The 243,793-nt window shown below is 35.7% G+C and overlaps 2 protein-coding genes and 2 long non-coding RNA genes across 14 annotated transcripts; 2 read left to right on the top strand and 2 right to left on the bottom strand.

Moving 5' to 3' along the window:
* Positions 1–1,771: 1,771 nt before the first annotated feature.
* Positions 1,772–164,437, bottom strand: CCDC102B (coiled-coil domain containing 102B). 8 transcript variants are annotated; one of them, XM_072034802.1, is made up of 7 exons: positions 164,312–164,402; positions 164,004–164,034; positions 140,493–141,113; positions 139,148–139,365; positions 136,192–136,300; positions 113,700–113,909; positions 1,772–2,950 (listed from the first exon to the last, which is right to left on the bottom strand). In XM_072034802.1, exons 3-7 carry the CDS (start codon positions 141,096–141,098, stop codon positions 2,861–2,863), a joined length of 1,233 nt encoding a protein of 410 aa, XP_071890903.1. In that variant the 5' UTR covers positions 141,099–141,113; positions 164,004–164,034; positions 164,312–164,402; the 3' UTR covers positions 1,772–2,860. The 8 variants fall into 8 exon arrangements, with proteins under 8 accessions (XP_071890903.1, XP_071890904.1, XP_071890902.1 ...); XM_072034803.1 differs by having other exon boundaries at positions 164,305–164,375; XM_072034801.1 differs by lacking the exon at positions 164,004–164,034 and having other exon boundaries at positions 164,305–164,437.
* LOC140001892 (uncharacterized) lies at positions 126,606–126,978 on the top strand. The gene is made up of 2 exons (XR_011807604.1): positions 126,606–126,745; positions 126,830–126,978. It is a non-coding gene; the product is annotated as an uncharacterized lncRNA (long non-coding RNA).
* A 7,497-nt stretch (positions 164,438–171,934) lies between the features above and the next one.
* LOC113842824 (uncharacterized) lies at positions 171,935–176,764 on the bottom strand. Of its 2 annotated transcripts, XR_011807603.1 has the most exons (7): positions 175,658–176,764; positions 174,918–175,087; positions 173,659–173,934; positions 173,266–173,386; positions 172,914–173,010; positions 172,354–172,555; positions 171,935–172,270 (listed from the first exon to the last, which is right to left on the bottom strand). It is a non-coding gene; the product is annotated as an uncharacterized lncRNA (long non-coding RNA). The 2 variants fall into 2 exon arrangements; XR_005263641.2 differs by lacking the exons at positions 174,918–175,087; positions 175,658–176,764 and adding an exon at positions 174,385–174,873.
* A 22,300-nt stretch (positions 176,765–199,064) lies between these two features.
* TMX3 (thioredoxin related transmembrane protein 3) lies at positions 199,065–224,718 on the top strand. Of its 3 annotated transcripts, XM_027451915.3 has the most exons (16): positions 199,066–199,214; positions 199,367–199,427; positions 203,478–203,517; positions 205,215–205,338; positions 206,854–206,899; positions 208,803–208,883; positions 209,727–209,826; positions 210,062–210,139; positions 211,545–211,611; positions 213,822–213,920; positions 215,125–215,182; positions 216,042–216,095; positions 216,397–216,453; positions 219,195–219,324; positions 221,491–221,559; positions 222,606–224,718. In XM_027451915.3, the coding sequence occupies exons 1-16, from the start codon at positions 199,094–199,096 to the stop codon at positions 222,870–222,872; spliced, it is 1,452 nt and encodes a 483-aa protein (XP_027307716.2). In that variant the 5' UTR covers positions 199,066–199,093; the 3' UTR covers positions 222,873–224,718. The 3 variants fall into 3 exon arrangements, with proteins under 3 accessions (XP_071890901.1, XP_027307716.2, XP_027307717.2); XM_027451916.3 differs by lacking the exon at positions 203,478–203,517 and having other exon boundaries at positions 199,146–199,214; XM_072034800.1 differs by lacking the exons at positions 219,195–219,324; positions 221,491–221,559; positions 222,606–224,718 and adding an exon at positions 218,771–218,807 and having other exon boundaries at positions 199,065–199,214.
* Positions 224,719–243,793: the final 19,075 nt, after the last annotated feature.

The raw sequence follows: 243,793 nt of genomic DNA, 5'->3' as shown, positions 1-243,793 counted from the left end.
TAAATAGGTCTTATAAAAAGGATGGAAAGCAACTTTTTACTCACGTAAATGATAGGACAAACTGGAATGGTTTTAAACCAAAAGAGGGGAGATTGAGATTAGATATTAGGATGGAATTCTTTACTCGGAGTGTGGTGAAGCACTGGCACAGGTTGCCCAGAGAAGTTGTGGGTGCCCCGTTCCTGGATGTGCTCAAGGTCAGGCTGGATGGGGCTTTGAGCAACCTGGTCTAGTGGGAGGTGTCCCTGCCCATGGTAGGGGGATTGAAACTAGATGATCTGTGAAGTCCCTTCCAACTCAAGCCAACCTATGATTCTATGATTTGCTTAGGCTTTTTTCAGTATGAAGAAAAAAGACAAGCTATTCTAATCATAGAATCACAGAATCATTAAGGTTGGAAGAGACCTTCAAGGTCATCTGGTCCAACCATGACCCTACCACCAATGCCACCCACAAAACCATGTCCCTAAGCACCAGGTTCAACCTTTCCTTGAACACCCTCAGGAACTGTGACTCCACCACCTCTCTGGGTAACCCATTCCAATGCAGCATACTAGTATTTGTTGAACATATGAAGAACATCCCTTGAAATCAGTGAGAGAAAAGAGAAGAGAAGAGAAGAGAAGAGAAGAGAAGAGAAGAGAAGAGAAGAGAAGAGAAGAGAAGAGAAGAGAAGAGAAGAGAAGAGAAGAGAAGAGAAGAGAAGAGAAGAGAAGAGAAGAGAAGAGAAGAGAAGAGAAGAGAAGAGAAGAGAAGAGAAGAGAAGAGAAGAGAAGAGAAGAGAAGAGAAGAGAAGAGAAGAGAAGAGAAGAGAAGAGAAGAGAAGAGAAGAGAAGAGAAGAGAAGAGAAGAGAAGAGAAGAGAAGAGAAGAGAAGAGAAGAGAAGAGAAGAGAAGAGAAGAGAAGAGAAGAGAAGAGAAGAGAAGAGAAGAGAAGAGAAGAGAAGAGAAGAGAAGAGAAGAGAAGAGAAGAGAAGAGAAGAGAAGAGAAGAGAAGAGAAGAGAAGAGAAGAGAAGAGAAGAGAAGAGAAGAGAAGAGAGAAGAGAAGAGAAGAGAAGAGAAGAGAAGAGAAGAGAAGAGAAGAGAAGAGAAGAGAAGAGAAGAGAAGAGAAGAGAAGAGAAGAGAAGAGAAGAGAAGAGAAGAGAAGAGAAGAGAAGAGAAGAGAAGAGAAGAGAAGAGAAGAGAAGAGAAGAGAAGAGAAGAGAAGAGAAGAGAAGAGAAGAGAAAGAAAAGAAAAAAGAAAAGAAAAGAAAAGAAAAGAAAAGAAAAGAAAAGAAAAGAAAAGAAAAGAAAAGAAAAGAAAAGAAAAGAAAAAAGGAAAAAAAAGAAAGAAAAAAAAGAAAGAAAAAAAGAAGAAAGCTTGTGTGTCAGCTACCAGAGAGCAGAGAAATAGAGCATTTCTTCATCATGCACTCCTAGCATAACCTAAGAGACAACCACTGGTTTTAGGTCACCATTTGCAAACATGAAAGAAGATTAGGAACCTAAAGTGGGAGTCAAACCTTCTATTTTAACATCCTGTCTCCAGCAGTGGCCAAATGCAGGTGCTCAGGGAGGGCCTTAAGAACAGTTAAAGTCTGCTGGATGATCCCAGCCTCCAACTCCAGCAGCTCGGGTAATTCCTACTCAAAAAAAAAAAGGTGATTCTTATGTAATTAATAATATTTAGTATTTTCCATTCAAGAACATGACCAACCTCCACTTAAATCTAAGCAAATTTTAACTGTAGACTCACTGTCTTCAAATAGACTCTCATGACTTACTTACCAATTATAGAAATAAATGTTTATTTTTCTATGGTAGTATGTAAATTCCATGACAAACTAAGAGATTACAGTTGCTGAAGAAGGCTTAGAAGGAGTATTAGTGGGAGAAGAAATGCTGTTAGATTTAACTATAAAATAGAACTCTCAAAAATACAAGTTTTTCAATTATATGGATATAATGTATGAGAGAAACGTATTGCAGAGTAAATAGAGCAAGTTCACATTATCTCTGTGAAACAGAACCTGTATATACTCATGTGTCCGACTTGATGGCTGAACATTTCTGGTGCATAATATATTCATGCTATTTCCTATGTGACACTTGCAATTTTTACATGGACAATAAATTCAAACGTAAATAAAAATATGATATATACATTAAGATTAACTTGAGATGCATTATTTCTATGTATTCTTTTGTGAAACGCAAAGAAAACACAAAGAAACATAAAGAAAATGGATACATTTAAATGTAAATGTGTAAGTGATAATATTCAGATATTTAAAATAAAATAAATTTTCCTCTTTAAATATATTTATATATGTATATTTTAAATGAATGAAAGGTGTATTCTTCATGCCACCCTGATAGAATTAGGGAAACTGACTGAGAAACAGAGTTGTTTGCCTGCTGCTGTATAAAACAAACAAACAAACAACAGCAACCACAAGAGACAAGCAAGGAAAAAAGACATTGACTTCCATTTCAGACTCAGTCTTCACAGGACCAGATGTGAACCTCTTTCCTTAGCCATGTACATTCTAAATTACTTTTTCCCAAAGCTAAGCTATGGATCAGATTAATTCAAGTACACCTTTTGCTTTAGAAGGTAGCAATTTAGATAATGGGGAAGGAAGAATGAACTGCCAAAATTTCTGTGTTAGTATACACTGACACTTTTTCTTGGTCCTTAGTGGAAATATGAAATGCACAGAAATAATGCGTGTTGTTTCTATATATGTCTTGTATGTACTTCTTCAGCTTATTTATTTTAGTTTATTTATGTGTCTTTTTGAAGGCTTTAAGTCCTTTGTCCCTTTTCTTTAATGTTAGCCTTGCTGACAAAGGTCTGTTTGATAGTCTCTTGCATCTTCACTCACTGTCTTGGTGAAGTCTCCAACAACATACGAAGAACTTTGTTTGGTCCCAGATCTTAAGCTCATTTTCTTCTCTCTCTTTAACCTGAAATGAAATTGTTTAAAAAAAAATAATAAAATAAATTGTGACTAACTGGAAAAGCCAGTTTAAATTTAAAACAACTGCAGATCAAATTTCTTCTAAGAAAAAGTTTCAGTAGAAGACCGGTAGAATTTAGATGATACAGAATCTTTCTGTCTATTGTTAACTTTATACTATACACTGGGTACTTTTTCAACAGATTCTTTAATAAAGAAGAAAAAGCACAGGGTTTCAGAGAAATTACTTAGAATTGTCTTTCACTGTGAAGCAGGCTGCACTTGCTTGCTTTGCTTCTGATGACTAGGAGTCATTATTTATTGATTGACAGTTCTGAACTGCAGTGCCATTGTTACTAAAGATACGTTTAAAACAGTCACATCTAATTCTTGAGTCTTTTTTTTTTTCTTTTTATTGGAAGAATCAAACGTGCAGAACAGTGAAAAACACAAAGTCCATCATAAAAGCCTTCTATTAAACAAATAGCAGTAGGGAGAGATTATTTACAAAAATGTAATCATTATAAAGAATACTGTTAAAAGATAGCCGTGCTGAAATATATATTAGTTTTTGCAAATCTTGTTTTGATAAATCACATTCTCAATAACAATGTGCATCAGAACAGGAACATCCACTCAGGCTGTGCACCAGAAACAAGCTGCTATGCTTTTCAGCATTTAGAGCACAGTGAACCAATACTCAATAGCTGTGCATAGATTTATGAGCTTAGGCAGTGCACAAAGTAGATACACTACAAACTGATTCAAGATGACTACTTTAGAATAGGTAAATCCTAGCAGACCTAAACTGTTTATTACTTGTGTTTATTAATAGTTTTTATCTCGTCTATAATTAATTGAAAATTTCCTTTGTTTTAAACTTACAGGCATATACTTCAAATTCTGTCCATATGATGTCTGTAATTGCATTGAAATCCTATCACGAACTACAACGCAATTTCAATTTTTTTTTCTTATTTATGTAACTTTAACAGGTTTTCAGAAAGGGAAGTTGGCAAACCCAGGTGATTAGTTTTGAATCTGGGAACCTAAGAGTTTTGGGAACAATGACTAAATATGCCAAGGAACCTGGAAGTTTTCAGCAAACTGTAGAATACTGTGGATACCAATTACTTCTTTGTAGCTGTAGCCCAATTCCTGGCAGTGTGAATGGGTCAGTCATGCTACTGTGCATACATATTTAATATATGTACGTATATGTCTTTTGCTTAGAAAATAAGTTATCTCGTTATTTTCTTGGGGAAAAAAAAAAAAAAAGGAAAGGAAAGGAAAAAAAATATAATATCAAAATCACTCTGGGTTAAAAGAGTAAAAAAACCTTAAAGCCAGCATGGCAATGAGATTATTTACAACATCAAAGACCCCATGATGATCCTGTCTGCTGATGAACAGATCTTTCAACGTCCCTTCCAACCCCTTCAATTCTGTGATTCTGTGATTTCCACTAATCATACAGATACAGACAAGTTGCCAAGCCCTACATCAGTGAGAGTCAATAAACTGTCAAATTCTTCACCCCATTGGATACACAAGACTAGGCTGATCAGAAAATTAACTGTCATTGTTAAATTTCTCTCTCTCTTTTTTTTTTTTTAAGCAGTTTCCCTTCCAATTAGTGACTAAAATTAAAATTTAATAATTAAAATTTCATAATTTCCAAACATAATTTTGCCTTATTAAAAATTCTAGGTAACTCCTTTTTAGTAATCCTTGTTATTAAAAATACTTCCGTGACTATATTACTGAAATGTCATTTATTGTTCCATCCTTTTCTATTCATTTTTCTAATCTAAAAATATTAATATATGTTAAAATCCCTAAAAATAGCATCTGAAAGAGTTTTACATTCAATTTATGGAGAGTAAGAATATTTAAAATATATTAACCTTAGCTAATGGTTGTGGCTTAAATTGCATCTTGTTCCTCTAGGAATACACATAGTAAATAATCAAAAAAAAAAAAAAGTAATATTTATTTCTTACTTAAGTTAGAAATACTCAGTCTGGTGCTTCTAGATGTATTGTTAGTCTACTGTCTATAAAGCAGTAAGAGAGTTTCATTGTGACTTCTGTTTCCTAATAAAATTAATACAGTTACAGTAAAGAATGACAATGAACACATGAAATGGTATTTTTAAATGATTTGTACAAAAGAATGCATGCTTGCCAGAATTCACTAGCATATAGACTAGCATATCACTAAAATCTTTAAAAGACTAGTCAGAGTCTGTAGTGAAACACAATACTAAAGAGCATATATTGACAAGCTAATATACAAGAACAGCCTATCATTTCCATACCTGTTTGCAACAGTCCTCAAGCATTTCCTGCTAAGAACTTCTGACATCAATGCTCTGTATAAGGGAATTGTATACTGATGTATAAGCATCAGTATGAGTAAAAAGAGAAAGCCTATTATTATTATTATTATTATTAATTATAATAATAATTATTAATTATTATTATATTATTATTTTATGTAAATATTTTGAATCTTATCTCTTTTATCCCACTAAGCTGTTTTTAACAACTCTTTATGTTTAAACCGAGCAAGGGAATTGATCTTGCATGTGTTTTGCTACAGACCTGGATAAATCCAACTAACAAAACAACAACAAAACAAAAAAAAAAGCACAAACAAACAAACAAACAAATGAGAAGGCCACATTAAAAAATGGAATAAACATTTGATATAAAAAATTAAGGAAATCTTTCCTGGCATCCTGGAAGTGGTGGGACAAGAAGTTGTTCAGTTGTGTCCCTCAGCCACATGGTTGGTATAAAGGGCACTAGGGAACCAGGTGAAACAGGAAACAGGAAAAAAATCTGCTTCCACCTCCAGTGTTTTGGGGCTCCTTCGTGTATGCAAGGAAGCAGTCGACTGCACATATGCCCACCCTGTTTGTGCAAAGCACTGTCAGCTCTGCAGTTGCATTAGCAGTTTGTTAGGTCAGTGGAGAGAGAGACAAAAGCTATTTGTACAAGGAAGGACTACAAAACTCTGTTCCAGGTTATTGCCCAATAGGAATTATTGGGCAATGGCCTAATAATAAGAGAAATATGCAATTGCTCATGAGGGGAAGCCAAAATACAATAATTGTCTTTTGAGCTCCAATTAAGCAAAAGAAAAAGGACAGAAAAATATATATATCCTTTTCCTAGCAGAAGAAAAATATGAAGTGCTATCAAATCAGCTAACAAAATTATGGCATATAAACAGGCAGCATACCATATGTCCACCAATGTCTCGTACAACAGGAACATTAAGAAGGCCATTAAGATAGTGTCCCCATTGTGCTCAGGTACACAATAACATAAGGTACATTTGCTGCTTCACTGTGCATTTCCCTGCTTTTGCTGTTTAGCATCACTAATTTAGTGCCCAATTAATAGAGTTTATGTGTATATTTTTTCTGCAGAATATTTTAAAATTCTTCATTGCTGCTTAAAATTAAGTTTAATGCAACTGTATAATAAGTATTAATATAAGGAAGAATTTATTCCAAAACCTGATTAAATGAGGGATCTATATAAAATTATTTTAAGGTAGCTACACAATATACTAAAATTATTACTAATTAAGTGTTCACACAGTTTGCTGTAACAATGCCACAGTGAAGCACTATAAGGTTGTTGTCTGCTTTAATCAATGAACACTGTCCAAGGATAATGTGGATATATCTCAAGAGTGTGGACTAGAGGCATAATAGTAAGGAACTAATGTAGCAGTGATAAAGAAAATAAAACAAGAAACATAAACTGATAAATGTCCACATGTATGTGAAGTGAAAAGAGAAAAACCACGATGTCTGAAAGATCTCCTTCATGGATATTTATATTCAAAATTATGAATATGATTAAGGAATCTAAGAATTTTCATAAATAATATTTAAAGCATTTGAGATAAATTGTCTCTCTCTTTGGTATCTACAGATTTTGTATGCCTTGTAGAAGAACATTCCCACCCTATCTCAATCCTACCACATATCCTATGTGATTTCAGAAATCCTAAAACAAACAAACAAACAAATACATAAATAAAAAAAAAAATTCTCTTCCCAAAGGAATATTGTTAATTACCTTATCTGTTTGTCTTCCTGAAACATTCATATATTATTTCATGAGTTTGTTATAGAAAATGAAATTAAGGAGAAAATTAAAAAAAAAAAAAGTTGTCAAATGTTTGCATCAGAAATGTTTACATCAAAGAATGGATTAGATCAAACAACCAATAGACTAAATATTTAATTTTAAAAGATAAAGGGTGAAGGTTCACTTAGTAATTAATAAAACTTAGTATCCAGATACACTAGGTTCTGGCCTTTACTGTTTCACCTATGACAGTGGCATTGTTCAGTACTACAGAAAAAACATGCAGAGTTTATTTACAAGAGTGGATGGAAAAAGATGGGATCTGTGATATGAAAACAGATGAGAATGAAAGAAAATCATTACAAACTTTAGTATGTATCTTCATTTTCATATTCTAAGTGGAATTACAGATTCCTGCCCAAATTATAGTAACATTTCAATTTCTGATTTAATTAAAATGTATTTGTTATTTAGTTTAGTATTTGTTATTATGGGATTGTGGGGATGTTACAAATGATGAGTATAACATACGGATATTGAGTTAGGTTTCATAACTTTAACAAACAGAAATTGCTTAAACCTTGGGTAAACTCTTCTAATGTGCTGATCCAATCTCAAAAAAATACTACATGAGCATTCAAGCTACGATATTTTCTTCATATGTTTATCTTCCTCTGAGAGTCACAAAGCCCTAAATGACATACTTTTGTATTTTGCATTCAATTTTGTTTATTTATTTTTTCTTCCATGGAATGTACATAATGTACAAATTGGGATTTTTTTTTTTTTGCCATGTTTATTTTGCCGTATAAATAAATAAATAAATATCTCCTTTTAACTTTCAGAATTCTTTTGAGAATGAATTTCATTTCTATGTCTTGTGCATTACAATGGCTACTACAAAAACTTCCTAAACAATTACTTTTAATATTTTATCTATGGTGGAACATAAAAAAATGTATATTAAGTATTTCAAGTCATCCAGACAGCCCTTTTAGAAAGGCAGAGGATGCAGCATTATGCAGTGGACATATAACAGAGAAGGACTCCTTCAAACACTTATTCATAAATTCAGGTTTTGTTACCAATGAGGTTTTCCAAAAGAATCATTTAAAATTATAACAAAATAATTTTACTATCTTGGCACATAATAAGAATTAAGATGACCTTACAAAATATCTGGTTTTGCTTAAACTGTTTTTCCTTAATTCTCAGCTAATCTCATATTTCTGCTCAGTTGACTTTACATAATAGCTTCTTTCTCCAACTTTATATTTTAGTCTGATTATGCCAGGTTCTGACATGTCTGCAGAAAATAATTGACTTTCTGAAGAAAATGCTTCAACTATATAATAGAAGAAAAGATCTATCCAATCTCCACCTCAAAAAGAACACAGGAAATAATTTCAGTTTTTAGAGAAATGACAGTAATCTTTTGGCTTTTCTGACTTTGGTTTTTAGAATATTCTGAATCTACCTGAATGAACAAAACTGTACATATCGTCTGCTTTTACAGTAAAAGAATGTAGAAGTAAGAACATTTTTCATAACATTCTTTAAAATGATTTTTTTCCTATGTTTTTAATTATTTATGAAATATTTACTGAAATATTTATTGATAAAGAAAACAATCTAAAGCCTATCTGGGAAAAGCAGATGCTGTAAGTAGATATAAGATGTAAGACTAATTTGTGTAATGTGCTCTAATATTTTGTAATGAAATGGCTTCTTATTTCTGGTCACTGGAAGTTTCTTCTATGAAGTGTGATTCACATGAAAGTATTTTTTTTTCCTTAATAGCAGAAAAAAAGATAAGAAAGTACACTTGGTACAAGCTCTTTTCTTATTCCTCTTTTATACAGTAATTCACTTTCCCCAGTAGTAGTATTTTCACCTGCATAATTTTACAGCCAATAAAAACCATGATCATTTTCCTTCCCAGTAATTATATGCTTGCCAGCTTCAATTTATTTCCATTTACCCTTTCAAAATTCTTAACTTTTAACAGTTGTTCAACATGCATCTTCATTACTATGCTCTTACTTCTTCCAGGTATGAAAAGTAGTCAACTAAGTAGCAGATATTATTATTATTTTTTTTTCCCTTATCCATTTTCTATTCTCTGTCAAAATTAATCTCAAAATTTGTTTCTACTGTAGAGTATCTTAGGAATAATGTCAAGTGTTTTTTTATGTACTTTTGTTTTCTCATTGAAAACATTACACTACATTAATGTTTAAACAGAAAATGAAGTTCTCTTCAACATAGGGGAAAAGAAACTTACATTTATCAAATTACACTATTTAATTCCTGAGAAAACATGCTTACAATGCAATATCATTCAATATTATGCCTCCCATAGATGTTACTTTTTGAAATTGATTTCTATTCATTGAATGAAAATCATATGAGAGTTATGGGAAGCACTAGAGAGTTCTGCCATACAACATGTTCTGCCATGGACCATTGCCCAAAACAGACTGTTAATCTTTGACAGTATTAAAGTCTTATATCTCTTGAACCGGTCTCAGTATAAACAGACACTGTGCATCATTGCAGTACTGTGATTACAAGATTTGCAAGAGTGAAAGCATTTATTCTTAAACTTGCAAGGTTGGGAGATAAAATATGAACTTGCACATTACAATTACTTATTCTGCTTGCTTTCACTCCTCCGAGCTTCAAATCCTGGCATGATGGAAACTGCTATCTCACTGTTAAAGACTGCATGTAGCTAGAAAATTATCTACGGGGAAGTTTGAGCCTCAACTTTCAAATATCACAAAGCACAAATCTTTAGCTCCATGCTTTGTCAAATTTTGGCCACTGAAATCATGTGAGAACTGAAGTGAAAAGGAACAAATGTTGATGGTAATCTGTGATACTGAACATTTCATTATCTTAGGACCCACTATGTCAGATAAAATAGTACAAGTGCTTTCAGGACCAGTAAAATTGTCTTAAGCATGTGAACAGCAGGGAAAAGAAGTGAAAAAGTGAAAAGAAGTGGAAAAGTCCAGATGGGCCTTAAATATCTCCAGAGAAGGAGACTTCACAACTTCCCTGGACAGCCTGTTCCAGTACTCCATCACCCTCACCATGAAGAAGTTATTTCGCATGTTGGTGCAGAACTTCCTGTGCTCTATTTTGTGACCATTATTCCTTGTCCTGTCCCCACAAACCACTAAAAAGAGGTTGGCCAAATCCCTCTGTCTGCCACACCTCGGGTATTTATACACATTGATGAGATCCCTTCTCAGTCTTTTTTTCTCCAGGCTGAACAGACCCAGGTCTCTCAGCCTTTCCCCATAAGGAAGATGCTCCAGGCCCCCTATCATCTTTGTGGCTCTCCCTTCTAGGAGATCCATCGATGAAGATGTTGAACAAGACCGGACCCAGCACTGATCCCTGGGGAACACCACTAGTAACAGGTCTCCAGCCAGACTCTGCACTGCTGATCACCACCCTCTGAGGCAACAAGGTTGGTCGAGCACAACTTCCCCTTGGTGAATCCATGCTGACTACTCCTCATAACCTTCTTCTCTTCCAATTGCTTGGAGATAGCATCCAGAACAAGCTGTTCCAACACCTTTCCAGGGACAGAGGTGAGACTGACGGGCCTGTAGTTTCCCAGATCCTCCTTCCTGCCCTTCTTGAAGACCTGAGTGACGTTGGCTATCCTCCAATCTTCAAGCACCTCTCCTGTTCTCCAGGACCTTTCAGAGATGATAGAGAGTGGTTCGGCAATCACCTCTGCCAATTCCCTTGGCACTCGTGGATGCATCCCATCGGGACCCATGGATTTGTGTGTGTTGAGCCCACTCAGACGCTCCAAAACCACTCCCTTGTCAACAAGGGTGGAGATCTCCACTTCCCAGACTCTTTCTCCTCCCTCCAGGGTCGAGGAGTCCCAGGGGGGAGTCCCTGAAGCAAAGACTGAAGCAAAGAAAACATTTGGTATCTCTGCCTTCTCGGCATCTCCCGTTACCAGGACACCCCCCTTGTTCAGCAAGGGACCCACATTATCCCTAGTCTTCCTTTTACTGTTTACATACTTAAAAAAAAAATAAAATAATAAAACCTTATTATCTTTTATCTCTTTTGCAAGCCTCATCTCTAGGTGGGCTTTAGCCTTCCTTGTCACGTCCCTACAGGTCCTGACAACACTTCTATACTCCTCCCAAGAGCTTTTTTTTTTTTTTTTTACTTTTTCAGTAAGAAAAGATGCATGAAGTTTTCAACATCACAATTATATCCATAATGTATCTAATTCAAAATACAGTTTAGGATTAGTTAACATATTATTTGCAAAATCCTTTGAAAAGTCTAATTTTATTGTCTCTGATTGTGACAATGCCAGGACACAAGATGGTTGCATTTCTGCAGTCTGGTTTCTGTTATTCCTCCAGCATCCAGAACTGTTGTATCAAAAATGATTGAAAATATATCTTTGTACTTTTTAGGATTCTTGTTGATCTGTTGTCTAGCGTTTCAAACAATACCTTTGGAACCAGTTAATATGTTCTGCCTGACTAGTCTCTCAAGGCAGATTCACAGCAATGAAACCCTCAATCATTTTCATTGCCCTTCGATAGACTGTTTCCTGTATGTCCATGTCCTTCTTGTACTGGGGACCCAGAACTGAACCCAGCATTCCTGATGTGGTCTTTCTAGTGATGAGCAGAGACTCAGGATCACCTCCCTCAGCCTACTGGCAGTGCTCATCCTACTGCTGTGGACTCTCATTGCTGTAAGGATTCATTGATGACTCATGGTCAGCTTGTTGTCCACCATGACCTTCAGCTTCTTTCCAGTCAGTCAGCCCTAAGCGTAAGCCCTAAGCCCACATGTTACTGTTCCTTCCCAGTGCAGGACTTAGCATTTGCATTTGAAATTTATTAGGTTTCTATGTGCCATTTCTCCATCCTGTTTAGGTACCTCTGAATGGCAACACAACTACCTGGTCTGTTAGGACCTGTTCTTCCTTCTTTCATAGAATCACATAATGGTTGCAGTTAGAAGGCACTCAGTTGGATGTCTTTTCATCAACCCCCCTGCTCAAGCAGGGCCACCTGGAATCAGCTGGCCAGGACAGTGTCCAAACGGCTTTGGACACTCTCCAAGGAGGGAGACTCCACAATGTGTTCCAGTGCTTGGTTACACTCACAGTAAAGTGCTTCCTGATGTTTAGATGTAACTTCTTGTGTTTTAGTTTGAATCCATTTCTTCTTGCCCTGTCACTGGGCACTACACAAAAAAAAGCCTGTCTCCACCCTCTTTGTAACCACCACCCCCTTTCAGGTTTTCATATACATTGATAAGATCCCCACTGAGACTTCTCTTCTCCAAGTGAAACAGAACAAGTTATTTCAGTCTTTCCTTGTAAAATAAGTACTTTGTACATGTGAGGCTTGTTTCATTTGTCTGAAGGAGGCCTCATCTACTTCTTCCTGATCAGACAGTCACTAGCAGACACCCATCTCAGCGTCACCCATGTTGGTCTGCCTACTAACCTATTAACAAATAAGCTCTCAGATGGCTCATGATCTCTCCCTAGGCAGAGCTCCCCACACTCCTACTGTTTTCTCTCATACAGGACAACTCTTCCTCTGTCCTGTCCTGTCCTGTGCTTCCTAAAGAGATTGTACCAGACATTGCATTGTTTCAGTCATGTAAGCCATCCCACTGCATATCTGTGATCCCAGTAAGATCACAGCCCTGAGAGACTGCACACAGAGATCTAATTCTTTCTTTGTTCCCCATGTTGTGTGCACTCGTGCACAGACACTTCATATGGTTATCCAGTTGTGCCGATTTCCCCCACCCTCTGTAATGTTGTCGTCTCAGCTCTGTTTTATTTCACAGAATCACAAAATGGTTTTGGTTGGAAGGACTAGATAAGATTGCACCATTTCTGTTTACATGTTTCAGGTGGGTCCCCTTCTGCATTCTTTGTTGATTTCAGGGTCTTTGCTGTTCTTACCATCCTACAGTCTCTACTTGCCAACCCAATTAGGTGGAAAAAAAGCCACCTGGTGCCAGAAGTCACTGGCCTTCCTTTGTCACAATGGGAGGCTCCACTGAGCACAGATTATGCCTGCTCCTCTTTCAGTACAGTTGGAGATTTTGAAGCTACAGTCCTGGGAAGATCCAGTGAATTTCTTCATTTTTTCTGATCCTGAGCAGTCTAGTGACTGCCTCCCACAGCTCCTTTGCTGCTAGGTAATGCAGTTTCACCACCACCGTGTAAAGAGAGAAGGCTTACTAGGAGACATCTGCCCCTTCCTTAACTTCACTGAGAATCTCCATACATCTCTGAAGAGCTACAGCTCTCCTGGTGGTATCTTGGATGCTTCTGTAGTCAAGATAGTGATGAGTACTGGGGAGTGTGCCTTGTGGGGCTTCACCAGCACTGCTGAGCAAAGGGATGTTTTTTTCCAGTACAGCATCCATCCCTTTCTGTCCAAAAGACTACATAAACTGCTGCACTTATTTGCATCATGTGTTATTTGTACTCTCCTTCTGGTGCCACCTAATTCTCTTAATTGGTCAACAACAGTGTCATGCTCAGTTTATCCACTACCCTCATGAATATCACCCCTGTGAATACCATTTATAACCCTCTCAGCTCTCTTCCTATTGAGTAAGAGCCCAAGACATTTACTCTTTCCTTGAAAAGCTACTTCTTCATCAATTTGACCCATTCAGAAGCTGAAGCATATCCAACTGTGGTTTTATTGAGCTTTTATACTCAAATGTAAATATATATATATATATATATATATATATATATATATATATATAAAGATGGCATATTAATATGCAATTGAAGGTTGAAGGTTAATTTTACATTTTAATTTTACATCTGCAATTTCATTTTTAACTTACAGTGAAATAAAGGTCTTATATTTTGCAAATTCTTACTTTCAGAAACAACACAGAAATTTTCATATTTTTTTTCTGGTTTTATTCTGTGTAGATTAGTTTTATTACTGTTGAGATTCTCTTTCTGTCTACCACTTTACAATTCCTTAATATTCCTTATCTTTAAAACTTTCACTACTTCCAAATATCAAATATTTCAGATGTCTGAAAACCTATATTATTCAAAATATCATTGCAATTAGAAAAAAAAAGTTTATCTTTCTCTTTAAGGCATCAAAAATTAATAGAGTATTGGACTAACATAGTATGAAGCTCTTCTAGCTCTTCTCTGAACAGAAATAGAATCCTTTAGAATAGAATAGAATAGAATAGAATAGAATAGAATAGAATAGAATAGAATAGAATAGAATAGAATAGAATAGAATAGAATAGAATAGAAAGAATCATTCTTCTGGGATTAGAAATAAATGCAAGTTGAAAAATTGGTAGATGTTCTTTTTTAATCTTAACAGTCTTACACAAATCCACTTTTGTCCATCACCAGGAAGAGGATATCAGTTCAGATGGAACTTTAAATGTCGTGGAAGAACCATTTTTATGTTATATTCATAGATGCAGTAGGCATACAAAACAACATTTGATTTATATATATATATTATTTTTTATATATGCTGTTCTGCTAGGATTTGGAGTGCTTATTGCAACTTTTTTTTCTTCTCTCCTTTTTTTTTTTTTTTTTTTTTTTTCCTCTGCATGCATTTAAAACATAAAGCCTTACTGACTGTGAAGAAAATTCCAGACTTATAAACATGGGTTTCTACTTTACACAAAATTAGTAAAAATATCTCAAACTGCAGGAGGAAAGAATGCAGAGTTCAGTCTTTTTTATTTCACATTGTGATTTATCTCTTTCACAGTGGTATTGTGCATACATTATGACTTCACTGATGAAATTAAGATACAGTTACACCTTTGGAATACATGAGACTGTCTTCGCCATTGTATTTCACTGCAACATTAATTTTCTCAACATTAATTTGATGAATTTAAGTCATTCAGTCAATTAAGAGAAATTTTATTTTATGACGAAATCTGATTTACTAAAATGTTGAAATAACATCTTGATATTTCTTACTTAAGAATAAATACATTAAGATAGTACTGGACTCCAACAAAGCCTGTTAAGGTATATAAAACTGGATGCATGAAAACTCTTTTGCACCTTTGTTATACATGCTCTCTTTTCACACAACATAGCTCATTTGGCACCAGATTTGAAGTATTGCTTCTCTAGCTCTACATTTTCCCACCATCCCAACAGAATATAGCTCATTTTTTCATATCTTACAGAACCAGCTTTAGCTGTAAGCTTCCTTTTTAAAAGGGGCCATGACACTAGAATGTGAAAGTAGATCTCCTAGGAACTTATGAATATAATTAATCATTCAAATGACAGGTTTCCAGGACCTTCTACAAAGTGCATTATTGCTTATAAATCCCAGCAATTGGTCATACATCACTTTCTAATTACTGTACCTCTCATATTACTTGTTACGTTCTAACTTTTATATTGTGTTTGTTGTTGTTGTTGTTGTTGTTGGACCTGTACCAAATAATTTCTTAATTATTCTGAATTTGTGTACTTTGTGAAAAATAACCAGTTTTCTGGTAGTTTAATTCTGGATAGAAGTATAAATTTTCCCCCTAGCTCTCAACCGCAAAAAGTGTTTATACTTCTACATAATTCCAGTTTGCCTACTTTAAACTACAATGCAATGCAGAATGCACATCTAAAATTAAGAATTTAGGAAAAATGGGCAGAACAGTTTTTTGTTGTTGATAGTTTTTGTTTGTTTGTTTGTTTTTGTTTTGTTTTGTTTTGTTTTGCATATGACAGTAAGCTCAAATCATTTGAAAAAAGACTTTCAGGTAAGGACTTGATGGATAACAGACTACCATAAAAAAGTGCAGGGAATAATGTAATCAACGTTTTGGAAAGATTTTTAAAAGAAGCCATGTAAATGCTTCATTCCAAACCTTCTTAATTATTTCTAAACATATCTAAAACCTAGACGAAAGTCTTTCTTCTGGACTCGGGTATAAAATATAATTGAAATATTTTCTGAGAAGTGATAAGTACAGTACATCTAAAAGATTTAATTAAAGCTCTCAGGAATAAAGAAAAGAACGACTGACACAAAAACTGTCATGATAAATTATCTGTTGAGGAATCTTCAAGAAATGGAAAATACACTGCTGAGTACAGAAAATGTTTTAAAACACTTACTGGAGATAATTAGCTAAACTTGCTCTGATACATTTAGAAAAGTTGAAATTAGAAATTATTTGTAAAAAGACATGAATTTATTTTATAAACAACAATTAGTGTGTAACTTTAAAAAAATATTTGTAAAATTATGCTTTAAGATTATATTTGTTATTAGCATAAAAGCACCTGGCTGCTTAAGTAGCTAGCTAATAATTTTGTCTACAAATGGTATTTGTCTTTAGTGACAAAACAATTTCAGGAAAGATCAATGACTCATTTTAAGAACAATTATGATTACACCCTGCCTTTTTTTTAATCTTATGTTTAACAAAATCACACATTAGTTGAGGTTAGTTTTCAGAATAATGCTTTGGTTATCTATACTTTATATAATATACTATATTATATTACTATATAACTATAGTTATATACACTTTATATAATCATCAAGTGAATTCAAACCCATGGGGTAAAAATACTTGCTCCACTTGTGACCTAATCACTTCTAAATCATATAATCATAGAATCACAGAATGGCTTGTGTTGGAAGGGACCTCAAAGCTCCACCCACACTACCATAGGCAGGGACGCCACCATTAGGTTGCCCAAGGCCTCATCTAAGTAGTCTCGAACACCTCCAGGAATGGGGCGCCTTTCTGGGAAACATGTTCCAGTGCCTTACTACCCTCTGAGGGAAGAATTTCTTCCTTATAGCTAATCTAAACTCTTTTAGTTTAAAATCATTCCCCCTCATCCCATCATTATCTGATTGAGCAGATTTGGTCTCCATCTTTTTTTATAAGTCCCCTTTAAGTACTGAAAGGTTGCAAAGAGGTCACCCCAGAGCCTTCTCTTCTGTAGGCTGAACAATCCCAGCTATCTCAGCCTTTCTTCGTAGGAGAGGTGCTCCAGCCACTTGACCATCTTTGCAGTCTCCTCTGTACCCAATCTAACAGATCAATATCTTTAAATAATTAAGTAAAGTTGAAAGGATGCATTTTGTTCATGTAAACATTTTATTTTATTTTTATTTTGGATCACTTGTAGAATGAAACCTGTGGTGGCTGGGATGGATATTTACTCAACATACCAAATATGTCCAAAAGAAGATAATGTATGAAAGCATTGTTTGGAATTGCCAAAACATAAAAATATGCTCACACATTGAATTTATCAAAATGCATAAGAATCAAAGTGTAAACTGCACTTAGCTAATTTCATTACTAAAGCTTTCCTACTAAAACAGTAATTTATCTCTCTGCTGAAGTTAAACCACTAACACGAAGAGTTTATCAACTTTTGAAGTGTAAAGAAACCAATTAAAACTTCATATAAGAGCAGCTAAATGTAGAGAAGCAGGTTATAGTTTCAAACAGATCACTGATGGAAGACTTGTTTTGCTTTCCAATTTAATAGTGTGCACAAATATGATTATAGAGTGTTCTACATTTTGAAGAACATTGAAATTCTCTTTAATGTTCCTCTAAATGTTCAGAAGTAATCCACCTACCTTCTCTTATATTTTCTTCTGCAAAGTTATAATTAAACATCAGAAAACTAAAAATTAGTGGCAAGAAGATTTTTCAACACAGAATTTTCTGATGAAAAAAAAAAAAAAAAAACAGGCTACATTTTTAATTTGAGAAGAAATATCAAACTAAAATATTTTGTATGAGTGAAAATGATTTCTCATTTTCAAAGAGCTATATGTGAAAATATTCTAAAAGAATGGCAGTTTAATACAGATAGTTTCTAATTAAATCAAAATAATATTAAAAGAAGTAAATATATATTTTTTCTTTCCTTAGTTGATTTCTTTTTTTAAGTGATGATACCAATTTAGAAAACAGATTCAATGGGGAGCATCAAAAATAAGGAAAATATAATTTATGTATTTATGTAATTATGATTTTATTTTTTTTTTAAGACTGATTTTAAAGCTATGTAGAAACAGTATGCATAATTTTGTCTTATTTTTCAGAAGCTTATATAGCTGGGATACTGTGTGGGATGCCATGAATTCCTTTGCATAGAAAATTTTTGCTAGGAGAATGCAAGAACTTGTCTTTGCAAAGCTTTTATATAACTCCTAATGTTCTTTTCCTACATTCATTTTACATAACATAATATAATCACTCATGCTCATTGAAATAGTATCCATGTGATTCCTTGCTGCCAACTTGGTAGGTCAAAAATATGAATATTTTAATCTGTAGAATTGTAGAATAGAAGAGTTGCTATGGTGCTACAAGTTTAGAATTAATCACTTCCCATGATGTGAATTATTTCTCAAGATCTACTGATTCACATTTCTTTGATTTGTCACCTCCACTATGACAAATCCATAAAAATATCCAGTAAGAGATAAAATAAAATAAAATAAATTTAAATTAAATATCCTTTTAGGGTACTTAAGTTCCCTTCCGCAATGGCAGCAATTGCCAAATGCAATTCTTCACACTTTTGCTAAGGGGAAAGAATCCCTTTTTAGAGCCAACTTTATCACAAACTTTCAATTCTGAATTCAGTACAAGTATAAACATTAAGCAATTTTGCTAAAGTTCCAATTTATTATTTTTAAACCAAAATTTACTGCTCCAGCAGGAGATAATACTATGGAATGCACACCAATAAGATTTTTTCTGGGTTTTATCAGTTCCACATCTCAAGTATCGAGCTTTAAGATAATGAAACCTTCACTTTTTTGTTCATTCTTTGAATAGTAGAATCTGCATAAATACATGTTTATTTTTAGCAGAAATATTTATTTAAATAAATATTTCAAAATGTATCCTATATATTTATTGCTAAATGCTACTGGTAAACTAATCAATTACATAATTTTAATTAATATTATTTTTAATTTTCTTCTGTGCATATATGTCTAAAGAAATTTGAGCAAAACCTCACTGAAGTTTTTTATGTAGTAAACAAGAAAGCAAGGAAAAAAAAGAAAATTCAGAGTAATTAATACATAAATGTTGGCTGAACATCAGTGTTTGATGTTTATTAGGGAAGGCAAGGATTTACTATAAGGTTAAATAACATCGAGTAAGACCACTGCCTCCATAAACATTAAAACAAACAATTTTCATACAATCTGAAACCTGTAACTTTATTTACAGATGTCAAATTTAATTTCAAGAAATGTGTGTGTGTGTATTATTTCTTTTAAACCATTCTCCCATGGAGCTAATGATAAGTTCTATATAAGTTCATGTGACCACCTTGACATCATTATTGCTTCCAGGTTGTGGGAACCTTGCCAACAGGGTCTAATTTGTTATTAGTTTTCTTCCCATTCCTATTTGAAGCATTGGAAAACTGTTCACTTCTCCCTGTTCCTTCCTCATCTCAAATAGTCTCTCTTAATCACAGAATCACAGAATTTCTAGGTTGGAAGAGACCTCAAGATCATCGAGTCCAACCTCTAACCTAACACAAACAGTCCCCACTAAACCATATCCCTAAGCTCTACATCTAAACATCTTTTAAAGACTTCCAGGGATGGTGACTCCACCACTTCCCTGGGCAGCCTGTTCCAATGTCTAACAACCCTTTCAGTAAAGAAGTTCTTCCTAACATCTAACCTAAACCTCCCCTGGCGCAACTTTAGCCCATTCCCCCTCGTCCTGTCACCAGGCACGTGGGAGAACAGGCCAACCCCCACCTCGCTACAGCCTCCTTTAAGGTATCTGTAAAGAGCAATAAGGTCGCCCCTGAGCCTCCTTTTCTCCAGGCTGAACAAGCCCAGCTCCCTCAGCCGCTCCTCATAGGACTTGTTCTCCAGGCCCCTCACCAGCTTCGTCGCCCTTCTCTGGACCTGTTCAAGCACCTCGATGTCCTTCTTGTAGCGAGGGGCCCAAAACTGAACACAGTACTCGAGGTGCGGCCTCACCAGAGCCGAGTACAGGGAGACGATCACCTCCCTAGCCCTGCTGGTCACACTGTTTCTGATACAAGCCAGGATGCCGTTGGCCTTAACGTTTATTGAAGACAACTAAGTTAACTGATGTTCGCTTATGTTTAGTTAAATAACTTTCTGCTGTCCAGACTTTCTTCTTGCTTTGGGAATACATCTTTGACAGCATTCTGAGGGCCTCCTTGGTGTCCTCACTGTTTCAGAGATGCTTTGTCTGTTAATTTCCCTTTCTTCTTTGCTATCGTTTTCCCCAGAGTGACTGATGAAATCCCCCCTCAGCCTCCTCTTCTTCAGGCTGAACAGGCCCAGTGACCTCAGCTGCTCCTCATGCGTCTTCCCCTCTAGGCCTTTCACCATCTTCTTCGCTCTCCTCTGGATACTCTCCAACAGTTTCATGTCCTTTTTTTATTGTGGTGCCCAGAACTGCACACAGTACTTGAGGTGAGGCCACACCAGCTTAGAGTAGAGCGGGACAATCACCTCCCTCAACCGACTAGCAATGCCATGCTTGATGCACCCCAGGACATGGTTGGCCCTCCTGGCTGCCAGGGCACACTGCTGGCTCATATTCAACTTGCTGTCAACCACAACCCCCAGATCCCTCTCTGCAGGGCTGCTCTCCAGCGTCTCATTGCTCAGTCTGTACATAAAGCCAGGGTTGCCCCGTCCCAGGTGCAGGACCCGGCACTTGTTTTTGTTAAACTTCATGTGGCTGGTGATCACCCAGCTCTCCAATCCATCCAGGTCTCTCTGCAAGGCTTTTCCACCCTCATCCAAGTCTACAAGTCCTCCAAGTTTGGTGTCATCAGCAAATTGGTTCAGAACAACTTCTAGTCCTATATCCAAATAATTTATAAAAACATTGCTGAGGACTGGCCCTAAAATGAAGCCTTGAGGGACCCCACTAGTGACCATCTGCCAGCCAGATGTGGCCCCATTTACCACAACCCTTTGAGCCCTGCCCATCAGCCAATTGCTCACCCATCACATGATGTTTTTGTTAAGTTGTATGCTGGACATTTTGTCCAGTAGGATACTACGGGAAACCGTGTTAAAAGCCTTGCTAAGTCCAAAAAGATCATGTCAGCTGGTTTCCTTTGATTGACTAGACAGGTGATCTTATCATAAAAAGAAATCAAATTTGTTAGGCAGGACCTACCCCTCATGAACCCATGTTGGCTGGGACCAATGACCGCATTGTCCCCCAGCTGCGCTTCAAGCATCACCTCTCTTCAATTGCTGGGAATGCTTTGCCTAGTGGAGACAAAAATGCCAGTAGACTTAGCGTCAAGTGTCATGTTCAATGTGATGTTTGCCAGGACTCCTATGTTCTTTTCTGCAGAACTGCTTTCCATCTTGGTGGTCCTTAGCGTGTACTGGTGCCTGTGGTTGTTCCTCACCATGTGCAGGACTTTGCATTTCTCCTTCATGTCCCACTTGTTGTGCAGTAGCATGAAATCTTTATGTTTGTGAAACTAAATGGGTTCCCTTTGTTAGGACAAAAACAATTAAAAATAAACTTGTTACTACAGCTAGTATTCTAGACAAACTTTCTTAAACCTATTCCAATATTTTCCCTTCTGCAGTATGGTATTTTTCAGTCTTTTATTCAAGCTAGAGGGACTCTGCTATAACCAGTAGCAATTAAAGAATATCCACAACCTCTAGATTTAGCCTGAATACAAAATGAGAGAATCGTCATTTCTTCCTATCCCAAGCAAAGGAAAAGAAAGTATGTGAGGTAAACTGAGTGGAAAAGCCAAGCTTATCCCATTTCTGACATATTGTAACTTAGCACAGTAATACAGAATCACAGAATCACAGAACTATCTAGGTTGGAAGAGACCTCAAGATCATCGAGTCCAACCTCTGACCTAACACTAACAAGCACTGACTAACACTAACACTAAACCTATACTTATTGCTAAGTTCAACATCTAAAGGTCTTTTAAAGACTTCCATGGATGGTGACTCCACCAGTTCCCTGGACAGCCCATTCCAATGCCTCACAACCCTCTCAGTAAAGAAGTTCTTCCTAATATCCAACCTAAAACACCCCTGGCGCAACTTTAGCCCATTCCCCCTTGTCCTGTCACCAGGCACGTGGGAGAATAGACCAACCCCCACCTCTCTACAGCCTCCTTTAATGTATTTATAAAGAGCGTTATTGTCTGTATTGAATATAATCCCTCAAATTTCAAATTATTATTGTGATTATTCAAATTATCACAAATTTTGTCTATATTAATTAATATATACATATATATATATATTAACATTAGGGATGTTGTTCTCCCTGGTCAGTAATTGACGCCTAGCCTCAATGACCTATATAGTCAGTCATACCGAACATAAAAAGGGTTCTTTGTGCTGTCACTGCTTTTCTCACCGTCTTTGGAAATCCTCAGCTAGAACCTATAAACTGTACATACTTTTACAGAGCTCAGCACAGAAAAAACAAACAAACAAGTCGATGACAATTGTTAGTGTAAACACTAACTAATCATGTAGCAGATAGTAAGGGAAGCTGAAAAGTACATTTATTGGGGAATGTTAGGTTGTGCTTGTAGTGGGTTTACGTGGCAAGGTTTTGGTAGCAGGGAGCCATAGGGGTGGTTTCTGTGAGAAGGATCTAGAAGCTGCCCCATGTTTGGTAAGGGCCCCACTGCTGACCAGAGCCGAGCCAATAAGCGATGTTGTTTTGCGCCTCTGTGAGAGCATATTTAAGACAGGAAAAAAATGCTGCACCACACAGCAGCTGGGAGAGTGAAGGGAGTGAGAAACAGCCTTGCAGGTGCCAAGGTCAGTGTAGAAGGAAGGGGAGAGGTGCTCGAGGTGCCGGAGCAGAAGTCCCCTGCGGCCTGTGGTGAGGACCATGGTGAAGCAGGATGTCCCCCTGCAGCCCATGGAGTACCACGGTGGAGCAGGGTTCCACGCTGCAGCCCGTGGAGGAGACCACGGTGGAGCAGGTGGCCCTGCACCGATGGAGGCTGCCGCCTGTGGAAGACCCCTGCCGGAGCAGATTCCGGGCCGGACCTGTAGCCCGTGGAGAGGAGACCACGGAGGAGCAGGTGACCTGGCAGGAGCTGCTGCCCGTAGGGGAGCCAGGTTGGAACAGTTTTCTCCTGAGGGATGGACCCTGTGGTACGGACCCATATCTGGAGCAGTTCTGGAAGAGCTGCTGCCTGTGGGAAGCCCACGCTGGGTCAGTTCATCAAGGACTGTATCCCGTGGGTGGGACCCCACAGCACAGGGGACGAGAGTGACCGAGAAGGAGTGGCAGAGAAAAAGTGCTGTAGACTGACCATAACCCCCATTCCCCCGTTTCCCCTGCACCGCTCGGGGGGAGGAGGTGGAAGAGGGTGGATGGGGGGAAGGTGCTTTTGGTTTCTTTCCTTTGTTTCTCACTTCTCTAGCTTGTTAGTAATAAGCAATAAATCTTACTATCTTCTTATGCTGAGTCTGTTTTGCCCATTACAATAATTATTGTGTGATTTTCTTGTCCTTATCTCAACCCTTGAGCCCTTTTCATATATTTTCTCCCCATTCCTCTTTGAGGAGGGGGAGTGAGAGAGCAGCTGTGGTGGAGCTCGGCCGCCCACTCGAGCGGAACCACGACAGTGCTGTGGAAAGAAAAGGAGATTTGCTGAAAATGCCAGCTAAAAATTTCTAGGAATGCCCAGTAGAAGTTACAGAAGAGTGGCTGATGCTATGTATGATCAATTCTTTGCATTTTTTATTTTTATTTTTAATAAGGAAATAAAAAAATATTAGTTCGTTGTAGTGAGGTCATACAACCATCTTCTGAGATCTATAAAGTAATTTAAACCTGTATTCTCAGTTTAATGAACCTAGGAAACAGTTTGAGAAACAAACACATTTCTATCCAGTGATAAAACTCATAATATCTCTAAATTATTATTTTTTGTTACTTGGGATTTTGTGGGTTTACTTTGTTTTAACTGATGTAATTGCTGCTGTCATTTCTAACATAAAAACCATGAATAATAGAAGTCTAGAGTTGCTGAAATATCTGCATTGAAAAATAACAGCCAGAAGTAGCTGGAGAAATGTAATGGAATGGCATATATATTCCAATGTTAATGTGTGTTCAACAGAGGATAAAATGAATGAGAATCAAAATAATAATGTATCTAATAGTCTTCACTGTATATAATACTTGTGTATACTCAAACACATAATACTCTTTGTTGGGCTCCTAGCATCTTTATCGCAGATAATCTATGTTGTAAACAACAGATGCTGAGATTATAGTGTGCAGGCTCCCATCACCAGGAGGTATATTTCAAACGTGTGGCAATGTTGATGCTAAGGGTTACATTCTCAAATGCAGTAGGAATGCTTAAAAGAGATTGGATGTTTGCGTGGAAAACCAGACAGAGTCGCTATATTAAACAAAACATTTGGAAATGATGCCTAAAGCTCTTAAATCCAGGATTAAGTCAAATGCAAAACATGATCTGTTATGCAGATCTGTTATGCAGATATTTCCAACCAGCCTTCTGCACATATACACTTGTTAAATAGCTGATACTATCTGAGAGGTGGGGGGAATCTTCCCCCTAAAAACATACTGGCTTAATTAGTGTAGCCATCTTGCAAAACCATTGCAGTGCCTGAAGAAGGCTGTGGTGTCAAGCACAAAATCATTTTTAAAGGAAAATAGAGTGCCATTATTACAACTCCTTATTAGAGGTATTAATCCTACAACTTGTTTTGTTTATGTGATGTATTGAACTTTCTAAATATATAAACACTGCAATGTTGTAAAGCAGAACATTGTAATAGACTTTGTTTTCGTTTTGTGTGTGCATACATCTTGGAGAGCCATCAAGAAAATCCTGTCAAATTTAGAGGGCTAGAGCATCTTCCCTGTGAAGATAGGCTGAGAGAGCTGGGGTTGTTTAGCCTGGAGAAGATAAAGTTCTGAGGAGACCTGATAACAACCTCCCAGTACTTAAAGGAGGCCTACAGGAAAGATGGAGAGGGACTCTTTGTCAGGAGTGAGACAAGGGGTAATGATTTTAAACTAAAAGAGGAGAAATTTAGATTAGAGGTTAGGAGGAAATTCTTCACTCAGAGGGTGGTGAAGCGCTGGAACAGACTGCCCAGAGAAGCTATGGATGCCCCATGACTACAGGTATTCAAAGTTAAGTTGGATGAGGCTTTGAGAAACCTCGTATAGTGGAAGGTGTCTCTACCCATGCCAAGGGGGTTGGAACTAGGTGGTCTTTTAGGTCCCCTCTAATACAAACCATTCTATTATTTTATAATTCTATGACATTTTTCATGTTTGCTGACAAACATTTAGGAAAATATAACCTAGTTCTTAAGATTTGGGGATGGCTCTTTTGTGAACCAACTTTTTAACAGCTCTTGGTCTTACCAATTTTCAGGGGTTGTAAATGTGAATATATATACTTAACTCTTTTAAAAACAAATGTATAGATTCCAGACTACTAGAGTACTCAGTTCGTAAAATAAGATTGTTTAAGCTTTTATTAAAAATTATTAATGCAATTTTATTTAAATTGTTGATACTAACTGCAAAATAGACTAACTGAAGTATTTGAGAAATGTTTCATGAAATAAAATGGTTACAATATTCATATGCATAGTCTCTATTGAATATTACTGGCATTTAAGGTTGTAAAATTTAGACTTAAGATTTATATTTGACTATTTAAACTGTAGCTTTTAATCAGCATATTTACTTTTGGTTCATTTTTAACTTAGAGGTGTCTCCAATGCTTTTTAGCTGGTTAAGGTCCCATTTCCTGCTCTCACCTTGCCTACTCTGAGAGTCACAGTGCAGGCACAGTATCTTTCCAGTGCCAGTGTGCGCTTCCCCTGACAGTGTGCAATTGTGCTGTGCTTTGTACCAGTACCTGTGCATTCAGTCTAAGGAAATAAGTCTGAGAAAGTTCTAGAAGGTTATAGAGTTAATGGTGGGGGTGATCTCCAATGTCACTGGTAGTAAGAGCTTTCCTCTTTCAATTGAGATAAATTAAATTTCAGATAAACTAGTTGAAACTACAAAGTAGGCTTTAAAAAATATATTTTATAATAACATTTTACTTTATAATTACATGGACACTGCTGGAGTTAAATCTGAGAGATGGTATTCTAATATAGGGGCTAATATTTTTGTTTGTTTATGTATAAAACAAAGTAACAGCATATATATATGTGATTAATATACCTCATTATTATTAATATTAAAATTCTAAAATCAGTTTGATAAAGAGTTGTCATTCTGTGTATGCTCATTTTTATAAGTTGACTGAGTACTTACTATGTGCACCATGTACTACAGTCAACTATTTATAAAGATTTATATGCCCAATACTTCATCAGCAATGAGCTTAAGATGCCCAAATATTGTTAATTTTCTTAATTAAGTCTTTAATAATTAAATTTGTTTCTTAGACAATGCTATTATACTGAAGCCCATACATTTGCATCTTATTAATATATGAAAGTGAAAATAGAGCACATACAAGCAGTATGGAGAGCTGGTAATTCTTTCCTGCATAGTGCTATTGCTGTCCTGAGACCAGCATACTAGTGTCTTTCAAAATAAATAGATAGATAGATAGACAGACAGATAGATAGATAGATAGATAGACAGACAGACAGATAAATAACCTTAAAATAGTTGGGGAAAAATACAGTTAATTTTTCCAGGAAAAAAAAAAAAATCATGTCCATCCAGGTTTATGTTTTCCTCTAATAAGATAGCTATAGTTTGTTCTCTAGTTTAAGAAATGAAACTCATACCTACACAGTGATGTTTTTTTCATTTAAATTGCTACAATAGCAATATTGCTAACAGATAGAATTTAGGAAAAAGGAAAATGAAACAATTCTACACTTTTTCTCCTACACCATTTGCACTATCCAATACACTTCCTCAAATACATGTTGTCATTTTTAGTGGATGGGTAAAAGAGAAGAGTTCAAGAGCTAGATTGTAAGTCAATACTACAGAGCACTGTAGCACATTTTTCAGTCTCATCTGTTTTGGACTTTGAACGCTTGACTCTTGTTATCTTTGAAATTGCTTTGTCACAAGCTATTCATCTATTATACTTAAAGATATTAGGCAAGATTGAAAAGTTGGAAACCAAACTAAACTAAACCAAAAAATCCCTAAATGAATTGGAACAGTACCCAAATGCAAGTTATAAAACAATAAAAAATACAGATTTATTTATTTATTTATTTATTTATTTATGGAGATTGTATTTCAGAATATTTTTTTGCTTTTAGAACAGGTTGAACAAGAAAATGCTGGGTGTTCGCTTTCATCTCTTTTCATATCAATTCATCTCTTTTGAAATGCATAAATCATAGAATCATAAAATGGTTTGAGTTAGAAGGGACGTTAAAGATCACTAAATTCCAACCTCCCTGCCATGGGCAGCAACATCTCCCCCTAACCCAGGTTGCTCAAAGCCCCATCCAACCTGGCCTTGGGATGGGGCATTCACAACTTCTCTGGGCATCACCACTCTCTGAGTGAAGAATTTCTTCCTAATGTCTAATCTACATCTACTCTATTTTAGTTTAGAGCCATTACCCCTTGTGATGGGTAATGCTCATCTCACTACATTCCTGATAGAGTCCCTCCACTTCTCTCCTGTAGACCCTGTCTAGTACTGAAAGGACACTCCCCAGGTCTTCTCTAGGCTAAATAACTCCAACTTCCTTGGCTTGTCTTCACAGGAGAGGTGCTCTGGCCCTCTCATGATCTTCATGGCTCTCCTCTGCTGTATCTGCTGTATCAGGTTTATTACTTTCTTATGTTGGGTGCCCCAGAGCTGAACACAGTAACACAGTACTCCATGTGGGGGTCTCAGAAGAGTGGAGTGGAGGGGGAGAATCGCAGCCTAGGATACAGTTGGCAAAAATGCACTACTAGCTTATATACAGTTTCTCATCCACCAGTCATCTTTGTCATTGTCTCATTCTTTCCATTCTAATTTCATCAGTGACCATATAACTGTATGCTTTATTACACACTGCACAGGATGTCATAGTTTCATGTCTTTATCTTTTGCAGGTTATATGGGAAGGATGCCAAGATTTCATCTCCTTTAATCACTTTAGTCAGAAGAGGTCACAGGGGGTATTAAGAAAGCTGCAGTTTTCTAAAAATAATGAAAAATAAAGCTGTGCAATGAGTACAGTTTTGTTTCTGTGTTTAGTAGATTAGAAAATACTTTCCTGGCAACAAAAAGAATTGCACTACAACTCCTCTGTGGACATTATTAAAACTGTACCCATAAATGTTGCAAAGCTCTTCTCCAGTAGGGTAGCATGAATTTACAGTTGATATAAAACACGAGACACGACAAATCTCGATATTCAGAACATCAGATGGATCAGACTCTTTTAAGGTTTCCAGTATACATAAAAAGATTATTTTTATATTGGTTTGCTTAAAAAACAAAACAAAAACAAAAACGAACAAATAATCAACCAACCAAACAAAAAAACTATTATCCTTATAGCAGTTGTACCTGGAACTGATATTGATAGTATTAATTAAAACCCTTTTTCAGTCATCTGCTTATAATTTGGCAAACTTCTGTGGCAGAGCATTATGTTGTCCTGGATAGCCTGTAAGTTCATGTATTATGAACTTACAAGATACAGTCCTGTGGGAAGTCTTTTTTTGTTTGTTTATCTGTTTTTAAATTTGAAGAAGAGGAGCAGAAGAACATTAAATGCACATGTTGAAAAGCTAATAGGTATGGCATCCAAATGTATAGCAGACATTAAAGACATATAAGACAGGATTAGTTGAAGGACTTGTGATTTCAGGATACAGTACACCCAGTACAGATTCTGTGGAGAAGTAGACTTAGATATAATGTTAGGTAAAATAGCTTAGATATAATGCTAGGTAAAATAGCACAATCTAGAAGATAAAGAAAACAAGATTTGGTGTAAGTTTACAGGCTTCAACACATAATTCAAAAGACACAAAAGACATGGAACAAATCAGAATACAGGCATTGTGGCCACATTAATTTAGTAGAGAGAGGAACAAAGTAAACAGAAATATCAATGTTCAGCATATAGATCATTGTGGTGCACAGGGCAGATAACAGGAAGCCACTCACATCCCAGTAGAGGTTTTATTTCTTTCTGGAAGTTGTTGTCATAAAAATAGAAATACATGTAATGACTTTAAAATCAGATTAGTGAAATAATCTGCTGAAGCAAGTTGCTTACTATTTGTCTAACCGAAATTCAACACCACATCCTCTGCAACTCTACATTTGTATCTCTATACCAAATTTGTGTGTCTTTTCCAGATTATGTAGCATTTTTGTTCAGGTAGAGTGAACTACAACTTCCAAACAGAAAGCAGTTTAGATCAGTGCAACATTCAACCAGAGAAGTCTTTGAAATAAATAAATAAATAAATAAAAATACTTCTGGACACATGACAGAAAGAGATGCCTTCATATTGCTTTTGTTTCAGTTTCACTTAATTTCTTGACTAAGAGATAGCAACAGTCTAATTTTGTGGTTTGAACAGTGTATATATATTTATATATATATATATTATTTTTTTCCCTACCCACTTACAGAACTTTTTTCCCACCCACTTATAGAAGCTTATAGAACCTTGAGACAAACTGTATCAAAACAGAAGTTAAAAATCAGAATCTTGAATAAAGAAAACAGTAAGATTTGTGCTGGAACAGGTCAAGGGTCCTTCATTCTTTGTATGGCAGGAGGAGGGTGCATACAAAAAGGGAGTGGGAATGCAGAAAAAAAAAAATATTGGCTATGCTCTTTTGAATGGATTGTTTCATAAATTTGCCTTCAGCCAGACAGCAGATGTGCAGCCTGGGCAGAAGCTATTAGAATATATCATGAAGAAGGCACAAGAGAATGCAATGATTATCTTACTGCAGTGCCAGCTATTGAGATTCTAGTTCTGCAAGGTGAGAATATTGCATGTCCCAGGAAAAGCAGTACTGTTGCCAGATGTAGTAACCAACTTCAGAGTACCACACATGGCAATTTGGAACAGAAAAGACAGGCTTACATGCTGCCATACTTATGCTTCTGGGTCTGGGAGGCCTAACAACCTGAGGCAGAACTGAACAGGATGACAGCTCAGGAATTCATGCTCTTGAGTTTGTTTAAACCATAAGGAATCATTAATAAATTATCTGTTTAGGAGACACTATACTTTATATGATACTCAGAAAATGCCCAATTATGCTGCTTTCTGCCCTCCCAAGTGACTAAAAATGTATGGATCATAATAATAATGTAATAAAGTCAGAGAATGAGGTGAGAGTAAGGAAAACTAATGTACTAGTCACTTCTGCGCTTGTTTGCTCCTTTAACAATTACTATGTTCAATGAAATTTTGACCTAGTAAAAAGGTTCTACATAAAACACAAAGCTCATAAATCTTGTAATGAAAAGGATTGAACTTAAATATGCAAGAAAAGGATTGAACTTAAAGCTCTAACATGTTAATGGTGAGACAGTATGATCATGTCTGCTATAGAAAAAAACTAATAAATAATAACATCTATGCATGGGATAGTTTATTCTATATTATGCCCTGTTTCTAGTATTTTCATCATAGCAATCCAGGAACAAGCAATTTAAAATAAGACAATTTATTATTCTTAGAGAATATATGCCAGATTTCAGTTCACTAGAATTTCTCAACTTCCTGTGCTTTAGTTATACACAGACCTGTTATATACTTGTAGAAATAACTGAAATGAATTTTGTCTTATTAAGATTAATTAGGAGATGATTAATTAAAGAAAACCTTAATATGATCTCTTTTCAATAGGTTACCCACTTCATCTACAGCATTATAGATTTAGAATACAGATACTCACAGTTTTACCTTAGAAAACCTTGCCATAGAAGACTTGGAATAGTTCATGTAACTATTAGAGGAATACAAAAATGTTCTGATAATTTGAAGAGAAATATTGTTGGAAAACTACTGAAAGTTTGATGGCCAAGAATCATTAACAATCTGGTGCTTATTTTTGAACAGGTGTACAATTTAATTATCAAAGCCAATGGGCAATATTAATGCCAATTTCAAAGAAGCAAAAGACTGCTAGGGGTTCTGAGCCAATGAGTGAATAAATATCTCATTTCAGTTAGACAATCTAGGATAATGAGGAGTAGTCAATAGTGTTATACATAAAATACTGCAGGCAGGAAATAAAAATGGTGCGTTAATTCTCTACAGTAAAAATAAGCAGTACTTGTCATACTGACACATTCCTACCAGAATATTTTGCCCTTCATTAACCTCTTAGATATTTCCAGTTTCCATGCAGAATTATGAGGGGCAAGATCTAAACAGATAAGATACACATAACAACTAGGTATTATTCGGATTATTTTCCCTTTTTATTTAATTGTCTTAAGTGACAAGCTTCTAAAAGTTTTGACTTAGAATAATTTCTCCAAGAAATCAAATATATGAACCTAGAAAATGCTGTTTGCTTAGAACGAACCCTTCTTTTACATGCAGTATCTCTTACAAGTAAACCTAAAGAATTTTGTGAATGCTATTATATTTTACAGAAATATATATATATATATATATATATATATTAGTAGTATTAATACTTAAATTCCAGTAGAAATCAAATCAATATTCTTGGAAATAATTAATCCCACAAAGAGATATACCCTTTGTTAACATTAAGAAACAAACTAATAATAATAATAATAATATAATAAAACAATTGCCAGTTTAAATGTTTCCCTTCAAAACAGAAGATACTACTTTATGTTTGTATCTTTTTTTTTTTTTTTAATCTCTAAATTTATGATCTGATTCATAACATTAATTCCAAATCCTTTTCTACATTTCTAATAGGTAATTTAAAAACAACTCCTTCTCCCCACTCTGGTCTAATGTCCTAAATCAAAAACAAAACAAATAAACAAACAAAAAAAGCATTATTTGTCAAAGCTTTATTTTATTTTATGTATTTATTTATTTATTTATTTTTGCTTACCTAGCTTTCTTACGCATGTCCACAGAATCAAACTAAATCTTCATCTAACGGATTTGAAATCAAAAGTTTTCCTCAAACTTCTGTTGTTCAATTTTACAGTGATTTGTATTTGAAAGCCTTACTGGTGCTTTTGGGATTAAATAGCACAAAAATCATTGTAACTTGTCCCCATTTGCCAGACCATGGGATTTTTATCTACACATCAAAGTTAACAGAAAAATGAACTAAAATTAAAAGACATCTAATCTGAAATCTTTTCTTGAATATTTCTGTTCAACATAAAATAGAAACCCTACAGCATTTAATGAATGGGCAAGGTGTAATAAGTTTTAATAACCAATCATTCCAGATGATCTACATAAATCAATGATATGCATGAGCTTTAGATAAGCAGAGATATCAGATGAGTAAAATAATCTAAAATGTACAATCTGGATCTTCCGCTGCTTCCTTAATTGAAAAAAAGCAGCATTGAAGATTGTGATCTTAGGTATTAATAAATTAAAAAGTGAGAAGGGAAGTGGGAGTGGAGGAGGTAGAGAAAAAGAGAATGAATGAGGGAAAAAGTGATTGGAGGTAAGAGAGCGAGAAGGCAAGGAAGTGAGATGGAGGGAAGAGAGCAAATGAAGAGATGAAGAGAGAACACAAGCAGAGACAAGTCGGACAGACAGGAACAAGCTAGAGGTATTTCTCTCATTTTTGAGAGTACATTTTTGTACTGGCAGAATCTGTACTTTTGTACTTTCGAATCTGGCAGAACCGGGATCTATTAACTTTCATGGCTCACTGAAAATGCAATTTCTCACTAAATGTTTGGCTGAGGCACCTCTGTCACTCTGAATTTACACCACTAGTGTTAAATATACTGCATAATTACTATACAATATTTTTAAAAGGAAAAATATTTTGAAATGTATTTAAGTGGATGCTTGTTTTTACATGATTGCACACTGATCAATTAAAGAAATTATTTCTATGCACCATAATATCACCAAAATAGTCCTAGAAACTAATTAATAAAATGCACTAGCTTGGTCCTTAACTAAGGAATGGCTCTCTTTCAAATAACATGGAGAAGATACAAATTCTGACAACACTTTATTATTCTTTTTATATTAACAACAACAACAAAAATCAGACAAATACATAAATGCTAAAAAAAAAAAAAAAAAAAAAAAAAAAAAAAAAAAAAAAACAGAAACCCAAATAGAGTATTTTCTGGTACATTTTCTTTCCATGTAAAATTGAGGCCTAATAGAAGAGTACACTTTTATGCTGTCTGGGCAAGCCTGTTCAAAGAAAATCCCTTACCAGAAAACTGAGAGAAAAAATATTATAACAAAGTTAGATTCCTGCTCTAACCTGTCCACTTAGTTTACATCAAAGAAGGTTAAGGATGGTAGTGTTATTGACTAAAGTTTGTTTTGTGATTTTCTACACCCTATGGTCATAAATTTTATTGTCATAAGATCATCAATTCTTCATATGTTCAGCAGATATTTTATTTAACATTGAATGTTATTTATATAAGGAATATAAGGACACATGAGATATATTAGTTTTAGATAACACTTGGAGATTTTTTTTAAGGTTTCACAGAAAACATTTTGACTGCTATTTCACAACCTAACATGGGCAGCATAACCTACGTTTTTGTATCATTAAAAAATATCAACACCCTCTTTGCTCTCATATATCAGAAAATTGACTGTTCTCTTAAATCAGTTGTTGAGTCACTAAGAAATGCGCACTTCAAGCAACACTGTGATTGCCTAATGATCTTGACTGCCTAAAGAGAATGACTTTGTAATATTATTTTAAGCAAAATAATTTAATATGCTATTGTTTTGGCCCTAGTTGCTATTTATACATAGCTATGCTTTAAAAGAAAAACAGACAGTTTAGATAAACTAATCTGTTTTGAATATTGTTCATTTGTTGTTTATATGGAAAAAGACTTAGGGGCTGTAGTATTAAGTACTTAAGTATTACAATGATGTCTCCAAACAAAATTTGACCTATCAAAACAAACAAACAAAACATAAACAACCTTCTTTCTATTCCTTTCTTCCTCAACCATTTTGTATCTTCCAAAATGGCATATTAATGTTCCAGGAGACATAGCCAAGGTGTTATGGGAACCTTATATTTATTGACTATTATAGCCTCCATAAATACAGTTGGAAACTACTACATATACAAACGACACAGTAAAATCCAACCTAACCTCTTTAAATATCTTATTCTGTAACTAAGTTCATAAATTACTTAATATGTCTGTCTTTGATATAGTGGTTGCAATTATTTTTCAGCCTTTTTGGTGCCCCATATCATTTTTTCATGTGTTATAATGAGTTTCATTCAAAATATTTTTGAATGAATATGAAGAGCTTTTTCACAGATTTTTCTATTTCCACATAACCTCAAATAAAACCTGGCTTTTTTCAGTGTCTTTTTTTTTTTTTAAATAGTTTACCTTGGGATTTAATCGTATTGCCAAGAACCTATCGCTATTATCTCAAGTCACATTAGATTTAAAAATTGGAAATGCAATTAGAAACTTTTTTGGAAGCATAAGATGTCAACAGGGTAAGGCAATGGAGGAAAATTTGTCAAGCAGCCTGTAGTATATTGTTATGCTTTTAAAAATATAATAATACAACAAATCCAGAATTCCATTTCCATGATGTGAGGCAAGTGTATTTCAGCAACATCAGAAATGAAATGACTTAGGGTTTTGTTGTTGTTCTTGGTGCTAGAAAAAAACACTAACAATACTGACACAAAACAAAGCTAACACCCCAGCTATTACAAAAACATTTAACTCTGAAGAAGGCAATCTCAACAATAATAATTTAATCAGACTGCCTGGCAGTTTAATACATAAACACATCTATTATAGTAGAATAAAGAAGAAACAACAACCCAAAGCCCAGCCTTCTCACTCTGCACGCTGAGTGGTGTCACTCCTGACAGTAATTATATGCTGCTTTGCAACATGCAGCACATAATTTTATGTAGCTGATATTTGTAAATTACAAAAAATCCAACACAGCAACTATAGTCTTGAGACATTACTTCAAGCATTTTCAGCTGATAATAATTTTAAAGAAGTGCATGAGCACTACATTTCCATTCATTAAACTTAAAAAAAAAAAAAAAAAAAAAAAAAAAACAAGTAAAGTAACTTTATGTATGCATACATATATATATATATATATATATATACATATTTTGCAGTGCTTATTGTTTGACTGTGACCTCCAGTATTTGAAAGCATATCACACTATATATATATACACATATATATATATAGTTTATAACTATAGGTTATATAGTAGAAATTCATGAGGATTAGCATCAATGCTGACTGAAAACTCAAGAATAACTGATTTTTCAAGCCACACAAAACTACCTACTGCCCATTATATGAGAGTCTTTAGCAAGCCAACACAATATCCCAGTTCAAGAGAGCTAAAAATGTGACTTTTCACACCTGGAAATGGACCTTTTGGAAATATTCTCATGGATTTTCTCAATGTGTCCAAATCGGTGCCTACATATTACAAACGAGAATTTCTCAGTGTTACTAGAGAAATCCTTTATACTTTCTGATGAAAAATCCAGATATCTCTAGTGTGAAACAAAACTCACAAATAAACAAAATCCCTAAAACAGAGATGAAGATTATCTTTCCTGTTAATGCTGTGATTGTTTAAGAAAAATCTTACGTTTTGAAACAGAATGAAAAGTATGACAAGTTTAATATATGTTATACATAGTTCCTACTCAAAATACACTTTAATATCAAATCAAATCAAATTTCAGAATGTATGACTATTATTGCATAAAGATGTATTGAAGGATGTTATATATTATAACAAGGTCTGTCACTAAGTGTGAGGAATGTTTTAACAATTCCAATTCGTGTCCATAAATTCGTGTCCATAAAGAACAATTCTGTTTGAATCCTGTCTGCCTCTGGGCCCTGCACTGGCAGTTTAATTCTTGAACCACAGATGCAGTGTGTCCCAGTCTCCCCCTCATTCCAGTCAATTTATCAAGTCTTCAGAAAACACTCCTTAAATTTATGAACCTGTTTGCTTTTGTTATTCCTGACTTCTAGTTCTAACAGTTACAGTTTTTTTCTGTCTTCTTCGAGATTGATTTAACACTGCTATAGATGTTATATAAATGACTGTGAATAGCTGGGAAAGAATGTTTTAATTGCTCGTGAGTCGTCAAGCTGTTTGGGAGTTTCAGAACAACTGATAATAACTGGTGACTGCTGGTGACTGTTATGAGATACTATGTGGATCCTTGGTATCTGGCCGGGGGGGGCCAAGAGATTAAGAGGAAGGAAAAAGAAGCTGAAGGACGGTTGGGAGACAAGACCTGCGGAGAGTGTACAGAGAGTGTTCCATAAACTTGGAATAGTGCCGTGTGAGTACAAAGGGTGAGAGGAAGACTACGAGCCTTCAGCATGAAAGACCCCTAGAGACCCCCAGAGGAGACTGATGCGCATGCTCCAGTAGGAGGAACTGGACCCTGGAAGCTAATTATAATAATCTATTTTTTTAGAAGTAGTAATGAATATGTATTAGTCTAGGTGCATAAAAATCAGCTGCTTGATGTAACTGGTGTGCGTGCTGGTGGAGCGGAGACTCCCGGTGCACCCAGTGCTGTTTGCTTACCTCTATTCCTTTATATTCTTTTAATAAATCCTATTTTTTTATTTAATCCTAATTTGAATCCTGAGCCATTTATAACACTAAGGACCTCCAGTCTCTGTTCTGAGAACCCCGTTGGGCAGGAGTGTTGATTTGCTTGATGGTATGAAGGGTCTGCAGAGGGATCTAGACAAGCTAGATCGAAGTGCCATGTCCAGTTGTATGGCATTCAACAAGGCAAAATGCTGGGTGCTACATTTGAGTCATAACAAACCCATGCAACAAGGAATGGCTGGAAATTTGCCTTGCAGCAAAGGACCTGGTTCATAGCCATTTTAACATGAGCCATCAGGTGACACAACCATGTGATCAAGAAGGCCAATGCCATTGTGGTCTGCATCAGAAATAGTGTGGCCAGGACTAAGGAAATGGTTGTCTCTTGTTACTTGGTACTGGTAAGATTGCATTTTGAGTGCTGTCGTTAGTTTTGGGCCCCTCACTACAATAAAGACACTGAGTTGCTGGTACATGTTCAAAGAAGAACAATGAAGGTGGTGCAGGGAGTAGAAAAAAAGACATATGAGGAGTGGCTGAGGAAACTGAGATTGTTTAGTTTGGAAAAGAGGAAGCTGACTGGAGACCTCATAGCTCTCTATAACTAGGAAATGAGGTTGCAGAGAGAAGGGTATTGATCTCTTTTCTCAAGTGATAGTACACAAGTCAACAGCCTCATGTTGTGCCAGGAGAGGTTTAGATTAGATGTCAGGAAGAATTTCTTCACAAAAAAAGGGTGGTTAAGCTTTGGAAAAGGTTGCCCAGGGGAGTGCTGTAGAGCCCATACCTGAAGAGATGTGTGAATGTTGCACTTAACGGACATGGCTGAGTGGGGTACTTGGTAGTGAAGTATATGGCTGGATTTGATGATCTTAAGGGTACTATCAATGCAAATGATTCTATTATTCTATGAACTGCACATTTTAAAAATTAATGGCATTTGCAACATAGGTCAGACAGAATATTGAGGCCATTTTTATAGTAGTAATTATCAATGTCTTAAAAGTATCCAAGTATGCTTTCCTTCATCACCTAATTTTGTACTAATGACAAGACAGAAAACATTCGATTCATATGTCAAATCAGAAACTCTGAAACAAAAAACTCAGAAGATGAATTGGCTCTTACCTATAAAATAATCAAAAGAAAGAGAAGAAAAAATGGCGGACATGACTATTCAGATTACTTGAAACCACTTGGACTGTGTAGTTTCTGTTTATTTACATCTCAAATAAGTCTCTTCAGTTTCTCCAGCCATTTCTCAACGGCTAAAATAAAAGACTATTGAAGATTACTTGCTGTAAGAAGAGAGCAAATCTGAAAAGGATAACACAACTTAATTATTCACTGCATAAAGTTTAGAGGCTAACACAGTATGTATTTCCTGTTTGTTCTCGATCACCACATTCCTATATCTCTAAAAGCCATGTTGGAAATTGATAAACTACTTCTAATCTTGGATTACAGTTCAGTGGGAAAGTCAATTTCTTGCTTTTCTTGCACTTCTAAGCTTCATTTTTATACAAATTTTAATATGAACAATTTCTCAGCACTTTTAGGTATGAGATGTAATAAACTGAACCATTGTGAAGAAACTGGTTATTATAACTGCTATTACAAATTAAGATTGAAAGTCCCTTCCTCAGTCCTTGCTTTAATTCCTATAAAGAAACCATTTTTCACATTGGTGGCTATTATAATTGGAAAATAGTAAGAACGAGGGAAATAAAATAGGACAGAAAAGAAAAAGGTTTCCTTTCAACTAGAGAGATGGACAAACGTGAGAAATAAAGTGATTTCAGTACACTATTAGATAAAAAAATAAATTGGAACCTAATCATAATAGTTGTAACCTACAATTCCATCTGAAGAGATGTTTCCAGTATTTCTTTGTATTCTGCTTATCTTCCGATGCTAGTGCTTCCTTACTAGATTTCATCTTAGGAACTATTTGTTAGAAACAACTTGTGTACAGTGACACAACTAATGCTAGGGAATTAAATCTAGTATTGATATGCAATATAGCACTGAATCTGTTTAATATGTCCAGATGTCAGTTTGATATCTAGGTACTAGAAAAAGACTAGCATTTCCTGTCATAGTCTTTCAGGTTTCTCCACTTTGCAAGTGAAAACAATCAATCTGAATTATTTAGATTACTACCTATATTATAAATTAGAAATGTCAAAGGAAAGTATGGTTACTGAGCTATGAATATGATAGCAGTGTGAAATATCTAGCTGTATGTGAAAATTGGATATTAGTTCTTTCTCTACAGAAGATAAGGGCTGTTCTGAAGATCAATATTGCTTTCTGGAAACAATATACAGAACAGTTCCAATTTATTATTCACATATGACTCGATGCACCATCTAACTTTGACTTACCTTTTTGGTGTGAATACCCCTTTGACTACAAAAATCACACATACAGGTCTATACAGAAGCTGAACCAGTTCCTAAACTACCAAAAAAAAAAAAAAGACATGAAAATCCATATTTTACCTTTATTTTATCCCAGATTCTCTTTCTCGGCAAAAATTTCCATCAGCCCCAGTTTCATGCTGTTACTGCATATTCTATGTATAGGACCTTTGCATGATGTACATGCCATGCATGTTCATTGTACAGAAAGTTTTCCAAACCTTATGTCAAACAAATGCTATTTCAATGAGAGTTCTGTTCAATACTATATCCATGAACTACATTCCTAGAAAAAAAGGTTTGTGTTGCACAAAAATCTGTAATCTGTTTTGCTCCAAGAGGACAAGTGGATTTTGCAATAGTTGCAGAGCTGAAGACTAAGGAAATAATATATTTAGAAATTACTGCTTTTGAATTTTCACTTTAAGAAAGTTAACACTGTTTGAAATCTGCCACTACTGAACTCATTGTCTTCCAAAGAGCAGGATTTTAACCTCTATTTTAATAACCAATATTTCCACATTAGTTTGTCTCTTTTCTTAGCCTAGTTCCTAGATAAATAAATAAATAAATAAATAACATGTGCCTTTTCATAACATGTGCATACATTCCATAATGCATAATTCCTTCATTCCTACATTCTTTCCATGCATAGATAGAGGTTCCTTTTTGTACTGTACATTTGCATTTAAATTGCTGCTAAGGAATATGGGAAGTATATATTACTATTTAAATTTGTTCTCTTATTAAAAACTCATACTAATAATATTCAATTAGTGTATTTCCTTCACTATTAGCTTAGTAGTTCTGTGAGATAATTAGTCATTTTAATAAAATATGACTGTTCCTTAAAACATAATTCTTAAGTAGAAAATTGTCTTATCAGCAAAATGTTAGCTTTTCATCCTGAAAATAATTTTAAAATTGATTTGTCCTCATAAAAGATCATTAAATGCCTTTTATTTTCTCATATTTTTCCTTTATTTATGCTAAAAATGGACAACCATTATTTTTCCAATATACCCTTTGTAGTATATTTAGAATCCTTAACAGAAAGAACATTTTTACTCGTAAGTTAAGCATGCTCATTGAATGTTGATGTGAGCATGAACATTTTTAATTTTTCTAGTTTCCAGAAACAACACTAGATCAATCTTCAGCTACCCTGATGAAAATTGTCTAGTTAGGAAGGATCAGCACTTTAATAATGTAAATTTAAATTTTAATGATAATATTGCTGAGTGTTTTCATTTTCTATCACTTATGCTTACACAGTTCTTTATGCTTAAGGTCCTATTTTATGTTTTCAAAAAGTAAGACAGGCAAAAAAAGCCCTGCTACAATACATTAAGAATGAACAGAATGGACACTGGAGCCATATTCATTTGCTCATCTCGTTTTATCATTAACCTTGCAGTTAGATTAAGAACTGCATATTAAGTAGTAATAGTTATTATCTATATTATGCTTGTATGAAGCTAGAAAACATTACCAAATAATAAAATACACATTCTGTTGTACACAACACAACAACACACAACTCTTTCCTCTATTTCTTATATTCTGTTGTATTCAGAGTCCGGAGGAAGAAAAGGAATAAGCCAAAATACAAAACAGAGATAATAATTCTATCACATACCTGTTCTTGCCTTCTTTATTTTTAGGAAAGAAGTTTTAGAATTTTAATACCATCATTTTAATAATATTATTTTTTGCCTTTTCTGTTTATATTTTATTTTATTTTATTTTATTTTATTTTAATTTAATTTTATTTTATTTTATTATTTTTTTTTCTGTATTCTACATTTTCAGCAAGAAATTCTACATTTTCAACATCCATATCTGCTTGCTCGCAAACAAAAATGGTCCAAACAAGAAACAGGAACATTTTGCTATAAGCAAACTAAGATACAAAATGCAAGATGTTTCCTGTTTGTTTGGATATAGAAAGTGTTTATATTTACCAAACAGGTTTGCCTTAAAAATGTGTTTATAGAGTCTTCTACCCCTAAGTTAATTACTAAATAGTTAATAGTAATGGCAGAAAATTCAGACTGCAAAATACAGAACTTATACAATATTCTTCTACCTTACACATTTTGCAGTAATGGCAAGAGATACAAAAAAGATTCCAATATCATTAAAACAGATACAACCAAAGAATTTTAAATGGGTCATTCTTCTGTAATAGGCAAGTGTTAAAGCTGACTTTTGGTCATGTCCCAGAATTATTACACTGTAACCAGATTCTCTCAGCACATGTTGTTTTTTTTTTGTTGTTGTTGTTTTGTTATTATTACTATTATTACTATTACTATTATTATTATTATTATTATTATTATTGCTATTGTTACTGATAATATATTAATATTAATAGCATCATCTAATAATATAATAAATGAATAATAATGATAATATTAATGAAGCCTCACATATATTATTACTGCTACTACTACTACTGCTAATAATAATAATGAGTGAGATGTACATGTTAAACTGCCATTATCCATCATTTTACTTCTTTACTTTCTTGATAGAAAAAATGGACCTACTTAATGTATCAATAATTTAAATGTAATCTTGCATGCCTAGGCAACAGGTTGCACCCATACAACCTCTATTTCTAAATTTTACTGAGAGTAAAATAAATTCCAAGCTTACAGAATTTTCAGTTTATTGCCATTTAATTTCTGTATCACACATTTCTTATGGAAATTATTCTGAAAGGTTAAAGCATTACTTGAAAGCTAATCCTTGCTGATGTATAAAAATATTATTTTCAAAGGATATTAAGCTGTGTCTAAACACAAGGAAGTTGCTAATTTGCTTAGAGCCAATATTAAGAAATCTTAGGCACCATTCACAAAGTGAAAGGAAGAATTTTTAAAAATGATCCTTCATGACCATTTGGGAAGAACAGATGGTTAGGTGCATACAGATGCTGCTGAAGGCAGATGACTACTGCTCAGTTTCAGGTCTTGAAGTAAACAATAATCTCATTACTGGTAATGGATTGTCATTATAATGAGTGTAAACAGTAAAAGAAACCTGAAGCATCTTCATTTTCAGGAGCAGATGCATGTTCTAATCAAACTAAACAATACTAATTCTTATATGTAAATTTTTATAGCATCAAGATAATATGAAGTATAAACTGAATTGGTAGGATAGAAGCTACAAAAAAAATATTTTCTCCCCTTGATATGCAGATAGCCAAAGATGCCATATGGTATGAAAATCACATGACAATACATACCACAGAAAAGACCTACCTAATATATGATGATAATATAGTGATATCATCACAGAACAACAGAATCACAGAATGAATATTCTAACCATTATGACAAATGAAGGAAATGCAAAGTTTCCCTAAAGAGAAATGAGATATGAATACATGCCAAGAAAAAAAGAGTGGAAAATTAAATTAATAAAATTATGAATTAACATATCAGATCACGTTTTTTTGTGGTTCTGTTACTCAGAAAATAAACCAGAAAGGCAAGCAGATATTTTACACACAATATTTAGTTAAAATACATTTTTTTTTCCTCTCCATCTATTTTACCTTTCCTTTGTCAGCTAAAACTATAGATAAAATATTAGTTCAATAATATTATAGAAATTGTTTTCTAGCTCATTAACCTCATATAGGTTCAGTGCCTGTTGTTTCTCTTGGTGATTAATAGGGGAAGAAAATTTTACCATTTTATAATGAAGATTAATAAATTAAGGCCATTTAACCCATCAGTATAAGAAGTCTTTTTTCTCTCTCTTTTTTTTTTTTTTTTTTTCTAACTGAGTTTAAGTGGTAGGATCAGGATTTATGACATTTCTATCCATAGTAGGATTGAAAAAATCTGACTGACATAGCTGCACACATAACATACCAGTTAGGGAATGTAGATATTATACATATACAATATATATGTATATTTATATATATATATATATATGAATCAATAAAATTTATAATCAATAGATATGTCAGAAAAGGACATATTGACTTTTGTGCTTGTCTAATCTAGAAAGACTACTTAAAGGTTACAGTGAAATTTTTAATTTATTTACAGGAACATTTTTAATTAATTTATTTATTTATTTAAGGTAGCTTCCAACTTTTCTCTTCAGGATACATAACCCAAGATGTTAAGTGTTTACTTCTGTCCTTAATTTTGATGACCTGTAACTCTGTCATCATTCTTTTACTGTAATTTAACATACCTCTTAAAGGTATGATATTTCATGATGTTATACTCTTTAACAGGATTTATATAATTTATAGATCTGAATTTTTTTCTTACTGAAGTGCATAAAGTTCCTACTGAGATTTTAAATAAAAATATGTCCAAAATGGATGGATGGTGTTTTGAAAGTTATAAGTCTGCAAAATACTCAGAACATAACTGTGGGATGGTCATTTTACATGATGTCCAAATCTCTATGATGTCCAATATCCGAATATCCAAATGGATATTGTGAATTAAAGGTCTAATGCAATCATTTTATAAAATTAAAGTGAAATGAAAGAAATAGAATTTTAACTTTTGAATTCCTTTTTTAGGAAGCAATTCGTTTTTTTTTAGGAAGGAATTAGGAACAAAAATCTTTTCAGTTTATCAAATGAGACTGGTGCAGCCATAAACTATAAAAACCTATGTGTTAACAGTATGTGACTGTAGAATTAATTTAAGTGCAATAAGATACAATAGTGATTGAAAGCTAAAAGCTGACAAATAGATATATTTTTTTTCAAGTCAGTAAGGTAATTTATCTTTGGAATAATTTGAAATGTTTTTTGAAACTTCATCAGGTTTGGATTTATTTATTTTCAGTCAAGATTTTTTGTTTATAAAAGGCAAGTTACTTTAAAAAGCTGTATATCTGGTGTTCTGCATCTTCAAGGGGCCACTTCCAACTCTACAACCTAGTGAATAAGAATGTGAATCTCATCCTACTTATAAGTTCTTAAACCTAAATAGTCCATTACGTTTTCATTTTTATACAAGCTTGAGAACATGAGCCTTAATTGTTGTGCAATAAAAGGAAACTGCAAAAGTGGAAATATCTATTTTTTTTTATTACCTATAAATTTTTTATTCCTTTGAAATTTAAATGTTTAATGTATAAGGCTAGAATTGCTCCACATACTATTTCAGAACTCCATGTGAAAAATATATTTCCATATTTCAGAACATACATAAATGCCAAAACAAAGACAAGAGAAAAGGCTGGGAAGAAACAAATTTTTATTATCAGTGTACTAGATATAGGTTGAACCTATATCCTAAACAGACTTTCTGATTTGGTTCCAGGTTGCATGTCGTACCTAGGAGTGTTTTGGAATCAATTAATTGAATAAAAAAGACACTAGAATTTAGAAGTGATGAATTAGGGTCTTCAGAAAAAAAAAAAATAATAAGACTATTTTAGGTAACAATATAAAAATATAGAAGTTCTAACAAAGAGAAATGTATTAAAAAATTTTAGTTATATAACAGTGTATTGGAATAGGCAAGGCTCTCAAAGCACTTATAGATATTTATCTTCATAAAAGAGACACAGAGTAAAAATAATTTATCAGTGAACTACCAAAATGATGTATTTGAACAATTAAACTAAAATGCATTTCTTAGAAACACCGTTTCCTAGCAAAAACAAAAGCAGAAAACATGGATAATCAAGCTGCATTGTTCAGAACAAATATTGAACATCTTAAACACAGAAGTAGAAACAGTAGGAATTTGCAGCAGTTTAGATATATTATGTACAAATTGTCATGCCATAAAAGGCAAAGTAACATTGTCTCTATATGCAATGAGCAGATCTACATAAAACTAATGGTCTACAAAAACTGAGGTTTTTCAAGCTATGACAGCATGAACTACAGCTGAGTCTTGGCAATTAGGAGCATAGTATTTATTACCTTACAAGTGATTAAAAAAGAAAAAAAAAAAGAAAAAAAAGGCAATAAAAATGCATGTAATAATTCTAAAGCAAAAACAGCCATCAGAAAGCAGAAAGAAAACAAACAAAACAAACAAACAAACAAACTCACCACTACCAGCACCAAAAAAAAAAAAAAAATTAATGTTTTAAATTCAATAACATATTAAATGCACAATGCAAAGAAATAACAATATTTTCCAAGGCATAAACGATTTTTTTCATCCCAAGGACTTTAATTGGAGTGCAAAAGCATCCTAAAATATACTCAAAACACTATTATGACTTAATATAACCTTTTACATCAAATGGGTTATCACTATAAGAAACCACTAAGAATATCAAATGCCTACAAATTACTATTAATTAGGCAAGGCTAATAAACAAGGAATTGTGATAATCCATGAAGTCTTCAGAACAAATTAGAATAAATCCTTGCAAATGGAAATTTTAATTCTGAAGAATTCCATTATAAACAGGATTTTTCCTTGTCATTTATAGTTCACAAAAGCTGTTGTATAACAATGATGGTTCAGACCTCTTACTTTAAGATATGAATTCTTTCATGGCAATTCACTAGACTTAAGGGTTTAGAAAATATATGTTGCTTTTAGAGAGGCACATAAAATCTGCTGTTGCATACATCACATACAGAGGATTACTTTGGAAGTTAGAACTCAAGATGTAGAAGATCTAGATACAAGTCCCACTCTCTAAGTGGATTTGAAGTCATACGGAACTCTAAGCTGTGAATTAAAAGTCTAAGTAAAAGTAACACCAATAGATTTTATCAAAATAGTTTGATTCTTTAGGGCATAGATTAAAATCCAGGGCAAGAGTTAGCAGGAACTATACCTACACAGTCATATATATATGTCGTATAACACTGATATTAATATTTCAGCAATTACATGGGAAAAAATTGTGTACAGGTAGGCATGCATACATATATGCTTGACAGCATAGTCAGGTTATGCCTCTACATTTCTTTATTCTTTTTGGTAGATGGTTTGATGAAAACAGTCATTCAATGCAACATCACAAATGCCACTTTTGATCATCACTGAGATACTTAATAACTACTCTTAGTATTTATTGGTAAGATCCTTGAAGTTTGAGGCAGGTCATATCCAGATTGACATGCTTAGTAGCATGAGAGAGGACTCTTCACACCAGAAAAGAACAAAGCAAATGAAACAAAATCAAACTAATATCCACCCTCCCTCCCCATCCCTTCCCCCACTCCCCCCCCCCCAAAAAAAAAAAAGTGGGACAAAACAAAACAAAACAAAACAAAAAATTATAGCAGCTAGATTCAGCTCTGCTATCCTCCAAAAAATAAATACATCCAGGAAATACGTGTTTCCTGCAATTTACAGTCCTGCCCATAGGATTTGCAAAATACTGTCTCCTTGTGTATCATCAATTTGAAACCAAGGATTTCAAAAGCCTAAAATAAAATATGTAAAGATACAGAAGCAGCAATCTACTGAAAGATTAAGAGTATACCAAAGGCTAACAGTAAATTATCCTGAAGTTCAGAGTTATCTCCCAGATGAAGCAGCACTGATCACAGGTGCATTTCATGGTCTCTGACCCTGAGCTCAAGGAAGAAAAACATTTTAGAACACACTTAAAAACATATATATATGGCTGGCTATTAAAAATGGGCTTGGCAGAACAGTGCCCTAATGAGAAAATGGGAATAAAAGTGTTTCTGGATGATTTATAATCAGCATCCTTTCTAAAATGAGATAAAATGCCTGGAGGGATATACAGCCTATTCCTTGACCTTGCTGAGATGTGTCATATGAACAACAGGACCACAAAGCAGATTCTTGAAGGATACAAATAACATATTTATGATTTACTTGGCTTTACTTAATAGGAAAATTAAATAAATAAATAAATAAATAAATAAATGAATAAATAAATAAGATTACCTAGTGTTATTGTCCTTTCCTGTGAATAAAAGTACTTAGGAAAGTTAGTAAAACCATAACGCATTGTAAATTATTGATAACATGTAATCCATAGCTTCATTACTATTACATATATTAGCCATGTACCTTATGTATAAACCTTCAGGTTACTTTCCTTATTTTAATCACGTAAGCAGAGTTATAACAATGGAAAAACACAGAAGATTTATTCACAGAAACTGAACCCCTATTCAGAGAAACTGAACTCCTGTGTAATTCTGTGATATTTTTTAGTTCATCTCTTCTCCCTAGATGTATGGAAAATTTGGTAGCAGAATATAGGAATATTCTTGAATGTTGTTTTGCAAGTGTATTACTAATTTATCTATTTCAATTTACATTTTGGTGCAAGTGTGAAGTTCTTAGTTACAGCTAAATTATGACTAGAAACGCTGACAACTCAAACTGAAGTAAGTCAACAAAAATATTTTACTTTTTGTTCCAAATGCAGTTATATGATATCAAATATCAAGATGTTAAAACTAAAATATTAACATAAAATAAGCATAAGATTATTGCTAAAAGTAGCATCTCTGATTTCCCAGAAAACTGTATATATAAGTTTCTAATTATTACATTGTAATAATATGACCATCAAGGATTAGAAATATAGCAAGATTTGCAGAAAATCCTTTCAGAATCTCTTTTCATCCCCAAGGTATCAAAAAGAAATGAAGATTTAGAACAGCTACCAACAATAACATGTAAGAATGTCCTGAGAGAAAATTTGTGCTAAATATCTGAGAACTTATCAGGCTTTATTTTTTCAGCATTGACTCAGGAAATGTATTTAAATGCTTCATGTAACAGCAATTATAACAACCTCAGTGATTTTTAAGTCTTTCAGAAATATTTCTACCCTGAAGTGATAAAATCTGTTCAACTCCTAATTGGGTAAATTAATAAAGTATTTTGTTATGCATCTGTTATATCTGTTGAGCCTCTGCCTGCATTAATACTGGAAAGCTCTGTATAGTTTCGTTGTTCTTTGTTTGACAGGAAGATTTCTCCAATACAATACATTTTCATGATGTTTTTTCAATGTTTTTAATACTTAACATTATAGTTCTGAAGAAGAAGTAAAAAAATATTTCCAGCAAATTCCAGAGAATACATTTCTTTTATCCAAATTATTCCTAACATTCTTACAGAACTATTTAACTCTTCAATACCTCCAGTACCTGTTAACTAGCTTAGTAAATTGCTATATAAATTTAAAACAGAAAATTATATTAAAAATAACAACTACTGTTTTAGCATTGAGACGTTACTTTCTGAAGAGTCTGTTATAACTGCTATCACTATATAATTGTGGTGAAACTATTGCAAACATGTAATTTATTTTATCTTTGACCTCTCAAGAGATATCGGGATATTTGGTTATCAACAAAACAACACTGCTGCAATAAGCAGGAAGGAATAGGAGGGAGCTAGACTATCAACATAGTGCATTTTCATTTGTTTTGTTGGAAATTATTCGAACAGTGAACAAATTCACCATTTGTATAACATAATTCCACTGAAACAAACTAATTCATGCTTTTATCAAGTTCCATGTCTGTGAGAAGGAGAAGAAAGGACCCATGGGAATGGTGGTAAACTGAGGCAGGAGAAGTTTAGGCTGAACATCAGGAAGAGGTTCTTCACCGAGAGGGTGGTTGCACACTGGAACAGGCTCCCCAGTGAAGTAGTCACTGCACCGAGCCTGTCTGAATTTAAGAAGAGATTGGACTGTGCACTTAGTCACATGGTCTGAACTTTTGGGTAGACCTGTGCGGTGCCAGGAGTTGAACTTGATAATCCTTATGGGTCCCTTCCAACTCAGGATATTCTATGATTCTATGATTCTATGATGATATAGTATAATATAGTATTACACTAATTTATGAAAGATGCACACACAGAAAAATAAAATGCTTTTTTTATTTCCTGAATGTTCAGAAAACAAAAACTTCAGATTAAAATAAAATAAAATAAAATAAAATAAAATAAAATAAAATATCGGGCAATGAAAAATCTACTTTTTTTTTTTTTCAGTCATCTACTGATTTTCACTATAACCTTTTTTTTCCTCCTTCTTTGGCAAGTATCAAAGGAATATATACAGATGTACTCTGTATAAACCTTTGGGTTTACCTAGCTAACCAAAGTTTATCTTACACAGCTAATGCTAATTGAGCCCACCTGTACAGACTAAGGGTAGTTACTGAGGACAGAGAATGATGGTTGATAGACCCTAAGAAAGTAGAAGAGAATGTCACTCTCTCTTCTGTCTAATGATAAGTTAGATGGGATGCAAACATAAATACCTAATTCATTATATCCAATATAATAATTCTTGATATTCAGTACCTAATATATAGTTATAATAACATATAGAAGCTGGTTAGATACTTACACTGTTTGTTACTCAGGTATACAAATCAAAAAGAAAGACAAACATCAAAATATTTTATAATTTTGTTAAAGGTTTTCCTCTTTTTTGCCTGTTACCTCCAAATTGCTCACATACAACAATGGCATGAGATCTATCCCATACATATGAAATACTTTTATATACACCTTGAACAGAATCAAATGTTTATTTTTCATGATGGGAATTAGAGCTGAATTTAAACACCAGCTGTTCTAGATCTTACTGAGTGTCTAATGAGGAGTATTTAATAGTATAAAAAGACTAGAAACTAAAATAAAGACGAAAAGAGAAAGGGGTAGGGGCAGGGGGAGAGAGAATAGGTCCAGAGATGATCTGCTTGATCCAAGATCTACTGTGAGTCAATAGCAGAGAACAGAAATTCCCAAATACTAATCTAATCAGCAGAATGGTAATGTGGAGCAGTAGTATTCATATCTTCTAAGGTAATAGTGGTCTTTAAAATGGTGCTTTCAATAATGAATACATCTTATCCAGTAGAGATATATAATTATACATGAGAAACAGAAATAATATTATATTGAGTGAATTTGTATTCTGAGATCACACTGTTTTATATACAACCATTACATTATACAATAACAGATTTCTTTATGCTTATTAATCAGTTGAAGAAAAGAACCATAAATAAGTAATCTTTTTCATGTATATGTACCTAGGGTATTTCAAGTATGTGTATTTGCTTTGGTTACAATACTAATTTTTTACTATATTTGAACTATTGCACACTTTTGTTTAATATTTTTCCATAGTTACACACTGCACTGTGAAATAATATACAGTAATATATAAATAAAATGTTTGGAAAAGCATGTTTTTACAGTCAGGGTAACCATGGATACGGAAAACAGCTGGTCATTAAAAGCTCATGGAACCAAACCACTTCAGCAGCAGCCCAAATTTTTATTGCAACCCCTCATTCTCAAACACAATCCCATCTGTTGACATGGGTATAGAGGTCTCCTGTGTGTTTTGGAGCTTTTCTGATATTGCAGATTCTGGCAGATGTACACCCAGATCCCACAAAGACATCTACCTATTTTAGTATATGAATTAACACTTGATAGGTTTATTAAATCCATAATCATTCAACCATTCCAAAAACATTACACAACAAAAGCAACAAGAATACTGCATTTCAGGCTTACTTGTGTTTCCACTGCATGGCTGGCAAAATCGATATCAAAAAGCCTCACATAGCTAGCTGCCCCTCTGTTTGGTAAACTAGGGACAAAAAACTGAAATGATATTTATAAATGAAGTCCTTTTTTTGATTTAAAACATTACTAATTGTCTTAAGAACAAGGCAGCTGACCATCACATTGTATCCAACAGAATTAAATTGATTCAGAGTGCAATAACACAAACAACAACAAATTTGGGAGTAATTTGAAATGTTTATATAATGTTATTAGATGTAGCCAAACCATATTTATAAAATGAAAGTATGCTGGAGTATAAATTCAATAGAGTGACTAGGTGTGCTTCTGTGGCAAAGAAGGAGAGCCAACTCAATCCTAGGGTTAGCTATAACCTGTAGGAGAAATAGGTTTATATAGACCAATGCTTATTCTTGCATGAAGCTAAACTAAGTTTCCTGAAGTATTTATTTTTTTTAGTCTATTATATTCCTTCATCAGAATATTATTCCAGAATATTTTCATTCCAATTAACTTCTCAGAAAATCAGATATGCTCTTATACAGTACATACAGTAATTACATACAGTAATACATACTGTATTACATACAGTAATAGTTTTACTATTTATTTCAATTTATTTAAATTTCAAATTCATTTCAATTTATTTCTTTATTTTATTTTATTTTATTTTATTTTATTTTATTTTATTTTATTTTATTTTATTTTATTTTATTGAGCTCTGTAAGAATCATCACTCCTCATTCAGCCTAAGACTTTGAGGTTGTACTCTGGAATTGAACAGCAAACACATTATTAACTGGGTTATCACAACAGGATATGTTTTCAAAGATCAGACTTTTCTGCTATTATTTTCCATGTCAACTTCCTTTTGGGCAGTCTTTTTATTGTCATAAGCTTTATTTTTTATGCCAGTTATGTATCATCTGTGTCAAATATCTTTTATTTTCACCAAGAACAATCAGGCACAGCATCTACATGCACAACATGCATATGCACAGCTCAATTACTTGTCTCTCATGAAATTCCTGCTCCGTGAGCTTTTTTTTTTCCTTTCAGTGACACCATGTTTGTCTGTACTTTGTCTTAAAATTGCCACATCTAACCCTAAAAACAGTATTTAAGATTAGAAACGTGTGAAAAATAGCAAAATAAAAGTAATAATGATAATAATAATAATTAATTCTAAGTATTATTATAAAGTTAATCAATGCATAGTGAATCTTCACTTAATCTACATAAACCCAGCTGTTAGTGTAATTTATACACGTTTTAAATTGGATTAGATTTTGTTTTGCTTCTGTCTGCTTATCCAGGTACTGCTGTAATTTTTGAATCTAATGCAGCAAACCATCAAGCTGAAAGCAAATAGACTGATTTTCAAATAATCCAAGAACATTTCTACATTAATGTTAGTTATAATGCAATAAATTCAAAGTAAACTAGTAATATTTGAATCTGTTCTTTATGCATGTACATGTGTTTCACTTTTTAAAAAGATGAACTTCAAATAATAGCATTCTGCTTTGCATGTCTTAAACTAAAGTTGTCAGATATTATTGCATTGTATTTGTTGTACTCTGTATTATAGGCTATACACAGAAGCCCCATTTTCTTAGCTACCTTGAAATTCTTCCATTAAAATGTTATGTGACAATTTATTGACAACAGGACATTACATACAACTTTCCTTCTAATCACAGACAAGGACATTTCTTTATCTTAATGTGTTTCTCCAGTTTGTGTGCCACTGCCATAAAATACATGTCACAAGACTGGAAAAGCAATATAATGCAGGGATGGTTTAAAAACAGGCTGCATATAACTTTCATTCCAAAACTGTAATTTGAACCCTATGAAACTTAAAAAACAAGCAAACAAACAAACAAACAAAAAAAAACTGTTATAACTGTTATGAAAACTGATAATAGATTAGTAGATGATTTTTTTCCTGTTTTTGATAAACTGATGCATGACCAGCATTTTTTGTAAAGGCATTCTCAAAAATGTTCTGTCTGAGCTTATTGAAGTGCCCTATGTCTTTGTGTACTTGTGGAAAAGAAAGTTGATGGATGGAGGCATGTACTCTTACTCTCAAGAAAACAAGCCAGTCTCAAATGGAAAAGTGAATGTAACTTGGCAATTAAGTTTCTAAAAGCCATAGACTGGGGGAAAGGGGTGCGGTGATGAAGAATCAAAAGCTTGCATTTATATTTCCCAAAATAATTGTGAGCATATTCCTGTGTATTCATGCCCATAATGGTAAGATTTGATAAGCTTAGTAGAAAAGCTTCTAATGAAACTGTTATGGCTCAGAAACAGATCTGACTCAGGAGCGTCTTTGCAATCAGGATCAAGCTACCTGTAAAACATTATTTTCCAAATAAATGTAGTAAAAGTATACAATGATTGGCATCCTGCATTATTTCATATTGGTTAACAATACGTTCAAGATAATTTAAAAGCATTTCCAAGGGATATCATTACAACCAGTATGACATGTCCATTTTCTGTAATACCTCATCTCAAATCTCAACACTGATTTGCTTACACATTGTTTATTTCTCCAGGTTCCATTTTAAAATTTAATTTTCAGTATGAAGAGTTGTATCAAAAATAGGATCTAATGTATCTTCAAGTTATAGTGGGATAACATCTTTTTGCCATTGTATTGGGTCTGTTTGAGCTGGAGTCACCTTTTCCCTGCAGCAGCCCACACAGTGCTGTGCTCTGCACTCGTAGCTGCAACAGCACTGATATCACTCAAATGTTGTGTCTATTGCTGCATAGTGCTGGCACAGCATCAGGACTCCTTCCAAGCCCCCAAGAGCCAGCAGGCTTGGAGTGGGCAAGTGATGGGAAGGGGACATTGCCAGGGCAGCTGACCTAAACCAACCAAAGGGATATTCCATAACACCTGATGTCACACTCAGCAATAAAAGGGGGGCTCTCGTGGGGGAGGGGGCTGTTCCTCCTGAACAACCACTACGCGTTTTGAGGCCCTGCTTCCCAGGATGTGGCCAAACATCGCTCGTTGATGGGAAGCAGAGAATAATTTTTTCTCCCTCTCTGTGCTTCCGTGCGGACTTACTGTTTCTTTTGTTTCTTTATCTCCCCATTCCCTTTCCCTTTAATATCCCCTTTCTCATCTCAAACCTCGAGTTCTCTGTGCTATATTTTCTCCCCCTTCCTCTTTGAGGAGAGGGGGAGTGAGAGAGCAGTTGTGGTGGAGCTCGGCTGCCCACCTGAGTAAAACCACCACAGCCATTAATCTGTACTTCTCAGAAAGTACAAAGTAGATTATCCATGTCTGGATTCAGTCCTGGTCTTAGTTCCAGTTTCTAAATTCCCTCATTGTCTTCTTTCTTTTGCTTAGGAATATTTAATGCTAGATTGCCTGAGAACAAGCAGCAAATGTCATCACATAGTTTGTTTTAAGTCATCTGGTTTTATATGGTGTTAGAAACTGATAAATATCACCCATTTAACTGTAAACCTCTAAAATGGAACTGAAATCAAGCCATTTTTTTTCCTGTGAAGCCCTTACATCAAATTATCACTTGCTAGAAGATAATCTATGCTCCCCTTTCATAAACCTTGCCTTCTTTTTAACTTGATCAAAATCATGAGCTCCAAACAAACCAAAACAATGTGCTCCAAAATAATACTGCCTCTATCCCCACAGTAAAAACAAACCCTTGGGTGAACATACAGACAAGCAGTTAGACAGTTGTGTTTATTGTGCAAAGTGTGAAAAAGCACCTTGAACTCAAGGCTGACCAGCCTCAAGAGAATTGAGCAAAGTCTTCTGCATACTCATATTAGTTTTAATTAGCTTCATATGAATTTTAAGCTAAAAATTAATGAAATATCACAAAAACTTCCCTAGATCTATTTAACTCATATTAATTGTTGTCACTTGCCATTAATACCATAGATTCTTTTCTTTTTAATATTTCCTATTTTCACATCTCTAAGAAATACAAAACTGGCACAGAAATTCCCAAGAATCCTTATTCCTGAGACCAAAATGGTGGCAAAATGTCCTGTTCAACTAAATATAAATGTGTTAAACTACCTTTCTAGGATTGTTCTACTTAAGTACTTTAAGAATATTAAGAATACTAAGAATATCAAGAATATATTAAGCTGAATATGAGCGAGCACTGTGCCCTGGCAGCCAAGAGGGCTAACTGTACCCTGGGGAGCATCAAGCACGGACGGCCTTGCTAGTCGGTTGAGGGAAGGGATTGCCCCAGTCTGTGCTGGTGTGGCCTCACCTTGAATATCGTGTGCAGTTCTGGGCACCACAGTACAAAAAGGACGTGGAATTGTTGCAGAATGTCTGGAGAAGGGCTACAAAGATGGTGAAGGGCCTAAAGGGGAAGATGTATGATGAGTAGCTGAGGTCAATTGGCCTGTTCAGCTTGTAAAAGAGAGGCTCCAAGGCCTTGGAAAAGGGGAGACCTTATCATGGCCTACAGACTCCTCACAAGGGGGAATGGAGGGGCAGGTGCTGATCTATTATCTTTAGTGACCAGTGATAGGACCTGAGCGAATGTTAAGCTGCAACAGGGGAGGTTGAGGCTAGACATAAGGAAGAGGTTCTTCACTGGGAGGGCTGTTGTGCACTGGAACAGGCTCCCCAGGGAAGTAGTCACTGGACTAAGCCTGTTGGAGTTTAAGAAGCATTTGGACTGTGCACTTAGTCACATGGTCTGAATTTTTGGGTAGACCTGTGTGGAGCCAGGAGTTGGACTTGATGATCCATATGGGTTCCTTCCAACTTGGGGTATTCTATGATTCTATGAATATATACTCATACTGCCACTAGTCAATTTAAGAAGAAAATGCTAGTAAATGTTTATGGCTATATATTCTATTGCACAAACAGTGATTCTGTTCATGCTAATGCAGTTGCATGCAGATAAAGAGTTTCAAAGAGATCACTTAAATCTGCAGTTAATGGAACATAAATCCTGTATTATTATAAAATTAAGAGAAAGGAAATCAAAAGTGGCTTTCTCCTGAAGATTTAACTTCAATGTCTTTAACAGTCTGAGACTCTCAACTGAGCTGGGGTAATCTGTGCATTTTCTTTTCTCATGAGCAATTTGAAGAAACGTGCCTTAACCTTCCTGATTCTCAGAGCTCAGATAAGCCAACGACTTTGAATTATCATTGGCTAAAATGTCAGAATATTTCAAGGGAAACATAACAAGCTGGCATTAATTGTACATGAGACTTTTTTTTTCCCCACCATCTAGAAATGCTTTTTCTATTTATTGTGCTATAGTTATTGCTATTAAGTGTTACTTAAAAAGGTTGCATCTGATTCTTAATGGATTAGTCTTACTTCCTTGAAACACAAAACACTAAATTGCCGATAATTTATGAACAAGTCTAAATTAGAAGTGTTTTTTTTTCTTTTATAAATGATGGTTTTGAACCATTGTACTTAATTTTGAAGTAATTGTTAAAAGCTAACACATCACAGCCTTATCCTATTATACAGAGTTTCTTCTGTTTCAAAAGTGTAACCAAGTAACTGACAGGCACTGTATAACATCTTGTATGTTACAGGTGAAATGTTATTTCTATCATTAATTTACATTTCAGTAAGTAAACATTTTTATTAATGTGCAGTGATTTTTTTTCCCATATTTTTGTAACAGAGTGTAAAGCTATTGAAAACCTGAATTAACTCAAGGAGCAATCAAGTGGTTTTATATATAAAATAAGTAATGCTATACTCAGGGTAGATATAATTCAGTCCTTCCAGTATGATCTTTCATACTTTGGGTAACCCTCTGAGTAGCACATGAGTAAGGACATGCTTACTCTTAGTCTGAAATGGAAGTTAAATCCAGTTTGGTTAAATTTACTTGTTTTAAGATTTCATGATATATGAAAATATATCATATGGAAATATGATTAGTTAGAATTAACTAACACAAGTCTTTAAAACAACCAGATGCATTTGTCAACATGACACTTAATAGTGACAAGTAGGATACTTGAATACGATGAAAGACACTTCAGTGGCAGACATTAGGCACGTTTGTATGTGAAGTGAGTCATAACTAACATTATTGGTTGAACAATATACATGTATTTAGAAAATAGCTTTTTTTTTTCTTTTTTTTCTTTTTTTTTTTCTGTGACTTTGCTATGTGCCTAACATGTCACAAACAGTTCTAAAATAACATCTTGATATTTCATTAGTTAGTTAGATGAAATGTCAAAATAAAATAGTTATAAATTGCAAGTTTTGAAAACTTGTCAAACTGAGAATGGAAACAAAAATGCTTGGCATGCATACAAATATTTTGTTTTAGTTTGTTAAGCTGACATGAAGTATATAGCAAATACATATATGTATAACAAATTGGTTTAAAATACTTATTTTCTGGAATGATACTCAATTATAGGTCTCATTAAGCAGAGTATATGTGTTACTCAGCACTACATGAGAAAAATTTGTATCAAAGGAAATATTACACTGCCATGAACTGTGTCACATATTGGAAAAGTGACATGGAATAGTTTTAACTGGAAATAAAACTTTTTTTTTCTTGTAGCTTTCATTACAATATTTTCCAAAGACAAATAATTTTTAGACCAAAAAAAAAAAGTTTAAAAGGAAGAACTTTAAAAAATAATAATAATTAAAAAATAAATTATCTGGTTTCCAGGACTTCCAGATCTTGTATTCTTAGAAAACCATAGAAAAATAGGACACTTTTACAGTTACTGTTTAGTAACTGAATTCAGTTTCAGTACTGTATTTCTGAATTTTATCAGTCGTGGTAGAAACTTCTGTTCTACAGATCTTGTTATTTGAGTACCTTTGAGAAAAAGAATAAAATATTATACCATTAGTTTTCAAGTCAATGCCATTGGCACAGTGGACAAGATTTCTTCCTTCCCGGTCACTCTCTGCCCCTGCTCCACATGGGGTCCCTCCCACAGGATGCTGTCCTTCCCAAACTGATCCTGCATGGACTTCCCACAGGTAGCAGCTCTTCAAGAACTGCTCCCACATGGCTCCATACAATGGGGTCCAGCTGTCAGAAGCAAACTGCTCCAGCATGGGTCCCCCATGGGCGGCAGCTCCCCCCAGGTCCCCTGCTCCTGCGTGGGCTCCTTTCCACGGGCTGCAGTCTCCTCCAGGCCACATCCACTTGCTCCACCGGGGGCTCCTCCATGGGCTGAAGCATGGAGATCTGCTCCACATAGGAGCCAGGGGGACAGCCTGCTCCACCAGGGGCTTCTGCACAGGCTGCAGAGGAACTGCTGCTGCATGCCTGGAGCACCTCCTGCCCTCCTTCTGCAGACTCCTTGCTCTCCCAGCTGCTGCTGCCCAGCAGTTTTTTTCCCCTTTGTTAAATTTGCCCATCCAGTATCACTTACAGGCTCATCTCTGGCCTGCAGCAGGTCCCTTTGGAGCTGACTGAAACTGTCCCTTTTCTAACACGGGGCAGCTGCCAGATTCTTCTCACAGAGGCCACTCCTGCAGACCAAAACCTTGCCACATAAACCCACTATATTCATACCGTCAGAATGAGATAAAACAGGCTTTTTGTCCACAATTTGTGAAAAAGGGAATGACACTGTCTAGTGGAGTCCTAGGGAATGCTATTGATGTTGTTTTTGAAGTTGCACTCAATTACAAAGAGGTGAGATGTAAATATACCAGAACTAAATTTAACAAATCACTTAAAAATTGATGGGAAATGAGGCTGGCTGTTCTGCTTCATTTAAGTATTATATTATATTATTATATATTATCTCTCTCTATATATATTAATATATAATATATTATTATTATATTACATTATTACATTTATATATAGTTATATATACTTAATATAAGTATTTCGATTTAAGGAATACTCTCTTTTGGGTCAGTCTGGAACACAGAGCAAACACCATGTTGTTGACCTTTTAAATTACTCTGCCTAGAAGGCATACAGAATTTATTGTTTTATCTGGCTTCATTTGCAAGTAAAGAGTAGTCTCATTTTTACATTTTGACCAAATCTGAATAGGTCCCTAGAAATCGTGTGTGTGTGTGTCTCTGCATGTGTAAGAAGTTCAGTATGCATTCATTTCTGTAAACAAGTATTATTAACTTTCACTTTTCATGTCATTTGTGTAGAACTAATCTATAGCTCATTGTTTTCATGTGGGAACTAAATCTTGATAATAAGGTTCATCATCAGTGCTTGGTAGAAATAAGAGTGATAGGTATTCTAGTAACAGTATGGAGAGAACAATTTTCTACAAAAGACTGACAAAAATAGATGATGTTCAGTGATAATACCAAAGAGAAAGTAATACTTGTTTACAAGAATCAAAATCAATGAACTGGAGGCTTTTGAACAGAAGAGAGAAAAGGAACTATTTTGCACTATTTTGTACTTTGCACTCAAAAAAGTGAAAATAATTGTTTTAAAAGAAAAAAAAAAAAAAACAAATACCATAAATATGGGCTACCTGGACTTTAAAACAAAGAAAAGTGTTTATTTGTAAGAACCAATCACAATAATGGTTAGGATATCAACATGGTATGGAATTTTTAAGACTCAGACTGAAGACATGCAAAACCAACTGAGTGTAATCACCTTGAAGCCCTCCCAATTCATGTCTAGATGTAATGGACAAGTCTTCATTTTAAAAAGTCATATGAACTTGTCTTAATTTCTGAAATTACTTCCAAAGCATTAGCAGGATGATTCATTTGCCTCAACAAGTCTGCATAAATGCTACTAACAATATTAGTGGCACTGGTGTCAGCGGGTAGCATGCTGATGGAGACAGAAGTTGATCATTCCCTTCTCTTTATGAGTTTTTAGTGTGCAAAGAGTCCATCCTACACATAATGCACATAGGGAGTGTCACTGTATGCAAAGTACACCAAGTACTTGTTTTATCCAAAGCATGTTTTATCCAAAGTGTTTTATCCAAAGCATGCCTCCATCATTTCCTGAAAGTATTCATACTGGAATAATGTCATCATCTTATCTGTGAGGATCTAACTAACATTACAAAAAATTTATTTTTGAGCAAAAGCCACAAAAGTGAGCCACTTTAGCATAGTCCCTAAGAAATTATTAAACATGTCCCAGCCAGATGGTTTAGTCACAGTAAAGGAGTCAAGAGAATAAAGCTCTTTAATTGTGAAGTAATTAAGATATGTATCTTTCCTAATCATGACCTCTGAAATCCCTAAAGTTATGTTGTGCATTTCTGAGCATTTTCAGATAAATGGGTTCAATGTGCATGCTGTATATAACTCAATTCCTTTCTACTCTTCAGCTGCAAGGAAAGGAATTTAGTCTCCCTCAATATTGCCATATGTATACACAGATTTATATTGATTACATCAATAAATATAAAAGTTAAGTTTTGGGACTTTTGGTGGGTGCACACCGTATGATTTATGATAAAGAATGATGTTAAGAGGGTAAGAATAATTTAAAAAATATAAATAGAAACTAAAAAAAAAACGGTAAGTAAACTAGTGTGATAAATTATAAATCACTTGGAATAACAATTGGAACTGTAAGCCTTCAGATAAAAAAAAAATCGGAGATCTTGTACATTCATGGAAACACATAAAAATACAGAAATCTTACCGTTGCTGAATTTTATTTAAAACTAAGTGGCTATTACAGTGATCATGCATTTGACATTACGTAAACAGAGGTTCCAAACAGATATTAATAAATGAGAAGTGTAACAAATTAATTAGACTTTAAGATTCTCAAGACCTGCCCTGCTTTGTTGTGTATAGACAGATTCTTAGCAAAATATGAATATGAGTATGCTGCATTGCTACAAATAAAAATACTGTTTTAATTAAAGAAAAATATTATCCACACATGCCATTTATACAACAGAATTACAGACTCCTAAAATAAAAAGGCTGCATAGAAAAGTTGGGAATAATGAATATTGAGCTGAATTGAAACTAGAGGAGAAATACAGTTATGCAGAATGCAATCACCCAATTTGGAATGAGGCCAGAGTAACACAAGGCAAATTCTGCTGTCTGTTCAAGTCGTATAATCTCTCTGCAATCAATGGGAAGAATTTGGTTCAGTACCTGCTAAAGCCTCTTTGTCATGGAACTTTGTCACTGCAAATAGTGACAGTGAAAAAAATCACCTTGGATTTGTGCCTCTTTTAAGAGATTCATGTGCTTTCACTATCAAACATTTAATACATCATCTTTAAAGAGCTGACTCTCATAGAAACTCTGCTAATCTTCTGTACAGTAAGAAACTCCTATTACTCCCACACAAATGGCTTAGAACGTGACTTGCCAGGTTGGGGGTGTATGGGAGGAGAACAGTGTAGCCCACCTGAAATGTGTTACACTTTAAACTGGTAATGCTTCTTAAGGAGAATTACAATTCTTAAGTCATCTTTTATTTCTGACTTGGTTTTGTCCTGTAGATTGCCAATTCAAACACTCATCATAGCATTGTCATCATAGCACATCATGAGAGATCGGACAAAAGAGACACACACACCTCTGCTTAAGGGATATACATTCAAAGCACAGAGAATTGACTTGCCTGACATCATAACTCCATAGTGGAAAAAGCTAGAATGGGAATTCAAGGTTTCTGAGCCTTAATTCAATGCTCTGTCATCCGTTGCATACCAGTTTCATCTATGATCTGAAATGTCTCTTAGAAATGTTGATGACATTTATTTTAAACACCACTAAATTAAAGTTTTCTTAAGTTTCTGAGACTTCTTGTCTTTAACTTTGTTCAGAAAATTCAGGGGAAGGGAGTGGAGGGGGGAGAAGGGGAGGGGAGGAGGAAAATGTATTCCTTTTGTAGACTTTCCTACCAAAAATGTGTAAGTGCCAGAATTTGGTCCTGGTGATTTTACAGATAGATTAGTGACACAGATTTACTCAAAGACAAAAATTTCATTACAGCAAGTCTAATCTAGGCTACTTCAGATGCTATCCATATACTTCTTCTAAAAATGTTTGCCATATGCTAAGGCAAGGTCGTTTCTAAAAAGTTAAAAAAATAAGTATGAAGAATTTTTAGCTCTACACTTCTAATTGCTCTTTATGGCAAGTTCAGCAGACCAGAAAGTAAATGATAATCCTTCCTTTACTTCTACATTTTTTTTCTTCCACAGTACTGTGTTTTTGTTTTTTGTTTGTTTGTTTTTTCTCCTTTTTTTTTTTTTTTTTTTTTTTTTTTTCCCTGTTTAATGTTAGCAAGATCAACAGCCAAGGTACTTCCTGTAGTCTTCCCGTTAGAAGAAGAGTATTTTCACTCTAGACAGTACAAAGAATTCTTGCCCCAACTTTTCTAAACCTAGAAAAGCGTACTAATGAGAATGGTCATATTACACATTTCATAATTCTAAGTTACATAGTTTAACATGCCCATAAGATACGAAAGCAGATTTTTATAGGTCAGGCAAATGATTACGGATACTTTCATTTATTGCCAGTAAAAATATTTTCATATCAGTTAATTTTTAGATCTCTTCTTCCACTTGTACTTGATTTTGATAATAAGTAAAGTGTTGTGGTTTAACCCAGCTGGCAGCTAAACACCACACACCCTCCCTCTCTGGGATGGGGGAGAAAAATGGGAAAGTGAGGCCTGTGAGTTGAGATAAAGACAGTTTAATAAGACAGGAAAATAATAACAACAATAATAATAATAACAATAATGATGATAATAGTACTACTACTAATAATGTGTACAAAACAAGTGAAGCACAATGCAATTGCTCACCACCCACTGACTGATGCCCAGCCTAACCCCGAGCAGTCTGGCCCCCTCCCCCGGCTAGCCACCCCTATATATTGTTTAGCATGACGTCAGATGGTATGGAATACCCCTTTGGCTAGTTTGGGTCACCTGTCCTGGGTCTGTCCCCTCCCAGCTCTTGCTGCACCCCCAGCCTGCCCGTTGGCAGGACAGAGTGAGAAGCTGAAACATCCTTGGCTTGGTGGAAGCACTGCTCTGAAACAATTAAAACATCAGCATGTTATCAGCACTCTTCTCTACCAGCTACTAGGAAGAAAATTAACTCTCTCCTAACTGAAACCAGGACCGTAAAGATATTCAAAGAGAAATGCAGCAAGCACTTCAGCCTCCTTCACATTTTCTGTCACTAGCTTGCCTTCCTCCAGAAATGGACTGAGGTTTTCTTTGAATGGGAGTTGCTACAATCCCTTCCTGATATCCTTTGTATTCACTTCAAGTTTGAGATCCTGCTGGGCTTTTGCTTTCCTGATTTTAAGTGTCTGAGTTTTATGACTGCTCATTTGTAGACTTGGTTAATTTGCACATCATGAATAATTTTGGTTTCAGTATTATTAAGAAGGCTATATGATGTTCCACCAAATTTACAAGCTTTCCTGCACAATGGGTTGATTTTTTTTCAGAGCACTGTTTCTGAGCGCTCAGTAAGTTTTCTCTAGAACTTGAGCAATTTTCCTGGGCATTCTTCCCTTTGTGATAGCTTACCAGATAATTTTGCCTTTTAATTCTCCAAACAAGCTGGAATCCAATTTTCTAACTGATTGCTTCTGCTCACCTTCCAGGAATTCCTGCAAACCCTGAATTCAGTCAGATCATGGCTGCCACAGCGCAAGTTGCCCACACTTGACAGGAATTCTTCTCTTCTTGGAAGCAGCAGATGAAGTAGAACATTGCTTTTGTTTGGCCCTGAGCCAGTTAGGGGAACAGTTCTAGATGGAGATGGTGAGCCTTCCTTCTACTGACGGAAGTAACAAGCTTCTACCATTTGAAAACATGTCATTTTCCTGCTCTTGCATTACCTCATTGAATGTTTTTTATTTTTTTCTCTCCTGAGGTTTAGGATCTAGCCTCTCCTGGATCCTTCAAAGATTCTGTCAATCTTTTTTTTTTTTTTTTTATAATCCCTGAGACAGTGGGAAAAGGATCACCTCATGGGGCTGCCTCACCTGGTGCTACAGTGAGTATACCTCCCATAGATGAATCTGCCAGCACCTCTAGTTGTGATCCTTGTCTCATGGTAGAGCAACAGCCACTGTCTGAAGCCTAAATTTTATTTATTTAAAATTTTATTTATTTAAAGTTTTATTTATTTAAAGTTTTATATATTTAAAGTTTTATTTATTTATCATGAATTCACTCTCTGGCAGTTGTTTCTGTGTTGCTGCATGCCCTACTGTTCTAAAACAACTAACTAATTGTTGATATCACTTGCAGTTCAACTACATCCCTTCCCTTCCCTTCCCTTCCCTTCCCTTCCCTTCCCTTCCCTTCCCTTCCCTTCCCTGGTCAAACATCAAAACATAATTGTTTCATTGATTTAGCCTTCATCCAGGCTAGCATGATTGAAACAAACAATTTCTATAAGCTTCTAATCTACGATGAGTGTTTAAACACTACAATTATCACAACGTGTTATTTTAGCTATATGTTAAATTCTGACTCTAGCCTGCCATTCTGTCATTTTAAAATATCTCTTGATTTGTTGATGTCTGCTCCATCAAAAGGAGGAGCTACATTTACCTAATTATATTTATCAACTGTTTCATTGCATTGAAGATAGAACAAGGAAATGAGTAAGAGATCCTGAAAAGGAACTGACTGAAGCACTGCTTGTATTTCTACTTACATTACATTCATATCCTCTTCTATTACAGATTTCTTTTCCCAGAAAATAAACAAAAACTTTTTTTTTTCCCCACTTGATTGGCATTAACAGGAATAGTTAAAATAGTTATGAGTATTGTCTGCTATTTGACAGGAGATAATACCAACATTGCTTAAAGCAATATTCTAGAGTACATAGAGCAGAGCTTTCTGGTGTTTGTGGAAAAAAATGCATATGTATGACCTGGTTCTGGTAGTTCTTCAAGGTAGCAGTCTTTCTAACGACCTTTAAAGAGTCTACATTTAATTGAATGAATAAAATCAGTGTTGCTTGTTCCTGAAAACTACCATTTAAGGGAAATTAAAATGAATAGACGATTTTAAGGAAAAATTGCAAAGGCATCAATAAAGAGTCAGATAAAGTGTGTAGGACAGAAAAAAAATAGGTTCTTTATCAGTGAGGTGCAGAACTGAGATCAAAAGCACTAAAATACAGCTAGGAAAGGAAACAGTCATGGAGTTCTCTCTGCTTTTCAGTGAAAGGTTACAGGCTTTTTTTCTTGAAATGTTTCAAGTAATCATCAAATTGAAAAGAAACAAACAAACCAAAAAAAAAAAAAAAAGACAAACTGCTAATCCACAAAATGAAAATACACAAAACAGTTTAATGATTACAGCTTGTGTAAGTACAGGAGCCATGAGAAGCATTTGAAAATAAATAGTTGTATATGATTGCTTCCCACCTTCCTTTTGGACTGCCAATTGGATAAAACTGCTCTTTTCCTCTTTCTGTTTTGCCCTTCTGAGGACATTTAGCTGAGAAGCTAATTTAAGAAATGCATTATATCCACAAAATTAAACTTCACAATTGTGACTTCTTTGTAGTGCATCTCTTCATTCTTCCCAGCTGATCCTCTCCAGATGAGTCCTTGTGAAGTACTCAAGGACTCTGTAAAAAAGAATAATGATAATAAAATAGTAATACTAACAACTGTTCTGGCCCTGGTTCTAGTTGACTTAGAGTTTGCCTTCACAGAATCACAGAATGGCTGAGGTTTTGAGACTTCTGGAGGTCATTTTGTCCAAGCACCCTGCAGAAGCAGGTGTAGTTACAGCCAGCTACCCAGTACTATGTCCAGATGGCTTTTGAGTATCTCCAAGGAAGGAGACTCCACAACCTTTCTGGACAACCTGTGCCAGTGCTCCATCACCAAGTAAAATCGCCCTAATGCTCTGCCTTCTCCATGTCCTGCATCACCAGGTCCTCCACCCCATTCAGAAGCAGGCCCATGTTCTCCCTAGTTTTCCTTTTGTTACTTACATATTTAGAGAAGCCCTGCTTGTTGCTTTTGATATCCCTTGCAAGATTCAATTTTGTTTGCACTTTTGCTTTCCTAACCTCATCTTTTCATGGTCAGGCAATGTCACTATATTCCTCCCAAGTTACTTGCCCCTTCTTCCACCTTCTATATATTTCCTTCTTGTGTTTGAATTCAGTTAGAAGCACTTTGTTCTATGCTGTGCTCCTGGCATTTTTGCCTGACTTCGTCTTTGTTTGAATATACCCCTCTTGAGTTTGAAAAAGATGATGAGTATGAAATAGCTTTCTTGGCCCCCTATTGCCTCCAGTGCCTTATCCCATGGGACTCTTCCAAATGGATCTTTGAAGAAGCCAAAGTCTGCTGTCCTGCAATCCAGTTTTTGGATCTTGGTTTTTGTCTTCCCTCTTCTTTGGATACTGGACTCTGCCATCTCTGGGTCACTGCAGTCAAGGTAACATTTGACATTATATCCACAATAAGCCCTTCCTTGTTGATGAGTATGAAGTTCAGCAGAGGTCCACCTCTCCTCATTGGCTCCTCTATTCTGGGTTGGGAATTTGTCACTGATACTCCCCAGGAACATCATGGATTGCTGTACCATCACTCCAACTGATGTCAGGGTGGCTCAAGTCCCTTTTGAGAATTGGGTCCTGTGAATCCGAGGCTGCTCCTAACTGTCCATAGAAGACCACATCAATTTGTTCATCTAAGATCGCTAAAGCAAGATCTTAGAGGATCTCATTTTTCAACCATAGCTTTATTGCTCTTGTCCTGATGCTTCTTAGTTCATAAATCCTACACTAACTCTGATACTTTTATCTTCTTTTTTCCCAACCATTCTATCTGCCAGTTTTCAAATTAAGCATCAAGAGTGCCATTCTTCAGTGAGATTAAACTCTGTAAAGATGATGCTTAGGTATATTTAAATCTTTGAAAGACTTAAATCAGTTCAGTGATGTCTGTAAAGCACAAATCTCACTGCATCCTTAACTGCATATTACTGTCAGGAAATATAACACGCCGTACATGTTTCTCTTGATATTTTCATTCCTTTTTTGTTTGTTTGTTTGTTTTGTTACTGAAAACACAAAATAGTTAACATATTTAACATATTTAACATTGTTCCTGTTGGAACAATGTAAATACATTTTTAAATGACTACATGAATAAAATGCCCCAATTATATATGTATCAAGAAAACAGACTACAATGCATTATGGGGCACCAAATGAGAACAAAAGGCAAGAGAAGAAAGTAAGAAAATGAAACAGTACCCTGCAACACTAAAGAACTGTTATAAAATAGATTTTTTTTTCCAATTTTGTTTATTGACAGAAAAGTGTCCCTCAACAAAATTATCTTTATTTCTAACCATTTCCACAAAATGTGCTTTTGGGAATAAAATTTCTGTTTAGAAATAACTGGTATTTCTTACTCCTTGTTCAGCATGCACAGATTAGTTGTATAAATGTGTACAGGTCTTTAAAGGAGTATCTTTTTCTCACCTCTCACAAAGAAAATAAAATAGTTTTCCTAACTCATAAAGAAGTTAATGTAAAACTTTAATTTATAACCATAGGGGGAAAAAAAAAAAAAAAAAAGATATACCATTATACAGGAAGATACTATCAGGAAGATATTATAATCATGAGTTTTGATAATTGATATTTTATTGGAAACAAGGTAATATTACTACGTCAACCAACATCTACAGCTGCATATACATATAATTGTACATATAAAAATTAGGCGCTACATATTCTTATGACAAATTGTAAAAATTATTTCACTTAAGAAAGAACAATAAATCAAAAGACAAAATGAACCCCAAATGCAGTGACCATGCCCTGGCTGAGTTTGTGATCTTGAGGAATATGGAACATCAAGGCACAAGACAAAAAGATGATTTGAGACAGCCAGCATGGCTTCACCAAGGGTAAAAATCATGCCTAACCAATCCGGTGGCCTTCTATGACAATGACAGAGTGACTGCATCAGTCGACAAGGGAAGAATGACCAATGTCATCTACCTGGATTTCTGCAAGGCCTTTGACATGGTACCACATGACATCCTGATCTCCAAATTGGAGAGAGATGGATTTGACGGCTGGACCATTCAGTGGATGAGGAATTGACCTGAAGGCCACACCCAGAGAATGGTGGTCAATGGCTCCATGTCCAAGTGGAGTCTGGTGACAGGTTCCCATGATGTTCCCAAGATGTCCCTCAGGGGTCCATCTTGGGACCAGAACTATTTAATATCTTTATCAGTGACATAGACAGTGGGATCAAGTGCATCCTCAGCAAGTTTGAAGATGACACTAAGCTGAGTGGTGCAGTTGATACAACAGAAGGAAGGGATGTCATCCAAAGGGACCTGGACAGGCTTGAGAAGTTGGCCCATGTGAACCTAATGAAGTTCAACAAGTCCAAGTGCAAGGTGCTGCACTGGGGTCAGGGAAATCCTGGATATGAGTACATACTGGGAGAAGAACTCATTGAGAACAGCCCTGCAGAGAAGACCTTGAGAGTTCTGGCAGATGAAAAGCTTGACATGAGCTAGCAGTATGTACCTACAGTCCAGAAGGTCAACTGTTTCCTGGGCTGCATCAGCATAAACTTGGCCAGCAGGTCAAGGAAGGTGATTGTCTCCCTCTGCTCTGCCCTTGCGAGACCCCACTTGGAGTCCTGCATCCAGGTCCAGGGCCTACAGCAGAAGGCAGATGTGGAACTGTTAGGGCAGTTCCAGAGGATAGTCACAAAGATGATCAGAGGGCTGGAGCACCTATCCTATGAAGAAAGACTGAGAGAGCTAGGCTTGTTCAGACCAAAGAAGAGAAAGCTCTGTGGTGACCTCACTGCAGATTTTCAGTACTTAAAGAGAGCTTCAGTAAAGATGGAGAGCAACTTTTTGCTTTGACAGGACAAGGGGGAATGGTTTTAAACTAAAAGATGGGAGATTTTTATTAGATGTTAGGAGGAAATTCTTCACTCAGACAGTGGCGAGGCACTGGAACAGGTTGCCCAGAGAAGCTGTGGATGCCCCATGCTAGGAGGTGTTCAAAGTCAGGTTAGATGAGGCGCTGGGCAACCTGATCCAGTGGGAGGTGTTCCAACCTCCATGGCAGGGGGTTGGAACCAGATGGTCTTTAAAGTCCCTTCCAACCCAAACCATTCTATGATTTTATTACCCTTGAAATTGGAGAGTTTACTACCAACTCAGTCAGGACAGTATTCGGGATCATCCTTACCCCTGAAGAGCCTTGATATTCCAACGACTCATATACTGAATAGCACATAAAATAATGAGAAAATCTGACAGCACCTCAGATTGCTGCATTAATCTGTATAAATCACATTGAGTATTAACTTCATGTCAAATATAATTTTGAAACCTGCTAGGCTAGACTACAGCTGTATAACAGCTAAGAGATCCAGTGGAAAAGAATATGGATCATATAACAACATAAAAAATAGAAGAGTCAGAAGACAGGAATTTCCATTTTCCTATGAGTCTGAGAGTACAAGTAATCAGATTGTACTTTTCACCCAAGTACACAGGACAATTTCCTGGCAATGGAACAGAGAAAACAACAAACAGCTTTTGTGGTACATTAAAGACACATTGCCTGCAGTACAGGTTTGTGCAGTGAACATACCATAGTTAAGTGCTATCTGAAGAAAACTGTTTTAGCATTTAGTCTTCTTTTATTCCCACTGCCCAATTTTAAACTGAATAGAGGATCTTCATGCTTTTGCTAAATCACTGTTAAACTGCTGCATTAGGGAAAAGAATATAAGTATTAACATGTTAACTTCTCCAAAAATACAAGGAACCTCTCTCTCCTTTCAAATAAGAAGTGTTTAAAGGAAAGATATTACTCCATTACTGCAGAATTTATTTATTTATTTATTTTACTTATTATAGTGCATGCACCCCACTTTGAAGAAAACTAGTCTAGATCAACCCACCTGCTCAGAACAGGGTCACAGCAGATGGCTCAATTTCTTGTCCAGTTAGGTTTTAAATTTCTCAGAGGATGGAGACTCCACATTGTGTCTGGGCAACCTGTGCCAATGTTTGACCATCCTCATGGAGAAAAAAATAAACATAAAAAAATAAAAAAGTGTTTTCTCATTTTTAAATGGGATTGTCTGCATTTCATTTTGTGCACACTTCCTCTTGTCCTTTTAATCAGGACATTTAATTAGAACTGTTAGGATGCTGTGCCTATATTGAGATGTTACACAGATTTTCAAATACGTTGGAGTCTGTGGTAGGTAAAGTTTTGAGCAGTTCTATGTATGCAGCCAACCTACAAGCAAGCCCATGTTCCTCTGTTAAAGCAGAAGTAGAGTTCAGATTAAGACTAAGGAAGATGATGACTGTGCATGCTATGATAAAAAATTCAGTTCTTCCAGTTAAAGAGGGGAAACTAAAGCTTTCAAACAGGCAAGAGTTTGAATTTAGAACAAAACAAAGCATACAACCAAAAACCAACCAACCAACCAGCCAAACAAAAAAACAACTAGAACTACCATCCCATATTCTCCTACTAACACAACTATTGCTATCTTTTCTTTAAGATCTGTTTGCTTGGTTCTGGTCTTTGGGTGTAATTGACCTTCAGAAAGCCAACCACAAGAAATACAAGCTTTCTAGCAAAAGCTAGAAAGGAAAAAAACATTTATTCCTCAGCACAAGGGAAGTACTTGTTTAGTCCATCTTCGCTTGAATTTTCATAAATTATCTTACTAGGGTCATATTGGTTGGTAAGAAAATGTTTATTCTTACAAATTTATTTGTTATACAAATTTTATTTCTTATACAAAAGAAACATTAAAAGGTGAACAGTAGGAAGAGCTCTTCTTGCCACTGTATCACCAGATCATATGACCATGATTGCAGAGAGAATTTTAATAGGTTTAAAACATAGCTAGTAATTTACCTCTTTCTGCTCCTTCGCATGAATTCAGAAGAGGAAGAATATACAACTTCCATGCACTTCTACAGGGAAGGTGATCCTCACAATGAAGTGTGATAAAAAGCAAGTCCAACCACTTTTCAGTGATTCTGCAGGACAGCTGTTTTCATAAACTAAGAATATTTTACTCAGGGAAAAAAAAATCTTTAAACAGAGATTGGTGGGCGACTTTTGAAGTCAGAATATTTTCAGTAAAAGAAGACAAACAGAACAGAAGGAAGAATGGGCACATTTGTGCATACAGTTTTAAAGGCAAAGATGAATCTCTCCTTCTCATAATGTCTCTTTTGAGCAAAGTATAAATTTAAATATTCATGAGGATCTTAAATCTGTATTTAGAGAGATTGTTAATTATATTTAATTAACAAAGGTGTATCACTTCTACCCAATACTGTTTTCTATATACCAAACTTTAATTTAATTCACTTCCCATTAAAAATTTAAATTCATAACTCCTTCTGTCCCCTTCAAATGAAATCATTCTGCGACATGAACATGAATCAACTTCTTTTAATTATACTAAGAGGACTGTTGAAACTTAGCTAATTACATTTAAAAACATGTATTAACATTTTACCATCACACTATTTTATGAAAGTTGAAAAGAAATTGGAAGTATATACATAGACAGACAAACAGGAAAGCACATATGTTTCTATGTAGAAGACAGAAAATTCTTGTGGAAGAATACTATAAGCAATGGATTAGTCTGATCCTTGTCTAGATCTAGAGTATAAGTCTTGATTCATTTCCAACAAATATAACATTTTGCAAAATTAACAATATTACTTTTTCATATGCTAGTATGACAATACTGTACTGACAAAATACTGTACTAGTAGTCACCTCTACTTTGACCTACCTGAACTTGTCATGTTTATCTCCCTAAGTCATCCACATGAATTCTCAGTATTTTAACTCCAGTTTCATGCTATTTTACTTCTTTTTTTTGCCCATTAGTTCTGCTGCTTTTTCTTGATTCTCTCTTGTTATTCCTTTTTCAGTTTGCTGTAAGTATGCTGCAGATTTTGGAGTACCCATTAAATAAGAACAGAGGAAAAAAAAAAAAAAAAACAGCAACAAAAACAAAAAACACAACTAACACCTCAAGGACTTTTTCAGAGTTATGACGAGAAATCTGACTACTGCTGGGGAAAAAAAAATAAAAAAATGCATTAATAGATTTCCCAGTACATAGGCATTCCTAGTACATAGGCATAAACGCACTGTATAATGGCTGATCCATACTTGAAGATTACTTGAAAGAGAACTGGATTTAAGATAGATAGATAGATAACAACTGTGAAATATTTACAGAAAGTGTAAATTTTTGAAGGTCACAAAGTGGTGATTCTCTTGTTTCAGACATTGACTAAGAAAGAATAGTCCTTTCAGCAGAAAGATTACCAAACTATCTAGCTATCGCTGCTATCTCATGCTTTTCCACCAATCCTGTGCATGGTTTGTTGTGTCCCTAGGGGGGAGTGTTGCATATGTATGATGAGGAAATAGGTTATCTCTCTTATGGTAAAATTAGCATTTAGATAGAAATGATAAAATCAGGGTAGGTAGGAAAATGACAACAGGGCTTATTTTATATCTTTGGTATGTAAAGTTAGGGCATGAAACCAACTTTTAAAAGAGGGAAAAGACTTAGGAACAAAAGCTAATGTAACGTGTCAAATTGGTGCTTGGTAACATTAGAATACAGTGCACTCATTACACTCTAGTAAGAGAAAAGAGCAAAAAATCATTTTCCTGAACAACTTAGAACATAAATAAAATTAAACTTGACTGAAATGTGAAGACATTTGGCTATCAGCTGCAAAGAAAAATTATTATTTACTGCTGTACTATATTTTCTTAGTATTGAAAATCCAACACACATCAGTAATTAGATAAAATAAGTGCTTCATAATTCCTATCTCAATCATTTATTACTGTGATTTTCAGTTTGTTTAGTTTCCAAATGGTCAACAGTACATCAGAATGACATTTTTAATGAGTGAACTGAATGAAATTTTTTGAGCCTCTAATTTGAGTTAACAAGTCATTTCTAGACTTTGCACACTCATAGGTTATCCGATATGTTTATGTTGCATGCATGTCTTCTTGGAAAACAAATTTTCAGAGACACATCTACTTTTGGATGAAATGAACTGCATCCTAAAATAGCCCATTCTGCAAAATTAAGTGAAATGAGTTTCATTATTTGTATCCGAAGTTACATTTGAAGCCTAAGCTTCAGTCATGCAGGCAGAGAATTTGCAGGCAGGCAGAAGGAGAAAATGACTATTTCTGTTCAGTTACAAGTAACTGAGAAATACTGTTATTATGGTGTAACATCGTAAATGGCTTTACCAAATACTCTTTTCAGCTAACTGCTCCATTACTGGCCTATATTCAGAAGACCAAGGCAGTACAACCCCGTGTGTTTTCTTAACTAAGGTATAAAACCATTGTCTCCATCAGAGAGTAAACCCTTATAATTAATTTTTAGTTACTTCTATAAACCAGAATTATATGGCTATTTCATATTACCTGTGCTTAATTCTTCTCCCCCCCTCCCCCCTTTTTTACTGTCAATTTTTTTTTATTTACTTTTTTTTACTGTCAAAATTCTTCTTGGATTTAGGAGGACTTCACCTTAATCATCTAAATTCTAAACTGTTCTCTAATTATTGTTATTATTTTCTCTGAACAGTCAATTCAAAATTTACCAGTCCAGTATACCTTCAGTATAAGGAAAACAATGCCAATTAGATGGAACTAAGTTGTTCTAAGCCATTTATTAAATGACAATTTTCTTAGTGACAACTAACTGTAACTCTAATTCCTTTTTTTTTTTTTTTTTTTTTTTTTTTAATGTAGTCCATAGCTCTTTGAAGACCCCAAGAAATCAGGTAGGAGAAATTCTAAATCAATCTATTTCTTGAAATGGTTCTGCTGATGCATTTTTACACCACAGCACGCTGGTGTAATCTCCCACATTTCCCTCAGGATCCCTGTGCATGTTACCACAACTGCTATGGCCTGACACTGCTCTCAGTAAGACTTCAGCCACAAACAGTATGGTCAGTAGAAGTGAAATATCTTGTTTGTGATCCTCCTGAGAGCTGTGCAGTCTGTCTTGACTTTATTTCTGGAATTGATCTGCTAGACCTGTTCAAATAGTATCAGAGTGGTTAATTGTGGCTTCAGTACTACCAAACAGTAATACCTCCCTGCCTTCAAGCATGCCACCAGGGTGATTTTAATTTAAAGACCTGCTATTAAATATTTTGTGTATACAGACAATAGTATCAGTCTTCATGAGAATATCCGCTTGACTCCATGATATATCAGCCCTAGAATTCACACTCTATCTGCTAAGACTAGGAGCCCACACCTAAAATGCATTATTTTATAAGCTATTGGTCACGTCTGGTCACATTACATTAGAAGAAAACATTTTTTAGCATCTCTGATACTTCTATCTATAGGTGAAAATGCAATGGATATCTTCTCCATCAAATTTACTCTCCCTGAATTACAATGCTGCCAGACTTTGATGCAGAGAGAAAGGGAGTGGGGGGTGGGGGGAAGACCTTAAAGAAACAGAATAAAGTCCCCAAACCTTCACTACACTCCAGCTTCTTGTGAGTTCATAAATCTTTACTTTTTCCTGATGGTCTCTATTATTTGTCACTTTCTGGGATGTTTTCCACAAGACATCATTTACTTTACACCAACTGACAACAGATGTATTATCTCAAAGAGTTGACAAAATTGCTCTAAAGTTAATTGTCTACTTCACAGAAGAACATACACTACTGAATCATTAAAGTAGACTCTTCAGAGCAAAAATCTGCAGTAGTGACTACTTAAGCTTTCACTGTTCTTTGGTTGATTCCTACATGTTGTGTGTTCTTTCCTCACAAACCAAGAGAAATAAGGGCATTTAAAGGGCTTGTATGCTACAGTAAATAACTGTCTGTTCAGTGAGGTGTGCAACTGCTTTATGCAAGTAATTACAAATGGTCAGAAGCTGGAGTGTGTGTAGCATGCTATGGTGGTTTTACCCTGCTGGGCAACAAAACTCCACCATAGCCACTCTCTCAATCCCACTCATAAAAGGAAGAGCAGGAGAAAATGTGATTGAAAGGGCTCGAAGGCTGAAATAAAGACAGGGAGATCTCTCAATTACCATTATGGTCTAAACAGATTCAGCATAGGGAGATTTATATAATTTATTGCCTATCACTAGCAGACTAGAACAGTGAGTAACTAGAAATAAACTAAACCCAACTTTCATGTCCATATACCCTCTTCTACATCATCCCCCCAAGCAGTGCAGGGGAACAGGGAACGGAGGCTGCGGTCAGTCCCTAACACTTCATCTCTGCCTTTCCTTCTTGGTCACTCTCTGCCCCTGCTCCACATGGGGTTACTCCCATGGGATGCTGCCCTTCCCAAGCTGATCCTACATGAACTTTCCACAGACTGCTCCTCTGTGGGATGCATGGGCTGCAGGGGGACAGCCTGCTCCACCAGGGGCCTCTCCACAGGCTGCAGGGGAACTTCTGCTCTGTGCCTGGAGCACCTCCTGCCCTCCTTCTGCACTGACCTTGGGGTCTGCAGGGCTGTCTCTCCCAGCTGCTGTTGTGCAGCAGTGTTTTTTTTTGTTGTTGTTGTTTTCCCTCTTTCTTAAATCTGCTCTTCCAGAGGCCCAACTGGCATCACTCACTGGCTCAGCTCTGACCAGCGATGGGTCCCTTTGGAGCCAGCTCTGATCTGCCACAGGGTATCTGCTGGGCTCTACTCACAGGGGCCACCCCTGCAGCCTCCCCAGTACCAAATCCTTGCCAATCCTTAAACCCAATGCACCCCTCACCTCTGTGAAATGTTTATTAAGAATTATCATTAAAATATACTCTTACATCAGTATCATCACAATCTTCACAAAAGTAACTTATGTTAAAAAAAAAAAACAACCCTATACCAAAGCAAATATCATCACAACACTGATAAAGCGGACAACTGAGACACATTCTATCCCTCATCCCTTCACCACATTACTACAACACATGTTCTTCACAATCATTATTTCATTGTACATTTTTCACAACTATTATATTCTTACAAAATGTCCAGTCCATATTTTGTCCATTAGTTCTCTCAGTTACCATCCTTATCTGAAATTCCTTGTGCCCTACATTGGTTGTCAAAAAGGACTGTGGTAGTTTTACCTTGCTGGGCAGCTGAATTCCACCACAGTCACTCTCTTAGTCCCCCTCCTCAGAGAAAAAGGGGGAGAAAATATGAAGGGCTGAACAGTTGAGATAAGGACAGGGAGATCACTCACTTTTCTTTTTTACTGGTTGTTGCAACAACTAATTAGATATGTAGAATTTAGTTATAACAGTTTTCCATTATCCTCCCCCCCTTATATATAATATATATATATATATATATATATATATATATTATTTTTTGGGGGGGGGTATATATGTATATATTTTTTTTTCTTTTGGGGGGGGGGAGTGGGGAGTGGTGGAGTGTTGTTACAAATTCAGAATATACAGGAATCTGAATAAAGCAACCCAATTCAAGTTTACTTTATTTCATTAGCTTCTCTAATGCTTTATAACTTACATAAATAGGGATCTGATTTTCAGGATATTTCCTACTTCATTGAACACTAATATTTTAAGACCAGGGTTTTTATTACTTTATTTCCATAAATGACTGCCTAATACCCAAAGAGGCCATAGAAAAAGTATGCAAGCTAATACAGATAGTGGCAGTCTACAGGCACTTCTCTTTTATTGCCTTAAAACACATATTAAATGGATTGTCCTATACTAATATTCTGAGACCACCCTCTGTGGACAAAATTAACTGTGCATCCCTTGAATACTGTTTCACCTACTTGCTTTTGTACTTTTAAAATACTTTTTTTCAAAACCCATTTTTAGTTAAATAAATGGTCAATCTATCTAGTTAATCTCAAACACATTCATTTGGTCTGTTTTGATCTCTATGATACATCATTGTTTATCGATGGAATACATATGTATACTCTAGCAAACAGTAAACTTAATTTTGCTGTCCAAAACTAACGGAGAGCAAAATTAACTATTTTTCTGCTAATATGAATATGTAGCCCCCACATTGACTTTATACACACTGGAGTAATCAGTAACAAATTCTTATAATAATAATAAAGATTAATCAAAACTGCTATTCTTCTACTTAGACTGTAAACTTCCTGATTGCAGATGGCTAAGGAGAGCTGTGGAAAATTAAAACACACAGTCTCTAAAGACCAGAGGTGAGAGAGGGGAACTTAAATATCCAAGCAACTTGTTGGAGGTAAAGTGAGAGAGAGAAGTAATATAACAATAGTGACTGTAGCTTTAATTATCAGATGTCAAGGACATTTGAAAGCGGAGAGGGGAAAAAAAAAAAGAAAAAAAAAAGTAGAGAATGAAATTGTATTTCAAAGTCCTGTGTATATCCAGATAACAAGCAATAAAACAGTCTCATGGGATAGGAAATGTTGCCTGAAGAATCACAGATATTTTGTGGAAGACAGAAGAGGAAGGAGATTGTCACAAAATCAGGGCAACAAGGATGACTACATCATAAGGTTCTGCTTTTGTTAAGGGACAATAAGGTCTGCAGCTATTACATCTTCTTTTATCACACTAAGAAAAGCTTGAACAGACATCCTCTCTCTCATTATTTGTAAGGTGGGAGGGATAACAAATGAATAGGCAGTAACACCTCATCCTCAATCCTTGAATCTTTTGATACCAACTTCTCTCAAACTGATATAATCCACAAGACACCATGGTAAGAATTCATCTTTTCAGATAAACTAAAGTAGCTATTGGCCACATAAGTTCTCATAACCATTTTCTCTCCTTCCAGTTGGCTACTTAGTGTACATAAACTCACCAAATTGCACAAAATCATTTTGCTTTAATTTTCTAAGGTACCACTTAAAATATTTCATAGTACATTAGAAAACTTAAACATAATGTACATGGAAGGTCAAATCATACAGAAATTACTAGCTATCAAATTAGTTAATACAGTAGATATTTTTAGGATTGCGGTGAAGAAAGCACAGAAATATTTGAATTCCTGCTATAAATTTTCATCAGTTTATGAAATCTTTTAGTGCATCTAGAGATTCCCCAGCAGTCTCAAATTATATGGCCTACCTCTGAGGTGCTATTAGGATTAGAAAAACTTACTGAATAAGCTTTGCAAGACATGTAGAATCAATCATTTTTACTATTATAACCAAGACAAATTCCCATTAGAAACTATACTACACTTACAAGCATCTATTTTAAATTTTTATATACTTGGTGTGCACAATATAGCAGTACTATGTCTCAAATTACTTTTGTAAATCTAATTGATTTAATAAATTCACACTTAAATTGCTATTCAATTACTTACTCTTCTCTTCAGCAATTTTACAATCTTGAGCATATAGCAGAACAAGAATATAATTAAAGAGCTTATTCATTAAAGAAACATTTCTCTGCTGGTAGGTCACCTGTTTTTTTCCTCACTATATTAAAGTTTTACCACTTTTCTGTAAAAATATTATGGAAAACTGGAAAATGATAAGTATCTGGTAATACACAGAAGGGAACTTGTTTTATACATATTTTCCAAGCTCTTCTTTTTCTTTTTCTTTTTTTTCATAATTTCAAAGGTTGAAACATTTAATTTGGAAAAGAACTCCAAGAGCATCTAGTTTAATCCTTAACCTAGCACTGCCAAATCCACCATTAACATGTCACTAAGCTCTACATCTACTTTTTTTATTTTTTAAGACCTCCAGGGATGGTGATTCAACTATGTCCCTGGGAAGGCTGCTCCAATATTTCACAACCCTTTGAGTGAAGAAGTTTATTCTAATATCCAACATAAACCTCCCCTGGAACAACTTAAGGCTGTTTCCTCTTGTCTTATCACTTGTTGCTTGGGAAGAGAGACCAACCCCCACCTTGCTATAGCCTCCTTTAAGGTAATTGTAGAGATCTCCTGTCTTCAAGGTAATTGTAATAAGATCTCCTCTGAGCCTCCTTTTCTCCAGGCTAAACAATACCAGCTCTCCTCATAAGACTTGTTTTCTAGACCTTTCACTGGCATCACTGCTTTTCTTTGGACACAATCCAAACTTAGGAAGCACCTTGATATCCTTCTTGTAGTGAGAAGCCTACTCAAAAAATGCAGTTTTAAAAGGGCATCATCTTTCATATAATTACTTATATAAATGAAATATAACTAAAATCCAGCCGCGAAGTTCATCTATATTTAGAGCTACTCACAGATACTGACATGACACTTGTATGTGTCATACAAGTGAAATATCTTGAAGACCAAAGAAAACCATGGACCAACCACACAGCAGTGATTGGAACACAGTGAAGAATATTAATATTTTAAGTGTGTGTAGATACTGGATATTACTATTTTAAATTTCTCTCAGGTACTATGGACCCATATTCTTCAAAGGCCCTATAAGCAATATTTTTTCCTCATAATAAAGAAATGAAGTAGGAAAATATCATCCATTTTGATTGATGAGAAATCTGAAGCAGGGAACTACTACCTGCCTTCCTCAAGCCTGCACAAAACTGAATGTAAAACACAGAACTATTAATCACAAGGACAGTGCTTTGATCGTGACCACCACATCTTTTTTTTTTTTTTTTCAAGAAACTTTTTCAGCTTAAAGGTGCCATAAATCTTGTGATAAAGTAAGATAAAGTGAGATGTTACTCTTCCAAGCAGAGCCAGACTGTAGTTCCCTGCAAGCAAATTAATCCACAGTTTACTAGCTCTGCAATTCCAACTTCCTTTTTAGCACTGCTTAGAGTTTTTGTGAATAATCTCTTCTACCTAAAGTAAATGCAGAGAGGGAAATACTGACACTGCTTCTGCCTACAAACTAAGCAAACTGTTCCAAAGAATGGCTTGGCCGTGTTAGTAGGTGGTGCAATAAGTAATTCAGCTTTCCTTCCACATTGCACTTTTCAATAAAAGTTTTGTATTATGTGTTCTGCTTATAGAAATGTTCATACACAGATAAGGACTTGATATTGTTTTCTGCATGTGTCATATTTTAATTTTTATGGTGCTAAATGGAATTTTTATGGTGCTAAAAAAAATAAATTACTTAGATCTAGGAGAACAAAACAAAACAGAACAGAAGCAAAACAAATCTAGTAAACAAAAACAAATACAGATGAATACAGAGAAGATGACTTTCTCTCTTAATACATGAAAGTAACACATTTATTGATTTCAATATAACCTGAACTGGAGCATTCACTCTTTTAAGTACTCCAAAAGAAAATAAACTCTGAAATAAGAGTTCTAAAAATTAACTAGAACTGTATTCCCTACTATTTTACTATTGAGCATGGTCAACTAAACAAAATATCAAAATGCTTTCTTATAACTCTCTGAAGAGATTTTAATTCTCTGAGTTATCTTAATTTGCATGCATCATAATTTGTTTAAGCTAGCATTCCCTCCTAATATAAAACTATAAAGCAAATTTAACTGTTGGCTAAATAAACCTGCTTAGAATTATTAAGAAATTTTTCAGTTTTGAATCACTTCACAAACAGTACAGGTACTTATAAGAAGTCAGTATTTTAGACCACTAACAGAATTAACGCTACAGTTTTTAAAAAAGGATTTTCACAAAAATTAGTGTTTGAATCATACCTGACTTCTGCCCAAAGCTTTTATACAATAAATCTACTTTGGAAAGTGAAGGGTTTTCAGTTTTCATATGTTACTATGAGGGAAAGCTTTACTATCTTCAATGTTATCGGTTACCCTGACATTTTGATGTACCAGCATTTTTTTTCCTCAGACCAAAGTTAAATTTTTGTATAATCTTATCTGACTGTTAGATAAATCTTACAAAAGGATTACTGAGGCAATGAGGGATGATACTTCTGCTCTACAGAATTTGAATTGGATTATACACATGCATCACCTCTATGCTGCATGGAAATCTGGAGTATAGATTTTAATTGGATACCACTGCATTATCTGCAGGTGGCATACCGCTATTGGTAGGTGGTGCTTTTTTTTTCTCCCAGAAGTCACTCTACTTGATTAGCATTATATTATTCCCTATGAACTCATATATTCATAATTTTCTAAACAAAACAGATATAAACAGAGAAATATGCTGGCTCTTCTCTATCTAGTCTTTCATATAGAAAATTCCAAAAGCTTTTTTATTTGGTTTAGTTTTTATTTATTTAGTGGGTTCTGTCCTTGTTGACTGATCTAAGAAAGCTCATTCTATAAAGAAGAGAACGTGAGGTCACATACACGCACATATGTATTTTCCTGCACCCTACTCACCACAAAACCTTTGTCAAACAAAAAATAAGTAGGACTAATTGTTAAGGAGGAAGATGTTATAAAGATTTATAAAATATCAGTGTCATTTTCACCCCTAACATCCTTCACTCTCTCTCCTACCTTCATGAACAACAAAAAGATTATCTAAGTATTACAAATAAGACAAATTCCTGTTGTGAGTAAGGCAAAAATGGAGGGAATTATAAAACTGTAAAATACCAACTCATATTTTTTCTTCCTAAAACAAGGAACTGAGAGCTTTCATACAGAGGATTGTGGTTCCTTATCAGAGAGAGTCATTTAGCTAGGACTCAAACTGCTAAGTCATTTTAGGTCAAAGCAAAACGTTTTAATCATCACTCAACAAACTGATTAGCAGTCATCAGTGATTGAGAAACTCAGTGATCTTTTCGCCTGAAACACTATTTAGTAATTGCACTCCCTCTCATTTTACAAATCTCATCAATCATGAGAACCATGACAAAATTTCACTTTCATTTCTTCTCACATAAGAAGCATTACAGCGTTATATTCTGTTGAGTTTCTTCCAGATAACTCTTACCACATACAAACATATATGCACCAATAGAAAAAGTGGGCTATAAACATTAGCATTTCTCTAGCCAGAGCCTGAACACCCAATAATCCACACTTCAAGCATTTCTTTTTTAGCTCCTGTTTATCCTAATGAAGAATTGATAACCAAATCCAAGCAAAAATGCTCACTGTTACTCTTTAGACATGTCAAGCAGAAAACACAACCCTTCTGAAGTTAATGATTGCTGTTGAAGTTCCCAGTTGTGTCAGCAACATCTTGTACTTGATTGTTTCCATGGTAACCAACAAACTAAAGGAACTGCTGATATTCTGCTGCTATCTGTTGCCAACAGAACCTTAGTTCATTACATTTGTTTCATTTGTTTCTTTATTCTAGCCACATCTAAAACCTAATTGTCTGAGGTTAAAAAGAACTTTTGGCATTGCTAAGAGATGTTTTCTGCATCTGATTCTTCATATAATCTACATCCAAGAGTGGACAATAGAGAACAGAGCACTACCAAGTATTGTACTGGAATCAAACAACATTTTCTTCCTTCAAACATTAAGAGGTATTTGGATTGGAACAAGGGGTTCCTGCTCCCATACCCCCCCCCCCCCCCCCCCCAAGACTCTATATGTATAGCTAAATAAGTGCTATGGATATAATCCTCATATAATCCACTTACACAGAGCACCTTCAAATCCACATACCATCCATCACATATTCAAGGTCCAAAGTAATAGGTATAACAATTATCTTTTTTTTTTTTTTTTTACACAGCTATATTAGAGACCAAATGAGTTTCTATGAATAGTAGAATTAGTCCAGTATCTTATGAGCTAATTTATCTTTAACTTCTCTTATCTTCCACAAGGCACATACTGGATAACATACAGCACATACTCTGACTAATCAAGAATTTATGTGTTGTGCTGACTGGTCAGCTGCTACCACAGATAACACATACCAGTCAAATTTTGCCTTTTTCATTTAGCCACCCTTACTAAGGAACTGTAACCAAAAATAATTTGTGTCTTTTTCCTCTATCAAGCAAGACAATTTTCCCAAAGCCCATAGGAACTCAGTTATTGTGAAGCACTTATCACTTGATTTAATCATTTGACTGTTATTGATCAACAGGTTAAAAAGTTATTGAAAGGAATGTATAGATATGTTTAGCCTTATTGTCATTATTTGGCAAAACAAACTAGAGAGAAACAAAACACTATGGTGACAAATGAATGTGCAGTTACTAAATTACAGATCTCAGCAGAATGTTCAGATGATGCAAATGTACCAGGGCCTAGGGAGCAATTTGTACATCTAGGATAGACTGGGACAAATGGTGGAGGTGAAACTAGGTCAGCACAGAACCATTTATCTTCTTGAACGGGCCATGTTTGTTAATCAGCAATAGCTCTGCTGCTATTTAGTACTAACCAAAAAGGTTGTTGCTGACCAAACTGACTGAGCCACCTGTTAGCAGGGCAGTGTTTTTCAGGCTCTCACAACACTAGCAGCGTTATTTTTCACATTTCTAACCGTTTAACAGTTTGAATTGTTACATTCAAATAATAACACCTGAAAATAGAAGTCTCCGAATTTCTAGAGTTAAATCCCAAAATAGATGATGCCACTGTCTTCTCTGCTTTTCTTTTTATATTATTTACAGGTTAATATTATTACCCTGTTTTGTGATTTTAATGACTGTACTACTGAGCTGTAGAATATTTTTCAATACGAATATATCCTTGATGTTCACTGAACATTAAATTAATTTCCATCTTTCAGGTTTTACATTTTATATGAAACAAGAAAAGGATTAGAAAATGAATAAGTTTTAAGAGGTCATTTGTTGATATTAATCCAAAAGGTCACTTAATTTTTCAGTTTCGTTTCCTCCTCTTTAAAATGTAATCTCTGTCACTTTATCAAAAGTTTTGATATTCTCAGTTTTATCAATATACAGAATCCCACTGAATTCAGTATAGATCTTTTAAATTAAAACACAGTTTTGTAGCCTAATCATTTTGTAATCATTTGTAGCCTATACATTTATACTCACTGAGTATTTAAATTATTATTTTTTATTTTTTATTTTATTTTTTTTTAATCTAAGTTATGTAAAATAGGAAAATCAGTTAAGAATCCAAATTAGGGGAAAAAAAGTCTATTTAAGAGAACCCCTTTCATTGGAAGTATAGGAGAAATCAGTGGAAGCTAGCTAAATAAAGACATAGTAGAAAAACATAATAGAAAAACCTACTCTATTTAGTTAGAGAAGGACTCCTTGAAAAATCTCATTATGACGTTGTTACAAGGTTAAGCAAAAAAAAAAAAAAAATAATAATGATAATCATAACTTATGTGGAAACTCTCAAGCCAGGAGTCCTCTGTTGAAATAAACTACGCTGCAATACAACTAAATGTAAAAGTTCTGTGATGATAACCAAGTATGATTAAAGTTCTTAAAATGCAAATTATTATTTTCCTGATTTCTTCCTTACCTAAAAGAACATACAGATACAGATGGCAGTTACCCATAGCAAAATATCCTCTGATCTTTTACCCTATTTTTCACACCTTGGGAGAAAAACAAACAAACAAATCAACAAAAACACAGATCAAAAAATTTCCACATCATGAAAGGGAATATAGCAGTATCTGAAATTACACTATCAGAAGTTTAATACTTTAAAAATCACTACCTTATAGAGACCAGCTGAGTTTATTGAAGTTGCTTATTGTATAAAAGTAAAACATCAGTAAAGTAAGTCACAAATCTTTGTTGTTGTTGTTTGTTTGTTTCTTTCTTTCTTTTATTCCTGTTGCATTCATAGACATCTCTGATTTACAATTTCTTAACTTTGAATGATTTCTCAGCCTCAGTTGCCAGATATTGTAAATCAAAATTAGCTCCCCTTAAGCACAGAGGACTAAATATAATCTCAAAGATACTCTTTATCGGTGTGGATCTTGTTTTATGTTCTTATTCAGGTTTCATATAGATATAGGAAAATTTGTAATTATTTAACACTGATTATCTAATGGCTATTTTTACTGCTTAAGATCAATTTCTGAACATAAATTAAATATTTTATCTTCTGATAATATCCCTTAGGCCCTCTGCATTCATATACATATTTTGGAAAGAGTTCATTTAAGTTTGCAGTTGATTTTATGAGATAAATATATTCAACCACCAGAATTTGAGTCATAATGAAAGATGAAGTTGTGCTGAATGAATGATGTGCTTGAGATAGAGCAAACAGTGTCTGTTGATCCTTTAGGCCATTCATTAGCTTTACAGAAAGAAATGCAAGCAGAATTTAAATATTGTTAAATCTTAATCCGGCATTTCTTTTCTGAGTGATCACCTCATTAATGACTGCCAAGGAATGACATTCAACATGCATCACCTTTAAAGAGTAATTTCCTCCATAAAATCATTGTGCCTAGGAGATAGAGGACATGTACTATCACATAACTTGGAAAAGGGTTCTCCTCATACTTCACAGATCTGAACTCATGAGGCTCCAAGATTATGAAGTCAACATGACTTCATAATCTTTCATGAACAAAAGAAATAATCTCTTCTCTATTTTTCTTGGTTGACCTATGTTCTCTACTTCCATTTTAACATTTTTTGTGTGTTTTTCAAAGGAATTCTTAACATGCAAAGTATTTGCAACTACTTCAAAATATGGACAAAACATCAGAAACTGCATTTTTAAACAGTATGGGAAAGGACTACAGCACTTTATAGACCATTTACAGAGTATAAATTATCCACACTCTTTGTCACCCACTTGAAAATTTATGAACTTGTAAACAAGTCTATGAGAAGTTCTCATCAAACAAGCTATTGATTCTTATTGTTGAATGCAAATAGAATTCATTGGACATGTAATCAAATTCAACATAATGGCATTCTGACACTAAATGCAGAGAAAGTGTTTTCAAGTATTTGCAGCCTCAATAATTTTAATCAACTGGATAAACACACAGAAAAATAGGGTTTGCTGTATTGAATAAATAATAAATGAAACTTTGAGAATGAAAGTTTCCAAAGTATAAGACATACAATTACCTTATTAAACTTATTATATTTTATACCGAGTTTTAGTATTTTGTTTCATGAATATTCTGTGTACCCTTACCTGTGATGATGAGGTAATTCTGTAAAGCTGTATGAAGACAGTTGTAATGGCTTCCAAAGTCCACCTTTGTTTAGAGGATACAAGACCTCAGAATTCCAGAACTGTATTTAAACTCTTGTACCAAGATAAATGAAAAAGTCTTGGTACCTCTGAGAAACAATCCAGAAACCAAAGACCAGAAGATCCTTTTAAAACAGCTAACACAAAACACATAGGTAAGTCTCAGCCCTGTAAGCATGACTACTTCTACCCAAGAAAACTAATACACAGAAAGAAAAAAAACACTGTGCTCTTCTGTTTTTCAATGAGATGAAACTTTTTAAAACTAGCACCGATGGTGCTACGTTAACTTGACCTTTCAAAATGTAATTCTGCCGAAACTGTAAAACTGTACACCATTTGATGTGATTGCTATAGAGGGCATTACACTTCAAAAGTGCAATACTCTTCTTTTTGTTTCAGTTAAAATATTGTATATGCAGTAAAAAATAGTGCAGTTCTATTATGCAAAGTTGATGCCATGTAGATATTTACAGCAAATACTATTGTGACTTCCCACTTAATGACTCTTGTTGAGGATGATTGTTGCTTTCATACTTGCTCAGGAGAAAGGAAAAAGATGATAAATTTTAGAGTACTGTTAAAAAGGGGGGGGTGGGGGGGAACGACACAACACGGGACCGCAAGTAAATTTATTGATGTAATTTATGTGCATCAGTATACATCAAGATCTTATATACTTATCTATTGTCAATTTGGCTGACATTGTAAATAAGAACCTCATATTATCATACAGTTTACTGCTCTAAAGGCACTGAAACTTTTCTTCAAACTATAATTAATTACCTCCAGTAATGATTTCTTTCAACTCCCAGAGGCAGTTTCAACGTCAATAGCAGCTGTGTCAAAAAAAGACTAACAAAAGTGATTGTATATTGTTAAATTCTCTGCAGGAGGATCTGGATAGGCTGCACTGATGGGCTGAGGTCAACTGCATGAAGTTCAACAAGGCCAAGTGCCGAGTCCTGCACCTGGGGCGCAATAACCCCAAGCAGAGCTACAGGCTGGGAGATGAGTGGTTGGAGAGCTGCCAGGCAGAGAAGGACCTGGGAGTGATGGTGGACAGTCGGCTGAATATGAGTCAGCAGTGTGCTCAGGTGGCCAAGAAGGCCAACGGCATCCTGGCTTGTATCAGAAACAGTGTGACCAGCAGGGCTAGGGAGGTGATCGTCCCCCTGTACTTGGCTCTGGTGAGGCCGCACCTCGAGTACTGTGTTCAGTTTTGGGCCCCTCGCTACAAGAAGGACATCGAGGTGCTTGAGCAGGTCCAGAGAAGGGCGACAAAGCTGGTGAGGGGCCTGGAGAACAAGTCCTACGAGGAGCGGCTGAGGGAGCTGGGCTTGTTCAGCCTGGAGAAAAGGAGGCTCAGGGCGACCGTATCGCTCTCTACAGATACCTTAAAGGAGGCTGTAGCGAGGTGGGGGTTGGCCTGTTCTCCCATGTGCCTGGTGACAGGACGAGGGGGAATGGGCTAAAGTTGCACCAGGGGAGTTTTAGGTTGGATGTTAGGAAGAACTTCTTTACCAAAAGGGTTGTTAGACATTGGAACAGGCTGCCCAGGGAAGTGGTGGAGTCACCATCCCTGGAAGTCTTCAAAAGACGTTTAGATGTAGAGCTTAGGGATATGGTTTAGTGGGGACTGTTAGTGTTAGGTCAGAGGTTGGACTCGATGATCTTGAGGTCTCTTCCAACCTAGAAATTCTGTGATTCTGTGAAATTTGGAAAAAGGAAAATAAAATATTAATGCTACCAACTTTGACTAAAATGAACTCTCTGCTCAGAGACCTTATTCACATACATCTAAACATATTTAAACTCACATATGCCACAGAGAATTCTCAGATTAAAAGTGTATGGCTGGATCAAAAACACTTGCCTATATTAATTTTATTTTAGCAAATATGTTCTCAGGGGAACTGAATTCAAGTTTAAATCATCTGACTTTTGCTTAACAATGACAGAACTTCACAGACGTAAAATGAAAAATAAGAAATTCTGCTATCCAAGTACAAAGTATACTGTGACAACAGTACTACACTGCCATCAAGTTTACTCACGCAAGCATTGTAAAATTATGCGTCATTTTTCCTGTTAAAAATCACAGAACTAACCACTATGATTAGGTTAAGAAGTCTCCAGGTCTGTTGTCAGCAATTGTCGCAGAATTGTCACAGAACAGTGAGAAATAACAGAAATACATATGTAATCATACTCATGTGTACTTAAAAAGCAAATCTGAAGTACAGATGTTTATGGAAGTACAGTGATCCAGATCTGTAAATCTGAACAGGTAGAATTCATTTGATTGTTAATTCGAAGATGATGCATTGAAAACATTGACTAAGGTTTTCTACTGACAGGAGTTCAGTGGTGATAGTGGTGATGTCATCACATGTAATGATTTGCCATTACTAGTACCAGGCCACAGAAGTTTTATTAACTTGACAGTACAGTATCTCAGTTCTTGTTTTGAATAAAGCTTGATACAGTTTTGTTATATACTGATAGTCACTTGGTAGCAATCAACTGACTATTACCTATGAATACGCTTGTTGGTCTAACAAATCTACAAAGCTAAAGACTAAAAAATACTATCCCTTTAAGTGGATTTGGAGGCTGTCAGACTCTAACTTAAAAGCAAATGAGGGAAGGCAGAGACACCTTAACTAGCTACCAGTGATAAAAAAAAGCAAATAATATGATGATGTCTGAAAAATAAAAAGATAAACCCTCACTACCAATCATATACTCCTCCACGTAAAAAATTCAGTACATGCTCCCCCTTAAACCAACCCTCCACTACTACTAATCATATATAGGTACCAGAACCACAATGGAAAGATTAAAACAAACAAACAAACAAAAAACCAATAAACAAAACAAAAACGAACAAAAAAAACAAACAAACAAACAAACAAACAAAAAAAAACAGAAAAAGAGTTAAAATTTTTGGTACAAATTTATCTGTACTGCTGAAACTTTTCTTTATTTCCTAGATATTTTGGCCTGTAAATGTTAGTGTTTTAATTAAGCTATCAACATCACATTTGGATTAGAATGTTAAGAACTGACTTACACTAATGATAAATTCTTGGCTCTGTACATAAGGTGCATTCTCATTTGGCTCCTAAAATTTCAATCTTTAAGCGTTTTTTTTTTAGATTGCACGTAGTGTGGCGTATATAAACGGTTAAATGTAAACCAGAATTTTCAAGTAAATAAAGCCCTTCAGAAGTGAAATAACTCTGATCATCTCCCTGCACCCTATTCCTCCATCAGAGACAATTAGATTTATTCCTTCAAGATAAAACTGTCCTTTATGTTCTGTAATATACAGGAGATAGAAAGTATGATTTTAAAGAAGTGATTATTAATATTATATATATATATTATAAAGAAGTGATTACCTTTAAGAAAAAGGGAGTGAGATGCCTTTAAACTAACTTATGCTGTCATGAAATTCTTGCCTCCTGGGAATATCTAAATAAGGCCTGAAATTTCTGCAGTGAAGCTGAGAACATTATTTGTTTTAAAATGGTTTTTATATCATATTTTAAATGCAATGTTTAAAGTACAGTAAAGTTTATAAATACCATATATAAAAATATGCAAAGGGTTTCATGCTAAGATGCTCTTCTGGCTACAACTAAAATATCATCAGCAGTTTTGCATGCTAAACCTCTAGATGTGCAGCATCAACTAGAGGTATTACAACATAATTTGAAAGTGGATGAATTTTCTCAATTAGTGCCAGCAGCATATGAACCTCCTAAGTTCAAGATCTCCTTGTGAAATCCTCTATTGTCTCTTTTCTTTCTTTGTCTTGTTCTGATACAACTACCATACTGCAACATTCATCAATCAGAAAGAGAAATAAATTAGAGACATTCAAGGTGCTCAAAACCTGACCAATGATGAATAATTTGCTGATAGCAAAGTAGTGAAGTCCAAATCATGAAGAGAATGACCATTATTTTTCATGGAGGAATGTGATAAAAGAAAGTATTTAATTCATGATTTCATCTCTAATGTCTGTGGTACTATCACAGTAAAACAAACAAACGAGATCAATATTCTGGAGAGACTACTTATTTTTCTTCTTGGATTTCTTTTCCTCTAACAGGACAGGTATTCTTCAGAATAGAAGTGTATTAATGCTGTCTAGAAACATACTGCTTACTGACAGAATTAAAATAAATAAATAATTACTACTAATAATAAAGATAACCATCAGTAACACTATTTCCTCTGCTTCTCCTCTCTCTCTAAATAGAAGAAAAACAAACAAACAAACATAACAAAAACAGAGAAGATAGAAAAATGCCTACATGACATTTATTGCTCTGAATCAAGAAACAAATTAAGTTTGAAAATGAATGTCCTGATTAGTTTTAACAAGAAAGTCCATTTATGATGCACAAGAGGAAACAAAACATTTTTTTTTCTTCCTATGGGTGAATATTCTGTTTATTAAGCTAATAATTTGACAAACTGACAAACATGGTAGACCAGGTCAGATATTTTCTGCTTTACTGCTTTGTTTTTATTTTGAGATGTGAAGGAGAACTTTGCATAATCATAGAAAAAATGCATTGAATGACAACTGCATATCCCTCAAAGAATATAAAGAATTGGGATTTAAAATCTATCCACAGCTCAATTGTTAAGAAAAAAATTAAAAAACTTTGTATAGTCTGAATGTTGTCAGTACACAATCTGAAAATACACAATACACAGAGCTGTGCTCTAATTACTGGTATTTTATATATGTTTCTATTTATGGTACACAAGCAAAGACTGTAAAGAACAATCTAAAATACTGTAAGAGAACAGTAATTAGCTTTTTTGTTGTTGTTGTTGTTGTTGTTGTTACTCTTTAATCCTGTCAACAGAAGAAACTGTTTTAAGAAATAAGTTAAATGCTGACATAACAGAAAGTTCGAGCTATAGAAAACAATGAAGGAATTATCTTGAAAAAGTGAATCTTCAGGTATGCTCAAGTGACTACGTTCAAAGACAAATTTTACCCCAGGAGAATTACTATATAGGAAAAGAAGCCAAGTAAGAGCTAGGCAAGCAGCTCATTTTAACTTGTATTGCAAATTTCATCTTTACCACTCTAAAACTGATTTGTTAAACTTTCAAAATACCAAACTTAGCAATAAAAACAAACAAACAAACAAACAAAACATTTGTTTTTACTGATATTCAAGTGGAATCTAACTATGCTTCTCCCTTCACTGAAAAAAAGAAAAAAAAAAATCAACAACAACAAAACAACAGTCTTGAGGTCTACCAATATGAAGTATTTAGTACCTCCAACAAGTAGTATAACACCATAGTTTGGACCAATAAAATAGGCATTTTACCTCTGTAATATACTGCAGTGGAACAATAGAAACACACACGCTACTATTCAGCCATCCTTAAATCACACAGACACATGGTTCTGTGTGATGTAATCTGGAAGAATCTTTCATAGGTTACATAAACTACAATAGGATTACTGAGATAATTTTTAGGTTCTAACCATAGTATCAGGAAGCAAGACTTCACAGAACATGAAGGAATATAACAGTCAGAAACTCAATGTAGACCTGGGGGGGCGGGAGGGTGGGGAAGAGAGAGAGAAAAAAAAAAAAAAGATGCAAAAATGCTGTACCAAGCATCTATGCAAGCATCCATGCAGCACATCACTATAGTACTTCATGTGCATCTCATGAAATCAGCTATGCTTTGCTTGTTTCTGAGGCTCTGTTCCTTGAAGCATGACTTGGTGCCATTAACTAAGATCTGAACATATTTAAGATAACAGAATCATGCAGAGAAATAATTCAAATAATCTATTGCATCACACTCAGACCTTGAATATTTAGGAAAGCTACTCAAGAAACATTTTTGTCACTGTTTACCTTAGTTGTTGCTCTTGAGTAGTCATACTGCTCTAGTGTTCATCAACATGTTCACGTGTCCTATTTAGCACATGAGTACAGTGAGTCAATATTTCTAAGTCAGATCTATTGAGTATGAGGTACACAGATGGTATGAGCACATTCAGGAAAACCAACACATTTTGCTTGTGCCAAGTTTGCTGTGTGTGGTTAGACCATTGATGCATCTGCAGACCATCTGCAATGGAACATCTGCATTACCTGAAATCACAGCATCACTGGAGAGAACTTATTAAGCTGATTTACACAGTGCACAGTGGACATGCTGTGTAAGATTTCATCCCCAGATTTCAATTATGAAAGTTTGTAATCCATTCAAGGCTTGTACTTTGTACAAGACAATTCCCTAACATCTGTAAAAAAAAAAAAAAAAAAAAAAAAAAAACCTTTGAATTCCATTGAATAAAATTTCCAGTCAAGAGGGCAGAGATACATACAAAACTCCCTGAACTGATGAGCATCTAAGCCCAAAACAATGATAAGTTTTTTTGTTTGTTTCTTTAATACAACTCCCTGCAGCTGTACACCTACCTATACATCTTTAGGTGGATGTTATCATATTGGCAAAAACATTAGTTCTGCCACTGTAACTTACAATTATACAATTAAAATTATTCTATTAGTATAATCCTATTTTATATGTTAATCCTGTATATTTAACACATCCTAGTCCAATTTCTTTCAGAAATTTCACATAGCTGCTGCAAATAAAAAATGTGAAAGTTAAAAACAACCTATCTTACTAACTTGTCTAGAAAATATCATAGTTGCCTTAAAGACACAATAGCATGTTATAATAGCACAATGCATTACTTTATTCATACTTTCTAATTGATCTTTCCTGTCTTACTGATCCATAGTGGTATTTTACTATATTTGTAAATTGAAAGCTGCCCACCCCACAGCACTGTAATAACCTTGGCAGCATGGTTCCTTGTTTTTTGTTTGATTGTTTTGTTTTGTTTTGTTTTGGGGGACGGGGAAGCTGGGGGTTGGTTGGTTTGGTAATCTATCTATTTATTTTTGTGATCCCTGTGTAACCACATAGAGATTCTACTTTAGCTCAAAGGATCAAAAAATTGAATACTGCCTAATGTTGATATTTTCTTAAAAGCCATTTAGTTCATACACTGTGGTGGAAAGAATTCACAATAATCAATCTTCAGAGCACATGTAAAGCCCTCTTGCAGGGTAGTATACTACTATGCTATTTCAGAACTTGAAAAAGAACGTATGAAGTATTATTCTTCCTTCAGATCACCCTGGAAGGTAACTCTAATGTATGTGTTATGATACCAGCAAAGCACTTCTGTCAGCCCTCTGAAACAATTTGTCCAAAGACTATTCTAAAGTAGAATAATTTTCCTGCAAAATTTTCCTTATGTCATCAACAAAATTATGCCCATTTTGGCAGAAGGTTAGAGAAAAAAAATAGGAGGACACAATACACTGAAAAAAGTAAAAAAGTTTAAAGATGGAAGTCTTATAGCATTGTTCTCTGTTTCCGAAGACTACATATAGGAAGACAGCACCATTTCTTAAAGCTTCTGGTTAGTATGTATGCTTTTCTGCCCTTTCCCATGCATTTTTCTCACATCAAATATTCCTCTTCTCCCAGCCTAACAAAATCCATTTTTCCCCTCTTCAGTGGGAATTCTTTGATCAAACATTCTACCTCTACACAAACTTTTTCTACCACGCTATTGACACCAATCTCTTTTTGTTTGTTTGTTTCTTGTAATTATTGCTACATTTATATATATATATATATATTTATGAGTCTGTGGTTTACAGGATATGGGACAGATACGTATTAAGTGTCTGCCTAAAATTACAAATAATTATAATAAAAATAAACGATACATAAAAAATAAATAATACATGTATTATGATGATATATACATCAGAAGATGAACGTTATGTTTCTAAACATATAGTTAGGAAACTATTAATTTTCATGGAAAACAATTGAAAACAAGGCTCAGATATTTCCATGCTGGAGTCACACAAAAGAAAAAGGAATTAATATCTTGAATACTTATATTTAGTTGTATTTATTCTCTTCTGTTTTAACATTCTCACAATGAAATTAAAATTTAAAATTTTCTCTATGAGTTTCCTTCACATATGTAAATAGTGGAAATCAATGTTCTTGAGACGAAAAAGACTTAAATATGTTTAAACTTTGGATAAGTGACTGACACCAATGTTAGGGTAAGCACTGGTCCATAAGTATGTTACTAAGCTAATTCAATTAAGATCATAATAGATGTAAAAATGGAAACAAAAAATAACAAACAACCCTCAAAATATGAATAAATAATAAACCATGTATTTCATTTACGTAAAACAGATTTTCACAGTTATGTAGGACACTGGATAACGTTTGACCCTCAGCATCAACAATTTGTCTATTTTAGACCACGCAGGCTACTCTATATTCCTTCAAATGTATTGAGAAGGCACAGTGGCTGGATAAAAACTACATTCATAAAAATGGAGCTGTATTCTATAGTCTACCCCAAAACAAAAACACTAACAACAATTGTGCATTACCAAAGTCTCGCATAATACACGTGCTGAAAGATCACATGTATTTTAGAAAAAGAACATACATGTATACATTTTTTTATGTTACTTATGTTTTCAGTAGGGAACAATGTTATATTTGAAATGAAGGACAATCATAACACATACACCTGAACATAAACCACAGTGAAACTAATACTGATAAATCAGTTTTTCTTTCTCTGCAGACTGTTTACAGCATATTTATATTCAAATATTTCAAATTATGTGTTATTATCTAGCATAATGAGTAATAATTCACAGCATAAAAAAGCTTCTACAAAGGTAAATCTGCTTCCAAATACAGTGATTTATTTAACATAATAATAATTAAAAAAATAAAGCCTCCAAATAAGAAACAGGCTGTATGACCACATATTTTCTACAACAGAAATTCTGAGTAAAAGGTTATATTTACCTTGGGATACATAATAAAATGCCATCATGTCTTTGGTGACATTTCTAAATATCAATTTGGCTGATTTTATGAAACATAGCTCTTATTTCTCTAGGGCCAAACTGATCAAACACTAACTACTGCTGCAACAGAAATTTCTTAGTCCAATAGCACTGTTGATGAATAAGAAAAACACAGAGCCGTATCATTTTGTCCACAATTCACGGACAGATACGAAATACTCCAAACTCCATTCACACCCAGGTTAGACTTTATCTGCCTAGCTACACCAGTCTAAAACACGGGTTAGTGTTTTAGCCACAGAGGACTTTTTTTTTTTTTCTTCATAAACTAGCTATCACATTTTATAATAATTCTTCTGTTAAAAGAAACACACTCTGTACAAAATAACAAATTACAGAGTTACAAATTATTTAGATCTATTTACTTCAAAGTTCATAAACAAAACCTGCCAAAATAAGGATTTTTGATCAATGTTTCTACTATTATGCTGTTTAACTGCTCAGAGCTTTAAGAAAGTGAATTCACATCAATGTAACTGAGTTTTGGAACTTGCCGCAATCTGGGTGATTCACAATCTTCCTGTGTTTCCCAGTGCCTATGAAGCATGTTTTTTTCATATTAAGATATAAGGTTGTATGCTACTTATAAAGTATGTAAGAGGGCTATGATGTATAGCCCTCTGAGTATATAATGTATATTATGTATTCACATATATATAACGTATAGACCTCTAAACATGTTGTCTTTGTCATTCATATCAAATATTTGAGGTTAAACAAAATCTCATCATTCTGTACATCCCACGTTTAACCCTTGATCAGAAAAAGCTATTTATTTATCTTCTGTCTAGCAATAATCCTAACAGTAATGTAAAATAATAAATAAATAAATAAATAAATAAATAAAAGAGATATGATGTACACTTCCAACATACTAGCTAACAATTATTTCATTCTCTTAAAACAGCCCAGTTGTAGTTTAGAATATGTTTCCAAGCCAAGCAGGCATATAGATTATTATTTTATTATCATATATATATGTTACATATATTATATATTTTATATATAGGCATCTAATGATTTTAGAGCATAATTCCATTTTCCCATTCTTGGAGCAAAGCAGAGAGCCTAAAATAAGTCAAACTTGTTTTCTCTGTATAAATCCAGTATCAGTCCAGTATCCTTGTACTTTATATATATTCCCACAAAATAGAGACAAGAGTATATACACAAATCATTCTGTTTTATTAAAAACTTTTAAATTTCATTCATCTTGATGTTATTTTTCATGAGTGGGGATTAACATTTAATTTAGGTAAATTTTGTTCTCTATGGTACTTATGAATATACAAAAGAAGTGATTCCATAGACATATAGGACTACAGATATATTAACTAGGAAATAAGCAATGTGAAAACACATTTTTAGGACAAAGAAGCAGCCATGTGCAACCACAAACATAAATTAGAAAAAATGACAGCTGTATGAGCCTGTAATGCTGGTCTTTTCTCATAGATAAACATGGACAAATTGCTTTCTCCTCTGTCATAAGAGTTTCCACAACATTATGACAAATATTTTCACATCACATAGGTTTAATATGCTTCAATAAACTGCATTATAAAAAATCAGTTACCATCCATTATCTAGTAGGAACCAATAGCTGTATTATACGCAACTTTAAATGTCTACAGGAGAGTTACATTGTAGTAAATGTACATTAGCTCATCACTTTTTGTTGTATGGTTTTTATCTTTGATGCATCAAAATAACACACTTTATTTTTACTGAATAAAGCATGGATGAAGTAAAAAAGAATTCTTAATAATTACAGCTACTGCATTTGTCCAGACACACATGATATTTATAGCAAATTAGAACTCTTAAAATCTCTTCAGAGATTTTACACCTCAGAACAAAATAAAAAACACGTATTACCTAAATTAATCCCCGGTCATGAAAAAGAACATCAAGATGAATTAAGTTTAAAAGTTTAATGAAATGGAACTATTCAAACTGTAATCTCCTTTTTACTGATATGTTTAATTTGGAGGTAAATCCTTAATGAAGTGGCAAAAGTTGTGATAGTCAGCTTCATAGCTGAAATGAAGAAACTCTTTATTGTGACTTCTCTGTCCTTCTTCTCATTCCAGTCATGTCTGCATCATTCTCATATTTCACTTTTTATCTGAAACATTCACAAAATTACTAGGTAAAAAAAAAATATTTAGGTTAAAAGTAACGAGGTACTTTGAATATATCTATATAAATTTGTTATCTTAGGATGTTTGCACATTTCTGCAATACTCTTAGAAAAATTATTTTTTTTTTTAATTGACACTCTTGAAGGATACTCTGACAAAAGGCACCTGTAAATTACTAATATTAAAAAGTATTTAAATATATTCCATGACTATAGAGTAATGGAACATACTATAGAATTGTTTCTCAAATGATGCTGTCAACTAAGTGATGGCAGTGAGTTAAAACTTTTAAGTTGTATGCTCCACTATATTAAAGTTTTAAAATTAACAGCTGAAGAAGAAAATACTGTCCGCAAGCCAAGAGTAGATTATCATGTGTTATAACATTATAAAATTTTAAATATCTTTGTTTTTTTGTTTGTTTTGAGGTAATGAAAATGAGAGATTCTTCCTATAACAATGTGTAAAATGCTAAACTGTATTACCTCCCATCCTGTAAAAATAGAACTATTTTCGAATACAGCTTAAAGAAAAGTAGTATATGGCCCACAGTTCTATATAAGCATACGGATAGAAAGAAACACACAGAATAGAGAATTAGATATATCTACACTAATAAGAAAGAATTAAACTGAAAATGAGAAGTAGGGAAGCAAACCCAGTCAGGACTAAAAATCTAATACCAACAACAATTGAGCTGCGTGGCATAAAGAAAAAGCTATTGCTGCAAAGAGGATAAGCTAGAGAACTAATTTTCCCAAAACCAGTTAAATATGAAGCCTTCTACAGTGTAGGCAAAGGACTGTGCATGCTTTTTGACATCAAGACAAGTTGTAAGTTGAGTCACAACTCATTATTGATTATATGATCTTTGATTACTAGTGTTTTTTTATGTTTTTGTTTGTGGAGACTTTATTTTTTTATTATTTATTTTGTGGAAGGGAAGAAGCAAGAGGAGAGAAAGGAAGAGTTAAAGGTGTAGACTATGATATCGCAAAAGTAACCCTCTACTATGATATCATCGCAAAAGTAACCCTCTACTCAAGTTCTACTGGAGTGATTTTAAATGGACAAGTTTACTATGTTTCCTCTTGTCTTACAGTTCACATGAACAGGAGAGAATCAGCACATTCTTGGAGAATATTGAGAATCTCAGCAGAGCTTTAAAGTATTCAAATAACCAGTACCTTATTTCAAATAAATGACCTATTGGTGGATCTATTGATGGCGTCACCATCAACACTGAAGATTTTAGCTTGTTTTTACAATCTGTATAGTACTGAAGAATATGATTATTTGGATGTCCCTTGGTACAGAACCCATTGTGTGAGTTTTTTTCTTTCAACAACATACTATGCTTTTGAAATAAATCTGTATAGAATGAAATAAATCTGTATAGATAATCTAATAGTACTGACCGTAATAGCATTTTTATAGTTACTTGTATTTATATGAATCCATACCATTTTTTGAAATACAGAGCAATTCCAAACAAAAAGAGGGGGTACAGTGCCTATGATAAGAAGTTGGTTGTCTGAACCCACTTTGCAGTGATCCTATTTTCTTCACCTTGAATATGTTGATAGGATAGCAAAATAATTTATGGGTTTTGAGTGCATTCAGAGGCCATACCAAGAGATTCAGGTATGTGGATATGATACAAGTTTTGAAACCATTCAAGAGGAGATGTGAAAGTTGTGGTACCTTGTCAGTATTGCATACTGGAATAACTAGTAACTAGTAACTGTCCCCAACAGGAAAGTTATTCAAAATAAAGAATAATCCATTAACTAAATCTTGCTAGGACAAACAAATTTAGAGGTGTTCTACTGTTGTATTTGTATATACATTAATATCAAAATAGAACAGAAATAAAGAATTAAACTGTCTTCATGAAACATGAAATAACAAAAAAGCCTGGATGAGTGGGGCTCTAACACTGAGTTTATAGTCCAAAGTACTGTTGAAACAAAAACTCAATTGCCTCTATTCTACCTTGTGCACTTGTGACAGTCCAGCTATATCCTTAACAGGACAGCTTTTGGACTTAACAATCACTTTGTCTTTATTTGCCATAAATAAATGTGGAAGCCAAAAGTCCATCATCACTACTACAAAGTTACACCTCAACCCAGTTTTCACTCTTTACTGACAGAATTTAAAAATACATCTTTAAAGGCAACAAATGGATCTTCAAGTCATAACACAATGTCCATCAGAAATGTAAACCCTTATTTCCTGAAAAGTTCAGCATAGGTAGAAAGGGTACAGCTGAATGAAGTAATCACAGAAAATGGAAATCAAACTCATAACTCTAATTTCCAGACACTAACTGCTCCTTTTCACAAATTATCTATTACTTTTCAGGTTAATGTTGTTTTCAAATATGAAAAATTAAACTATTTCTCTGAGGAAGCTGGCAGTGTTGGAAGTAAGTCTCAACACCTTTCCTATCCATGAAACTGACAGACAAAAAAAATTGTTAGTTTATGTTAGAATAAAACCAAGGACTTGAGTGGGAGGTTGTTTGTATTTCTTTCTGTATGAAAAGATATATAACAAAAGATAAACAAAAATAAGATACACAGGGTCTTCATATCAGCTTGACTGTTAGATGATTCAGTCTGAATAGGAATTGAACACTTCAATGAACCCCACAGTGATTTATTAAATGTGGAAGAGCTTCAACTAAATAGTCTTAAGAGGATCTATCCCAGCCTAGATAATAGGCTTTTCCTTTTTTCTTTTTTTTTTTTTTTTTTTTTTTTACCCCCTAGAAAATGTTTTCCTAGATTTTCCATATTTCAGTTTAGTTTATTCTAGGACCTTATGTTCTCATTGTGTATTTTCATAAAAACTTTGGGCTTATGGAGTTGATGTTTTCCAGACTTCATTTTTTCAAAAAAAATATACCCCAACAACAAAACAGCATTATCACTTAAATATCCATCTACAGTTGTTTTTATGTGTGTGTGTATATATGTATATATATATATATATAAGTAATGTAATATATTATAATAATATGCCCATATTATATGGTTATATGGACAAGAAAGTAAAACAGTGCTTTCATATCTTAAGAAACTGTATGCTCCTTAAAAAGGCATTAAACAATGAGATGCATATCTGATCACCCCAAAATATCAATTCTGATCTAAATCATAAACATTATTCTTGGATCTGTCAATCAGAACTTCCATACTATAAACAGAAAAAATATCATACATAAAAATATTTTTACACTGACATACCAACTTTTTTAAGATGAAAAATATGAAAATATATTCACAAAGATAACCATACAACCCCAATCAGTACTTACATGTACAATCACAGAACTGAACTGAACTGTAGGGGGTTGCAAGGGACCTCAAAAGATCATCAGGTCCAACCCCCGTGCCAAAGCATGTTCCTCAGAGCAGGCTGCCCAGGTAGGCGTCCAGACGGGCCTTGAATATCTCCAGAAAAGGAGACTCCACAACCTCCCTAGGCAGCCTGTTCCAGTGCTCTGTCACCCTCACCTTGAAGAAGTTTTTTTGCATGTCAGTGTGGAACTTCCTGTGCTTTAACTTGTAGCCATTGCCCCTTGTCTTATCCCCACAAACCACTGAGAAGAGGTTGGCTGCATCCTTCTGTCCGCCACCCCTCAGATACTTATATACATTGAAGAGATCCCTTCTCAGTCTTCTGTTCTCCAGGCAGAACAGACCCAGGTCTCTCAGCCTTTCCTCATAAGGAAGATGCTCCAGGCCTCGTATCATCTTTGTGACCCTCTGCTGGACTCTTTCCAGGAGATCCCTGTCTTTCTTGTACCGGGGAGCCCAGAACTGGACACAGTACTCCAGGTAAGGCCTGACCAGGGCAGAGTAGAGGGGGAGGATCACCTCCCTTGATCTGCTGGCCGCACGCCAGGATCCCATTAGCCCTCTTGGCCACAAGGGCACAGTGCTGGCTCATGGTCAACCTGTCGTCCACCAGGACCCCCGGGTCCTTCTCCTCAGAGGTCCTCTCCAGCAGGTCATCCCCCAGCCTGTACTGATACTTCGGGTTGTTCCTTCCCAGGTGCAGGACTCTACACTTGCTCTTATTAAACCTCATTTGGTTTCTTCCTGCCCATCTCTCCAGCCAGTCCAGGTCTCGCTGAATGGCAGCACAGCCTTCTGCTGTGTCAGCCACTCCTCCCAGCTCTGTGTCGTTGGTGTACTTGCTAAGGGCAGACACTATTCTAACATCAAGGTTGTCAATGAAGATGTTGAACAAAACTGGACCCAGCACCGACCCCCGGGGAGCACCCCTGGTCACAGGCCTCCAGCCAGACTCTGCACCACTGATCACCACCCTCTGAGCTCAGCCAGTCAGCCAGTTCTCCACCCACCTTACTGTCCACTCCTCTATCCCACACTTTCTCAGCTTTGCTAGTAGGATGTCATGGGAGACGGTATCGAAAGCCTTGCTAAAGTCAAGGTAGATGACACCTACCGCTCTCCCCATCATCTTCCCAGCTGGTGATGCCATCATAGAAGGCAACGAGGTTGGTCGAGCACGACTTCCCCTTGATGAATCCATGCTGACTACTCCTCATAACCTTCTTCTCTTCCAATTGCTTGGAGATGGCATCCAGAACAAGCTGCTCCAATACCTTTCCAGGGACAGAGGTGAGACTGGCCTGTAGATTCCCAGATCCTCTTTCCTGCCCTTCTTGAAGGCCAGAGTGACATTGGATATCCTCCAGTCTTCAGGCACCTCACCCGTTCTCCGGGACCTTTCAAAGATGATAGAGAGCATTTCGGCAATCACATCTGCCAGCTCCCATGGATGCATCTTATTGGGACCCATGGATTTGTGTGCATTGAGCCCACTCAGATGCTCCCAAACCACTCCCACATCCACCAGTGGGGAGCCCTCCATTTCCCAGACCCTTTATCCTATTGCCAGGGGTGAGGAGTCCCAGGGGAGTGTCCTTGAAGCAAAGAAAACATTCAGTATCTCTGCCTTCTCTGCATCTCCCATGATCAGGACACCCCCCTCATTCAGCAAGGGACCTACATTGTCCCTAGTCTTCCTCTTGCTGTTTACATACTTGAAAAAACCCTTCTTATTATCCTTTATCTCTTTTGCAAGCCTCATCTCTAGGTGGGCTTTAGCCTTTCTCATCACGTCCCTGCAGGCCCTGACAACACATCTATACTCCTCCCAAGAGGACAGGCCCTTTTTCGACATTTCATAGACCATCCTCTTCCTTTTGATCTTACCGATGAGCTCCTTGCTCATCCACACAGGTTTCCAGCCCCCTTCCCCGATTTCCTATTCTTTGGGATGCACCGATCCTGAGCATGGAAGAAGTGCTGCTTAAATGTAGCCCAGCTCTCACATGCACCCTTGCCTTCTAGCAACCTATCCCATGAGATACTCCCAAGCAGGTCCAGGAAGAGGTTGAAGTTGGCTCTTCGAAAGTCCAGGGTAACATTCCCGCTTTTAGCCTTACTTCCTTTGCCTAGTCCATCTGGAACTCCACCATCTCATGGTTGCTGCATCCCAAGCTGTCCCCGACCTTCACAACCCTAACAAGGCCATCCCTGTTGGTAAGAATGAGGTCCAGGAGCACCCCTCGCCTCGTTGGCTTCTCCACCACCTGTGTCAGAAAATTGTCCTCAATGCATTGTAGGAACCGTTTGGACTGCTCGTGCCTGGCCGAGTTGCTTACCCAGCAGATGTCTGGGTAATTGAAGCCCCCCATAAGGACCAGCGCTTGTGATTGTGAGGCTACTAGCAGCTGCTCGTAGAAGGCCTCATCAACTTCCTCCTTTTTATCTGGAGACCTGTAGTAGACCACCACTGTGTCTCCCATACCAGCCCACCCCTTAAATCTTACCCACAAGCTCTCCACTTGTCATTCACCCTCCCCCAGCTGGAGCTGGGTATACTCTAATTGCTCCCTTACATAAAGGGCAACCCCATGCCCTCGCTTCCCCAGCCTGTCTTTCCTAAAAAGGATATAGCCCTCAATGACAGCATTCCAGTCATGAGATCTGTCCCACCACATCTCAGTGATCGCAACGAGATTGTGGCCCCGTGACCGAACGCAGATCTCGAGCTCATCCTGTTTATTTCCCATGCTCTGTGCATTGGTGTACAGGCACTTTAGGGAAGCAGCAGGTGCAGTTACCCCTGGGGGGATGCAAGAAGAAGATACTGGCCGGGGGATTGGGAACACTACCTTCTCAGACAATCCTATGGGAGAGCTCAGAAGTCTTTCCCTGTCTTCAACAGTGACAGTAGTGATGACTTCCCCCAGCCCTTCTCTGTCACCTTTAGCTCCCCTCCCTTCCCCCATCAAACCTAGTTTAAAGCCCTGGTAATCAGCCCAGAGAGCTTGCTCCCCAACAAACTCGCGCCCCACTTGCTCAGTTGGTGTCTGTCCATAGCCCACATACCCGGCCTCTCAAAGGACAGCCCAAGATCAAAATACCCAAATCCCTGGTCTAGACACCATCTCCTCAGCCAGTCATTTACCTGTCCTGTTCTGCTCCTTCTATCTGCATCCCAGTCACCCAGCGGGAGGACAGAGGAGAACACTACCTGCACCCCCGACCCCCTCAACAACCTCCCCGGGGAAGCAAAGTCCTTTTTAATAAGGACTTTCTTCATTTTTCTAATAGCAGCTTCCCAGGATCCAGCCTGAATGACTACGAGAGGATAGTAGTCCTCCGGTTTAATGAGCCGTGGCAGAGCCTTCCTAACATCTCTGACACGTGCCCCAGAAAGACAGCACACTTCTCTGGCTAGGTTATTTGGGTGACAGATAGGAGCCTCAGTGCCCCTCAGCAAGGAGTCCCCAATCACCAGGACTCTCTGCTCTTTTTTTTGTGGCACAGGTTACAATGCAGTGCTCCATCCAGCCCTGATCCTTATGTTTTGTACTTCACCCAATCTTGACTCTCTTCTTGGGGTTGCTTCCTGGGTTCGGACTACTGTCCAGAGCCTCAGACTCTTCTGCAACCTCCCTGAGAGCCTCAAATCTACTTCCCAGACATGTACTAATACAAAAAGTCACCACACATCTTTCCATACCACAGAAGAAACTACCATCTCTTAAATATTTTACATTTCTTGTAAAGCTCCAATCAGGCCAATGAAAGAAAAGTTTACCCTCAAACAACCATCAGTGTTTGAAACAAAGAGAAGCATCAATACGTTTCTTCACTTAATCCACTGCAGCCAGAAGACAGATTATGTAGATATGAATACCATGCTCTTCCAGATTTTATAAACAATATCCTTCATGTAAATTGATACTATTTTAGTCCACTGGAGCCAGCGATGAAGAACTGCCAAAAGCATTCACTTACACTTAGCTGAAATATAACTTCTTGTGAAAAAGCAGTTTCTTCAATCATGGTATATGGCTTCTGTATATATGATGAAACGTAAATGTCTGAGATAATTCAGAACTACAGACACCTTTACACCTAGTAATCGTAAAACCACAAGAGTGTGAATGTACCGTAACCAATTTCAACTTAATCAGTTCTAGGCCATTAGACTTGGCAAAAAGTATTTCCACTCAACTATATGAGAGTCTGCTACAGTCATTTCCCTTTGAAGGTCAGCAATTTGCACTGTTGACCTTCAGTAGGACATAAATGTTGGCAACCAATTAATTTATTATAATAACCAACTATCACAAAACAATACTATAAATAGATCATATTTAATCAATATAAAGACAAAAGTTTTTTTTGTTTTGTTTTTTACTTTTTTGTATTAGAACAGGCTGAACCTCTTGAACCTCTCTCTATTCTAAAATTGCTTTGCAGTCTTTTAGCCATGCTCTACTGCTGATACAATCATTTGATACTGAGTGAGGAATATCCCCTTCCTAACATTTGTCTGCGTGGGCTCAGGGCAGAGAGCATAGATGAGGGCCTGCTCCTCAATTGCTTGCAAAGGACCAGAAAAGTGTTTCCAGAACACCCTGCTGGAAACCCTAAGCAAAGACTTCTCTTCCTTCCATTGGGAGCTTTTACGCTGAGGCTCTCCCAAGGGACTTGCCTGGACTCTAGTCCCAGCTGCCATGTCATATTTACAGCCATGCCTGTGCTTGGCCAAATCAACCATTAATATTGTCTCAGACCTCACTGACTGGCTTCCTGGAGAATGAACTTGCCTAGTGATTTGGACTTTCAGCTGACCTGGTCTGTCACGACCCAATTTACTCTGCTTTCCTTCCTCAGGTGCTGAGGGATTGGTGAAAGGATGAAAGTCTCTGCCTCTTCCAATCTTGGTACTGTGCTCAGCTCCTGTCTCTCCTTTCCTTAGGAAACAGTTGGACCTCTGACATATTTGGGTAGAGGTCAACATACGTGCTTTGACACTGATACCAACATTGCAGTACTACAACATAAGAGAACTTGAAATTCCAAATTCTTATAGCTACAATATACGTACACGACATTGGCAAAAGAAGATAATAGTCTCCATGGGTTAATCACTTGGTAAATTTCAGACCTCTTGCAAACACTATGAGAGAAAACATAATAATATTTTCTAGAAAACTTTTGGAAAGATTTCTATGGCCTTGCTCAGACACAGTATATTCACAATAGTGTATTGAATACAATATGTTCTTCTGCACTAAAGACATGAAATCTTCCAGCATGGTTTCTGCTCATTTATACAACACATTTTGTAATATGATAATAAATGTCCTTGGTAATATGATGACACATATGGAATTAAACAATGTCATCTATCTGAAAAAAGCACACACACACAAAAAAAAGGAATTAATCAGTGAATGAGAGAATGTGTATAACACAATAGTCTTACAGGGATGAAGACTCAATGAACATAATAACCCAAGACAGCTATCTTAAAAATAATGAGGAAAGCATAGCACAGCAGGACAAAGCACAAGATACTTTAGATATCTAGTGCTGTCTGTTTCTGCATTATATTTGGAGAACAAGTCCTATGAGGAGCGGCTGAAGGAGCTGGGCTTGTTCAGCCTGGAGAAGAGGAGGCTCAGGGGCGACCTTATCGCTCTCTACAGATACCTTAAAGGAGGCTGTAGAGAGGTGGGGGTTGGCCTGTTCTCCCATGTGCCTGGTGACAGGACGAGGGGGAATGGGCTAAAGTTGCGCCAGGGGAGTTTTAGGTTGGATGTTAGGAAGAACTTCTTTACTGAAAGGGTTGTTAGGCACTGGAACGGACTGCCCAGGGAGGTGGTGGAGTCACCATCCCTGGAAGTCTTCAAAAGACGTTTAGATGTAGAGATTAGGGATATGGTTTAGTGGGGACTATTAGCGTTAGGTCAGAGGTTGGACTCGATGATCTTGAGGTCTCTTCCAACCTAGAAATTCTGTGATTCTGTGATATTTCTAGTAAAAAATTTCACAAATCACACCTTTTTCCAAGGAAGAAAAAATTTTTTTTTAAAAAAGAGCGCCAGGACTAAGTTAGACTGATTTCCATAATCAGCCCTTTCCTTTCCCCCCAGCCCCCTTTCAAAATGAATTAGTCAACAAGCAAATCTTTACATCTGCTGCTTCAAAGCAGCCACATTACACAAACTAGACGTTAAGCTGAGATTCCAAACATGGCTAAAGTTTCTACATAACTAAAGCTGTAACAGACAGATTTGATAGGCCGAATTTAGAATACTGAAAACTTGACTTGACCATCAACACAATTTGATATATACTTTCACCTTTACCAAGTTACAGCTTAATTATGTGTCAGAAAAAAAAAAAAAAAAATCCCAGACCTTCTAACACCACCAATAACATAAAGGACGTATTTCTGAAATAAATAAAATAGGAGTGTGTGTAAAAATAATAATAAAAAAAAAAAGAATTAAGGAAGAACTCAGAATTTTATTTTTATCACAGATGTTCAGGAATAGTCTGAAACCACATTCTAGTCCAAGAATAGGGGAGAAAAAAAAATAAAAATTAAGAGAAATATAGCATAGTTTTCTGACTCAGGAAAAAAAAGAAATCTTTTACATGCTGGAATACCTAGATATTGAATGAAGGAAAAAATAAGGAAGAAGTCACATAAAAAGAGAGATAAATGACAAATTTCCATGTCATCTTAGTAGACACTCAAAGGACTTGAGCCACAGGGGGAAAAAAAAAAAAAAAGTGAAATTATTTAGGAAGCTTGATAATAGTAACAAAAATACTAGGATATTTAAAGTAGTAAAGTGAAGTAGGGTCAACTGAAACGCACCCCAGAAAGGTCTACAATACTAAGTGATGAAACTTAACAGAGAAAACTATAAAGAAATATAAATTTAAACACAGTTCTGATTCTCCTGGTAGAGGTGTAGGTCCAGTTTGCTACTAGCATTCAAAATGAGATTGTACAATTATAAAAGTTACTTTAAAAATAAAAAGCTGATATTTTTGAAATAAAGTATAATGTGTAACATTATGTTACACATATGTAACAGAGGAAAAAAATAGTCTAAGATTTATTAGGAAAAGAATACTAAGCCTTACAGGAAATATAATTATTCAAACATTAATATCTTTATTAATGAATTTCTGTTTTCCATTCTGTCCATCTCTCCCCCCAGTTTCAATCTAAGAGATGGAAATGACCATTTCACCACAAATATGATTAGAAAGAAAAGTTGTATAAAGCAACTGTATCCCAAGTGGTAATTCTGACAAAACACATTGCTTTTGAAAAATCTGCTAAGGGCACAAATTGTGCAGCCACCAATGCTTAACCACCACAATAAGTAGTCCCACAGGTTTTTACTGAAACAAAGATAATTCTCCATTGGATGAACAGTGCTAACTGAAGTATCAAAGTGTTTAACAATAGTTAAACCATAATGTTCTCTTGAGTATTTTTTTCTGATGAAGAGTTAAAAATGTGTTAACAACTCAGTCAAAGAGATCTATGACACAAAGCCAGAAATAAAACACACAGCAATTATTACAAGCCTTTACTACTCATACTTCTAGGCAAATCATAAAATTCCATCTGCGTACTGCGGTGCCTCCTTGAAGCACCTCTGGCAGATCACATTCTGGGCTAGACAGATTCAGACCTCTGACCACCATTAAGGTAGCAATTTCCATTCCCTTTTGTATTTGTCTGTGTTCACACTATTAAGTTAGCACAGCAAAAGTTGGTAAGCAGACTGCAGCAGCAGGTGCTGAGGGCTGCACATGAAGGCTGCAGACCTTCTCAAAAACTGGCATTGGTCCAGCCCTGCCCACCCCCTTAGGGCTTGGAACAACTACAGTGAGTACCTGAAGCAAAACTTCCCACATAGTCTGCTACTGAAGAAATCAAGTAAAGCATGTACAAAAACACCCAACAATACACCAATACCAATTCAACAGGGGATACTAGGAGACCTGTCTTAAGGCCCCATTACTTCTTTGAACCAAAACGTTCGTGTATATCTATGCAGCTGCAACATGTGTCACCTTATCTCATTCCTTTTATGATTCTCAATCACTTGTTAAATTTTTATTTTACAATTGCAATTGTAAATACTTTTCTATAGTAAGTTTGTATGGAGCTTAGAGTAACAAGGCTGTATCTCGTTAGAAATATTCTACATTCAAGTAAACAGTGGGAACAAATAAAAATGAATAAACTTTTAAATGATCCAAATAAGACAATAGATGTAAACATTTTTTTCATTAATCATTGTATTTATCAAAGAGTTTATAAACATATTCATCAAACTGTTTATAAACAGCCTAAAAATAATTCCTTTGTGAACATCTCATTTTGTACTAGCTTTTCCATTTGGAACAGAGACACTGAAAAAAAAAGGGATTGGGGTTCAAACAACTCATTTTTTTCTCACAGGCTTTTCTCACAGTGTAAGAAAGCACTGGAGAGATGCTCCAAGCACTTGCAAGACAGAGAATGTTTTAATTCCGAAATATTAAAGCTAAGATTAATGATTAAATTGACCAGAGAAAAAGTCCACACCAGTGGACAGTCACAACTCCTTATGTGTTGCAAAATGTAGTACTGAAGGGTGTCTGGGACAAAATGTGGAAGAAAAAGCAAGAAATGAACAGGCAAAATTGATAAAGCCTGTTCAAAGATGTAATCACTGAGAAGCATAGCACAGGTATAAAACAAGGATTTAGGAAATGGAGAAAGTTCTAGTTGTAGCAGTAGACTTTTCCTCAGTCTATTTCCTGAGTTCTACTATTTATATATGTGTGTGTGTGTATAATAAATAAATTAAAAAACTTACAAAGAGCATTTCTTAATGCATTAAAATAGGATTAATAGCAATAACTAATCCAATATTAAATTGCAGTGATATATTTTTTCCCCGATACATAATAGAAGGATATTTATCAGGTCTTTCTGAGTTATTTTGGTGTACATTGTAAAATGTTACCTGTTTTTTTGATTTGTTTTGCTGTTTGTTTGTTTTCTTGTTCTGTTTTGCTTTAAAGGAAATTTAAAGCCCCTGCAGAAACAGGGCGTTTAGATTTTCTTCCAGTTGTGCTCTTTCCTTTTATTTTTGCTATACTGACTATTATCATATTATTTCTAATATGAAGCAGCTGCTCTATATTTGCACCAGTCACTTGTGAAACTCAACAAAATTTAGTAAAGATGGAAGGAGGTAATACCATAGTTAAACATATATTTTTTCCTCTAGCAGATACTGTGGTGGTTAAAATATAAATTACATAGTTTTATAAAATTGTTCATAATTTGAACTGTAATTTCCTAATGTTACTAAAAAATTATCTACTGAGGAGGAAATCTATTAAGAATTGGACAATAAGAAACACTTCTTTGACTTTTGCCAGTGGAGGGAAGGGGTGGGGAGAGGGCTGGGAGTAGCAGGGGAAAGGAAGGAAGAGTCATTTAGTTGGTTAGTTTTAGATGACAGATTTGAATTTAGGATTTCAGACACTTACTTTATGCCACAATATTTGATTAAAAGGAAAGAATGAGTGATCTGTTGCTTGTATACTCTTCAAGTATACAAATATGAAATACATGTCATTTTACATACTTCACGTGGATTACAGCATGTGATTAATTATTCTAATAATTCATAAATTTTAAAATAGGTTTCCACTAATATTTTGACAAAGATGTACAAAGTTTATCCAGTTTTTGAAAATGTTATTATTTTGATTTTCCAGATCTTAAAGAAGCAATGATTGAACTGTTGTTCCTTATTCAATCCTCATTTGAGTAAAAATAAACAAACAGATTTAGGAAGTGGCAATTTAGTCTCAGAACCGTTAGTGGTTTTTATGGTTAAATTTAGGAAGGATGTCATTCACATCATAGCCATTTCAAAACAAAAGTTCATATCTATAAGAATTAAATCTCATTCAAGACATTATCATAAAAATGAAATATTTCCCATGTAGGATAAACCCACAATATCATTCTGGTGGAAGGGCCAGGGTGGCCTGGCTGATATTCACTCATCTTGGCTTCTAGGCCCAGCCGTGCCCTGAGGTGGGGCCACTGGAGCCTATCTTTGCTTTTGAGAGGAGATCTGTAGCCCTTGTCCCTCTCCTGTTGTCACCACCTTGCCATATAAACTCAGCTTGTCTTAATTTTTCAAAGAATTTGAATAAAAAATGGAGTGCGTCCTACTTCTGAAAAATCAAACCTAAAATATTGATGTTGTTGATGATTAGCTTAACATTACTTAGCAATCTTGCTAAATAATGTAAAGCTAAAATGGTTTCATAAAAGTACGTTATATGTCATCACATCTTTAAGATATATGCATTTCTTCCTAATATTATAGCTTTATTGTATTAAAGTTGGAAACTAAAGTTAATAAAAAAAAATAGTCTATGAATCCCCAATCTTCACAGCTTTGCATTCTAGACTTAGATCATGTACTAGTCCCCTACAAAACATATTCAGTGAATCAACACATAATAAAGCAGATTTTTAGCATAACAATTAGAGAGAATGCAAAATAACACAATTATTATTTATCTAAATTAACATATAAATTTGCCTAAAAGTAATACAGCTGAGATAGAAAATTTCTCTCCATAAAAAGCATGTTTTGGGTATTGATCTATACCATCAACAATTTTTTTTCTTCATTTTATCCCTTCCTAGATGAACAAGTTAGATCCATTTAATATTTTTTGCCATTCTACACATCAAACGATTCAGCTATTAATTTAAAGGGCATTCTCTGTTCCATCAAGTACAACCAATAAAACAATGTAGTTATGATGTCTGATCTCAATTGTTTCATCAATTTTTCTCATCTTGTATGACAGGAGTTAACCTTTTAAAAACTGCACATGGAAACATTTTCAACCAACATACTGCCAGCTAAGAATAATATTAAGGCTTCATGTTTTGAGCAAAATATGATTCATATTAACTTTTCTACTCAGAATTTCAATTTGTATACATGGCAAGAGATTGCATGCATTCTATATAGTTTAGAGGTGTCCATATTAAAAAGCAAGACATCATCAACATGAAATTCTTTACACAAGGATATCCCTTTGTCTTTTGATACCTTGTCTAATATTCTGTTATATTCCATTTATAAACTGTTATAAAAGGAAAACAAATGTGGTCATTGGTTGTTTATAACATTTAAAAGAATGAATCAGACATACATCACTATATGCTGTTCTAAACAACTATAACAGATCTCCTTATTGCATATGCAGGTTTTGGAGAAGTAAGGGTATGAGGTAATTGTTTTGCTCTCAAGTTCATTCAACAACACATTACCTATATATTTTGTATGTACTTTATATGTAAATCTGTAATCATTCATATAAAAATTGATAAAAATCTCTACATAGCTGTGATTTAAATCTTGCATATGCTTCCTTTTGCTTACCTAAACACCTAACCATCACCCACGTCATACAGAAATCCTTATGCACTCTTCCAGTCCTCTGTACAGCATGTTATTTTAATTGACCACCATGCCATAAAAAGAAAAAAAAAGAAAACAAAAAAAAAGGCGGGGGGGGGGGGGGGGGGGGAGGGGGGAGGGGCTTCTGGATTACAATTCAAAGTTATTCTATGTTTTTTGATGATGTTCTCTGATTCCATGATTTGCAGGAGTTATTGTGAATCACAGAGAGAAACAGCTGCAAATAAATGTTTTCCCACCCCATTCTTTGGATGATAACTACTATCAAGCTACCAGATGATGGTTTACAGTTTCATCTGCTAATAAATTATCATTTTTAATTTTCTCATTGAAACCGATAGTTAATAGTTGTGAAGACAATCTTATCCTAAAATCACCAGCTATGAAAAAGCAAACGCTACAGGAACATTCACTTTTATAATAGGAAAAGAGAGATGCTTGAGCTTCATATCCACCTTTTGACTTTGATGAAAGGATGTAAAATATTCTCACAGCAATTATACTAACAGATAAACCTGATCACAGATGTCTAATATTCTATACAAGTAACATTAAAAAAAAATAATAAAATAATAAATCTAGATAACTAAAAGATATTTTAAATACAGTAAAATGTCAAAGCAGATATCCGTCTTTCTGGCCACATCTCTAACCTCACATTACTTGCATTACAAAGAAATCACGAAAATCCTCATATCACATAATATGATAAATACCAGTAATGGAAAATCAAAGACAGGTGTTCATTGTATAAGAAGATATTGTATAAAGGTAAACTATATGTGTGAAATACAATTTGCTGTTCCTGAGCCACCACAGAAATACAGGAAACTCATTACATTTATAAGCAGACCTCAGGTATAGAATAGTCTCTCTCCTAATCTTTCCCAAGAAAAATTACCTAGTGTAACAATACCTCAAATCTGCTCCTAGTTCCTCTGGTTGGTATTGTCATTTCATGTGCATTTAGTGTTGTAAATTAAACAATTTCTTATTTAAGCAAATAAAAATGCTTCTCATTGCCCAATTTGCAACATTAAGTATGTACATTTAATGTGTTTTTTGTTAGTTTATTGCTTTCTCTTATACAGCTTTCAGAGTCTCAATGAAAGTGGAAGTCTTCCAGATCACTACTTAATGTATTGGCATAGAAAAACATAAAATAGAAGAAATACACAGAGACAAGGGTCTCTGAATAATTTTTGCTCTGAATATTTTACGCTATTGCATAAATAGCTATACGATAATGTTTTAAAAGTGAACAGATTTTAGAAGAATAAAAAATAAGAAATATTGTTCTTCATTCAGTTTTCTCTTTTCTGAAGGGAGATTACATATTCAGAAAGACAGATAAATGATTTGTCTCACATTTTGTTTGCTTTAACCTTTATCAGTACTCTGTAGCTACCAAAGATTAATTAATCTCTTCAAATCCTCCTGGTCGTAACTTTTGCTCCATAGTCTTCTTTTCAGACTTACAGTTTCCCGTGGTTCTTTTTAAAAATGAAAAAATCTTTCAGTTTCTGTACCCTGCAGAAATTCAAAGTCACTGAGCACTAATTGTGCATATCTGATATGCACAAACACAGATCTTCTGTCTTTTACAGCTCTTGTTTTAGGGACATTTTTTTTTTATTATTATTATTATGAAATAGTAATTCTTCATGCTCCTCAAGTAATCAAACTAAGAAATGCACATACCTTATTTTTAACCAGCAGCTTGCTTTGTGTATTTTGATGATCACAGCTCAATTTAATCGGTGTTGCTTTATTTTTCATCTCCAGAAGTCTCTGAATTTCTTTCACCTGCAACTTCAATGTTCTGCTTTCTTCTTCCAAATTTTGCTTTTCTCCTTCAAGTCTCTCTCTCTTTCCCCATTCAGAGGTATTCTCAAGCTTCAACCTTTCTACCTGGGAAGAATTTATGGAGGGAGCAAGAGAACAAACAAAAAAGAAAAGGGAAGAAGAATAATACAATAAAATCTGTTTTTTATTATAAGAAGAAGCTAACAGCCTCACCTCAAGTAAGGTGGGCATCTTAAAAATCAGACCAAGATGTACTTTTCCATGGCATGTAAAATCAAGAACTTGAACAACAAGTTTTTCATAAATTGTATTTCCAGAAAAGTAAAGCATAAGATAGATAACATTTAAAAATGGTAACTAGCAACCAAAATCTTATTGCTTTCCATTATATTTATGGAACAACATTATTAAAAAAAAAAAATCTTTTAAATTACGCTGAGATTGATTTTGGTCTGACAGTGTCAAAGTTCACTTCCTATTTCCCTAAAGATGAAATATAATCACATTCTCATGTATTGTCTGTTTTTACTTTAGAATTACTACAAGGAATTTTCATTATACTGAAGTTATAAATTGTCTTCATCACTAGAGACTACTAATAACCAAAAGAAATATTTCACACTACTCTACTTCTTAACATCGCAATTAATAACCTTAACATAATTATCTTTTATAATCACTAGTGCTACCTTAATTTAGGATAAACAAGTTTTCTTAATTCATTAATCTAATCCACATACAGGAGGAATTAAAAGTAGCAACAAAAAGCCACATTACTAATCATAGGACGTAATTATCTCACAGCTGATTTTATTTACTCTTCAGAGACAAGGAGATAGTGCTTATGTCAAGAATGTAATAAATGCTTCTCAGGTTTAAAAATGAAAAACAAAGGTAAAACAAATTGATCTTTATAGCACAAAACTGGTACTAACATATTTATTGGAAGATTATGATTGCAAGCACTTACTACTAACAAGTTATTATCAACAGATACTTATCAAAAGATTAAAACAGATTAAAATAGATTAAAAATGTGAAATGTGCAAATGAAAGATTCTGGTTCTTTCAATGGACAAAACCAACCGACCAACCAACAAAAAAAAAAAAAAAAAAAAAAAAAGATTAAAACTGCTCATGTACAAAAGTAAAAAGATTAGGATCTTTACAATTTTTAGTTCCATGAAGGACAGAATCAACTATATGATGAAAGTATGGAGACTGACAACAGTGGAAGACACATTATTCTAAGCAAGGAAGGCTTTAGAAAGAAATAGAGAGGTGTTTTGTTTTGTTTTGTTTTGTTTTCAGATATTGCTTACTTTTATTCTAAAATAAATTTATGGCAGATAATGAAAAGCTGCTGAATGTAAAACAAAGAGAATGAGACATTACATCAGAGAAACCAAATTCAGACCCTGTTAATTTTAACAATGTGGTTATCTTGCTAAATCAATTAATAAACTTTTATCTTCCCACCTTATTTCTATAAGATTTTCAGTTCTTTAAGGCCCTAGTTCTTCACATGTCCCATGGACCAGAAGTGTTCTCAGTAATGAAACTGAGCAAAGTGTTTGTAATATCAAGGCATAATACATGTGTATATGTACATATATATACGTATGTATATATATATATTTGATCAGCTCCTCACAACTGAATTTAACTACTCTCAGAATTAGGCTTACCTGTTTTGACACAAAGCGTCACATCTTTTTACATTATTTAAAAGGGGTCTAGCCCTGCAACTAAACTCATAGGAAGAGTGGTGCTGTTGTATTAAAAGATCTTCAGATAACCACAAAAGCCAGCTCAAACTGTTTAAATGACAGGGTCATTTAAACCTTTGCTACCTTTGCTTCTTTCACAGAGAGTTCAACACACTGAGGCTGAGGAGCCTTTGTTCAAAAGAATGCTACGTGACACTATCAAGCCACATTGTTTGCACACTGAGAAGCCTGCTTTAGTCTTCCTGGTCTGACTATTTTATGTCATGGTCTTGACTGTAAATAAGTTGCACGTACAGTAATATATGTAGATAATAAAACATAATTTTTACATATATGTAAAGAGACATATATATGTATACACATAGATAGGCATATGCCTAAATGTTAGTGTCCTGTTCCAAGGACACTATAAAATGTAGTACTAGATTTTAACAGAACACCACAGATAGGGATTAGAAGTGGGTGTGGTTTTGTTTGTTTATTGTCGTTGTTGTTTGAGAACACATCAATTATGATGGAAAACAGTGAATGTAAAAGAAATGTAAAAATGGAAAAACTGAGAAAAGTCATTCAATTTTACATTTAAATATTTTTTTATCCCTTAACTTGGCCAGCTATAGTGAGTCAGCTGCTCCTATTTTCCTCAGTCAAAACCATATCTTCAAGCACAAATAGCTTATATATGTAGAAAAAAATCACAAAAGAAATTGAATTACATTTCCTCTCAAAAGTAAAATAGCTTTCTAACTGGGTCTGAACTGTAGCCAGATAAGAGTGAAAGGATAAGTATATTATAACCTGTTGTCTAGTAGAAGATAGATACATACTTGGTAAAGTTCTTTCTAAGTAAAATCAAATATTAACAATGAGTCACAAAAATTAATCCATTTTAAATCATTTCATTGTATTATTCATGCCATTTGAATTTTCTTAAATACTGAGAAAAGCCTCCAGGAAAGAAAATGTCAAGAAAAGATGAAACAATATGCATGAAAATATATATTCATTTAGAAGCATGGATCAAAATGAAAGTGAACAAACATGTCAATCATTCATGCAGTTTGCTAGGATTCTCAAGAAAATATTTAAATTATCAAAGGACAAATGATCCTTTAAAATATATGTATTGTATTAAATATATATATATATATATATATACATATAATCAAAGTACAAATAAATATTTTTTGTCAGTCTGGTAAAGACAAAAATCATATTCAATGGAAAATAGAAAGTATTAGTATTTACTAACAACAATCATATTCTTTTCCAAATATTTCTCTAGATAGTGTTTTAAATATAATAAACTAGATTTCCCCAGAGATTGAGCAAAGCAAGAAAAACAAAAAACCAAAGTGTTTTCTTCTCCACAAGCATCATTACTGATAACGAAGACCAGCAGTGCTGATGATTCAGAACATTTCCATGTAAACATCAGAACCCAGACATGATATTCTCAGTTTGAAAGTGAGATCAAATCTTTCTGTCATTTAGTTATGGACACTTTATTAGCAAAAGGAATAAATGGGAAAACAGAGACAAAAGAACTCAGAAATTGTAAGAATATACTCACTAGCAAATTCATTAGAGCCATATCCAAATTCTGAGCCCATTCACATAAATACAGAGACTAGGTATCAACTAAAAAAGTAACTTCTCAGAGGTAAAAATTGAATGGATTATGTTTAGAGTTATTTTATTCTGCCAACAAAAGTATTCTTCCTCAGCTGTTCCTTTTATAATGTATTACATGTTCCTCTTAAAAAAACAAAAAAAAAAAACAAAAAAACAAACAAAAAAAAAAAAAAAACATGTACCCACTGTCCCACTGTTAAAACTTTGGTAAGTATTAACACGTTGATATGCCATTGAAGGTACTGTTTGGAGACAGCTCAAAACAGTTCTTAAAATTGAAGTGGGCTTTTGATCTAAGATTATGTACAGTAGCAAGAAAGGAAGAAATATATTTCTTTTACTCTCTGCATCATATTGGCAGACTAACTGGGAACTAATTTTAATTTTTCAAACCATATACTACTATATAGTAATTATCTTTACATTATGGACTTCTCCATGTATAAAAATACTTTACACAGCTACTAAACTACTAACTTTGCTGTTGTAATTTTTCTTGTTTGTTTGTTTTTCCCATCTGGGTAGAGAATGATACAGAGTGAAAAGCTTACATATATTACATTTATGCTACCTCACAGTCTTCGAAATATAAAACTAAATCCTCTAGAATGTGGTAAGCATCTGTACTAATATTAAACATGGAATAGGGATTGACCTTTCCTCTTTTTTATTTTTATCTTTATTTTATTTTTATTTTTATTTTTTTCCCCTCATGGTCTTCCCACTAGTGACAGGAGTCTAAGATGTTAATTCCAATGCTCAGAACTGTGCTAGATTCTCATGATGTCTTTAAACTTTATTTAAAACACTGAATTTATGTACAGTAAGTAGAAAAAAAAGAATTACGTAGTTCTATTTACCAACAAATTATTTCTCCCTCAAATTGCTCAGATTTATAGTTATTCAAACACTGTTCAGTGATTCACAAAATCTGTATCTTTCTGAATAAATATACAATCATAATGTCTTACGAATATCCATGATAGATTTGGTACACCAGAACCCCATAAGTTTTTACAAAACATTTGCCAAAACACACAACTACAGTTTCTAAGCCTCAAAGTTCACCTTTTCACAGTGATGATGCTAATCAATAGCAATTCATTTTTGGCTGACTTCACGTAGAGTGAAATCACAAAGCTATCCAAGGTTGAATTTCAGTCAAGCAATTAAGCACAAGATGACTATCAAGCCAAGAGGTGATGTGAAAGATAAATTTACTTATCTGTGTCTGTAAAATTTAATTCAGTGCACCCAGGATGGCTACAAGCTCATGTCTACAACGATAATTTTTAATATTTATTATACCAGATACTCAAGGATCTCTAGAATATTCACAAAATGATTTTGCATATGTTAGTACATTTAATAGACAAGTTTGGTATCATTGATTTCAGTATAAATCACTGCTCAGCAGAGTACTAGAACTCGTATGTTCTGAGATACTGTATTGGCTAATTTTCAGAATGTTAATAGTTCTTACCGGTTTGTTGTTCATTAGAGTTCTTCCAAACAATATCTTATGCTTATTCAACATGACATTTTTCATATAATGTTCTCAAGGTGTTTGTTCTTCCATTCATCTTAAGTAAAGAAAGCAGGGGAGGGAGGTGGGTGAGGTGCCAGATTCCAACTTTCAGATAAAAAGATCAACTTCCTCTTGAGTGCCCAGTGCTCTGACAGGGTATGGGCTGCAGCGTGGAGATCTACTCCACCCATGGGCTGCAGGGGTCAGCCTGCTCCACCAGGGGCCACAGGGGAACTTCTACTGTGGGGCCTGGAGCACATCCTGTCCTCCTGCACTGACCATGGTGTCTACAGGGCTGGTTCTCTCCCATTTTCTCACTCCTCTCTCCCAGCTGGTGTTGTGCAGCAGTTTTTTTTCCCTGCCTTAAATTTGCTCTCCCAGAGGCTGAACTAGTGTTGCTCACTGTCTCAGAAGGCCACCATATTTGTGGAAGATTTGGGGAAGAGCATCTCTGGTCACAGGCTTGCCAAGCTGGTAAAGAAGGCTTTAAACTAGAGTTGCTGAGGGATGGGAACCTCCATCCTGGAGGAAAAGGGGCCTTTTTTTCCCTCAGTCTTCACTAACAAGAGAATATATGTACTTGATATATGTGGCTCTAGCCACAGGGGGAAAAAAAAAAAAAAAGAGTCAGGGAACTAAAGGCCAGTCAGTCTCACCTCTGTGCCTGGCAAGATCATGGAGCAGATCCTTCTGGAAACTATGCTAAGGCAAACAGAAAAAAAGGACAAATTAGTAACAGCCAACATGGCTTCACTAAGTGCAAATGATGCCTGACAAATATGGTGGCCTTCTGTGACAGGGTTACAGTACTGGTGGAGGGGGAAAAGCAGACATCATCTACCTGGATTTGTGCAAAGCATTTGACACTGTCCCATGTGATATCCTTGTCTCTAAATGACATGGATTTGACATATGGACACTTGGTGGGTGCAAAATTGGCTGGATGGTGTCACACAAAGAGTTGCGGTCAATGGCTCAATGTCCAAATGGAGATTAGTGACAAGTGGTGTTCCTCATGAGTTGGTATTGGGACCAGTAATGTTTAACATCTTTGTTGGTGACATGGATAGTGGGATTGGGTGCACCCTCAGAAAGTCTGTGGATGACACCAAGCCGTGTGGTGCAGTCAACATGCTAGAAGGAAGGGATGCAATCCCGAGGGAACTGGACAGGCTTGAGAGGTGGGTTCCTTCAAAGCCAAACCATTCTGTTAATCTATGATCCAGAGCTGAGCTCCAGCCCTGGTTCAGAATGGACTTGGCTTCCCACACCTTCCCCATCACTGTGGACTTGTCTAATAATCTGGACCTGAACCTGCTCTGCTGACCTGGCTTAAGTACTGTAGAACTGGGCCCCAGACAGCACTACCTCAGCCTACCAGCTCTCCTTCACTTGGAAAGCAGTCTGCCTGTCTGCTCCCTGACAACATCGCAAACATATGTGTCTCTCATAACAAAAGAGCAAAGGAACAGTGTATGTTGGAGTCAGCAAACACTAACCTCTGGTCTTTACTGACTTAAGAGAGAAAAATAGGAAAAAAAAAAAATGTATGAGTGAGTTTAGATTGGTCTTTGAGGTTTTGTTAAAAATGATTTTTTTTAAATATTCTGAAATAACCCTGAATACAATGTTCCCCAAAGTGCTGATTTTATAGAAGCAAAGGGCAGTGTGAAATCATTTACTCAAATTTGCTTTTTAAAAACTGTGTATTTATGTATTTGCATTTAAAACAAAGACAGGAGAGATTCACATAAATTTAATTTAGATTGTAGATTATTAAACTTGGGAAAAGATATGAAAGTGTTTCTAGAGACCTATGATTTCCAGCTTTCAACAGGACGATGTAATTTTGATTTTATCTTTTATAGACCAACAGTGTTATCAGAAACAGAATAATAATAATAATAATAATAATAATAATAATAATAATAATAATAAAACAGTTCAACCAGAAATTCTCTTTTTCACTTTTTAACAACAGTATTCTCTCTTGAATATTCTCCAAACATCTTAAAAACAAACAAACAAACAAAAAACAGTTGCACAGTTGCTCTAGAAGATAATTCACATTATATGCAAGGCCTTTTTCCCAACTGAATTGGCTAATAACAGAACATTTTTATTTATTTATAGTCTGAGCCTTGCTCAACAACACAGAAACATTAAATTCTAATACAATCTGCTTTCATACTAATAATTTATAAGTAAGACAAATAAGACTTATAAACTCATGACCCAAAGAATTCCCTTTTAATAAAAAGAAACCTCTGGCAACCTCAGTCAGATACCTGTAAACCACCTGTTTCAGCTTACACAGACCAGAAATGAACATTTAAAATCAATGTTTTTTGTGCTTTACACAAAAAGCCCTGTACAGGGCTTATTCAGGTTTTAATGTGAGAAGAATTAGTACACATTTTCAAGATTTTTGATTTCACCACTACTTTGTGCATGGAAGTCATTTCCAGTTACCTCCACCAAAAGTTATTCTGCAAACTTAAAGCAAAAGATTGAACTGAAAGCTGTGAGCCACAGATTGATTATGAATTAGAGATCACCTAAATTTTAGAGATCACCTGATTTATCTCCTAAATAAATAAAATAAAAATAAAAAACTATTGAAATAACAATAAAGTATACTGAACAAATTAGTGAATTTGTCTCTTACAGACATTTTCTTCAGAGATACTCAGTGTGTGATGTTTTTTTAATTGCAGTTTTTTAATGATTGTTTACAATATATGTGACTGTTTCTACAATCCCTTTTTTTTTTTTTGGATTAAAAAAGGAAACTAAAAAAAAAGCAATCAAATACTACTGGAATCCATAACACCCCTTTCACAGAAAATGGAAGACAAACGTTAGTTACATTTTTATTTGACAATTACCTCAATATTCAATATAGAAAAAAAAATAGTCTGCTTTATTTCTGATTGTGAGCAAGTCTTCCAAGAACACCATTTAGTCAGTCAGAAACTATACTGATAAATGATAAATGTTATTGTGTCTGACAATATTTTAAGACACCAAGACCTGCAACAAATTTAACTTTTTAATGAATGTTTATATTCATAACAACACATATATCTGAGCCCCAGCATGTTTAGTAATCAAATATTTCTTCCTTCTGGTGTTACTCAAATATTTAAGTCTGCTGCAAGGTGGTATCATTGTACTATGTTGACATTAGAGAAAAGTTGCTGATTTATTGGCCTTTTTTTTTTTCATTTTCTCCATCTGATCATAGAGAAAATGTTTTGTGTGTATGGCTAATTTACCAAAAGAGTAAATCATGGAAAAAAATAAACAGAGAGGTATGAATAAGTTCAAGAAAAGGAAAATACTTGGAGTGAGGTGAGGGAAATTACCCTTTACCTCACAGATCTTTCTTTCCATGTTGGTTCTGGCACTGTTTTTATTGGTTTATTTTAAGTACAAGTTGTTTTGGACTATGAATTATGTTAAAATAAATAAAAATGAATATCTTTATTGAAAAGACTAGGAACTGTGTCCGTTTTACATAATCCTTCATGCTGCTTTAGCAGTTTGCAGTAACATACATTAACATACAGAACATAAAATCCTGATTATTTAGATGCTGTTTACTGCATTAATCTCTCAAATATCATCTGAGTGGATCATAGCATACCTGATGGAGTCCCATTTAAAACAATAGATTCACATGAAGAATTGCATAAAACCATCCTGCTTAATTCAGGGGAATCTATTATGGACTCAAGGAAAAAAAATATATATATTTTTTTCTTTAATGAGTATTGCAGAGAATTATCTACAATGACTGCCAAAATTCTACTTCCAGAAATTACCTGAAAATAATGAAAAAACTTCAGAGTAACTACTTTTACCTCCCTAAAAGGTAATTAACTACTTTTACCTCCCTTACCTTGGGATTGGTACACCAACACCAATTGTGCACTCATTTTTACTGTAAAATTATGAAGTGCCTTTATGCTTATTTTAAACACAAGAGAAATATTTATTTTTTTTGGGGGTGGAAAAAAAAATAGGGAAGATGACCAGGTAAACACTGAGAGCTCCTTGCTGTATGATAGCATTCTTCACTGTAATCACAATTCATAAAAAGATTGAAACCAGTGAAATATACAAACTGTCATTGTCTAACAAGTTGTACAATACTGCAGCTACCAGTTTCACATTTTCATATACAAATAACAAGTTATTGAAAAAAAAATTCTAGGAAACCAGGAACTAGAAAGGACTCTTATATGACACATATGCAAACGTGATTTAAATATTTTCTAGTCATAAACTATAAGGACAATTCTGTCAAGTAGACATTCTTTTGGGCTTACAAAAAAAAAATAAACTTGAAAGTTTGGATGACTTTTTTCTGTGTGTGTACAAGATTTTTTTTTCTGATACATTTTGTGCTTTTTTAACTGTCTCTTCTCCCATAAAATGTCTATTTTCATATTTACACAATTATATGATTCCCACTCAGGCCCCTATTATCTCAAATTCCCTCTTGTTTTGTGTACCATTATGTAAATAATAAAAAATAATATTATGTAACCCCACTGGCCCACAAGATAGATTTTGGTTTTGACAGAGAAAAACAGTAAATATTCCTGGTAAACTATGACGTAGTTGATGATCAGGTTTAGAATTTAAAACTGAAGAGAAGTATCTGTGTTCCTTCTGAAGTCTATATCCATCAGATTAAATTTAAATTCAAAAATCTACCTAAAAGGCTTGCTACACATATATTTTATTTTGCATCTACATGCAATAAGCTCAGAAAAAAAGTCAACTACAAAACACCTACAATCTCTTTAAGAGACCCATGAAGGGGAAATGTTATGTCAGTGTGTAGGGCAGAAAGACCATTATAAGGTCTCTTCTCCAGGTTGAAAAACCCAAAATCTCTCAGACTGTCTTCATAGGACAGGTGCTCCAGACCTCCAATCATCTTTGTAGCATTCCTGTGGACTTGCACAGGAATATGTCTTGCACAGGTCTATGTCCTTACAATAGGGGTTCCAGAGCTAAACGCAGTACTCCAGGTGGAGTACAAGAGCAGAGTAAAGGGGAAGAATCACTTCCCTTGACTTTCTTTCCATAATTATTTCAGTATGGCGCAGAATGTGGTTGGCTTTCTGGGCTGCAAGCACACATTGCTGGCTCATGCTGTTTTTCATCCACCAGTACTCCCCAGCTAAGTTAATAGTGAATATGTGCTATCAGTCTGGGAGGAGAATATATTGAGAACAGCTCTGCAGAGAAGGACTGGGGAGTATCACTATCAGCTAAGTTAATAGTGAATATGTGAAATAAACCATGTACTTTATTCTGTTTTGTAAATGAACTTCTATACCCTCAGCAACCTGTTCAGGATGCAAATTTTGTATATACCCAGTCCACAAAAACACTTGTCATTTTTCCTATCAATAAGGTGTGTTTCAGCTGAGAGAAATTACAGAAAAAAAAATAAATAAATAAATTCCTAGACCATGTGTATATAAGAAAGTACACTTTATTATTATGAATATTAATGGCTTCTAAATGTAAATTTAATTAGCAAAAATAATAAAAATAAAAACTAAACATGACCATCTCCATACACCTTGCAGAATAAAACAGAATATCAGCCTCATCTCAGTGTTCACTGAGCTTTGTCTCATATTTGTTAACATAAATATTTCAATATTTAATCACCGTTCCTGGTTGGGGAGCTCTCAGATTACATACATATTTGCAGTCAAAAAGGGAGCAGGCCATATATTTGCATACATTAAAATAAAATATTTGAGTAAGAACCATTCCTGAATTTTGTCATCAATATTGATATTGGCTGAATTTTAAGTAGATTAGATGAAATAATCATAGTGAGTACATTTTCCAGGTTGAAGGTGAAAGTACTTTGTTTAGGCTCTTCTTGAGTTTCTTGGCACTTTGCCAGCGATCATGGAAACCCTCTGAGGAACTTGTGGATACCTGCTGTTGCCAGGTAAGGAGCCATCGGAGTAACTGTCCCTTTACTGTCATACTCTCAGACACAGAGCTCCAGAAGGAGGATGCAGTTCTGCAAGTCTCAGGCTGTAGAGAGTCCCTGGGGCTTCTCACTGGGGCATATGATATCATACACTGCAGGGAGTGTGCAGTTATTGAGAGGCTATGCTTCCATGGGAGTTGTGGGAAGAGGTTACCAGACTGCACAGCATCAGAGAGGATGAGAAAGAGATGAACCAGATCTTCTCTGAGACCCCGAAGTTTCAAGGACCCTAGCCTTCAACTGAGGTGGAGGGGCTGGAAGAATCTGTCCCTAAGAAGCTGGAAAGTGGAAACTCCCATGATGGTAAAGGCTGGAACCTAGTGACTTCTCGTACTAGAAGGCAGGCTTCTGCCCCATCTGATAACCAAAACAGGTCCACTGCCCTTGCAGTTGATTAGAAACTGGGAGTATTGTCAAATGGAATATCTTTCCTGTCTGAGCCTGAGTCTCTCATTATCCACAGAAGGGAGCTGTAATAGCAGTAGGAGACCCCCTACTGTCAGGGCTGGGGCACCCATTTGCTGAGCTGAAGTGTCAGAGGAAGGTTTGCAGCTTGCCTCAGGGATTTAGTGGAGATGCTGCCAATTCTCAACTGGCCCTCCAACTATTACACCCTGTTGCCCTTCCATGTACATACCAATGATTCTGACAAGGTCAATACGCATATAGTGTCAAGTGCAACTGCACAGCTCTCAGGGCGATGGCATGGTAGTAGTATCCTCGATCTTGAGAAGGAAGGCCTGAGGAGGACTGGATGGATCCTACATTTAAGTAATTGTGCAGTTGGTTTCAGCAGCAGGATTTTGGTTTCTATGACCACAAGTCCCTTTTTGAGGGTCAATAGATGCTTCAGAGAGACAAGGTTCACCTAACTAAGCAGGGCTGGCCAACATGATAAGGAGAGCTTTAAAGAGAGGAGGAGATTGAACAAAGAAGTGGTGAAATTCTGGGTGGAGCAAGGAAGCCAGGGGTCCAGGATAATAGGAACAGAGGGCACATAGCAATCAACGAAATAAGGTTGAATTAGAATCACTTCAACTGTAAGCATTTAAAGAAGGAATTGTCTGCAGAATAGCCTTATGAGGAAATTTATTGTACTGATTATAAGGAATCAGCACACTTGGATGAGTCTCTGACATGCTTCTGCACTAATACATGTAACATGGGGAAGAAACAGATGGAATTAGAAGTCTATGAACTCATAAGGGCTATGAACTCATTGGGACCAAAGAGGCACGGAAACATTTTAGGAAGACTCACATAACTGGAGTGCTGTGACTGATGCATACAGACTCTTTAGGAAGGACAGGCCAGGGTGTGCTGCCCTTTCCAGGAGAAAGCAACTGGAATACATGGAACTCTGTCTTGAGATGGGTCAGGAACCAACAGAGAGTTTATGCGTGAAGATTAACAGGCAGACCAATGCAGATGCTATTGTAACAGGGATCTGCTATAGACTTTTTGATCAGGATCAGAAAGTAGACGAGGTCTTCTTCAAACAGAAGGAAGAAGCACCACATTCACAGGCCCTGGTCTTCATAGTGAACTTGAATTACCTTAATAATCTGCAGCAGGGTACAAGCAGTCTAGGAGGTTTCTGGAATGTATTGGTGACAGCTTCCTGGCACAGGTTATCAAGAAGCCAAAAGGGAATGGTGTTCTGCTAGATCTCTAACTTACAAACAAGGAAGACCTGGTTATGCATATGAAATCTGAAGGCAGACATCACTGGTCTGATTATGAGATAGTGGAGTTCTGGATTGTGAGAAGGGGGAAGCAGGGCAAAAAGCAAGACCGCAACACTAGATCTCAGGAGAATATATTTTGGTCTGTTCAGGGATCTACTTGGAAGAATCCCATGGAGCCTAGGATCCAAGAGAAATGGTTGACATTCAATGATCCCCTTCTCCAAGGTCAAGAAAATGTCCATCCCAGGAAAAAGAAAAGCAAACAAAGGCAGCAGGAAGCCTGCAAGGTCTTTGAGGTTTTCCAGATTAACTATCTATGACAGTAGGTTAGAATCGTCTTTTTCCTGAACCTAGCTACTTTTAAAGATTTAAATTGTTCAAAAGTAAAACACTTTTTATTCCATCTTCAGCATGTATACAGATCTGAAGACACGAATTCTCAGAGTAATTCCTGACAGCAGAAGTCAAAGTTGAAGCCTTGGTTCCCATGGGAAGAAAAGAGTACATGTTCAAGACAACACTTACACAGCTGTATGAATACAAAACACTTCCAACACAATTCAGTTATTCTAATATTAGTCATTCTTTATGTATCCTTTGATACAAAGGTTATTTTTTGAATAATGTTACAAAAAAAAAAAATCAGATTCAAGTGCTTTCCATATTTAGAAACAGAGACTGAATATACATCCTTCTTTGGATGTATCTTTCTGTAACACCTTTTGTAATGCAACTTCGTCAAATATTTTTTTTTTACTTGTTTGTTCTGTTTAGCAAACTATCAGTGATTAGATAAGAACAATAAGCATGAACTCATGTAAAAATGTCATGCATAAAATTCTTATTTGCTATATTATTACATGCAATTGATATTTAAGATGGGGTTAATATGACTTAATTCTCAAACTACATTTCATTTGTGTTTAAAACAGAACATAATAATTATAGTTCCAACCAAGAATAATCTAAATGAACCAAGAATTAATCTAAATGAGAAATCTAAATGCAGCCATTTAGATGATTTTGAAATGTTCTCTAATCTCAATCAAGAGATTTACATTTCAGCTAATCCCTTGGAGAATATTGCTTGAAATTCATAAAGGATACATGTTAACTAAAATTTTCAACACTTGACAATCCATCAGTCATTTGGAGGATCAGAACTCTGATGTGCTAACATGCACATAGTTGCTTTTGCTACTATGCATAGAGAGGTGGAAGTTTTAATTCAGGGAATACACAAGTGAATATCCAATATTAGAAATCAAGTGATTTAGGAAAAGTATCTGAAAATGATTTCTTTTTAAAAAATAATCACATTTTGTTATGTTTCATTACTGAATGAGGGGAAACTGGAACTCTTGACCAAAAACACCAAAAGGTGTTTTTTTGTTTGCTTGCTTGCGTTAAAAACAGTAGCATAATTTTCTTGCAGGTGATTGGATTATGACAGAACAAAGGTTAAACAAATTAATAGATTAAAAAAAAAAAAACTGTTAAAAAAATAAGTAAATAGCAAGGATTGTTTTAGGTACAGGGATTATAACAATAATTTCTCCTAATTTAATTTTAAATGTCAAAGGGTAGCTGGTTTGGAGCATTCTTAAGCAAAAGATCTGAAGCAAAACATGAGCTTTGATCCTGATTTTGCCTCAGCTTTATGGGAAAAAAAAAATCAAAACATTTTTTCAATAATTCCCAAGTGTGTTTAAAGGTTCAATATTAGGCATTTTGGTTTACATTTCAAAAGAAGGTATAACAGAATGCTGAGAACATTTTTTAAAAGACTTTTGAAATCCAGTGCTTATTTTCCAATCACCCAGTTTAAGATTTTTTATGATCTGAGGTCGGTTTACTGTTACTATTTCTGAAAGGGGCTGTAGGGAAAGGGGGGCTTTTTTTTTTTTTTTTTCTCTTCTCCAAACATAATCTTATTCCCAAAGTAAGGATCATAGACTAATGACCCCCTTAGAGAGCTGAGACTAACTAATCCAAATCTTTCCAATCATCAAGATAAGAACAGATATGTCAGTTTATATGCCCATGAGTAGAAAGACATATACCTGCTGTATTGTATGCGTAAATAAGCTTCTATTCTCTGCAAAAAGGCTGAATGATTAAATCATTAATCATTTATCTTAACCCTCAGAACAATGTAAATTTACCTTTAATTTACCAGAGATAATTTAAAAATTTGGGATTTTTCCAGATAAACAGCATACAAGTTCAATTGTTGTCCAGACTATAATAGCCTACATCACTTTGCTTGTTGTTATCTATCACTGTGTATTCATTACCACTTGTTAATAAATTAATGGATTAGGATAAACCATGGTCCATTCTAATAAGCAAAGGAAGAAGAAAAACATTAATTAAAAATGCAGTGATTTGTCACAAGATGATGAATGTAAGCATGTAGAAAATCACGTGAAAAAAGTAAACAATGCAATGGGTAATCTCTCTCTTTCAAGTTTTATTTGCCATATAAAAGGTCACTGAAATAACACTTCTCTGTTTTCAACTGATTTCTTAGCTGACCTTCCATCCTGACTTTATACTGCTATATTAAGCCAAATTTATAGATGAATAAGGTATCACAAGGTAACAGTAAATCAACAGCGGTCAGTATGACTAAAAGCAATCAAAGCAAGTTCAAACTATAATCAGTTTCATGGATTTCCTAGACTGTACTAGTGCAATGTGTTGCAGATCAGAACACCGACTTAACATAAATTAGCCCTAAGTTAACAGATACCTAACATGAATGTTAACTGATAGGAAAAGAAAGTACTAAGTAAAATTATTTCCGTTTACAGTACATTTTTCAGTGTACCTGTTAACGAATCATACAAAGAATACATCAAAAATGACAGGAACAGTCAAAGCACTCTACAAAGTTATTTTAAGTCAGGAACTAAAGAAGATCATTTTTCTTACAGACAGTGAGGATTGTTGACTATTCAGATTAACTGTTAAGTGACGTTGAGGTGATCTAATTGTAGAACTCTAAAAATATGTATTAAATTATGAGAATACTAAATATTGTGAAACACTAGAAATTGTAGTCATTATTTTTCTGTAGGCAAAACAATCCACACCAACAACATATTTAATAAAAATGTCTGATTGAACATAACATTACATTTTCAGGAAAATGAAGATTGCATCAATGCTGCATGATGAATACTAGAGTATTATACTAACATTCCTTACAGTGCAGGTAATTTGCAGGTATTATACACCAGAATCCAAAAGTTGTCACATTTTGGTGTGGTGAGCTTTTTGTCCTTAAACAACAGCATATACTATAAAGGACAGATTAAAGCAGTTTAAAGTTTACTTTCTCTTTGGAACCAAAAGATTAAGAGGTTTCAAGGAGCGCTGTTTTTAAAACTTTGTTTTTAAGGAATTTTAAACTGTTGTGGTGTTTAGACTTAAGACTAATGTGGCATAGAATATTGCCTCCACATGGCTCTCCTTTCAGAGTATGAACCTAAAATGTCCAACTTTAGTCACTTGGATCTGTATAAGCAAGTACACGAAACAATTTCTATAGCTGGAAAGTGCCTGTAGAAACAGGTCTACTGTTTTCAATACAGTTTATACGACAGTTCCTTTCCATGTTATCTGTGTCATACCTACAATAATACATTATTTCAGAATTATGAAGGGTAAAATATGAAGGGAAATACCCTTCATCTAAGGGTATTTCATACTAATGTTCCAATAGGCTTTAGGTACCGATTAGTGTAATTTTTGTCTCATATCCCACAAACTGAACTATAAATTTCCCTCATTAATTACCAACACACTAGACAGTCTAGAGTAAGAGTATTTTATGTACATCAGCTAGAAGATAATGTTTTTAAACAACACAGAATTCACTGCCTATACAGGCATTTGTAAGTATACAGTGCACACCAGTGGAACATAGCAGTATATGCATGCTTTCCACTATTCACAGTATAATGCAAAATTGCTTTGTAAATATCCCATCTCATTTAACTTTTAAACCACCTGAAAAGGATGTTCTTCAGAAATGATAAAGGCAGCTATAAAATGCCAAGGAACACTAATAATGTGTGTACACAGAAATGTTTTATTGTTCATGTTATAAGATTAAATAAGAATTCTAAAAGCTAAAAGTTTAACAGTCTTGCAAACCATAATTCAGTGTTTACAAACATCTGGACAGCACACCAAGGATTTACACTGTTTTACAAGGAGCGCAAAGATCAAACTTAGTTACACTTTTTGTGTCTTTCAGATCGTAAGGTTAGCTAATTGACATATAAGCTAACTTGTATGTAACAGAACTGGACAGCCCATTTCCAGGGCTGACTATGGACATTCAGTTAGCAACATCATTGACGCAAAATTTGTATGTTGTCCAAAGAACTTAAAGATTCTTAAAGAATTAAAATAAATAAATAAATAAATAAATATTAATTTGAAAACAAATATATCTAAGGTCAATGGTTCCACAGACTTGATCTTTGCTTTTCTGAGGATTTTAATGCAAACAAAATAATGTATGTATAACGTTACACTGAGCAAATGCTTCCTTCTTTTAGGAAAAATAATTTTTTTTGCAGTTCTAAATATGTTAATTGCAACATACGTGAAAATTAAGGTAAATAAAATATTAAATTATTTACTATCCCATAAAGCTGTAAACTTTTCTAGAAGTAGAACTGAAGCCTCTTAACTAGACAGTACATAAAAACCATTTTCAGTAGCTAAGAAATATTAATACATAAATTTTAAAATATGATCACATGGGCTGTGTATATTTTAAAAAGCACATAAATGATTCTCTTCAAAAGCCCAAAATTTATCTAATCATCTCTGAGACTGACAGCATTGTTACGCCACAAGTTCACAATAATTTGCAAGATAGCCAGGTAGCTCAACACATTTTTCCTGCAATAAACAGAAATTGTAATGAAGAGGCACTCCACTCTTTTCTCTCCAAGAAAATATTTGGTGTACATAAATGTTAATTCATTAGTTCTCTAAAGAAAGCTGAGACAATTTTCTAAATGAAGAAACTGTGCTGCCAAATATCAACCAAGATTTGAATAAACTTCTCAGTGTAAATCTTAACTTCTTATTTTACTATTTAGTGGGAGAGTAAAATTTTTACAACAGAAAAAGAAACAAGCAATTTCAACACTAAATGCAATTTCATGTCAATCCATAAAAATTATCTAATTTATGAAGCCAATTAGCCCAAGTTCAATGCTACAATCACACATAAAGCTATAGATAATGCTTGTAGTTACTGTAAAAATAAATTGCCACTTTACTACCTTTCTTAGCGAACTCAAGAAATTGAGAACTGATTTACAGTTTCCGAGTGATGCAAAATTGATCTATTAAAAAAAAAAAAAGGCAAAAAAGAAGAAGAAGATGATGATTACCAAGATCATTGTGGTTTTCCATATTTAGTTTGTTTTGTTTTCAGATGAGTGGATACACATCTTTCAACAGAATATAATTAGTTATTTGGAGTACTAATATTCTTGGCAGCTATGAAGCTTATAACATTGCACTAAATCTCAGAGTTTTCCAAAAAGCTAGCAGAGTTATTGTTAAAAATGGTTTAATTTGCAGTGGCACTGACACTGAAAATCTAAACATTCTTTTCCACATTCCCAGTGGAGCTGTCAGGTGATCTACCAAAGGACATAACAGAGTAAGTTATTCATGACTCTGAGGCCAAAAACTCTTGGTTAAGGACATGAAAATAATCCCAAAGCAATGATTAATGTTATAAATTTATAAATTGATTTGTGATTTAATATTGCAAGTGTGTATATGAATCAGATTCCATGTTTATCTGCACTTTCCTTTATTTCCCTTCCAAATTACTCATTGTCAAGAACCTTGGATGGCTCTTCAATATCCATTTCTCATAAAAATATCAATTCACTTACAAATCTTGTTAGTTGGGGATGTGTATATTTCAAAAAAGGAAGAATTTTCACTTAAAATACAACAAGAACAAATATAATTTCATTGACATTTGTCACATTCATCCAGACCAATGCTCTCCTGAAATTTAAAAACACGTATGTCTTGTAAATCTCAGAAGACAAATAGAATGCTCAAAATAACACCTGTTTGCAATTAAAGCAAGTCAGCATGTTCCTCAGATAAAAAGCAGAAACATGCATGTATGTTTGTACATGCACATAAATAAAAACTGGAAGCTATCAATTTTCAAATTCTTCTCAGCAAGCTTTTACTCCTTGTTGTTCCATTCCTGCTGACAGTGCCATAAAACATGAAGACCACCATTCTTAAACAAGACTATTAATTAAATCTGGATTTACTTCTGTTGTGCAGAAGTATGACAAGCTAAAATCATACTTAATGAGCAAACAGAAAATAAAGAACTAAAATCTGATGGAACTCAAATATGACAGATGTTATTTTGTTGCTATGGATGCTTATCTATGAAAGAGCTTTCATTTACATGCACCACCTTGTAATTAGGACTTGGAATTTAATAAGCTGCTCGCGATCTTTCCCAGAATGTGAAAAGAAAGTTAACTAATTTGCCTAGATTATTCTAAATCTGATATGTTAAATTTATACGAAAATGTCAGTTCTATGCTGAAATTTGGTTATATAGATCTATATTTTGAGTTTTGTTGGATTTAAAAGGTCCTGTTTTTATGAAAGCTAAATACAGAATGATGCAACAAAAGTAATTGTTAGCCTTCTACTCATGAACTTATTTTGAAATGAACACTGCTTTCCTAACACCATCCTTATATACCCCGGCTACGTTCCTATATTTCTCCTTTGTAGCATGAATTCCTGTATAGTGCTTTCTGACATCAGAACTCCACTGTGAGTTCTCTGCTAAGCTAAGTCCTTTTCCTGACACATCTACTTCTCCTGAGTTCTCTAGAGTTATGTGGACAGCTCTTTCTTGCAGTTGGAAGATACTGGCCTTGAGGCCTGCTGGTTTTGATGAATTCCTTTGTTTATCAGTCAGAGCTACCTCCCATGAGATCCCACCCACCACTTCCCCGATTAAGACAACCCTCTTCTTTCTTTAAATTCAAGGTCTGTATGTTCTTACTACTTGTCTTTCTCACTCTCTTCAGGACCACAGGCCACAGATTTCAAAGTCATTATTGACAATGACATTACTTACCATCACATCTCCAATTACTTCCCTCTATATTAGTTAACAGCAGGTCCAGCTATACATTGTCACTCGTTGGTCCGTCTAATACCTACAGCAAGGAATTATTTCTGAAATCCTTCAGAATTTGATTGCATCACATCCAGCCATGATGCCCTTCTATCAGTTGTACTGTCAGCCCCCCATGAGAATCAGATTCTGCAATTCAGAGACTTAGGTTCTTTAAAGACTTACTCGTTTCCTCGTCAGGTGGTCTGTAACAAGCTCCCACCACAATCTCACCCTTACTGGTCTCTACTCTGATCTCAACCCACAAGTTCTTAGCTCAACTATCACCATCAAACAGAAGATCTTGAAAGATTTGAGCTGTTTATAGATCTGAGTGCAACTTCCAACCCTTCATGCCTCCCTTCCCTGTCTTACCTGAAAAGCTTACATCAGTCCTTCACAGCACTCCAGGTGTATGAACTTGGCAGAGTATCTTAATTGCTCCAACAATATTGTAGTTCTGTAATCATATACAGCTCTAACTGTTCCTGCTTGTTTCTGAGAATGTGTATTTCTATATCAATACTGGAAGGTATACCTTCACCTTGTTTTATTCCTGAAGCCTCTCTTGCTCTTATCAATCTGTACCCTGAGCTTCCCACCCTTGACCACCACTTGTTCACTTAACTACGGTTTGTGATCTCCTTCCCACACCATTCTTTGTTCAAAACTCTCCTCATCATGCTAACCAGCTTGTTGAATAAAGGAGACAATACCTTGGCCCCACAGATGTCAAGCCCGGAGACATATACTCATTCTCAATATAACATCCACGGTGCTGCTGGTGCCAATGTGGATGAGCAGCCAGGAGTACTAGTCTAAGAACTGGACAAGCCTTGGAAATCTCTCCACATGTCCTGGATCAAAGTCCACAGCAAGCAACATAAACCTCAAAATGTCAAGTGTTAGACACAGAGTTTCCACACAGAGTCTCCACAGGAGGGACTCTCCCACTACTGCCAATTGCTGTTTCCTCCTCATATTAATGCATAGTTCAGGTTAAAGTTGGCTCTGCACCTGGGAAGGGAGATTCTTTTGCAACAGAGACAGAGAATGGAAAGACTGGGGAGTAGCTTCTCTGGAAATGTCCTTGGGTGTCCTGGTGGGCAGCAAACTTGATGTAAGCTAGCCATGTTCCCTGACAGCAAAGATGGATAAAAGCACCTTACGTGGTATTAGTAATAATTGTACTGGGTCTGTCTGGGATGGAGCTAACTCTCTGCAGCAGACCATACAGAGCTGTGCTCTGCACTTGTAGCTAGAAGAGTATCATACCAGTGTTTTGTCTACTGCTAAGCAATACTGGCACCTTTTCAGGACTCCCTGTAACATCCCCAAAGCCAGCTGGCTCAGGGTGGGCAAGAGGTGAGAAAGGAACATCACCAGGGCAGCTGACCTAAACCAACCAAAGGGAAATTCCAAAAAATATGATGCCACATTCAGCAATAAAAGGTGGAAAAAGGAAGACAAGGGGAGGGGTGGGCTCTCATGAAAAAGTGTTTCCTCCCAAACAATGGCTACATGCATTGAGGCCCTACTTCAAGAACGTTGTCAAGCATCACTTGCTGGTGCAATTTCTTTCCTCTGCACTTCCACATGACCTTTGTTTTTTAGTTGTTGTTGTAGTTGTTTGTTTGTTTCCCCTTTTCCATTTTCCCTTTAGTTAAATTAATTAATAAATAATAATTTTCCCTTAATTATTTTGCATTTAATTAAATCATCTTTATTTCAACCCATGAGTTGTTTCTTTCCTTTTCTTCTTCCCCTCCTCTTCTGAGGAGGGTGAGTGAGAGAGTAGTTGTGGTGGAACTCAGCCACCTAGCAAGGTAAAATCACTACAGTAACACAGGCTAGCTGAGTGCTCTCAGCACTTGTTAGACCACATGCAGAATACCGCAACCACTTTGGGGTGCCTTGCACAGGAAAATGTGGATGAACTGAAGCATGCTCAGAAGACCACACAGACAGTTACATACTGGAGCACTTGCCCTGTGATGAGAGGCCAAGGAAGCACAGTTTGTTCAGCCTGGAGAAGAGAGGACTTCGGTGTGCCTCTCCTCTCTTTGATAATACCGTTACTTACAGAGGGATTATCAAAGACGTGAAGCCAGGTCAATTTGCACAGTGGTGCAAATTGGGAGAACACACAACAAGCATACATTTATATTGGAACATGAGATGTTCTGATGATTCCATCAGAAGCCAGAACCTTCTTCACCATAAGAAAAGTCTACCAGTGGGACAGGCTGCCCAGAAAGGCTGTGCAGCCTCCAGTCTTTGGAGACTTTCAAGACTTTACTGAACATAATCCCGAGCATAATCCCGAGATGCTCAGAGATGATCCAACTCTGGATCAGAGACCTCCGTAGGATCCTTCCAGCTTGAATTATTCTATGATCCTGTGGTGAATAGTTTTTTGTTGTTGTTGTTGTTTTTAAATAAATAAATAAATAGTTGTTTATCATTTTCGTAAACCCTAAAAATCATTTTATTCTTAGTTACACATGGAAAATCTGAAGTTTGTTTCTTATTCCACATTACAACAAAGTATTGCTAGCATACCTGGTTCAGACTTTCTAGCTTAGATTGTCTTAGTTCTTCATATTTCCGTTTCCAAAGAGATAATTCATTTGCTGTCCTTTCCACTTCTTTTTCCAGAAATACGTTCATTCTGAAAGTGATTTAAATATCAGTATTACATTTTTTGAAGACAACAAAAGACAAATTATATTTAATTTTCTTTACATAGGTTCAGCTCTATTTTGCTGCCTTTTCCAACTATATATTTGTGGGGTTTGTTTTCTGTTTGCTTATTTGTTTGTTTGTTTTTAATTACATGCCTGCCTACTATCACCATATAATTATTCTAAGAGATTTACCAAAAATAATAGCAGAGAAGAATAAAGAAATCCAGTCATATAAAATTCAAATTTTAAATTAAATGAAACTTTGGGCTCAACTGAAGAAAATTGGGAAATAGACTTCAAATAGTGATCTAGATTGCATAATATATGGTTAGATAGCAAAAATCCTCAGAGAAAAGACACTGTACCACTTTTTTTGGCTACAGGTAAAAGATTATTTTAAGTACGCACATATGTGGAAATATATACAGTATGTACAGAGTAATGAACAGAAATCCACAGGATCTACTTTAGATGTAAAAAGAAAAAGTAAAAAAAAAAAAAAGTTAAAATGTGTTACTTAGCTGTTTAAAAAATTTGGAAATTCAGATTGTTTAGCTCAGAGGGACTCATCCTCATTAAAGTGACAACTTTAAGGATTTGCCTTTGGAGTGTTATTTGAGCATGCTCATTCTTATATTCAGGAAAATATTTAAGATATGTAATTCACAAAGAATGAACGATGATGGTTCCTTGGAGAAAGGTATTGCAGTACTGAAACACTGAAGTTTGATTTTGATTTTTACCTGTCTTCAAAACACCTACATTATTTTCAACCATTCAGTAGATAATGTAAGAAATATGAAGCAGCATAAGCACTATAGGTGTTCTTGTCTTTGAGACCAGTTAAAAACTCATTTCTGTGTCCACAGTAAAGACTATTAGCCAAGTTCCAAAGATAAGAATGAACTTCTCATAATTTACACATTTTAAACCTATTTGTAATTTATATCTATTAATAATTTATGCTTTCATAATTTAATTTAATATTTGTGTAGCATGTGTACATCATTTTGCAATAGTCTAGCAAAATAGAATTTGGACCACAACTAAAAATGAAAGAAAAAATAATTCTTAATTGCAAATAAAATCTTTTAAATTATATTTCTAATAATTTTTAATGAAATACTGTCACAGTTTATAATCCCTGAATATTCAATTGGCTATAAACAGCAATGCAGGAATAAAATATGGAAGTCAGGACTCTGAAGAAATCTAAAATATGAAAAACAGTAAAGCCATAGAAGCACTATTAGGTTGGGAGATGAAAATTTTACATTATATACATAATACAAAACTAGAGGGATGCAGGGTGATGAGAAAAGAGAAAGATATTGAAATAGTGAAAAAAGAAAATTTGACTAGCAATAAAATAAATGTATGTCACAGGAATTCTTTACAGGAATTCTTTACAGGAATTAAACCATAGTATATTTGATGAGATATGTCTCTAGGGTATGTCTACGCAGCACACTGCAGGCCTGTGCAGAAGTATGAGAGTTACCGCTGAGTAATCTGGCTCAGGGCCTGGAAGCAATGTTAGCTATGCCAACGAAGCAATTCACTTGAATGAGCTATCTTCTTGCTGCCTCTGCAATTTCATATTCTTGAAGCAGAACCATCTAAATTGCTTATGGAGAGGTTAGTAAGGTAAGTAGAGGCATGTCCAAACAGTAGCTCTGCATGACTCCATGAGCTGGTTTGAGTTTGGAGAGAATGTAGCCGCAATTCTGGAGCACTGTGGGGAAAAAAAATTCTGAATGGTCCTGTGCAGAATGAGCAAGATCATACTGGCTGCCAAGATCACCTTTGGCCTAGTGGATTCAAGCTGTCTATAAACCAAGCTTGCTTTTGATGCAGCACAGCAGTGTCCTTGGCTTACTTTTATTGAGAAAACTGATAAATAGTGAGGAAGATGTGAGAAAATATTTAAGCTAGAGCTATGCAAGATAAATAAAAATGCAAAGAGGAGTAAGAACACTTAGACAGTGATTAGTAGCAGCTCCAGGATCCAGGAAGTATGAAAATGAAGTATAAATCTTAGAGAAAATCTGGGAATCTGAAGATGTCAACTCATCAAAATCATCCCATTCCCATGAGAAGTGGAGACTAATTCTTTGTGAGCTGGCAGATGATAGCTTGCCCAAAAAAGACTCATAGGGCGTCTCAGAGACTGGTGACTATGTTAATAATGTTCATAGTAACATTATTCTTAGGTACATATTGTGTGCATAGCCAAAAATAATTACTTCATACTTTCAAGTTGCATATATTCTGCTTACAGAACCTCTTTGTAAGCAGGAAAAGCTGCCCAAGGTGACCTAGGGAGGAAGTTGTTACACCGGTGTCCACTATTATGTAAAAATCACTGATATGTAAGCAGGTACTGACTGAGGTAGGTGGACTTTGAAATCAAAGTCTACGAAAATTTCCTCTTAAGCACAAGGCACCCCAATAACTGAGTACAACAAACATTAGATATTATTTCATTGGTACCACATTACTGGTAAGTATGATTTTGTGATTAACTGTATATTCTTAACACTTCTACATGGAGTGCGTCTTATGCAAATGACTAATAAGAAAAAGAAAACAAGAAACACATACATAGTACTGTGAAATGTTTTCAAAACAGGGAAATATAGATTTTCAAAACCACTAACTAATACTTTTTTTTTCTGAATTACTTAAGGCAATTAATAAAGCATAGAAATATCTAGGATAACATAATATGAGCTGCAAATGCAAAACATCACCATATCTACTTTAGAAAATGTCTTTAAAAACTTATTTTTAAATAAAGATTTCCCCAAGGAGAACCCCCAAGGACTTACTCTCTTTCCTTCTGTAAGATTTTCTGTAACTCAGCCAAATGCAAATGCAAGACAGAAACATGTATTAAACCATTCTCTGATGTCTGGGCTATATTGTCCAGACTTTTTGGTTCCTCCAAATAAATACTGGCAATTCCACAAGGAAAGGAATCAGAATGCTTTAGAGTTGTTTTTTTATTTTGATTGCTTCTTAAAGGGTCTTTGATTATCTCCACATCCTAAGAAAAGAGAAAAACATGACATTTCAGAAAAACATAAATGAGAAGTCTAAACATAACTTCTGCAAGGCCTACCAAGGCTCTTCCAAACACTTAAACCATGTAGGGGGGGAAAGGGAATAAGTAACATCTTGTTTACTTGCATAGGATACAATTAGAATATTCTCTAATGCAAAAAAGTCATTCTGGTTGGAGTAATCACTGTCGTAATCACTGTCGTTTCGTGACATTTCACACTCTGTGAATGTGCGAGATGTTCCGTATACAAGATATTTCTAATGTATCACTCCTAAACAAATAGGTTCCAGTTATCACTAGTTGGCTGTAACTATGGTGAAGACAGAAACCTATAACTATTAAAACCAGAAACAGAATTTGTACATACATATTGAGAAATTCCAGATAAGAACTCTTAGACTTCTAATAAAAATCATATTGAAGCAAGTGATGGACTTTAACAAGTTTTGTATAAGGAACAGTTACTTGCATAACATACCAATCTGTGTCCCATCCAGAAAGCAAAAGCACTATAATACCAGTTTTGAGGGTACATATTTTGCATGTAAACTGCAAGCAAAATTAAAAACAGGTAGAAAAATGACTAAAAAATAAAATACATTTGCATTAGGAAGACTGAACAGTTTTCTTCAGATATATGCTTAAATTTTATAACCTCTAACCAATTGTGCTTAAAAGCTAATCACATTTTAGCATGGTACCAACAGTACTGCTTCAAACCAGTCTGCTCTTTTGAGATTTTAATTGCTCTCCTTACCAAATAAAAATCTTGCTACCTTGAAGAGGAATTTGATTCACCTCTTCCCTCATTTCATAAATTCCAAGAAAGGAGAACTATTTTTTTTTTTTTTGGACATAACAGTACACAAAATGTGAAGAATTTAGAGGTAACCTGATACCTTATAACATGAAAGATAGAACAAGAGATTATTGGAGGCAACAGTTTGCCTCTTTTATGTTTAGCCACAGCTGAGGAGTATGAATAGTCTTCCATATTTCTCATGAACAAATCACATGGTATTTTGGTGAAAATCCTTGAAAAATTCAATTCCTACACGCATCCATAATTTCCTTCTTCTTAATGAGCTACAAAAATCCCCATTCTTTACCTTCTTTGCATCATCTGCCACAGGAATCGTGTTGGTTTTGCTCAGTTCTTTCACAGGTTCTTGTTCAGGAAATGTTAACTGGTTTAGGTCTTGTTTTATATGATATATTTCTGAGCAACTGCATTCGGTTTTCCAAGTAGTTACATTTTCTAAATTTTCCTTCTCACTTACTAAATCTTGATTTAACTTTTTAAGCATACTCATTTCTTTTACAACGTTGTCTAATTTTATTCTCAATTGCCTTGCTTCCTCTCGGGCTTTATTTCTTTCTGCCCTAACTTTGCTCCATTTCTCCCTCCAGTTAGCAGTACAATCTGACCACCAGCGCATGGTCTTCTCCATTTGTGCAGCTCTGGCTTTGACTTCTTCCAGTTCCCGAATTTTTACTGCTTCAAAAATTTCCAAATCGCTGCTGTAATTCATATGCATACATGTATAATTAGATGAATATGGATAGAAATGTTGAGATGGAAGATTTGAATTACACATATTGCCATCTGGTTGGCGAACTTCAGCTGATTTATAAGGCTGTCTTGGTTGGGTCCTAAAAACCTGCATCTCTTCCATTATTTTCTGAAAAGAGCCTATGTTCATGTTTTGATTCATAATATAATTTCACTCCTAAAAAAGACAAAGATAATATTTTAGCTTTGCTCAGTTAAATTATGTTTTATGAATAACCTCAAACAGTATTTTGTTTTACTGTTATACTGTTTACTGTATAATGATATAATCTTATTAATAATACTGTTAGGCATTTAGCAGTATATTTCATTAAGAAATAGCTATGAAAATATATTTTATGTAACATTTTTGAGTACAGCATAAATAGACATACTTATTACTTGTTAGGAATTCCTAGAAATAACTAGGAGTTGTTACCAAAGGAAATGTCATTTGATATGCTTTCAAAAATTTCTGAAACTAAAAAAAATTATGCAAATACCTTCTTCCTTCAAGATAAGATTAAATTGAATCAATATATGTTTTAAATGTCTAGTAAGATGAAAGGATTTAGCTACATCTACAGTCACAGATTCATTTGCCTTCTTTCTTAGACTATGGAACTTCATACTAAGCAAAACTTACCTAGTAATTTATCTACATAAGCAAAAAAAAAAAAAAAAAAAAAAACAATTCACATTTGGATACTCCTTGTTTCACAAGAAAAAGAAAATCAAGAATCTTTATGGTGTGCTTTATTTTGCTATCTACATTCCAGAAACTGTCCAGAAAGTGTATTCACTTATTATGCTTGAAAGAATATCAACATCCTATCAGTAAATCTTGCTGCTCTCTTTCATTATTTATCCACTATTACTCATTTGCCCAGAGGAAAATCAACACCTCAGAAATTGCTTTCCTATCCCATTGCTAAAACAATGATGATATGGAAAAGCTGTAGTCACTTTTTTTTTTTCCTCTCGGTTAAAATAAAACAAAACAAAACAACACAAAACAAAACATCTTGCTATACCAATAGAAGACTAAATTGTTTAAAGTAAAAAAAAAAATCTTATATTCCAACGTCCTTGTTTAATATAAATAATGTTTATATGCTACAGTGATTAGCATTAACACCTGTATTTGAAATGTAGAAAATAAATGCAGTAAACAAATCATTGAAGAGTGGATAGTTTTGACATTATGGTTCTTTCATGTTTCATTTCAGTTTCTGAATTTTCCGATTCCATTTTCTCAGCTGTTACCAACTTTTCAGTACTTTCCAGGACATTTACTTGCCACTCATAAGAAGGTTCTGGAGAATTGTGGTAGATGACTGGAGAAAAGGAAAAACGTGGACAAATAGACTCCAACTCCCTTTATTGTCACTCTCTGGTTAGCACCAGCAACCCACACAACAACACTACACAGCTGCATAACAGCCATTGCCAAAGCTTAATCAAGGTAGTCTTTTCCTTGTTTCCTGATCTCTTTCCAGAACTGTCATCTGAATAAACCCTACCCAAAACACAAAGATATCCCCACACATGATTTTGAAAGAGGCCCATTAGAGCCAAAATAATTAAATATTAAAATCTTACTGTAGTTTGTTACTTTAATTTTTGTTTTGTGGTAATGCATTTTTTTTCCTAAAGTGTTGGAAAAAAGGTAGGAAAAAAAGGTCGGAAGGAAGGGAGGGAGGGAGGAAAGGAGGAAAGAAGAACAAGAAAGAAAACAAGAAAGCAGGAAAGCAAGAAAGCAAGCAAGAAAGAAAGGAAGAAAGAGAGAGAGAAAGAGAGAAAATTTTATTTAAAATGAAAGTCATTTTTTATTTTTTAGTAGTGAAAAAACTCACATTTTTTGATTCTGTCCAAGAACAATAGTATTTGTGGAGACATTCACTACTATGTTGATAATCAGTATTTTTGTTTTGTTTTGTTTTGTTTTGTTTCTGTTTTAATGGATATTGCTAGTGGCTTTATATATTCACTGGAAGAAGGAACAACTTGAAAAGTGTACAGTTTACAAATATTTACGTATCTGAAAAGTTGGAGAATAAAAAAAAAAAAGAGAGAGAGAAGATGGAAATCATTTAAATCATTTGCTTTGGCTGAAACTTCAGAAGTCCTGAGAAGAGAACAAGACCTTTAAGAATCAGAACAGCCTGTTGCTGTGGTTTCATTATTGGTTTAAGGCAATGTAACTGCAAACTGCTGTCATACCATTGGCCTCATCCGCTGACCATGAATTCTTGGCCATCCTCCACTGTGTTGGCTGAAATTAGATCAGGTTCATCAGATCAGACTTACCAGTCCAAGTTGAAGCTGCTAATTTTTGAAGCTGACTTGTAGCTTAACTACCACAGCTGAGTAGCTCCAAGACTTCAAAGAGTTTTGTGAAACATCGAAATGTGCCAGCACATTTCATCCTGAATAACTGATCCTAACTTTGTACCTAAATGTCCAATAAATTAAGAGTCAAAAGAAATGACTCTTCCTTCAGAAAATACTAGTGGTGACTTAGTCTGAGATGGTAAGGAATACCAGATATTCATATTTGTCTTAACTTCCCTGTGTGTTTTTCAGAAAACCTAACCAAAACTGATTTTTAGAAATCCCCTGTAAGACTGTAGGAGGTAGAACAGTGTCTTAGCTTTTTATTTATTTATTTATCATTAAAAGAAACATTTGTCAACATAATTCATTTCAGTGGCTGGCTGATGTAAGGTAAAAACACAGATATTTTGAGTACTGTGTTCAGCTCTGGGGCCCACAGCACAAGAAGGACATAGACCTATTAGCATGAGTACAGAGGAGGGCCATAAGAACAATCAAAGGACTAGAACAACTCTCCTATAAAGACAGGCTGAGAAGGTTGAGATTGTTCAGCTTGGAGTAGAGAAGGCTACTGAGAGACATTATAGTGGCCTTCCACCTAAAGGGGGCCTACGGGAAAGCTCGGGAGGGACTGTGTCAGGTAGTGCAGTGGGTATACAAAGGTTAATGGCTTTAAACAAACAAAAAAATAGATTAGATATTAGGAAGAAATTCCTTACTGTGCAGGTGGGTGAGGCACTGAAACACGTTGCCCAGAGAAGCTCTGGATGACCCATCTTTGGAAGTGTTCATTGCCAGGTTGGATGGGGCTATGGGCAGCCTGGTCTAGAGCTACAGATTATACAGGTCTACAGATAATAATCTACAGATTATATAGGTCAATAGCACAAACAATACAAAAGATGAAATTAGAATCCACACTGAATACAGCTTTCAGCATGGCTAATTTCTAGGGGAGAAATAAATAAAAGACAAAAATATTTAGCCCTGTTACCCCATTATAAACAAGATAAATGTACATATATTGTTGACTTCATAAAGATGTTGTGCTTATACTGGTTAAAAACGACTGTTTAATTGGTATCTGACCATGCTATCTGACCAGCTCTGCTGCAGTAGACAGTAGATCAGTGATTAGGACAGAAAACCTTGACTTTGGTCTCCCTTTTGACAGAGGGAAGTCAGCAAATCATTAATACTTGCATATATTTTCCCATTTGTAAAATGAGGATAATTTACTGCTTGAAACAAACATTGAGAAGCTTTGCCCATTTTTACATTACATATTGTTATTGCTAGATGTCCATGTTTTTTCTTTTCAAGTAGGAATGACAGCACTGAAGGACCTACATTCTTGAACCTGCGGAAATATTCTAGTGGAAATATGACTGAAATATTTTGATGTTTCACTATATAGAAACATATAAAATTTCTTTGGTGAGATAGCCTGTTTTCACCCTCTTATATGTACTAAATAATAATAATAATAATAATAATAATAATAAATTAGTAGCTTTCATTGCTTGGTCAGATTGCCTTGTTCTGTCTCATTTGTACACAATACAGACAATAAATATTATCACTGAAGCACAGAGGAAGACGTAAAGCCAAATTCTCAAAAATAAAAGAACAAAAAGTAACTAGAGGCCATGATTCACTAAAGACTTTTCAGATTTCATTTCATCTATTTCTCTCATGTAATTTAACTTACAAGTTTTATCACTTAATAAAAACAAACAAATAAAAACAAAACAGGTGTACAGAAGTGCAACACTTATTTGAAGACTTTTAGATACATTTTTGGTTTAGATATATTTTTGGTTTACTGAGCAAGGTGCAGTGCCCTATAATTTAACACTACATTTAACAGAGTATTTAGAATGTGGGAAGGGCAGTTCATGACTCAGTGTAATTTTATTAATTGTAATCAGGAAAAATTAATCTCACTACCATATTTACTTTGTTAAATTTCCATTATATTTTATACTGAAGCATCCATAGGTCTTCTGGATGCAGGCCTGCTCTCAAAGTAAAAGGGTGTTTTTCCATTGACCTTAATGGAAGTAGGATTTTCTGCTTTGCATAATTGCTGTACTTCCATAACCAGTATTAGTCAGCTCCCGAAAAGTCATCCCCTCCATTCTCACACATTCTCAGTCTTACACTTTCTTTTGACTAGTTATTTTTTCCTGTTAATGAAGTAATCAGATCAAACAGATGCAACATTTCCATCTAGTAATTTGTCAGCTTTATCAGTGCCCTCACATATTTTCACAAGAGTCTGCATGAAACAGTGTTTCCACAAAACACATGGTAGAGGTGGAAGGAAAGTAGGACTGTCCCTTTTGACAGCATCATAGAATTGCATTCAATCTATATAGATCACAGAATTATAGAAGCAGTATCAATAAAAGATAAGCAAGAAATTGTTATGCAACTGACAAAAAAACAAAAACACTATATAAGCTATACCATATTACATTTAAAACTCAGTGCTTGGTTTTTATTTTGGAAAACAAAACAAAACAAAACAAAGAAGCAAACAAAAAAACATAAGCTAAAGTGAGCTTTTGGCTGTCAGCTTCCTTTTGTGGGAAACCACTAATGTGTATTGTGCAGATCCATTGAAGTAACTCTAACTAGGAACATCAGCCTCTAAGAACATGGGGGATGAAAGCAGATGAACTACCCCTTAAAATGCCATACCTCATTGTGATGGCATTTCCAAACTTTTTTTTTTTTTAATGTAATGTTTATTTTCTTCAGATATTTTTCAGAAACATTTTCATTTAATCTGAAGACTAATAGCTTTCTGTGAGTGTTGAAACAAAATATTAATAGTAGCAAGGATAGATATTCTTATGCAGCTAGTTTAATATCCATGCTTGACTGTTGTAAACCAACTCTGATAAAAATAGCAATGGGAATTCAATTTCAGCTATGAAAGCTAAGACTTGAGCTTGTATCTATTTTAACAGAAATAGACTGAATATGAATCCTGAAAGGAAGCAAAGGTTTAAAATTAAAATCTTCTGATTTTTAGCAGAGTGCCTGAAGCGATCAGGATCTCATGATTCCAGATGGATGATTAGGATGGACTTTTTTATGTCAATGGGATCTTTCATGTTACTAAACAAAACTGCACTGACGAAATAAAAAGCAAAATGTTTAATTTAAGACAGTCATAATCCCCTGGTTGACAATGAATACTTAGTCATCCTTTTAGCTATCATGATACTTTCAAAAAATTTCCCTTCTCTGGTATATGACTGCTTCATAGAAAAATAAGTCACAGTAAAACATTTCACATCTACGTTGAATTTTGGTTATATTTTATAGGTGACAGTTTTCAATCTGTTCCAGGGACAATCAAGAAAAATGTCTGAGGTGTATCTGAAAGATAATAAAGATAAGAAAGCATTCATTTTGTTACAGATGCAGACCTCTAAACATCAGAAATTTGCTGAGTCTGATAATGGAGAAGAAGAAAAAATGCTGTCTGCAGCTAGTTTGAAAGTTTCCAGCTTGAGTTTGCAGCAGTAGACAAGCTAGCTCAGCAGATGGAACTTGATGAGTGTAATTTACTTAATAAAAGATAATTAGATGGAAAGATAAGATGAAGTTAGGGAAGTAGATGAAAGTGGGGATTTTCTGTCCTGTGAAATCTTATGGTAGTTCCACCTGTTTAACAATTCAGGGATAAGAAGTAACACAGAGTCCCTTTTAGAGTAGTTTTCTTAACTAAATAATCTAATGTATGTAATATATAGGAATCAACATTCATGTTATCATGTGAGTGGGGTGAGGACAGCATAAGGGAGTTAGAGAAACAGATCTGATGGTTATAAGAGGAAAGAAGAAACATACAGATAATTGGCAAACAAAACAAGGAATCTATCTACACCATATTTCATTATATTACAACCTTTGCTTATTTATGATCATAAACAATTGTAACGAAAAAGAACAGCTCTAGATTTATTATCCCAGATTACTATTATGGGCAAAGAGAAATGTAATAAACCTGGTAATACAGTTGGCAAAATCACCAGAAGTGAAAAGAATTATTACACTTCCCTTGTTTTAATTCATGCTCATTGAAATCAGCTTTTCCAGTAAGTTCACTATCAGAGGATAGCATTTCAACATCCCTCTGCATCCCATACTGCATGACTTAACCTGTAGTTACATCTCTTATGCCTTCATAGGCTTCAGCCAAACTTCTTTTTAAAGGAATCCCATATCTTAACAGAAAGTGTCTAGTTCAGATGAAGCCAGTTAATCTTCTTTTGTCTAATCTACTAAAAATAATTAAATATATATATATATATATATATATATATATATATATAAAAGTCAAAACTACATGTGTTTTTTGAAAGTGCTACTGGAAAGTCAGAACTTCACATGATATTGCTACAGCTGTTTAAAAACAATAATAAGAAGAACAAAAGTAATTTTCATTTACTCCAGGTGCTGCAAAAGCGTGTGAACTTATGTCCATGGGGGGAAAAAATAAAGAAATAGATTTTTGTAAAAATCAGTTATAGCTTGGGAGTGTGATCATATTTGGGGCTTTTAGGTTGTTTGAGTTAGTTCTTTGGTTTAGCATGTTATTTCCCCTACAATGGAAAAAAGGCCTGGAGGAGGTGGGTGGGAAAAACAGGGAAGAACACTGACTGTCCTTCCCTGAAAACTTTGCTCTATATGCAGGGCTGCCAACAATGGAGACATTAATTCATAAAAGGGGAATGTACATCGCCAGGTAACAAGTGACAGGACAAACAGAGAGTGTAAAGTGAGTTGGGACACCCATCTGCCTACCTCTCTGCTGACAGCAGTGTGGATCACAGACAGGAGTGCACAGTGAGTGGGGAATTATAGAGAGAAAGCTGCAACTATATCAGTAAAGACTAGCACAATTTTACAGCAGAGATTGGTGGCTCAGAGCAAAACTGAGTTTAGAGATGTGGAAGTGGCTTTGAAGCATAGAGTCACTCATGCCTATGCAGATATTTATGCTGTGTGGGATTGTTCAACCCCATGGCTAGAGAGTAGGGTAAAAGGAGAGAGAGAGAAGTAAGTGTTAGGCATGTATGGGAAAGCAAACATACCAGAATTATTTACAGTATAGCTAAATCTAAGAATATGTGTCTACCCACAAAAAAGCCTGCAAATCTTGAGGCACACTGGAGTCAGGTGGCTCGTCGTTTGTCTCAAATAAATGTAGCACAAAATCCTTAGGGCAGAACAAGTAACTGGTTACAGGAATGACTAGGACACACTTGGTTTTACAATTTGCATTCTATTCACAGCTTCCAAATCTCTCTGTCTGTCAAAGTTTATCTCCATTTTACAATTGGCCCCAAATATCTGGACATACGTAACTGGTTGTGGTGGTTTTACCGTGCTGGGCAGCTAAACACCACAACCGCTCTCTCACTCCCCCTCCTTTAGATGAGGAGGGGGAGAAGTAAAGCAAAGAACAACTCACAAGTTGAGATAAGGATAATTTAATTAAAGGGAAATAATAATAACAATTAAATAAAGACTACCATGAACTAAACAATTTAACTAAGGGGAAATAAAAAGGGAAAGAGGAAAAGGGAGGGGAAAAGAAAAAATAAAAAGAAGGGAGGAAAACAAACAAACAAAATAAATGAAGGCTATATAGAAGTGCAGAGGAAAGAAATTACTCTCTACTTCCCACAAATGAGCGATGATTGACCACGTCCTTAAAGCAAGGCCTCAATGCACGCAGCCGGTGTTCGAGAGGAGGACCGACGTTTTCCCAACGAGAGCCCACCCCTCCCCTCTTCTTCCTGTTTCCACCTTTTATTGCTGAGTGTGCCATCACACGGTATGGAATATCGCTTTGATTGGTTTAGGTCAGCTGCCCTGGTGATGTTTCTCTCCTCACTTTTTGCCCACCCTCTAGGAGGGTTAGAGAAAGGCCCAATGCTGTGCCACTGCTGCTCAGCAGTAGACACAACACTGGTGTGATAACACTGCTGTTCCAGCTACAAGTACAGAGTACAGCACTGTATGGGCTGCTGCCGGGAAAGTTAACATTCCAGCCAGACCCAGTACACTGGTCACTCCTAAGATCCTGCTCAGGTTTTGGCTGAACACACAGCTCATGCTAGGGACTAGGAACCAGAAACATTAGCTCAAGAGCAAGAGCAACAAGTGCAGAGTACAAGAAGAAGTAACATCCATTCTGCAGCTGTTCTCACATGCAGTGAGCTGTTCCCTGAAGTCATCATTTCCTGGGGTCTTTGCAGATTTACTGCCTAGCAATTTCTTCAAAATCCACTAGCTTATGGAAACAGTATAGACCAAATTCCAATCTAAAAAGTATAAATATGTCAGCATGCCAAAAAGCTTTTGAACCAGATCCAGGAGCAACCAGACTGCTGAGGCTTTTTTGCTTCCTGGTGTATTACAGGGGACATCCAAATTGTGACAGAGGAGGAAGAATGTGCACTTGCACCATCGTCTTGGTAACTATTTTGCTCACAGGTGCACTAATAAGGAATTAGAACTTGTGGGTTACAGAGTTCATGAATTAATGAAGTATTGAATTAGTAAATTCTAAACTAGTCTATACAAAGAGAATTGAAGTCTTATTTTTATTTGTTGTTTTTGTATTGTTTTTTTTACTGATAATGAGCATAGAAGGTAAAGTTTAATATTTTACTACAGAGTACATTTGTCCTGTAAATTTGGGAGACCTAAATGGACAGTGCCAATGTAAGCACATTGTCATAGTTCCTCAACCTGGGTCTGATCATGATCTCTATTAGAAAGTTAAGAAAAGTGTTATTTTAGAAAATTAAAAGATGTCGATTCCAAGATTTTTGAGTGCACAGCCGAGGATCATTGTGCTTATTTTTTTCCAGAGCTATAAAAATTAAACCATTTTTAAGCAGTTGATGTTGGCTCCAAACACTATATTCTCTACATGTGTTGTAACTAAAAATCAGCCAAAAAAAATGTCCTGAAATAAAGATAAACGATGCAATACTTCCTGTCATAACTTATCTGCTGATCTTTTTTCCCGCTTACACTTCTCTAGCCACATTACTTTTATTATCAAACCTTTGATGCAAATCTTAAAAATCCTCTTATAACTACTTTACATGTCTGATAACTAAAAACAATTATGCTGCAAAAACCATAAAATATAAAGTTATGTTTCTAGCATCATTAAAAAGAACTGTTTTAATGGTTTTGATTTTTTTTGTTATTGTTGCTGTTATTTGTTTTGTGATTATAAAATCACAAGTAAGTGTATGAAAGAAAGAAGTTTTTCCACTATATCAGTTTGGAAAGTTTGGATTGTTCAGTATGTCTTTGGGATCAAATGAAATCACAGCCACAATTAATCAATGTCTTGACACACAAAATAAAGTTATGCAATCTCATCTTCCTTCTATCACCTACGCTCCACTTGAGCTTCTGAAATATAACTGATAATATAAGGCCAAAAACTTAATTCTAAAGTTCCTAAGAAAATAAAACAAAGCCAAAGTAATTAAACTGCCTTAGAGAGCAAGAGTAAACATAGAAATGCTAGAAGTTTTACACATATTGTACAGATCTGGTCAAATATAAAATAGTTTTAAAACTGTGTATCACTTTTTTGCTCATTATTTCCTTATGGTATAAACACCTTTGCCTTTAAATTTAGTTAATTAATTAATAATCCCACTAGAGGATTAATACATATATATATATATATAAAATACAGTAATAATAATAATACAGTAATACTAAAACGGAGTATGACCAAATGTAAGTAAGCACTTGTTAGTAGAATACAGAATCTGTGCAAAAAGAGTCAGATCCCAATTCTGTGTTGATCACCACCAGATGATGGGAGGGAACAATAAGGCAGAGAGAAGGTATATAAATGAGACCTAAGTTTCCATTTGGTGCACTATTGAAAAATATCAAAGTTTGTTAACTACCTAAGTAGCCAAAACATTTCAATACAAGAAAGTAACTTCAGGAACATTTCTGTAGAAAAAAAATGCATTTTTCTAGGGTATAAAATGCTGTGACAAAGTGAGCTATACTCTGACTGACAGTGTAATAGCACATTTTCTGTGGTTCTTCAGAAACACTTTGTCACAGCATTTTATATCCTATAAATCTTTATATTCCCAGGAGAAAAGGTAAAGGATGAGCATTAAAGATACTGACTAAAATGTAATAAGCCACAGAGGGATTAATAAGTGAAAAGAAATATTTTTTCATGCTGGAATTTAGTCTGGAATAGGTGATGGGTTTCTTTTTTATTCAGAAACTAAACAAGATTATTCAGAAACCAAAGGAAAATAAAGCAATCACCAGAATGCTGCAATAAGCATTTTACACTATAAAACAATATTAAGTATAATGCTACCTGATATTCCAGTCTTTATCATAAGAAACAAATAAACAAACAAACAAAAAAAAAAAAAACTATGACTCTGGAGGAATCCTTGTTAATAGTAGCTTACATCAGCTTTCTTCTGCTGAAGGTTTTCGCAATTCACACAAAGACATGTAGAGTAAATTGATATATATAGATATATAAACTGATTTAAACAGATTTATATATAATTTGTAACTTCACAAAGCGAAATGTGAAGAAGTCTTGTGTGGCCCTCAAGCTGGCCACACCATTCTCATTGACAGTTTATCCTCATCTCCTATCCTTCCCCATAAACTACTCCAACGTCTGAAATAAGATTTACAGTTCCAAGTGGAAGTGGTCCTGCCCCACTTTAAGGAAAATTAAGGGAAGCTTTTCAGGAAAGAGAAGAAAGAGGAGGGAAGGGAATTATTATTATTATTATTATTAATAATAATAATAATAATAATAATTTATCATTATTTATACTTATATACTTTATACTTATAATTATTATATTATAATAATTATAGGCCCTGTTTAGGTACTTGAAGACTGCTGTAAGGTCTTTATTATATTATTTAATATATAATTATATAATTTATTATTATATTATAATAATTATAATAATATATTATTAATTATTATTATTAATAACAACAACAACAACAACAGCTTTCGCTCTGACAGATAAAACAGAAATTTCTCTTGAAAGAAATGATGTGATGTATATAAACCCTGAGTAATCTGCACTATTTGACCTGCTTCAAGCAGGGGGCTTGGATTGGGTGAACTCTTGTCATCCCCTCTAACCTCATCATTCTCTGAGAAGTGCAATTTGTGAGGAGCTGTGCATGTCCACCTCTCCTAACAGCGCTGCTGTAACAGCCAAGGAACAAGAATGAATCAAGAGTTTTTAATCTTTTTGAATATATAACTTGCAGCTAAATGGCTTGAAAACCACTATATAAGGAGTAGAGGATCCTGTGAAAACACTAATCCTAGAAGCAGCATATCCCAATTGTTACCACAAATAGTATCTCCACATTTTTGATATCTACAACTCTTCCAGGTAATTTATTTTTAAAAAAGAAAGTTATTTTGTAATCTTAATGGAATAACTGTTAATGCAAATAAATAAATAAATAAAAATAATAATTAACATGTTTTTCATGTGGACATATATATGCTTTGGAACTTTGTTCTAACAAACTCAATTACTGAACTTTTAAAATCCAGCAGCAGATTATGCACAGAACACATTTGCTTTCAATATGGCAATTAACATTAATAAAAACATCATATTGTAAATAACAAATCATTCTTGTGATTAGCATCAGAATTCTCTCACACACAGAAAAAAATAATGTTATGTTTCTGTAAGAATTCAGTGACATATGGAAAAGATTTTCTCTGAACTATTTTCCTATTTAAACAATTTTCACTCTAGTGATTGAAAGAAAAACCCAGACTATCTGTTTCAAAAGGACTGTTAAATTATCTTTATTTGTTATTCAAGGGCAGTAATGTGTTTTCCTGCAGTTTTCTTGTTTCCATTTAAGATTAAAAACAAACAAACAAACAAACAAAAACACACTACAAAGCATGCAACAGATAACAGTGACATTTTTAAGACAGCTAGGCTCTACTCCCCCATATCTCTAATTTGCTAAAAGTTTGATATTTTTATTGGATTTATGAAACATATCAGGATCTATGCACTCATCCACGAAACAAATACATACATTTTAGAAAAAAATATAAAATATCTTGAGATATAAAGCGTAATTGTGTTTAGCAACTTACAGTTTTTTATCTTTCCCACATCTATTATTGCAAGTGTACAGGCTCCTTGTTTCCAAAAAACAAAGGAATAGAAATGCTGGCACACAAAGAAAAAAAAAAAGTTCTTAAAATAAGAGAGGCTCAAAGGAATATATGCTCCTCCCAAGCCAGATAAAACTTGAGTCTATAAACATAGACTAAGTACTTAAAATTTGTAATACTTTAATACTTGGATACCCTAGAGTCAAAGGGCAACCTGTAAAAAAAGACATTGGGCATATGCAAAACCAGAGACATTTAATCAGTTAAGTATGAGCAAAGATGAAGAAAAGTTGAATCCCCCCAAAATACTACTATAAAATAAAGAACTATTCTTTGTGACTAAGAACTGTTACATTGTATTTCACATAAATTAGATTTTCTTGAGGTAGAAGGGCAGCAGATTGTTCAAATCCAAATCCTTTTGAAAGATTAGTGTATTGTTTTGTTTTTCATCTTGACGTATTTCTCCTCCTTTCTGAGAAAAGATCCACAGATCATGACTAATTATTCTCGGGGATGGACTCCGATTCTTATATGAGGTAGAGGTCCAGGTGGAGACTGCAGCATTCCTAAGGGGTTGGTATTGGAAATAGTACTATTTAACATACTTGGCAGCATGGATAATGGGGCTGAGTGCACACTAACCTAGTGTCTCAACAATACTAAATTGAGTGGTGTGGTCAATGCAGTGGAAGGAAGTGTCCCCCATCCAGAGGGACCCTGACAAGTTCAAGACTTGTTATTTGCCCGTGCAAATAATATGCAGCTCAACAAGGCCCCTGCACCTTGGTTGGAGTAATTCCAAGCACAAATACAGGGTGGGTGGTGAGTGGATAGAGAGCAGCCCTGCAGAGAAGGACTTGGGGGTGCTGAAAAACTCATCATGAGCCACTAACATGTGCTTGCAGCTGTAAGGAATGTTCCAGCAATTCATGTCAATAGATGGTTTGAAGGGTAAACCTTGAGTCTCTGATATCTAGGGGGTTTCAGAATAACTGCTAACTATTGTGACTATTGCATGGGACGCTACATAAGTCTCTGATATCCAGCCAAGAAGGACAAAGGAGAAGTACAAGGAAAAAGCCTGGGAGGAAGACTACGAGCCTTCAGCACAAGGGACCCCCAGAGGGACTACTGGAGACATACGCATGCACCAGTGGGAGGGTTTGAATTCCGGGAACTAATTATAATAACCCTGCCTTTTCTAGAAGTAGTAATGAATATGCAGTAGTAATGAATATGCCTAGGAGCATAAAAACCAACTGCCTGATGTAACGTGTGTGTGTGTTGGTGGAGCCCAGACTCCCCACGCACCCAGTGCTGTTTACTTGCCTTTTATTGACCCCCCCAAAAAAATCTTATAAAGCTAAATTGACTCGGAATTCATAGCACAGCCCAGAAGCCAAACATATCATGGGGCTGCATGAAAAGAAGTGTACCTAGCAGATTAAGGGAGGTTATTCTCCCCCTGTACTCTGCTCTCATGAGACCCCACCTGGAGTGCTGTATTCAGCTCTGGGGCCTGCAGCAAAAGAAAGACCTGGTCCTGTTAAAGGAAGTTCAGAGGAAGGCCGTGGAGATGCTCAGAAGTCTGGAGCAGCTCTCCTATGAGGAGAGTTGGGTTTACTCAGCCTGGAGAAGAGAAGGCTCCTGTGAGACCTTACAGCAGTCTTCAAGTACCTAAACAGGGCCTACAAAACAGCTGTGGAGGAACACTTTGTCAAGGAGTATCGTGATAGGACAAGGAGTAATATCTTTAAGCCAAAAGAGGGTAGATTTAGATTAGATAGTAGGAAGAAATTCTTCAGGATAAGGGTAGTGAAACATTGGAAAAGACTGGGTGGAGCAGTTGTGGATCACAGTTGTGGAGCAGTTGTCCCATCACTGAAAGTGTTCAAGTAACCTGGTCTAATGGGAGGTATCCCTATCCAAGGAAGTTGAATAGTCCTTAATATCCCTTCCAGCCCAAACCATTCTGTGATGACAAAAAACTTTCTTCTGTTCCTTTTCGTCACTTCCTAAGCTAATTGCATTAGAAGCAAACTAATAGTTTTATTTCAGCTCTAGTGAGGGCCCTGATAGAGCACAGTTTTAAAGGATAACAAAAGAGAATAAAGAGGGATGTGTATAAACCCCAGCTTTTTCCAGGTAAACCTGTTCTGCCAACACAAACTGTGAACATGCAGAACTGTGTGTGAAAAAATGGAGTATAAGATAAACAGGTATTCCCAGATTTCAGACTAATGGTCAATTCTCCTAAACACAGGTGGAAACAATATAAAATAGATGTATCCGTTAGAGCAACAAATAGTGACTTAAAGGAAGCATTTAATTTTCCATAAAGTTCCACAAAACATTATATTTGGGCTGATTTTTGTGGTTTTTTTTTTGTTTGTTTGTTTGTTTTTGAAACTACTACGTCCACTGTGATTCCTGTAAAAGTTATGGGTTATATTATGTCTCTCAATGTGTGAATTGCTTCTGTAAAATATAGGTTTTATAGGCCAATAGGATAATTTGACCGTGGAAGTCTAAGTCTAAGTCTAAGGACCTTATTATTTTCTTCCAATATTAAATAAAAGAAATACATCTAGGTAAAGAAACTTTGCTCTTTGAAGTTATAGTAGGACACGAGGTGCCAATAGTTGGAAGCAGTAACAGAAAACAGAAGCACTTAATGTGATGTTCTTTTCGTAACTAAAAATTTGTCCTAAATTAGATGATACAACATCAATGCTCAATAACTTTCATAATACTTTGTAAGTAATTACTGTTATAGCAGGTTACTGTCATGGATACAGTTTATATTCCATTTTAGGGTAATATGATGCATTCAGTAGGTTGTTTTGGTTTCCCAATGTATGAGTACATTTATAACCCACGTAAATCTTTGTAAAGACTTTGTAAATTGGTTGAGGAAAGAGGCTAAAAATAAACCAAGTTACAAACAGCATGATTGCTTTTTATCTTTTATATCTTTTTTATCTTTTTATTTTTATTCTTCACACCTAGTTACCATTTTTGAATCTGTTGAAATTTTTCCAATAGCTTTGATGGATGGAGTACGTTTTCACCAATAATTTAACTCCTAAAACATTACTAAAACGAAGTGACTGGGTAGAAAGTCAAAGTTCAAAGAAAGAGTCAACATAAGCACTGAAATATTATTAGATATCAGAGAAATTCACACATCATTTTTCATAACGTCCAACAACAGTCCCAACTTGAACAGAAACCTCAACCCTCAAGAAAATTATTTTGGTAAGCTAATATCTCTTATGTCTTTGAAGTTGTGTTCAAGTCCTAAATACAGGCAACATAAATATTTGTGAATACAGATGTTGTCATTTACTACCCATAAGGCCAAAAGCAACTCTGAAATACTGCTTTAAATAATTTGCAGCAAGTTTTCCACACAGGAATATTTTGTTTGATTACAAACCTTCATAATATATCAACCTTAACTTCTATGCATTTGAGCCTGTAGTATCAATATTCACTTCTCAGCCACTACACTTGAAAAAGTTGTATAATTAGATCATTCTGGGAAAACAAAACAAACCAAACAAACAAAAAAACAGTTTCCTAGAACAGAAACAAGCATTAGAGATAAGCCATGTTGGAGGTCAGTCCATTTGGACTTGTATCTATTTCTCATTTAAAACTAATGTTGAGGGCTCCAGCTATGTAGGTTTCCATCCTACCTGACAGCTGACCTAGGGCTTCCCATTTTGCAAGCTTGACTGATAACATTAGGAGGCTTCTCCCTCTGCAACAGCTCATGATCAGTCTTCCTCAGGATGTAGAGTTCCTACTGGATAGTTAAACTTTCTTTGATTATTATAATCTTCAGGATGTTCTGATGAGTGACCTGAAAACCTGGGTTAACTCACGCAAAGGCTGGATTGGTGCAGATGATACTTAGTGCAGATATTTAGTGTATGCTCACTTTGAGCATATGAAAGAACATCTGGTATGAACAAAAACATTAACTTATCAGAGCTGTGTAGAGGTTTCTGATTTTTTTGGGGAGGAAGTTTTCTGGGGAGCCTGAGGTTTTCTTCTGGGAAGTGTTTATTTATTTATTTTACAATACTATTACTGATAATGATCTAACAATACTAATAACACAATCAGTTACCTTCTTTAAGTACAAAATACTTGATACAGAGTGGTTCCTAAGAATCTCACTTCTAGTTGAACTTTACAATTAGAAAAATCAAAATTAGAAAACATAAAGCACACCTGTGACTGCTACTCAAATTTCTAGATGATTTTCCCCTTTCCAATTCTCAATCTCTTTAATTCCTAGTTCAGAAATCCATCTGCTGCAGCACACTGATGGCTGCAGTGATAAGTCACATCTAAAATGGAATATAAACCTGAAATAAAAATATTTTCCTAATTAAAAAAAGGAGCAATAATATAACACACATTCACAAACAAAGACTGCTCTTATTTTGCAATAAATGCAATGAAGTTCCTGTTATCCCAGGATATCCCCTGTTATGCAATCATAATTTTAACATCTTTGTATGTAATAATTTAAAAGAAAATTATTCCTTACCATTTTTGATACTGTTATTGAAGAGAAAGTTGCTGTTGTTGAAGTCATGCTTTTCTTGCCTATTTTTGTTTGCTTATTTTTAAGAGGCTGAGGTTATGGGGGAGGAGAAGAGGAAAATAATTTCACAAACCACCAACACAAATTTACTTTGATAAACTTCCTTTGAAACCAAAAGGCCTACCACCAATGCTCTTCAGCAATTACTATTCAGACACAAGGAGATTCACTGTTATTCAAATTTAAAGTGTTTCTGATTATTTTTTTTCAACAGTTCCACAGAAGAGGCAAAGAACAACCCAGTGCGTAAGTCTTCCTCCTTTGTTTTCACAGAAAACTGAGTAAATTAGTTTAAACCCTCACTGAATGTGACACATATTTCTTAACCCACACTGAAATGAATAACAGTCATAGCCCATTTAGTTGAATGTGTAGGCTAAGCAGGTAGCTTCTACTGTTGTTCAGCTCAGTGGCAGCAGAGCCAGTTGTTGGTGGTCAGTGGCAAAGAATCTCAAAAGACTTCACACAGAGGCACGGTTGTCAGTGTGTTACCACACCACACACAGCTCAGCCAGTACATACATGTACTATCCTGCTTATACAGATGATGACCTATGCTGTGCCAGAAGGCTATCCTTTTGTGGATTTGTCCTGAACTTTTCAGAAAGAGGGAAGGCTCCAGAGATGTGTGGCAGTAATATCTAAGACATGCATTGATCCACAAGGCTAGATCTGCCTTTCGACATGACATTCATAACTGGTTTTAAACATATTTTTTAAAAAAATTTAAACTATTAAAGCCAGTATTAAGTGAAAATCAAAGTTAAAAATATTTAATTCATCTGTCCGTTTTCATCTAGGAAGGCTGTTAATTAATGTGATAACTAAAACAAATATATTCAAGTAAACTTTAAATAAGCTTAAGGTTAACTATTCAGACCAAAGATCATTGTGCCATGAGCATGTTGTCAGTGGTTGGTTGGTTTCCTTTCCCAGACATTACTAACATCAGCATTCTACTATGTAATGCATTACTTGTTTATTTAAAAATGTTAAATTAATCTCACTGATCTGAGAGCCCCTGTAGGTATAACCAAAATGGTCAGCTTTTCCCAAGCAGTACTGAGGACTTTGGAGAAGATCTGGTTTTGATTACATTTTTTCATATTGGTCTATAGATCAGGTCAGTGGGCTCCTTTCAGTTTCAAAAGGGAAGTTGAAACAGACCAATGAAGATTAGAGATTTTTCAGTCACCTTGCACAGTACTTTGCTGAACAAGAATCAGGTCAGAACAAACAATGACACCTGTTCAGCCATATACAATAAGCAATATCACTTAAATGTATGGAGAGGCTTTGTTATTTAAAAAAAAAAAAAAAAAAAAAAGCATCATAACTTTATTATCACATTGCCTTTTTTTTTTTTTTTATGCAACACTATTGCAAAGTAACTTTAGACTGGATAGATTCACTGTCATTTACAGGCATTTTTTCTTGCCTACTTACAAAATGACAGAGTGGGCATTTTTGTTTTAAATGTGAGGAAGTAGAGGCATATCCACTAAATGTCTTAACAAAAGTTAAGTTTTTAATTTTATTCATATTTTGATCAATTCTTGATTTTTTTTTTTATTCTTGACAGCATCTCAAAAGTATTTTCCTTCTGATATCAGAGATAAGAAGTAATTGCCTTATAATTGTAAATATTTATGATCTTTATCTACATAAACATGACCTACTTTCAAATGTAGTTTCATAATGTTGGCAGTAGGGAAAATTAATCACAGATACATGATGCATTGCTTCAGATAAAACATTCCAACACTTATTAAGACACAAAACAGCTTTTCTTCAAAATATGGCTCAGAGTCATTCTGGAAACTAATGGTTTTCCCACCCACATAAGCAGACAAGTAAGAATGTTCAAAAATGCTTTGTTTTCTCTGGGTCAGAGCACATCCTCTTGGCTTGTTCAACTACTCTGTTACAGTTTTATAAGAATTAACAAAATTCTGATGTGAATAGATCTACTCAGTTTTACCAGAATAGTTTTAGAAGCCATCCCTTCTGTAATTCTCTATAAATACTTTTATTTAAAAAGAGATTACTTCTTGTACATTTATATGTACTTATTCTCAATTGTTCTTTTCCACTGTAGTATTTTAACACCAATAATATTTTGTCTTTCAACAGTTCAAGGGTTGGTGGTATTTAAAACTGTAACATAGAACCTTGTGATGACTCCAACTTCACTAAGTCTTTTTTGACAGAAATGTACTTAAGAGAAAATTTATATTTTTGCAAAAGCCATCAGAGAATCATAGAATCATTAAGTTTGGAAAAGATCTCCAAGATCACATGGTCCAACATGTGATTGGACCATGGCTCTTTTACATGGTGGTAGAGGCTCCTCTACCACCAATACAACCCACTAAACCCATCATTCTACTGTTATTACAGTAATCCTCTTTTGTGGTAGGGTTCACTTAAATTCATTAAAAAAAAATATATATATATATATATATATATATTTCTTTATCTTCCCAGTGCCAATGGAATGTCTACGTGTAGTCACATCTAAAGAGGAAAAATTAATTGTATACATAATGGTTACTAAGGCTAGATCCTCCTGTCTACTTTCTTTTGAATATCGTGCTTCAGACAGAGGAGAGGGTAGCATCTTTTTGTCAAAAGATGATACCCTACAGAAGTTATGAAGAAACTTTCAAGTAAACTGAAAATACATTAAAAAAAAAAAATAAAGAAGAGCTTTCAGGGAGCTTCCTCCATGAAACTCATTTAATTTAACCTAATGTCAATCAGACCTAGAATACTCATAGCAGCATGAGCAGAGAGAATCAGGCTGTTCAAGAAAGATAATTTTCACAATAAGTCAGTCAATAATATATTACTAAAAGGACTAGTAAGGGAAAAGGAGTAAAAGTGTACTTTGCTCAGAGAACTGCTTTTCCAAATGAATGTGGAATATGGTTTCTATAAAGCTATAACAGGAAGTTAATTAGAAGATAAAATAGTTTCCATATATTGATATATCTTTTTGTCATGTCAGTTAAATAAAGAAGCATCTTACTTGTACAATTTTTATTAAAAAATAAATAAATAAGTAAAATGGTCTTTTAACAACTTGGAAAATAAAAGTCCAGTAAGGGTCTATACAACATAAATGGACTATTAATAACCATAAAAGTGTTGTTTATGAACTAATTTGGATTTTTTTTTTCTGATATAGAAGCTTACCAGATATAATTTTAGCCACGATAAAGACCTGTTTTGGGAATGCAGGAAAATCTTTTACATTAAAGCAGCCCTTGAAAATGCATGAGATTAATGTTCGGTTTTCAATTATGGTTATAACTCTTTAAGTTAGTAGAGCAAAAGATTCAAAGTTGAGAAAGAAAGCATGTAAGAAAGCGTGTAAGAAAGCGTGTAAGAAAAAGGAGTCTAGACAATCCTTGCAGAGATGGACTCAGAATTTATAGGCATAAGAGTTATGAATCAATCCATGCTAGGAAAACAAAGCACACAAACTGAAGTTGATCACTTCAATTTCAGAGTTATTCAAGAGTTTGTTGTTTACTTTCTTTTCTCTATTTTGCTACAATGTAATTTAACATAAATGCAAGTGCTTATCTCTGTTTTCCATAGGATTTCCTTTAAAACTGCTGTTTCCAAATGCAGTTTGCTTGGAACTCCATCATAGAAAGGAAATTGCTTTGCCACCTACTTAATGAGATGGATCACACTTTTGGAGTGCATAGTACTGTATAATCAGACTCCCAGTAATGATAATGACGTTAGTAACAGGAACCCTTATATAGGTGTCTATATTAACAGACACCTATATATAGGTGTCTATATAAACAATTTAGAGTCAGAAGGAACTGCTTCCTCCTCTGTAATCTCTAGGTATCCTCTAGGGAGCCAAATTTCATACTCTCTTAAGTATACTTCTATTGGACCACACAAACAGAACAGAACAAATCCTTGGAACAGAAAAGTTAATAAAAAGTGTCACACAAGTATAATTATTAATTATATATATATATATATATATATATAATTAATTAATCTGATTATTATATATATTATACATATTAAACTTGATGTCAGAGTGTTCAGGTGCTTGTTTGCAAGTGGATGAAATCAAACCCAACAATGACAAGATTTAGTTTTGTACACTTTAAAGCACACGATACATATGCTTGTTTAAATAAACAATTAATGTAGCCTGAAAGTTAGTTTGACTTGCTTTTTTTTTTCCCCCCTTGGAATGCTGACAATTCTTTATTCAATTGTACTGCTATGACAACTTCTTCATTTATCAGCAATTGACATATGTTTAAAAAATATATAAAAAAAAAAAAGTAGAAAGCAACATTTAAATTTAAAATAATATGTACCTCATTGTTACAATATTTACAGCTACAAAAATATAGCTAGTTGAATTAAAATTTGCTCTAGGAAAAAAATAGTTTTTTCCTGATAGAAAGTTGCCCTTACTCTCCATATGTACTTGCCTATTATATTTCAGAGGAAAAGCACCAACTAAAATTTGTGCAGTAAAAGTGGTAGGAGACAAGTTATTTTATTCTTACAAAAAGCAATGTGGAACATGAAAATTTGTGTTGATAAATTCTGCAGATATTAGTGGAATAATATCTGAATTCTATATCAGATATTATTCCACTAATATATATAGAATTATTATTATGGATAACAACTGCTAGTCTCTTCAACCCACAGATTAGCCAACCAGTAGAATAATAAATTTGTACGTTTTAAATGATTTCAAGATCCACCCCTCTTGGTGCTGAAGTCAACCACAATGATTTAAGTCTGCTTATTACCAGCTGCTTTAAATTATTAATTTTCTGATGAATTTATTTCTCAGTTTTACCTGAAGTAAATATCAATACTTTAGATTTAATTTAGAAATCTGGCCTTAATAAAAAGCAGGCTATGTGCACATACGTAAAAATGACAGACATGTTATTTCATTATTTTTTCCACTCAAAGGTTTTTGAGAATTCTCTGGAATGTTTTTTTTTTTTTTTGATGTAGGTATGACTAATTCCACTGATACCTAATATTTTATAGAAATACTTTTAATCTTCAGTATATTATACAAAAAAGTAAATTCAGAAAAAGATCCCCAAATGAAAGTTTTCTAACACACAGATGATCTAGAACAAGAGTTAGGCTTCTAGCAATGAGATTATGCATAGCAGAGTCTGCTTTACAAAATGGCTTTAAGAATCAGTGTGAAGTGAGAAAAATAAAATGCAGTTAACTGGACATTCAGTAGCCTGTTAGTTCTATCTGCTATATTAAACTGAACAGAATTACTTTTGAAATTTGGCCCTTTCTCATTGCTAATGGGTCATCCATATACTCTCACACCATCTGGTATATTAACCTTTCAAATAGTGACAAACTAAAATATTTGTCCCACATCAACAAGCCATAGTATTAATAAGCCATATTTCATTACATTATTATAATGTCATATAGCTAAGAACACCTCTCCCTACATATACTTTTTTCTTATCTTATCCTCAGATATTTTCTGAAGGAAATTAGGATTATTAGGATATTAATCTCATTAGATGAATTTATGAAAAGAGAAACACTGTGAAAACACTACTTCTAAGAACAAAATGCAATATGAACAGCTGCAAACTCAAACAGAATTATTATGGCACTTTAGGTTTATACCACCGGTAACAGTTGAAAATTACTAAAGTTTATCCTATTCCAGCATATCCTGTTAAAGATGTATTTCACACAGTGATTTAAAAAAGGATTTCAGCACTGAAACAATATAAGTCTTTAAGTCTCAGTATTTGTATTAACTTCTAAATCAAAAATAAGAAATAAACATTTAACCAAATACTGCTTTGAAAATTTAAAAAACTTACCTTGTTATTGTAAATAAGTACCCTTCTATATCTGAAAAACAACACTAACAACCTCTATGTTTTATGTTTTACACTATGTAATAGGGTGTTAGAATTAATATTACCCAGCAGTAGTAAAAGGAAAGGAGAGAAATATCTAGCTAAATCTAACTCAGCTACATACTTCAAATAACTGTTTCCTGATCTTCAGTACTTTGCTGGGTATTTCAGACCTTTTTTTTCCCTACTATCAGTATGAAAGTAACCCATACTCTGTAGCAAATGAGAAATATAAGAATAAGTAATAAGCCCCCAATCTTACCCCTTACCCTCTGGGTTTTCTGGGCTCCTCTTGCTTCTCAGTGTTACAGAGACGTGTAAACAACAGAATTTCCTGCATCCTTTTCTCATCTACACTGTACTGGGACTTGGCCAACAGGATTATTTACAACATTAGGGCCACTCCACAGTAACTTGAAAATGACTCCCCATTGGTCAGGTTTTATCAAAACTAAAACCACAACATTTTTCCTTTATGTGCAAGTCATTTATCCAAAATAAAACATTTTTCCATGTTGTTCTTCACTAAGTATTACTTTCTTATATTTATATTCCTCCTTACCTTTCTAAACTGAAGACCATGACCCCAGTCGCCTAAAGGTTATGTAAAAACCTAAATTAATTATTCTAAATGTAGTAATTAAGCACATGCACCCACACTGGGTGGATTCATATGTTACTTCTTGCTCTTATGCAGATTTCCTGGCCAACTATATGGCAGGTCCTTGAGGTATAAAGCTGATACAGTTTGTTGCAGTTAATATGATTTGCTATAGCTCTGAGCAGCTAAATATTTTCAATTATAAAAAACAAAACCTCATATACAAAATACTGACAATTCATATGTCATAATCTCAGACTGAGAAGCCAGGGCTCTTCTAAGTTTTAAGAGCATAACTCGATTTCCCTATTAACATTTCATTGCCTTTTCATCACTATAGAAGTCTTCATTGTGAGTAGTAGCTATGGCTACAAGACTTCATTTAACTAAGAGGATTCTCTGATGAATCTGATTCACAAAATCTACTGCACTGATTGGAGACAAAGGGCATACAGTTAAAAAAAAGGGGGGGGAGGGGAATTACATGAGGGACCTAGGCATTTCTATGTAAATAATAATAATAACAAAAATAAATAAATTTAGAAGCCTCTATCAAATTTGTGCGTCTATATATATACATATATAAACAATAAAATAAGGCAACAGCTACTTTATACATATTCCATGACTCCTTCAGCCACATATATCTCATCTCCCACTAGAATACTCTCTGGCTATATTCCATTATCCCTACTGTAGGAAATCAATTCACAATTTTTAAATCAAATTATGTACACATCATAACTTACATTGTACATTATTCATTTGTAACTAACCACATTTCAACCCATTCATAAGATGCAGACCTCACTTCCCACCATTCTACTCTTACTGCAATTTCTGCCTGCAACCAAGAAGTCTGTTCCATTGCCCTTACTCAGACGATTTTGCAATTTCTAAAGAAATTGATATGCAGTCATCAGGAAGTTAGAACACAGGAAGTTAAGTAACTTGCATCAGAACTGAAAATGCCTTCAGACGTGAAGCTTTCTAACAGAGGATTTATGCCTCTATTTCCCCCTCCCCCTTAAAATAAACAAATAAAATTAAAAAATAAAAATCAATATGACACTGTGAAGAGTACTACTGTTGGAAGTACCACTAACTGCTGCAAATATCTTTTTTTGGGGGGGGGGTTGGGTAGGGAGGAGCCTAGGGGGAAAAAAAAAAAGCACATGGTAGGCCAATAGTAAACCTAGAATGACAACTCAGGTTCTGTTCTGTTGCACCTGTCGTACTCACCAAGTCTTGGAGGAATCTTGATTTTATGCCATTGTTATAGGTATATTCAAATTTAATTTAAAAATACAGATTAAATTTGCGAAGTTACCATGTGAAATTGTACGGATCACATAGGTGGCACATTTTATAAACTTACAAGAAATAAATTGTAAATGCAATAATTCATTGACTTTGGAGAGAAAATCAAATTTACAAAGGCAAACAAAAACTTTTCATACTAAATAAGCTTGTGGATTGCAAACCTGCATGAAACTAGAAAACTACTAGGGAAAGATGGCAAGGAACTTAATATCATAGCTAGATTTGAAAAGCAATTGCAAATGTTTACTTCAAAAATGGAATACCCAGCTATTCTTAGTTGCAAATATAATCTCCGTTTGGTCTGATTTGGCCATTTAACCTGATTTTGGCTTGTAATTGTATTGTACAACAATTGTATTGTAATTTGTAATAAAAATTACAATTGTATTGTAATTGTTACAGAACAGGTGTTGCCAACATGCAAACTTGCTAACATGTGAACTTCCACAAATGAATTTTATTTTTATATTGGGTTTACAGGGCAAGGTTTTGGTAATAGGGGGCTGCTGGGGTGGCCTCTGTGAGCCCCATGTCAGATCAGAGCCAGCTCCAGCCAGCTACAAAGGGACTCACTGCTGGCCAGAGCTGAGCCAGAGTGATACTGGTTGGGCCTCTGGGAGAACAGATGGAAGAAAGGGAAAAAAAAAAAGCTGCATAACACCAGCTGGGAGAGAGGAGTGAGAACCAGTCCTGCAGATCCCAAGGTCAGTGCAGAAGAAGGGCAGGAGGTGCTCCAGGCACACAGCAGCAGTTCCCCTGCTGCCTGTGGAGAGGTCACTGATGAAGCAGGCTGTCCCCCTGCAGCCCGTAAGTCCCACATGGAGCAGATCTCCATGCTGTAGCCCATGGAGGAGCCTCCAGTGGAACAGGTGGATGTGGCCTGGAGGAGTCTGCGGCCCATGGAGAGCCCCTGCAGGAGCAGGCCCTGGGCTGCAGCCCATGGAGAGGAGCCCACACAGGAGCAGGGGATCTGGGGGGAGCTGCTGCCTGTGGGGGACCCGTGCTGGAGCAGTTTGCTCCTGGGGGATGGATGGACCCCATGGTACAGAGCCATGTGGGAGCAGTTCTTGAAGAACTGCCGTGGGCAGCCCACGCATGATCAGTTTGGGAAGGACAGCATCCCATGGGAGGGACCCTATGTAGAGCAGGGGCAGAGAGTGACCATGAAGGAGCGTCGGAGACGAAGTGTTAGGGACTGACCACAGCCCCCATAACCTGTTCCTCTGCACTGCTCGAGGGGTAGAGGTAGAAGAGGGTGGATGGAGGGAAGGTGTTTTTTAGTTTGTTTTTAGTTTCTCACTGTTCTAGCTTGTTAGTAGTAGGTAATAAATAACATTTATCTTACTTTGTTGAGTCTGATTTGCCTGTGGCAGTAATTGGTGAGTATTCTCCCTGTCCTCATCTCAACCCATAAGCTATTTTCATTGTATTTTCTCCCCATTTTCCTCTGAGGAGGGGCAGTGGGAGAGTGGTTGTGGTTGACTTGTGCTGCCCAGCTGAGTAAAACCATCACAGCTGTCTTCCTAGAAATCATTAGGTAAGTAAACAATTCCTGGTAAGCTCGTACTAAGAACATTTATACACCTGCCAAGAGAATCAGGCCATAGTAATTTCTTGAAATAAATAAATAAATAAATAAATCAGTAAGTAACACGTTTTGACACGTGGCATCCATTGTCATCTGGATTTTTGCATCCCTGACTAGTGTGACTAGTGTGGGATGGACTCCATTCCCTTGGAGTATATTTGATTTTTAGCAGTATGCTTAATCTGATTTTTCAAGACCTGCAGAGGAGCATTTACAAAACACAGAAGACAAACTTTGAATTTTTTAATGTGATCCTGGGATCACAAAGGAAGAGACACAATTCTTTTTAGGATTATTGAGCCAATGAAGAAAATAATTTAATTTGTCTCAGAGAAGAAAGTTAGAGCAAGTCTTTTTTCAAAACATATAAGTTAATTATACTTACTATATTGATGCATTTCCTACGCAAATACAAAAAATTAAATTGCAATATTAGTCTTCAATACTGTTATAAATGAAGTCTCAATCTGAATTTAGTAATATTTATACTTATATAAGGTATAAAAGCTATAAAAGGTATAAAACGTATAAAAGGCAAGTAAACAGCGCTGGGTGCGTGGGGAGTCTACACTCCACCAACACGCACACACAAACATCAAACATTCTAAATATATACAACATCGCTTTTACATATTAAACACGAGAATGCCTATACATACGTACAATCAGGAAGGGTAACAAACAATCCTTTAAGTTCCCTCACTTAACTGTCTCCATTTTCCATTCCTTTTGAACAATATGTCTCACTTTCAGTTGTCAAGCAACTCAGTCTTCAGGCCTTATGTATCCCGTTCTTCCCAGATCGAAGAAAAACATATCCATCTCCTTTTCAAGGCCAATAGGGCCTGGGTCAAAAGGCACGTTCAGGTCAACAGGGGGCATAACAGCAAAAGCCTTTGATGGCTGTAGCAGCAGAGGGGCCCATGGCGTAGCAGAAGTATCAGTAAAGGAGCCCGTAGTTCCCTCACTATCTGGCAAACCACACGTTCCTGACTGTGGCCCCACAGGGCTCTTTAAGGCCTCAGAGACTGCTCGCCAGGTGCCAAGCGGTCCCACTGCAACCTTGTCGTTTTTAGTTGCAGAGTCCCAAACCTTGACCTCAATTTGGGCCCATAATTCAGGATCATAAACTGTCTGATTGTTAATAAGGAGAATAAGCTGCAAGGTTACCAGGACAGTCTTTGTTTCTAAGGACGTATGATTCCCCATAATGCACAGCTGCTTACCAGCGAGGGGCAGTTGTGTGTGCAGGTCCGTATCTCTCAGCTTGAGCTTCTTCCCAGCTCCAGTGCGCCCATTTCCAGTAAGTTTCTGTACAAGCTTCTCTGAGCGGTTTGCTGAGTTTGGCCGAACCCATCTTCATGAGGCAATCAATGTGCCTGTTTCCGTCCTGGTCTCCATTCTGCCAGCCTGTTCCTCTTCACTCCTTTTTCCTGCTTCTTTATTGTGACTTCACTTCATTGTGTTACCTTTTCTTTTATCTTGAGGGCAGGCTCCCCTCTTATACCCTTCTCTCCACAGCAGTTCTTTTCAAAACAACTTTTCATTGGTCAAACAACTTTGCATATAACAACAGCAGCAAACACCCAGAAACTTCCATACCTTAAGGGCTGGAGAACAAGAAACCAACTGCATGGAGTCTCCTGAATCACCCTTCTTTGTTCCCTCTAAACGCTTTTATATTCCTGATGGCCTCAGCATTAAGAGTCTAATGTTATCTCAACCACGGGGCTTTCAGACCCACCCCCATGGCCACATTCCCAAATCTCCCCCTTCTTTATTAATATCAACCATTTTCTCAACCCGAATTACCACTCCATATATAACAACAGGCCGCAGGGGAACTGCTGCCACCTGCCTGCAGCACCTCCTGCCCTCCTGCTGCACTCACCTGCGGGGCTGCAGGGCTGCTTCTCCTCTCTTTCTCCCTGTGAAGCAGCTTTTTTTGTTGTTCTTTTTTTTCTCCTTTCTTCAATATGCTCTCACAGAGGAACAAGCGACATCGTTTCTTGGCTTGGCTCTGGCCAGCAGTGGAGCCCTTATCTAACGTGGGGCAGCTTCTAGATTCTTCTCCCGGAAGCCACCCCTATGGCCCCCTGCTACCAAAACCTTGCCACGTAAACCCACCAGAGCAACTCTTTTGGTGAAGAAATTTTTCGTAAGAACCAATCGAACCCCCCCCTGGTACAACTTCAGGTTTTTTGTTCTTGTCTTGTCACTTGGGGCTTGGGAGAAGAGAACGACCCCCACCTCTCTGGAGCCTCCTTTCAGCTTCCTGTAGAGCACAGGAAGGTCTCCCCTGAGCCTCCTTTTCTCCAGGCTGAACAACCCCAGCCCCCTCAGCCGCTCCTCACCAGACTTGTTCTCTAAACCCTTCACAAGCTTCAGAGCCCTTCTGCGGACACGCTCCAGCACCTCGAGGTCTTCGCTGAACACAGTGTGCAATTCGAGGTGCGGCCTCACCAGAGCCGAGCACAGAGGGACAACCGCTTCCCTAGTCCTGATGGCCGCTCTAGTTCTGATACAAGCCAGGTGTAGAGATATTTCTATGCATATAGATGCAGCACTAGTACATGTTCCTTGGAAAACCGGTCAAACTCTCTTCAAACCCTCTAACTGGTTTCCTCTAACTGGCACTGATGCTTCAGCTGGATCCTCTAAATCCCATGTTACTGCTTCTGCTTCCTAAGCAGGTGACGGAAACTCCTAAGCGCAGAGCAGAGGAGTTGTAGTTCTGTCTACAGGCAATATTTGGAAGTTTGGAAGATGCTTCCCTTGCTCAGCTGCCATCCCTGGGTTAATCAATCACCCGATCTTTTGCCTTCCAGCAAAAGTCTTGATGCAGTTCTTAAGGCAAGTTATTTCTGAAAATCCTCAGCCAGCTCTGTGCACACCAAACCTTTCATGGCACTGTGCAAGGCGCGGCTGGCAGCGATAAATCAGGTTGTGGAATGAATGGCAACGTGTGGGGAGGGAATTTTCAGGTGGCTTCGCGCTGTTTCGCAGGTCCCTGAATTAGAGGTAATGAGGAAACAAGCAGTAGGAACAAAACCTTGAGCGAGGCTGAGATCAAGAATTGGCTACAGTGTTAAAGAGGACCTTTGGGCAGTGGGCAATTGCTGGCTGGCTCCAGGCGCGTGTCTGAGGGTCTCTGACCAACTGTGGGATAGATTCGGGCGCGTGGACAGCACGTGGGGCTACGGGGAGAGGACATGTAGGAGTGAAAAAGGGCAATAAACGCCTCCTGTTCAAGAGCCATCAGGAGTCTGTGTCTTGCATCCCTTCAGCAACACAAACATATGGCTCCAGATCCAAAATGTCATTTATTTGGCAATTTTATTTATGGTAGCACTCCCCTCCCCTCCCCTCCCCACCGCTCTTTTGCTGTCCATCCCCTCCCCTCCTCTCCCCTCTTTTGCCTCCCCTCCCCTCCCCACCGCTCTTTTGCTGTCCATCCCCTCCCCTCCCCTCCCCTCCCCTCCCCTCCCCTCTTTTGCCTCCCCTCCCCTCCCCTCCCCTCCCCTCCCCACCGCTCTTTTGCTGTCCATCCCCTCCCCTCCCCTCTTTTGCCTCCCCTCCCCTCCCCTCTTTTACCTCCCCTCCCCTCCCCTCCCCTCCCCTCCCCTCCCCTCCCCTCCCCTCTTTTACCTCCCCTCCCCTCCCCTCCCCTCCCCTCCCCTATGATCCCTGTCCCTACACACCCCTACACTCCCCTCCCCTATCCTAGTCTACACTCCCCTTCGCTACACTACCCTACATTACCCTATGCTCCCCTCCCCTCCTCTCCCCTCTCCTCCCCTCCTCTCCCCTCTCCTCCCCTATGCTCCCTGTCCCTACACTCTGCTACACTCCCCTCCCCTATACTACCCTACACACCCCTACACTCCCCTCCCCTATCCTAGTCTACACTCCCCTTCGCTACACTACCCTACATTACCCTATGCTCCCCTCCCCTCCTCTCCCCTCTCCTCCCCTCCTCTCCCCTCTCCTCCCCTATGCTCCCTGTCCCTACATTCTGCTACACTCCCCTCCCCTATACTACCCTACACACCCCTACACTCCCCTCCCCTATCCTAGTCTACACTCCCCTTCGCTACACTACCCTACATTACCCTATGCTCCCCTCCCCTATGCTCTCCTACACTCCCCTCCCCTATCCTACCCTACACTCCCCTAAACTCCGCTCCCCTACACTACCCTATACTCTCCTACGCTTCCCTCCCCTCTAACATGCTACACTCCGCTATGCTATGCTACGCTACCCTATCCTACCCTATCCTAACCTCCCCTACACTATCTTCCCCTGCCCTCCCCTTCCCTCCCTTCCCCTCCCCTCCAGTCCCCTCCCTTCCTTTTATTCCCTCCCCTTCCCTCCCCTCTTGTCTTCTTCTCTCCTCTCTTCTTTCTTTCGGGCAACTTCAAATTGCTTCAGTCGTTCTCATAGCTCCTATCCCTGGCTGATTCATGGGAACCCATCAGCAGCAACCAGAAGCGCTCCAGCTGCTGTGTCACTGGTCGAGCAACAGTCTCCAACTGGGAATCGCTGACTTTGTTCTGTGGCTCAGACAGGTGCCTTTCAGTTCCACCGTGGCCTGGACGTGTCCTCTTGCTGTGTCCCCACCTACATCGCAGTTCTGCTTAGAAGCAGCAGCAGGCTTTTGAAGATGTCCCACTCCTTCCATTTTCAGTTTCAGAGCTTGGCTAGCCGGGTGGTGTCTGTCAACAGAAGACAACAAAGAGATTTGGGTTAGAAACAGCTAACTGAGTAGTTCCTTTGCACAAGGGCAAGGACTATTTACCCCTTCCTAATGGAGACTGCAGTGTCAGCGATAATGACAGGTCCTTCAGAGAGCTTTGAAATATCCCTTGGGGATGCTGAGTCCAGAGGACCAGAGGAAATCTGTCTAAAGTACACCATGGAATCACTCTGAATTACTTCCGAGCAGAAGCATGTGGCCGATACGGCTTCAGCTGGTTTCAGTGTTCTTCTTCACCTCATACCTAAATCCAGATAAAAGGTCTCAATGCAGATGGAAAGACTGAGAACTATAGAAATCACTGATGTGCTTTGAGAACTTCTAAGAACTGAGAACTAAATAAATCCAAGGTTGCAACATTAAGGATTGGTTAGAAAAGTAAACGTTAAAAACAAGTAAAGGAGAAGGACAAGTAAGCTTTCTTAAAGGATCTACTATATTTAAAGGATCATTAAATAAGTAAATAAGTAATGAAATATATACGCAGAGAGATAGGTAGATAGATAGAAAGAAACCTAAGAAACTGCTGCGCAGGTTAGCTTCTTGCTCTCTTTTCTCAAAGTGCTAGTGAATACAGCATCTGTGTGCGTTACAAGCATTACCCTCAGTCCACCACAGGTACACACGCGAGGACAGCCTGCAGGTTGCGGAGGCAAAGAAACTGCTCTGGCTGGATGTGAAGAGCCAAGACAGAAGTTGCTGTCAGGGAAAAGATACACAGAGGGGATGAAAAACACGGAGTGTGCTTCCGACCTTCACAACTTCTAAGCAAGTGGAGATGAGGGTGTGGAAGAAGCAAATCAGCTGCTGATCGAGAAGCAGCCTGAAGATTGCCCTTAAGCAGGGCCTTGCATTCTTCGTTTTTAGAGCATTGCTTGCCTTCAAGTGCACGATCAGGATTTTATTAACTTTCTACCACTACAGAATGGCACCCGATTCCTTCACCAAACTTACGGGTGGTAATTGGAAGTATTGGTCTGCATTCTCTATTTCCTTCTTCATCTCAATTCTCTTTTGGCCCGTGAAGCTTTTCGGATCAGAGGAGAAGATCCGCTGTGATACGGACTTTTGGATACTGCAAAGGAAACAAAGAATCGTACTGACAGCTCTTGTCAACCTCACCTGCAACCATCACAGAAAAGAACACCGAAAGAACGCCGCTTTCTCATGGGAAGCATACATTTGAGCATAGGAGTCCTATAGCTGAAGCGAGGTGAAGCAAGTTCCAAAGAAGGTGAAGGAGCACACCCATACGCGTTTCCATAAAGCCGTGTTTTCAAACAAACGGTTTAAAGACTTAGATTTTCTTACAAGGGAAGAATGAAACAATAAATAAACGAAAATTACCTGGACATCCAGTTTTCCTCTAGCTTGCTTTGGTTCTTTCCAAATCTGAGTCTGGAGTGACATTCAGGGAGCAGCATTGTGCAGAAATGCCAAAGCCTCCCCAGCTTGTTGTACCTTCATCAACAAGGGCTTTGATAGTGCTGCCTCCTCAGCAACATCAGCAATTTCCTAGGAAAGCTGGTGTCCACCAGGTCCAATAGGAATGGGAAACCCCTCTAGCCACAGCTTCACACTCACACCAGAGTTGGCAGGACAGGCCGACGGACAGAGAAGTGTCTGTAAGAGTGTTAGAAAACAGCCTTGAAACAGATTTCCGTCAACCCAGGACAAATTACTTGCTCATCCCTTCCAACTGAACTCTCAGTAGAAGGAGGTGATCCCAAGCTGCATTCCTGACATCTATGCTGCAAAGTCATCAAATGTGACATGTTACTGTACCAGCCTGTTACGAACAGAAACAGGACTTTGAGGTTATGCTGTCTGATTAGAATTAAGCTCAAAGAGTTAGTCCTTTGGTATGTTTTTGTCTGCAAGTGTTTTCACTGTCTCCCAGACAATGTCTCCAGCAAGCTAGCTGCTTGTTTCATTTGTTCTGTTCTGTTCTGTGCTGTTCCGTTCTGTTTTGTTTTGTTTTCTCAGCAAGGATTCTTAGAGAAATGAGATTAAAGTGATCATCTTGTATGTCCATCCATCCCTCCCACCCCTTTGCTTGTCCAGAGCTTTTACCTTGTCCACCAGCTTGAATGAACTCGGTCATAGACGCAGTTGTGTCCAAGCCATTCTGTTGCTAGACATGTTGTGAAAACAGACAGCTAAGTAGTGGGGAGAGGACGTGCTGCTGTCTGCAGTGTGACCTCAGCGCTTACCAAACAGTAGGGAATACACAGAGAAGGGCCTTAGGAAAACTTCAAGCCCCAGATACATTTTATGTGGAAACCATATTTCCCAAGATAACACTGGACACAACTGCATAATCAAAATGGATTCATTTCTTGGTTCATCCAACTCCTAGGTTTTAGTTTTGAAAAGTTTCTGTCTTGGCTTAAAGCACTCTTCCAATCTCTATTTCCAGTTACTATGATTTCCTGAAATAGCTCATCCCATTTTTTTCTTTGTACAATCTCCCAGTCTCTTTGTTTTCCTCTCCCCAAGAAACTTAGAACTGCTCTCTTCATACTTGACAACTAGATATGGAGCTGTATCAGCCAGAAGGAAGTTTCCTTCACACTTTCCGCTTCTTACGGTATCTGGACTCTTACCTTTACTCTTACTCGCCCTTCCTACGTTAGCACCAAGAAAGCTGTTTTGGAGATCTGACGTCTTGCTTTCCAGAAGCTACCCTGAATCACCTTTACGAGAGCTGTCCCACGCTGCGAGCACAAGTCTTGCAGTCTGGCCAGATATTTGCCTTCTAAGTCAATAATCAAATCTGTCAAGTTAAGAACATGTAGTTACTGGAAAGGAAATCCTTTTATTTTTATTTATTTATATTTTTTTTTTTCCTAGACTGAGAAGGGATGAATTGTGGGGAACAAGCAAAACTCAGGTGAAAAATGAAATGACAAATGTTAAGGTCAGGCAGCTTGCCCACTGCAAGTGCTAGCCTGAAAGCAGATGGAGTGCATCTTCATACACCACAGCCTGAGACACTACTCGACAGGCCAGCCCATGTGATGAAGTCCAATGCTGTCCTGAATTTTAACGTGACAGGGGGACTCTTAAGCCTCTTGTTTATGCTTTAGCACTTGCGGTCTATGGGAGGACCACAGCACACTCTTCTCTGTCTACCCTTATTTGTTGATCGTCTGTAGGAAGAAGAGAACGTGCAGAGGCCCTCAGCCGTACACTGGGTCTGTTCTCACTCTGTGCAGCTCCATCATTGAGCACAGTACCAAACTTGATGCTTCTGTAAGGGCTTTACACAAACTACAGAATACTAAAATGAAACATTCACAACAAAACCACACTGTTTTCCCCAGCCAAGCATCAAAACACTTACAGAAGGGTATGGGCCCTCTCTGTCCTCACGTGGTTTCATCACATCCAGCACCCTTCTCTGTGCCTCCCAGCTAAACGTGCACAGAGGCAGCTGTTGCCACAGTGCTGTGGTGACATCATTCAGTTCTGTTTCTGAAGTCACCACCGCAGGCGCCTCCCAGTGACGGCACAACACTCTCTGTTGCTAATGCGTATGTCTCAGAAACAGCTAGAGGAGTACCACTATGCCCAAACTGACTTGAATTAGAGTAGTTCAAAAATTATTCCCTGCTCCCCTACATCTGTGGAAGGTGTGTGATAAATCTTTTCCTTGAGAAAGGATTACAGACACAAAGAGCTTGATTCTGATACGTTGCCCGTGCTTGGAGGGCAGTTCACCTTTGATTTCCATGTAAGAAAAAAGAAGGTGAAATCAACAATTCTCTTCCTCTGAGCTGGGAATATGAAATAACCCCAATTCTCCAGGAAGCCTTAAGAAGGAAACTATGCATCTCCTTGTTAAACATCTTGTTTATTCGGAAAACTTTTCCAGTCCTTGGCAACTGCGGTGGTCTGAATCGGGTGGGCAGCCGAGTTCCACCACGGCCGCTCTCTCACTCCCCCTCCTCAAAGGGAAAGGGGGAGAAAATACGGTGCAAAGGGCTCAAGGGCTGAGATAAGGACGGGGAGATCGCTCAACAATTCTCGTGACAGGCAAAGCAGACTCAGCATAGGGAGATAGTAAGAGTTATTGCCTACTACTAACAAACTAGACACGTGAGAAACAAAGGAAAGAAACCCAAAACGTCTTCTCCCCATCTGCCCTCTTCCACCTCCTCCCCCTTAGCAGAACAGGGAAACGGGGGACTGAGGGCTGTGGTCTGTCCCTGATGCTTTGTCCCTGCCGCTCCTTCTTGGTCCCTCCCTGCCCCTGCTCCCCGTGGGGTCCCTCCCACGGGATGCCGTCCTTCCCCAGCTGATCCCACACGCGCTGCCCACAGGCAGCAGCTCCTCAAGCACTGCTCCCACACGGCTCCGTCCCACGGGGTCCATCCATCCATCCCCCAGGAGCAAACTGCTCCAGCACGGGTCCCCCACGGCTGGGCGGCAGCTCCCCCCAGACCCCCTGCTCCTGCGGGGGCTCTCCATGGGCCGCAGCCTCCTCCAGGCCACATCCAACCTGCTCCACCGGAGGCTCCTCCACCCACTGGGGAGTTGCAGCGTGGAGATCTGCTCCATGGGGGACCCATGGGCTGCAGCGGGACAGCCTGCTCCACAGTTTTATAAATGAAGTCTCAACTCAATCTGAATTTTGTAATATTTAGACTTATGTATGATTCCCCATAATGCGCAGCTGCTTAGTAGCGCAGGGCAGGTGTGTGCACGGGTACACTTGTCTCAGCTCGAGCTTCTCTCCAGCTCCAGTGTGCCCATTTCCAGTGACTTTCTGGACGAGCTTCTCTGAGCGTTTTGCTTAGTCTGGACGATGCTATCTTCATGAGGCGATCAATGTCCCAGTTCTTGTCCTGGTCTCTGTTCTGCTAGCCTGTTCCTTTTAATTCCTTCTTTCTGCTTCTTTATTGATGACATAACTTCAACACATCGTGTTGCCTTTCTTTTTTTTTCTTTTCTTGAGGGCAGGCTCCCCTCTTATACCCTTCTCTCCACAGCAGTTCTTTTCAAAACAACTTTTCATTGTTCAAACAACTTTGCATATAACAACAGCAGCAAACACCCAGAAACTTCCATACCTTAAGGGCTGGAGAACAAGAAACCAACTGCATGGAGTCTCCTGAATCACCCTTCTTTGTTCCCTCTAAACTCTTTTATATTCCTGATGGCCTCAGCGTTAAGAGTCTAATGTTATCTCAACCACAGGGCTTTCCGACCCACCCCCATGGCCACATTCCCAAATCTCCCCCTTCTTTATTAATATCAACCATTTTCTGGACACGAATTACCACTCCATATATAACAATACAAAAACAAACAAACAAAAAATGTGCTTCAAGCACAAATAGCAATAGATGGGAACATTCTTGTTAACCAACTTGGAAAACAGAGGGGCATGACATATTAAAATTGGAACTTTTTGAAAATTCCTCAGGTATTCTCCAAACAAACAAACAAAAATTTAAAACTTCAGTTTTTAGAACCTGATTTTCTTTGTTGTTGGAACCTGTCTTTATTTCTACTATAGTTTCATATTATTCCACAGCATTTTATAGAACTGAAACAAGCAGTATAACAACACATTTGAAAATAGATGATCTAAGAGGTCTTTTCCAACCTAAATAATTCTATGATATAAGGACAGAAGGTCATCCTTTACTGTATTTCAAGTCCAGATGTAGTCCCCAATGGGCATCACTGGCTTTGTATTTTATCATTATTATTGTTATACTTTTCCCTTCATTTTCTGTCCTGTTAAACTGTCTTTATCTAAACCCTCAAGTTTTTTGTTTTGTTTTGTTTTCAATTCACTTCCACATCCCATGGTGGGGAGGACAGGTAGTGAGCAAACAGCTGTGTGGTACTTAGCTGCCTGCTGGGTTAAACGATACCACCTGTGAAGATATAATTAGTTACAAAAGGGCTAAGTAAGCCCTAACAAAATAAAAAGAAATGAGACACCACCAAACCTTATGCACCTTACGAGTGGATAAATGACTGCAGATCTGTTTCTTTGGTGTGCAGATTAGGAAGAGAAAAACAGTGTAATCCTTTTACAGAAACTCTCTCTCTCTAATTAGAATTTCAGAAGAGGAATAGTCTTTTTTTTTTTTTTTTTTTTAATATCTGATTTCTTGCATGTACTAAACAAACAACCCTAATAAATCTTTGTTTCTATGGCTTTTTAATTCAATGGTATTAATTCAATAATATCAATTAGTAATACTAACCTAGAATTTAGGTAGTAATAAATAAGCAAAATAATTGTTACATAACATGGATATTTGTCATAAAATCTTAAAAGTAGATAACTAAAAGTTATGTGCAGGCATAACAGAGTTCTGTGAATAACAATAGATACATGCACAACAGCAGGTCAAAGGAGATGATTCTCCCTCTACACTGCTCTCATGAGACACCACCTGGAGGAGCACTGTGTTTAGCTCTGGGGCCCCCAACACAGGAAGCACAAGGATGTATTAGAACTAGTCCAGAGCAGGCCCTCAAGGAGGATCAAAGGGCTGGAGCACCTCTACTGTGAAGACAGTCTTTTACTGTATATCTATGTTAATTACCGGTGTTTCTCACAGGGAAGAAGAAAAAAAAAAGAGAGAAAAAAAAAGAGGATCCAGGATCCAATCTCGAAAAAAATATATATTTATATATGTATGTATATATTTAACTCAGGTATTCTGAAATTCAGTGGCAGAACATGTACATGGACGTACATGGCATTCATATGGCATTTCAAGATATTATTTAAGAGAGGTGTTATTCTGGCAAGAGCTAGGAGCAACTCTCCACCATGTGTTATTTGTAGTCTTGAAGCTTACTGGAAGGTATTACATCTAATAGCAACTGTTGAGACAACACCTCTGCCTTAAAATGAACTGACTCTGAATCTCACCTTCCACGTTTTTTCCTCATTCCACTTTAGGATAATAAAATTTCAGCTGTGAAGGCAAGAAGGTTTCTCTTCACTATTTTTAAACGAGTTTCATATGCATATTGAGCACCATAGAGATATCACAGCTGCACCAACACTCCTTTGGGGTGGGGAGGACTTGGGTGTTAATAAGAAGATATAAGAAGGTAGCTTCTTCAAAGCAACAAAGATCAATGCAATCTCAAGTCAAGGTGTTTACACTCTTTAGTGAAAACACTAAAATATACCACCTGGAACTGGATTATGCATTGTAGATTATTATACTTCGGCAGGCCTCAGTTTGGCAGAACAAACACTGATTACAGAGCAAGTTATACAATAGTCTTCAAACCTGAAAATTCCTGTGCATTGGAATTTATTCCTACGTGGTGGCAGAGTTTGAACCCATAGACTTATGGAAAAAAAAAAAAAAAAAAAGTATCATTCTCAACATTTTAAGTGACAAAATTTGGCAAGATTGAAGGCTATGTTATTAATAAAAAACATAACTTCCGTTAGGTTTCAAAATATCTGGACTATATATATCAGAAAAGAAACTTATCGGAATTATGTCTTTAAATCAGCAGATTATAAAAAACATACAAAGGAATATGGGTTCCTGATTTTTCTTGTAGTCCAAGCCCATGATGAACATCAGATGCAAAAAGTTAGTGTCTTAACAGAACTTATAGTTTGTCAGCAATTAAAGAGGCCATAATTAGAATAGATATATTTGAGACCTTGCACCATGCTCTTGTGATGACTTTGAATCAGCCAGTTAATCCTTATTTAATCCTATTTAATGTTTACCCAGGATTAAATAAAAACTAGAGCCCAGATCAGATTTATATGTAGAAAGTGAAGCATGAGTCTGTTTTGTTTTGGTTTTGGACTGGATCAATGTAATATTTTTTTTCCCCATTTTTCATACAATTAGGCAATTTACTATTGCCTACAGCAATATATAATTATTTTTCTCTGCATTATTATTCATTCATGTATATTCTGCACCTTTAAAGCATGATTAAAAATACACTTCTTTTGGATAATTTATTAATTGGTTTTAGTTAATAAGCCTTTTCTTAGCCTAATGAGAACCACAGGAATATCTCCTCCTCTTGCAAGCTTTTCCTCTGTTGTTTTTTAACATGTTATTGTTGCAAAAACTCATATCAGTTTCAATATAAACCTTATTAGTCACCTAAGACTATTATATAAAGTATGAGACAGTACCGTGAAGAGATATGTCAATAGTATTATGCAGGAACATAAAAAAAAGAATGAACTGGAATGGAATTCAGACCAAAAAAAAAAAAAAAAAATGTGAGCAGCTATAAGAGTCATTTTCAAAAATCTAAAATATTAGTGACAATACCTCATTATAGTTTTTGGGATAGTTACATGAAGATGGAAATGGTAAATAGAAAGTGTGCATGGGGAAAAAAGCTAAAACAAACCAAGTTTATGCTTGAAAATATCTCAGTTACATAAGGTTCTCTTCACACTTATAGCAGCATCTTCATTTATATTCTAATTGTTATTGTTATTATTTTAAACTTACAGTTCCTTGTTCTGCTAAATCTCCAGTCCATTCCTTGCCTAAAGAAAGTTCTTGCTAAATTTGAGAGAGATCACTTTCTAAGCCTAAAGAATTTCTGCTCTCTACCCATCAGTGCTTTTTCCATGATTTATCTATAACTGAGCCCTAAAAAGTGTTAAAAACTTTGTTGCTATGAGTCAAAAACATGCTTCAAAATCATGGCTTTGCAATGAGAAGAAATATGCAAGCAAATTCTGATATGAGACTTAGAAGCAGAAACCATCAGTAAACAAATTTACTAATTTAAGCATTCTTAGCATACTAGTTTAAGCATGCTTTCGTTTGGTTGGTTTAGATCTGTGGGGCTAACATCAGCCTGTCACAGCAGTAAGCCTTAAATCTTTTATTGCCTTAAGAGATACATTTTTTAGTTTGTTTACAAACAGGAACTGAGAAGTAAGGCCTGCATTGTACCTGAAAAAGTGATCTGCCTTTCACTTGTCAGAGTTTTGCTAGGATTAGTGTTAACGTGGCTGACTGCCTTGGCCAAGAATGAATTCAGTTTGTAGTTATAGCTGAAATGTTCAACTAAAATAGTCTTGAAAAATGTTGAAATGAATGAATTACAGTAAGTTATTTAATTAACCTTTAAAGGACATGTACAATCATATCTGTACATCTAGATCATTTATCTACAAAGATCTGTATAAAAATATTATAGAATTTTGCTGGCAATATGTCTGAAGACAAATTAAAAATTAATATACAACTTCTATTACACCTTTTGGCCCAATTGCTTCTATTTTCTCCTCTCTATCTGTCCTCCAGGAGAGCAATGAAAGGAGGGAAAGAAAGGAAAATACAAGAAGTTTTAAAGACAAAAATTACTATTCTACCTGTTTGATATTTTTATGTATTGCGTGATGTAACAACTTAATTTTCTATAATGAAAGGATTTCGTGACCGTAGGAATACCTTATTGTTTACAAATCAAAATTATGCAAGTGTTTATCATTTTAACCTGAAGGACATATATCATTTTAACCTGAAGGACACAAATTAAAATGTAGGCAGTATTGTGAAAGGATTATGTCAAGTGAAGAAGAAATTGTGGTTTGACTTTTCAAATAAACAAGAAATATTCCAAGGAAGTATTAATTTTGTCTAATGTATATGACATTTAGAAAAGCAGCTACAATTCTGCTCTCAGTAGATAGAATATAATAATCTTTTTCTTAAGAGAAAGAAACAATTCCACTTTCAGTTAAATTATCAGTACTCATTTTTATTCAGATGACAATAAGAGCTAATGCTGATGAAGGCAAACAGTAAGAGTTCTGCAAATTTCCCTTTGGCTAAATATATCGGTTGGCAACTCTGAACTTGAGTGATTTAGTTAGTAACAGCCCCCTGACTAGAAGAACAGATTTGAAATACAGATAATTTTCCTTTTTTTTTTTTTTTAATGTAAATATTATCTATGGTGGGATTACTTTTTTTTTTTTTTTTCTAAATCTGATTCCAACCCATTGAGTTTAATCTGAAGAAGGTAACTTGTTAGTTTAAACTATCTGTGGCTTTAGCCTTGTTATTCAAAAAAATAACAAGTTCAGTGTTCTGTTAAATAACTTGTGACCAGATTCTTTCTCCAATATGGAAAAACAACAACAAAAACCCACTATTCAAAAATCATGAATATGGTCATGGATGTATCTTACTTAAAATTAATTTTACAGTCTGGCTACAATTTATTTTACGTGGGAAAAAAAAAAAAAGATGTCTAGCTAATGTTCACAGAAAAGGATGAAAGTTACTACCAGCTGATTGCCATTATTGAGGGCTGTGTGTATAAATGAAAGGAGAATATGCAAGTATATAAGGAAGTCATAAAACCAATTAATCAAAATGGCTCATAATCTCATAATCCTGATACAAATATGCTTTTATACTCAAAAAAGAAACAACAACAAAAAAACAAACAAACAAAAAAAAAACTCAGGAAATACAAAAAAAATATGGATAACACCTTTGACATGAGCTTTTTCTTCCTTACTGGCTTTAGCAAATTAAGAGGAGACACATCACAGGTTATTTAAAATCAACCACATGCTTCTGGTTTTAAACTATTCTTTACATGCAACCTGATATAGCATCTGGCTAGTAAGCCATGATTTCTGTTTTATAAATCTAAATGAAATTGTAATTTGACCTGTTAGGAATTTTTTTATATGCACAGGTGGCTTGTGCTTTCCAAAGCCAAGTTATACCATTTCTTCATTAAAGACAGGATGCCACTTTCAGAGCAGTTTATGTTATCTCATCTAAAAGGTTATTATCTTCCAAACCTTGAAATTCTGACCCATATGTGGAAATGGCTCTACAAGATTTAATTAGCAAGCAGAAGGATAGAGAAACTGGAAAAACTACCTTCAGTGGATTACACCCTGTAGATGTCTGAGTTGAGAGCACCTGCATTGGTGTCAGCTCTTACTGTATTTCCCTCTATGGTTGTCACTGGACAGCTGTGCGGAGACTCAGCCAGTTGTACATCTGTTCCAGCAGGGGAAGCTGAAATTGCCAGAAGTGTCTGGCTGACTGCCTAGCACTGTAGCCCTAGGTTTCTCCACAACAATAGAAAATTACGACCTTCCAATTCACTCTCAGTCACTTAAAATTTCCTCTTAGTTCCCTCTGACTCCTGCAATATTCTCCAGATGAAACGGAGGAGATACATTTCAAAATTTCCTACTTCTAAAATTCATTCAATTTTTTTTAGTAAGTTTGAGCACATGGTTAATTTGTATTAGTATGCTTTACTAGCATATATGCTTCACTATTTTCTTGCTTATTTATGTGGCAACATTCTGGGAGTGATACATGTTTCTATATAGTTCAAAACATATTCTACAACAACTGTACTCCATGCAGCTTATGTGTAGTAGAAGATTTAATCACTTCCTATTTTATTTATTTATTTATTTATTTGAGAGAGAGAGAGAGAGAGAGAGAGAGTCCTTACCAGTAGATTATTCCAACTGGAGCCAACTAATGAAGCTGAGAGGATGCATGCTGCAGGTACTTGTGCTTACTAATAACTTGTGTCAAATGAACGGTAACAAGAAAACATAGATAAACAGCTAAATAACAGTATAAATAGCTTATCTATAATGATGTTTGTAAGACTGAAAAATCAGTACCAAACAATGTTCTTTTGCTCTGTGGAACACAATGTACTTTATGCGCTGTGAGTCAGACTATAGAATCCAAACTCAACACTACTGTATGATCACATACATCTGTTGTACTGTCAGAATAAGCTTAAAAATCAAATGATGAATAATAAATAATCCAGTCAGACCCCCTGTCCACACCCCAGCCAGGAGCAGGGTAGTCAGAGGTATGGGGGCATCCAATGGGGCCTAGCCCTGCTGTGGCCTTTCTGGGTCTGATGGCCTGGGGCTTGGAGCACGTCCTGGGCCTGGGCAGGTGGGGAAGCCCTGGGGGCAGGCATGAGCAGGCCAGGTTGGTGGTGCCCCATGGCACCTAGTGGTGTCTTTTCAATCAATATTGGATATTTTAAACAAATTAATATAAAACACAAATGTGTTTTAGAAGTGAACCTAGTTACACATATGAATTTAAAGAGATAATTAATTATCTTTGATACCCTGATAATAATCTTAGTAATGTAATACTAAAGACATCTTTCATATCTTTGATAGTTATCTTTCATCATCCCACCTTGCTAGTTGGACATGTTGTGCCTCCATCCAGGGACATGTAATTCAAAGCTAACATTGATTAAATCATACTCATGTGATAAGTTGAGTATCTTAAAACATTTACGGTGTGTTCTTCTGCCTACTTTTTCCATATCTGACTTTGAGATTTGTTCCACTGTCTTCTTGGCTTCTCTACCAGTATTTCCCTCATGGTAGCTTCTCATTCATCACCACATGGACCTGCAGTAGAGTTTGGCTGTCTGAGAGGGGCACAGCCCCTCTGGCCTGCCTTGGCTCCAGCTTGCTGGGAAAATACTTTTTGAGGTGTGAGAAAGCAAGCAAGGAAAAATGAGGAGAGATAAGCATAGTGAAAACATATGGAAGTGTAACTGTTGACACAGCAACATGTAACAGCTCTGGGACTCAAAGGGAAGTACTAACTTAAAAATGTAAAACATTTTCCTCCCTTTGGAGGAACCTGGCCCTTCCCCAGCCGACTGACAGTGACCAGAGGACTCAGACTCACTCCAGGGGTAGTGAGCATACTCATATCTAACCTAGGAGCCTGCTAATCCTAGCCAGTCATCACATATATCACACAACAAACAATCCTTTCCTACTCCTTAGTAGTGCTTGCCTTGCTACAGAGTCTCTGCTCAGTATGAACACTGCCTGAATTATGTAAAGGTGGATTTACAGCTTCTTTAAGAAGGATGCTGTGCCTGTGGTACACCTAGTGAAAAGTTTTCCAGTCCTGTGAGAATTTATGCTAAAATATATTGATTTTCCAGAAATTTCTAACAATCAGCTGTAAAAATATGCAGGAAACATTTAGAAGAGATGAAATAAGAACACAATGTCTTTGTGTAGTCATCTCAAAATTCAAAATTAGTCACTGAAAGATTAAAATATTTCATTTATTTTGAAAATTGTCCCATTTTTAGAAATTAGAACCCCTCATTTTCTTTGCATGAATGAAGTTAATTGAAACCAACACTTACATCAACAGATCTGTTGCTAATATGTATTTTCAGTGAAAAGCATTTTGCTGAAAATTCCTACCAAGTTCTTTGCACTTGTATTTAGTGTGAGTCTTTCATTGAAATAAAACAGACTAAAGCATGATGGCTATAGAAAACAAGTTTTCAGAAACTGAGTATTCATCTAACAACACTACTGAAAAATCCACAGAAACTGATTTGCAAGTACTGGCACCAATGTTCTCAATGTAAACAGCTAATAAAAGTATATATAAATCAGTAAGGAGTGACAGAAACAATTTTGATGAAATCTGGCTAAGAAACTCCTGCACATATCTGGAAACTTGAGTTTCCCAGAATATCTAAATTCTCACAGATTTATGTTAGCACATTATTTCCTTTCCCCAAAACTAAGATAATAAACCACAGAAACTGTGACTTCTCAGAAAGAAAGTCTCTGGTACAGCAGGATATTAAATTCTGTCTTTTAATTCCTACTCCAGATCCTGGGACTCTACCTCTTGCATATTCCTTGGTGTTCATGTATATTTCAAATTAATACATTAAGTATTATGATGTTTAATGACACATCTATTTTTTTTGCTGTAGCCATGCTATTGCAAACAACAATAATAAAAAGGTTAAACTGTACTTCATAAGCACTGTTATCAAGTGAAATTATTAATAATTAATAATAATTAATTTCTCAGACAAAAGAGTGACAAGAAAAAAATACTTCATGCAGTGAGTTGACTTCTCACACATTCCCTTTTAACAGTATCAGAAGTCAAACACCTTAGCCATATTTTTACATATTCATATTGGTATAATGCAGGCGAATATATACCAATATTATAATTAGTATAAAGCAGTCAATGTCTATGAATCTCACATAATATTAGCTTACTTAACTCTAACTTGAAACCAAAGTAAATCTTCCCAAAGTGAGATTTAACTACGTTTAGTTATTAGATGTTCATATTCTTCTGAGGAAATGTTCAGAGCAATACAAATTTTCTGTCATGGGACTTCAGAATAAAAGTATGTGCTCTACGAATAGTAGCTAGATCCCTTATTAGAATAATATATTTTATAATAATAATAATAATAATTTAACAATAATTTAATAATAACTTAATATTAATAATTTAATAATAATAAGTCTGATAATTTAATAATAATATGTTAATATATTTTATGGGTCTTCACAGGTGAAGTAAATGCTAACAATGTATGTTATACAGGAAATATGTGACATACATGATACGGAATTCAGATGTCTAGTCTCTGAAAGATTAGAATCTTTAAAAAAAATGTGCAGAAACTAGGTTCTTAGATATAGGAGAAAAAGAGAGTGCCAAAACAAGCAAATAAATTCAAAAGAGTCTAAATGAAAATGCTGGGAATTGTACTATTTATTTAATTATTTATTTCAATGAGATTATATGACTGCCTACTAGAACATGTTTTCAAGTCAATGAAGGTAGAATAACTTCTCAAACGGATGCAAGAATCAGAAAAGAATTAGAGCAACACTCAAAATTAATTTTACCAGATATCTTATTCAGTTCTTTATTATGTTATCTCTCCAAGTTACTAGCAGTTTCCCTGCTGCTAATAATCACAGAATGCTGACATGTCTACAACTAGTTTCTGCCAATCCAAGCAAACTGTAGTAAGCATGTTGTAATTTACAGTCCCAAGATGTTGACAGACTGGTTCACAAGCCAGAAAAACATTACTTTCTTTTGCAACTTCAAAGCCCAAAAGGAGGACATAAAGTTCTGTGAAAACCAGTGGGATGCTGGAAAGCAAAGGAATAAGTTAAGCTATTGGTTACAAAGATGCTGGCCACCATTCCAGAGTGGATATCAGAACTAACTCCAACAAACTGTCTGGCAAGGGGGCTGTTTTCTACACAGGCAGTAAAAAGTAGGCTGAGAAAGTTTTTCTTAGGATCTTCAGCCTGGCATCCAGCTGTGCATCGTTTTTGTGCACTACAAGTTATGTGCAACAGTAATATTTTATATATGTATATAGAATTGCTTGTATCTTCTGTAGGCATTTCCCTGGCAAAACTTATGTACACTTTTAGATTATACAAATATATATATATATATATATAAACTTATTTATGAATCATGGGAAAACATTAACCTTAATTCTAAGCCTTTAACCTCAGAACAATGGGAGATTACAAAGAAAGTTAGGATGAGAGCAAAAGTCATCATAGTGCAGCACTGGATGCCTACTGACAGAAAATGTCTGGCTTTAAAAATCAACAATATTGTTATGTTCACATGGATATTTAAAATACCAAGAACAATCTGTCTGGGTTCTGTTATAACTTTCAATTCAAGCAGAAAAATCAAATGTGTATGCTGCAGCCTCATCCATATCAGAGAGCTGCTGCTATCAAAATGTTTCTTGAAGCCATCTTGAGGGAACAATAATGGTACTATTGTTAAAATAAATCTTCTTATGTTTACATGTTAATTTAGAATAATAATAATAAAAAAGGCTATTATTAGTCTTAATATTTTTTAATCATGCATGGTAAGTGGAAAAATTACAGTAAAGTAAAAAAGGAAAGTTATCACAATGTGTCATAAACTCTTGAGTTATGTGTTCAGGAAACTTTACCCTAATCCAAAAAAGGAAACATTTTTTGGGGGCAGGATAGTTCTTCCCTCCACAGCCTTGTAGCCATACTTTAGTCCTACGATACTTTTTTCACTTTCTTTCAGTTGACTAATTCTTTAAGTATCAGGTCATTCATGACCTAGCTGTGCATTAAATTTAAACTTTTTTCTTTCAGTCTCTAAGCAGACTTTGAATGGTTAATCTTTTGTATTACTAAAAAGTAAGAAGAAACACCAAACCATCCAAGACAAAGAATACAGGGTGTAGAATTTAGTGTGTTTCTGTGTGTCTGTCTTGGTTTGTATGTTACATGGGGTGATTTATTTATTTGTTTGTTTGTTTGTTTATTTATTTATTTATTTATTTATTTTTTTATTCCCCCCCCCCAGGAATTGTGTTGTGGCAGTTATCAAAGCCTTCATAATTATGCCCAGAATTTCAAGATTTCCCAAAGCCACAGCAGATCCCATCCTTATGCAGTGGAGATGCATTCAGAAATCAGACATGATCACACCTGGACAAATACAAATGCACACCTGCATAGACATACACAGCCCTGACTGAAGTTGTGATACATGCATTTACACCAGTAAACCCAAAGCTTTTGGGAACTGCCATAGCCAGGAGGCTCTCCCATGCCTGCCTGTTCATATCCACCCTGAGGTCTCCCTGCACCTGCCAAAGCCCCCACATCAGCCCCAGGGCTCTCAGCCCCTTCCCCAGCAAGGCCTTGGCTCCTCACAGCCCAGCCCTGCCCAGCTGAGGTTGTTGACCAGCATGACCTGGTGAAGTGTTCTTCAGATGCTGTGCCCATGCGCAACCATGGAAATACATCAAAGTTTTTGTTGACATCCCTTGTATAAAATGATGAATGTAACGTTGTCCTGTACAAGACACAGCAGCTCTTTTAAAGACGACTCTTCTTATGCAGACAGTATTCAGAGAGGGGTACAATACAGAAATCAAAATAGTTAACAGCCAAAGAGGTTGGTTTTCTTTAATACAGTGTCTGTTTTTTATCACAGCAGGGTGGAACTACATTAGCACCCCATAATCTGCTTGCATCCTGTGAGCTCTCTGAACAGTCCTCTACAGATGTTTGCTATTATCCATAATTTAGAAACTATTTCACCAAAGAAAAAAACCCTGAGAAAAAATCACCCTCTTTGTCAATGGTCCCTTGAAGAAGCCAAAATGTTAGTATCATTGCAAATGTTAGCATTAACAAATCAAATTGTGCTTGTTTGCCCATCTAAAATGATATAAAATTGTTCTTATTAAAAATTAAAATATTATTTTTATGTATTCACCATACAGGCATATTGGAGCCCATGCTGCAATTTGCTTGTAAAGAACCTCTTCCTCATTTAACAGGAGGATAAAGAAAATACATAGGAATCCAGTGATACATGGACATGTGCAGGCCAAGAGTAACAAATTAACTGATTCAAATGTAGTGATCATCATAATGATATATAATGATACATAAACTGCATAAACTAAATGAGATTATTTTTGTATGGATAATGAAACCTATAGATACTAAAATGACAGTAGTCAGTATTTTTTTTACCCACCCAAGTATTTACCCATGTCTGAGGTGGCAAGTTAATCAGAAATTGCAAAATATTTTTTTATATTAACCTTAAAAAATCTTAATCATGGAATTGCCAAATAACAAATAAGGAAATTAGAGAACAACTGTAATAACATCTTGTCCCAATTCCTCCTTCAGATGTTGCATAGTGTCTCACTGACAATATTTCTGCATAAGTGAAATATGGCCTAGTAGGGGAAGAAATCAGATTTCTTACTGTATCAGGATAATAACTGATAGTAAATTATTCAAATAAAACCAAATTGAAATTTTGATTTCTTTCTGAAAAATTTTGCAATACTTTCCTTCAAAATGTTTCTGTCCATTTATCGACTAACTATCGATGAACTGGCAAATTATATTTATGTAATTTCTAATCTATGCATTCTGAGCATACATTTAATTGTGAATAGTAACTGACTATTTTGCCTGTTTGGATCAAGTAAAACGAAAATCTGAGTTCTAATACAAATACATATTTATTAAATTCTATTTTCTGTCAATAGAATGGAATAATATAATCATAGACTTCTTTGGGTTGGAAGTGACCTGAAAGATCATCTATTTCCAACCCCTCTGTCATACTCAGGGACACAATAGCTGTCATATTTATATAGATTTGCTTGCTAATACCTATGCAAATTAAATTGGACACATAACAATTCAAAATTGGTACAAGTGTATTTTAAACAAACTAATTATGAAAACTAGCAACATCGCATTATTCTCCTGTAGTGAATACGGCCTTTAACAGTTGAATAATTAGAAAATTTTACTAGCTACTAAAGCAGTCTGCAAATGTATTTGTCACTAATTTTGTGATAAAATACAGGTGAGTCCTGAACATATATTGTGACTGTCTTCAGAGTGGTGTACTTAACACGGGAGACAAGATCTTTGGCATCATTTTGCAGACTTCTCCCTTTCAAGTAAAGCACCACTGGCTTGTTTGTGTTTATTTATTTTATTTTATTTTATTTTATTTGGCCAATGCAATGCATTTCACAAGCATTTAACTGAATTTGACTGAGTAGCTACTTGTTAGCATTAGTAGTTCTACATTCCAGGTGCTAGTTTTGACTTTTGTCATGATTTTATTAGAGGACTCTGAGATACTTTCTTAAGTTGCAGCACATAGGTACGACACTTTCTTTTTTTGTGTGTTTCAGTTTCCCCATCTCTAAAACAGGAAAACGCTTTAGATTGTTCTGAGAAATTTGTTTGGTAGAAACCAGGTTGGTCTGCAGCATGCCCAGACAGTGCTCCTCAGGATGAATCTCACTACTTGTTAACATACGTCAACTGGTTAGAACATGATTTTGCCCAGAGGGAATTCTTGGTCCCTTGATGTGACTGGTTGAAGTAACTCTGTCCTGATTTGTTCCTGGGCCCTAGGATAAATGGGCTGGAATCTTTACAGTGCACCAAATTTAGTCTGTTTGTTGCTTGACTGAATGGTCAGCAGATACGGCTCCACTCGAGTATTATTTGTGATACTTGTTGATACAGGGTACTGCTGTCAGAAGCATCCAACAGCCACAGTGATTACCACAGAAGGGCATACAGAAAGGGCCAGAAGGGCTGAGAAGAGCATCCCTGGGCTTGGCACTAGTGATGACTCCCCACAGGACACAGTCCCTACCACCCATTAGAAGAACTACCTGAGACTCACCTGGAGCAAGCTCCCAGAGAAACTGTGGCTGCAGGGACCTCTTGCAGAGGCTGGGGCAGAAGAGCACCTTGCCTGCCTGCTGTCTTCCTGTGCATGGAGGAGAATGCTTCTACTTAGGGGATGTACAACTGTACTTGTGCATTCTCTGTGCCAGTCTCTGTGGCCGGCCATGTCAGCATCTTTGGACATCTGTGTGGGTCTCTGGGACACACATTCAGTTTTGTTGCTGGTAGAACATGGAAATGGTAAAGCAGCAGTCACATCCATTGGCCCAGAACAGAGATCCATGGCAGTCTGGGCACGTTGGGCTTGGCTCCAGTGGCCAGGCTGGAGGAACCCCTCTGCTGGTGAAGATGATGGTCATTTATAATATTTCTTAATTGGGTCTTCTCCGAGACTCTTCAGCTTCAGGAGTCTGAACATTCAACAGAAATGATGGAGGTGCATGTAGAGTCTGTCCTTATGGGGTTGGAAAATGGAGACTACTGTTTCAGAGCCTGTGTCATGGTTACATTTGTGTACTAGAATTAAACGAAGAGATACCAAACGATTGTTCCTGGGTATTTTTGTTTGTCTGATTGATTTGTAGTACTGCTGTCATCAGAGTGAGACTGATGAGACTGTCCAATCAGGTGGTCATCAGAATGGCAGAAAAAAGCCATGTAATGTTGTTTATCACCCAGGAAGCATTGTTTTAGTAACTTTATCATGTCAACTACTGAAATACTGACATAACTGCTTTACTTACTAGTGCTAAGGAACAGTAGACTTTTTTTTTTTTTTTTTTTTAAATACGTTCTAATGGGAAAAGTGTATTCTAGTTTAACTAGGTTAAGTGGTGTGGGTTCAGAGGGTATGGAACTTATACGTCATTTATTCTGCACTGTTGGAAACCCTCCCCTGAGTAAATGAGTGCTGATAATGCAAACTCACTCTCAGAACATGGAGTCTGCAGAGAAACATCAAGTTAAGGAAGAACTTCTTGCCAAATGAGTGAATGTAAATTCCAAAAGCATTATTTCCTTGGATGCAACTGTTTTTCTGTTATTGAAAAACAAATACAGATCTTCAGTTTTCCAGACAACGTTTCAAAATCATCAAGATAAAAAAGTAATCTTTGTTCTAATTACTGTGAACCAGGTCGTTAAGAATTCACTAATAGCTTTGTCTGTGTGTCATTTCAACTTTTTGCCTGTCTTCTAACCCAAACTACAAGGCATTTATTTGCTGGGCAGCATCTGCTGCATAGAAAGAGTAGTTCAAAATTTATCTGACCACACTGTTACTAATATGTTTTGACTTAAATTACACCATCAGCTATGTTAACTAACATTAATTCAAAGCATATTTTCCTTTGTTTTCTTGTTCTTTCATCTATTATTTTGAATATTTTTGCTAGAAAATGATGTTACTAAGTTGGGGAATAAACAGTATTGAGTAATGCTTTATATTTCCTGTGTATCTCCAAAAACACCATGAATCAGTTTTGTTCCTATAGTCAGAGTGACGGGCACGTTTTCTGGCAGCCAGCAGAAGAGTGAAGGTTAAAGATAAATAGAAATCTTGCTTAAGACAGCTCCCTGGAGTTTCATAACTGTGAATGATATATTATTTTTTTTCCATGAACTATTAACTTGGATTTTCAAACTGTATCAAATCAGTGTTGCAACCTACAGGAAATCACTGCATTAAGAAAAATAAATAAATAAATAAAAGTCAGATGTGAAAACCACTCCTCAACTGAACTGCAGTAATTGTTAGCATTGCATCAATCACCTCACAGTGTCTGTAAACTTTTCTTTTACAAAAGACTGCATTAATTAGCCCTTGAAGACTATAAAATGACATCAAGGACACGGGCTTGATAACTGTAAAATAATAATAATTTAAAAAAAAGTAAACATAATTTCCAATAAAGATAACCTCAGTGCCAATTTTGTTTCAATAATGTAAAAGCCATAAAATGACGTTCTAAATTTGGTTTAGAATGTTCCTATTATACTTTTATTTCTGGAAGTGAATAACACCCATTTTAACTGCTTGTTTCCCACCCACTCACACCCTGTGTCAAATAAAGATACCTAGTATTTAAGACTTACTTTTGCATTTGTTCACATTGAAAGAGTGGGCAGGAATTCTGTACCTTTTACCTAAAAGCCAGCCAACCTGGTTGCTGGTTAAGAAGGCTGTGGCCTTGCTTGTGTTACGAGGAGGCAGTAACTCTGCCAGAGCTGTGGATATGTGCTGGCAGGGTGACTACAGAGACGGAAACGGGAAGGAGCTGCTTCAACACTGGACGCAGGGCTCTGGGATCTGATTGACAGCCTGGATATGCTGTGAGGAGGGATCAAACATCAGTATCCTGTGTTTGTTATGCTTTGGAATTACCTGTAATTGCCTATTATTTATAAAACACCACATTCATGGAGTATTATTAAAGCTTTTATATGGTAGCAGAATTTGTCTTTCGGTTTACTTTCATAGTGTAGAAAGCACTTCCTTCTCTTTTATACATGTACTAACATGTAGACCTGAATACTACACTGGTTCTGGCAAAACTTTTTGATTATCATTTCAGTCTCTTAGAACAGACAAATCAGGAACAAAACACATAAACTGAATACTGAAAACCTGAAAAGCAAATACCGATTACTTTAACATAAAAATTTTGAACAATGTATTTTTACTTCATTTAATCATACAACATGCCCAAATATCTCCTCCACATACAGATGATAGGGAGACAAATGAAAAATATCCATGATCAACCACGAGAAAAAAAATATCAGGAATATACTGATATTTGTATACTGAAGTATATTTATACATATATTTATACATATATTCTAAATGTAACTTTAAAACAACACAGGAGCATAATATGGCAGGGCCTATACATGAGTGATGTATTATAAATTACAAAGTAAAGGCAGACAAAATGAGAAAAAATTTGTAAATACACTCAAAGACCACCAGATGTCTCTGTAATAAAAGTTATGCAAAAATATAGTAAAATCTTCAACCCACCAAAACCATACAGACAAAATGGAAAGCCTAATGAACAGTTCAAACTGTTATAAAAACTAAAGCTATATGGAGGTGAAATGTTAATACAGCCTAGCCAAATTCTGTTGCCAGTGTCAACAGTATTTATGAATGCCATAAAAAAAAAAATCAAGGTTTTAATTCAGATTCTACTTCATGTTGCAGCTTGCGAAGTCTGTATTCATGCAAAGCACGCAAGGAAAGTGGAAAGGTGCATACAATTGTCTATTCTTCTAATTAGACAATAAATTATTTTACTACAGTTATCACTACCTTGAGTTGAACTCAGATTAATGACAACCATATTAGCAATTTAGTTCATTCTACGAAACAGAGTTAACTGGTACAAAACTACTATCATAGATTCAGTTACTACAGAAAGATATTACATATCAGTAAAACTTATTCCTGTAATTGAAGAAAAAACAACAATAATGTAAACTCTCTGTAGCAATATAACTTTGCATATTGTCTGTTACAAAAATCAGTTACAGATACTGCTATTATTTTTTATAATAGTACTTGTATTACACATGAAGACAAATATTCGCTGTAGCTTGTATGTAGTTGCAACAGTGCATAGATGTTTTGCAAAAATGTAATGTCTTTTTGTTCACAAATGTGCACTTAGAACTTCAAATTAAAGCATATATCTTCCTTTCCTCTTTGTTGCTACAGTGCATCTCGTTTATATGGAAAAGTTACCTGAGTAGTATTTGTTTGGAATTTTGTTTTGCTTAATGTGTCTTTGACAGAAGTTTTTAAGTGTGAGTCAACACTGTAATCTCAACTGTTTGATAAAAAGTAAGTATCAAGCAGGTGAATATCCTCCAAGTACAAACCACCTGTACATTATTAAGGAATAAAAAAGATATACATTTTCCATACTTTCAATAAGAAATGTATTTTCATTTTGAAATTACTAAGTTAGTTCTGGGAATACTTCTACTGAAATTAAAATATTTTTCTAAATAGTCTCTTATTTCACACAATGGCAAGGAAAACATGAAGAGCTAGAAAAATTGTTTTATAAAAACCTTGTTTATAAATGTTTAGAAATTGTATTTTGGAAAACATTTTTATGTTCACATAAGTTTTATGTCATTATATAATAGCAAATATATTTAGCAAATAATATAAAATGAAATAAAAATATATAGTAAAATTTGTATTAAACACAATAAAATATACACAAATGCTGTAGCAACATCTAGAGATATTACTGGTGGCAAAATTAGAAACCAAATTTCTCAGTTTGCCTTATTCATTAGATAGAACTGATTCTCTTTTCAGCATCTCAGTTTTGTGGCTTTCCAGAACCTAAAACTTCATCTGTACCTATCATAAACTCTTATTTTGAACTGCACTGTCATCTCACCAGCTTCAAAACTCTTCAAATATTTTTCTGTCTTCTTTTATGCCTCTTTTACCTGTCCAAGTTTTCATTTTGCTTTCTTTCCCATTTTCCCATACTATAATTCCCATTTTCCTCTCTACACTTTCATTCTGAAGCTTCCCTATGACCTTTCATGCCTAGCCTGGCAGTTCTGAGAAGTCTGTTTTAGCATGGTGTCACAGATATACTGTTTGCCTAGTTTAAACCCCGTTCGCTGTATAATAATGGGCACAAAATATGTGCATAAACAACTTTAATATTCTGTGTAATTTATTTATTCCTTCATGTATTGAAACATCTTTGTAACCTGTTTGCAGTGTTAATGAATCCTGGGCAGAAAATCATTTGAAAGTGATTATTGCTGTTAAGACAAAATAAAACTATTCCACACATTCCAGTAAAAATAAATCTGTTTTGTTTCATTTAGACAAAGTTACAGAGAAGTGCTTTTCAACACTTCACAAAGGGCAAGAGTAGACAACCTGCACTTTCAGGCTGTTTAGCCTGAAAAGCTCATAGCAGCAAAAAAGCTCTTAAAAGCAGCCTTTACTAGGCCAAGACACAAAGCTTATATCTTGCCTTTGTTGAACCTATCTATCAGATTCAAAAAAGAACTATCCGGGAGGACCATTACATCTTCCTACAGAATATGGATTGGAGAGAGCTTTTGAAACCTTGTATGAAAATTTGTCTTTTAAATTTCCAATGCTTCATTGATTGCCAACCTCAAAACAGTATTCTCTGTGCTTTTTGTTTCTTATTCTTCTTTCCTCTTTTTTTTTTTTTTTTTCATACCTCCTGCTCAGTTTATTTTCCAGAGAATCAGAGAATTCCCTTTTCTTATCTTTCTCACACTAATCTCCAGTGAGTTTAGTAATCTACAAATAGTCTATTAATCCTATCTTTTTTTTTTTTTTTCAAATGAAATGTTCATAGTAGATATAATACAATTAAAAAATTGTTTTTTAAAAATTTGATTTTTCTCTAGAAATCACCTATCATTATCTTATTTCTTTCTTTCACATGTTGCATGCATTTCCCGTAATACCTTGTTTCTTTTCTTCAGTGCAAGACCTTTTATATGCGTATCCCACTTTGGGCAGTAAGCCTGCACTATGAATTGTACAAATAGATACAGTGTAATATTGTGCATGTGGGTGTATACAAATTTAGTTAAGAAGAAGTAAATATACAGTGACTCCTTAGATCTCAAAATAATCTAGTTCAAGAATAGTGTACGTGCTTGCTGAAGAAGAATTTATCTCTTAAAACGCAAAAGACAGAACAATCATATTCCATTATTTGCAGAGAGAGTAAACTTCAAAGCTTGACAAAGTGGACTTAGAGGATGTGCAAATAGTTTTCACCAACTCTACACCAAACTATACAAAATGTTCCTCTCAGTGTAAAAGTTATTTAAAGCAAACTGTGTCTGACTAAGAGAACAGGATTATATTAATCTAACAGTTATCTGGCTAGTCCCGTATTCTCCTGCTAAAGGATTGATAGGATAAATTGTTTTCATTGTCTCAGTCTAGACAGCAGCTAGATTAGGATCAAGACAGATGCCAGTTCTCATTTGGTCAGGCATACACTGACACCACTTAGCTAACAGTGGTATACAGAAAGCGAAATGCTGTGGAAGAGAAAATCTATGTATTCACTGAATAATTTTCACAGTTTATTCAATACAGATGTTGGCAACTCATTAGTTCTCCCACTGCCTGTGAAAAAATAAAGTGTGAAATAGTCTTATTAAAGTGTGTAATGCTGTGCAATTTTTCAGACAAACCTGTGTAAGAAAAAGATGTCTATTGCAGGCCAAAGTCAGATAATTAAAATACTAATGTGAGCTATGACATACACTTACAGGTCTTGACCTATTTCTCAACCAATAACTTATGACATGGTAATTGGCCTTTCCAAAGGGCTGGACAGTTCTTGGTATTATTTGATGAGTCCAATATGCTACAGCCACTAAGTATTATTTTATGTTTTATGCTAGAGAAGTAACGTATGTATCAACATATGCACCTGGCTTACACACACAGAAACCCAAACGTGAGGCAACTGTAATATTTGCTGCTTTACGTAGACCTGGCCATTAGAAAAAGTGACTTGAAGGCTGGAGTCAGGGGAACTGAGTTCTCATTTGAAAAGATTTATCCTTCTCCCCATCATACCTTCAAACATTTTCTTGCATGGCTGAGGCAAGTAACTCCAGTATGGGGGAGAAAAGAATGTTAGTTGTTACCCACAAGGAGGCAAAAGTGAAAACCAACATAAAAACAGAATCACAGAATGGCTGAAGTTGGAAGGGATCTCTGGAGGTCATCTGGTCTAGTTCCACTGCTCAGGGACACCCAGAGACCAGGACCATGTCCAGGTAGCTTTTGAACATAGAGGATTGAGTGCTGGTCACCTGCACAGCACAGAAATGCTTCCTGCTGTTCAGAGAGAACCTCCTGTCCTGTGCTCCACTCTGTGCCCACTGCCTCTTGTCCTGGTACTGGGCACCACAGGAAAGAGCCTTGCTTAATTCCCTTTAAACCTTCAGATGTTTATATGCATTAATAAGATCCTGTCTGAGTCTCGTCTTATGTAGACTGAGCAGTCACAGATTAAACACCTGCCTTTTAAAAAAAAGGTATGAAAGGTATGACAAAGATGCCTTTTAAAAAGAGGTTTCTTGGCTGGATTACTTGCCCTTCCAGGACTTGCAAATCTGTACTGAAAGCAAACTAGCTGAGGATATGAAAACCTCTAACAGGTTTCAAAGGATGAGGAAAATTAAAATGAATGATATAAAGCAGTAAGAGAGCCTGTGTTTTTCACGAACATGATGAAGTAGGGCTGCTGATATATCAGTAAGCAGTGGAGTATGAGGTTCTACCGCTCAAAGACAGGGCAGAGATCAGCTGAAAATCACTTTTCAAGAAATCTGAACATTGTTTTTATTTAATGAGAGGGTAAGGAGGCCCCCAACTCTGCAAATCATGGGTGACACCACAATGCCGGCTTCTTGGCAGGCTCCGCACCGTGCAGCCCCACACACGAGCACAAGCCTTCCCCCTGCTACCGAAGGCAGAAACCGTGGGGACGCCTCAAGCATTGGAGAGCCAGCTTTCAGCTGCCCCATACCCTCTGCGTTCCCAAACACAGCTCCCCAGACGAGACAAGAAAGGCAGGAGCCAGCCCTGCGGATACCGGGGCCGTAGCCACCGCTACCCCCCGAGGCAGCAGCCGCCGCCCACCTCCTGCGCCCATGCGCGGCGGTGAGAGGTCGGCACCGCCGCCCGCCGCTTCCCCTTCCGGCCCTGCCAGGGCTTCTCGCAACATGGCCGCGGCGCCGGGCGGCCGGCCGGGCAGCCCCCTCTGGGCGGCAGGTGGAGGCGGGGGGCTGCGGGGGGAGCCGGGGCTCGGGGAGGGCTTTGGGGGATGCGGTGGGGGCTGCGAGAGGGTCCCGGAGGCGCGGGGGGAGAGGGAGGAAAGGAGGTGGCTGCGGGGGTTACTCACGGTGCCCTTTTCCTTTGCCTAGCGGTGGTTGCGTTCGCGCTGGCATCGTCAGGTGCGGTTTTTGTGGAGGACCTGGATGAATCGTAAGTGCTGTGTGTGTGTGTGTGTGTTGTGGTGTTAATTAAACGTTGGATGGCTTTGGGGGGATTGGAGGGGCAGAGGGGGAACACCAAGCTGGACCCATACCCAGACCGATGGCTCTGTGCAGCGTGTGGTTGTCCAGAAAGTTACACTGCAAAAAGTTCATTTCTTCCTTAAAATGAATGGCAGAAAGGCTGTGGCTTGCGTTTAGTGGTTGTCATCAGCTAATCTGGGGAATGTTTTAATTTTGAGGATTTGTTTTGAGGTGTTGTTACGGGTTCTATTTCTAAAAACGTTGTCAGGCTTTCTCGTGTTTATTCCACCAAATAAACACATTTTCTTGTGTTTTTTCCACCAAAAAAAGAAAGAACACTGTTGATCTGGTAGCCATCCCAAATTTTGAAGTTGATTGCGCTTCACTAAATTCTCCATATGCTTTTGCCATGTGGCTGCCACGGGGAGTTGGGAGGAGGGGTAAATGTGTGTTCATGCTTGGCCAGAAACGGAGGAGGAAAAAGGCAGGCTTGCTCAACTGGTCCACGGCTGCCTGAAGTGCCAGGTGTGTTCCAGCGTAAAAATGTGCTTTTGCAGCAAATGTAGCCCTAACCTGGTGAAAGTGTTGAAATGGGTACTCCTGGTTGTGTACTGTCTTTATTTGCTTCACTGTAGTAGTTCTGTGGCAATGTACTTACTGTTCCCACTAAAAACTAACTTAATGAAAATGAGTATAACTTGTTTTGGCCAGATCAGCAAGTTGGTCTGACGTACTAAAAAGCAGAGTGACTATTAGAGCGAAAATAGAAAGTATAGCAAGCATTTGCTATCAGAGAAGGCATTAGATAGCTGCTTCATGATAAGCTTAAGTCAGTCACAGGTGGTTTCACGAGGCTTCAGTCCATGATAAATTGCTTCATTTAGCTATGTGGTCAGAAAGCCATTCATTTCTGTTTTAAATGTACTGCTGATTCAGCTAGAGCAGATAATCGTGGGATCAAATGAGTTGCAGTGAAGTTATGGGGGAGGGAGTGGGCATGTATTGAAAGGGCATCAAAGAGAGATTCCTCAGCATCTCTGACTGGTGTTTAAATTGTTATGAAAGAGTAGCTGGAATGCAGGAACTGCTTCGAGTTGATTTTCAAAGCTTGTTTTTGTTCCATGCCTCATATTTTCATGTCTCATACTGAAGATAAAGAGACTAAGTGAATAAAGTAAAGTACATCTGCTCCCACATCATGTTCCCATGTCATGTTTCCACAGGTATAAATTTAAATGTAGTTGTTTGGAGTAAAGAAGCATAATTCTGTTGTCATGTAACTTTTGTGAAATATCTGATAAAAGAAAAGCCTGTTTTAGAACTCTTTTAATTTTCAACTATTTAGCTATACCAATGCCAGAGTTTACAACAGTTTGGAATATGAATTAAGTAGTAAGTTGTTCAGGATAATTTTTTCTTTTTAGCTAACTGGCAAATGGGGGGGGGGGAGAGAAGAAGAAACTGTGAGCAGTGAGTGGTAGAAGTTTCTAGTTTCCCAGTTTTGCAGATAGGAGCAAAAACTCCATATATCTTGGGTAATGAAAGCTTTTTTTAAAAAAAAAAACTTTTTTGGTAGTTGCAAATAATGCCTGCAAGTGCAAGCTGCAGGTCCCTTTCCCAAGTTTGTAGGACAGAAACCAACACGTAGCAGGAAATAACGGATGTGAATTACTCATCATCACCCAACTGGGTCATTAAAGGGATGCAAAGTTAGAGTGATGGTTCCTATCAGTTTATGCTAACCTTACTGCTGGCTGCCTCAGATCAGTACTCACCCTGTAATACTTAGTTGTTGCATTGTTATAATGAAGTAACCTGACTAAAAAGGAAGTATTTTTTGCTGTTTGTGAGGATGCTGTCGGAGCTTGGCCCAGGATCAGAATCATCAGAAATGGTGCAAGGGAGAGGGGGGAGTGGAAGCAGCGGCTGGGTTGGTTTTAAGTCCCTTGAAATTTTGGCCTTTGTCTTTATGGGGTACATACTTAAATGGAGGTGAGGGGACATTTGATCACGTAGTATTCCTCCAAATGTTGGGAGGTTGTACGTTTTTGAGACAAATCATTTTGTTTCAAGGATATGCAACACCTGTATCATCTTTCTACCAGTATGACTGTACCTGTGTCTGCTGGCTGCAAGAGGATTGCATAGGACAGTTAACAAGGAAACACTAAATTTTATTCTTGGGAATGTGTTTACATGCCTAGAAACAGCGCCTGTAGAAAATGCTGAAATACCTGTTTGTACAGATAATTTTTCTTCAACAGTGCGTATAGCTGCTTTGATACAGTCTAATAATTTAATCATTGACAAAAACAACTATCTGAACTCAGGCTAGTTCTGGTAATGTTACGCTTTGGATTTTAATTTCTGTGGATGTTGATGTTTTAACTAAATAGGTGCTGTTAAATCAGCTGTACAACTTAGACTACAATGCTTAGTTTTTTCTCATAGCATCTTAGGCCCAGTGAACGTGCTGGCAAAATTATTAAATTTCATTGGAATGTACAGTCTTCAGATGGTGCTTTTCTTTCAGTTTCTTGCTGTATACTAGTTTTATAAGACTCCAGCCTACCTTTCCAAATGCTTCAGTGTTCTGTACAATTTCAGTACTGTTTCTTGTTTCTGTTCTCCCTGTCACAATGACAGGAAGAGCAACTCATTGTAAATTCTTGTTTGTACATACTAAAGGTAATACTCCAAATGCAAGCTTAAGCCCAGTACCTGATGCTTCAGTAGCTTCTTTCTGCCTCTTGCATCATGACCAATTAGTTGTCTTCATAATTGGAAGGTAGCTGGAGCTTCATTAAAGTTCTCAAGAGATGCAAGGCTCTAACTAGTTTTCAGTAGTTCTGTAGCACGTTTTTAGTGAGATAATGTACTAAAGTAATCATGACTTTGAAATGTTGCTTTATTGTAGCTACTAGTTATGTTAGAGACTAAAAAATACCTTTTCCACTTTAAGTTTTGCAACCTTGATATTCCATCAATAAAACAAAAAAGGGTTCAAATTACCACCATAAGTTTTTAATTAAAAGTTTCAAACGTAATTTCTCTTAATTCTAGTTACTTTTATGAAAGCCCATCTTTTTATAACAAGAAACAACTTTACGTACAAAATGTAGTTTATTTAATTCTCAAAATAGAAATAGTTAAGTAATTAGATAATTTCCATGATTTTGTTGTAGTAACAACAGTGCCGTGAAATGTGTAAATAACATTTCAAGAGGTACCCAGGGATTTTGATGCATCATGTTCTATTTTTGTTTGGATTTTTTGCATTTAGCGACAGATTTGTTTTTGGTAAAGATAGTCAGTTCACTAAGATGTCCTTGCTCTAGCATTAAGAGTATTCAATAGTACCAGTGTATCCATGGTTTTCATCAGATTTATTTTCAAATTATTTATTTTCCATTAATTTTTTTCATTTAACTTTTATAAAAATTTAAACTGATAACACCTGTAGTAGATGAAAAGGGGCAGAGAGGTAGAATATTGAAGGAGGTTGAATTAAATTTGCTCTGCATGTAACACAAAAATAATTTAGCATACATTCAGTAAAGCTAAGATTAACAGTGCAAACCAATGTCTAGGAAAGTGAATTAGTTCCTCTACAAAAATGTTATCTATTCTGAATAGTTAACAGTATGCGGTGTTTAATATAACAAGAACAGCAAGAGAACACTTCTCCTGCTTAGGTTACATATCCTAATCAAATATTTTTTGAGGTTTTGGTATGTTTTCCGGGTTCTAGTTTCCTTTTGGTCTTGGCAAATGGTCGTAGAAGCATAATTGATTAAAAAAATAATTGTGCACATGCAGAGGCTATTTTAATGAAAAATAACTTTCCTCCTTTTCTACACCTTCTCCCCATTCCAAGAAAGAAACAAAACAAATCTATCATCTATAGTTTTATAACAGATTAATTGTAGACTTTTACTTCATTGCACACGCAGTTCATATATGTATTTGCAGATATATTAATATATATTCAGATATATTTTATTTTCTCCCCTTCTAGGTTTAAAGAAAACCGTAAAGATGATATTTGGCTTGTAGATGTGAGTATATGAGGAAAAATTTGAAGGCTTGCTCTTCATTTCATACCAAGCTAATAGAAATCAAAGCATAAAACGTATGATGTAGTAAGGCTGCTTCATCATCTGGAAATTCATTTGTATGTGGTGCAGAAAAATTACGTGACTGTTCTTTTGACAGGATGGATAAGCAATCTTCCTGCATTGTTCAGAATGAAACAGGATTTAGACTGAGTATTGAATGCAGACAGGCTTCATCCTATATTTTACAGTCCTTAAAAAAGGAAAGCAGATTGTCTAACACAGTGAGGAGTTAATTAATAACCTGCATGCAGAATTTTTTTACAATTCCATTGTAGCTACATCACCTAATTTGTGCTAGATATGTAGCACTACAGCATCAAATATATGAAAGGTTTCTTTCTTTCCAACATAGTTGGAAAGATAATAAAGATGTAATATTTGATTGGTGAAAACCATATATGCTGCTTCATGATTGATTAGACAAAATCCAGCTTTATCTGCTTGTGATCTGATCTTGTTATACATTGAAATTTACGTTAGAATCTTCTCTGAGAATTTTACTGAGGTGTTGTGGCAAGACATAGGCAGAAAGATAAAATGAAGTCTCCCAGGTCGCCCTGGCCTTGACAAAATGGGATTGATTTTACACTGTGTTTGTATAAAGGTGGTTCCTGAAAAAAATTAAATCCAGAGAGACAGCTTTGAGAAGTATGCATGTCCTCTTCCTTTTGGCAAATAAGTTCATATTCCTGGATAGATTGATTACATGATGTTTTAACTTTCCATAAATAGAGAAAAGTATTTCGAGAGATTTTTTTTTTTTAATAGATGCTACACAAGTGTTTTTTTTTAAAGAAGAAGTGATATAATAGTGCAGCAACTGAATGCATTCTTTTCAAACTTCTGCTTTCATACTAAAAGTATTACCAAATCATAAAAGCTCAGTTTGTCACTTCAGCTTTGTAAGTAACATGCAGGCTTACTGTCTTACAACTTTGTCATGGTTTAACCCGGCCAGCAGCTAAACACCACACAGCCGTTCACTCACCCTCCCCCATCCCTCTCTGGGATGGGGGAGAGAAATGGAAAGTGAAGCCCGTGAGTTGAGATAAATACAGTTTAATAAGACAGGAAAAGAATAATAACAATAATAATAACAATAATAATAATAACAATGATGATAATAGTACTACTACTAATAATGTGTACAAACAAGTGATGCACAATGCAATTGCACACCACCTGCTGACCGATGCCCAGCCTAACCCCGAACAGTCCGGCCCCCCTCCCCTGGCTAGCCACCCCTATATATTGTTTAGCATGACCCCAGATGGTATGGAATACACCTTTGGCTAGTTTGGGTCACCTGTCCTGGGTCTGTCCCCTCCCAGCTCTTGCTGCACCCCCAGCCTGCCCATTGGCAGGACAGAGCAAGAAGCTGAGACGTCCTTGGCTTAATATAAGCACTGCTCTGCAACAATTAAAACATCGGGGTGTTACCAGCACTCTTCTCATCCTAAGCCAAAACACAGCATTCCACCAGCTACTAGGAAGAAAATTAACTCTCTCCTAACTGAAACCAGGACAAACTTAAAGAAGAACACAGTTGGAAAATAAATCTTGCTAATGTGTCCGAGGGCTAATTAACTTCTCTATCTTTTTTTTTTTGTTTTTAATGCAATGTATTTCCTTCTCAGTTTTATGCACCTTGGTGTGGCCACTGCAAGAAATTGGAGCCTGTGTGGAATGAAGTGGGTATAGAAATGAGAAATATGGGCTCTCCAGTAAAAGTTGGGAAGATGGATGCAACTTCGTTTTCTAGTAAGTATTGTTTGGTAGGAGATAATGTCTTCGCAATCTAAAGATTTTGTGAAATCTAAATAATTCACCCTTGAATAATTCCTTCCAATATCAGAAGGAGGTGCAGCTGGGTACATAGACATGGCTATGAAGGAACATGAATGGTTAGCTGTAAATAATTTGTATTCCTGATGGGAATGTGAAGCATTGTGAACTGTCTGAACATTGGGTAGCTTGTCATCAAATGTTGAGTTGGAAACTAAATATATATAAAGCATTCAATAAATTTTGCCTCTGGTAGCTGTATGGAATGAGGATGCAGGTGGCACCTTATCGGGTGACAATTCTGTTGCTGTCAGTTGAATTTTTGTGCAGGTTTGACTTAGAAGTCCATTGAATATGATCAAAGGTAAAAATCATGCTTGGGTTTAGCATAGTTGCTGCTGTTTGCCTATACTGCATTCTTCATATCACCAGATGATGATGGTGTAAATAAATCTCTTCCATGATGCTGAGAAAATTTTAGCAATCTCCATAGCTGGAATGTTTTGAAAACCAAACCAAAAATAAAACCTGTCTATTCTGTAGTTTTTTCAACTGTGCTTTAAGAGCTCTTCAAGGAGAAATAATCTACGTAATGACAGCTCTTGTGATTGAATATTTTAATACACTAATTTGTTCTAGTTTTTAACAAAACAAATATGAGAGGAAAGGATCAGAATGAAATTGAGCACAGTCTGTGTGTTTCTCAGATTGGTCTTCCTTGAGTTAGGTGCAAGTATGTGAATTGCTAGTTTAATCTGTATTTCTTTGTAGTTAGGTTTTTGACCCAGGCAAACAATCTTAAGACACAATTTCTGAATTGTTATGCAGAGCCCTGCACACAGGTCTTCCCATATTTGCTCCTCTGGCATCTGGTCGGTAGCTACAGTATGTTTATGCTTAAAAGTATTTAATTTTTGTGCATTTTTAGTGCAGGGTTTTGGTGTTTCCCACCCCCACCCTTGGCAGGGAATTGTGGAAGTATTGTTAGAAGTTAGACTAATTCTAGATTTTTTTTATTTTAAGGGTGCTTATTTTAACTTCTGGAAAACACTGAATTGGCTGGAAGGTACTGTTTAAAGTGGCAGTTTGTGTTCACAACTGGGGAGGATATTACAAATTATATTGTAAATGACAAATGTGAGGCAAGGTGGGGGCTGGGGAAAAGAGCTGCAATTGTCTTTTTTTTAATCAATTTGCAAGCAGCAGGTAAGTGACTGATTGCTTAGAAAACCTATTTCTGGTGAAATTGGTTCTCATGCAATTTTAATTCTGGCATCTAAATCGGGAGTCTATGCTGGGAGCCTGCAGTACCACAGAAGGAGGTCCAAAATGTAATGAAGTTTCCTAACAGCAAATTTTGAAAGGAAATATTGAACTAATTGGTAGGTTTTTTGTTTATTTATGTGGCTTGAACAGTAAGCGCTGTTTAAGCCTTAAGTTAGGAGAGCAGGAAACACTTGGTTCAGTTTGGCATTAATGCATGTATTTCAGGTATTGCATCTGAATTTGGAGTGCGAGGCTATCCAACAATTAAGCTGTAAGTTGATGCTTCCCATTAAATTATTTTTAAGTTACCTTTCCTAAAACTGATCTAATAAAAGGAAGTGTTCTCTATTTAAAAAAAAAAAAAAGCACCATCTCCTCTTGATGATATTGATGATTTTGGCTGGGCTGTGTTTTGCTTTGAAATTCTAATCAAGATGCTTGATATTACTGAATTGTTTTTCTAAAAAAAAAAAAAAAAAGTTTAGCAAATTTGGAGTTCGGTTACCTTCTATTCCATAAGTAACTTTAAAAGTGTATAGAAATATATATCATATATATGATAAGAATGAAATATTAAAACGATTGTTATGCACCAATTTTTTTTTTTTTACCTTAAGAGTGATTCAGGCAGTAAGTACGTACCTAAGTCTTCCCGTTAATTTCTATAAGTTGCCGATTACACTTCCTTGTTCTTAATTATGACTCCCTTCTCTTAAGTGTTCCCAAAAATCTTACGTAATTGACAGCAGCGGTTATTGTACAGGGTAAAATATGAGAGCAGTTGTTTGGCAAGGGGCATATATGTGGCTTTTTTTCTCACTTAACTGACTGAAAAATTGATGGAGGATAATATATGACCTTTTTTTCTTTTATGTCATGTGCTTATAATATGTGGAGTGTATAGTCTAGTACAAGGTCATCTTAAATAAAGAGTTATTAATTTTAGCTACTTTTCACTGAATATGTTGGGCTTTTTAGCAGTTTATTGTTTAAGCAAATAGTGTTTATAATATATATTTGTTCAACTTAGGTTTCTCAAAAATGGTTTAGACATTTAGCATATTAATCTTTAGGGATGAAAAATTTATTGGTGTATAGAATCATAGAAAATTGGTTTAACGGTTGCTTTCTTCATGTGGATTTTCTAAACTTATTTGGATTCAAATAAAGCCCTGTTAGAATGTAGTAAATCTTACTTGAATACACTTACAGTGCAAACACATTGCATTCCCTGCCAACAAAGAATAACAAACTGACCAACACTTCTTGGAAGCTTAGTTTAGTAGATACGTTTAGAAGATTTTGCAGGTCATTTGGTACTTTTTGGTTATTAACAACAACAAAAAAAGTAATGCTAAATTTTTTTGGTTTATTTTTGTTATTGTATTATAAGCAAATGTTCCCAATGGCAGGTGTCTTTACGAAGTAAACGACTGCTGTGCACTAGGAAAAAAAAGTAATTACTTTTAGAAATCAGTAAGTTAGGTATTCTATAAACAAATTTTTACTCCATGATTCCATTAACGAATTTTTTTTTTTTTTTTTTTTTACTGATAACTTGTTTTGACTGATTATTTGACAAACTTGCTTATCACTTGCTAACAGATGACTAATAAAAGTGTGAAGATTGTATAATTACTCATAGAATAGAATCAGAGAATGGTTTGGGTTGGAAGGAACCTTAAAGATCATCCAGTTCCAACCCCTCTGCCATGGGCAGGGACACCTCCCAGTAGACCAAGTTGCTCAAAGCCCCATCCAACCTGGCCTTGAACACTTCAAGGGATGGAGCATCCACAGCTTCTCTGGGCAAACTTTTCCTCACCACCCTCAGAGTAAAGAATCCAAATCTACCTTCTTTCAGTTCAGAACTGATCCCCCTTGTCCTATCTCTGTATGCCTATGTAAAAAAGTCACTCTGTCTTTTCTTAAGCCCCCTTTAAGTAGTGAATCACCTTGCTTGACCTGTGGGGCTCTTTTGGTGCAGCCCAGGACGCAGTTGTACTTCTGGGCTGCAGGCTCATATTGAGCTTTTTGTCCACCAGAACCCCCAAGTTCTTCTCTGCAGGGCTACGTGTACAGCTATATTTTAGTTGGTTTTATTCTATTTTACAGAATCTGTAGCTTCTTAATATGTGTTCATTCTTTCCTTTTTGCCTTTCCTGTTTATCCAGCTTAAAAGGTGATTTGGCATACAACTATAGAGGACCTCGAACAAAAGATGATATAATTGAATTTGCTAATAGAGTAGCAGGGTGAGTATACAGTTCTGTAAGACTACTTGTGTAGGTTTTTTTGAGGTGGGCCAAAAATGCAATTAATTAAAAAAAAAAAGGCACTAGCATGAAAAGTTACATGCAATATACATGTAGTTGCATTTGAGGTTGTTGTTGAGTGGCATGAAGAAGGTGAATAGAGACTGACTAGTCATACTTGCACTTCTTTACGGTGCAAGAACTAAGAACTAGGGCTTCTCAAAGTAGTGAAAAACATGGGTAAAGGAAACTCATAGAAGCCAGAGACAAGGATACTGACCTAAATGTTGATTAATATATAGAGACATTACTAAGACAGAATCTTAGTAGTACTCATACTGAGAGGCCTTTGGGGAGAAAAAAGAATCAAGCTACTTCCTTTCATCCTTACATATCAAGATATAAATTCATCCATATGAATTTATATTATTAATTATTGTTGAGAATTCTGTAGTTTAGAAGTGTCTGTGATCTCTAATAACTAGAATTTTTAAAGAATATTTATTTCGAAGACTATATCCTCTGCCTGCTGTCCTTACATTCAGCAATTTTTCTCTCAAATGATCATACAGTTGGTAAATGGCTTGGGTGTTAACATCGTGACAGCGTTTTGTACGACTTTGTACAACTGACTTGAAATTTGTGTGTTATTTGAGGAACATAGCAAGTTAATTGGGAGGGTGTTTTCTGTTTTTAATAGAAACTGAAATAATACATTAAATGAATTTGAATAGGGAAATTTAGAAAAAGAATCCACCTGTGCATTTTCTTGGGGATTTCTATTTGGGTTTTTGCAGCTTGTAGAAACTAAGATTTTTTTTTTCTTTTCTTTTTTCTTCCCAGACCTCTTATCAGGCCACTTCCTAGCCAGCATATGTTCGAACATGTGCAAAAGAGGCATCGTGTACTTTTTGTGTATGTTGGTGGGGAATCTCCTTTAAAGGTTTGAAACTTGATTAAATAAAGTTATTTATTTTGGCTCTCCACAGACATAGTTTAAAATAATGTATAAAAAGTTTAGAGACTGGAGAAAGTACATGCTTGTAATAAGTGTTTTTATAATCTTTTGTCCTAACCATATTTTCTAATGAGTCATTGAAGATAAGGTAAGTTGCAAAGCATTCCTTTGAAGCATACTCAAAGTTGAGACATTAAAAAAATGTTTGTATTTTTTGCAGGAAAAATACATTGAAGTTGCTTCAGAACTAATTGTTTATACGTACTTTTTTTCTGCCTCAGAAGATGTGCTACCTGAGGTAAGCTGTTCAGCTCCTACTGTTTCCATAGAAATGGTAGAGCTTTCCTCTGTAGGTTCTGGTACCACAGAGATTGCTTACTACAGTATATTGGTCTTTGATAAATTTCAAACTAATTATACTAACATTCAGATTTTTTTTTGAGTCTGTATGAGAAAAAAAAATACAAACTAGGTTTGTCTACTTGATTTGTATTGTACAAATGACTTGTTCAGTAATATTTCTAAACCAGTTAATATAAAACCAGTTAATAAACTGGTTAAATCACATTTATAGTAAATCACAAACCTATTCAGAAATATGCATACTTCATTTCTGAGCTGACATAAAGCCCTTGTTGCTCCTGGAAGCCCTTTCACCAGCCACTTTTATAACTAGTTTGAGTGGGTGCAGCATGGTATGCCACTGGTAACCATGAGTATCAGGGAGTTCAGTGAAAAACAAGTTATTTCCAGTGTGTGCAATACAGCTGATAAAAACACTAGTCTGTCTAGTCTGCTGACTGCAGAATCTTACTGTAGCTCTTGGAAGATGGAGTTCTTTGGTGGAAAGGAAATAATTTTGTATTTAATCACAAGGGTGAAAAATTGCTACCACTGTTGTTAGTCTAATCATTGTTACTTAAGTGCTGAAGCAGAATCAAGAGGCTTTTTCATTTCTAGTTATCTCCAAATGGGATCTATGTCTGCTTAGAATTTGACAACGCATAACCTTGAAATTAGTTTCAGATTAGCAGAGTGTGAACTGGTGTATTTTTTATAGCCATCTATGTATTCCAATGTCTAGAATTAACCTTGCTCGTTAATATGAGCTATTACATAATAAGCTGATTTGTTTTTACATTTTGTTCCAAGAAAGATAATGCAGAATGATTACAGAACATGTCAATTAGTACTTGTGATACTGTTCTTATATTTCCAAGAAACAACAAATGTGTCTCTGTATTTCCATTAGCTTGAACCACAGGAAATATAGCCCAGATTTAGTGGGACACGTTATTAATGTTACTCTTCTACTATTCAGTATTGTTGACTGACCATTTAATAGAAGCAACTGTATTACAGCACAAATTGAGAGGAGAGAACAGTACAGGATTGATGGAACGCTCATGTTATGAGCTGTCTAAAGTTAATGTCAAACTTCAATAAAACTTGCTTCATGCTGTTGCAGATACTATTAAAAATCCTGCTTGGTTTCTAGTTTGTGAGACCTACCTGTCAAAAATAGTTTTATGTAGCATTACTTTGTGATAGTGGAAAATTGGGGGTGTTTATGTTTATAAATGTATACAGAATGTTTAAATGTACTTCACAATTTTCCACTGGGCTACGTTTCCATGCTTCTGAGATGATTGTTTAAAAAGATTTCTACTCTTCCGTGGATTAATTGAACATCTCTCTTTCAGTATGTGACCTTGCCAGAATTGCCTGCTGTTGTTGTTTTCAAAGATGGAACTTACTTTGTATATGATGGTAAGTAAAAGTGTACATTACCTTAAGACAAGATACTGAAAGCATATATGGAGAAACTGGAAGAAGCAGAATTTTTATGAAGGTCAAGTTGGGATGGTGGGAAATTTCCCAGTTTTGTGATAAATAACAGCTATTTCATGAAGAAATACGGAAAAAATTACTTACTGAACACAGTGCATTTGAGAAGGAATGGGTCTTATCAGTACTGAAGTAGAAGTTAAGGGGGTTACTTTGTGTTATTCACTGAGACACAGCTTCTAATATTACTGCTTTGCTGGCATTAAAACGCTTAAATATTTTCCTTCACTCACTGTCCAAATTAATTATATGAAAAGTAGAAGAAAACTGCTGCTGAAGAGGAGTCACGTAACACAGGTGTTGGGAAATTCAGATACAATGAAAAACGGTATTATATCTAAAAGGGGAGTTTACTGTTCCAAACATTTAATCAGATTATCTCTAAATAGTCTTCCTGACCATCATATCTTTCTCGTGGACTTAATTTGATTTGTACTCTACTTTAGTAAAGTAGCTTGTTGTGTCTTGATAATACAGGCTGTATATTTAGCACAGCAATTCTTCCTTTAAAAACTGAAGTAAAGCGATCCTGCCTTTATTCTCAATATTAAAATTTAGAGAGACTTAAATGACAGCTTTGAGCATATGTGACTTTTGTGACTTTTGTGTTTGTGTTACTTATATATTGGTAGTGGGAAAGGATCAGGCAACATAACATTTCCCTAGATAACTGATCAAGCATGCACAGAACAGTTGAACTTTCAGTCTGTTCCTTTTCTGTCTTTTCCGTTTCTGAACGGAAAAAGCCGCAGCTTTTTCCAAGCGCCTCCCAAAAAGAAGTGAAGGGGGTGTGAGCTGTTACTGCAATAGCTGATGCACGATTTTAGGTGGCATAAACTATTCTGACTGGCTTGTTCAGCTTGCAGACTGTAGAAAGTCCACCTGAGAATAATACTGTTCTGAAATACCAGTGACAGAATGCCTATCATATAGATAAAAAGGGGATGTGTGTTTTAAGCTTACTTTTTCTAATCTATTTTGTAAAAATTTTACTCATAAAGGACTAGAAATGTACTGTTTGCATAATTTGATTTATACCATAACAGATTGGATAAAGTTATACGTCTAACACGTTATGAGAGGCTGGATAAGGTTGTATGTGTAATTGTTACAATTGAGAAAAAAATTGAAGATCTCAGTGAAAGGAAATGGTTTAGCAAAATTCACTTCTAAGTTCTGGCCTCATCTGTATTTTTTTCCACAGTAAGGGATGTAGCTCTGTGGGAAGCTTTATATTTGAAATTGCATGCTACAGTCTTATGACAGTTCAGCATTAACCTAAAATTAGTGATGATTCACTCTACCCAATGTTAGGATTTAATGCAAATTTATTTAATATACATTTATATATGTATGTGTGTAAATCTGTGCATCATGTTTCTTTATGGGTCAGAACATCTAGCATTTGAAATTACAGTCTTCAGTATAACTGATTGTGAATTTCATGTAAATATTTGTGTTTATATTCACAAAGCTGTTAATGGATGTACCTTTTCTGGACTCCTCTGTTTCATTTAATGTTCACAAACATTGCTTTGTGTATTTTTGTATCTCTTCTCTTAGTCTGAAACTCTTCTTAGGGTTTTAAACTGTTCCTGTCTGTACTGAGTCACAGTTGTCTCCTAGAATAGTATCGTTTATCCTTGACATGACCAAAAAGTAGTCATCAAATCAATTTTTCATACTTTTTATTTAACAATTGAAAATAGCATGAGAAGTTTTAAAACTGATATGTCTAATAATGTGTCTAACAACAACAAAAAGAAGTTTGCATCTGCAGTGCTGACATTATTTCCATGGGTAAAACTTTGACATTTATTGTGCGGAGTTACAGCCTAAATCTTCGGTAGAGTATAGAAAATACTTAAGTATTTCTCTGCCTTTCACTTCTTTTGGAATCTTTGGGAGGGAACAGGGAGGCAGTTGAGATAAAGTCAGCTGGTCATTGGAGCATTTTAGCAATGAATGTAGCTTATAGTAAACTTAGTATTCTGATTAATACTAATAATTTAGGAATGAGAGCATACTGCTCACCTGGCATTAATAAATCCAATTGCTCACCTTACCAAAAAAAAAAAGGTATTTGTTAATTCATGATGTGTCTTTAATTTCTAGCATTATTTATTTTTTAGAATATGAAGATGGTGATTTGTCATCCTGGATAAATCGAGAAAGATTTCAAGGTTACCTTAATGTAGATGGCTTTACATTATATGAACTTGGAGATACAGGTGAGATGCTGCTACATATGAAGTCTGATCTCTGAAACTGAACTTAGGCATTAAGGAAAAATAAAGACCACTAAGAAACAGCACTAAAATGAAAAACTGCTTGTTCTGAAAGTTAGAATTAATGATGTCTGCTGTTTTTTGAAGTTAGTTGGACCTTTTCTACTAACTAGAGTCTTCATCCAAAGCCTGCACTAGTCCTTTACTCACAACATAAAGTATGTCTAACCCTGTGGTATTCACAAAAGCTAAGTAAGGCTTTTAATTTAACAGCAGCGTAGGTTTTGCATGAATCACAGAATCACAGAATTTCTAGGTTGGAAGAGACCTCAAGATCATCGAGTCCAACCTCTAACCTAACACTAACAGTCCCCACTAAACCATATCCCTAAGCTCTACATCTAAACGTCTTTTGAAGACTTCCAGGGATGGTGACTCCACCACCTCCCTGGGCAGCCTGTTCCAGTGCCTAAAAACCCTTTCAGTAAAGAAGTTCTTCCTAACATTTAACCTAAAACTCCCCTGGCGCAACTTTTAGCCCATTCCCCCTCGTCCTGTCACCAGGCACTTGGGAGAACAGGCCAACCCCCACCTCTCTACAGCCTCCTTTAAGGTATCTGTAGAGAGCGATAAGGTCGCCCCTGAGCCTCCTCTTCTCCAGGCTGAATGAATTATATGTTAAGTCTTGGAATACTGACAGCTTTATGAACGTACTTTAAAATTTTGAATGTGGATTAACTCAGATGTGTGTCTGATTCGGATACCTTTAGAGTAGATATGGTGAGGAAGGAAGACTACCAAGTGCCAGAATGGACCTCTCTCTGTTTCAGAATATTTTAGCATTTCTTTGGTAAATTTTTTTTTTCAAGTTAAGTGAGAGCTTTGCATCCAAGTGAATTCTGGAATGATTTCTACTGCTTTTAAAGGCATGCATACACTGAAGTAACAGAAAAAATGCTATCCCTGTTGATTATTTCCAGGTCAGGATACCTTATAATTTACCTCCCATTTAAGAAGAAGTTTATATTCAGTGCATGCACTGAATTGTTTGAGGTTTTCAAGGTTATAAAATGTCTATGTTCTTATATGTTTGTGAAAAAAAGTTATACCTATTTCAAAGACTATTTGCAGAAATGTTGCAGTATTTTCCATCTGAAAACGTGTGTGCGTTTTTAAATGGTTTCAAGCATTCTATTCCTTATTTTAGGAAAACTTGTGGCTATTGCAGTTATTGATGATAAAAACTCTTCACTGGAACATACCAGGTACAGAATTCAGTATTGGTGACACTGGGAGAAATGTGCTTGTATGATGGAAAACTACTTCATTGATTTACAGGATTTTGGAAGTTTTAGTATTTAGAAATGCTAGGTTAAGTGGAAGGTTTTAACTTGTGAATGTTCTCTAGCATAGAGACTTCAAGCATACTGACTTGACTCAATTTATGGCTCTGAAGCTCATGTGGATTTTCAGGGTGGTGATGCATGTTTCAGGATCACTCTTCTCCCACTTACCAGTGAGATCATAGGAACAAACAGTGATTGCATAGTCTTTTAACATGGAAGACAGTACTTGAATGCACATAATTTTGAGATAAACTTGGTGAAGTTAAACAAAAGACTTCATCTCAGTTGCATTAAAATGAGTTTAGTGATGGTTGACAATTAACTTGCAGAACTTGCATCCAGAAAAAAACATTTTCGATTGAGTTAGAACTTGCTGAAGAGACGAGGAAAAACAAGACATTCCTCTGTCTCTGATTGCACATGTAAGAAAGCTAAGAAAACACTTAACCATAGTATAACTTAAAACACTTAACCATAAACCATATATACTATTTTCCCAGGTCATCTGTGTTGTTTTTTTTACAAGGTGGTTGTTTTAGAAGGTCATGGAGCAAAACAGTATGATAGTCTTTTTCTAATGTTGATGTTATGTGGTAGATAGCCTTTCAACCCTTTTTAAAAAAAAAAAAAAGGCAAGATGAACAAGGTGTTTTCTTTGTTTGAGGGGTAGGGAATCCGAAGTACTGAGGAGATACTATTCCCCACTTATTCGGGAAATCTAAGTATTTGGATTTTACTGGATTTTCAGTGTTGTTTTTTCATTTTTTTTCCCCTCCAGACTAAAATCTATTATTCAGGAAGTTGCTAGAAATTATCGGGATCACTTTCACAGGTATGCACACATTTCTACAATATCTTCATTTAACTTCAACATTAACCCTTCCAAGACGGTTATTTTTTCACCTGAGAAATGTTACAGTATCTGTCTTTTAAAATTATAAGCTGATTTCAATAAGACCAGTCCATTAACAGTGTTTTGGCTGGCTGATTGTCCTGCAGCGTAGTCAGTTTTTTTCCATTATATTGCTGAGTGTGTGCTCTCATCTTGAGTTACAGTTATTTAAACACAAATTTACTTTGATGCTGAAATCCATTATTCTGTTTTGTTTCTTTTTATTATACATTTCTTATAGGGATTTCCAGTTTGGCCATATGGATGGAAATGATTACATTAATAGCTTACTAATGGAGTAAGTAAATTATTATTTCAGTATTCTTTCTGCTTATATTTGTTGCTAATTAAATATAACTTAACATATCCTTCTGAAGAAGTGGATTTTCATGGAATAAAAAATTTATTTCCTCAGAAGTCAGTATATAATATAGTATCAGTTGTTTGTTAAATTAAAGCTACATAATTTAACGTTAGAAGTTTGGCCTTCTGGTACTGCTGATTGTCGGTGTTCATCTTTTAGGTTTACTTTCTTAAATAAACTATTAGAACTATTTTTTTTTTTTCCCTTCGGTTAAATTTACAGGACACTAGCAAAATCAAAAGTTATGTCAAGCTTTAACAGGACATATAAATGTTTATTCATTAGCTATGTTTTTTATTTCTGGAGAGGCACATTCATTCTTATTGGTGCATTTTTAAGGCTGATGTTTAAGCGGCTCTTGCTTTATGAGCCATTGTTTTCTGAAAAGCAGTTGAATGAAGTAGAGGGTTTGCCTGAAGTTGTATAAGATGTCTTCCTAAAACCACAGATAGGCGTCTTATTTGTTCAGAAGCTGGCATTGGAATATCAGTTAACAGATACTGTTAATTCCTGTTTTCACCATGGATTTGAGAGTTGAAATGGCACACAAACATGTATGTGTAGACAAGCAGTATAAATGTATAAATGATTTTGTATGCACCTGGTATGTAATTTTTACCTTTTGAAATACCTAAATAGCTTAAGATGCTTCACATTTGCCCTTATTTTCCAAAAATACGTAATTGGAGAGTGAGGTCGCCTTGCATTTATTGTTGACCACTTCTTCTACTCTGGCCTTCTGAGTGAAGGAAGAGGGTAACTGATTGCTATACCAGCTCTGTAGTGGGAGAGTATTCCAAGCCCCATTCCGAGAGATCAAAGCTCAGAGCCTGAGTATCTGCTCTAGTATGCAGTGTCCGTCTTACACAGTGTCTGTCTTCTTGTATCTGTCTGATCTTGTAGCTGTTGCGGATGCTAGATCTAAGACCACAAGAGGACTACAAGGTCAGAATAACAAACTGAGATAGATACTCAGATATTCCATTCTAAACTGTGCAAATGTGTTTGTGCCGCTAAAAGTTCTAGGAAATAAATGGAGAATCTTGAGGCACTAGGTCTGTATTTCTGTGATTCAGATTAGTACCTGAAGAAAAGTAATTTGAAAACAGCTGTGTCTAAATTGAAGTTAAGTGGTGTGATTATTGATATAGTGCTTTCTAGTTGCCAGAAACAAGACCCTCTTCACTTCATTATTGCCTTGCCTATGCAGGCTCCGATGTCTGTCTGCTGAGATGCCTCAGCTTGTTTATCTGGCATAAATGTTTGTTTTTCTGGCAAGGAGATACGGAGGGTTATTTTGCTGATTCAAAACAAACAAACAAAAAAAACAACACCGTGTCTTACTGTGTGGTCTGCTGAGTACCAGAACTGATGTACAAAGGAACTAGGGAGGGAAATGAGTTCCCTAGGAACAATAAAATGAAGGGAAAGAAGGCAGAACTGCTATTCACAGCAGAAGTGATCTGTTAATAATTGCTAGATCTGTTCAACTGGATTGTCTAAGTTAATCTACAAAATGCGTGAATTTACAATTTGTTGTGGTTTTCTGGGGAAGTTGCTGTTAACAGGCTTTTAGTTTATTTTCTGAACAAAACATATGCATTTCCAGCATGATTTAAAAGCACTAGAAGAAAGCAGTAAAATCTTCAGTGATACAAGTGGTTCACATGGTTACCTGAATAATTTGAGTAAAAGGTTATTGCCAGTCCTTCAGTTTTCCACTAGATGGCAGCAACTGGAAACAGGTAGAAAAAGCCTCTGGGAGCACAAGGAATCTATTGCAGAATATGTTTTTATTCTTGTAGATGTGCACAGCAACAAATTCCCTTTTTTCACAAAGCACAAAATAATTCCACCAGTAGTCCCTGGTAGAAATACACTTATTGATTTACCTATAACTCCACTAGTAGATACTATCATTTATCTCTCTCTTCAGCAGTGGATGAGAATGCTTCTGTTGAGTTAAAAATAATAGTACTTAAAACTGTGCACAAAAGAAGAAAGCAGAATATTAGGTCTTTTACTGAAAGAAGAGATGCATCTTTGTGGAAGCTGAGGTACACAGCATCATTGTAATGTCAGCTATAGGTGTCTTGGAATTCCTCAGCTCCCTTCCTGATTCTGTGATCCTCAGCAGTGATTATGCATGTGAATGTAAATTGATGACTAATAGTGGTTTAAAAAATCTGTAGTTTGTCTGTTATATCTAAAAACTATGTAATAGAACTTCAGTTGGTATGTCTTCCTCTCTTGACTTGACACACAGAATTTGATTGATTAGAGCTGATCAACCGGGACTGAATTTTTGGATTAAAGTTTTACTTTTGTGCACTAAAGTAGTGTGTTCTACTAATAGTACATTTCAAATGCAAAGCTACTGTGAGATCTTACTAATGGGCAAGTCACAAGCTATCTGATTTACAATCACTGTGGGCATGTAAAATACAGTAAGCTTCAGTAGCTTCACTGGCACAGATGAGAAGGAAAAATATTGAGAAACATCCTTGTGCCGTTAAGTTCCTTCTTCCTCCTTGTCTTTAAGGAACTGGTATTAGGAACTCACGTGAAGAGAATATTAATGATGTAGAATGCCATTGAATGATGTAGAAATTTGAACTGCAATGTTGTAGGCAGTATTTCTTTAAATCTCTAACCTTCGTGTTTTATGTTTCCAGTGACTTGACAATCCCTACTATTGTTGTTTTGAATACCTCCAATCAGCAGTATTTTCTACCAGATAGGCACATTGAGAATACAGAAGACATGGTTCAGTTTATTAACAGTATCTTGGATGGCACAGCTGAAGTAAGTCTTCATTGTGACTTCAAATGTGTGGCTGGTGTTTGTTTAATTAGATGTTAAAGTAGGAAAACATTTTGGTTACTCTAGTTGCCATGTCGTGTGTTTCTTCCTGTTCTGCCTTCTTGTCTTGGGTGCTGTAAATAAATGCATGATTCTTAGTTCTTGGGGAGTGCCTTTGCTCACAGTTCTGACTGTAGTACCTCAGGTAGAAAGCCAGAGTGGCTTTATTGCATAGAGCATAATGTTAACTTCTCTTGATTTCTTTTACTGTTGTTGGTAAATGGTGAGCTTTTTATTCTTCTCCTGTTTTGCCTTTAAATATTTATTTAAAATTTCTCTGGACTGCATAATTGAACTTTTTTTTGGCGATGAATTAATAAATTCAGTAGCTTGATGAATGGTAGGTTCAAATTCTAAAGTAGTGGTGTATTTCTGCATATTTCAGACACAAGTTTACTACTCTAACTGCTCTACATAATCTTTCAACAAACGTCATCAATCCCCACGGAATTGATGGCTCGGTCAATTTTTTCTTTTAATGTTGACAAAACAAACTTAGGTTGCCTTTACCTGCAGTGGACTGTAAATTGGGCAGAAGGCTGTGTTATATGGATGAGGAAAGATTGTGGATCAGAGCTCTCATTTGTGCTCACAGAACAAAGCCTGCAATGAAGGAAGACAGTGCTAACAAATCATTTGGCTGACTTCTGGAAGAAAAAGCCTGTGCTGGTTTAAGACAGTTCACTTTGTGTTGAATACTTGCTTTATTAGCTGAATCCCACATTGTGCTATACAAGTAGTTTTAGGTTACTGGATGGTGTAATGACAAGCAAGTCCGTAGGCTGTTTCAGCCATACAGAGTACTTTGGTTTACTTTGTCTGACAAATTGATGTAGCAGCATAATATGGGTAGACTTAAAATGTGCTTGCTATTCATGACTTTACTGGCCATGTTTCCAGTTGCAAGGCGAGGAGTATTCCAGTAACTTATTTGGTGGCTCTTTGTTCTTCAGTTCTCACTTCTTTAATACTTTTAATTTTTAGTATTACATTTTAAAATTCTGAGTTATGTTTTTATTACATTTGTTTAACTCTATTTAAATATGTCCTTACAGTGGGAACAACAAGTTAAAGTATTTTTTTTAACTTCGAGAAATTCTGTGTTTGTGATGCCTTGTGTTTTTGTCATAATATCCGTTATGTCTTGTTTAGCGTATTTCAGCTAGAATGATTAAAGTTCTGTCTGAATTCACATCTTGTACATGTATGTGAGAGGACTCATACAGGATGTGATTTCATTTAAGCTGGTATCCATAGACCGAAATGGCATTACTTCAGCTGTGTTGAGGCCCAAGAGATTGTATAGCTTTTGAGGAATGACAGTCTTTAAAGTATGCTGGTAAACTAGTATATAACACACACTTTCTGAACCACAGTGAAATTTTGGAGGAGTATAACACTCCTATCTCCCTTTCTTAGGAGGTGTTGGAACCTTGTTCCTTTCTGTATGGTCCTAGGTTGCTTTCTTTGAATCTTTCATTTTTATTTGTAATTTTGGAGGAGTTGGGTCAGCATCACGCTCTGATTAGTTGACTTGCTCCAAAATGTAAATTTTCATACTATGTGTTTCTCCAGCATGTTGAGAAAGGTGAAGATTCATCCTGTTCGATACACAAATTACCTTCAGACTCATATAGGCTCTGCTAAGTTAGATGGTAGCACAGGTAGAGTCTATCATTGCTAGACAAAAGCTTTTTTTAATTACACCTGTATATATTTTTGTTGCTTCTTAGAAAAATCTAACTGCTTCTGTCCATAAATAGATATCCTTCAGCTGCAGGAAAGTTCAGAAGATCTCTGCAATTCTGTAATTGTTGCATTGGAACAGTTGGTAATTTCTTCTAGTGTTTCTCTATGGTGAGATGTGTTAGAGTGACAGTTGACTTGTAACCTATTGTATAAAACAATTGTGAGAGAATTTTTTGAGGCTGTTGAAATATTTATCCATGCTTGAAAAGTTGAAGTGTCTGGGCAGCATGAGATGCAAGAATAATTACTTTTCATTTCCTTCTAAAGGGAGTTTAAGATTGCAAGGTCTGAAGAATGAACTTTTGGAATCATAACTGAAAAGTGTCAGCAGTTCTGACATAGTTGCATTTGAAATTTCAGGCACAGGGTGGTGATGGAGTTCTACAACGAATCAAGAGAATAATCTATGATGCCAAGTCTACTGTAGTGGTAAGTTTTATTTTTTGTAACAAATGGTAATGTTGTCAGTAATGATGCAAACCTTTTTCAGAGAGTTTAGAAATACTTTATATAAACTTGTTCCAAGTTCCTATATGCACATGTGCATGCACACGTAATATATGTGAAGTTTAAGCCTAATTAACTTGATTAAAGTCTGAATAGTATTTTCCAGTGTGTTAAATGTTGAATATATGTGACTTCATTTTTTTCACTTTTTTCTATATTAAAGTATGACATATATTTTAAAGGATAGAACGAGAAGAACTCAAAATCTTTTCCTTGACCTTCTTGTCTTCCTTTGACTGAAAGTAATAACACTTTAATGTTCTGAGAAATGTTACGGTTTCAATTTAATTAGTTAGGGCACAGGGGAATTAAACACTGTACTTGATGTGGTTTTGAAACAAATATTTTTATAATTCTTAGAGGTTAGCAATGCTTAACAGCATTTTATTGGGAAAATGTACATAAATTTGTTTCTTCATTTGTGTTACACAAACAAATGTGCTGTTACAATCTAAATTGTAACTTGTATGTTTCTTTATGTAACTTCCAAACTTCTGTCTGTGCAGCGTTCAGGCATCAGTTTCTGAAACCAAAAGTCTTCCTCTTGTTCAGTGAAGTTTTTCAAACTACTCTTTAATAGAAAGCACTCTACTAACAGTGTTTCTCAAGAGGATTTGTGATGACTCAAACCAATCTTTTAGAATGAGGCACAAATACGAGTTAAAACTGGATGCTTTAAAGTGTTATTTTAATGCTATTAAAACAATTGTTTATCAAGCTTCAAACAATAAAATATGTAGTTGGCATGTTAACGTTAATCATCCTATTGGAATGTTGTTGTATCAGTTCTAAGACTTTTTATAAACTTATAGTAGGAATAGTTAAAATGACACCGCCTTTCTGCAGCAAGCTTATTCAGTTCAGATGTTTCTGAATAAACATACAGAATAATAAGAGATAATAATAATGTGGTAATTTTGAATGTTTAGTGAAAGTTTTTTTTGACTTCAAATTTGTGTTCCAAACAGTCAGTGTTCAAGAGTTCACCACTTCTGGGATGCTTTCTCTTTGGGTTGCCCTTGGGTGTCATCAGCATTATGTGTTATGGAATCTGCACAGCTGATACAGATGGAGGGGTAGATGAACATGAGACAGCTAAAAAGGAGAACAGTGATCGGGAGCTCACAGATGAAGGCAGTGAGGAAGAACAAGAAGAGGAAAAGAACGAAAACTATACAGAACTTTCAGATGGAGATCTTAAACAGAAAGACCTATCGGAAAAGAAAAAAGACTAATTAATCAAAAAATTCTCTAGAATTTTCAAATAGACTTATTTATTGAAGATAGTCATTTATTGATGATCTTCATGTAAGAGGACCTTTTTGTCTGCATCATGGTAGTTTTGACTTGCATGTGTTCAAATTTTCTCAGATATTGACAGGAAAAAAAACCTGAAATATGGATGTTTTTTATTGTCTTTAACGATTATCAAAGAAGGAATTTGCAGGTACGATTTGACACTTTTTGTTTTGGAAGGTTTGGATTATTCATTTCCAGAACAGCAAGATAAAGATAATGCAACTTGACCTCAGTATATGTGATGAGCTACTAATAATATAGCCCAGCTAAACGCTGATAAAATTACGGCTGAATACAAAGAAAGTTTAAAAGAGACCTGTAAAGTCTTTCAGAACCTGATAGCTAAAGATAACTTAGAGTTTTTCTAGGAAGTCTCATGTTCTACCTGTTGCACATTATTTTTAAAAAATATTTTATCAAGTTAAATATAAATTGCTATAAATTAGAGGACTTTTATAATGTACTAATATAATTATTGGCAGTCAATAAAAGTTATAATGAAAGTTATAATACACAGATGCATGAGTTGAAAGTTTTGTTACCATTGTAAAGAAAAAAAAGTCTAAGGAGATCAGGAATTTTTTTTTTGGAAAAATGCCATGTGATTTTGAGTCAACCCTTTTTCCTCAACCCTTTTTCCTTTTGGGAGGAGAAAAAAAGAGGAGTTCATAGAATTTTGAATAGCAGGTATCTAAGTTCTTTCATTTCTTTCTTTTCTCTCTATGAATTGCCTTTTTTCATTTTTCCATTTTATTTGCGTAGTTGGTTGTAAAGAATAAGTTGAGTTCCTTGCTTTTCAATGGTTTTTTAAATCTGCAGAATACTTTATGTAGTTTTAGCATGTATGTGAAGAGTGAGATGCTTAAAAAATGTGCTTTGAGTCGTCTTTTACTTGATGTAGAGTTGTGTTATGTTTTTTTTTTTAAAAAAAAAAATTAAGGACAAACCTGTAAGCTTCCTTGGACTTCAGCACAAGTCATTGCTAATAATCAAAATGCTGGACTATTAAGGCAATAAGATGCTTTATTCGTCTCTTTTCATAAGTTTTCAAGTACAAATGGATTATGTTTAATTTTGGCTCAGGATGGAAACCTGTGGCTTTTGACTAAAAAAATGAAAGTGGTCAGTGCAACACCACTGTTCATTCCATAATGTATAATTTAAAAAACAAAACAAAAAAAAACACACACCCAAACCTGAATTCTGCTGCACTGCGAGGAAGTGTTTCAACTGTGAGCTTTCATTATTGTGGTTATTTTTGTGTTTATATTCCAAGTCGTATCCCAAGACCTTGCTGAGAAATCTTCTGAGATACAGACATAAGAATTATAAATACTGTGTAAGAAGTAGATCACACTGGGATCCATTACAATTGTAACATTCAACTGCAGGAGTCAAGACAAAAACATGTATCTCAGTCACTTCTTAATTGTATTATCAATCAGATGTGTACTGAACTATTGAAAATTTAGCTTGAAATGTACTGCCATTTTCACCAAATCCTTTTCTCAGCTGTATTCAACAAGGCATAGGGAAAAGAAGAGCATCATATACTGGGTGTGTCAGAAGTGATATGCAATTAAGAGATTTACTGTGGTCATACAAATAGTTTAGAATGCTATCTGAGGGAAATCTGACATTTTCCTTTTTTTTCTTGAATCTCAAAAGGTTTCATAAAGCAACTTCACTGTAGTAGTTTCTTCAAATTCATGAAATACTGCTGCTTTTTGAATTCAAGTGTAAGCCTTTTGTTTTTTTCTATAATAAAAACATATAAAAGTGCTTGCTTCTTTTGCTTAATTTGCACTGTGTGAACTTCAGATGTTACGTATTCTGTAGGAGGCAGTATTTCCTGGAACTCCTTTTAAACATACTTTAGGCCTAGAGTAACTCAGTTCAGAAATGCAGCTGGCAGCTTTTAAAAAGAACAATCAATTCAGCTTGTCTGATATCTTCTCTTAAATATTTTGAAAATGTTCTCCAGATAAAGGAGTGAATAGTTTATGGATCTGGGATGCTCACTAAATAAAACAAATGCATTTTTGAAAAAAAAAAAAAAAAAGTACCAATTCATTCTATTAGCATACTTGCAAATTCCTATAGCAGTTTCTTTATCAAAGGGAACTTGAGGTAACTCTTCTATTATACATGTACATTTTGGAAAGAAATGATTGAGGGTAGTCCTGACACTTGGTCATGTGCAATCCATTACTGCTTCAGTGTTTGGGTTGTCTTGACAGATGCTGTCCACACTGTGGTGCTCACTGCTTAAAGGATGGCATAATTATATTTTGATAGATCTGATGTGTTGAAGCTGCACAGAGGAGCTTAATGTTCACAAAATCTAAAAGTGAAAGGTTTAGCTTGCTCTGTTTTGGCCCAGAACTAATTTACCCATTCCTCTTTTATCAGCATGCTTGTAGAAGTTCTGCTTGGATGGGAGTTCTGATGGCAGCCAGATGTGCAAGTCAGTGAACAGGATGCTGCAAAACCAGAACCTCCTTAAAGTTTTGCTAATATCCCATGAGACTACAGATGTTTCAGGTTGCATAATACTGTGACAGAGCGGTTCTGGCACTCAGGTCTTTTCAGGGAGCACAGCAGCTTTTTGCTGTTTTGTTGTCATCACTGAATATATTGCTAACAGATTGAATCACATGAAACTGCTGCATGTTATATTGGTATAACTGATGGAGACAGTTTTGACAATTTTGTGTTGAACACTTCAGTTGAACTCTTAAGTTGCAAGGTTTCTGTAGTCTGCCTAGGTGGTGTAGGTATTCCCAAAACAATATCCTTTCTGGTTCCTAAAATTTTAACCATTTTAAAGGATTACTCCTACTATCCTCTACTTTGATTTACTGACACTGAGAACCATTTAGCAGCTGGTGCAAACTTCCCTGATGCTTACAAGCTTCTTTCTGGTTATACACCAAGGAACATAGAAGTGTTTGCAGTTGTTTAACAAGGATAAATAATCTAAGGCTATTTTACACAGAGCATGATTGAATGGAGAATTGTGGCTTTTAACAATAAAACCTAAAAGGTCTGGAAGATCCTTTGACGAGGAATGAAGAAACCTTAAAGACTACTAATATGGAGAGAAATAATGTTTTCTGGCTGAATATCCCCATAAGTTTAGATTGGAGAAGAGAATTATTTACATTAGCTGACAAGATGTACACTAATTCAGCAATTTTACTGAAATATGGTTTTGCTTTTGTTGTGTATGCTTCCACCACTTCACTTTCGTTGCATCACTTCTGGTACTCAGCAACCCTTATTGCTAGGTTGACATAGTCTTTGGTTGGGCTAACAACTGTCATGTCTAGACACGTGGACAGTTTTAGTCTCCCTTAAGAGATGGAAGGCTCAAGGGGATGAAAATGCATAGACAGAAGTGGTAATGGGAGAAGAAATGGAGCAGGGTCCATCTATTCTGTCTGATTTATGTTTTGATATAGATGAGCTATGTTTAATATTAACACCTACTAGCTATGCAGATAATGTAAGTCCTTTCAAAAGAACTAATTATTTATATAGTAAAATTTTAGCTTTTTCATTCTTTATCTACAAAAATCTTTATTCTTCTTTCTTTATTTATCTTTATTTTTCTTTTTTCATTTTTTATCTACAAAGTAAACTTTTGGCTGGGTAAGTTTGCCCAACATTGTAGCATTACTAACCAATTGCGGTTATTTTCTGATGTTTATACTGTTCATCAGCAGAAGCATATACTGCAAGTCACTCACAGTACTATAGCTTCATGTTCTTCATCTGAAGTGAAAAAAGAAACAAAAATAGCTCTTCTGCTTCATGTTAGGTTACTACACCACTAATTTAAAGGAATGATGACTGAGACTATACTTAAATATAGGCAAAGTTAGCAACTTGTAATCTTAATCACCTTGTAGTCTTAATGCTTCCAGGAATTAAGGATCTAATCAATGACGTGGGATTTGCATTTTTACCTTAAATAAAAGCTTTTTTTTTTTTTAAAAAAAAAAAAAAAGTTTCAATCGTTGCTGCCAATTTATTCTTGTTACTTGTGCAGTAAACGTTGACTTCTAATCCAAATCGGATTATGTACTTTTGACAGACTAAAAACTTTTCAGTGACTCAGTATTTAAGAAAAAAAAAAGTCTTTTGGGAGTGGCTTCAAACCATAGGCTAAATAAGAATATGACTTAAAAATGTAGGTATTAAAGCCACTCCCAAAGTATTTTTTTCTTTTATCATTGAATCATTTGGGCTTAGAACTGACTAATTTTTAGAAGTCTTCTTCTAGTGTGCTTCTCTAGAAGAATTTGAATATCCTGACAGTACACTGTAATTTAATAAATAATTGAAATGTAGACCAATACTCTGGTTAATCACTGGAATTTTTCTTTGCTTTTGTAAAGTATCTCTTTTGATCTTACATTTCCTTCTTATGTATTGAGTCAATTGGGCTACTTAGGGCCTCTTGCAGGACCACTGAACTCACCCAATATATGGTCCTCAGGTCTATGTTAAATGTGATTGAATAACATTTTCTAAAAGCAGACTGCAAAAAAACAAATATGTGATACTGAAGATACTAAAATATCAGTGTTTACATAAGATATTTGTAGACATTCTGTTTGTCAACAAACTCTTCTTCAAGTCTTCAAGTATCAGAGTAACTTTCTTGTCCCAAAATATATTGTTTGGTAGAATGGGAGAAATTATTAAAAAAAAAAAAAAAGTGATCCTACAGTAGACTGCATCCCAAGGAGGTGAAGACATATTCTTTATTGAAGCTTAAGGTTTCTAGGAGCAGAATTACCATTTGGGGTAAAAGATCTCCTTTTATTTCAGGTGGAAGGAAGCTAATGCTTCCTTCTTTTTAATCACAATGAAAATTGTATTTTGGGGTATTTCCCGGTATACAGAAGATGGGAGAAATAGCTGCTGGTTCAGACAAGTCCTCGGCAATGCATTAGTTTCTCCTGAGCTGACAAAAGAGACTAATTGCCTTCAGCAGATTTACCATTAATAGCTGTGTCTGAGATTTAGTGGGGGAAAACTATAAATTACACTTTGCCTTCGTGCAAAGCTATGTTTGATGCAAAGAAAAACACTTGAGAACTTAGCATTTCCAACTGAAGGTTTAACTATCTCCCCTTCCTTTTTTTCCCAACCTCTTGAAAATAAGTATTTTTAAAAATGATTGCATAAGAAATGCATATTCTAATTCTTTGACTCATCTATGAAATCTCAAAATACTTAATCATGTCCTGAATGCCACAGGTTGCTAGAGGTAACACAATATGTTGTATGGTTAGCTTTTCAAAATTTATCTTGTCCTGAGAGTTATTTAGTGAAATAGGAAATACGAAGAGGCTTTCAAATGAGGTTGAAGGAGAAGTATTTTTCCAAAAGGTAAACAGGATTATTGTTCTGTGTTGAGTGTCTCTGACATACAGATGTACCAAAGTTTGAAAAATATACTTTGGAATGGACCTTTAAGTAGACTCTTGTCTCATATCATATTATTATGCTTTAAAATAGAAGGATTTCTAGCAGAGTAGGAGTAATACTTGATTTTTAGAACAAGTTTTAAATGCATCTTGACCTGAGAATAGCATATTTATATATTTACACTTCGCAACAAGCTGTTAAAATTCGAGTGGGTTTCAAGAGGAAAGCTATTAGCACATTCAAGTAAAGTTAAGTTTTAGTTCCTTGTGAGTACCTGGAATTCAAGCCTAGTGAAGAAGCAGGGTATTCTTTTAATGGGTCGTAACAGTGAAAGAACCTGTTGAGACAACAGTTGTCAGAAATGTAAATGCTTACATGTGCTAGGAAGAGTGCCTCCATTTGCTCATCTAGCTTTGATTTTCTATATATATCCTGAGCCTTTGCAATCAAATTGCAGGCATTGTTACCTAATGGAGAATTAGTATCTACAGCATAATCCCAGGAAACAAGTCATGAATGTACTTGTAGATAATTGTAAATAATGTAAATAATGTTTGTGAGGTGAGAGGAATTTTCTCATACTGACATCTATAACATCGATGTCCAAAAGGTGTGATAGTGACTAGAAATGTGTGGCATGAAGTTCATAGTGAGGTCTACAGGCACAGTGATCTAAAGTAAGAATACTCCTAATGTTAAGGTGCAGTGGTGACAGGGAAAGTTGTAAGGGTAGTGCATAATAAAACAACAAAGCTCGTAACATTCACATTCAAATAATATATTAATCTATCGTGTCAGTCTTCTTAAAGGAGTGTTTATAAGACTGAGCCTATGTGAGGATATGAACCATGTTGGAAAGAAATAGTGAAATGTTTCTGTAGCAGTGGTAGTTCTTCTCATTTCTTCTTTTTAGAAGGAAGAAAAGCCCCAGTGCAGATTCTCAGTGTGATCCAGTACAGATGGGCTCCAGCACTGGTTTCTTGTCCAATGTAATTTCTAGAACCAGGAGCTTCTGCTGAGCAGGAGCTTTGTTACTATCCACTACAATGGCATGGGTAGCCCCATGTGTTGAAAGTGTTGGAAGTTGGCCAAAATGAGCCTAAGCATGGAAGTAGCAGAGATTTCAGGAGCCTCAGCTTTGATGTGCTGGCTGTGGGCTGCTCTGGGTAGTTTTAATGACTGATTTTCATTTCTGATTTCAGTTTTAATGACTGAAGACACAGGGAAAAAGACACTTTCAACACACTTTAGGAAATAGTCATTGCATTGCTGTGATGATGTATCATAATAAATGAGCTATGGAGGTGAGGAGGCATAGAAGCCTTTAAGCCATTTCCTCTGTTCAGGCCCGTGCAAGCTTGGTTGACACGAGGACACAGCCACTATTTTGGGGACAGTGAGTTCATGATCACAGATGCAAGCTGGTCTTTGGGCAATGAACTTGCCCTGTCATGTTTAAATTAGAGTGTAGACATGCCATAGAACATTAAGCTCAGTTTCTAGCCATCTTCCTTTGACGTGTCGTGCAGTTTTAGGCAAGTTGCTTAGGCCATAGTTTCATTATGCTGCAGCTTTAATGACAATGCTGGCCTAAGGAGTTTCTATCCTCATGCCTTTGTACACTGCCCTTCAAATTAGGGCCGTACAAACTGTTGGAAATGTATTACTGTAAGTGGATGAAGGAACTGATCTGTGTGAGTGTAGTTCCTTGGACAGAACAGCATGCCAGGGTAAGAGACGTGGATTTGGAAGCAGCAGCAGAGCAGCAGAGTGGGAAACTTTTTTTTTTTTTTTTTTTTTTTTCCATGATAAGCTTACTTTCTTGTCCTAGGTATTTATTTCATCCTTTGCTTGCTCCATTCGGAAAACAAAAGTGATTTGACTGAGTCTTCACAGTAAAGAAACTGTGGGTTGATATTCTATAATCCCTCCCTCAGCACTGTAGCAGTATGTTTTGTGATGTATCTTAACATTAGCCTGCCAGGGGATAGCTAAAATGGAAAAATCTTCGTCCTGACACATTAGACAGAACGCATCTTTCACAGAGTATAACTAGATAGGAGCAGGAAGGACACTTCTCAGAGTGTAACCATGGGCAATCACTGTCATAGTGATAGGATGACTCACTAAGTTATACATTTGTAGATAAGTTCTCCTTTTCTGCTTTACAGTTCTGCAAGTACATTTAAACACGCGGACTGTTTGATGTCTGAGGCCAGATACAGCAATCCTTTCCATTTGTGCGTGGCCACCTTTGCAGATAACAGGAATTGCATTATGAAAAGGAACAGGGTTTCCAGACTTGTATTTTAGGAGAGAAATCTGTCTCATATGTTGAGAGAGAACTACATGAATTTTAGACTATCTAGTCTGGCATGTAGCAATTACAGTTTTTGGTGGAATTTTCTGTATGAGAATGTAAGAGCTTTGTGAGGAGGATAGATATAAGAACCAGGTGCATGGGAGGATCAAAAAAAAATCTCAAATGTCTTCAATGTTTTATTTTGAAAGTACTTTTCCCTCTATCCCAAGTTAGATGAGAACGTTGTGGTTGTAATCTTGGAGAAAGATAGGATACTATATATGCATACTTTGTTCCTAATAACTTGACAGAAAAGCAAACGATGCCTTTAGCCAGAGATGCATGGTGATGCATTAAGCAACAACTTCCACAACTTGTCTGAAAAGATTGCTTTCTTCAGTCAGTTATTCATTTATATTTATTAGTTAGCATATCTGTTCTGTTTAGTTTCTCTTAATTTTCCTCTTTCCTCTAATTTTCCCTGTCTCGTCTCTTTGTATTATGCCCTCTAACAATCTTACTACATTTCCACTGCCCTTTTCCAAGCTTTTTTGATTCTCCTTTCTTTCTCTCTCTATGTAGCAGCAGTCAGAAAAATACAGAAAATATCAGATGATGAAGAAACAATCTGTAGTTAAAAATCTTCAGACTACTGTGTGGCCTTTCAGGCTGTTTCATAATGATGGTTCTTCTGTAGTAACCCACCATGTTGGCAGTCTGGCATCTTACTTAGGTTTGTATATTGGTTTGGGCTGGCTGAGATGAGATTAATATAGTATTTTATTAAAATAAGGGGAAAACTTGTTACAAGTAACTTACACATACGGATTTGAGATTTAACATTCCTGTATGCAGTAAGTAAACGTTTTTTCTATCAGCCTTGGGTATTTGTTAAATTTCAGTTATATATTTAGAAACTGCAAATTTTAAATTTGCCTTGTTTGAGTTTTTACTACAGTTATCAAAGAATTTAAGACTTCCTTTCAATGCAAACCATGCAGATAAGCAATTGCTAATTAAATGCCTGACCTAAGATGATAAACATGCTCTTGCAAATTACTTCCTTCTTTCTAACCAATTATTAATTTATATGATTAAAATACTGTGGAAACAAACTTATCTGCTACCCCTGTTGTTCATATAGTCTATCTTTGGATCAGCAATTGATACTAGTTAATTAGAATACGGATGCATGGCATATATTTTTCAGACTGAAAAAAACACTGATTATTTTTTTTTTTGAGAGCTTTTATTTCCTCACCATCTCCTGTTTTTATAGTTTTGAGTGAAATCTAGAGAAAGCAGATATGAATGTTACCTCAAAGTGAGTCATTCTAATGTAATGACACAATGTCTGTGGTGCAAACAATTGTTATTACTAAAGAACATTTGTTTGTTCTCTTGGCAAAACCATTTTAACTGAGCACAATTAATATTATATATTCCAGAATGCAGTAACAACACTGATTCTCATCCAGCCACGGTATATCCACCGAGACATCTTTCTCCTTCCCTTTCCTAATGTAAGCAAGCATCAAAAGAAACAAACTAATGGGCCACCTGTATGTACAACAAATGTTGTACAACTGATCAGCTATATGGGTAATTCACATAATGAAAATATCTCATTTTGTTTGTTTTAAACATGACTAATGTTTTTGTAATATTCTCAATAATTCAAAATATTTATGTTTCAGCAGAACCATAAGGTCTATGGATTCTTCAAAGCTTTCTACCACTGTAGTTTGCTACCTTTTGCAAGATAATTTTTAGGGGAACCGTTTGTCACAGGCATTATGTTAGCCAAGTTCTATTTGTGCAAGTTCTAAATTTCTGCCTATAGGAAAGGATAGCAAAAGTGATGATTCTACGAAGTCTCTCTTGTACAATGAAAGACCTAAACATCACAAATTAAAAGCTAATTTGCCTGTGATTATTAAAGCTTAGGCATTAAGACAATTAGCCACTAAGTTCACATAATTTCTGGTTAGATAGGTGTTGGTTTTCTACAATGAGCTGAAATGGTTGATTTTATGTAACCAAAATAATGAGTGTAGTTTAAGCTTTGCCACAACTCTGGTCTCCCAGAAAAACTGTAGTTGTCTGGTCCTGGAGCATCATGACTAAGATCTGATAAACTGTAGTTCATTTAAATATTTGAACCATGGTCTCTGGAGATGAAAGAAACTAAGATGGCAATATCTAAGTTAACAGATTAAATTAACGGATTGTTGAAGAAAAATATCATCTCCCTGTCAACTCTGTAAAACCCAGCTGTAAGAAACAGAATTTTTAGACAATGTTCTTCTATCTCAGTGCTTTTGGATTCCACCAATTAACAGGCTGTTCAGTACTTTCATGCTGTTCTAGAGTAACTTGCTGTATAATGGTATATAATCTACATTTATAATTTTACAGACCTTATGTATCTGCATGGTCACTATGTGACTGTCACTGTGATTTTAGGTGATCTAAAACTTAAAAATAAATTTACCAGTAATAAAATCTCATACAGGTGTTAAAATCTCATATAGGTGTTACTATATCACAGATATTTTTATTAAACAACAATGATAATGTTTCTTTAATATTTGTATCTTTTTAATTTAATATATTCAGACATAAGAGCAATATTAAATAATTGTTTAATTATCCATTCTTCCAGTTGTCTGAAATCAGGAAGAGAATCACACTGGTGAATAAAAGTAGGGAAAAATTATTATAACCATCAGTTGTTTGTATATTTCAATTTTTTAACAGCATGTGGCTCAATTACTAGGGAGTTTAATAAGGAAAATGCAGATTGTCTTCTCTGACAAATAGATTTAAAATACCATGGGTGGTCTGTTCCATAGAAAATTAAAAGAGCATCTCTGAAGTGAACAATATGCATTTTTAAATAACAACTAAGACAGTGCTGGACCGTTCCTTCTGAAAACAGACTATTGGATTTAATTGGGATTTCAGATCTTAACCTTCCAGCAGTGACTCTCTGTAAATATGTTAATATTAGTAAATGCCAAGTGTCTGAATCTACCTCAGTATGTTAATGTGGAATCTTAATTATTAACAGTCTAATCCAGTCCTTCTAGTGCAAGACCACTGGAAGTCTCTGAAATATAATTATACATTTAGAAATAATTCAATGAGAAAAAAGCATAGTGTTTTTCAAAAGAATTTTTGAAAAATAATGTTTTCAAGTCTCTGCCTTTAATGTTTTCTCTTTGCAAATGTTCTAACGTGAGCTCCTTGTGAGCCCCAGCACTCAATGGATAGAATGTGCTTTGTGACTCAGCACTTACAACCAACTAATAAAGCCCAGAAGTGAATTTCAGTGTTTTACATTTTAAAATAGGATATGCAGTGTAAAATTCTAACATACATTCTTACATTTGAGAGATTTTTTTTGGTTAATAAAAAACCCCAACTAATCAGATTATATTAGTAAAGAAATATTTGCTGTGAGGGCGATCAAACACTAAAAAAGGCTTCCTAGAGAGGTGGTTGATGCCCAGTACCTGTCAGTTTTCAAGAGGCATTTGGACAATGCCTGTTAATATGCCTCACTAATAAGCTTTAACTTTTGGTTAGCCCTGAAGCGGTCAGGCAGTTGATGATCTTTGAAAGTCCCCTCAAACTGAACTGTTCTACTCTATTACTACCAACAATGACTTGGTTCAGCTCTAAAAGGTGTTTGTTGAATGCTGTGTTTAACTGACAGAAGTTTAACCTAATGTTGCAGTATTAGCTGTAAAGCCAAGTTATCTGTTATTTGATTTTTTATAAAGAAATTTTCTAAAATGCTCTGCTACCATCTTGAGCTGTTGCTTGAGTAGTCCAAAATAAGATCTTACTACAGGTAGGTACAATTGCATGCATCTAAAATGGTGAATTTGCTTGAAAATTATCATGCTGTGTGGTCCCATGTGGGCTTTCAGTATGTTGTGGGTAATGCTGTTTCCAAACAAACAACATCAAAAACAGCCCTTATTTTTTTAGAGGGTTTGACTACTTATTTTTTAGAAAGTTTGAAAACTTAATGCATTTGATGTTACTCTTATGGCCCATCCATGAATATGCTATATTTTTTCCAGGCTGGGATACTCTTCAATCCTATTTTTAAAACAGAGGCTGTAAAACAAAGCAGACTATATTTACATGTAGATAGTTATTAGTTCCAGTATTTTTTCCTTATGCTATTCTACTCAGCTGAAATTTGTAAATATATGTATTTCCAATACAAATATACTCTGTTCTAGAAACATTCCTAATGTGATCCATCATGTAATTACCATAAACCTGATTGTCTAGGATTCTTAGATCATATTTCCTACTTAAATGCAACTTCATTGGAGCTGCCTTATATATATATATATATATATATTTATGCTTTGAACCAATGGAGTGTTGGCTTCTCTTTACTCATTTTTTTTTCTAACAAAACTTTTAAATTCCTTTTCTGAAAACTTAATAGAGCTGTATGCTATAAGCCAGCTTCCTTCACTAAAAAAGGAAAGGCCAATGTAAAGGAAGTCAACAGTCTCAGCTTCTCATGTGACTGTTTTTCATAAATCATGTTTTATGTCTGTTTCATGCTTAGAACACACAGCAATTGGACACTTTAGCAGTCGGACCATGATGAGTATGACTCTCATATAGGATTTGCTTGAAAGAAGATAAAAGCATTTATAATAGCGGACTTTTTTTTTTATTTTTATTTATTTATTTTTTTTATTTTATTTTAATGCTGTGCTAGTTTCATGAATGGAGAAAAAAAAAGCAGCTTGATTATGCATTTTCTGTGTTATAACCATTTTCAGCTACCTCTTTCAAAGTTATTAGTAATTATGTTGGACAAAGAAGTCACCAAAAGATGCAACAACGTGCCCTATATGCCTCACTTGGCTACTTTTTTCCTTCCCTTCTGATTATAATGAATGCTTTCTATTGTATCATGGCTTTTTTTTTTTTTTTAAGTTTTTTTTTAAAGTTTTTTTTTTCTATTTGTGTTTAGATTCACATTTAAGCTCACTGTTGCATAGTGATTATTTAATAAAAAAAGTTATATTTAGAATCTAACTTACAGTCTATCATTAAAGTCTGATTAAAGCATTAGTCTTTTTTCTTCTGTTTAATGGAATGGATTTTATTTTATAAAAAATGTTGACTACTTAATCTGTTTAAATTTCTCTTTTCTGAAGTCTGGGAAGGAAAACTCAGGTTCAGTATAGGTCTAAGAAGAAATAATGCTATTTTTCTGTTATGATCTGCCTAGTCAGTTTTACTTTTATTACTCCAAGAATTTCTGAATGCATCTTTAAAAATGAACTTGAAAGAGTGTTAACTGAGTGTTTCAGAAAGTTAAGTGCTTAACATGCCAGAAATATCCAAACTGTTGTATGTTTTATAATATGTTGATGGATTGTCATAAAAGGTATTTTTAAAGGTCAGTACAGTAGCAGAATACAGATTTAAATGCAGATTTTTTATGGTATAATAAAATACATGAGAGATGAATTTATAACAATAAAAAATGGGGCACAGGAAATCATTATCTAACTCTCAGCAAATTATGAAAGACTCTAAAACAAATTCCTGTGATGTATAACTTCAACACGGTTTCCCTGAAATAGGGACTGAAAGCGTGTAGGAAAACCATGTGAAAATATATTTTATTAAGGGATATAGGCAGCATTTAAGGAATATGTTAGATTTACTTAATTAAAATATTTAATCTCTGCTTTCCAGTTGGAACATTTATTGCAGTTTTGTTATATGCACAAAGGGGAGCAAAAAGGTAGTGGAAGTTCGGTAGTACTGGAAAATACTGTTAAAGAGTGTATCTATCCTAGTATAACATATGTAATATATGATATGTTTGTCCATAGAAAAAAAAAATATTTTTTTTTAATACTGTCATAATGACAAACCTGTTCTTAGAGCCTGATCAGTGTTTTCTGAGATTGGAAGTTCTTTGATGTCCTAATGAAGGCAAATGGAAGTTCAGTATAAATGTAGAACCTGTTCTACAGGAATCCTTTGTTGACCATGGTAAATGACAAATGTTAGATAGCAAAGAGTTAGCACCTCTTTGAGGTGCTGCTAAACCTCTCCTTTCTGTGCATGAGGCTTTTATAAAGTGTTTGCTATTACTTACACACAGCTAAAATGGATTATCCCTGTAATTACAGTTTTGTATGTGAAACATCAAACAGTTAAATATATATATATGGTTATTGCTGGGATTAAACCATGAGCTGTATGTTATTAGCTTGCTTGTAGCACTTAATGCAGGCTGTAAGTAAGGTGTTTGTAAATCTTGCATAATGCCTTAACACATTATTATTGTAATCGTGTCATATCTTATATTATTTCACTGGGTTTTGGTTTAAATTATATTGCTGTAGAGTGTTATCAGTTTTAGAAGTTTTCATATCATGAGCATGAGTAGCAGGCATCATGCCTTTGGAATTTCTTCAAAGTGAGCAAGTAACATGCTTCAGCAATATGTATGAACTTGCTTCATCATGGTGAGGTTGATGAAATATGTGTTGCTCTGTGTCTTAACATGCCCATGGTTTTTATGCAGTATATTGGTTAACAAATGCAAATCCTGAACTATATTATTGCTTTCAGGAAGGAAACAGATGCTTAGAAGAATAATCAATTTTGGATAGATTTGACATCCTTCATTTTTTAAATAAAATAAAATAAAATATTTGAAAATAAAAACTTTTTTTTTTTGGTGTTTGTTTTAAACAATAGTTTCTCAGTCCTTTCTCCTGTCTCCTTAACAACTTTTATAAAGCTTTCATTGGGGACAATGTGTCCTATGTTCTAAAAAAATATTTCCTGAACAAGTTAAAAATTAGCTGTAGAGGAAAACTAGTGGTTTTGACTGCAATGTTCTAGCTCATGATGGGGGGACAAAGGGGGCAGTTCGTAAATTTGCTGTAATTGAGATTTTAAAAAAAAAGTGAGATGCATATTTAATTAACAGTGACTTTTCACCTATGTGATGGAGAGAGGAAAACTTTGTCATGAGATCTCTAGATCACATAAATGCAATTTGAGAGGTAAGAGTTAGTCACACCACTGTTTGGTTTGAAGCAAATTAAATTAATTAAAATAGCTCCAGATCTTTGTTCATTAGTTACTTTCTAACCATGTGTGTAACAGGACTGATTCCTGTTTCCAGGGCAGTAGAGCAGTAATAAAGCTCGGGCAATTTTTTCATTCCCCTTGGCAATCTGTTCTCAGTAGTATGTGAGTATCAAAAATAGATCTGATTAGAAAAAAAGAAAGTTGGTGATGATTCTTGGTTTCAGAGACAGAGAGGTACTTGCATGCCTATGCTTTTAGGTGTTCGTTTATTATAATAATCATAGATACATAGCTACTTTTCGTATGAGCTAGTCTTTGATTCTCTGCTCTATGTATAAAGGATAGTCTAACTTAAGGATGTTTTCACATATCAGTAAAGGGAGAGAAATATGGGAGATTTCTCTTAAAATATTGCCAATTTAAATTAAAAGATAAATTATTTGTATTTGTTTTCTGCTCCAAAGAAGCATGAAGAATTTTAATTTTCACAACATCATGCTTTCTCTTGCAAAGGAAGAAGGCAGAGTTTCGAACTGGTGCACAAGGCTGATGACAATCTCTATCCACAACACCCTCTGCCATTTTTCTTTAAATGATTTACTATTTGGATGATCATTAGCTGGAAAGGAAAAAATGTTTCCCTATGCATTCAAGACATCCAGGCTCATACATCTAATTACTATTCTTTAGAAAGATGATGGCACATTTCAGTGTAATTATTGCTCAGCTGGATGTGTTGTTATGAAAAAAAAAAAGGACTCATTTCACAGTATTGTATAAAATGTTAGGATGATATTCTCTAACACATGGTGTTTGAATCCAGCCAAGAGTAGACTTGATATTCTTACTGATTTTTAAGTGAAGCAAAACTGTTTTCAATAAATCTTGTGAATATTTATTTTCTTTGTAAAGAAACTGAGAAAATGATGTTTAATAAAAAGTTTTAAAATATAGTTGAAAGCAGGATTGGACAAAGACATTACCGAAGATAGCTGGCTAGCTTAAAAGACTGTGAACTAAGACTGTGGCTAGTGTAACCTCAACAGGCAGAGAATCCGTACTTGTATATAGAAAAGTAGCCCAAAGTGTTTTAGTATGTCCTTAACATACAGTACTATTTAAAACCTGACTAGAAAAACTGGAAGGTGCTGCTTGAATTATGTGATACCTGGGTGTGTAGATGTCTCCCTGCTTATTTTCATGATGCAATTAAATTTCCATTTTTTTTTTTTTTTTTTTTTTTAATACCATGTTAGTGAACTATTTTCCACCATTGGAAAATACTTATATTACTTATAAATACTGATATTGAAGTGCTAAGACTAAAAGTATGAGCTAGATTCTCTTTCTGTATATCAAATGGAATTTGGGAGGTTTTTGCACTTAAAAAAATACTAAAATTACTGTAAAAGGAACTGAAAGCAGACTCTTATTCAGAATTTCCTATTGAAAATAATGTCATAATGTCACAATTCAGCATTATGGTTTTTTGCTCATATGTGTTAGGTGAAGACTTTGCCTGAGTGTAATAGGGAACACTACTAGGCAGTCATATATGAATTACTAGTGGTCTTGGTATAATAAGATGCACATCCAATTCTGTGCTACATTTTTCATAATGTGTGAGAAGATTTCACTAAAAGTTGCACAAATAACTCGTTTATGCCAATTTTCAGGATGAACCAAAGGATGGACAAGTTCAGCAGGCACCTTAATACTTAAGATTCCCTCTAGTGAGCATAATAATATTATCTAATGCATCCTGATAATTTAAAATAAAAATAAACTCCCCCAAAACAGCTATCTGCTTTTGAATTATCTAATGTGTTTTGATAGTATAAATTGATGCTGAATCAAGAATAACTACTTAATGTTTTCCAAAACACTTGTACGGTGTGTGCTACAGCTTTCCTATACTTAATACTTACTGAATAAGAGTTGTATTTTGAATCTAAGTTAATGTGTTAGTTCCATACTTTTTTTTAATTATTATTATGAAGATGGTGACACCTATGTAGCTTCCACAAAATGTTAATGATTACTTTGTAAGTTTGTTATTTAGTAAAGCTTTATAAGTATAAACTGCATATCAGAAACTGTTGGAGAAAAGATAAAATACAATGAAATTGCACTGTTAAAAATCTTACTGCAGCCACTCTAATTGTTAAATGACACTCAATTGTTAAATGACATATCAAAGATCATCTTATCAAAAAGTAAAGATCTCAAACAAAACCAATAATACTTGTTTTTTGAAATAAACAAAAACTATTGACTTAGGAAATTCTACTAAATGGGAGACCAGAGCTTTCAAAAACAGGTGTTGGTTTTTATACCTGCATGTACAGCTGTGTTTGTAAAGAAGTTGAAAGTATTTGATGCATCATTCTCATATGATGTTTGTACACACCATGCTTTTATAGGAGCCGGAAACATTTACTACTTCCTATTGAGGCACATCATCTGTCTTCATGCTAGCCCTGGCTTGTGTTTTGACCATCTTTCAGACACTGCCATTAGTGTTTGAGTTGAGCTCCTTGCGACACAGTAATAATCTAGTGGCAAAAATCTGTTGGAGGAACAGAGCTTGAACTGGATGAGCAATCCAAACTGGAATGGAGCCTCTTACATGTATAAAACCAACACATGAAGGTACTTCCAGCACCTGAGAGCAGTTGTTCTTTCTTTATCTTGTACCTTGCTTGCCTCCACCTAAACTGGCACTTCCATCTCCCTGTCTCTTTTTTTTGTGCTGAGTGGTACGGAGTCTAATTGGAGGCCTGTGCTAGCAGTGTCACCCAGGGGTCAGTACTGGGTCCAGTCTTGTTCAACTTATTCATCAACAACCTGGATGATGGAATGGCGTGTGCCCTCGGCAAGTTTGCTGATGACACAAAACTCAGAGGAGTGGCTGATACCCCAGAGGCCTGTGCTGCCATTCAGAGGGACCTGGACAGGCTGTAGAGTTGGGCTGAGAGGAACAACAAGTTCAGCAAGGACAAGTGCAATGTCCTGCACCTAGGAAGGAATAACCCCAAGCACCGGTACAGGCCGAGGGCTGACCTGCTGGACAGCAGCTCTGCAGAGAGGGACCTGAGAGTCTTAGTGGACAGCAGACTGACCGTGAGTCAGCATTGTGCCCTTGTGACCAAAAAGACCAATGGTATCCTGGGCTGCATACAGAAGTGTTGCCAGCAGGCCAAGGGAGGTGATCCTGCCCCTCTACTCAGCCTTGGTGAGGCCGCACATGAACTATTGTGTCCTGTTCTGTGCTCCCCAGTACAAGAGGGCCATGGAAATACTGGAGTGAGCCCAGAGGAGGGCTACGAAGCTGATTAGAGGACTAGAGTACCTTTTGTACAAGGACAGGCTGAGAGAACTAGGCCTGTCTAGCCTGGAAAAGAGAAGACTGAGGGAAAACCTCATCAATGTGTACAAATATCTGAGAGAAGGGTGTTGAGAGAATGGAGCCTGTCTCTTTTCAGGTGTGCCCAGTGACAGGACGAGAGGCAACAGGCACAAACTGAAGCACAGGAAGTTCCGGCTGAATATGAGGGGGCATGTCTTTACTGTGAGTGTGCCAGAGCACTGACACGGGTTGCTCAGAGAGGTTGTGGAGTCTCCTTCTTTGGAGATATTCAAAACCCACCTGGATGCCGTCCTGTGCAATGTACTCTAGGTGATCCTGCTTGGCAGGGGGTTGGACTAGATGATCGTTAGAGGTCCCTTTCAGCCTCAGCCATTCTGTGATTCTGTGAAACCTTCCATTCTGTACTCTGTGCTTTACTTACACTGCTGAAAAGGGAGCTCCATGATTCATTAAAACCAGTTCCTAATCCCCTACCATTGGGAAGGCTCTGAAAGCTTATGCAAATGTCATTAAAGCAATGCCATTACCTGACATTCCAGCAAATGTGTTGCCCAGATCTGCTGTCTCGTCTTCCTGAATGAGCAGAGAAATCACCAGCTGCCAGGCCCAGCAATCTAAAAGTAAACAAATAAAATAAATTTGCAAACAAATTGAACAAAAATAATGAAATCTGTTTTTTTTTTTTTTTTTTTTTTTTTTTAAAGACATTCCCCCTTCTCCCCCTCAAAATCTTTGTAGCATTGGAGCCTATAAGAAACTATGCTATTTCTCATTGAAGAAAGAGTGTCTGTATGTGTATATATAAACTAAATAATATCTGGGTGTTGCATCTCTGATCCATTGGGTCTTCCTTACTTTGTGTACACAATGCTGTCTTCAATATATACCATGGTTTATATATATGGAAGATATACTGTATAGACATTTCAAACAGGACAAAATTTTAAGAATCTCTTCCAGTTAGTTTTAACTTCTGATTCTTCTACTCCCAAGGGCTTAAAATAAAAACAGCAAAGAGCTGTGTTTTATTTATTTATTTATTTATTAATGTAGAATAAGTAATGCATGGGCAATCTTAGAAATCCTGAAAAAGCTGTGTCAGGTACTTAACTTAGATTGTCAGAACCAAGATACTTTCTTGCCTCTGTTTTTAACATTAGAGAATTCTCAGGCGAAAACAAGAACTCTTTTTATTGAAAGTATTAGTACTTGAGACTAATAGTTCCATTTGTTTGTTCATTTGCTTGCTGTGATGGAGATCTACGCTCTAGACCTGTTCCTTGGGATTCCGAGCTCTAGTCCTTGGGATTCTGATTCTCTAGTCTTTCATGAAGAAATTTTAAAGGAAAATCTAGGAAAAGTCACAGGAGGTAAAAATATGTTTTTAAACAAGAAGTAGACATTCAAAATTGAAGCTTTAAATTAAGGTGTGGAATAGGAGCAAACTTGAATTCTTCAAGATAGCGAAAAACCTCCTGTGATCCAACCTAATAAATGTCCTTCTCTGTTTTATTCTTTGAACTCACACTGCTCAAACTGAATCTATTTCAAATTAGCATTGCCTGTCTGGGTAAGAGATCCATATCTACTTCATTGCTTGGGCAGTTAGACCAGTGGGTTGTAATCACAGGCCTGGTTTCTCTGTGTGGGAAAGTTACTGTTGAGTGACCTGAGGTTTGAATTTACAGTACTACTAGCCTATTCTACTTCCGTTTTTAATACGGTTGTGAACAAACTCCTTTGAAAGTGAACCTACAGTGCTCAAAGTATTTTACCTAGCAAATTGCTAAACTGTAAATTCTAGCTTATTTATGAACTTTTTATAGACAAACCATTATTTTTATTTCTGTTGAAACTTATTCATTGCAATTTATGCATTTTTATATTTTTTTTCCTATGAAGTTATCCTAGTTACAATTGCTACTGTTAATAAAGTACATGAAAAAAACAGCTAATTAAAAATTTACTATGGAAGTACTATAGAGTGAAGATGAAATGCAGTAGTAAGGCCTGCGGTATGACTCAGGCTATTATTTTACCTTGGCTCTGTTCTAAATGCGATGACATGATGCCTTAAGCACAAATGATGTTTCTTCCTTTTATGAGGTACACCTAGTTGTTTGACCTTTCTGTGTTCTGCATATGCTGCAACATTCTAGGTGTGTGTCTTTCACATTGGCACTGTGTATACTGGGAAAAATATCCTATCAAATGGAGTGAAAACAGGGGCTTACACAGTCATTGTAAGCCTCGTATAAATCTAAAATACAATAGACCAAGCAGCTCCAGCAGAATGCAAGGTAAGTCCTATGAACCAGCTTGGATGGGAGCTCCCTTGAAGTAGTTCTTGGTTTCTCTGTATGAAGACTGGTGGTTTTGTTGTTTTAGAAACCACCTATAATTATTTAATGCTACTAATTTCCTCCAGGTTTTAGAAAGACAAAGTTGCCCTATACAACTTAAAACACACCGACTTCTTGTCTAAGGCTTCATTTGAAGCATTTCTTCGTTGTAATTCACCTGTAAATAGGGTGTTTCAATACATGCTCACACTCAACAGAGTAGTTGCCAGTGCTTTCAGGTTCTTTAATGAAAGGCACCCTCACTGCAAATTGATATATGAATTTTAAGAAACTTCA

This window comes from Anas platyrhynchos, chromosome 2, assembly GCF_047663525.1.
Source record: "Anas platyrhynchos isolate ZD024472 breed Pekin duck chromosome 2, IASCAAS_PekinDuck_T2T, whole genome shotgun sequence".
NCBI lineage: Eukaryota > Metazoa > Chordata > Aves > Anseriformes > Anatidae > Anas > Anas platyrhynchos.
Note: the sequence above shows the minus strand (reverse complement) of the source record. Positions and strands in the feature narration are given on the sequence as shown.

Excerpts from the sequence above, each read along its gene's own strand:
- TMX3 (XM_027451915.3), top strand. The coding sequence starts at position 199,094 with ATGCGCGGCGGTGAGAGGTCGGCACCGCCGCCCGCCGCTTCCCCTTCC. Across the intron at positions 203,518-205,214 it reads ATGATATTTGGCTTGTAGAT|TTTTATGCACCTTGGTGTGG; the intron begins GTGAGTATATGA and ends TTTCCTTCTCAG. Across the intron at positions 215,183-216,041 it reads TCTTCACTGGAACATACCAG|ACTAAAATCTATTATTCAGG; the intron begins GTACAGAATTCA and ends TTTCCCCTCCAG.
- CCDC102B (XM_072034801.1), bottom strand. The coding sequence starts at position 141,098 with ATGAATCAAAACATGAACATAGGCTCTTTTCAGAAAATAATGGAAGAG. Across the intron at positions 113,910-136,191 it reads AGCTAGAAAGTCTGAACCAG|GTAGAAAGGTTGAAGCTTGA; the intron begins GTATGCTAGCAA and ends AATTCTTCCCAG. Across the intron at positions 2,951-113,699 it reads AGCTGCTGGTTAAAAATAAG|GTTAAAGAGAGAGAAGAAAA; the intron begins GTATGTGCATTT and ends ATTTCATTTCAG.